Below are 252500 nucleotides of genomic sequence, written 5' to 3'. Positions count from 1 at the left end.
ATACACACACACATATATTGTTTGCATATATTTCTCCTTAGGTTGTCAGTTCCTTGATGGCAGAGACTGCCTTTTGTCTCTTTTTGTATCTCCAGCATTTAGCCCAATAGATAAGTGCTTAATAAATATTTGTCCATTGATTTATGTTTTCCTGTATTGATGATATTCTTGTAAATTGTCTATGTTCTTAGGCATACATTATATGAAAGGTTGAGTAATGATGATGTTTTGCCAAAAAAGGTGAGTAATAGTTGTCTTTTTAACTATAGGCAGTGCATTATAGTGAAAAGCCCAGCTTCTTTTAACTAGTGTACAACCCTATATGGAGTCTTGTAACTGAATGTGGGGGTTGAAAAATTGATTTATTTTCAGTTCTTCCTCCATAATATGAGAAGATAAACTATATCAAAGCTTCTTAAACTATGAATCCCTTTATGGGATTGTATAATTGAGTATAGGGTAGGGGAGTTGTGAAATTATGACTTATTTTCAGTAAATGTTTGATTTGCATACCTATTTTATATGTCTATATATCCAGGATCACAAAAAAATTTAGTGGTTAAAAAGGGTTACAAGTGGGAAAAGTTTAAGAAGCTCTGAACTATATAATATATAAGATGCCGACACTGAGGCCTTTTCCTGAAATAATCTGCCAAGCATTCGAACTCTACTCAGAGAGCACAACTCCTTTGGGTTGACCACGTTGTTTAAATGCCAAATGTCCACGTACCAAAAAGGCTATTTTATGGAGAACTCACACAGGGCAAGCGCTTACAGAATGGTCAAAAAAAGTGATACAAGAACACTCTCAAGGGCCCTCTTAAGAACTTGATAATTGGTTGTTTGATATGGGAGACACTGGCACAGGACTGCCCAGCATAGTGTGCTCCCTTCATAGAGGGTGCCATGTTCTATGAGCAAAGCAGAATTGAATTAGTCCAAAGGAAAAGCAAAATATACAAAATTAGAGAATCCGCCCCAAATGTTCATAGGCACTATTTGTGTCCGACCTGTGGCTCACACTGGTTTGATCAGCCACAGTCAGACTCACTAACTTGACTCTAACATAGTGATACATTTTTGGTCCTCTTCCAGAAGAAAGGGCAACAACACTTTGATTTTTAAAATCTATGATCCAGTGACCTTCTCTATTCTCTAAGGCAAGTGTCACTCCTCCTTGCATTGAAACATTTCAAACAGCCAAGCGTAGTTTAATTTAATTTAATTATTATTATTATTTTTTGAGACAAGTAATCCTGTGTAGACAATAGTCTGAGATGTTGCCAAAAATTATGATTTTTCCTGGTCACTTTCCTTGCAAAAGCCGGTTGGCTTCCATGAGGTGGGGAAGGAAAAGACAGGCAAACCGTTTATGGATAGGGATATAAACACATGAATGCCGTTATCCTTATTGCCTTGTTAGGTGAAAGGATAAGGACTTAGCAGGTGTTTTTTTTTTTTTTTTTTTTTTTGCAGAGGGTCACTGGTCTACACATTTAATAATGAGCAGAACCAAAAGGTGGCAGCAGTACAACTAGTTTAGTTACATGTGGACCATAGACTTAGAAACCTAAGGTGTTTCTTATCTGATGGGAAATCAAACTTTCTATTTGCATACAATTTTCTTACTCATAAAAATACCGCCCAAGTTTTATCAATCATTATATATTTTAAAACGTAGTTATTTATAGTTATTATTTTCTCTGAGATAACAATTTATCTGTGGCTAAAAAGAGCTCTTGATAAGGACTTGGGGGGAAATAGTCCCTTAGTTTCACCATCTGTAAAATGGGGGATGTAACTAGATCAGGGATTCTTAATCTATTTTTAATTTTGCAGACCCCTTAAATAGTTTAGTACAGTGTATAAACCCCTCCCCTGCATCCTATTTTTAAATCTTTTTACTTATTTATTTAATTTTAATAGTTTTTTTATTTACAAGTTATATGCATGGGTAATTTTACAGCATTGACAATTGCCAAACCTTTTGTTCCAATTTTTCCCCTCCTTCCCCTCATCCCCTCCCCTAGATGGTAGGATGACCAATACATGTTAAATATATTAGAGTATAAATTAAATACAAAATAAGTATACATGTCCAAACCATTATTTTGCTGTACAAAAAGATTCAGACTCCTACTATTTTTCAATCTTTATAGGAAATTATGGTTTACAATTAAATGCTGGTAAAATAAAGACTTGATTTGCCCTCAACCCTCATAAAAGTCCATGGACCTAGGATGTTTATCCACAGACTACTTGGTAGTTTGTAGAGCCCTGGTTAAGAATCATCATATAGAGGGTCTCCAAGAGGTCCTTCTTTGCTTTAAAAACATTCCATAAACTTCTACTTTAAAGTCTAAACAATGAAAGAAATGAGATGAGGCAAAAGAAAAAAAGAAAAACGGTTTCTCCTCCCCCATCCGTATTTTCCAGCTGAAGAATCATGATATAGTGCATGGATAGAGCCAGGAAGATCTGGTTTCAAGTGTTTCCTCTAATAAATACTAAATGTATGATCTTGGGCCAATCATTTAACCCTAATGTCCTCAGCAGCTATTTAAAACTATGTATAAGTTACAAAGAAGGTACTGTTGTCTGTAGTGGATGAAGGAGTTTCCTCATGTGGGGCTTCCTTATACCAATGAAATCATGGTCTTTATCTCTATTTCAAAGTCTTAGATTAACTATTTACATGTGTCAAATTAAATTGGTAATACATCAACTCCCCATTTCATTTGGCCTAGATGGGTTATATTTACTTGTTGTCTTTGTCCTTCACTAACCTTCAGATTTTTCTTTGAGAACTCTCATTATTTCTCCAATGAAAAAAATCCATAGTGGGTTTGGGTCCTGGATGAATTATGTGAATTACATATTCATGTACTCCAGGACTTTTTTCTCAGCTTTCTCCAATAAATAATGAAGACTATAGCCCTTTCCAGTTCAGGGACATGAACAAATCATAGAATTGTTTTTTCAGGGAATACAAGTTAAAAGTTATGTTGTATTTCACACTCTGAATATGTTTCCCAAGCTGAGAGAGTAATTAGAATCAAAGAATGTTTGTGAATCTGGAATATAGAATTAGTTTTATGTGCAAAAAAGCAAAGAATGGAGGATGTGGGATGTAGGGTTGATTTGAGATCATTCTTGGAATAACGATTGGTGGACTCTTAAACATAGTCTAATTCCCATTTTTCCTTTTGAAAGATACTACTCCAGAGTCCGATTCTTTTTGTACAGCAAAATAACGGTTTAGTCATGTATACTTATTGTGTATCTAATTTATATTTTAGTATATTTAACATCTACTGGTCATCCTGCCATCTGGGAGAGGAAGTGGGGGAAAAGAGGTGAAAAATTGGAACAAGAGGTTTGGCAATTGTCAATGCTATAAAGTTATCCATATATATAACCTGTAAATAAAAGGCTATTAAATAAAGGGAAAAAAAAAGAATTTAAACATTTAACTACCAAAAAAAAAAAAGATACTACTCTTTCCTAAATTTTTAGCTTGTCAACTCTTTCCCCTTCCAACACCTACTGATAACTTTTCTCTCCCCTGTCATTTAGAAGACAATGATAAATAGCTTTACATTCATGAAAAAAAAAAAAGAGCTTTTTTCCAAGATTCAAACTGATGCTGATGAACAGAGATTTTCTAAACTCTCTGCATAACTTGTCCTGTTCTCATTATTCTTACCAAATTACATTAAACTTTTAATCATCCATGTTTATGGTAAGGATAGTGATTCAATAAATCAAGATGGCTGATAATTTCTAAATGCTATCTATCTGGACTGTGAGTATGACTTACTTGGTTTTGAGTATGGTTGTGTCTGGAATCTGAGTCTGTGTGGTTTAACATTTTGCTCAATGGCTTAGACAAAGGCATAGAGTCATGCTTATCAGATTTACAGATGACACAAAGGAGAGAAAGCTAATATGCTAGATGATAGAGTATCCACAAAGTCTTCAGCAGACTTGAACATTGGGCCATATTGAATAAGATAAAACTCAATAGGGATAAATGCAAAATCTTGCCTTTGGATTAAAAAATAATAACTTTACAAGTACATGATGGAGGAAGCGTGGTTAGAGTATAGTTTGCTTGAAAAAGATCTGACTAAATTCTGATAGACATGGCTCTTTTCAATAAAGAGATGATTTAGGCCAATTCCAACAGATTTGGGATGGAGAGAGTTTCCAATTCAGCACTTGTAGCTCCTCAGAAGAAATCTGGTGAAGCAAAAAGAATGTTGGGTTTTATTACAAGTTTTACTACTTATTATCTGTGTGATCTTAGGCAAAGTTCTATCTCTCTGGGGCTCAGATTCCTTATCTGTTAAAATGAGGGAGTGAGGAGACCCTGATGACCTCTAAGGTCCATTTCAGCCCTGAGTTTTATGTTTCCTAGCCCTTATTTGACTAATCATGCCCCAGTGTTTCCTTGCTTAATAGGTCTTATAGACACTTCCTTCTTACATAGTTATGAATTGATTTCCTGCTAAAAGACTCAATGTGGGAGCAGCTAAATGGCACAGTGGATAGAGTACCTACCCTGAACTCAGAAGGACCTGAGTTCAAATATGGATTCACATAGTTAACACTTATCAGCTGTATGACACTGGGCAAATCATTTAACCCCAATTGCCTTGCAAAACAAAAAGACCCGATGTGATTCAATTCATCAGTTTAGTGACAATGGCTTGGATTTAGTCTGCTCATTTTTTAAAAATCATATTTTCACCATGGTTTCCCTGTACTATTACCAACTGATTTCCAAATTATTATTTAGGCTTAGGATACTCATTATTAGTCCACTTTACCTGTCTTGGATCACTTAGAAATAGCTATAGTCTAATTCGAAGGCAAGACAGCTCGTTAGTACAATGCTGGACCTGGAGTCAGGAAGCCCCGAGTTCAAATCTTGCTTCAAGTGTTGACTGATAGATCCTGAGCAAGACACTTAAGCTCTCTGCCTTAATTTCCTCATCTACAAAATGAAAGTAATAATAGTCCTTAAATTTTACATTGTTGTGAGAATCAAATTAAATAATATCTTTAAAGTGTTTTGCAAACCTTAGAGAACTATATAAGTAATAGCTTTATTATGATTATTACCCCAGTGTTCAATGAAGGTAGTAGGGACAAAAGTCATTTAGTTGAGCCAAAATTGATGGAAGGATATGGCAATTTATTCATGTAAAGTCATAAAAATAAGTATGTACTCATAGAATACTACCTGGTCAGTTGAGGGAACCCCTAACTAGAATTCAGCATTAAGGTAATGCTGGCAAGGACTTGGTTTGGATTGTTGAGAATTGCTCTGGTTCATTCACATTCTACATTCTTTCCTGTTCTTCATAGATAGTTTTGATTCTGGACATTGATTCTCTCTTGCCTCCTTGGACCTTGGTTATTTTGGGTTTGATCCCATGTCCCACTGACCAACTTTGGCTTGTCTCTTTCTTCTTTCCTTCCCTTTCCTCCCTTTCCTTTCCTTTTCTTTTTCTCTCCCTCTCTTTCCTTTCCTCCCTCCTTCCTTCTCTTTTTTCTTCCTTCCCTCTTTTTTCCTCTTCTGCTCTTTTTTTCCTCCTTCCCTCTTTTTTTTTTCCTCCTTCCCTCTTCCTTTCCTCCATTCCTCTCCTTAAATATATGATGATGCTGCTGGACCCTATCTATGAGTGAACTTTCTTGAAGATTTCTGCCCATAGTCTTGAACTCACTAATGCTAGATTCTGTCCATCAGTGACAATGGTCAGACTGGACAAGCTGTGACAAACATGACCTTGTATGAACTTGAATCATTCATTCCTGTTATCCCTTATGGAAACTATAAACAGATTGGAGGATAAATCAAAGAACACCCTATTTCACACATCAGGGAGTAAAACTTTTAAAATTCATTATCCTGAGAGGTGATGCCATCTATGAATTTAAATAGCTTCAAGATGGTTTTAGATAAAGTTTACAGTTGAGAGAGCCAAAAGAGGATGCTAATGCAAGATGAGGGCTTGGCAATATATCCCTTCCCTATCAAAACCATACACAGAGGAAAACTACCATACTCTCCTGCAAATCATCTTTTTGTACTCTTGCCAGAGACCCTGGAGTCAGAGAATTTGGTAGACTCACAATAATCATCCCTACAATGAGAAAAATCACCTCAGACCACATGGACTATGGAAAAAGAAGAACCAACACTTTTAATTTGGGAGGGATAGTATAACCACATCTATAATCTATGGCTTTAGCCAAATGTCAGAGATTCTATTTTCAAACTTTTTATTGATTACAATTGTTAAAGAGACATTTGAAAATGTAATGTTTTCCTAAATCAGCTGTCCTTTGAATGGTGGTGCTTTGAAATACTTTACTTTTTGATAAAGTGTTAACATTGAACACCTGCAATTAAGCCTGATCCAGTTATTGTAACAATTTTGAGGCAATTATTATCTGATGTAACTCTTGGCTCCACAATGTGGCATTCAGAATATTAATCTCGCACTACAGTTGGCTTTGATAATGCAATGAAACATTTAGATGTTCATCAAATCCGGTTAGAGTCATCATTTCCAATTTTTCTTTCTGATGAAACTCCCACACAATGGAGAAAATGATCCAAAGAAAAATTATATTTTCATTTGTGTCTCTGAATTATGTGTTTCTGAAGCAGTTGGTAAAATGGACTGGGGCCCATATTTATCTGGGCTCACATATATGTTTAACATGTGTAGCAACTCTGGCAGGTTTGGCCCAACAGAACTCACAGCATAGCTTCCATGGACATACTACTATGTTTTACATTTTTAATTTACACAGGAAATCTTCTTTTTCCTAAGGTAAACTCTGAATTAAAAATCCTTGTGGAGGAGGTATGGTGATGAGTGATTCATTTCAGGAGATCCACCTCAACTCAGTATCTGGGGAATCAAGATATAAGTTCTAGTCACTGCTGTCACTAGCTATGTGGCTTTGGGAAGGTGACTTCTTTTACTGTCAGAAAAGAAGAGTGAAATTTGGTGTAGATGAGCTTGGAAAAGTCCGTTTTAGTCTTAACAGATTACGAATTTCCCTTAAAATGTATCATATATCTATGATAGGGATGGATGTGAGTGGAGTGACAACTGATTAGTATTGGTGTTTGCTTGGACTGGCACCAGAGGTAGTGAAAAGAGCAGGACCTGGAGTCAGGAGACTCAAAATCCCATTTCTGACACATTTAAATTATCTCATCTCATCCAGCAAGACACAAACTCTTAGAAACCTCTACTTGACTCGCCTCTAAAATGAGACTAATAATATCTTTAGTACTTATCTTACCTATGAAGAAAATACTTTAGTATTTTAAGTAGAGAAATTTAAGTGATTTCCTTTATTTCGTTGTTGAGTCACTTTCAGTTCAGTCCAACTCTTCATTTTGGGATTTTCTTGGCAGAGATGCTGGACTGGTTTGCATTTCCTTCTCCATCTCAGTTTGCAGATCAGGAAACTGAGGCAAACAGGGCTAAGGGCATCCATCCCTATCATAGCTATGTGATACATTCAAGGAAAATTCATAATCTGTTAAGACTAAAACAGACTTTTCCAAGCTTATCTACTCCAAAGGAAGATGAGTCTTCCTGAGGGCTCTATCCATCGCACCATATGTATGTACAACCTCAGCCACATTGTCTCTCTCTGCCCACCAAACAATCTTTCTCTCATCAGTTAGATAACACTTAAGATAACTCCTTCATGAAATCTTTTTGGGTTAATTTGGGAAATACCTGATGGTTTCCCTATACTTCAACCAAATAAAGCATATGGACTCCCAGTGCTGCTCACCCTCTCTGCACCCCAAATTCCTGTGCATCCTGTCTCATAAAGCTGATAATGTACTCACTCTTGTCCTAACACAGGAATCAAAGGAGTTCTTTACCATTTCTGGGGGAATAATAGAATCACAGATTCTTGGCATTGGAAAGAGCCACAGTGGATTGTTGTCTGATCCAATTAGTATATGAATAAGGATTCCAAGTACAACCCTCATCTAGTCTGTTGCCTGGAAGCTTCCCACCTCTGGGAGGCAGCCCATTCTACTTTTGATTAGGTCCAAATCACAGGATGTTTTTCCTTAGATCAAGCCTAAATCTGCTTCTCCTCATCCTCTACCAATTGCTCCTAAACTATGATAGGGATGTCTTTTTTTCTGTCTTTTTTTTTTCTTTCTAATTCTGCTTTCTGAAATTGCACCTTCAAGATTCCAGCGAACAGAAAAATGTACAAATATAATATGAAAATAGATTCCAAACTTTGAAGTCACAGAAATTATTTAAGAAATTTATAGACCTTTAATATTAAGAATAAAGGCAATTATGTATTTAAAAATATATATTTTATGTATATAAATTATATATAAAAATTCAATTAAGGAAAGAATGGGGAGGAAAGATTATTCTCTAAATATTAAGTCCCAGCAAGCACCATGGTGAGTGAAATACAGAGTTTCTCTCTGGAGAAGTTTCTTTAGGGGGAGTTTCCTTTTATGGTTGCTGCTCTCTTTTTTCTTGCTTTTCTTTATTCAGCTCACCCTGGTTACTGTGAACAGCTATATAATGCTAGTAATCTGGTACTAACTAACAAATTCTCATTGCTTGAGAATTCTTCCCATGTATAGATAACCTTATCTCTTCAAATTGCCTCTGTTTAGGCAGACAGATTTCACAGTTTTTTATCTTTTCCTCAGTGTCTTGTATTTAGTCAGTATTTCATAAATATTCATTGATTGAATCAAACTCTTCCTTGTTTTAGTTTATCACATGGTAGACAAGGGGCTCCAAGAGGTTAAGCTAAAACATAAAGGATTCAAACACATTCCTAAGAGAAGCTACAGTAAGAGGAAGAGCTAAGTTAGAATGGGACAACTTCCTCAGAAGGTGGGCAAAGTAACTGCATTCAGGTTATTGTTCTTCTGATCCTTGTTCAACAATCAAGACAGATTCTTTCCATTTCCTTTAGGAAACACTTTCATTTTCCCCCGAATCCCACTTGATTTGTAAGAAAGTTCATATTTCATAATGGAGTCTGGTATCACGATTATCACCAAAAGATTGCAGGCCATATCCAGGAATGGGTATCCTTGAATTCATGTGAAAGTAAGGATGCAGTTCACATTTTGAAAATTCCATCATTTGAATTGATACATGAAGATCTGGAACTTGATTCTTGGAGGAGAATTGTGAGAATAGTTGTATGGAATAAGCATGTACTAATTGTGGGTGCCAGAAATGGCTATGAACCTATAAAAAAGAAAGCATGTGTCTGGGGAGAAGCAGGGGAAGTATTCCAATGGGGCTGTGTCCTCAAATTCCTCAGGGACACTGGTGTCCCATCTGAGACTGTTCCTCCCCTATGAACATGTTAGTCATTTTGATGAAGTATGGGAATGGGGGGAGATCCCCTCTCCTCAGAGATGCAGGTCCAATGCAAAAGAATTCACAAATCCGAAAATCTGTATGGCAAAAGGGAATTTTATTGTTTACTAAGAACAAAGCTCTCTTAGTGGGCAAAACTCCTCATTAGGAATTTGGTAAAGGTGGATTAACAGACTCCTGGTTATATGGGTAAATGTTGGCCTGGGGCTGGGAGCTGTCTCAGCTAATCAATAGAGAACCATCAGGCAGAGTTTTCCAATTGAAGAAAATCACTTAACTGGGAGTTTGAAGGCCTTTCCCCAGAGTCTGGGAACTCCCTGAAGGGGATCTGGGTCACCTCCAAAAGATCTCAGTTTCATGGAGGCTGATTTGACCAAGATCTCCAATGGAATGAAATTACTTAACTTGGAAAGGGCTTGTCTGGGAAAAGGATGCTTTTCCCAGGGTCTGAGAGCCTTCCCAAAGGGGACACAGTTTACACCTGCCTCCCTCCGCAATGGTTACATCATTTTCCCCAAAAAGATCTCAGTTTACACCAATTTCATTGTCAAATGAATTTTCTGAAGCTTGAGAAAGGTTGGATTTTAAAAAACTCCCAAATTATAGCCAAGCTTGAGAATGGTAACGGGATAAAGAACATGAGAATAGCTTGGATACAAGTTATTCCATATGGAGTTTGGTATCACGATTATCACCAAAGGATTGCAGGCCATATCCAGGAATGGGTATCCTTGAATTCATGTGAAAGTAAGGATGCAGGATGAGTTGAATTGGCTCTTGGAATGCTCCTTCCCTTATCTTCTTGTGATAAAGAAAAGAAGTAGGGACAAGCCTTTTCATTTCAAAGGTTTCCACTTCATTAATGCTCTTTGAATAATACCGTATTATCAGAAGCTGCAGGACTTGGGAAAATGACCAGAAGGGTGAAGAAAAATTGATTCTCTTCCTCACTAGGCAGGCCAAGAAATTAAATTGGCACCATCTGCTCCCTTGGAATAAGCTATTTTTTCTCCCTTTACTCTCCTGGTTGCAAACTCACAGTTTAGCTCTCGTAGCTTACTTAGTGTTATAAAGTTTTAATTTTAAAAAAACATTAAATAAGGACTCAGGTGGTTTGGGGCATTAAGTTGCTGTCTATTGCTAGTTATAATAAAATATAATGATAAATACTTGATAAAAGTATTCAAATATTTGAAAAGCTCACACTGAAGAGATATTAAATTTATTCCATTTGGATCCTGAACCACACAAATAGGAGACATGGATAGAAGTTGCAGAGAGCCTGAGTTTACCCCTTTGGAGGTTCTCTTCTTCTTGATAGAGATCAGTATCTGGCACCTGCATCAGGAACAGGGAGGAACTGACCAAAGAAATAGAAACAGAGAGAAGAGAGCTCTTTAGTCATTTTCAGATCTTTGAGCTGCTGAATCTCTTTGGACTTCAGATACTTCTGGCTTTGAGAGAAGATGGAAGGTGTCAACTCCACTTCAGGATGCTGAAGGAAAAGACTCTGGGCAGAAGCCAGTTTGAGAGTAGCTGGCTGTCTCTATCATGTTCCTATTCCCAGTTTGCTACACTAGAGACTGAAGTCTCCTTGGGTGAGATTTAGGATTCTCTCATGGTTGAGCTGAGTTACTTCACTCCCAATGGGCAAACTCCTTTACTCTGCATTTTCTGATGTGCATTATGTGAATTCTGTTTTGCTGTTGAGCTCAATGAATGGGTTTTCTTGACTGTTACATGTATTTATTGTATTTGGTGGGAAAGGGATCAAGCCTTAGATATAAATCTTAGGGTCTTGCTTCCCCCACTAATAAAATAAGGACGAGCTCGAATATGAAAAATCATATTTTATGATAAATAATATTTAAGGGAGTCAGTAAACATAATTCTAGCCTGATATCCCCACTCTCAGAGGAGAGCAGAGGGGCAAAGTTTGCCCCCAACTTCCTGCTTTTCCTCCTGGCAGGAATTAAAGTCTTTCTTGGAGAAGAGGCTAGAGATATGTATTTTGCCTCTCTTCAAGTCATTCAACACAACACCCATGCTATATGAGCGTGATAATAAAAACTCAAAAAAGCAGTCTAGAACAAGAATGAACAGCCTACTAAATAAATTCTAGAGTCCCTCCAAGGTCTGGGATTCATTTATTTCCTGTTATTAATTCAGACTTTTCTAATAGTTGGGTTTTGTGATAATTTTGGTATGGTTTTTAGTTTGTCTTTCCTCTATTGGTGAAAGATAGAATCACTAAGTAAATAATATAAGTAAGGCTGAGAAGGCATGTTTAAGTTTCTGAATCAGCTTCAAACACAGCAGAATTACTCATGAAAGCAAATGTGGGATATATATTAATTCAATTTAATACAGATTTAATAATTTAAAATTTGTCATACACTCATTAAAGCAAGGCTTATAGTAAGAACTCTTAACTTTTTTATGGCACAGACCATTTTGAGTCTAAGGAAAACTCTGTACCCATTCTCAGAATAAAGTTTTTAAATGCATAAAATAAAAATATAAAATTCTAAGACATTATACAATCATATAAAATATATATTCCTATATATAATCATAAAAACATATACATCTACATACATCTATACATGCATATATGTTTATGATGTACACACAATTATATAATCATATATATTCATATGCATAATCACAAAACCTTTTATATATCTATTACATCTATGTGCATATATACACACAAATATTTATGTGTATGATGGATATCATACATACATATATAAGCCAATCGGACCGAACCAGGCCCTGACCTGTTGGTGACCAGAGCAGAACAAAGTAGGCTAAAGACAGGAGAGATAGGAATCAAACACAAGTTTTATTTCAAAATGAGGGAAATGGAGTAGAAGCAAGGTTCTGTGAGCCAGAGTCCCCGCCTTACTGGGAGGGACCCAATGCTTGGGGGACTTAAACTTAAGGAGTAAATGTGGATAATGCAGATTAAATAGAAAAATATGTGTTTTTTTGTTATGGTTTTTGTTGTTGTTGTTGTTTTTATTATTATTATTATTTTTAGCAAACTGGTCGTTAAAACATTTACCAGCACATCCCACTCTAGAGCCAGAACTTTCCAGGGCATCACAGGGTCCTTCTCTGCTACTCTGAATCACTGAGGTCTGACTATTCATGCTGAGGGAGTGGTATATGATGGAGAGGCTCAGAAGGTAGCAAGGTATTTGACTTCTAAAAGAACTTTGTCTGCTATTAATCACAGATCAAGATCTATTACCAACAACTGAATTCAGTGCATTTTAAATACCAGTTTTTATAAATAATTAGGCCTGCCAATTTTCCAACACCACTACTGATAGCCATGATAGCCATGATAACCATCTGTAGTTTTTTGCGGTCTTCCTAGATCAAACTATCCTATTTCCTTCCGTCTACAGCGTGAGCTTGAGACTGTTTGCTAGGTGATTTGGGGTGACAGGAATTTGACAAAGAGTAGGAATGATTATCGCTATTTTCTTTGTCACATTTCATACTCTTTGGATTTAATAATGATAATATCAGATAACTCTAAAGTACTTTTCTAAGATTAGTTTATTAATCTTCCCATCTTCCCAACACCCCTCAGAGCTTCACTTAATAGTATCATTATTTGTAGGGAAACAGCAATAGAGCATTTAAATGTTTTCCCCAGGCTCTCATGAAAGTCCATGAGGAAAATTCCCAGGAATTTATTTTAAGGAGGAAATTTCTCCTCCTTCTATGCACAGAAATCATAGGCAAATGATTTCTGATATAGTTATTGTTAATGCACCCTCCCCTCCCCACCCTATTTCCCTAACTGAAAAGGCAAAGTCATGTTGTAAAAGAAAACATTATTTTTTTTAAAAAACTTCAAGAATAATGAAGTAAAAAACTCACTATTCTTCAATTTGTATTCAGATACAATCAGTTCTTTCTCTAAATATGTATAGCATTCTTTCTATCTATCTATCTATCTATCCTAAGTCCTTCAGAGTAAACTTGGATCACTTTAGAAGAGCAAAATTATTCAGTTGATCATCTCACTACATTGCTATTACTTTGTACACAGTACATTTCACTTCACGTGAGCTTATGGAGGACTTTGCAGGTTTTTCTGAGAGCATCCTACTCATCATTTCCCATATAATTATTGTAATATATCATAATCACATGCCTCAATTTATTCAGCCACTCCCCAATTGATGGACATCCCCTCAATTTCCAAATCTTTGCCCTTAGAAAAGACCTGCTATAAATATTTTTTGTGCACATAGGTCCTTTTCCTTAAAAAAAAATCTCTTTTGGAATATATGCCTGGTAGTGGTATTGTTAGGTCAAAGGGTATGCCTCTAAATTGCTCTATAGAATGGCTGAATCAGTTCACAATTCCTCCAAAAATGTTTCATTTCCCCCATATTACTTTCATTTGTCATTTTCCCTCTTTAATTAACAAACCTAATAGGTATCAGGTATCTTAGAATAATTTAATTTGCATTTCTCCTAACAACAGTAAGTTGGAACATTTATATATGATCTTGCCATCATGCCCAAATGTTTCATTACTATGTTCTTGAATTCTGAAATGCTTTTTTTTTTTTTTGTGATAATCTGTTGTTGTTACACCTCTTTCTCTGATTTGCAACTTCAAAATATTCTTTAATGTAACTGTGATCCTCAGTTCCTCTACCCTAAGTTCTTTCCCAGGCCATCACCCTTGCATCTGCTATATTATCCTTTCCCTGCCATCTGCTGCCCTCACACCTACTCGTGTGAAACTGGAGAAAGTCATGAAAACTTGCTGACCATAATCTCAACTGGACCCTCATTGTGACAAGACAATCCTTTAAATCTCTCTAATTTATCAGCTAGGGTAGCTAGGTAACAGAGTGGAAAAAGCTCCAGGTCTGAAGTAAAGAAGACTCATCTTCCTTAGTTCAAATCCTGTCACTTACAAGCTGCGTAACCCTGGGCACATCACTTTACCCAGTTTGCCGCAGTTCCTCATCTATAAAATAAGCTAGAGAAGGAAATGGGAAACCATTCCAATATCTTTGTTAAGAAAAGTCCAAATGTGATCATGAAGAATTGGATGTAACTGAAACAATAATCCCATTGATCACACTGGATTTTCCAAAGTTTTTCATCCTTTCACAGATCACCAATAGCATTTCTTCCCTTTATCTTCTCAGTTGAGAATCTTGCTTTATTTATTTATTTTTAAATTGAGGTTATTTCTAGAAAACTACGTTTTACCTTTTCTTCATCTCACTTCTCTTCCTTTTGCTATTGCAATCTTAATGTCAAAATGTGGCCCTTCTTATTGCTGAGATAAACCCCTTTCTGTGCACAAGAAATCCCCATTCATCTTATTGTCTCCAGCCGAGTATCCCTGTTTATCATCTCTACTTTCTTTTTCTTTTTCTTTTTTAATTAAAGCTTTTTGATTCTCAAAACAATGCATGGATAAACTTTCAACACTAATCCTAGCAAAACCTTGTATTCCAATTTTTCCTCTCCTCCCTACCCCCTTCCCTATGAAGTGGGTTGTGGTCCCTTTAAGAAACTATTTCCTATTGATCTGTGATTCCTTTCAGATTCCCAGCCCCTTCTGGCTGAGGCATATCCTGCCTAGACAAATTGTCTTTCCAGGATGCCAGAGCGTTTGATCCAATTACAAATCCTGGTCAAAAAGCATCCCTTTGAATTCCAATAGGAGATCCGGATTTGTCCCAGCCCCTGTTCTGACTTGCTTGGGCTCTCCCAGCTCCCACTGGTTCTGATCAGTCCAGTTATCCCAGGCCCCACCAAGACACCCAATATAATAAGCTTCCATCAACTAAAGTCTTGGCAGATGGACCTTGGTAGCTACCTTTACTGCCAGGACCTTCTGTCCACTGAGAACTGCATTCTCAGTGCAAAACTCCATTTTCCATAGATCTGCCACTATAGAAGTCAGTCTCTTGAAAAACTGATTTCTATGACCAACAGGATGATTTCAGAAAGGCCTGGAGAGACTTACACGAACTGATGCTGAGTGAAATGAGCAGGACCAGGAGATCATTATATACTTCAACAACAATACTAGATGATGACCAGTTCTGATGGATCAGGCCATCCTCAGCAACGAGATCAACCAAATCATTTCTAATGGAGCAGTAATGAACTGAACCAGCTATACCCAGAAAAAGAACTCTGGGAGATGACTAAAAACCATTACATTGAATTCCCAATCCCTATATTTATGCACACCTGCATTTTTGATTTCCTTCACAAGCTAATTGTACAATATTTCAGAGTCTGATTCTTTTTGTACAGCAAAATAACGTTTTGGTCATGTATACTTATTGTGTATCTAATTTATATTTTAATATATTTAACATCTACTGGTCATCTTGCCATTTAGGGGAGGGGGTGGGGGGGTAAGAGGTGAAAAATTGGAACAAGAGGTTTGGCAATTGTTAATGCTGTAAAGTTACCCATGTATATATCCTGTAAATAAAAGGCTATTAAATTAAAAAAAAAAAACTGAAAAAAAAAAAAAAAAGAAAAACTGATTTCTATCTAACAATAAACTTTCATTTTGTAACTAATATTCGGGAATTCTTACACTCCTAAAACCTGCGGCCGATTTAATGGGGATTCTCACTAACTCTCTTATAGCCATTAATCTCTAGACTACCAGGAATCTAGACCACTCAAACAATATCACCTAGATGGCAAGTAATTCAGTATATATTAAACATGGTAAAAATATGTTAAATCCAATATATGCATACATATTAAACTGCACAAGAAAAATCAAATCAAAAAAGGAAAAATGAGAAAGAAAATAAAATGCAAACAACACAAAAAGAGTGAATCATGCACATCTAGTTACTTAAATTAGGTGAAGGAAACATTGCATGAGCCAATAAAGAAATTTTTTTAAATATACAGTAATGCATATAAAAATGGCTTATGAGAAATCTATTAATTATTTGTAGGCAAATGGACCCTTCACTAAAGCTCCTTCTGATTTCTGAACTCTAGACATTAAGGCATCAGAGCTCAAGCTCCAATAGGTTCTACCAAACTAGAAGGGTTATAAGTATGTTATATGTGTTATATGTGTCTTGTTTGAGGACTTATCAAGTTAAGGAAGGTTGATCCCAAGAGGATGACCCTTTGGACTACAGACCCTTGGGCTCACCAAAACAATTTGCCAAATCCTAGAGGGTTGCTGAAGAAAGTTCATACATGTACAAACCCCCAGGTCCTTGAAATATTTAAAAAATAATTGAAGTAAATAGACACTTAAAAAGAAATCTAGAAAAGAAGTTGTTGCCTTAAATAGCTAATTAAACTGTCTCATTTCCATTTGTTGACACAGTTCAATTGCTGAAGGAATCTTTTATTTTCTCTCCCCTATAATCAAGGTAACAGTAAATTCAGTTCAGTCTTTGAATTATCACAGAGTCTGAGGGGAGAATTTTGTAAAATATAAAGTGCTATTTAAATGAGTTACTTTAACCACAGTGAGTCTGAATGAAGACTATATGGGTACTATATTTTCTTATGTTGGTCGTGTCCCCTCTACTCATTTTTGGTTTTAGTAGCCCTTAACATATCAAAATGTTTTGGTAATATTATAATTAACATTTATGTAGTTTTTAAAGGTTTTCAAAAATGGTTTCCTTATAATTGCTTTCATTTGCCCTTTGTTTCTGAGGAAGACCAAAGACATCATGAATAAGTAATGTCTTAATTAGTGAGTGAATTGGATTTAAGATGGAGTTGCACAAATGATCAGCTCCACTCTCTTGTTCACAGTCCAGTGGCAAGACAAAAATCCGAATGACTGGTGACAGGCCAGGATGCTGTGGATGACCTCTCATCTTTGACGTCTTACCAAGTTCCATAGAGACTGTTTCAGCTGCCTTGATGGCCATTGGGACAAGTTGTTCTCATTGCCCATTCCTCGGGCAGAAGTCTTCATCAGCTTGCGCTAGGTATGCCACTAACACACCTATGGATTTAAAGTCTTTGTCTGTTGTGCCACAGTTCCCTTTTATTGTTCTGCCTCAGTTTCCCTAATTGTTCTGCCTCAGTTCCCCTGAATTGTTCTGCCTCAGTTCCTTGAATTCTGCCTCAATCCCCCTGGTTGCAACAAAATTATAAAATCCTAAATTTAATCCAGATCAGGAGAAAGAGCTTCTATCTTAGACATCATGACTCCAGACCTTCCTAATTTATCAGAATGTCCGATGCCTCCCCCCACCCTGTCAGATAGTCCTTTCCACTTTCAGTGCTTGAACTCTTCCCTGCCTTGGTCTACCCTGATAACTTAAGAGCTGTGTGTATATATATTTCATGGGAACCTCACATTCCCTGCTGGATGCTTTGAGATATTAGCCCTGGGGGCACAATCTCTCCTCAAATAAAATATTAAAAACTCTCTCTATCTTGTCTCAGTTTCCCCAGCATTACATATCTAGAACAAAGTCTGGAAAATCCACATACTATACCCCACAAATCAACCATTTCAATGTCGTTATCCTATAAATGATTTAAAATTTTCCTCATGATCTAGTCTTATTTTCCTTCTATTTGAATCATCTGCTCAATATATCCTCCTTACCTAGAAGGGGGAAATTTGATAAAACTCAAAATCCAAATGAGACATCTGGCACGAATCTAGAAGAAAACCAGATGAAAGGATATAGGTATGTAAACATAGTAAGGGAAGGTACAGGGAGAAAAGAAAAGGCACAGGAGACTATATAAGTAGGAGATTTAGAGGGAGGATGCCTTAGTTGGATTCCTGGCTCTGACATTCCCAAGCTACATGGGCAAGGGGCTTAATTTTCCCGTGGCCTCACTTTTCTGTAAAGTGAGAATAATAAAACATGCTACGGACCTCACCTTATCCTAAGGAGGCAGGTGGGTGAGCAGCCGTGATGTGGCTCCAAGAAGCTGTAGCAAGTACAGCAGTCCCCCCAAGGAAAGCTTCTCAGCAGGCAGCTAACCCGCAGGAGAGCCCGGGCTGGGAGGCAGCCTCGGTCTTAGCAGCTTTCATCTCCCAGAGGGTGGGATCTGGTGGCTGAGTTGGAGGAAGCTGGAGGACCTTCCACTGACTTGTCCCGGGATGTGGCTTCAGGCCTCGCTTGGTGAGTGGGACACGTGCAGTGGAGTCCCTCTCTGGGGAGGAGAGCACAGCAGTAGTTCGCAGCCATCAAGAACTGCTAATTGTGGAAAGAAGAACCCAAGCTTGAGCTTGAGATGAGAAATCACAGTAAGAAGAGCCTGAAGCTTGGGGCATTATCCCCCCCACCTCAGGACTACAACTTGTACTGTTTCTGAAAACAAAATGAAACAAAAAAATAAAAATGAGTAAGCAAAGAAGAAGGAACCCAATCATAGATACTATAGGGATAGAGAAGATATGGATTCATTTTTTTTTTTTTATTTAATAGCCTTTTATTTACAGGATATATACATGGGTAACTTTACAGCATTAACAATTGCCAAACCTCTTGTTCCAATTTTTCACCTCTTACCCCCCCACCCCCTCCCCTAGATGGCAGGATGACCAGTAGATGTTAAATATATTAAAATATAAATTAGATACACAATGGATTCATTTTTAAAGGAAAATAATGGTGCTTTAAAACAAACAAACCAAAAAAACTACTTTTCATGGAGAAACATTAAATGGATCCAAGCATGAAAAGAATTCTTGGAAGTACTTAAAAAGTACTTAAAAAAAAAATAAGAGAGGAGCAGCTAGGTGGTACAGTAGTTAGAGCACCAACCCTAAAGTCAGGAGGACTTGAGTTCAAATTTGACCTCAGATACTTAAGGCTTCTTGGCTCTGTGATCCTGGGCAAGTCACTTAACCCCAATTGCCTCAGCAGAAAGAAAGAAAGAAAGAAAAGAAAAGAAAAGAAAAGAAAAGAAAAGAAAAGAAAAGAAAAGAAAAGAAAAGAAAAGAAAAGAAAAGAAAAGAAAAGAAAAAAGAAAAGAAGGAAGGAAGGAAGGAAGAAATTACAATTAGGCAAAGGGACATTAATGGCATAATGGCATAATACACCAAGAAATCATTTAACAAAATAAAAAAAATGAAAAAAATAGAGAAAGTGAAACATCTCATCAGAAAAAAAAATAACTGGAGAACAGATTGAGGGAAATAATATAAGAATAGTCAGACTTCTTGAAAATTATGATTAAAAAAGAATTTAAAAAAGAATTAAAGATTAAATTAAAAGATTAAAAAAGAATCTCCATAAAAATTATTAAAAAAATTATCAAGGAAAATTTCCCTAAAGTTTAAAACAAAGTAGAAATAGAAAAACTAATCCACTAATTACTAACTGAAAAAGATCCCAGGAGGAAAACTTACAGTAAAGTTAAGGAGAACATTTTGGAAACAAGAAAAAAAAACCTAATTTAAATGAACTACAGTAAAGATTATACAAGATGTAGCAGCTACTACATTGCAGGACCTTGGAATGTTAATTGAAGTATATATAATTGAAGTCTTGGAAAACTACATTCTGTAGAGCAAAAGAGCTGGGGTTATGACCAAGGGTAACTTTTCCAGAAAAGTTAAGTATAATCCTGAATGAAAAAAAAGTTATTTAACAAACTCAAAGATTTTCAGATTTTTCAACATATAACATCCAGGAAAAATATAAGGTAAACATTAAAGACCAATTATAAGGGATTCAGTAAGATCAAATTATTTTAACAATACTCTTATGATTATCATTATTGTTTGGGTAATTTGAAAGGTATAGGCTGAATTGAGAATGATGGAGTAATTCTAAAAAAATCCAAAACTGTAAGGAGAGGGAAAAAAGTAATCATCTCATACAAATATAAAAAGAAAAAAATAACAGAAGAAGCTAGTAGGTGGGTAGTACTGGAATCTTATTCTAATCAGAAATGGGTTAAAGAGGGATTTCTTTTAATGTTACAGTCATTTTTCTTGATCCTTCTCAATATCACTATTCTTTCATTCCCCTCTTGGCTACTTTTTGTTTTTATTACTGAAAACTGAATTATTTCTTTTGTCCTCTCTAGCCAGAGCAGTTCAGATATCCTTCCCTTATCTCCCTGACCTAGAAGTGGAGGATTGGTAAAGGGAAGGGGGGAGAAAATAAGGCAATAGATTTCAGGCAGGTCCGGAGGTATAGCTCTTCTGCCGTGGGGGATGAATTTGTATTTTAAATGAAAGGTCCCAAAGAGTTAGATTACTATACTGAAGAAGGAGGGGAAAGGTGAATGAACCTATTGACCAGTGTTTAACGACTTTCTATTTCAATTTAAAATAAAGAGAGAGAAAAGCACTGGCACTAATGATGGGAAATGTTTCTTTCATTTCTAATCTCCTAGAAATTTGAAAGAAGTCTGGGGCTAAATTAGGAGAGGAATGTTTCTTCTTTCTATTCAGAAGCCTTTGCAATTAGACTAAGTTCTTATGAATTTAATTAAGGCTATGCCAGCAGTTTAAAGTAGTGACTCTTGAAAAGCCTTCCAAGGAATATTTTGTCTTTTAACCCATTCCTAAGAATGATTAGCATTCTATAATGAATGCAGCATAAACAATAAATGCACCAGCTTATTGTCTCTATTAATCCTAGAAGGGTTTATGGAAATCTCATTTGTCAATTCCCCTCTCCAAAAAGAGATAAGATGATGTTAACCAGATTTTCTTTCACCCTCAAAAAGATTGATGAGTATTAAGGTAGTCTCTCCTGAAGGCCCCCATAGGGGTAGAACACTGAATAGCAGGTTCACAATAGCCTCTGGTAAATAAAAGATGCCGGAGATTCCTTTATAACTAAGAGTAAGTGAAAGCAGAAAAGAGTTAAGTTCTGACATAAGGAACTTTTAAAAAATGGCAAAGGATTGGAAAGGCAAAGAGAAGCAGAGTGGGATTTTCATCTCTGTTGTTCTGGGTATGTGGAATTAACTGAGTCAAGACACTCTCATGGGAAAATAGCTTTAATTGTGACTTGAGACTTTAGAATAAAAAATAGAGCTAGCTAAAAGTTGTCCCTTCCTGTTTTCCCACCACTTCTTAACTAGCATTTAAGTACTTCTTTTAAAGGCGATGATGGTTTTGAATTATATCTGCTTTTATATATCAGTTCTCTTGGGAAACTTAAATTAAGAGTTTATTATTATTGATTTGTATTCTTTTGTTTCTGGGTTAGATTTCTCTGATTAGAATGTAAGCCTGGATTCCCCCCTCCCCCCAACAATGGGAGAAAAGGCCAGCCTGGGAAGAAAGGGGGAGAGGGGCTTTTGTGGTTAGGTTATTTAATCTGGTGTTTCCCAGTTTATGCTTTGCACTTCTTTGCTGACAAATGGATGGAAGATACCCTTTCTCACAAGGTTGTAATAACCCCCTTTTTGTTTTTTCTTACTCTGAGAGTCTCATTGTTTTTGTGGATGATAACTGTCCCACACATTGGGTAATTTAATCATTAATTTTTCTATAGCTAGAGGCTTAAGCAATTGTAACATAGGAAAGTTCAGAAGAAATGCAAAAAAATCACGCAGGGCTAACTATTAACAAAACCTTATTAATACTCACAAAGGAAGGAGACAAAAAGGAACAGTTTTCTGTGTGAGACTCCCATTACCATCAGGGGAGGAAAGCACATAGTGGGGTGGCTGCTAAATGTGGAATGTCAAGTCCTAAAATAAATCAAAGCCATGATGTGTGAGGAATAAAGCATCTTTAATTGAGATAATAAAGTAGGAAATCAGTCATCTTGGGAGATGTGCAGTGGATTTCCCAACCAAAAAGACCCATGAAAAAGTTCTTATAGTTTTAGGAGAATAGGGGGAGGCTATTGATGAGGTAGCAAAACCTTAGTGGTACTTGGTAATCCAGGCAAGGGAAACCATTTCATTCTGGATGTTTTACCCTTCATGTCATGAATCCATGAAAGCTGCAAGGTCAGTAGAAGTTGAAATCCAGCTTAAGCTGGGCTCCCCACAAGGCAGCCTCTTTGAGTTTGATTCAGCTCAACCTAAACAAAAGTAAATATCTTAAGTGTAATAATATATGGATATAACTGAAATTCTGACATTACAGGGATCATTTAAGGAAGCAGTTCATATTACATTTCTGTAATTGATGCAAAAGGAACTGTGTCCCCCTGATCTTTGCAGGGTATAGACCTGGGTTGGAGAAATCCTAAAACTCAACCCTTCCCAACCTTTGGGAACAGCTCCACCCTCATTCATAGGGGAAACTCCCATAATAATCTCCACCTACAATTCAATTGGAGATCTTGGCCTGGGGCATAATTACTACCCATTATTGATTAGTCCCTCAAATTCTTCTGGAGATTGTTCCCTACCCCCAGGCCATAGAAATCTAAATATAATCAAAGGCCATGTACCCAAACCTTTGCTAATTCCTATTTGGAATTAGCCCTCTGGGAAGTTGTTTCTCAATGTAATAAATCCATTTTTTTTTTTTTTGTCAAAAACCTCACCTGCAGATCAGGACTGCGAATTTTTTTTTCAAAAACCTGCAACACTGGCTTGGGGACCCCATTACTGTTAGGGTACCTCTCACCCCTAATTTCTCATACCTCAATATAATTACATTAACAATTTTCTGTCAGGAGACATGATACAATTTTCACACTCTTGTTAAAGTCCTAGAGTTCCTCAAGACTTAAATTTTTTTAGTTTTTAGACAAAAAACTAACTAACTCAATAGGAGAATACACAATCTTGCATAGGGGAAGGTAGTAGCAGTCAAGAGATAAATACTTCTTAATTGTTTAATAATATTGTCTAATAATTTTCTCAATTATCTAACAATGAAAGGCAGATACATAGGGAACTTAATTCTTATTTTATCACATTACCTTCTTGTTTCTGTGTACAACATTCTTTTGGTTCTGCTCACTTCACTTAGCATCTCCTCAGGCCTTTCTGAAATCATCCTGCTGGTCATTTCTTATAGAACAATAATATTCCATAACATTCATATACCATAAGAACTTAAGTGGGTGTGATGTGGGAAAGATTCCTTTCTTTGTGACTTCCAACCCCTCCTAGTTAATATAATTGCCTTTTAACTCACAAATCCTGGTCTCTTTGAATTCCAATAGAAGATCCGGACCTGTTCCAGCCCCAACTCGGGGCTACACCCAAAAGCCCCTCAAGCTAAATCTCCCATTATAAAAGGGACACGCTGGGACCCCCTCTTTGCAGAGATCCCAAACACGCCAGCCATGTGAGGACCTTCTGTCCACTGGACCCTCTGTCCAGTGCCCTCCTTATCTCTATCTTCACCTATCTCCTTACTTCCAAACTCAATAATAAACCTCTTTTATCAATCTAGCTCTCGGGCCAATAAATGCCTTTATTGGGGACTCGCGCTCTACTAAACCTCATTTACTGCTGTATCCTTGTGCTGAATCCAAATGGGGTTCAGGGGAGCTCCATTTGACTCCTTGTACCCCAAACCTGCCACTAGACCTCAACTAAACCCTAATTTCATCTAGGTACCCCAAATTGAGACCTCAACAGGTGTTTTAATGCCCTCTATCTCAGTTTGTTAGCCTTAGCTTATATATATTCCTTGAGAGTAGAGTTGTACCAAACAAACTGGTTTTCACTACTTCACAGTCACTAATTGGCTCCTTTTAAAAAGTTGTTCTGAGTTTCTGAGTCCTTTCCAGATTTATATACTTTCTCTCTTTCTATCTCTCTCTCTTTCTATGTATGTGTGTGTATGTTATTTTTTTTAATAATAGCTTTTTATTTTCAAAATACATGCAAAATAGTTTTTAATATTTACCTTTGTAAAACTGTGTTCCAATTTTTTCTCCCTCCCTCCCCACCTCCTCTCTCCCCTAGATAGCAAGTAATTCAATATAGTTAAACATTTGCAGTTCTTCTACACATATTTCTACATAAGAAAAATCAAATCAAAGGGGAAAAAATGAGAAAGAAAACAAAAAACAAGTAAGTAACAGAAAAAAAGGTGAAAATATTATGTTGTGATTCATGTTCAGTCCCCATAATGCTCTTTCTAGATACAGATGGCTCTCTCCATTACAAGTCTATTGGAAGTGGCTTGAATCACCCCTCATTTTTAAACTGGCTCTCAGAAACATTTTCCCAGCTGAGTTTTTTCAAAGCTATTGGCTTCTATTTCTTTTGTTCTCTCTCTTACCTCCCCCCCCAGGCAAAGCTGCAACTTAAATCAGATAAGGTTTTTATTGCCTTCTTCCTTTTCTCTAGCAGGGTTTTTTTGGGGAAAAATTTTGCTGCCAGAGTTTAAAAGGTAACCAAGCTTTTCTGTTCCTTTTACTTTCAAATTAGTGCAAACAAGTTACACTTAAGTCCAATAAGAAGTTAAAAACCACAAGCAATTTTTTTTAATGCTAAGCACCTTTGCAACTTTGAAATGACCAATTTCCAAATTTCTTAATCATTGTTCTTAAAATTTAACAGAGTTCTTTAAATCAACAAAACAGACAGACAAGTCACAAACACTGACCACACAAACACAACATTCAACACATAAAAGCTAGGGGCAAGCTCCTGGTACTCTCAGGAATGCTGTGAGGGGAGCTTTCAGGTGGATAATCTCTCCCTCTCAGAAATTCAAATGGAGCCTTTTAAATAGGCTTCCAAACTCCAGTTTGGTGCGTTCTCTGCCTTACAGAGAGTGCCCAGATGTAAAAAATTGTGAACCTAATTGTGTCCTAAAGCACCCAGAGTTGTGCCAGCCAGCACCTAGGACCAAATATGCTTAAAATAACAACCAGAACCAAATAGTGCTTTAAAAATACCCAGAACCAAATAGTGATTAAAAAAGCACCCAGATTTATTACCCAAAGACATATTCAGATCAGACACGTGTCTTAATAGACACTCAGAACAGATGGCACCACTCTGTGTCCAGCTGACCCCTCCTACTTAGCCCAAGCTGGAGATCCAGATTTCTATCCAACTCTATTGAGTTGGAGATCAGTCCAGGGACACTCATTCAATTCCAAGATTCTCTGTTCTGATTCCAGCTCAAACTGCTCCCAGTCCCCACCAAGAACTACCCATATAACAAGCTTCCTCCAGCCCAATCCCTTGCAAAGGGCCTAATCATGCCAGGGAACCTCTCTCTCCCCTTAGCATAGCTTTGACCCTTTGCCCGCTGAAAAGACATCCTCTTTCAGCATTACTCTCTCTTTATCTCTCTCACTCATTTCCCTAACAGGACCCTATCTACCTCTCTGTCAGGATTTCTCTGCTAGAAACCTTCTCTGCTAGATGTTTAATAATAAACTTCTTTTGCCAGTTTAACTTTTTGGGTTTGTAAATTCATTTACAAAGGACCTGCGCTGACCAGAAGGGGGTTCCCACAAGATGCTCCCTGTGCCGAACCTCACCACAGCTAGTACCTCCCAGATTATTTTTACGTTCATCAACATCTTATTTTTCTGGGGACCCAGCTATGCTAGCAATTAAACAGACAGGCAGGACTCAGATTAGAGAGACAGAAATTTACCCTGCAGGGATTTTAAAAAAACTCTTCAATGGCCAGCTGCAGATGTCCACAATGAGTCTTGCCCTGGCCAAAAATTATTATCTTTGTGGAGACTGGAACAAACCAGAGGGGCCAGTCTCCTCAAACAGAGAGCCCAGGCTCAGTCGCCCCAAGGTTCCAGGCCGAGATCTGTTGGTCTTTAATCTCTAATCCTGTTCTCATATCTCACAGGCCACCTCCAAAATGTAATGCTGGAGAAACTGAGGCAAGATAGAGGTTAGAAGTTTTTAATATTTTATTAGAGGGAGAGTTTGGACTGGGGGCAAAACAGGATCCACATTGACTCCAGCAGGCTGGATGGGACTCTTATCTCAAAGTACCCAGCCAGGATGGAGGGATTCCAGAGACTCTTATAGGGCTCCAGCGATCAGGGAAATAAAGGCAGAGAGGGGTAGAGCACTGGTGATTGGGAGTTCCAGGAAAGGACCATAAATTCAGTTCTGACAGGTTGGGGGGCAGGAAGAAGGATCATAAATTCTGATAAGTTGGGAGGAGGCTAGGAGCCACTAAGTCTGGTTCAGAGGGTCCCATTTAGGTAACTGAGATAAACCATCTGTAGTTTAAGACTCTTTGGAATGCTAGTGGTCAGGACTTCCAGCCCTAATTACCTTAGTCCTTCCTCAGCCAGGAAGGAGAGTTGCTATCAAGGAGACTGAGGCAGAACAATCCAGGGAAACTGAGGCAAAATAATTCAAGGAAACTGAGGCAGAACAATTCAGGGAAGCTGAGATATAACAATGTGTGGAATGGAGAGATGAAAAACTTACAGGAATATGTGAATTCTATTTCTTTATTTTCATTATTCCTGTGTTTCCCTATGACCTGCATAAGTACAATATGTGCAGGCCTATACTTACTTAATTCTTAGTTAGTTACAGGCATATTTACTTAACTTAAATTGGTGACATTTATCAGTTTCTGACATTTATTGATATCTAGTCTATTAGCTTGACCACTGTCGGCTTGATTATCAAAAGCCTGGAGGCCTAATCCAGAAACCTTCCATTCCAATCTCTCCAGATAGCAAAAACCAATTAGATGCCCCCTCCCTATGCTCTCTTATTTGTGACATCTGTAAAAGTGGGTATATTCACTGATTCTTTGGCCTTCCTGCTGTGAGCTCTTTCATTTTCCTTATCTCATAGCTGGATTGCCCACCTCTCAGGAGATGCTATAATAAACAATCCTTTTGCTTTCTACTTTGAGTGATCTCTGAGTAGTCATTTTGAGTAGGGGTCTTCCTGGTCCCACCCAACAAATTCTACCTCTAAGCCATAAAATGAGCATATCAATGATAGGAATGGGATAAATTTATCTCCTTGCTTCTGTTTCTTTGCCAAATTCTCTTGGAATTTAGACCACCTCAAATGACATTGTAATTACAATAAACTTTGCCCTTTGACTTGGAAGTGGGTTCAAGCTTGCAATTTTTTTTGAGACATCTTGGACCTAGTCTCTGACCCCAAAAGGTTGGGGTCCCTTCCCAACCTCAATAGGAAAATGTCTTGCTTTGGTACCTATCATCTTATTATCTTGGGATAACTGACTTTTTTCTGACATGCAGCCTTGAAATTCTGAAGATGAACTTGTTTTAGATATTATCATCTGTCCCATGGAAGTCTTTTGGCTACAGAAACTGGATAGACGCTGCTGTATTCAGATTTGGAGCCATTCTTTCCCCTAGACTTAAAATTTTCTCTACTTCACACTGAAAAAACCCTGGAGTAGCCTTTCAGGAAAAGCAGTCTTTATATGGTATGACCATTGACAATATACATTTTTACAAATAAAGTGGATTTTTTTTTTGGAAACTTGCTGAGAGAGGAACTTATCTTTTGTGTAGGGAAAGAGGTTTTTCAAGCCAAGAAGAAAGTTACTTGAAAACCCACTCTTTTCCCATTTACTTTTTGTCCATTCAGTTATTTCAGAGAAGCTGCAGATAAGGAAAGGGAGAAAATATGGCTAGAGTGTGGATTGTTTTTTGTCATTGACGAGGAATGTTCCTGCTGAATAACTACTGTCAAATTATGCAGTCAAAACATCCCTTGATTCTTTAAAAGCTTTTGATATAGAAGGGTCTCTGTGCTCCAGCAGATTCAATCAGATGCTTGATCTCAAAGTTCAAGCTGTCACAGGACAGCATATTATCTATGGACTTAAAGTGCATACTGCTTGGGGAAATATGAAATTTGTTGACATGTTATCCCAGCAGTTGTCCTAAGCAGTGCATTTTTACTTCCTCATTAAGAGGATGACCTTCTTTTGGGGGTACTGATAGTTTTTAGCTCAGGCACTTTTTACTGTGCTGGTCAGCCAGAGTCAGAGAGCTCATATGACATGAATGTCTCAATCTGCAGGAAACATTTGCCTTTTCTTGTTAGTCAGGTCCAATTTATCCTGTCAAAATCTTGTTTGTATTTTGTCTTTCCCATTAGACTGTGAACTCATTGGGAGTGAAAACTATTTTTTGTTTGTTTGTTTTTTAACTTTTCTGTATATCTCCAGAGGTTAGCAAAGTGTCTGGGACAAAGCAGGTAATTAACAAATAAGTACAGACAGAACAAGAACCAACCAACCAAAAAAATAAATAGCATTTTGTCTCCTCTTGGATCCTTTGTCTTATCAGTCCTGCCTGATGAATCCCAGCCTTGGATTAGCTGCAGGATTGTGCTTGTGCCATTTTGTACAACTCAAGAGAGCTGATTGTTAAAATTTTAATGTGAGCATTTATACCTTTGAAATCAGCAAATACTATAAATTGCTTTATTGTTTTGTTGATTGTATAGAATTAAGAATGTGATAGAAAAAAATGTGAAGCTTAAACTTAAAAGTATATCCTGCTTTTTCAGAGAGATTCTTGTTAAACATTTACCAGTATGTCCTGCTTAGCATTAAGATTTGCTTTCTCTCCTGCTAGTTAGTATGTTGTTGAACACAAGTAGATTTACACAACCATGCTGACTGGGTTCACTACAAATTTATATAATTTAATCACAGTTACTTTCTTGCTGCTGTATGGTGATGCTCATTTTTTTTGGCTTAAATCTCCATCAAACTCTTTAACGGGGCTGTTCCAAATTGTTTTTTCCCCTCCTCAAACTTTCTCACTAGCCCCTACCCCTTTGTCTCAGCACAGGACAACAATGTTCTGTTTTGTTGAGAAAACTTAGGCCATTTGCTGTGAGCTCCCTCTTCCCTTCTTTTCTCTGCTCCATTTTGAAAAAGTGGCTCTTCTTTCCAAAGCCAACTTTTCTGCCTCTTCCTTTGATCCCATCTCATTTCTGCTGCTGCTGATCTCTTTATTTCTTACCTTATTTTCCTGGATCTCCTCTATTTTTCAAAAGATCTTTACTTAACCTTGTACCCCTTACCCTATTAAACTATAGTTCTCTTTCCTTTCGCAGACAAACTCCTATGAAGAAACCAAACTTCTGCTTTCATATCCTTGTCCCCTATGACTTCTCATTTACTTGTAATCTGGTTATGTAATCTAGACCATTATTCTATGGAAACTGCTTTTCCCAAGGTTACCAACGATCTCTTAAATGCTGCTAGTTCTTTTCTCAGTCCTCAGTCTATTTGACCTCTTGGCAGTTTTTGACTCCCTGACCATCCCCTTCTCCTTGATCCTTTCTCTTTACATGGCTTCTGTGACAATACTCTCTTTTGTCTGGCTTCCTATGTGGCTGGTTGCTTCTTCTATCTCTGATGGGTTCTTATCTATCTCCTTCTTAGGTGGAGATGTCCCCCCTGAAGAAACTTTGTTTGTTTTTCTTTCTTTCCACTTTTGTGTGTGTGTGTGTGTGTGTGTGTGTGTGTGTGTGTGTGGTTGAGAGGTGATTTCTTTCTACTGTAATGTTCTCTTTTGGATTTTCTTGGGGTCTCTGGAGCAGCCTTCGTTTCAGTTCAGTAATCACCACAAGTGTCACCACATGTTAAAGTCTAAATCCTTTATTATCCCTTTCAAAGTCTTGTCTCCTTTCCTGGGCTCGGTTAGCTTTTTTATAGTCTAGATCCTTTATTATCTCCTTCCTGGGGCTGGGCAGCTTTCTGGAGAGCCTTTCAGTCTGGCCTTGGTCTTAGTGGGGGAAGTGCAGGAGGCTAGGCCAGCCACCAGGAAGATGGAAGATAGAATTGAATTTCTCCCTTTGGTTCTGAGAGCTTAAGCTCCTGCTGTCGGTCCTTTGTCTTCTCTCCTTTGCCAGCCTCTGGAATGAATCCTGGTTGAGGCTCCCAGCTTATATGCTCTACACTGAGTATAAACCAATCATTATATCACTAGGAAACCATTATTTGTTGTAGGATTAAATAAATGTTAAACTAGATTTAACCATTGACTCCTCAATTCCACTTAGTACCTTGTTTCAAGTTCTGGCCCATAACATTCTACTCCCATGGGAAATTTGTTATAATTATAGTTTCATGTTATTACTTCCCTGATGAACATTTTAATATGTCCAAAAGGAAACTCATATTGTTCCCTAAAAGCACCCCTCAACCAAACCCCTCTATTTTTATTCAGGTTGCTGTAATTCCCCACATTTTTAACCTTGAAGACATCTTTAACTTTTCCCTCTGTCTCATTTTCAACATTTAACCAAGTTCTGAGTCTCTCACCACAACATTTTCCACATCTGTTCCTTTTCCTATACTTTAACAACCATTTTCATAGTTCAGGTGTTCATTGCTTCTCACTTGGATGATTATGGTAGTCTGATAATTGGTCTCCCAGCTTACGGTATTCCTCTCTATTCATACAGATGCAAAATTAATATTCATAATACTCAGGTCTGACTATGATACTTCCCTAATTAAAATTTTTCAGTGGATCCCTATTGCCCTAAAGATGGAATGCAATTTTCTCAGACTGGTATTTATACTCTACTATGATATGGCTTTTCAAATTGATTTCAGATTGCTCTCTTTCATAGATTTTGTATTTCAGTCAATCTGACTAGTCATTTGTCAACCTTGACATTCCATCTCCTGCCTTTATACTTTTGCATGAACATCCCCCTTTTCTCCCTATTCCTAGAATTCACTTTGTTCTCATCTCAGAATCCTTCGCTTTTTTCAAAAGCCAGTTAAGGTGTTACCCCCTACAGATTCAAATCAACAAATTCAAAAACATTTATGAAGCACTTCATATGTGATAGGCTCAGTGCTATGCAATGGAGATACAAAAAAATCAAAAGAAACAACTCCTGCCTTCAAGGAGCTTATAGTCTAATGGAGGAAGACAACAAACAAAAGGATGGAGATGATTCCAAAGGGTACCTTGAGTCCAAATTCTGCCCTGTGTGAAGGAAAGTTTTGGTAGAGCTCAGTATTCCACTGTGAAGCCCTTAGATCAGAGGGGAGAAGATGCTGAGATGAGAAGGTGTGAATTATCCAAGGCAGAATCAGCCCAGGTGATGAGATCTGAAAAGTCCAGCTTTTCCTGGGAGGGGCATCTTGTTCTGTGGAGCTGAAACCTGGCAGAGCTGCAGATGGGAAATTGAAGGAACAAGTTGTTAGGGCTTCTATTCTCCTCAAAGTACCACAATTTACTCACATCTTTATATATTGCACATTCTCATTAGAATCATAAATTCTTTGGAGGCAGGGACTGTTTCCTTTTGATTTTTGTGTCCTTGGTAGCCAGAACAGTGTCTTGAACATGGTAAATACTCAATAAGTACTTGTTGAATTGAATTAGATTTATTGAAAGTCTATTATATGAGAAGAATAAAAGGGAGATGGATTTCTCTAAATAAATGGGAAGTCTTCCCTTGTGGTAAGTATAATCTCTCCTGCTTTCGTTTAATTTAAGCTCCTTTCTTGTTAAATCCTCCATATAACAAGGAGAACAATTGCTGAGCATCTTCTTTATTAAAAACTCCTACACGTTTGCAGACAGGAATTGAGCTATCACCTAGCTTTTTTCTTTCCAAGATCACACAGTCCTAACTCCTTTTTTGCTTGGTGGGGACACGAGAGGATCCTTGGGAATGAGAAATCATAAATACAGAATGTGTCTTACTTCTGGAGATTTAGGTGGCTTCTGGGGGACCAAGGATCAGTACTTAATGTCATCCTTGCTGTTTTCCTCCTAAATTGAAGGCTTTTTCTTTTGCAAACGCACTTCCCCCCCCCCCCCAACTATTAAATTAACAATTGAGCATTATTAGGGATTTGTAGGAAACTGAGCTGCAAAGATAGTGGGGAGAGGAGCAGGATTTTTGTAACATACAGGCTGTGTTCCAAATATTAAAAAAAAAACATCCTTGTATGTTTTATGTTATGCTGAATCCTTGTCATTACTATTTCTGTAATTATAACTCCAAACATCCCCTTTCCTGTTGGGATTGCAAGCTGGTTTATTGGAGAGAGCTGAAGCAGAGATTTCTCTTTAGCATACAGCTCGTCCTTATTTAATCAAAGATACCACTTATTGAGCAAACTGGGCCCTGGCCCCTTCTGCTGACATTACTGCAAACATCTGGTGGTTAGGCAGGGTTTGGGCTAAATTCACTGATAGTTTATGTACCATTTGGATAAAATGTCATTTCCTTCTGGAACTGCTAAGTTTCCTCCCTCCTTCCCCTTCTTTTTTGGCTCTTCTTTTGAAACATTTGAGCACTATGAAGCCTGAAATTGGCTATTAATAAATAGCTAGAAGTGTGAATGCTCACAGCCATGGATGAGGAGATGAAAAGGGAATGGAAATATCTGTGGATCTATTGTTTTATAGGGGAATGGAGATTTTTCTCTGGGATTTCATTACCATAATACATTCAATGAGGAAACTCTTTCTACTAAGGAATATTGACATTTTTCATCAGAGTTGCCTGAGAACAGTGAGAGGTCAGGGCTAGTTATGCATCAGAGGGAAGATTTGAACCCATATTTTCTTTATGGCAAATTGAGTTTTCTTTCCATTGTACTGTTTATATTACAAGGCAATATTGTCAATAAAAAAATGCATTGAATTTCTCAAATGAAATGTGGTATTTATTTGTTTCTCTATCTCTAATAATATTGTCTTCCAGTATTTCCTTATTCCTAGATGACCCCATGTTCTTGGAGGTTTTCTTAGAGGAACGTGAGTTCTGTTGATTTTCACTGGAAATCCTTGAGAAACTCCTGGACCCCTACCCTATTCTGACTGCAATTTCTAAACATCCTCAACCCCACAAAGTACTCTCTTGGGAATCTCTGTTGTGATCAGCAGTTTCTACTTACCCTCCAGAATTATCTGAGTGCAATGATCAGATACAGATCATGATGACTGGAAATGGCCCTGAATCCAGTGGAAGACCTTTGCCTTTTTAATCTAAGGTCTTTCCCAGGTCTCAGTTTGACTGACGCACTGCCCATTCAAGTAGTAAGGGTAGGTAAGAAATGAGGCCAAGAATGGTCTTTTTTTACCTAGTCAAAAAAACAAAAAACAGTCTAGGAAGGGCAGATCTTTGGGGTTTCTGATAGAAACAAAAACAACTGCTTTTTTTCTCACTCACAGCATAAGAACTGGGGGCTAGGTTGTAAAGGGCTTTAAAAACTAAATGTAGCTAAAAAGTAAAATTTATATTTGGTCCTAGAGGTAACAGGGATCATTAGAAATTTACTGATGTAAAATTACCCATGCATATAACTTGTAAATAAAAAGCTATTAAAAATTAAAAAAAAAACAAGAAATTTACTGATGAGGGGAGTAACAGTATATTTGTGCTAAGTAAAATCATTTTGGTGACTGTGCCGAAGATAGCTTGGAGGTTGAAAAGGCCAATTAATAGTCTAGATGAGAGGCCATGAGGGTTTGACCTCAGGTGGTAGTGATATGAATAGTGAGAAAAGGACAGATGTAAGAAATCCTGCAGAGGTAGAAACAGCAAGATGTGACAAATAATTAGATATGTAGGGTGAGGGAAAATGAGTAGTTGAGAATATCACCAAGTTTATAAACCAGAGAAACTGGAAGAATGGTGGAGAGAGTAACCTGTCTGTGCTGATGAAATCATAAATCTTTGGAAATATTGAAGCATAAATATAGAAGAATTCTTTAATATCCATTCATTATACTATGGATTTAGGCTTCCCACAGGTCACTTCCCCTAATCATAATTCCCTTTAGTCCTAAAGCTGTTTAGCTACTGACTTGAAGCTTCAGTTATGTCCCTCAATGACATCCACAGTGTGAGAGAGAACACAATATTTCTTTTCTTCTTTAGCAAACATGTCAATTAACATATCTTGGAAAACGGGAACCCTGAGAGGTTCAGCTTGGCTACTTTTCAGCAACTCATTGAAAAGTTTTTCATCTGGAAATTTCCCAGAACAATATCTCCTTGGCAAAGACATTGTGAAAATACTGTCACAATACTTGGAAGAGAAATAAATTTGAACTTAACTGGAATTGCTGCACTAATGGCTTTTTCAAAAAGACTGAACCTTGATGAATATTTATTTATTTAGTGCTTGAGAGTTGCAGTCATCTAGTTTTTTCTTAATGCTTAGTTCAGGCACCTGTAAAGCATGAATAAATAATATAGGCACATACTGGGTATAAAATGAGACACTTTCTAAAACATATAATTCCTTCTTTTCTCAGCCTCACAATTGCTTTTTTCTTTAGCCAACAATTCAGGAAGGAATTTATATACAGAAAATAAGAGAATTATAGTATTTGATGATTTCTGGTTTTTCAGCATTTATGACATTCTGAATAATAATCACCCAGTTTTCACAAACAGTTTCCAAAACCTTTGCTCCCCTTGCCTATAAAATATGATTTCTGTGAAATCAAATACACTGAAGGGAAGACTTGAGAAACTGGGAGGGACTGGACTGCTCTTCAGATTAGCTTAATAAGATGCACCTCAAATGCCTAGCACATGGAAAATCTTAATAAATTCTTGTGAGTTATTTAACACCCTTTGATTTGATTCCATCTGATGAATTGGATTAGGGTGTGGATTCAAAAGTGAAAGAAAACATTGCTCAAAGATTTCAAGATCTTTTTTTTAAATAATATTTTATTTTTCTAAATACATGCAAAGATAGTTTTCAATACTTACCTTTGCAAAATTTTTTGTTTCAAATTTTTCTCCCTCCTCCCCCCCTCTCGCTTAGATAGCAACCAATCCAATATAGGTTAAACAAGTGCAATTCTTCTAAATATTTACATATTCATCATGCTAAGAGCTTGAAATCTAATGGAAATGTGATAATGGTGATAGAAAAACACTCAGATGATTATAATGTAATGTGTAAAGGCAGGGAAAAGATCAAACAGTGCCAGGAGAGATTTGGAGGGAAAAAATCACCTGTAAGTGGGATGTACAGTAGAACATTTCATAGAATTAGTGGCATCAGATCCTGGGCTTGAAGAAAAGACTTCAACAAAAAGGGATGTTACAGAAGATCATTCAAAACATTGAAGATGCATTTCACAAAGATACAAAAGAAGAGAGTAAGAGATGACTGAGAAAAAGCTAATAATGTGGTTGATTGAAGCGAGGAGACAGGAGGCTTAGCAGCAGAAAGTTCTTTCTCTTCAGTGTTGCTAAGTTGAGACTTATCAAAGTTTCAGAGCATTTTGAATGGCCTAGGTCCTTGCTTCTAGAAACATGAGAAGAATTAGAAAAAATTAAACTGGTCATAATCCAACTAGAAAATGATGGACTTGGAAACTTCCTTCTGAGTGATTTTAGTCTTTATAAATGGCTCGATAAGCCCCTGAATAATAATAATAAAATAATAATTTTGTATGCTTTCTGGGTATGTCTGTGAGCCAGACTGGTAAAAGAGCTAAAAATATCATGATTACTCCCCAGGCATGTTGACTCAGAGCAAATGCATATCCCTCTGTACAGTTTTCCTCCTTAAAAAATTCATAGCTAGTTGCCAAGTAACATATGTGAAGGAAAGTAGTGTGAAATAAACCTGTAAATATAGGTTAAATAGAGTGAGACTGTTGAGGACTTTACCAGAATAGAGAGTTTGTATTTTATTCAATAAGCAATGTGGAGTCCATTGAAGGTTTTGAGAAAGTCAGTGACAGCTTATAGACAGATTGGTACATGAGTAATATTACTGTGGAAACTTTGGGAAGGATGGATTAGTGTAATGCCAGAGAAACTGAGGCAGGAGAGAGATTAGAGAGTTTTCAATAGTTTATTAATTGGAGAGTATAATTGACTGGACAGGACTCTCATCTCAAATTATCCAGTCAGATAAAGATATACTGGGGCCAAGGAATCCATGTTGGTCCCAGGGCTGGGGAGACTGTCATCTCAAAGAATACAGCAATCAATAGGAGCTGCCCAATTCCTTAAATACCCCCTCTAGAAACAAAGAACCAAGAAGGCAGGAAGACTTCTGTCAAGATGGGGAGAGACCATAAATCCTAAAAGCCCAGAGACAGGCTATCTGAATACCCAGAGATAAAGATGTCAGTGAGGTATCTTGGAATATTTTAGAGGGATATTGTAAATTCTTGAGGACAGGGAAGGGTCAGGCAGTCTGTTCTTCTTGTTTATCTTGCTAGCAGTTTATAACCTTAGAGTAAACGGTTCCCAATCTTAATGGACCAGAGTGGGTTTTTACGACTAAGGGGATTGACAGAACAGTTAAGGAAACTGAGACAAAGGAAGCTAGTTCAGGGAAACCAAGTCAGAACAGTTAAAGAGAACTATGGCATAACAAGAGAAGAGAATTTGGAATCAGGAAAACCATTTTAGAAGCCATTCTCATATAGTCCAGGTCACAGGATTATAGGATCTGAACTAAGATGAGGGAAGCATTGAGATCAGAGATTTTGGAAATATCCCAAACTTTGCTCAACCCTCTGCATTGTTGCTGTTGCATTATTGATCACTCCTGTTCTCATTTCACTTCCAAACCCAACAATATTGTTGTCTCCTCCCTCCTCCATCCTTGATTATGTCATCTCCTTGTTATTCCTAATTTGCTAAGCCTAAACCTAAGGAATTATTTCATCTTCTCCTTTGGATCTGTGTAGACTCATCCCAATACTCTTGATGTGTTTGGCCCTGATCAATACACACACAATTTGTCTTGTGGAACAGTGGTAACAGTCATGGTTTGGGTGTCAATAAAACTTGATTAGTTTTTTCCAGAAAAAAAACTTTCTGGAAAAGCTCAGAATCAGAGGAAGTCAGTGTCAAAGCAGGGTCAAAATCAGGAATTCCCAGTGAGGTCTTAGAGGAGGAGTCCACTGGGAGGTAAAACCCATGTTTCAGGGGCAAGTGGTAGAGAAGTTGTACTGTGTGATATAGTGAGCAGAATGCTGCCTTTGGAAACAGAGGAGCTAAATGCAATCCTGACTCTGTTATTTGACACTTTTGTGACTTTGGGCACAAATTCTGCAAAACGGAGAAGCTTGAATTTTGTGGTTCAGTCACTTTCAAATGTGTCCGGTTCTTTGTGACCCTATTTTGAGGTTTTCTTGGCAAAGACACTGGGATGGTTCACCATTCCTTTCTCCAGCTCATTTTGTTAATGAAGAACCTGAGGTAGACGGGATTAAATCATTTGTCCAGAGTCCCACAGCTAGGAAGCATCTGAGGTCAGATTTGAATTTAGGAAGATGAGGGAGTCGTCCCTTCTCCAGGCTCAGCACATTGAGCACTATGGCGCCACCTAGAGGCGCTAGAAATCTGAAGTAGATGGCTTTTAAAATCCCTTTTAGCTCCAAGTCTTTAATCCAATACTAGACAAACACAGGGGCTGTGACACAGCCAGGGGTCGGCAGGCCCGATGGAGTTCTGAGTCCTGTGGAGGTTCTTTGGCCTCCAGGCCTCTCTCCCACCTCTCCCGACATTCCTCTGTCTCGGCCTGTGCGTGCAACCTTCAATAATCTTCATGCAATCTGTTGGCAGTTGTGGTGAGGGAGGTAGCATAAAGTATTTGATAATTGTCTATTATCGACTGTAGCTAAAAGAAATTATCTCAGGAGATTGTTTTGTGGAGAACTCACACAGAGTAAGCTCTCACAAAGTGGTCGGGAAAGCCATACAAGGACACTCTCTAAGTCTCTCTTAGCAGCTGGGTCGTGCAGTGGGTGCAAGTCACTTAATCCCAATTGCCTCAGCAAAAAAAAAAAAAGAACTTTAGAATTGCTCGTATGACATGGGAGACACTGGCACAGGACCACTCAGAATGGTGTGCCCTTCTCAGAGAAGGTGCCGCATTCTATGAGCAAAGAAGAATTCAATTAGCCCAGAAGAAATGCGAGATGTTCAAAGTTAGGGAATCCACCCCAAATGTTCACAGGCACTATTTGTGTCCGATTTGTGGCAGAACATTCTGAGCTGATACTGGTCTGATCAGCCACAGTTGGACACACTATAATGCAATTCTAACATGGTAATGTCATTTTAGTCCTCTTCCAGAACAAAGGACATCATCTACTTAATCTGATGTTATTCTGACTTTCCTTGATAATACAGAAGAAAGAAACCCATTTCCATCATTACAAAGACTGTATCCAGTGTTCCTGGAAGGTTTTGTTTGTATTTAGTTCAGTACTGTGTGAGGTGCAACAGAAGACTTAAAAGAAATTATAAGACCTGATCCCCATCTTCCATTACAGTCTTGTTGGGGGAAGCAAGACTTAGAGTAATGACAGATAAGCATTTGAAGGACGATGTAAGTCAGTAGAAGACTCGGTCTTCTAGGACAGGATTTCTTGAACTTTTTTCACTCAAGGCCTGGAGAGACTTACATGAACTGATGCTGAGTGAAATAAGCAGGACCAGGAGATCATTATATACTTCAATAACAATACTATATGGTGATCAGTTCTGATGGACATGGCCATCCTCAGCAATGAGATGAACCAATCAGTTCCAATGGAGCAGTAATGAACTGAACCAGCTACACCCAGGGAAAGAACTCTGGGAAATGAGTGTGAACCACTACATAGAATTCCCAATCCCTCTATTTTTGTCCGCCTGCATTTTTGATTTTCTTCACAGGCTAATGGTACACTTTTTCAAAGTCCAATTCTTTTTGAACAGCAAAATAACTGTTTGGACATGTATACTAATATTGTATTTAATTTATACTTTAACATATTTAACATATATTGGTCAACCTGCCATCTGGGGGAGGAGGTGTAGGGAAGGAGGGGAAAAATTGGAACAAAAGGTTTGGCAGTTGTCATTGCTATAAAACTACCCATGCATTACCCATGCATATATCTTGTAAATAAAAAGCTATAATTATTAAAAAAAAACTTTTTTCACTCTTGACCCCTTTTCACCCAAGAAATTTTTATGTATGTACCTTGGGAACAAAGTTACACACATGAGTATAAAAATCTAACATGTGCTGATAACATATCAATATTTCATGATCCCCACATTTAGTTAAAAGATTCTATATGGAATTGTGATGCAGAGTTTAAGAAGTTGGACTCTAAGAGAAAGTTGGACTTGAGGTGGGCTAAGAATTACTTGTAGGATCTCAATAAGTCAGGAGTATGTAGTAGTAGTAGTAGTAGGAAGAGGAGGAAGAAAAGGAGGAGGAGGAAGAGGAAGAGGAGGAGAAAAGGAGGAGGAGGAGAAAGAGGAGTGGTACATGGAGAAAAGAAGAGACTCAATAGAATTATAAGCTCACATTAGTCCATCAACTAGCATTTATTAAGTGCCTACTATGTACCAGGCACTGTGGTAAACATTGAGGATCCATCCCTATTCTAAAGGAGTTCACAGTCTAATGATCTTAGATGTTACTCAATCGAAGTCCTTCTCTTTATATGTGAGGAAACATGTAAGACTAGAGAGGTCAAATGGCTTGCAAAAAAAATCATAAAAATGAAAAGTAGAAGAATTAGGGTTCAATCTCAGTCCTGTGATTCTAAGTTAACTATTTTTTGCAATGTGTCATTGAAGAATAGCATGGCTATAGGTTAAGTTAATTTACTATATCCAGGGAACAATGAAAAAAAAAACCTTAACCTAGATGGAGTAGAAAATTTATATAAAGGTAAAGAGGGAAATGTTTGGTTACTCAGATAAGGAATGATTGTGGAGAGCCTTGAATGATTTGATAAAGAATTTGGACTTTATTCTGCAGACAAGCAGGAGCTCTTCACTTTTTTGTATGTCATGGAGCCCATTGTGAGATTGGTGAAGCCTATGGATACCTTTTTAGAATGATGTTTGTTGGTTACATTCATACTTAAAGGAAATGCTCGATTTCAGTTAGAGGTTACTGAAAATAAAGATATCATCATTTTCTCTATTCAAGTTCAAGGACCCCCTGATACAAATCCCTTGGAACTTTTCTCCAGGTCCTGGAAAGTCCTGAACAATTTTTTTCCACTGAACATTTTTGAGCAGATTGAACTTAAGAACTAAAAAGTTTCATCTGGTAGCACATAGAGAATGATTTGGTGGGAAGTGAAACTAAACAGAAAGGGACTATTTCAGAGGCCATTTAAGTAAGATTGATGAGAGAGATGAGGATATTTGCAGTGGAGATGGAAAGTGAGGAATAGTGTGAGGTACACCTTTAAAATATTTTATTGATTTTTTTTTTGTCTTTTACATCATTGTCACATGATAACCCTCCATACTATTCATAATACACCTGTCTTGTGATAGAGGAAAACAGTTAACTGACACAGACTACATCTAAAAGCATATGCAACAATCTATACCTTTATTCCATTACCTTTGTAACAAAAGGAAAAAGAAGTGTTTCAGCAGTATCTCCCAGGAATCAAGATTAGACATTGTAATTATCTGAATTCTGTTATCAGTTCATGCAGTTGTGAAACACATTTTGAAAGAAGAATCTGACAGGACTCAAAGTGTGATGAAACAGAATACACTTATCTGCATGTAGTTCTAAGCAGGGCATTGTGTAATTATAATGATGTACCCTTTTCCTTAGAGGCACTTTAAATTAGACAAAACTCCCCTCTGAGTTTGTTAGCGCTTCCCTTTCCCTCAAGGTAAGCTTCCGTTGGTAAGCTTACATTCTGAGGAGCTATTTCTGAAAAAGGACACCTGTTGCTACTGGAGGCAGGCAGGGGACTTCCTCTCACAGCCAGGAGAATGATTTCTGGCTAATCTCACTGTTCCTACTGTAGCTTTTGTGAAGGATGGGGCTCCAGCAACAAGTTTTTACATTTCCTTTTTGCCACTGAAATATTTCTGAATGGTCTTCTCTAAACACACCTGAATCATGATATCACAGTGACTGTCCAAAGGGATCAAAGAAGTGAGATAGTCAGAGGTTGGGTAGCAAAGCTGGGAAAGTGTGTGTGTGTGTGTGTGTGTGTGTGTGTGTGTGTGTGTATGTATGTGTGTGTGGGGGTGATGACCTAGGAAAAAACCCAACAGAATCTTCACTTTGGAGTCTGATGGACACAATGCATCAGACCAGAATAAAGAGGAAGAGGGAAATGTGCTAGTTTTCAGAAGTTGACTGGCTATTCTGAAGAAACTATTACATAGAAAGGAGTGAGTCATGTTTTCCTTTCATTGTCAATGAACCATGAAGAGCCCCTTTCTTGCTGCAAATTTCTGTGAGGGTTTCAGTTCTTGAAAGCTGCCGCATACATGGGTCATAATTGATGTGTAACTCTCAGATATTAATAAAATACACAGGTTGGAGAGGGGAGAACCTGTGGTCTTTGACCTCATTTGCCCAATTGGGGATTGGGGACCAGAGCTTGGACCCTTCTGGAACTTTTCTGATTCAATCCTATGAATCATGAAAAAATAAGCATTTTCCTTATCTCAAATATTTTTCCTTTCTTATATTTTCCCTAAAGACATAGGTTTTGGAAATCATGCCAAAATCTATATCTGTAGTTATGAAATCACTCCAAATCAGGGGATTTTAGAAACAAGTCTTAGCCAGCACCTGTAATATTTCCTCCTCCCTCTTTTCCACAATGGTTTTTAAGGCCATAAATTCAGGTGGCCTGAGTCAATGGTGTCTTTGATCTTAGAAACAGGAAAGTCATCAAGACTGAAAGGAAGTCACAGCAGTTCAGAGTTGGAAGGGACATTAAAAGTTTAATTCTGTAACCTGGTCAAGAATTCTCTCTACATAGGGATCTTCAAAATTATCCAATCTGCAAGAAAAATCCTCATTGAGGCAGGGCTCTGAGTCAATGGCACTTTATTAAAGTCCATGGTCTACTCTCCTGAAGTATCCTTCAGATGTTTCTCATAAATCTGAAACGTTCACTTTATAGTGGTTTATAATAGTGCTAGGCAATACAGGTGGAGCAGACCAAAAATGCAAAATCTAATTGGTGGGTAGACCTTGCCTTTGCTCCTCCAGGAGGAGCTACACAAAATATAGAATCCTGTTGGTTGACAAATGGGATAGTGAGCAGACCTACCTTGACTTTTGAGGAGGTCCTACAAAGCTGAGGATCATGTTTATGAGGTTAGACTGATGAGGGGAGGTCAAAATATCTCCATGGGGCAATGGTTAGTAGAAGGGCAGGCTATAGTCTGGCAACAAGATCACTCATTGGCTGTGTGTCATCTTCCCATATTGGGCACTAGAAGGATGATAAGGGATGGAGGGGCGAAAGAAACAACCAGGGGCTTTTCCATGTAATTGAGTTACCCCTGTCATGCTGGGTTTGGTAACCATAAAAAGGAATTTGTAACAGCTTAGTTAACAATCTAGTTAACAAGCTTCAGTTCACAGGCCTATTATCAGAATTTATAATCACTAACCCTATGTAATCATATCAAACTGGTTAATACTGATTGGAATAAAATAAAGATCTGGATTCAATTAATCATTTTTTACACTGGTAATCATCTCGATTCTATTAAAAAAAAACACACAAACTCTGAGCACTAGAAAATTGCACATAAACCACTAGATTCACTGCTGGATAGCTCTAGGTTTGGGAAAGTACTTCCTCATATGAAGCCAAAATTAGCCTCTCTGTAACTTCTATCTATAGCTTCTAGTTCTAGCCTCAGGAAACACATGGAGCAAATTTCCTTTTTTTTTTCCCCCCTTCTGGGACAAACCTTTAGAAACTTGATGAGATTGATCAGGTCTTCCTTCCCACTCCAACTCCATCCTCAGTTCTATCTATCTTTCTTATATTTTCCAGACTTCTCACAACTGTGACTGTCTTCCTTTGACTTGCTGCTATTTATCAATGTTTTTCAAAGTATGACATCCAGCACTGAATACTACCACCACTTGTGATTAGATTATATGAAGTGGAGTAGCACAAGGGAGGAGATATATTTGGATAAGGGACCCTTCTTGGTACCTCCTTTCATCCCAGGCTGCAGTGGCTGTCAATTTTGCCTATAATTAAGGCTAATCTACCATCCTCATTCAAGAGGAATGACTTAGGCTTGAAAAGAAAAGCACAGAAATTCTTTCTCTTTTCATTCCTATCTTTTCCTTCCTCCTATTTATTTATTCTCAGTGAAATTTATAAACATCTCCCTGTGGCATTATTTCTTTCATGAATTCAGCTTGTAATGTGGTTTCCATGGTGTCCTAATCAAAACTAGAAAAAACATGATAGGAAGGGATTGACAAGGGAAGAGAGGTAAGTTAGGGAGGGAGAAGGTTTTTTCTTACCCAGAAAATTAATTCTTTGGTGTCTCAGATACATGTGAACTTTATGGCTTTTTAAAAAATGCATTTTAAAATGTATGGAATTGCCTGCAAGTTTTATATACTGCTTAGCAATATTCTAATAGAACTTCGCAAATATGCCAATATAATGTATGTTCTTCCTTCCCCTGATCACCATCAGTGAGAAGTTCTCAAGATCAGAAAACTTCCAAAGAGGAGTCAGTATGACTGAATATAAGATGGGACCCCAAGTTAGAAAATTCTAAGCGTTCAGAGCTGAAGGGGTCCCTGAAATTATCAAGTCTGATCTTTTCGTTTCACAGAGGAGGAAATTATGTACCCAAAAGAAGTGATTCCTTAAGATCTTATAGCTCATTAGTAGCAGAGAGCCAAGATCATTGCCCAAAGCTTAAATGTTCTTTCAACTACACAACCAACTCTCAGCATTTCAAGAGGTCCAGAGACCTGATTTTGAGAGGTATTTTCCCCACTGAAGCAGTGATAGTCACTCTCTGCCTTAGAAAGTAACTTTGATGAGTTTCTGTAAATAAAAATTTCACCATCTGATGGCCAACCTTTTGGTTGACAAATCTCTTGAAACTTTAAGCTGATTCTTTAACAGCTATACTTGAAGGTTTTTCTGTTGTGTAGGATTTCCTAGCACTTATGCTATTTTGACCTAGCTCCCAAGAGCGCAGGCTTATCTCCACTCCATTGATGAAAGAACAGAAGAGTACTTTAATGAAGGCAGCCACCAGTGTCATTTCTCATTTTTCCTCAGCATGGTCCCTTTGTCCCACTCAATCTAATTTGTTCCTCTTCTCTTAGTGACATCCTCAAGATTTCACACATATCAGTCTGCATGTGGATGACCCTTCCCACTCACTCCTCCTGCTTGTTAATCATTGCATAGCTCGTCATTTATTATTCTTGTTGGTTGCCCTTCATTCTTGAAGAGCACCATGACATCAGGAAGGACAACATTGATTCTAAGTACTATTTTCACCTCATCTTTTTTAGAAAGCTTTCCCTGAGTTTCATCACCCCATTCTAATAACTTTTATTTTTTATCTCTTTTGTAGTAGCACACTTTGCTTGTGTTATATAGCTTAAATTCGATAACCAGGATCTCCAGCGAGTGAGTCATTGTTGTCCCGATCCTGTCACTTAATTCTAACAAATTCTGTTCAACACGAGGACACCTTGGGGCCTGTAATTTTTGCTTTTTCTTTTTCTAGAAAACATTGTGATTGGTCCAGATTTTCAAAATTGGTCCAGATTTAATGAGCTGTTATTAATATTTTACAAGTTTAAATAATTAATTTTGTGTGTGTGTGGTGTATGCTTGGACAGATTTTTTCCCCCCCACCCTTGGGGGCAAAGGCTCTTTTCTGTGTCATTCTTGAGGTCAGGCAAACACAAGGGGAGAAAGATTATCACTCAATTTTCCTGTCTTGAGTGTTTAGGGGAGCTGCATATTTTGATTAGCACAAATATTTCTGGTTTGTTTTCTTCAAACTGCTGAAGGATTTTTCTCTCTCTCCCTTCCTCTCTGTCTGTCTCTCTATTTCTCTGTCTGTCTTTCTTTCTCTTTCCCGCCCCTTCAATTAATCCATCACATTCAGCTAGAATAATCTTCCTTATGCACAGGACAGAGGCTGAAATCCAGACAGTCAAGAGTGATTGTGCCTATTTGCACATCATTGAATACTGGGATTTCTGTCCTTCTTGATTTTTGGATGCTATCACACAGAACCCAGCTGTTTTCTATTTGGGAACTGCCAGGTAGTGGCCAGGAACTGTCTGTGACTAAAGTTCATTGAAGTAAGTCAAATATGGTTAAACCACTCATGCTGGGCTTAAGTGTGCTCACCATGCCGAGTGTGAGAAATTCTATACAAGTTCTTTTTGTTCAGGTTCAGATCTTGTCGTTCAAGGATTGTGCATTTTAGCTTGCCCTTTAGATCTTTGTAGTACTCCATTGCTAACCAACCTTTCTGTCCGCTATCGTATTTTCTGCTTCAGGTCCCTGCTTGCTTTCTATTTTTTTATTCATACTCTGGAAACAATTTTATGGGTTTTCTCTCTCTCTAGCAAAAATGGATTTACCATTCCTCCAAGCTAAATTTTGCTTTGTTTTAGCTGCTTTCACATTCCACTGGAAGGGAAACATGGACACTGATAAATAAATATAAAGCAACTTGGAGTGAGTAAATATTAATAACTGAGGGGATATTTCCTGTAGGGAATAGCACTTCAGAAGGACTGAGCCTTGAGGGGACTTGCTTTTATAATAGCATTATTATCTGTGCCCTCCTTTCTTTTTACTATCACAACCCTCATTATCTACTGCTTGGACACATAGGTGATCCTCCTCCTCCTCCTCCTGATCCTCTCCCTTCCTCCCTCTCCCCTTTCCTTCTCTCTCTCTCCCTCTCCTCCCTCCTTCCTTCCTTCCATCCCTTCTTCTCTCTCTGTCTTTGTCTCTCCCCCTCTCCTTTTTCCTCTTTCTCTCCCTCCCTTCCTCTCTGTCTGTCTCTCTATTTCTCTGTCTGTCTTTCTTTCTCTTTCCCACCTCTTCAATTAATCCATCACATTCAGCTAGAATAATCTTCCTTATGCACAGACCTGGCCTTTTCACTCTTCTTTTTGGGTCCCTTTAATGATTTCCTCCTGCCCACTGATAAAAGTTCCAACTCTTGTTTTTTTATTCAAGGCTTCCATAATCTGGCATTACCCCAGCTTTAACAGTTTTAGCTTATACTACTTATTTCTATGTACTTTATGGATCTTTTTCTGTATTTTGCAATCTCCAGGCCTTTGTGCATGCCTTTTCTTATATCCATGGTTTCCTTTTTTCCATTGATTTCTTACCTATCTTTTAAATCTCAATTTAAATGTTAATTATTCCCTGATTCTTAAAGCCTTTCCTGAAACTTATTGTTGATAATGCTGTTCTACTTGGGACTTCACGTGATGCTTTGTTTGGAATCTTTTTCACTTATTATGTAAAAATGCACATTATAATTTTTTATTTCTTATTACCCTAAGGACTAAGCTTATATCTATCCACACTGCCTCCTTCCCTAGTCCAATATTCTGCATGTCATAGGTTCTTAATAAATGTTTGCTAGTGAATTAATAAATTAAAAAATGCATTTATGGTAATGAAAATAGCCCAGATCTATTTTCATTACTGTAGATGCATTTTTTTTAATTCATTAATTCAGTCTATGGGTCTGGGGTCTGATTATAACTTTTCCACAAATTTGTTAGGTGTTATTAGGGTAAATAGGTTCCTCTCACTGGGATTCAATTCCTCCACCTATAACTAAATGATTTTTAATTTTTTCCAGTTCTAGAATTCTATGATTTATGATCTTTTGTCATTAAGGGTAACCAATTCAATTGAATAACTGGATTTGGGATGGATAATCACTTGTTACAGATGTTGTAGGATTAGAAAATCTTTATTCAATGGGAGGCTAGACTGGGAGATACATGAAACTCTTTCTGATTTTGAGATTTTGTGATGCTATGACTCATTGTTTCCTAAGTATCAGTAAGTGTCCAGCTTTCAGCAGAATGATCTGGAGACACAAGAATAGAATATAGCTTCTGGCCTTAAGAAGCTCACAGTCCTTTGTAACAAAGAAAACTCATATATGTAGCAAACAATAAAACTAAGTGATTTAATTACTTTATATGCCCAAGTAATCTGTAGAGAATTAAGAGTGGTCAAAGTGAGCACATAAGTGAGCACAAAATCTGACCACCTTTTGTAGGGCCCCTAGCTAAGAAGAGTTTTTATATTTTTAAATACAATAAAAGTATTTAAAATTAAAGCCATTTTTGGTTCTTTGGCTGTACAGAAAGAGGTGATAGACTGCATTTAGTGGTTGGTACATAGTTTGCAGACTCAATGACTACAAGTATACTTAGAAAAAAGAGATTCCTGTGAGACAGAAGGGAGGTAGGATAAAGTACAGAGCTTTGAAGGATGAGTAAAGTGGAACAGGTGGCGAAGGGATGGGAAAGCTATTCCATATTTAATAAAAAGTAATCCAAGGCCATTGAGATTGCAAAGAATATGACAATTCACTCTCTTAATGAGAGAGTTTAGCAGAAGGGATGTGTTGGGGTCCCCAGCTAGTGCAGACCTGCTGGCACTCCCTGGTGTCTGAGGACTTACCCAATTATCATTGCCTCTATGACCTTCGGAGATGGATGTCTCTGTCTCCAGTTCTGACAGAGCAGTTCTGACACCTTTTATGCAGTTAAGGAAGCTTTATTGCTTGGTTACATCAACTTGTCTCTCCTTCTGCTTTCTCTCTCTCCTGCCCTTTGCATCCCTGCTCCCCTACTTCTTATACCCCTCTTATCTCCCCTGCCAATGTGCCCCAACAACAAGTATGTGTTTGGCTTGTGTATCCAGGAGCCCAACTTCTGAGACAGTGGGGGTGATCTCGATTTGGTGCATGCTTGATGCCTGTCCTGGTATGTCTACAGGGTGTGTCCCGGACCTTTAGCCAGTGAGGCAGAACTCACACCGAAGCCTCAACATCCATTCCCGAGAGTGAGCTGATTGAGATCCAACCAGCCAGAGACCACAAGGGTCAAGTTTACACAAGACTTGTCTTTGCACAGACTTGTTGCCTATGCAAATGGGGCATTGTGTGCAAGGTACATGGTGAAGGGTCTCAAGATTAATGCAGACTCTTGTTATTCTGTTCCCTAGCATTCTTGTTGCTAGGTTCCCTAGCATCTCCCCCTTTTTGTTTTCTATGAAGGGGGTGCCACTCGGCTACCAGTCCTGCAAGGGATTGTCGTATTAGAGAGAAAGCATAGGAAAATACAAGGTAAAAACAACAGCAACACAATAAAAAAAGCAATTAACAATAAAATATGAGACAACCATGAGGGTATTGATATTGTATGTTGATATATCCAATCAATAAGATCATGAGAAGCATCATTAGGAAGGCTAAAATTTTTTGCTAATACATTAATGTCAGCAACAAGCTTTGCCAATTCTTGGATTTGATTAGACACATTGGCTGCTAACAGAGCGCCTCTAAGGTAGTCTCTAACTTGTTCCCAAGTATAATTCAGTGAGGTGGCATTCCATTGCAAAGGAGTCACGCAAACAGGTTGATAGTCAAAATGACATGGAAGAGCTTGTAACATGCTCTGCAATACCAACTCATCTCCTAACCACTCCACAGCTACCTCTAGAGGGCTTCTATTTCAGCTTGTAATGCCTCATCTACACTTTACTGTTTTTGCCATGACACAGCTTCAATTATCATAAATGTTTGTAATTCAGAGGCCAAATAACCTATTTAGTTTTGTAACTGTGTGATTTGGAATTCTAAAAAGGCTTCAATAGCCAAGTTAATAACTTCAAAAACAAATCCCACCCAATCTCTCCTATGTCTCTTTAGTGCCTGTCGGACCTGCCACCACCTGTCCGAAGGGTACTGAGCCCATGGCAGAGCAGACTTCACTGGAATCAGTGAATAAGTAGGTTGTTTCATCAACATCAAATAAAAATAACTATTGGCTCCTCCATTAAATTCTTTGGTGATTGTACAATTCTCTACCCTAAATTCATATCTGTCCCCTGTCCGCATGATGTTAACTAAATTACACATCAAGAACAAGTACCTAGAGGGAGCTCTAATTGGTCCTGAAAAATAATGAAAGATAGTACAATTTGATCCCCTCCCCATAGTAGAGTTAAGCCCATTCCCAAACACAGCATTATAAGTATCAAATGTATAATCAACACAATCAGGATCCATCTGTTTCCCATCCCCACCCTCTACACACAAACAAGTTTCAATATGTACCACCGTGGGCAGTCCCAGCCCAATTTTCCATAGATGTGTGTGGGAAATCCCATATGTTTCTGCGATGGGTGCAGGGGCTGGGGCTTGTACCAAAAAGATGTGGTGGGGGGCTACCCCATCCCAGAATGTCAAGGCTGTATCTAAAGGGTAGCGAGTATGGTTCAAGCTCATAGGAATACCGGTGGAGCAGGATATAAATGGCACTTACACATCAGGGACACCTTTGGCACATGAGGGTAATAGGGGTGTACAGTTAAAGAACTTATGTGTTTGGTTATTATACTAGACAAACAAATGTGCATCATGCGGTATGGCATGGACAGATATGTTAAAGTCAGTAGGGTGTCTGCCAAGTGTCTGTGCAAGATGAAAACCTGATGTGACATTGTGAGGATGGAGGGGAACACAGCCTGGGGTATTTACACCATGTCCTATCACTAAGCAAATGGGGGGGAGTAACTTATAAATGTGGCCTTCTCCAAAGGGATTGGTGACATATCACCCTCCCTTGGGCTGCTCGTTTTATCCCCAATTAATTTGGATGTGTTACCCAATACCAGAAAGTTTGGCATTTGCTTGCCCCATCCAACCACATGCAATAAAGGAGGGTCAGGTAAAAACCCCAAGTCCAATGTCCCTGAATGTCCCAGTTCCTTTTCTCTCTTAATGTCAATGTAGACTAATCACGTGTCGTGTTGCGCTGCACAATTGTTAGCAGGACAGTTGGGAGAGTGAGGAGAGCAAGTCCATGACACAGCAATTTCAGTCTTTTCTTGCACTCTCTCTTTTCTGTTGACTGGCGGGTCCTGGTCCTCCTTTTGCCCTTTTTCTTGTTCTGAAGGTCCCAGGAGTCACAAGGAGCGGGTGGGCACCCACTGTCCGGCTTCACTGGGACCTGGAATGATACAAGCATACCCTGTCCCCTATCTGTGCACCATCCCCCGCCCCTTCCATGACCGTTTGATGTGTCTTTCCACATCACTCACCTTGTGACGGAGCCATCCTGGTATGGGGAGAAACCTGTGAATCCTTGACCTGTGGCATAGCAAAAAAGTGTGAAGCTGGTGTAAGATAGCTGAAAATTGAAGAAAATTAAGTGTGTAGAGAGCAGCGTCCAATTGGGACTGAGTTAAGTGTCCCGTCCCTCTACTTCTGCCTCCCTGTTTTTGCTTTTGCACAACGGTCTTCAGTGTGCGGTTAGCATGCTCAACCACTGCCTGGCCTGTGGGGTTATAAGGAAGGCCTGTGAGGCGGCGAATGTCAAATTCCTGTAAAAAGAGAGCAAAGACTTTGGAGGAATCTGCCAGGCCATGGTCAGTTTTAAGGCAGGATGGAGGGCCTGCAAGAGAGAAACAGTGATACAGATGTAGGATGGCCTGCCTGTCACCTTGCTTGGTTGAATAGTTGCCCACAAGAACCAGGAAAATGTATCTATATAATGTGAATAAGCTGCTTGCCCCAATGGGGAATGTCCATCTGCCAGAGGGCATTAGGATGGTCTCCACAGGGATTCTGTGGAGGGGGAACTAAAGGAGGGAGACGGGAGGGAGCACATATAAAACACTGGCAAATTAATGTGGCTAGCTCCTCTCTGCTAAGACCATACAGTATTCACAGAGATCTAGCAGATAAGTGATACTTCTCATGAGCAGCCTGAGCTGAAGAAGCAGGAGAAATTTTTTCTACTGATGAAGAATATGGCAGAGCGTCCGCTGCTTGGTTGCCTGAAAAAATGGGACCAAGGCCATCAGTATGAGATTGAATGTGCATGATAAACACAGGAGAGGTTTGGGCGAGGAGTGTTGATTGAGCTGTTTGAAGCAAGAAAGATATATTAGTATTTCTGTCTTCAATGAAGGCAGAAGGCAAACGAAGAAGGGCCTTTACAACATAGGCACTGTCAGAAACGTTACATGCCTGAGGGAAGAATTCTAAAAGTTTAATTATAGCAAACAGTTCCTTCTATTGAGTAGATTCATAGGGGATGTGGAGAACCCATTGTTGATTGGGATTAGGGCATACTATGACAGCTTTCCCTGATTTGGTGGCATCAGTGAACACTGTTGGGCCCACGACTGGTTCTGTAGATATTATCTTAGGGGGGACTATTATCATAGGGGGCTGGTCATCTGATACAGACTATCACAAGTAGGTTTAAAGCTTATAGTGGACACTGTGGAGGCCCATAACAAATTGTCCTGAGCAATAGCTAAAATGTGTTGTTCTGATATGGGAAAAAGCACAATTAGCTAAATCCCATTAAGCCATAGTGTCCTTTGTATGCAGGACCAAAGAAATTCAGCCAGCAAGTCTGTCCAAGATACTATGACCTTCGTGGCTCTTTGAGGGTACAACCACCCGATAGGTACAACCTTTGAGGGTACAACCATCCTCTCCTTGATGGAGCATGGCTTACATGGGGGCATCTTTTTGAATGTTTAACTCAATTGGAAGGGTGGGGTCTATCTATACATGTGAACCGTTTAGACCATAATTGTTGAATGGAGTGAAAACTGTCCCTAGCTGCTGGAGTCCACTGACAGGGGGACAATAGTGAAGAATCACCAGGTAAAATGTCATATAAGGGCTTCATTAGTGAAGGTGGAATGGGAACTACTGACCTCATCCATTGTATCAACCCAATCACCTTTTGAAAATCGTTCAGGGTCTTCACTTTGATCATATCCAATTGGGGAGGATGTAGAGAAACATACACTCTGTCCACCACATAACCCAGGTAAGAAAAAGGGAGTTGAGTTTGAGTTCTATCAGAAGCAGGGTATAAACCGTTAAGCTGCAGTGCAGTGAGGATTGCTTGGTGCATATATTGTAATTGAGTTTCATCACTACATGCCAACAATAAATCATCCATGTAATGGACAATCAAAGCATTGGGAAATTCCTGCCTAACCAGTTGTATTACCCTGCTCACATATCATTGACACAAAGTTGGACTGTTTTGCATGCCTTGTAGCAGTACTTTCCAATGAAACCACAAAGAAGGTGCATTACAATTAAGGGCAGGTATAGTAAAGGCAAATTTTTCATAATCATTGGGGTGCAATGGAATGGAATAGAAACAATCTTTTATATTTAACACAACTATATACATATTCTTTGGAATCATGGCAGGAGAAGAGAGCCCCGATTACAAAGCCCCCAATGGCTCCATAATAGCATTAACTACTTTTAAATCAATCAGCATCCTAAATTTATCAGATTTCTTTTTGATTACAAAAACAGAACTATTATATGGACTAAATGTTTCCTCTAGGTGTCCATGATGTAATTGTTGCACAAGGTCATGCAAAGCCTGTAACTTTTCTCTATTCATGGGTCACTGCTCTGTCCAGACAGGCTCTGTGGTTTTCCATTTCAAAGCTGGTAGTTGAATTCTACAAGCAGTGGCCCCTACCCATTTGGGTTCAATGTGACCAAAGAAAGCTTTCAATATATCTCTCCTCCACAATGAATTTCTTAGTCCATGGATAATAAGGAGTTAGAATGTCCCTTGTTTTCCATCTGCGTTCCATGTAAGTGGAACAGCAGCCTGCCATGCAATCTGGGGGCCTCCAACACTTGTCACTATGATGCCAAAATTCATTTCTACTTTATCTCCGGCCAAGGGAGAATGGGCATGGAGATTAGTCACCAAAATCTGTCCTCCAGGTTGAGTTAGTACTATAGTATGTACAATACCCGGGGCACAGGTAGAGTGTCTCAGTATTAGACAAGGAGTAGGGATGGGATGGACATCCACAGGGACAGTACTCCAGGGATCGATATACAAGCCTGCCTTGGTCATTACCAAAAATTCACCTGGTTGCGGGCTTGTTGGTATTGTTCTTCAAAGGTGGTTCTGGAGGAGGGCTCGGGATTTGTCTGGCTTCCCACTGCCTGTACAGGATAGATACTCCAGGTTGGGGCCCACGAGGGGCCCCCCAGCCTGTTTCCCGACAGTGTATGGGCTTTTACATGACATTGCTTGCCAAAATGCCCATGTTTCCCACAATGGAAACATGTCTTAGCTCCTTTGGGGCAATTTTTCTGAAAATGTCCCTGTTGTTTACAAATAAAGCACCAGCCTGCAGGAGACACCTTTAGTCCGGCCATCCCTTTCACTATGCCCTCCCCTATAGCAGCAGATAAAGCCTCATTATTGGTTGCCATCCCTGACACAATGGCTGGCCAATGCCTTCCTTTCATTTTTGTTATAGTCTACGGAGAGACAGGCATTAAGCAGGTCCTCTAAGGAGCCTCAGGAGGAAGGGAGGCAGAGGCAGCTCGGCAATCCTTATTCATCCTCTCCTGTATTAATCTCAGGAGCAATAGGTGTGTACTGGGATGGGTGCCCAATATTTTATCACACACACTTTTAACTCGAGCTACAAAGTCAGGGAGGCTCTCATTTGGCTTTTGTTTAAGCCTGCTTAATTTTGGGTAAACAGACCTGGGAGGTTCTAAAGCCTTCCAAGCTTTAATAGCGCAAGTTGCTGTGACCACAAAAACATTCATCTCTGGTTGTAGCTGCATTTCTGTAGTGCCATGCTCCTCCCACCCCAAGAAAGCCTTTTTTGCTGTATTAGGATCCTGCTGAGGATGTTCCTACAGCCAATTTCCTACCTCTTTAGCCCACAAGGCTTCCCAGATCACCCGCTGGCTAGGGGTCAGACAAGCATCTGCCACAGCTTTCCAGTCATTGGGAATAAAAGCCATTGCCCTTGTTACTTGATCCAACAGCTGAATGACATAAGGAGAATTGGGGCCATATGCAATAACACATGCCTGTTTTACTTCTTTCAGGAGCTTTAAAGGGACTGGGTTGTATTTCCTTTGTCCTGAGACGGGATCAGTCCCAATTGGATCACATCGGACACCCCATTCTGATGCTGCCTCAGTATCCTCTTGCAACACAGAAGCCTGTATGGCATGTTGTAATGGAGAGAGTACTGGTGGGGGTGGAGTTATTTCCTTTTCACCCTGCAGACGGACAGGGGGAATTATTGTACTCATTGAAAGTGTGCAGTCTGGGGGGAATTTTAACTTGCTGTAAGAGGGCTGCAACAAGATTTTCAAGCCCGTCTATCCGATCTGTCCCTCCTGCTCCCTTATACTTGGGCTCTCTAGTTTCTGTTGAAATCTTTGGAGCGCTGGGAGTGGGATGCTCTCACACCTTGGCAAGGAAGGATACAATTGTGCTGGCGGGGGAGGAAAAGGTGGAAGTGGAGGTAAGGTTTCTAACTCTGGCCTGCCACAGCTTTTTCTTCCCCACACAGGGATCCCCCAGTCTGGCATTGTGCACTCAGCGTGAGGGGACAGCGGGTGGGTTCTTTAAGAGCTGCTCTGACTATCCCCAAGAGCATAAAACCTGTGTCTTCTAAGACACCAGGAGTTGTGTCCATCTGGTACCCTATGGTGTCAATTTTGTCAGGGTCAAGTCCCGTGTTCTCCAACCACGGGGACACTGTCAGGAGGGTTTTTACAAACTTTCTGCATTGTTTAAGATGTACTATGATGTGTTTCTGTTTAGCCAACTTATATACCTGTTTACTGTACACATCAACGTTTGAGGGTGTCACTAAAGGGAAACTGAAATCAGATCCCATCCTGGAGGCTTATAGCACGTCCCCGGCCTCAACTGCCCCACTAATCTTAGGCTAAGCGGCTGCTCTGTCTCTCGGTGCCCAAAACCTGGATTCCCCTAACTCCTGTCAGTCCCTGTTCAGACGTCAGTTGTTGGGGTCCCCAGTCAGTGCAGACCTGCTGGCACCTCCTGGTGTCTGAGCTCTTACCCAGTTATTGATGCCTCTATGACCTTCGGAGATGGACGTCTCCGTCTCTGGTTCTGACAGAGCAGTCTGACACCCTTTATGCAGTTAAAGAAGCTTTCTTGCTTGGTTACATCATCTTGTCTCTCTTCCTGCTTCCTCCCTCTCCCTCTGCTGCCCTGTTCTTATACCCCTCTCATCTCCCCTGCCAACGTGCCCCAACAACATGTATGTGTTTGGCTTGTGCATCCAGGAGCCCAACTCCTGAGACAGTGGGGACGATCTCAATCTGGTGTGTGCTCAACGCCTGTCCTGGCATGTCTGCAGGGTGTGCCCTGGACCTTTAGCCAGTGAGGCAGAACTCACACCGGAAGCCTCAACATCCATTCCCGAGAGTGAGCTGACTGAGATCCAACCAGCCAGAGACCACAAGGTCAAGTTTGCACAAGACTTGTCTTTGCACAGACTTGTTGCCTATGCAAATGGGGCCTTGTGTACAAGGTTCACGATGAAGGGTCTCAAGATTAATGCAGACTCTTGCTATTTTGTTCCCTAGCATCTTGTTGCTAGATACTCTAGCAGGGATGAGCTCCTTCTCCCATATTAAATTAAAGTTTTTCCTTATTTAGCCCAAAGAAAGTAGGGAAAGCCTCTGAGAGACTCTCCTTTTTAGGTACAGACATGATAACCTTGAGTCCTTCTTTACGCCTGCTCAAAAGCTGGTGTTCTAAAAGCTTGGCGTCCCAGCTCTTTTCCTGGCAACAATCTCATTAAAGCCACAGGAAACAGCTTTTTGCATTCTGCATGTTCACAGATTTGATGAATGCTTTCAAAAGTGTTAGGGAGAATGATGAAATGAAGCTTCCAAGGTTTGTGAAGTAGAAGCCCATGTTCAGAAATACCGGATGATGGGAGCAGGGGAGGGGGTTATGGAGAGGGGAGAGACATCAGGACTAGGGCTAGTGTGTGCTGTGAAGGTAAGGGTGGGCACACTCCCGGGATTGGCCAGGTCATGGCCAGACTGTTTTCTGAGGAGTTTAATTAATTCACCAGGTTTGTGGATCATGCATTATCTTTGCTTTTCCTTCTTCTTCAGTACTCATAGGCAGTCCATTATCACATCTTATCAATTCTGTCTCAAAAGTATCCCTTCTCCTATTCCTCTACTCAAAATCTTTCGATGGTTCCCTATTGCCTTTCTAGCTTCAAGTTTCCCAAATTTCAGCTTTGTTTGGCTGGGATTCAAAGTCTTCCAAACTCTGATATATTTTATCTTTTTGTCCTTACTTTTTGATTTGTATTTGGTTGTACCTCTTTGGGTAAATTGTTGCTCCTAAGACCCAAATTAAAACCTTTGTGGGCCATGGGTAGAATATTGGACTAGATGTTATTCCAACAAATTGTACTGATTGACATCCTTCTTATGCATCCTATCTTTTTTAAAGGGATTTTTCTCACCTGGGAATTCCATATGCTGGTGAAATTTCAGGTCTAACCTTCATCTCTTTTTAAAACCTAATTGAAATGCTTCTAGGAATCCCTGCTTGATACTTTCAGCCAGCAATTGCCTCCTTGCCTTCAGAATTCACATAATTCATGGTATATGAATGTTATGGAATATTATTGTTCTGTAAGAAATGACCAGCAGGATGAATATAGAGAGGCTTGGAGAGACTTACATGAACTGATGCTGAATGAAATGAGCAGAGCCAGGAGATCATTATATACTTCAACAACGATACTGTATGAGGATGTATTCTGATGGACTTGGCCCTTTTCAACAATGAGAGGATCCAAATCAGTTCCAAGTGATAAGTAATGAACAGAACCAGCTATGCCCAGAGAAAGAACTCTGGGAGATGAGTGTGGACCACAACATAGCATTTACACTCCTTCTGTTATTGTCCACTTGCATTTTTGTTTTCTTCTTCAGGTTATTTTTACCTTCTTTCTAAATCCGATTTTTCTTGTGCAGCAAGATAATTGTATAAATATGTATACATATATTGTACTTAACATATACTTTAATATATTTTAATGTATGGGACTACCTGCCATCTAGAGGAGGGAGTGGGGGGAAGGAGGGGAAAAGTTGAAACAGAAGTTTTTGCAAAGGTCAATGTTGAAAAATTACCCATGCATATGTTTTATAAATAAAAAGGTATAATTAAAAAAAAAAAAGAATTCACATAATTATTACCTTGTACTTCTCTCCCCTCCCCCCCAATGCAATTGGAGTTAAGTGACTTGCCCAGGATCACACAGACAAGAAGTATTAAGTGTCTGAGGCCAGATTGAGTCCTCCTGACTTCAGGACTGCCTCTATCCACTGTGCCACCTAGCTGCCTCTCCTGTATTTATTTAATATAAATATCATCTTATTTTGCATTGCTATTATTGTCTAGAACCTCCCTTCCCCTAGCCTACTTCCCCTTGAATTGTTAAGTTTCATGAGAATAGTTATCAGTCACCAATAGGGACCATTAATTTAAACTTAACATCTTTGTCATCTTTAGGCACAAAATTCTGTCCACTCTGCTGAGTAAATGTTTGTTTTTGAATTTTGAATTTGAATCTAGAACTCAGTAGTTAATAGTTTCTTCCCAGGCAGTCACAGTCATAGATTTCAGTAAATCCCAGACTTTAGTATCTACATTTTAGTCAGACTGCAACCTTCCACCTTTTAAAAAAATGCTCTACTTACAAAAAAACCAAAAAACTCCAAACACATTATTTATTTATTTAAAACATTTATTTAAAAATGTTGATTTCTGAATTCTCTCCTTTCCTCCATTCATTGTGGTATCAGTTATATATGGAAAAACACCCAAAACTTATTTCCATATTAGCCATGTTATAAAAAAGAAGCAAGAAAAATACAGAAATTGAAAAAAAAACTTTAACCTGCACTTAGACTGTACCAGTTATTTTTCTGGAAATGGATAACATTTTCCATCATAAGTTCTTCAAAATTGCCTTGGATCCTTGTATTGATCAGAATAATTAAGTCATTCACAATTTTTCGTCATTACAATATTGCTCTTTTCCTGCTTCTAGTCACTTTACTTTGCATGAGTTCATTTAAGACTTCCCAAGCTTTTTCTGAAACCATTCTGCTTATCATTTCTTTTGGCACAATAGTATTCCATCACAATTACATACTACAACTTGTTCAGCCATTTCCTAATTAATTTCAATTCAGTTTCTAATTTTTTTTTGCTACCACAAAAGAGCTCCTATAAATGTTTGTACATATAAGTTTTTTCCCTTTTTCTTTGATCTTTTTAGAAGACAGACCTAGTAGTGATATTGCTAGGTTAAAGGATAGATAGTTTTATAGCCTTTTGAGCATAGTTCCAAGTTACTCTCCAGAACATGTGGATCAATTCATAATTTTACCAACAACACATTATTCTCCTAACTAACTCTTCTAAATTCTCTCCAACATTTGTCATTTTCCTTTTCTGTTATATTAGCCAATTTGATAGTTATAGCTTAGAGTTGTTTTAATTTGCATTTCTTTAATCAGTAATGATTTAGAACATTTTCCCTTCATGTGTATAGATAACTTTGATTTCTTTATGAAAAACTGTCCATATCCTTGGATTATTTATCAATTGGAGGACACAAATTTGACTCAGTTCTTTATATATTTGAGAAATGAGACCTTTATCAGAGAAGCTTGCTATTAATTTTTTTCCAGTTACTTGCTTTCTTCTAATCTTGACTATATTGGTTTTGTTTGTGCAATCTCTTTTTAATTTAATGTAATCAGAATAATACTACATTTTGTGGTTCTCTATGTCTTGTTTGGTCACAAATACTTCTTTTATCCATAGATCTGATAGTGTTATGCCACAGTTCTCAGTTTCCATAATTATCGAGACCAAGTCCTGACTCAGTTTCCCTGCTTCTCAGTCCTGCAAAACCTCCCCTCCCTTTTAATCAGAATATTTGATAAGGATAAAAGATCTTATATTTTAGAATATCAGAATGCCTCTCCCCATCCCAAGCTATTAGAACGTCAGATACTGTCTTATCAAGAAAAATACTTTCCCCAGGTCCGGGGTGCCTCCCCCTATTATGTCATCCCCCTCTCTGGAGGCTCACCCCACCCTGTCAGAGTCCCATTCCCAATCTCAGCACCCAGACTTTGCCCCCGCCTCGGTCTACCCTGAGTCTGAGCCACGTGTATATATGTCATTAAGAACTCTCATCGTGGGCTGGATTCTTGGAGACTCATTCAGCCCAGGGACCAAACCATGGATCCATTTGATCCCAATATAGCTCTCCCATTTAACAAATTATTAAATACTCTCAAATCTCTATCTTGCTCAGTTTTTCTGGCATTACAACAGGTAAAATTTTGCTTATAATATTATTTTTTATGTGAATACAATATACCCATGTTCTATATATAGTTTTGGTCTTACCTGTTTTCCCAGAAGTTTTTGTCAAAGAGTGAGTTTTTGTATCTAAAGCTTGGACCTTCCAGTTTATCAAACACTAGATTACTACAGTCATTTACTACTGTGTATTGTATACCTAATCACTTCCACTGATCTATATCATTCATGTTCTACTTAGTAGAGACATTTTCATTCAGGGCTGATCTCAAAAAAAAAAAATCTGTATTTTAGAAGGAATTGTGAGATGAAAATAGTTTATGGGGTTTCATTTTGTAGCAGAGAAAGCACTGGGCTTCCTTAAGTCCCCAGAACTCATAACTGTTGCGAGGATGATAGGGTATAGCTTCTAGGGAAAACAGCAGTAAGGAGGTGGCCCCCACCCCCACCTTAGAGGGCTTCTCTTCTAATAATCTGTCAATGATTCTAAAATTTTCTGGCTTTAGAATCAGTGATCCCGAGGTCTCCCCCGCCCGCCACCTTAGAGTTCAATTGTTTTGTCAATCTGTCCATCAATGATTGTAAAAGTCTTCTGGCCTAGGAATATAATAATATTTCTTCCCTAAGACCCTCTGACCTTAGAATGCTATTGCTGTAGTAATCTGTCAATGGTTCTGTAGTCTTCTGGCAAACATTGCTGATTGTCAGATACATAATCTGCTGGTCAGTGATAACCAAATTCCTGAGACCACTCCCCAGTTCTACCTCTAGGCCATAAAATTAGTGTATCAGTGATACGAAGAACTGGATAAATGTGTCTCCTTCTGGTTCTTAATCCTTTTGGAACTTAACCTGCTTCAATGGGCATTACAGCTACAATAAACTGCCCCTAGACTTGGATCAAGTCTGCAAATTCTTTTTGAGACACCTTGTGACACTGGTCTATAACCCCCGACCTTTTGGAGTCCCTACCCAAGCTAAACAATGAGAAGCTCACCTTCAAGACTGTGCTCAATGACATGTTTTTCTTCCTCTTCAACAAAGGATATGATTTCTGAGTCTTTGCTGTTCTGATGCAGACAGCTCCAACTCCTGATAGAGGGGCTCTGATGGGGACAGGGTTTCCCAAGAATCTGAACTTATGGGTTCTTAAAATATGTTTGTAAGGAGAATTATTTTTTCACACTTAAGAGATGTAAGGGAGCCCAAAGACTTCTTCCTTCATTTTCCAGATGAAAGATCTGAGGGGTTGTGACCTGCCAGAGATCACTTAGATTATAGCAGTGTAAAGAACAGATTAAAATTGGTTTTCTGATTCTAAACCCAGCTTTCTTTTTTCCATGCTGATTTTATTCTCATTTCCCATTTTCTTTCTCCCTCCCTTTCTCCTTCTCTCCCTCCCTTTTTCTTTTCCTCCCTCCCCTCCCTTTTGTAATGCCGAAGAAATTGAGCAAGACAGAGATTAGAGACCAATTCAATAATTTATTAAATGGAGAGAAATACAGGGACCAATGGATCCATGTTGATCCCAGAGCTAGCCGAGACTATCATCTCAAAGAGTCTAGCCCCAGTATCGGGGCAGCAAGCTTTTTATGGAATAACAAGAACAAGAATACTGATATTTTAATGACATTTGAAATGGATAAACCTTTATCTTGTCAAACATTAAGGAATGTCTATAAAACTTTTATCTCACACATTAAGAGGGGACGGTTATAACCTAAGGCAGAATAACGAAATATGACATTTGGAGGAACTGGGTCACCCAATTAAAAGGGAACTTTAGCATAACACTTTCCTCTCTATCTCCCTCTCCTTTTCTTCCTTCCCTCCCTCCCTTCCTTCCTTCCTTCCTTCCTTCCTTCCTTCCTTCCTTCCTTTCCTTCCTTCCTCCCTCCCTCTCTTCTTTCCTCCCTCCCTTCCTTCCTTCCTCCCTCCCTTCCTCTCTTCCTTCCTCCCTCCCTCCTTCCTTCCCTTCCTCTCTTCCTTCCTCTCTTCCTTCCTCCCTCCCTTCCTCCTTCCCTTACTCTCTTCCTTCCTCCCTTCCTCCCTTCTTCCCTTCCTTCCCTTCTTTCCTTCCTTCCTCCCTCCCTTCCTTCCTTCTTTCCTTTCTTCCTTCCTTCGTTGTAGTAAGGGTCATTGTCCCCCTACCCATACCCCTTCCATTAATCAATCAGAGACTTACCTTGGGAGAGGCAAAAATGAATTTATTGTTTTCTCATGTGAAAGGACACACCCAGTGTTGACTAAAACAGCATCAGCCAGGGAGTCCGGGGAAGAGATGGCAATTCTCAGCAAGTTTGTCTAGAGCCAAAAGTGGAGTCCCTAACTACCCTCTGGCTCATCGGAGCTTACCTGGGTCCTTTCCCCAGCAACAAAACATGGAGAAATAGGAAGGGGACTTGGAATCCTGCCCTTCCCCCATCCTGAGTCACAAGGGGAGATGTGGTAAAAGACCGTGAATGCACTGAGGGGGCTCCAACACTTCAAAGTTGGGGGCAAAACCCAAAAGGTTCCTTTTAAATTTCAGGCCACCCTCTGCCCCTCCCCCCATCACAAAACCCAGTCCCTGCCCTTAAGGAGCTTGTATTCTTACATTTTTGGGGGAGAGATAATCTCCATTCTGACCACTTACTAATGTCCCTGTGAGTTTCAACCCTCCAATTCAAGTCTCAATTTTCTAATTTAGTCTTCACAATTGTGGAAACCGAACAAATGTTCATCCATTTCTCACACTTCTTTTTCTCCTTTTTCCCTCCCCTCCTCTCTCCCCCTTTTCCTTCCTTTTCCCCTCCCTCCATTAATTTCTTTCCCCTTCTCTCCCTCCCTTCCTCCCTCCTTTACTCCTTTCTCTTCTTCCTTCCTTTCTTTTTTTGAAATTTTATTATCTTTTGTTGCTGTCACTTTTATTTCTAAATGTATTCTTCTTTATTCTGATACCTAGGAAACCAATCATTGAAAAAAAATTAAAAAAGAAAGAAGAAAAAAAGTGCTTCAGCAAAAATAGCCAACACATCAACTGACTGATCATATATTTGACATTTCTTACCACACTTGCAAAAAGAAGAGAGGCACTTACACTCCTCCCCCACCAACCTTTTCTTTTGTAGAAAACTTTTCTGATTTCTAGTAGAGCGACTCTGGGTTTAAAAAAGAAGAAAAGTTATTTCTTTATTTCCTGTGTGCAGCCCACAATTAAATGGGAATGGGCAAGGAGAAAGCTTCTTTGTTGTTACTTCTCAGAAGATGCTAGTTTGATTTGTCCATCTCTGCTCCTCTTGAAAAGCTTTTCAAGATGATCCTGCAAGGTATATTGTCAGGGAGACAGTTTATTATATCAAAACAAAAGACATTCCTTCATTCAGAAGAGAAAGTGTTTAACAGCACAATGGACCCAGTACAAAAAGAAATTACCTCCTGCTCACAATTCATTCTTGCCAGTCTCTGTATAGAAAAAATGCCTTAATGAGAGAATACAGAATGCAAAGACCAAGCTTCCTTTCCACTACAACAACAACAAAATGATAATGTGATTTTTAGTGCCTTGAGATCCCAGCAATTCCTTGAAGGGATCAGTCTGAGGGTTTGGGACACTTCCAGATCATATATTGGAAAGGGCTTTAGACTTGTATTCTAGTCCTGATTCTGCTACCAATGAGCTACATGAACATGGACAAACCCACTTCCCTTTTTATTTCTGTTTCCTTACCTGAAATATAAGGGGATTGCACTAAAAGATTTCTAAAGTCCATTCGTTTTATCATTCAAAGAGTTTGTTTCTCAGGGATGCCTTTTAGGAAGATAGATTTAGAACTAGTCTAAGCCCCCTCATTTTGCTGAGGAAGATGAGAGGTTATCTGCACTGGGGGGACATAAATAGTAGGTAGAAAAGGCAGTATTTGAGCCAGAATCTTCTGACTCCACATTTAGCACTTTTTCTCCCGACTTCTCCTCTGGTTTAATGTTCACTTCTTTAGGCTTGCCCAATGAGCTCCTGCGTGATTTGAACCTTCTTTTGAAAAGTTATCATATTTTTAGCCTCTGTTTATTGCTTTTCCTTTTCAGCCAATCTCTCCTTAATCTCTGGACACTATTGCTTATGTTTTTTCTGAAATGCTGGCATAGTTATCCAGATTGACTCTGTACCCTTGAGGAGCTGGCAGAAGTGTAGAGAAGGAACTTTGGTAGTGATTTGCTTTCTCTCTCCTTCTCTCCCTTCCCCGCCTTGTCTCTGAAATGGAAAACATTTTATTTGTAATCTTTTACATTTTTATTAAAATTACTCATAATACAAATATGGCAAATACTGGACAATGGGAATGATAGAGTTTTCATTCATTTCAATCAGAAATCATTGGAGAAACCAGGCAGAGAGACTCTGGATCCTTGTAGTTAGTGGGAAACATAAGAGGGATGAAATCTTGGGAAGGTACTTTGGACACATTGAACCCCAGTGATAGTTTTAGAGCAAAAATAATATATATTTTCATCATTTGTCATATTTCTTTCTTTGGAGCTAAAGAAATTGGTATTTTAAGAGAAAAATTGTTGTTTGTTGCCTACCTGCAGGAGGGATTTGATGGAATAGGAAGGGAGTTTTTTATTTTTTGCAGCTCTGTTTCCATTGCCTTAAATTTATTACTGTGGTGGGGTTTGCCCTCTTTTGGGGTCATGTATTCAGAGTTTGTAGAAAGAAAAGGAAGAGGAAAAATGCTGCTATGTCTCTACCAAACACTGAATTTCTTATTTTATGAATAACCCTTATACCAGGTACAATGATTGAGTTTCTGTTTCTGTTTCTGAACTATAAAGTATATAAAGAATATTTTAAAGGACCCTTACTCTGCTCTGGAATAATTGTACTCAGTTCTGATGGACTTCGGTGGAGCAAAACAAAGAGATCTCATCAGCTTCATACTGTTGATTAAAAATGACTGTAACTGCTATTCCTCCGGAATATGATAAAATAAATTTGCAAGATTATGGCAATGACTCAAACAAGCAATAATCCTTTGGATTTTTCAAGGACAACATACTCAGTGGAGGGTTCTGGCCTGACCAGAATTGGGAGATTCTATGAGTAACTTCCACACATATCAAAGCGCTTAGGCTATGGGAAAGCTCATCATGAAAAGAACATTTTTTAAAATTACTTTTTTCATCAACATTTGTCTGATATGAGCCATACAACAAACCAAAAGTTAATCAGGCAACTGAACAGCTTATCTTCACTACTTGGATGAATTCCCTTAGTTTCCTGCTTTTCTTCTAATTTTGGTTATGTTGCTTTTCTTTGTGCAAACCCTTTTTAATTTAATGTAATCAAAAATAATCAGTGCTACAATCTATGGTTCTCTAACTCTTATTTGGTCATAAATTCTTCCCTTATCTGTAGACTTGACAGGAAAAATTTTCCATGTTTCCCTAATTTGCTTATAATATCATACCATATACATGGGTAAACCATATATTTTGACTTTATCTTGATATACAGTTTGAAATGTTGGTGTATACTTAGTTTCTTTCAAACTGTTTTCCAGTTCTCCTAGCAGTTTTTGTCCAATAATAAGTACAGGTTAAAACTCCTCCATGCCTTCTCGTCCTCTATGATTCTTATCCGTGGCATTTCATAAGTCCTCCTTGGAGGATCCAACCAACATGCCGGTTCTCTGAGTGGAGGGAGTTAAGCATTTGTGAGGTACTAGAAATACATGAATCCTTCCTTATCATTAATGTTCCCTTCCTCTGCCTCTTGGATTCACCAACTTCCTACAAGACCCAAGGGCCAGAGTGCTCCCTTTTGTAGGAGGTCTTCCTTGGAGAACCTTTCTCTCCCCCCCCTTACTAGCTGTGAATGCCTTCTGTCAGGATCCCTATACCAAGATCCAGATTCTTCTTTTAATTCTCTCTTTTTACTATTAGGAGATTTCCTGTTTTCCAGAGCCAAGGCCCTGAAAGCAAGCTGTGCCTTGAGTTTGACATAACAGTAACCCTTTGAATTTGATGTAATAGGACTTTGTGTCCCCCTGATCTTTGTGGAAGGTGGGCCACCTGTCCGAGAGAAATCCCTAAAAATAATCCCCACATGAATCTCAACCCATCCCCACCCTCCTACCTGGTACCCATGGGACACTCCCACCTCCAATTGATCTGGGAATCACTTTGGTCTGGGAAACAATCACCACCCTTATTGATTTGGAAATTAGCCCTAAATCACAGAAGGCTAAATAAAAAACAAGACTCTGTGCCCCAAACTTCTCTATCTTCCTAATCAGGAAGTGGCCCACTGAGAGAAGTAGTTTCTCAGTGAAATAAACCCATTTTTGCCCAAAACCTTGCTTGCAGATTGGGTCTGTGAATTCTTTTGCAAAAGCTGCGACACTGGCCTGGGGACCCTCATCACTGTTAAGAGTATACAAATTCATCCTCTGGATGCAGCTAAATCGTAGAAGTGGTTCACACCCTGAGCTCAGACAAGCACCTGAAGGAGCCTCTAAAGTGGAGGCCCTGGCACTTGTGTCCAATGTCCCTTTTCCAGTGGAATAGAGAAAGCTTTTGCTTATTTCTATTCTTATCTCTATTTTTAATTTTGTTTTCATTGTACTTCATTTCCTAGCATCAACCGTGATTGTCTTAATTCCTGAGAGGCCTCTGGTATTTTATTTTTCTAAGTTAGCAGGGGTTGCCTAACCTCTGTGACTCTTTGGTTATTTGTTTTCAGAGTTGACACTTCCCATCCAGGTTACCTTATGTTTGCCTTGTATATGTCATATATGTACAGAGGATCTTCCCTGCTGGATTGTAAGCTCCTTGAAGGCGAGGACTTTCTCTTTGGTCAAGACAAGAAGCATTCGTTGATCACTTATTATGTGCCAGCCGGTGCTCTGGGAATGCAAACATAAGCAAAGAGAAAGACAGTTTACTTTGTAATATGTCTAAGACATTTACATTCTAACAGGGAAGAACAGCACATAAGAAAGAACTAAAAGGCAGGCAAGGTGGGGAGTGGGTACCTTTGCAAGGGTAGGGTGGTGAGAGTAATGAGAGAAGGAGGCTGCAGGGACAGAGGAAGAAGGCAGCCAAAGCATGGTGGCAAATCTAGAGGGAAGTCCCTTTCATTGGGCCCTCCCTCAGAATGAAGGTTCTGTAAGAGAACCAAAAGAGAGCAGCGGGCTCAAAGAGCTTATCACTGTGTCTGGCATATTAATAAATGCTCATTACTCATGTGTCAGTCCTTCTGGAAGAGGGAATCCCTTCTTAACACTGAAGGCTTTGATTAATTTTTAAGGAACATGGAAATCACAGACTATTAGCTAGAACTACCTTAGGGACATCTAGTACAACTTCACTTTACAAATGAAGAAACAGAGCAATGGCAGGAAGTGACCTGTTCAAGTAGACCCAACTATGTAATGCCGGAGAAACTGAGGCAAGATAGAGATGAGAGTTTTTAATATTTAATTTGGGTTTCTGAGAGGGAGAGATTTTCTGAGGGGCAGATCAGAGTCCATTTGTCCCCCCCCCCCCCAGGGCTGAATTGGACTTTCGTCTCAAAGAATTCAGCATCACATGTGAGATTCCAATGATTTTTATATGGCTCCAGAGATCAGGGGAGACAAGGCAAGAGGTGGAGTCCGAATACTGGTGAGCACAGGAATTTCCAGGAAGAGACCATCAATTCGGTTCTGACAGGGTGGGGGTAGGATCATAAATTCTGATAAATTGGAAGTGAGGGGGGTAGTTAACTAGAGACAGAAAGTCTGGAACAAGAGATATGTAAGCGATCTCTAAGTAACTTATCTGTATATGGAATGCTAATGGTCAGGGCTCCCAGCCCTAATAATCTCAGTCCTAATGGTCAGGAAGGGGGTCTGTGACAGAACAATTCAAGGAACTGAGGCAGAACAATTAGGGAAACTGAGGCAGGACCATTCAGGGAAACTGAGGCAGAACAATAAAAGGAAGCTGTGGCACAACTACTTAGGGAAAGGATTAGAATTTGAACTCAAGTCCTCTGGTTCCAAATCCATTTTTCTTTCTACTGTGTTATATGTTTCCTCATTTGACTGAAATCTTATCATCCAAAATCCCACAATTAAAGCCCATTCATTGTCCAAGGCCCAGGGCTAAAAGTCATGGAATTTTCAAGTCAAAATAAACCTCATTAGTCTCTCATTAATGGTCAGATTTAGAGACAAATCTTGATGTTTAGGACAGAATTCATGATGAGATGCTTTTATACTCAAACTGTTTTATGCTCATTAATTTATCAATCCACACAGAAAAGCCTTTGCACATTAGCTCAATTATCAACATGATGTCCAGGAAGTCTCAGACAGATGCCTGACACTGATGAGATGCTTTACTGACATGTTCCTTTGGAGGAAAGAAGTTTTCATTCCCCAAGCAGGTATGCCAGAGTCTCTCAGTTGTGCAAAAAGCTATTTCTCACAATAACTTTTATGATTTCCACAGCAAACAGAGCTTACCTCTTCCTGGGAGGATTGCTTTGGATTTTTACTTTTTGCTTAAATATACACAGGCACACAAAAGCACAGACACAAATACCACTCAGAGCTAGTATCACAATGGAATTTGAATCTAGCTCTTCCTGAGTCCAAGTCATGCCATCAAACCGCCTCAGCAAGTGGTTAATGTCAGCTTTGAGGGAAATGCTAGCTTTAAACCCCACTTCTGACACTAACTTTGTGACCATGGGCAAATTATTTAACCTGTCTGAATTTCCAGTAATTCTCTATGACTTATCTACTAAGGGTTGCAATGTAATTCTAATGAAGGGACTTCTTATAATAAAGAAATATTCCTTTGGGCATGGGAAGTAAGTCTAAGACTCAAAGTCTTGTGTGTGAAAAGAAAGCATTTTTTAAAATTTGAAAATCAAATACTTGCTCATGTAAGTTTTAGTTATGAAGCACACACATATAATTATGATGGAATACTATTATTCTATAAGAAATGATGAGTAGGTTGCTCTCAGAAAAACCTGCAAAGTTCTCCATGAGCTCATGCAAAGTGAAATAGCAATAGCAACATTGTGGGATGATCAACTGTGAATGACTTAGCAACACAAAGATCTAAGACTACTCTGAAGGACATATGATGAAAAGAAAAAATGCTACCCATATCCTGAGAATGAACTGATTGTCTGAATACAAATTGAAGCATGCTTCTTTTTTTTTTTTAATTTATTTTTTTGAGGGATTTTTTTGGGGGGAATCTATGTTTTCTTTTGCAATATGACTTTTATAGAAATGTTTTGACCAACTTCACATGTGCCTTCCAATGGGGGTGGGGGAGGTTTGGGAAGGGAGGAAGGGAGAGAATCTGGAATTCAAAATTTTAAAAACAAATTTAAAAATTGTTTTACGTGAAGAAACAACCAGCAGGATGAATACAGAGAGGATTGGCAAGACTTACGTGAACTGATGCTGAGTGAAATGAGCAGAACCAGGAGATCATTATATACTTCAACAACAATATTGTATGAGAACGTATTCTGATGGAAGTGGATTTCTTCAACAAAGAGAAGATCTAACTTAGTTTCAATTGATCAAGGATGGACAGAAGCAGCTATACTCAAAGAAAGAACACTAGGAAATGAATGTAAACTGCTTGCATTTTTGTTCTTCTTCCCGGGTTATTTATATCTTCTAAATCCAATTCTCCCTGAGCAACAAGAAAACTGTTTGGTTCTGCACACATATATTGTATCCAAGATCTACTGTAACCTCTTTAACATGTATAGGACTGCTTGCCATCTGGGGGAGAGGGAGAGGGAGGGAGGGGAAAAATTGGAACAGAAGTGAGTGCAAGGGATAATGTTGTAAAAAATTACCCTGGCATGGGTTCTGTCAATAAAAAGTTATTTAAAAAAAATTGTTTTACATGTAACTGGGAAAAACAAAAAATTCAAAAGAATAAAAAAATAAATAACATCTCATTTAAGAAACTAGAAGTTAACATTCATATAATGCTTACTATATATCAAGCACTATGATAAATGCTTTACTATTATTTCATTTAACCATCATAACCTCCTCTGAGATAGGTGCAACTCTATTTCCATTTTATAGATGATGAAATTGAGGCATACAGAGATCATGTAACTTGCTTAAGGACACATGGCTAATAAGTGTCTGAAGCTTTATTTGAACTAGTATCTTCTTGAATTCAGGTCCAGTATTCTATTTACTTTTCTAGTTGTCTATTTAAGTCTTACCACAAGGTTAGGTACAATAGTATACGAATTATGATTACCATTTTACACATTTAACTTGGAGCTTAAATCATTTTTATAAAACTCTTCTTACTAATAGAGAAAATTATTCAATGTTCTATGTCTACTTGAGAAACAGTTATAGAGAGCTGAGGGAAGGAAAAGCTGTTTTTTTTGGCTTCTAATTTTGAGGGAGGCCACATATATTCCCAGGCTCTCCTTCATGGAGCCAACTGTAAGTCCTTTGAAAGACCAAAGCAAGACTAAATCATTTGGAGGACTTTAGGGGACATGGCAAGGCCTGTTCCACAGCAAGTGATCCATGTCAGAGCTTCCTCAGATTATTTACTGAAGATAAGAAGGTCTGGAATCTACCTTTTCTAGTAAGAAAGAGGGTCCTTTAAAGGAAAGAAAAAACAGAATGATAACTGATAGAAAAAGGAAATGTTACAGCCTTGGTTATACTTACTGTGGTTTTCTGGCATTTGTGTAATGTATAACAGAGAAAACCTGCTTATGTGGGATATAAAAAGGAAGCTGTAAGAAATAAAGTCAGGGGTGTAGTTGGCAGAACACAGTATTTTCACCTTGTTGTTGTTGTTGTTTGCTTACTTGTTTTTTATTGTCATTTCCCCCCCTTTGATCTGATTTTTCTTGTGTAGCATGATAAATGTGGAAATACGTTTACAAGAATTGCTTATTTAACCTATATTGGATTATTTGTTGTCTAGGGGAAGAGAGAGGGAGGAGGGAGGGAAAAATGTGGAACACAAAACTTTGCAAGGGTAAGTGTTATCTTTGTATGTATTTTGAATAATAAAAACTTATTAAAAAAAAAAAGAAATAAAGTCAGCTCTATACTGTAAGCTTGAACTCGCCGGGCCCTGCTTGTTTTCTCACTACTTTGTCCTGTCCTTTGTACCATCTACTGGCAATTCTTGAAGGGGAGCAAACTCTGGGAAGAAACTGACATTCAGAGGAGTATATATATTGATAATGTCCCTGTTTCTAACTCATTGTGATGTAATAGGACTCTGTCCCCCTGATCTTTGTGGAGGGTGGGCCACAAGGCCTGGGGAAATTCCTAAAAATTATCCCATTATTGATCTGGAAATTAGTCCCTCAATTCATCTGGAGATTGCTCCCTAGCCCCAAGGCTAAATAAAATAAAAAATCTGTACCCCAGTATTTGCTATCTTCCTAATCAGGAAGCAGCCCACTGAGAGAGTTTCTCAGTGAGAAGAAGCCCATTTTGCCAAACCTTACTTGCAGACTGAGACTGCGAATTCTTTCGCAAAACCTGTGACACTGGCTTGGAAACCCCCCTCCTTGTTAGAGTATCCTCACCCCTAAACAACTTCATTAGAGTCTTTGGGGAATTTCTTCTTGGGTTAAATTAAGAATCCTTTCTCTTGGTTTTGACAAGATGTTTCACTTCAGTGTATTGTCTAGTATATTCTCATTTGTATAAATTCTTTGATGTTTGTTTTCTTCTTAGATAAATGAGTGTCAACCTCAGAGTTCTATGAGAGACAAACAAAATTAGGTTGAATACATGTTTTTATTTCTCTTAACTGGGCAGGCAAGATACAGACTTGCAGTTAGAACTGAATTTAGGGTAGAGTTAGGCATCAGGGGTTATAAAGACAAAAATTGTAAGTCTGGTGGTGGTGGTGGGGAGGCCATGACGTCATGGCCTGATCAGACTGGGCTCTTGGTCCCCGGGGGCTAGGTTGTTTCTCAGAAATAGCCTTATGGCTTAATCAGTGTCAGCCATTGGCCTGGACTATTTTTAGAGATTATAAAATACTCTCTAGGTACAGTGAAGTAAGTCAGAATGGAAGGTCCCCTGGGACTTCTTAGCTCTTTAGGGAGTCAACATGGGCCAGTCTGAAGAGGTTTTGTGGATGGTGGTGAAGAGGCCACAGCCTGGGTTCAATTCCTGGTCAGGGAACCAAATAAAGAGGTTCAGGGTTCCTGGAGGTCAGGGAGTTAAATGAAGAGGTTTGGGGTTGTGTCCCCAAATGATGAGGTTCAGGGTTCAGGGTTGGTACAGGGGTCCTTTGTAAAGGAATTTATGAATCTGAAAAGCTAGACTGGTAAAAGAAGTTTATTATTGGCATTGGGAAGTCAGCCTTTGCTATGCATGAATACAAAGGCTGAATTCCTTGGTGACAAGGTCTGACAGAGAAGTAAAGTTTCTAGCAGAGAAATCCTGACAGAGAGGTATAAAGTCTTGTTAGGGAAATAGGTGAGAAAGAGATAAAGATGGGGTAATGCTGAAAAAGAATTCATTCCAGTGGGCAGAGGGCTGCTACTATGCCAAGGGGAGAGAGAGGTTCCTTGGCATGGCATATTAGGTCCTCTGCTAGGATTGAGCCCCAAATTGGCTCTTTTTATAATTGAAGCTTTGGCTAGAAGCTTGGGGGCAGCTCTTGGTGGGGGCTGGGAGCAGTTTGAGCTGGAATCAGAATAGAAAATCTTGGAATTGAATGAGTATCTCTGGGTTAATTTCCAATTCAATGGGGTTGGAATCTCCAGCTCTGGCTAAAAAGTTGTGGTACTCAACTAGCCCTACCTAGATAACAGAATGAAACTACTTTATCTTGATTCCCTGAGGTGGGTCTCTCAGGGGAGAGCTTCTCTGAGGGAGTTTTCCAAACTTTCCCTCCAAAGTCTGAGAGAGAGAGAGAGAGAGAGAGAGAGAGAGAGAGAAAGAGAGAGAGAGAGTTTCAGGGTTCCCCTTGTCACTGGCACAGCAAACACAATTCCAGGTTCTACAAGAGAACCCTGTGAAGGCTCTCTGCTATGTTAAACTTAGGGGTTACTTATTTTGCCTTCTGTTTGGGGATTCTGACTCCCAGGTCTCTCTGGCCTCCTCTGGATAATAAGGGAGCTCAAGCAAATCAAGATAATTAATAAAGTCATTAACCATTCCATTTTCACATGAGTTTGCATATTATTTAATATGTGTGATTGTCTTTGTGTAACTAGTATTTGGTAAAAAAAAGGAATCAAATTTTTAGATAGAGTTCAGGGGGCTCTTTTCCCTTTAAGGCAGAGTGACCAAGGAAAGAGGCCAGAACCTAAAATTTATTTCCTTTGTGTTTCAAGCTCAAACAAATCAATCTGGTTAATAAAGTCATTAACCATCCCATTTTCACATGAGTTTGCATTTTATTTAATAACTGTGACTGTCTTTGTGTAACTGGTATTTGGTAGGAAAGGAATCAAATTTTTAGTGATAGCTCAGGGTGCTCCTTGTCCATTAAGGCATAGTAACCAAGAAAAAAAGCTGAAACCTAAAATTTATTTCCTATGTGTTAGCAATATTTAGAGAAGTAGCTCAATATAATTCTAGTCTAGTATCCTTTATCTGAAGGGAGCAGAGTGGATTAATCTCATGACCCTAAATCTGTTCTCCTTCTGGCAGGAACTAAAGCTCTCTTAAAAAAGGGTGGATGAGATTCCATAGATATTTATTCCTGCCTTTTTTTGTGCTACATTTAGAAGTTCCATCTTGGTATATACACATAAACTACCTTAGACAATATATACAGCGCATATATTCTGAAACTGACATCCAGAGAGGGCAAGTGATTTGCACAAGATTTTGCAAATAGGAGGTGAAACTTTAGCTGAAATTCTCTAATGACAAATCCAATCCTCCCATGACACTGTTGAATTATGCTGAGGTTTTCTGGTTTTTCAAGCTTGGGTTTCAAGTTGTTATTATAAAAGTCTAGGCTGCCAGTTCTCAGCTGGGGTCTCATTTGCAGCAAATGTCAAATTAAAAAAAAATTCTTGATAGAGAAACCCTCCCTCTAGAAAATCAGGCACTATTTGTTGAGAAGGATGCTTGGAGAACAAGAATATACTTGTCCTTTTTCTCTTCCTTGAAAGGGAATTTACTTTCATCTGGCTCACTTAAGGATTAATCAGCACTTAGTGGTTCCCACTCCCACCCCTCACCATTACACTCCAAACTCAGGAGTATAATTTGCAGTTTTTTTGTTTTTTTTTTTCAAGTAAGTCTGTCTCCTCTGAAAGGGAGCAGCTAGGTAATCCAATGGTTAGAGGGCTGGACCTTGAGACAGACTCATTTTCCTGACTTCAAATCTGGCCTCAGTCACCTGGTAGCTGTGTGATTCTTGGTAAGTCACATAGCCCTGTTTCCAGTTTCTCATCTTTGATTTTTGTTCATTCTTTGTTCTAGAAGAGGACCAATGACCTCATCAGGGAAATATCTTCACTCTTGAATGAATTGGCTAAATGAGGCAGAACAGCAAAGTCTCAGTTCAGGCAGTACAGCTCTAACTCACTTTCTCTTCCAGAGTCATCAAAGCAAGACAAAAGTCAAGACAATTGGAGATGGCTTTTCTAAGTTCTTTCCCAAGTCTCAGTTTGCTTACAGCAATGCCTGTTTAATGACTAAGGGACAGATAAAAATTGAGACAAAAGTTGGCCAAATTTGCCTTCATAGAAATATCAATCTGGAAGAGGAAAGAATAGCAATTGTTATTTACACTCATTCTAAGCCATAAACAATGAGTGGAAGATTGGGCTAGGGGGTTGTTATTGGCCATTCAATGAAAACCACAATGATTTGGATCTAAAAGCTAGTTGTTTAGCTCCGTTTGAAACATGATGAACTTTTTATTTTTACTTTTTTCCTAGGAGACATATTTTTATTTTTCAGTTTATTTTGAATACATATTGTTTTATGAATTATGTTGGTTAAGAAAAATCAGAGCAAATGGGAAAAACCATGAGAGAGATAAATAAAAAAACAGAAAAAAGAAGTGAACATAGCATGTGTTGATTTACATTCAATTTCCTTCTTTTTCTGGATGCAGATGGCATTTTCTGTACAAAGTCGATTAGGATTCCTTTGGATCACTGAACCGCTGAGAAGAACCAAGCCTTTCATAGTTGGTCATCGCACATTTTTGCTGTTATTGTGTACAATGTTTTCCTGGTTCTACTTTTTTCACTTAGAATTCCTTCCAGGTCTTTTTATAATCGGTTTACTCATCATTTTTTATAGAATAATAATATTCCATTATCCTCATGTACCACAATTTGTTCAGCCATTCTCCAATTGAAGGGCATTCACTCCTTTTCCAATTTTTTGCTACTACAAGAAGAGCTGCTACAAATATATTTGCACATGTGGGTTTTTTTCTCTACTTTAAAAAGTAGATTTCCTTGGGATGCAGACTCAGTAATGGCTCTGCTGGGTCAAAGGCTATGCAGTTTTATAGCCCTTTGGGCATAGTTCCAGATTGCTCTCCAGAATGGTTGAATCATTCCAGAGCTCCAGCAACAATTCATTAGTGTCCCAGTTTTCCCACATCCCCTCCAACATTTATCATTATCTTTTCCTGCCATTTTAGTCAATCTGAGAGGTGTAGAGTAGTACCTCAAAGTTGTTTTAATTTGCATTTCTCTAATCAATAATGATTTAAAGCATTTTAAAATATAACTATAAATGGCTTTAATTTCATTATCTGAAAATTGTCTGTTCATATCTTTTGACCATTTATCAATTGGGGAATAACACAGTTCTTTATATATTTTAGAAATGAGACCTTTATCAGAAATATTGGCAGTAAAGATTTTTCCCCAGCTTTGTACTTCTCTTTTAATCTTGTTTCTGTCAGTTTTATTTGCGCAAAACCTTTTTATTTTAATGTAATCAAAGTTATCTATTTTGCCTTTCATAATGTTCTCTAGTTCTTTGGTCAGAAATCCTTCCCTACTCTAAAGATCTGGTAAATTATCCCTTGTTCCCCTAATTTGTTTATAGTATTATCCTGTATGCCTAAGTTGTGTATCCATTTTGACCTTATTTTGCTATGGGGTGTGAGATGTAGGTCTATGCCGAATTTCTCACATATTATTTTTCAGTTTTTCCAGCAATTTTTGTCAAATTGTGAATTCTTATTCCAGAAGGTGGAGTTTGGGGGTTTATCAAATACTAGATTGCTATAGATCTTGTTTGTTTTGTTGTGTGTATCTAATCTAGTCCACTGACTCACCACTCTTATTTCTTAACCAGTACCAAATGGTTTTGATACTGCTGCTTTATAATATAGATTTAGGTTTGGTTACTGCTAAGCCACCATCCTTTGTATTTTTTTTCATTAATTTCCTTGATATTTTTATTCTTCCAGATAAATTTTGTTATTATTATTTTTTTTCAGTTCTGTAAAAATAATGTTTTGGAAGTTTGATTGGCATGGTACTGAAAAAGTAGACAACTATGGGCAGAATTGTCATTTTTATTATATTCACTTCGCCTAGCCATGAACAATTTATATTTTTCCAATTGTTTAGATTGATTTTATTTGTGTGAGAAGTAGTTTGTAATTGTGTTCATATAGTTCTTGGGTTTGTCTTGGCAGGTAGACCTCCAAGTATTTTATTTTGTCTACAGTAATTTTAATGGAATTTCTCTTTCTATCTCTTGCTATCAGGCTATGGCAATAATATATCAAAATGCTAATGATTTGTGTGGGTTTATTTTCTATCCTGCAACTTTGTTAAAGTTGTAAATTGTTTCCAGTAGGTTTTTGGATAATTTTCTAGCATTCTCCATGTATATCATTTTCAAAGAGTGATAGTTTTATTTCCTCATTGCCTATTCTAATTCCTTTAATTTCTTTTTCTTTTTTTATTGCTAAAGTCAACATTTCTAGTACAATGTTGAATAATAGTGGCATGTAATTTTCTTTCTCTGTTTTGTTCCTTCCTGATTTAGATATCACTGCCATATTTGTGTCATAGAAAGAATTTGGTAGTACTCTTTCTTTATCTATTTTTCCAAATTATTTGCATAATATTGGAATTAATTGTTCTTTAAATGTTTGGTAGAATTCACTTGTGAATTCATCTGGCACTGAAGATTTTTTTTAGGTAGTTCATTGATGACTTGTTCAATTTCTTTTTCTAAAATGGGACTATTTAAATATTTTATTTCCTTTTCTATTAACTTGGACAGTTTATATTTTTGTAAATATTCATCCATTTTGGTTAGATTATCAGACTTGCTGCTATAGAGTTGGGCAAAATATCTCCTAATTATTTTTTAAATTTCTTTGTCACTGGTGGAGTTTCCCCCTTTCATTTTTGATGATGGTGATTTGGTTTTTTCCTTTCCTTTTTCTGATTAAATTAATCCAAAATTTATCTATTTTGTTAGTTTTTTCATAAAACCAACTCTTACTTTTGTTTATTAGTTCAACCGTTTTCTTTGTTTCTATTTTATTAATCTCTCCTTTGAGTTTCAAAATGTCTAATTTGGTATTTAATTGGCAGTTTTTAATTTGTTCTTTTTTTAACTTTTTAAATTGCATGCCTAATTCATTGATCTCCTCTTTCTCTATTTTATTTATATAGCTAGTTAGAGATATAAAATTTCCCCTAAGAATTGCTTTGGCTGAATCCCATAGGTTTTGGTATGTTGTCTCATTATTGTCATTTTCTTGGTTGACACTATGGATTGTTTCAGTGATTTGTTGTTTGACTCACTCATTTTTTCAGGAATAGATTATTTAATTTAATTATTTTGTGGCTCATTTTCTTTCCTTTTGCTATTTCTTCTTTTTTACTTTTAAGGTGGAGCTCTGGCCCTGGGGTGAGGGGGCACTGTCCCAAGCTTCCTGGGCAGCCTTGGCTTTGAGCACCCTTGTACTTCAGGAGGAGCTTTGGCTGCTCCGTTCAGAAAAAAATCTGGGTTCCCAGAGTTTTCCTCTGAGTCGGGACTGGAAGCTGCCCCCCTGCTGTGCTCCTCTGAGCCAGGACTGAGGGTCCTAGCTGCTGATTTGCTGTGATTAAGGCCTGGCTTTCCCAGAGTCTGTCTGACCTACCTGAGCATCCCTTCACCCCAGTGAGACGGACCTTTGTTGAAGTTTTTTCCATCTATCTTGAGGTGGAGAGGGGTTTCATTCCATCAGAGTCTGTTTGGAGGTTTGGTTTCCTGTATTTTTTTTGAGGGAAACTGAGAGAGCTTGAGCAGCTTCCTGACTTTACTCTGCCATCTTGGCTCTATCCCCAAAACTCAGGAGATCCCCAATGAACTTTTAAAAAGCCTCCTACCCCTCCCCCCTCTCCCCTTCCCCTTTTCTCCCTCCTCCTCCCCCTCTCTCTCCCTCTCTCCCTCTCCCTCTCTCTCCTCTCCCCTTCCCTTTCCCTCTCCCTCTCCCTCCTTTCTTTTCTCTCTCTCCCTCCCTTTTTCCTCCTTCTCTCTCTTCCTCCTTCCTTTTATCTCCCCCCCCCCCTCTCCCTAGAGTACTATATTTCTAGAAATAATAAATGAAAACTGCACAGGACAAAAGTAAATTGTCCCAGCTTAAAAAAAAATAAAAATTAACTAAAAAAGAAAATAACAAACCACCAGTATTTTTTTTTTTTTTACCAAGAAAGCCCAAAATGGGATCAAGAAGAATTGGATGTGACTGAAACAACTATGAGGACTGGATGAGGGTTTAGTTTCCACAGTTACAAAACTTAAATTAGAAAATTTCAGAGAAATCAAACTGAAACTAAAGGTTACAAAATTCATAGAGGGAAGTTATAAATTGGAATAAGAAATACACTATGAGATGTAATCAGGGGTGAGGACTCATACTCACGTGATGGCATTAGACTCTCCTGATAGACTGTCATCTCTGTGAGAACCCAGTCAATGGGGAACCCGGGGAGAAACTTTTGGGTGGGGCAAAGGGTATAAAAAGGCATGTCTTATTCTAGCTTAGACACCTGCTCTTGCAAGAATGTAAAATAAAGTCCTTTCCTGCCTTCATCTTACACAACTGAACAATGCCTGAAATACTGTGAAAAGTCATAGGATTGTAGATTTAGAGCTGAAGGAAACCTGAGAAGTTATTTAATCCAACCCCCTGCTTTTATAGGTGAGGAAGACGCAACCCAGAGAAATTAAAGGACTTGTCCAAAGTATCAGAGGTAATAAAGAGCAAAGCTTAAATTTGAACCCAGGTCTTCTGACTCCAGATTTGGGTCTCTTTCTTCTGCAGCATGCTCTGAAGTTCTGCTTTCCCTCTTTATAGTTTCACTTGTAGAAATCTTAGTGCCTCTAACATTGTGCAGCAGCAATGAAGCCAAAATTTTCACCATTTCCCAACAATTCCAGGAACCAGAAATATTAATCCTTATGTAACTTGTCCCTATCCTTCTTTCTTTCCCAACTCTAAATTTCTGTCAAGTCCTGAAATAAATCAAAATTATAAGTGGAGTTTTAGGCTTTACAATAACAGGGTTATAAACCCTTATAGCTCCACTTATATAGTGATTCATGACATAGAATAACCATGATAAAGACATCACGGCTAACCAAGGTTTGCCTCTTATTACATGAAATAGCTCACAGACTTAACCAAATATGAGTTAATAAGGAAGAGTCATATTGATTAAGCAACTTGTTTTTTTGGGGAAATGACTTTTAAAGTCTTGATAAAGGGAGCTAGAGCAGGGTCCAGGGAGGAGTTTGGTTCCTAAAGATATGCTAATCAAGATAGTCTCAGAGATTGGAAACAGGATGGATGCATTAGCAATGGATTCTAGCTTCACATCATTTTATGCAAAAAAGACAATCTTGACCTGATTATCGTGGATAATACTAACAGAATTCCTGAGAATAAACTGGTTTAGAGTTTACATCATAATGACCTTAGAAATGTAGCCCTTAGTGATATGGTTTAAGCTCCAAGTTGTTTTAGGAAATGCTATATCTTTACCTTTATATTATTTTGTCCTACTTTATATTTTATGGTCAGAATGCTGGCTCTAAAAGAATACTGGTAGCTATTTTATCTTAGATTACATTTTAATAATCAACTATAATGAATAACAAAAGTAAAATGAAGATGCTTAATCCCTAACCTAATCCCTAACCCCAACTAACCTGTAAACTATAAAATTAGCATATCATACTTTAATATGTTTAACATGTGTGAGACTGTCTGCCATCTAGGGGAGAGGGTGGAGGGAAGGAGGGGAAAAGTTGGAACAGAAGTGTTTGCAAGGGTCAGTGTTGAAAAATTACCCATGCATATGTTCTGTCAATAAAAAGCTATAATCATTAAAAAAATTAGCATATCAGTGGCCTCCTGGCTAAGGAGTAACAACAGTGAAATGCTTAAACTAATCCCAATTTCTCTATAAAAATATCTGTCCCCCACTTTTTCTGCTCCCTCCCTTCTGGAATTTAGCCTGCTGTCATTTATAATTTATAAAAATAATATTTATAATTTTATACTAATAATTTTATGATAAATATATTTTGTAATAATAAAATCTTTGTCTCTTGATTTGGAGATGGTCTAAGCATCCAAATTCTTTTGTGACACCTCACAATACCAGTCCTGAGCCCCATTATTTTTTGGCTTCAACATTCCTGTACCCCAACTTACAGAAAAAATTCTTTCCTTTTAGAAGAAAAGGAAGGGAGGTAGTATGAGGTAGCAAGATTTGGTCATGAGATGCCAACTATCATTGGCAGTTTAAGCAAGAAAAACCACTTAATTCTGTCTTCCCCTTTATTGCCATGAATCCCAGGGGAATGTGGTAAAGACAGCAGAAACTACTTTGGAAGCTGCTGAGACTCAAGTTGGCTTTGTTTGTAAGGAAAGGTCCCAGGGCAGAAACTTAAAGGGTGGTGCAGTTCAACCTAATCAAGTAGTGGAAATGCAAGAATATTACTGGAATTCTGATGTTATTAAGATTATTAAGAAGGTAATATTACATTTGATCATTAATAAATTATTAATTTAATAAATTATTAATAAATGATTTTTCTGTCGCTTCATCTCTTTTTCTCCCATCCTCTCTCCCTATCCCCTCTCCCTCTCTCATGATTTTCTTCCTTTTTATCTGGTCAATCAGTAAACATTTATCAAGTGCCTATATATTCCAAGCATTGTACTGAATAATGGGGTTACATCGAAAGGCAGAAGGTAATTTGCTCTAAAAAAAAACCTCGCAGAATACAAACAAACTATTTACAGGATAAATTGGAAATGAATACCAGAGGGAAGGCACTAGTATTCCCTCATCCTCACTTGTCTCCTCCCCCATTTAGCTTCTTTCTCTACTACTTTCTTCCCTAGCTTCTTTCTTTCTGAAGGCTTGGCTGGTTTCTAGGAGATGAGGCTGAAACTGCCTTTTGCAGGAAGTCTGAGCACACACAGAGGGGGTGATTTAGGTGAGATGGCTCCTCTACAGAAAATACCAATTATGCTAAAGGCAAAATTAGCACCAGAGGGGATGATTAATTTGGCTTAAATTGCTTGTTCAATCATCCAAAATTTTCTTATTCAATCGTTCTCTTCTCTCAAAAATAAATTGTTCTCGCTTCTTCCCAGCCCTCCCAATTCCCAAACAAGAATATGTTGTTGTTGTGCCATTTCAGTTGGGTCTGACTCTTGGCAAAGATCCTGGAATGGTTTGCCATTTCTTCCTCCAGCTTATTTTACAGACGAGGAAACTGAGACAAACAGGATTAAGTGACTTGCTCAGGGTCATGCAAGTGTCTGAGACCAGATTTGAACTCAGGGTCTCCCCACTCCAGGGCTGGCATTTTATCCACTGTGCCACCTAGCTGTTCCTAAATAGGAATATACACTGACCGAAGTCATAGGCAAAAGCAACTCTGCTTCTAAAGTTTTATTTTTAATAAAAAGGAGAATAACTTAGGAAGAAGACGGCTCTGTGTTTTATGGAGTCAAAAATAATCAAGGCTCTGAAGGAGATAACCCCTCCATCAAATTTTAGAAAGTTTTTCTCTGGAAATGCTGGGAGCTGGGATAAAGGGAAGGTGAAATAAATGAGGGATTAGTGTGAGGGCAAGATGGAGGTAAACCTCAGACTTTCCTCCTGTCCATAAAACTTCTGGATGTTATCGGTCCTCTTTGAGAATGAAGAATGAACAACAACCACCACAAACTCAAGACAATATTTCTTTCTGTTTTCAGTCAGATGGGAAATTGGAATGGTAGATATTATGGGTCGATTTAGGGTGTTGTGAAGAACCTGGGGAGGCCAGGAAGTGATGTAGAGGGAAAAATCCCTTGAATTGGAGAGTGAGATGGAAAGTCATCACCTACTTCTCATTTGCTGGGCACCAGCCCTTTTGGAATAATGATCACTTCTATTTCTACAGAATTCCAGGGTTTGCAAAGTTTTTTCCACAACAGCTGGAGGTAGCTGTTGAAAAGATTTCCCATATTTTGCAGATAGAGTAAAATTGGAAACCAGGGAAGCTAAGTGATCTGCCCATGGTCACACAGCCGGGGAGTATTAAATCCAGACTCAAAACTACCTTCTTTCTATTGTGCTAAGCTGCTGCTTAAATGACAGTTAAAGTCCCCTCATTTTTTTTTATAGCCATTTATAGTTTACAAGTTATTGGTCCATAAATTATTGAGTTAGATCCTCCCAAAAGGACACTTAAGTCAGATTATGTTATATCATGCAATAGGCAAACTGAAGTTCAGATTGGCTAACTAGCTGGTATAGGATCACATAGTCGGATTAACTCACTCAAACCTCAGGTCTTTTTATGATTGAACTAAATGTGGAGAGTATCCAAGGAGGGAGAGAAGGGGAAAGAGGAGAAGGAAGGGGAGGGGAAGAGGGAGAAGGAAAGGCAGAGGGAGAGAGACAGAGAGAGAAAAACAGACACACAGAGAGAAACAGAGAAACAGAGAGAGAGAGAGAGAGGGGAGGAGGAAGAGGGGAGAGAAAAAGGGGAGGGGAAGAGGGAGAGGGAGAGACAGACAGAGAGACAGAGAGACAGAGGAGGTAGGACAGGGGGAAGGATGGGGAAGGGAAAGGGGAGCAGAGAGACATACACAGAGATACACATACACAGAGACACACAGACAGAGAAAGGAATCAAGAATAACACTTAGGTTATGAGCCTGGGTGACTGAGAGAATGGAGGTTCCCTCAATGGTAGAGAAATTAATAAGAGAGGACTTTTTTTGGGGGAAAGACAATGAGTTCAGTTTTGGACATATTGAATTTAAGATGCTTATGAGACATACAGTTTGAGATGTTCAACAGGCAGTAGGAGATGCAAAACTGAGGCTGTCAGAGAAGCCTGGTTAAATAGATTTGAGAATCATAAATATAGAGATTATAATTAAATCTATGGGAACTGATGAGATCACCAGCTGAGACAGTATAGAGGAAGAGAACAGTATTCAGGATAGAACTATGAAGTCAGGAAGGCTTTGAATAAGGGCTTGGCAATGGGGTGTATTTTTCTCATTCTATGAACATGTTAGGGTGTTAAATTCAGAGAAGCTTAGTCCCAAAGGGTATTTTTTAAAATTTTATTTTGGCTATAGGAACTAATAAAACTGTCTACTAAAGAGTAGAAGGATTATGATTTTCATTGCTGTCTTGGAGGTGTGCATTTTGTTAGAAACATAATTATACTTGTTATTTATATAGCATTTTGAAATCTATAAAATATTCTACATATGTTACTGCATTTGAACCATACACTAATCTATGAAGGTCAATATTATTGATGTTACTATTCCCATTTCTCAAATGAAGAATCTGAAGCTTGGAGAGGTTAAATAACATGGCAATGACCTCATGGCTAGCAATAGTCAGAGGGAGGATTTGAATCTAGATCTTGACCCCAAGTCCAACACTCTATACACCATGGTGGTTCTTTGAAATATTGAACTATTCAAAAGCCTTCCTCTTTTTCAGTAAGCTAGTGATATCCTACAGGTTGCCACAGTATCATAATTTTATTTCAGATCAAGTTTTTAGAGGTATCAATAACTAAAAGTGGTCAGCCATTCTCTTTGAGGAAATGTTTTCAACCCAGTGCTTGTGTGGCTTCTACTGTAATATGGTGGGAGAACAGATTATTACTTGGGCTGTCACCCTTCCATCAGAAACTGAGTTAAAAACAACACAGATGGCTTAGCTTTTTATTCATTTATTTTAATGTGCAATTCACTTATTTCCACCACAAGTACAACACGAACAGGTTGTTGGATTCACAGTCTGAGGAATTTCAAGCAGGAAGTGGCAATGACAGAGCTGGATTTTCCTTGTGAGCTGTTTCAGCCATTCTCACAAGAATCTAGTTACAGAAGACAGCTTTAAGAAATGTAGGGGAGCTGCTTTCTACAGAGTTACAACATACACCACTGGACACCTTGGATGAGGAGCTAAGCAAGGAAGACACAAAAGTTTCACAAAAGGAGGCTGAAGGCATGCTTTATATACTCGGATTTGTGTTTTTGATCAAAAAGAGAACAAGCTATCGTAACACTGATGGACAACAACTGGGCTATATTTGAAATATCACCCCAGTGACACAGACACATTAGCTCTATTTTTTGCAAGATACATAATGGGATGAAATTCAAGCCTAAGTACTTTTCATTTGACTTTTTGGCCGTTGTCTCTTTAATTATCCCTTTTCCTTCTCCAACTTACAGTAATACCATATATTCATAGCATAATTTATACTTTTCAAAGCACTTTCCCACATTTTAATATTTCATCTTCATCTCCCTGCCTTGAGATAGGCAGAGAGGGTAGCATTTGCCCTCGTCTTTCACATGAGGAAACTGAGTTGTAGAGAAGTTCTGACTTGTCTGGCCATGCAACAAGCTAATGGCAGCAACAAGCTCATGGAATGAAAACATCCTTGCTGATGTTGGTTTATAAGCCCAGCACTAAGAGTGAAGGAAGATGTGTCTTGTTGGGGACTGGGCCCTGCTAATGCCAGTTGAAATCCTATTACGAGTAACTATAGATATGAATAGTATCAAGAGAACAACAGTTCCTGAATCTCCACCAGCCTGGAGGTGCCTTTGACTTTTAGTTGCTATAATTTTTCAAAGGAAAACATGTCCATGCAGAGTAGCTTCTCACTCTGGCTCTGCTGGAGGCTCCCCTGATACCCTCCTCAGACCCTTTCACGCAGGGCTCCTCAAACTTTTAAAATAGGGGGCCAGTTCACTGTCCCTCAGACTGTTGGAGGCTGGACTATAGTAAAAATAAAAACTTTGTTTTGTGGGCCTTTAAATAAAGAAACTTCATAGCCCTGGGTGAGGAGGATAACTGTCCTCAGCTGCCGCATCTGACCAGCAGGCCGTAGTTTGAGGACCCCTGTGGGCTTCTGACACTTAAGTGCAATGTCTCATGCATTACCTTTTCCTTTATAGCTAAGTGGGAGATAAGTCCTGTTGCGCAGTTGCAAAGGTTGATATAAGTGACCCCATTTCTTGGTTTTCTGGCAGAAATATAGTTCTCAGAGAAGAACTTTCCCATCACGTGGGAAAATCTGAGACCCTGCATTCAGATGAGTTTGAGTTGTTCTTACCAGCTCTGGTTTGGCAGGCAGAGACATAACAGATGCATTGACACTATTCAGTAGGCTGCTAGTATTACCTTCTGAAATTTCAAGTTTAAGACCTTGGAGAGGAGAGGAGACAGTTTGAGCTTCTGGTGGTTCCAGTCTGGAGACTTGTCCTTTCCTCCAGCAGTAGGTATGGAAACAGTGATCAGTCATACAATTAGCTGCAGCCTGAGGGTCTCTCATCTGACAATCTGCCTTTTTTTTGGCTTATATTGAAATAAAGGCCAGTTGATTATCAAAGTCATCCTATTTTGAGTCTGTTATAATGACATTTTATATATAGGGGAATTTTTGACTCATAGGAGTATGGGGCTAAGAGAAGGATTTTGAAAAGGAAAATTCCTCACCCTAATTTGGTCCTTTCCTATTAAGTCATTTGCCTCATTTATTTCAACTCTGTCTCTGTGCAAAGTTGCAGTCTTGGGATAAAGAGAAGCCTAATTTCTAACTCACATGAATTCTCCCCAATATCTAGGAATAAAGCCATCAGTCTTACTTTCCTTTTTCCTCCTCTTTACCAATCGAAGCAACACTGCTTTGAATAAATGTTCAATTAATAAACCTGTCAATCACAAACATTTATGAAGTGCCTTATAGGTAAGCATTTGGTTTTGGTTTTGAGGTAATAGACAGCAAAGAAGGTTATGGTTAGGTATTCAGCCTTCTCCCTTGGAACCTTGGTTTTCCTGTTATTAATGGCATCTCTTCTGAGAAATACAAAGCTGCTGACTAATGCTAAGTGATCTTGGAACCTCCTGTCTTTAGGTAACTTTTCTCTGCTTCTCTGTTCAGATACAGTGTATAAACAAATTCATGGAGCCTCTCATTCCTCTGGGGGGAAGATCTCCACTTAAGTGACACTAACCAGGAATAAATATTGAGGGAATAAGAAGAGGAGACTAGCCCTTCAGAAATTCTCAGGAGCCGAAAGGAATCAGAAGCATGTTACAAAGGAAGTATGGGGGTGGGAAGAGAAGAAAGGGGGAGTCAGTCACTTTAATAGTGTGAAGGTCAAAGTTGGGAGAGAAGACATGAAAGAAATCTCTTTTTTCTCCCTTCTCCCACCAAATTTTATGGTTCCATACTCAGTGGCTTCTTGCCTCCATACATTAACCTGGATGAGTGGAGAATGAAGTTAGAGTAGAAGAATATTCCTTAGGTGCCTGGGATGGTGGGGGAGAGAACATGATCTGATCTGGGTGTAGTAGAGATATAACTAGACTATTATTTTGGGGCATCTGGGTCTGATCTGGTTTTTACCAATTGATGGAGAGTAAAGGAGGCTGCTTCATGAAAGAGGAACAGAGTACTTTCTCAATCCTGAGGATAAAATTAAGATTTGTTTTTCTCTTAACAGAATCCAGTGAGGAAACTGTGCATTTGGTATGATACCTATATGCAGTAGGTACTCGATGATGATGATGATGATGATGATGATAATTTTTGGAGGCAATCAGGGTTGAGTGATTTGCCTGGGGTCACACAACTAATAAGCATCTGAGGCTGGATTTGAACTCAAGTCCTCCTAACTCCAGTTAGAGCTGATGCTCTATCCACCATACCACCTAGCTGCCCCCAATAATTATTTTTTTGAATGAAATGAAATTGAATGTAGGATCAGAATTGCTTTTAGCCCAGAAAGGAGAGGTTGAGTATCTTGGGAGTTCAGCCATTTCTTCTATCATTTCTTACTGGAGTACTTTTCAATTGGCCAAATTGTTTCTGATCCTGAGGGGAGAACTGGAGGCAGGTGATGAAGCTGGTTCTTTGCAAGAGCTTTATGTCAGTGATTCTCTCAGGAATCCCTTCTATCCACAGTAACTTAATTGAGTAGTTACAGATCTCATTCAGTGACTGTTTCCAGGCCCCACCTTTCATTCATTCTTTCTTTTATGCCTGAATTCTAAGCTTCCAGATAGAACTGAGGCTTATAGAACAATTACTTGTGCTGAACAGAGGCCACTTTTCTGTTTCGGTGAGCATCCTTTTTCTTATTGATTCCCTGAAACATGCTGTACTTATTAGCAAATGTCCAGCAGAGACGCATCTGTGAATGATCACCCAGATCTAGGAGCCTATTTATCTGTCCCCATCCTTGGCTCTAAATATCCATTAAGTAGGTAACAAAGAAACCCCCTTTTTACTGAATACTAATTTCTCCTCATTAAAGTTCTTGTTTGTTCCCTCTGGGAGAAATAATGACAGTCCTGGGCTTTCAACAGAAAGAGGAAGAAAAGGGGGTGGGGAGCAGTGGATACTTTTATGCTGAAAACAAATGAATTCTGTTTTGCAGGTTGTCTCTGTTTCAATTCTTAGAAATTAAAAGAAATAGTGGAACTCCTAGCTGACCCCAGGTCAGCAAAACCCCTCCCCATCCACCCCCCAACATCTAATGAATGGACACATACTGTTACAAGATGTGAAAGGCCAGTGTACGTCCGAATGACATCACTGTGCCAAATACCCCCCCCCCACATGCCCTTAGGCCTTGGGGGCAGCGGCCCCTTCCTCCACGACCCTGGAGCCAGCCCTCTGGAGCTCTAGTAGAGTGTTTCCCGGGTGACGTTGCTGGAAAAGGTGTGGTTGCTGGAGATGCTGTTGGATTTCCTGGAGAACCTCGGCCTTTTTTTCCTTCTTCTCCAGGGAGGGCAGAGGAAAGCCAAGGTGGAGATGAAGATCTGCCGGAAGTTGGCAGACACCAGGTTGTAGAGGATGGGGTTGATGGTGGAGCTGACATAGAAGAGGACGTTGGTGAGCATGTAGAAGTAGTGGTAGAAATCATAGAGGAACCTGGAAGGGAAAGGGAAAGGGAGGGAGAGAGAACATCCAGGTACATTAGAGGCCTTTGAAACACAAGCCAAAAAAAAAAAAAAAAAAAAAAAAAAAAAAAAAAAAAAGAAGAAGAAGAAGAAAAGACACAGCTTTTTAGGTCATAGAATTATGCAACCATTAAAATAATAAAATCTGATAATATCAACTGGAAGGGGTCTTAGAAGCCACAAAATTCAGCCCCCCTCCTAATGCCAGGGGCTCTTCTGCAGTCTTCCTAAGGATCATCTCAGCTCCACATTTTCAGTGAACTTACTACCTCACAAGGCAGATGTTGCTATAGCTCTAATTGGTGGAAAGTTAGTTCTTCCTTGAGCTGGGGCAAGTCCTTCCTTCCTGTGATACTTAGCCAGTGGCGTCATTTTTGTTCTCAACAAATTGGCTTAGGCAGTTAAGATTAAGTGACTTGCCCAGGGTCGCACACTTAGGAAGTATAAATCAGGTCCTCCTGACTTCAGGGCTGATGCTCCATCCACTGTGCCACCCAGCTGCCCCACCATTTTTGTTTTCTAGAGCAACATAGAAGAATTGGTTCTTATTTCGAATCATAAGGTATTAGATTTTGAGCTGAGAGATACCTTAGAAGACGCGTAGACCAGCTCTGTCCTTTTGCAGATTAGGAAACTGAGGCACAGATTTCCCTAGGGACACATAGCTCCCAAGTGTCTGAGATGAGTTTTTAGCCCAGCTCTTGCTGATTCCAAATCTATCACTCTTTCCACATGCTTCACCACCTCTCAAGTTTGGAACAGACCTTAAGATCTCAGTTTAGGAAGAGAGTTTAGCAACCATCTCGTCCACCTTCTCACCCTGTACAGGACTGCTGACAGGTCCCCTCTGGATGAGGTCCTTCCTTCTACTGGAGACAACACAGTCAGCTTTTAATAAGAAACATGTAAGCTTGCAGTACTTGCTAATGTGTAGAGGGCAGATCCCTGCTTTTATCTATCATGAATTATAATCAGCGTTTCATTCTATATATTTTTGACTATCTAAAGGTAGCCTCTCATAATTCTTTTCTAAGCTACTCAGTTCAGTTTCTGTATTTTTTAGATTTCACCTAAATTGTTGCAGGTTTTTGGGTGACTTCATGACTGGCTTGTTGTGGATAATCTTGGGGCTAAAACCATTACCACTCTCATATCTCACTTAAATCCCCCAAGGCTGTAGTTTAAGCAAAATTTCCTTTTCTAATTTTCCTGGGAAGGGCTTAATTTGCCAAGTAATAGCCCTTCAGAAGCTTGCTGACATCTCAATTGAGGAGAGCAATTCAGGCTTTGTGAAGAAGGACAGAGTGACCTGCTTACTGGTCAGTTGGGGGCAGGGGGAAAATTACATCTTTCTTGCCCACTTAGTTGGCTCTTCTCAAGGACCTGGGAATGATAATAGGGTTGAAAATGGGGAAGAATCGCTGTTTGTGAACTTTTTGTTCCAAGGAAAGGAAAAAAAAAAGGTGTTTGGCACTTGAATTTAACTGGCTTAGTTGAAGGCCACATTGTTTTTTCCTGAAATATTTCTCTGATTGGGGCTGATGACTACAGGGTGGTAGCATGGGGATTATAATTGCCCAATTTGCAAGAAAAACCACCGAGGCAGAGCTTTGAGCCAACAGCACTACATTAAAGTCCCTGACTCTAATAAATGAGTCTCAGATCTTCCTCACTATCTGGGATGCCCCCTTCTTTCAGGCCCTTATTTTTAGAAGTTTTCCTACCAGATTTGATATTTGAACACGTTAGAGGGGCTATACAAAATACAGAAATCACTATATTGGTTATTAGAACTTGCTTCATGGGCCAAAAATGATATATCAATTAGAAATGATGTGTCAGCAGGGGGTTGGTCTTAGTTGGGCAAACCATGATGCATCTCCACTGACTATGAGAGAATGGTCTGGAGGTACAAAAATAAGTTGGGGGACTTTCCATGTAATTGAATCAACTCTTCCATGCTGGATTTGGTCACCATAACAAGGAAAAACAAAGGTGGAGTGTCTCTATTTAGCTTCTTTTGATTAAGTAAATAAACTTACAATCTGTAGTTCATAGCTCTGGGACTTAATATACAGAATCTATATTCACTACCCCTATGGAATCATATCAAACTGATTAATACTGATTGGAATAGAGGAATAGAAATTAATCACTCCTCATGTGGGACAGGGACCAATGATGGCAAGCAGGAGGGACAAGTTTAAGTTCTTGAGATGAGAGTGATGAAATTATAAGAGTTTTTTCTTTACTGTTTCTCCCCCAATCCACCACCATCTCTTACTTCTTTTTGGTCCTTCCTGGTCCCTTGTCTTCCTGTTTCCCCACCCCAATTCAACAGGAAAATAGATCTGGAAAGATATTAACACTCTAGAGCGAATTAGTTTAAATTATTACCCCCCCAAAGGTTACTTTAGAAAAATGGCCAAAAAGAATAGTCCAATATTATTCATAATATTTACATAGCATAAAATATTTCCTTATAGGTAATCTCTCCTTTTCATTTTTCTTGATCACAATATGCCTTATCTTACAATTATTAGTGTGCTTTTCTTTTCTACTTCTCATCAAATTATATGATCATTTAGGTCAGAGTCTGTGCCTCATCATAGAACAGGTCTTGATTATCTTGATCATAGATGGGGTCTGCATTTCATTTTCTTCATCCCCCACAGATTAGCATAAGGTCTTACGTGTAGTAGGTTCAATACATGTTGAAATTATCTTATTTAATCTTTACAACAAACCTTGTTATAGTCATAGATAATGTTTATTTCTACTCTGGACGGGGATACTCAATCTCGGAGAGGAGAGAGGACTTGCCTTAGAGCCTGTTATTATTGTTGGTCTTTTGTAAAGAGGACCAGTGACATTATGGGATGATATCTCTACTGGTTTATTAATTGGATGTCAATGAGGCAAAATTGTCAGCCCCATTCTCTCTTCCTGAGTCACTAAAGCCCAGTGTCAGGACAAAAGTCCTTGGAGGCACTTGAAGCGCCTAAGGGCTTTCATGGACTTCGGAGCAAATTGTTCTCAACTGCCCATTCCACCAAGAGAGGTGTTCATGTGCTTGAGGGAGACATGCCCCTAACTCACTCTTGGGTTTGAGGTTTGCTGTTATCCTCAACCTGGTTTGGCCCATCTGCTGAGACAGGTTTGCTGGGGTGTGACCACTGTGCATGCTACAGCTTTTTGGAGCCACAGGTAAAACTGAATGACCAGTTGGATGCAAAAAGGTGCGTGAGCATCCCTGACAAGGGCTCAGCAAGCCCTCCTACCAGATGTACTGGTCCTCCCTTAGCATGCCATGTACCCCAGTTATCCTTATACCAGTGAAATCTCAGGTGTGGGTCCCATCCTTGGAATGGATCATCCAGTGGTTAGAGATATTCAAGTGAAATCTGGTGATGATTAATTGGAAATACTGTTTATGTGATTCTTTCTTTTTTAGGTACAGGTTGGACAGGATGCCCTGTGGAGGCTTTTTCAATTCTGAAATGCGTGATATGTATCTTGTTCTTTTATTAAGTGGTGACTTCTTTGAGGGCAGGAAGAAATCTTATGTAAACTGTATCCTCTCTAAAGTCTAGCATGGCTCTACCAACAGTAGGTATTTAATAAATGCTTATTGTAGTGTACTATAATATCTAAAGATGTAGGAGGTTAAATACAAATGATTCCTGAGCTCCCTTCTAGCTCTAAAATCTTTATATGTTAGGGTTGGTAGAACAGCTAGGTGATGCAGTGGCTAGAGTGCCAGTCACAAGACCAATTTTTCTCAGTTCAAATCTGACCTCAGATATTTCTAAGCTGTGTGATCTTAGGCGAATTACTTGATTCTGCCTGCCTCATCTGTAAAATAAGGAGAAGGAAATGGGAAACGTTTCCAGTATCTTTGTCAAGAAAATCCCAAATGAGTCAATCGGACACAACTAAAAACAACCACAACATTATGCTAAGACTGGGAAAGACAAGCCACTACAGGTTGACAGAAAAATAGATACCTAAAATGATCCCCATTCTAACTTCATAAACTTTTTCCAGAGATTTATCTTTACTTTCAAGGATTTTGAATTTCCCCAGGTGCTAAGGAAACTTATGAGAGGAAATGTGTCACAGTGGAAAGGTGCTGGATGAGAATTCAGATGCTCTTGCTTCAAATTTTGTTTCTGGTACATGGCATCTTTGTGACCTGACATGATCTTTACCTTTGGGGTTTTATTTTCTTCCTCTGTAAAATGAGGGAGTTCAAACTCAATGGCCTTTTAGGTTCCTTTCAGTTTTAAGTCTATAATACTGTGACCTGATACAGGGATGGAGAAAAATACACTGAGGAGCCCTGGTTTCCTTTCTCAAAATTGGTGGGCATGGAGGGAAAATCCAACAAGGCTTAGCTTGTAGAAAACATGCATGGTGCTTTTTTTCCTATTGTGCAGAGCACAATTTGCACAGTGGACATATTACTGTAAAAGGTCTATACTTATCACACTTTTGTGAATGAAATCCTACCTGAATTAGTTTTGAAAAGCTTGCTTTTTTGATTGCAATGTCAGAGCTGGAGAATTGTAGTACAATATCCTCATTTCTCAGAGGAGGAAACTAGGCAAAGAGATGAAGAACTAATTTATCCAGTGCCATACAGAGCCAGGGTTAGAACTCTGGTCTCCTGGCTTGCACATTACCATGTTTTTTCCATTGGCAATAATGAAGAAGATGCTGCTGCTGATAATGTCAACAGAGCACTTAGCTTAGTGACTAGAACAGAATAGACTGAAAAAATCTTGTTGACTTGACTTCATTTTAAAGTTTACAAAACCTTTTGGTCACAACTCTTTGAGTAGTTAGTGTGTGCTTTATTATCGTGACTATTTTATAGATGAGGAAAATGTAGCTCAGAGAGATTAAGAGACATATATATTCAAATGGATAGTTGGAACTGAGATTCAAAGGCAGGTTTTTATACACCAAATCCATTTCTTTTTTCATTGTACCACAAAGTATCAGAGTCTAGAATAAAATTCAGGCTTCTGGAATCAAAGTCAGATATTCTTTTAAACACATTAAAGGAAGTCTAGGCTTTGTGATCCCGAGGCACAAGACTTGGTGGTGGGAGGGGTGAGAACGTGGAATGGTTGTTGTTCAGTCAGTTTTGTAACCCTATTATGGGTTTCTAGGCAAAGGTACTGGAAGAGTTTGCCATGTCTTTCTCCAGCTCATTTTACAATGAGGAAACTGAAACAAACAGGGTTAGATGACTTGTCCAGGATCATACGGCTGATAAGTGATTGAGATCAGATTTAAACATCAGGAAGATGACTCTTCCTAACTCTAGGCTTATAACTCTATCCACTGCCCTGAGAGGGTGGGGGCAGAAAGGAAGCGTCAAGTGAAGACTTTAACTTCACAACTTTTTCATCCACCTTTGGATGGAGCTGAATCATAGGGTCGCTTGTAGGCTTGATAGCATCTTTAAGGGCAGCAGAACCAATATCCCTGAATTAGGACTTTGGTTAGCACAGGGGCTTGGGTTTGATGTTATGGGGAATAATTTTCCCAGAAGACACTTAGTTTCTCAGATACACAGACACCGGCTTCTTTATAACATGGAGCAGATACTCACGGGGACCAGTGACTGGAGGGGATATAGCAGAACATCAAGCGGCGAACGTGGTAGGGCAGCCAGCAGACCACAAAGGCAATGACCACTGCGCCTGGAGTGGGAGAGAAACACCGCAGCGTTAGTGCCCTAGAATGGCATGTGGGTGGCCAGAGGGAGCTTGTAGACCACCTGGCTGAGCCTCTTAATTTTACAAATCAAGAAAATGAGGAAGAAAAAGAGAGGAAGGGACATGACCGAGACCACACTATTAGTAAATGCTTTTGTGTGCTTCTGCAAGCTAGGAGTTTGGTCCATTCCAACCAGCACTTAGATCAAACCTCAGTGTTAGTCACAGTACATGTGTGTGTGTGTATGTGTGTGTGTGTGTAACTTTAGCCACTTCCACTCAGTATAACACCTCTCTTGAGTGACTGCTTTATGAAGGATTCTGTGCTGGCACTGGGAAGGATGCAAGGCTGAAAAGGACAGATCACTGATAACAGTATGCTTGAAATCTAGTGGGCAGGCTTACTAATATATGTGTGCTAGAAATGATGAACAAGGCTGAAAAGGGACGAGTTTGGTATGAAAGGTTTGAACTCGGAGGGATGAGAAATCAGAGAACATGATTTTCATTCTCAGATCAATTTCAGGAATGAGTTTCTGAGGGTATTCCTGGTCCCCTGGCACCTCAATTATTTAAAGGAATGAAATTAATTTTGCAGTTTCATAAAGGGGAGGCGAGACTCCATATCTGTTTAGTTCTGAAATAATAAAGCCTTTGAGACCACGACAACTGAATGTTTCATGAGCCTGGCTCCTCATGAACCCATCTGCCCCTGAGAAGCCCAAAACTTCTCTTGCTTACAGAGGTATCCCAGTGGTAGCCGCTTCCAGGGAGTTTAAAGATCCATTCAATAGGGCAAATAACTTCTCAGACGTGGTAGGACAATTTCTTGGAGGCAACTCTCCCCTCCAAACAGCCTCTATTTTCCTGAGAGTTTTGGTCCTAGATCTGGGACCTAGATCATCCACACTGAGGGAAAAGGTCCTCTTCAACTCCAGACAGTTATGTCAAGTCATTCAGTCTGGCCTAACCCAGTGGGAGTGATAAGAACTCTGCACTGAAGACTTGGGGTCTCATTGATTTTCTGCTACTCATTAGTTCCATAACCTTGGGCACACTAGATTTCTCTTCTGCTGCCTCTATTTTCTCATTTATTATTGTTGTTCATCCTTTGTTTCTGAAGAGGACCAATGACACTATGGAGTGATGTGTTGGATTTAAGTGAGGCAGAATTGTATAAAACCATTAACTTCACTCTTTCTTCCTAAGTCATTGACAAAAGACAAGACTCCTGGTGATATCCCGGGTTGCATTGTATACCCTTGGCTCTGACCGAGCTCTAAGCACTTCACTTCACTTGTTTCCAGTGTCTTCATAGCCTTCAGAACAAATTGTTCACATCTGCCCGTTTGGCTGGGGGGAATCTTCCATGCTGGGGTAGACATCTCCCTTACTGTCACATGGGAAGACAGAGCTATTCAACTAGATAACTTTTCTATGGACTTTTCTAGATCTAAGATTCTGAGGAATCTCAAAAGAGTAGGTTTCCAGGGAGAATGATTCTCTCTGTTCTTTCCATATTACCCATAGATCTTGTGTTTCATGCTGTTAAGGCATGTCAAAAAGAGGGGGAAACCTCCAATCATTTCAAGGTTGTGAAATACAAATATTCCATGACTCTCTAGAACCTACCCAGAAATTAGGTCTTGGGTTTGTTTAGGAAAGTAGAAGGAATGCCCAGCATGGAGTGTAAAACTTGCTGGGCAACAGAAAAGCAAAAAAGTCACCAGTGCTACTTGGTCCAGGGTATTAAAGATAATTATGAGATGCAGGGGCATCTTTGGAAAGAATTAAGTCTCAAGCCTGAGTCTGAGAGCTGGCAAGAGAGGGAACAGCAGGGCGTGCTGACATTTAAAAAAAAATCAAGAATGCTGCTAAATGGACCTGAAGAAATTTCTTAGACATGAGGTGTTGGCAAATGTCATTCCCTCCTTGAAGGGCAGTCAGTGCTGCTCACTAAATGATTTGACCCAGGAAGGCACATTCAAATCATTTTGCACCTGTAAGTTGGCTAGTCTCTCTCTCTCTCTCTGTATGTGTGTGTGTGTGTAAAATGAATAAATAGACTAGAGATAATGACGGCCCCATCCAACTCTGACACTGTGGAGAGGTGAAGGGCCAGACATGACCTAGAAAACTATAATCTGGTGGGATAAGCACTGACTAGGAGTCCAGGAGAGTTCTAGATCTTTCTCTGCTCTCCCCTACCTGTTCAACCTTAGGGAAGCCATTTACCTTTTCTGAGGTGAAGAGGATCCTCTCTGATTCTCTGATGCTCCTTTATTCCACCAACTTTCTGAATCCCAGAATCTCAAAGTTGGAAGATGCTTCAAAATTCATCTAGCCCAACTTCTATTGGGATTTAGGGCCTCCTTTCCTTTTGTGAACTCATAAATCCTTTTGGGAGGGCTTGAGCAACATGAAAAAACCTATATATAGTGGAAACTCATGAGGAGGAAATCACGGGGCTGGAATGGATATCATTCTATGGTTCAATGCTTTTTTATTCTTGTGCTGCTTCTCTGCTTCAGTTCTTTTTATTTCTGAGCAATAATTTATTCCAGACTCACTGACTCTAAGAAGACCTCTCATTGTTCTTACCTCCCTGAAGCACAATGTTGTTTCTATAGTTGGGGATAGATAGTGGGGAGTCAGGCTGGAGCTCAAACCAGAGACAGGCAACTTGTATAGCATTTGGTTATACTGTCTTTGAGGTTGAGAAAATAAGATGCCAGCCTGAGAGGGAAAGGCCCTTTGGATCTGTTTTAATGGTATCACAGCTAGTTGATATATTAAGCAGAGAACTGAAGAGAGGACAGTTCAAGGAAATTTATATATGCACCTACATTGTGCAACATTACGTGAAAACATGTATGGATTTAACTAACACTCTTCATTTTACAAAAAATAATCTTTTCACACAAAAAAGGTTCAGTTGAATATTTCTTTAAATAGCAAAACTCCTGTCATCCATTTAAAATTGGCATCAATTTACACACCACTTTTAAAAAAGAACTTATCTATAATGTTTTGTTATAATGTATAACTTATCTATAATGTGGTTCCAAGACCACAGACTCTCAGTGATGGAAACTTGAAGGAATCTAAGAAATTCAATTTGTATCTCAAGGAACCTTCTAAATATGGTTATCTAGAATCTGACTGAGGTTGATGGTGATGGGAAATGCACTACTTCCAAAGAAATCCATTACTTTCTAAGAGAGATCAACTTTTGTAGAGTTTAATTTAACATTTTTTCATCATATGAAGGCTGTCTGCCTCTCTGCAACTTCCACCCATTGCTCCCATTTCTTTGTGCTCTGGCCCCAATGGAATGTCTTACTTCTCTTCCAAATTATAGCTCTTTGAGTATTTGTCTTCCTAAGTTTTCTCTTCTCTGAGTTAGATTTTCCATTTCCTTCGGTTGTTCATTGTATGGAATGATCTCTATTCTTTTCTCTACTTTTTTATTTCAGTTATCTAACTCTTTTATTTTTCTTCTGAGGCAATTGGGGTTAAGTGACTTGCCCAGGGTCACATAGCTAGGAAGTGTTAAGTGTCTGAGACCAGATTTGAACTCAGGTCCTCCTGACTTCAGGGTTGGTGCTCTATCCACTGTGCCCAGTTATCTAACTCTTCAAAATACTTGTTTCTCCTAAGTTTTTTCCCCCTCCAGGTCAAATATCCCCCCTCCTTCAGCTATTCCTTATATGACATCTTCTTTTTCCTTCTAATTGTTTCTCTGGATTCACTTTCCTCATTTATAAAACAAGGAAATTAGAATTGATTATCTCTAAATTTCCTTTCAACTAAAATCTATATTCTTGGTAATCCCCCTTGGGATGTGATCCAGATGGTCAATAACTTCATTAAAATGTGGTACCCAGAAATGAACACAATATTCCAAATGTACTCTGACTGTGGCAAGAAAGATGGGGGCTATCCATTCCCTCATTTTGAGAACCATAACTCTCTATATTTGTCCTAAGATTATGTAAGATTTTTTGACTGCCATGTCACTGTTGTTCTGTCCATGTTTTCCACAGGAACTGTCCAGCCATGTCTTCTCCATCTTGAACTTGTTCAATTGATTGGAGAAGAACTTTATATTTACCCCTACTCAATTTCATTTCCATTCGATTCAGGCCAATGCTGTAGCCTGTCAAAGTCTCTTGGGATCCTTACCGTATAGCTCAGATTGTTAGCTAGTTCTTCGAGCTTTGTGTCATCTCTTTATAGACCTCATATGTGAGGGAGATTCTAATTTGCTCTTGCTTGAAACTAGTGTCAGTTAGACTCTCAAGGTGGCCCAGAAATTTGCACTATCACTCATCTCCAGCCTGATTACTTTCTTTGACAGGTATATCCTCCTTCCATCCCTTCACCAGCTTCACATAACATATTTAGATAGATCCTGTAGTTTCAGCCAAAAGCTGTCAGCTCTTTTAGGAAATGGAAATGAATAATATCCTACTGAACTGACTACGCTAAGTGGTTAAGGAAAAGAGAGTCAGGGAGAAATCTTTCCCATGGAAGAGCACCCGCTTCAGCTCTGAAGTCCATTGTGTGCCAGTCCTGACCAATGAGTGACTTATGATTGATTAGCTAGAGAAAAAATCCCTTAAACTTCTGATTTCTTTAACCTATTTAATGCCAATTTTTCTTAATTATATAATGCTATGCAGGTGAATTCTATCTGTAAAGATTTGAGGTCTGAATGGGCTACCCAGTTGGGCAACAGTGGATGTGGATGTAGACTAGGGGAAACAAATGGAATTTAGAGTTTCTGTCTGAGCTTTCATAGAATCCCAGAGTGAAAAGGGACTTTAGACTATTCCTGAACAGGAATCCATGTAGAGGATTCCTGAATCATAGTATCCACATCTGAATTGGGAGGGATACAATGACCAATTTTGATCACAGAAGATAACTGATCACCTACAGAATTTTAGATTTAGAAGGAAACTTAGTGACCATTTAGTTCAACTTATACTTCAAAAAAGAGTTTCTACTACACACCCCTGAGTACTGATCATTCAGTTTTTGTATCAAGACCTCCAATGAGTCAGTACCCATTACATCCTGAGGAAGACCCAGTCCATTTATGGATAGTTTATATTGTCTGGAAAGTTTTTTCCCACCACTAACCCTCAGTTTTCCTCTTTGCAACTCTCATCCTTTGCTCCTACTTCTGTCCACAGAGGACAAACATCACAAATCAGTCCACCTTCTCTGAAGTGATCCTTCTAGTACTTGAAGGCAGCTATCGTGTTTTCCTTGAACCTTTCCTTCTTCAGGTAAAATATCCCCGGTTCCTTAACCAATCCTCTTCATAGGACATGAACTCAAGACCTATCACCATAGTAATTACTATTATTTGGACAATCTCTAGATGGTCAATGTTTTCCCTGAACTATGGCACCCAGGTTTTAGCACAATACTCCCTATGTGGTAAACCAGACCGGGGTGCAGCCCAGACCATCTTTTCTTTATTCCTGGACACTTTGCCTTTCTTCATGAATTTTGAGATTATACTAACTTTCTTTGACTGCCACATAACACTGATGACTCATATTCCTATTGAGCTTACAGTCTACATAAACCTCTTGATCTTTTTCAAATTGCTGACTATGCCTTCCATGTCTTATACTTGTGAAAAGTACAAGTTATATTTTGAGCCTGAGTATGATACTGAATATTTATCTTTATTGAATTTCACTGCATTAGATTTAGCTCAATGCTCAAATCTGTCATTTATTTTTGGTTCCTCAATTTGCCATCCAGGGTCAATTCTGCTACTAACTAGTGATGTGATCTGGTGTTAGCCCTCTCAGGTTTGTGTTATTTGCATTTGGTAAGCATGACATCTGTGCCTTGATCCAAGTCACTGGCAAAAAATGTAAAACATCACAGAGTGGAGAAGAAATCTGTGAGTCACTCTTTTGAAGACTTTCTACCACAGTGACATTGAATTATTAACAATTACTCTCTGATTCTGGACATTCAACCAGTTCTTCTTCTAATTTTCATTGCTTTCTCTATCACATATATCCATCTCTTCTACAAGAAGAATGTGGATTCTCTATCAAATACCATGATAAGAATCTAAGCAAATTATATCTATAACATTACCCTGATCTGCCAGTTTAGAAATCCTGTCAAAAAATGAAGCAAGTTTTAGTCTGGCAAGACCTATTCTTTACAAAATCATGCTGGCCCTTTGTAATTGGCACTTACTTTTCTAGAAGTCCATCAGTCACCTATTTAATATTGCTTTTTAGATTTTTATCAAGAATTAAAGTCAAGATCACTTAGTTCATGAACACTTATTAATCTTACTATAGATGAGGACTTTCTTAAGCTTAGGTTACAATAGAAGAAAAAAATCTTGTCTCTGCCTTTCAGAAAGCTTATTTTTTTAATAGGAGAAAACATAAAAAAGGAAGCTGAAAATCAGGGAGAAGGGGAAGGTACCCAAATGGGGACATAGGAGGAGAAAGAAATCTGGAGAGGAAGAGACCAGAGAAAAAGGAAGATATGAACATAGCTCATGGGCCCTTCCTTTAAAAAGCTAGTTTAAGAGGAATTGACTGATCAGAAGATCTTCTCCATATACAGGGGTAGAAGGGTCTTCCCAGGATGAGAAGACTACTGGAACATGGTGGTAAAGCCTATAGTTGGTAAACTATTTTCTTCTCTTTTAGAAAAATCAGTATAACATTTGCCATTCTCTAGTATTTCAGAACCTCCATTACTTTCAGCTATCATATCTACTAATTTTTTCAGTATCCAAGGATGTAGTTATTTTGAGTCAGATGAACTGAATTCATTAAGGTGAGCTAAGTGTTCTTTTCGAATTACCTTACTTTTCTTGGATATCCACTTCATTAGTCCTTTTTTGTTCTGTTCTTTACAATGCAAAGATCCTTCTCTTTGTCAGCGAAAACAGAAGTAAATAAGAATTCAGCTGCTTTGCTCTCTCTGTAGCCAGTTATCATCATCTAAGCAGCAGTCTTGATCTTTCTTTGACCATCCTCTTTTCCAATATATAAAGAAACCATTTTTTTGGTTAAGCCTTTAACCTGAACTTTAGCACTGCTAGCATTATTTTCATATGGCCATGCTATGTTCTTGTATTCATTTTTGTATGCATCTTTTAAAAATCTAAGTTGGTTGGTGAGCTCCCTGTGCATTCATACTGGTCTCTTCAGTTGCCTTCTACTTTTCTTTTCTCTGTGCTTAAAATCTCTTCTGCTTATCAACCTAAGATAGCTTGGGAATAGTATTGCAAAGGGTTAGATTTTTATCTTTAGTGGGAGTCACTATTCCTCCATCCCTTTATTTTATACTGAAGGGAGAGGTTTGAGATCTCACTCAATATATGTGCTTTCTTTAAACATAGAAGGTTAGTGCCTACTAATTTTCTTCATATAAAAGTAGAATAAATAATAGAAATGAGAGAACAAGGGGAAGTAATGAAAGAGCAAGGGAAAGGTTTTACTTTGTTGGATATATCAGCAGCCAATGCCAGGACTATTTATAGCAAGGACTTGACTTTTTGCTTTAGATTTCTTCCTCTTGTGAGAGGGAGGAGAACAAAAACTTGGAGAAATTACTCAGTGAATGGGAGTTCCTTCCTGAAGAAGAGGAAAAATGAATTGCCAATGGGTGCAGTATGAATGCTTTACTTCCCTGTCTCCAACCACAGTGTGCACCAGTGTAACAAAAACTTCACCGTGGAAGAAATTGCATGAACAGAGTCTTCTTAGTCTTACAGAAAAGGAAAGTTGAGAAGCAGCTCTGGCCCATGTGATCCCAAAATGGAAGATGAATTTCATCTTGAATTCCAAACACTTTTATTCCATCTTCTACCTATATAAAACTTACACATCATTCCCAGAAATCCTTGCTCCAAAATATCTCTTAACTGGTGGACAGGTGAGATAACATTTACTTAAACACCCATCATCTCCATAGCAACACCAGCCTTATAGAAGGAAAACTCTTTATCAACCTTGAAATAGTATATAAGTGAGCAGTTATCACAGTGATAAAGTATCAGTGAGGTACAGTGTTTAGATGGCAAGCCTTGGAATCAGGAAGATTTGTTTCAAGTGCCATCTCTATATATTAGTATATGCTCTAGAGACAGTGAGTTACTTAACTTTTCAGTATTCTGGATATTTCTTTAAGGCTATAATTCCCAATTAAACTGTTAATATGCATCACTGAGAGGGATTTTCTACACTAGGAGTACCTCATTATGGTTATAGTGACAAAAACTTCATATACAACAAGAGGCAGTTAGGTGGCTCCTCTGATAGAATGATAAACCCGGAGGAGGGAAAGCCCGAGCTCAAATCTAGCCTTAGTTGCATGATCCTGTACTAGTCACTTAATCTCTGAATGCTTGAGTTACTGAAGCTGTAAAGGGAGGATAATAACAGGTCAAGATTGTAAGATTCCGAGGTGGAATTTAAACTCCAGTCTTTTGGATCCAAATTCAGTACATTTTCCAGGTTTCCATGCTGCCTCCTAGCCAAAGAGCTGTCCAACAATGTCAGTGAAATGCTTCAGAATATATGATTATTATTAGAGGTTTTTGCACAAAAACTAAATGGCCATTTTTTTAATGGATGCCATAGAGTTGGGATTTTTGTACATGTATAGATTATACTAGGTCTCTCCCAAATCTATTTTTATCAAAACCATTACAATATGAACTCAGATTTCTATAGCACTATAAAGTTTACAAAGTATTTTTCTCATCTCAGGAAGTAGGTAATAAAAATACTATTATAAAACCCACTGTATGTTTGGGAAATAGCCTGATTCTAGATATTCTGACCTTTAAGTCCAGTTCTGTCTTTATCCCCAACCATCTCATATAATCCTCACAACAACTCATAAGGTAGACAGGACAAGTTATTATAAGATATTGTAAATGCTTTATATATTTATATTATTAGCAGTGCTTTACAGATGAACAAATTAAGGCTTCCCCCCCCAGGGCCATTGGGGTTAATAGACTTGCCCAAGGTCACACAGCTAGGAAGTATCAAGTGGCCAATTCCACTTAATTTTAGTGAGGTTAGATTTGAACTCAGGTCCTCCTGACTTTAGGGTTGGTGCTCTATCCATTGCACCACCTAGCTGCTCCAGCAAATTAAGACTTAAAAGAAGTCAACCCAAATCACCTCATTTTACTCTTCAAACTAGATTGGGTACCAGAACCAGAATCATCTAACTCCTAATTTTCTATACTTTGCCTTATAATATGATGTTTCAAAAACTGCTTCTGGCTGGGATCAGCATTTCTTGTGGACATAGACCAAGAGGCACTGAACCACTCTATGGCTAGTCAAAATTAGATACAAGGACCCAGGAGAAATTCTGGCATCCTGTCCTGCTGGTCACTGTGTTCCAAATGAGTCTGGCTAGGTTCACTGGGATGTTGACGGGGATGGTAAGTCAGGATTCTAAGCATGGTGACTATTGTATGACACTGGCCTTTGGGGAAATGGGAAATTTGATGTTATTTGCCAATTTAATAAATACAGGCTCTAATCTACTGTAATTTCCCAAGAATAGTTAATCTTTCTCTAGCAGAATACAGCACATAGAATTGGTCATACATTGATGAATTTCTTCTGGGCTTCAGAAGTAAAATTTTAACTAATTCCTTCTCTGAGAAGTGGCATGATATACTGCAAATACATTTTCTGGCCCTTGTAGTTATGAGAGGCTCAGTTTGAACCCTGGCTAATTAATTAATTAAGATTGTGACGATGGGTAAATCACAAAGTTGATCAGAGCTTCAGTGTCCTCAACTAGTCAGGGCAATTGTATAAAAGGGGATATGGTCTTTTTGGGAACTACATCCTCCAAAACTTGCACAGAACCCAGCAGTTGATGTTTCCCCATGTATAAATTTCAATTAGATGGGATTGTCTGCAATATACTTGGTAAGAGGCTGACTATGGACTTTTGTGAGAGATATAAGAGGTGGGAAGGTTTAATCTGTCTCTGTCTCTGTCCCTCTCTCTCTGTCTGTCCCTCTCTGTCTCTCTCTTTTTTTCTTCCCACACCTCCTCTATTCCTCCCAATCCTTTTTCTTTGTCTGTCTCTCTCTCTCTGTCTGGTCTTTCTCTGTATCTGTCTCTGTATCTCTCTGTCTGTCTCTTTGTGTCTCTGTCTCTTCCTCTCTCTGTGTCTCTTCCCTTTTCTCCTCCCACTCTTCCTCTCTCTCCTCCATCCTTTTTCTCTGTCTCTGTCTGTCTGTCTCTGTCTCTCTGACTTTCTCTGTAATTGTCTGCCTGGTGAAACTGGATCATAAATGACTTGTAACTCCTCCTGTGAATGACACACCCACTGTTTCTCACTCCATCAGGCAGATTTAGAACAGCAGCTGCTCAGCTCTCTCTGGATGAATTCCACTGATGACTTTTTTTATGTTTAAAATCTATCTTGATGACCCACAGGGTGGAAATGGTTTTCTGTAGATGCCAGAGCTACCTGGGGTATGTGGTAATGTTTTCCATGACTGCACACAGAGGGTGCAGCACAACTCTGTAAACCCAAGCAGTTTCCCATGAGAGGATGGGGACAGGAATCGATTTCTTGACTGGGGATGAGTTAGCAGTGGTGGTTGAGTGGTTTGGATTGCAGCGGAGGGAGGAAAATGAGAAAAGGATATAGTTATATCTGTGGAGAGATTAAAGAGAGTGTAGAAATCTGAATCATCAAGGGAGTGCCACCTGAAAAAATTCCTAGGCTTATTTATCAGCCTCAAAGAGCCCAAGGAAGGATTTGGCTAATCTGATCAATCTCCACTAATATACTAATGAGAAAGGATTCTGGAGACCATGACTCAACCTTTGTTGTCTGAACCATTACTGACCACTGTGGTGGGAATTTTAAACAAAATAGGGGAACACAGGATTCTACTGGGGAAAGTGGAGATGAGGGTGGGATAGTTTAGACCAGATGATTTCCTGATTTCCTATCACAATATGCACGGTGGTCTACTATATTGTGTACTTTCTGTTGTATGGAAGCAATGACTGCAGCCAGACTGCAGGGAAGAACCATGGGACAGCAGGAGAGATAAAGGCTCTACAGGGAAATTAGAAACACCTGAATGATCTTATATTAACTATTTTAGAAGCTGCTCAGGCTTACAATTACCACTTTGGAGTAAATATTTTGTTTCTCCAGATGTGTACAACATCCCTGGGGAAATCTACTGGGCAATGACTTCTATGTGTTTCCTCTGTTCCTTGGACTTGGTGGGGCCAAATTATTCTAAACAGTAAAGAGCTGAAGCTTTTTCTCTTGAGGTATGATCATTTTCCCTCTTTCTTGACTGAGAGGGAATCTCTCCTATTTTGAGATCAACAACAGGTATGAATGAAGTCACAAAAGTGAATGGACTATAAATGGATCATGAAAATCAGTAGGGCAGAAGGTGGTTTTGGTTTGGGATTCAAAAAGACATTCTCATCATATAGCCAGTCTAAGTTTGAGCATACATTATGTTTAGATTTGTCTGGGCCCCAACTTCAGAAACTTGGTCAAAACCTGAAAATGTTCCATTTTGAGGAAAATAAGGACTCCCACAATACAGATGATCCATTAGGGCTAGGTCATTTAACTTATAGGGAACCCTTTATAGGTTCTCCTGATGGTACCAAGAAGACAGATTAGATTTGTTCTACTTGGCCCCAGAGAACAGAACTTAATACCAGTGAATGAATGTAAGAGAGAGACACATTTCTGCTTAAAATAAAGAAAATTTCTAACTATGAGAGCTGTCCAATAGTGAGTAAAGAAATGAATTTAAAAAATCTATTAACTACCTATTATGTGTTAGATATTCTGGATACAAATACAAAAATGAGAGTCCCTGGTCTCAAGGTACTTTCTAAAGAAGGGAGATAGCACATAATGGAATGGTGGGAAGGAAGGAGTTCAGGTCAAGGAGATATGGTCTAAAAAGTCACAAGAATTATGAATGGAGCCAGAAGTGACGATTATTATATCCTTTCTAGAAGCAATGGTAGTATTTGAGTTGCTTACTTTTTCCAGAGCAAATTGATAAAGAGTTTGGAGAGGTGGCTACATCCACAGTGATAGAACAAATTGGAACTTGGAATATATAGTGGGATGAATAGGAAGTAGGGCAAAGACTGGAATTAGGTGGTTTTGCACTCACTAATCAGTATGATCAGTTTTAGGGCAAGAATTTAAAGCAGAAGGTTGCTGCAGTAATAGTGAGTTCTCTGTGTATTAACTGAGAGCTTTCAAGAAGAAACTGGATATGGAAGATGGGTTTATGTTTTATAAAGGGATGGACTAAAGATCTTTGAGGTCTCTTCCCCTCTGTGATTCAATTATTACAAACAGTGGTTACAAGGATTTCTTTTTTTTTTAATTTTAATTTTTAGCTTATTTATTTATTTATAAAGCTTTTTATTTTCAGAATATATGCACAGATAATTTGGCAACATTGACACAAGTACTTCTTTCTGAATGGTGCCATGTCTATAAAAGTATCTTCCTTTCTCACCAAAGAATGATCCAAGATTACAACTCCAACTCCCTGAGAGGGTCTGTTTTCAGACAATGGAGACGCTTTTAATTAGGCTATTTGAGTAGATTTTCTTCCTCTAAATGTCTGTTGCATTAATGGGATCGCTTTTAGTCTCCTGAATGCACTTAAAAAGACATGGAAACCTGTTTAAGACCAGATGCACTGATGGGCTTTTCTCCAGTAGTTGGGAGAGAAGAAAATGAAGCTGAAACTGTCAGAAAAATGACAGGGAACAGAGGCCCATGGGAGCAAAGAATGAACCTGTTCTGTGTATTTTGGAGCAATTTCTGTTCATTACTTGCGTGTGATTAGTTTCTGGGCAAGTGACCAACAGGGAAATAAATGGATCTAATTCAAATGTTGAACATACTGGCAGGGACAGGAGAAGCACAAAAGCATAGGCTGAGCCCCAACAACAGAGCATTCTCCAAGCTAGGTGGGAGCCAGGCAGGGACTGGGTATGAAGAAGGCCTGGCTCAAAGGGGCCGCAGTGACTGAGTACAATGGACAGTTGATGATGCCCATTGATTCTGATAAAAGGAAAATGCAGTTGTCTTGTATTCCTGCATTCCTCTACAGGGAGAAAAGTGATCTGGAGCCTTCAGAATACGGACAGGTTGTACTGTCTGAGCGCTTGTTTAGGGATTTGTGGAATGAATCCCATTCAGTATGGACTATGGAGTGGGACTAGCAGTCATTCAGGTGAGTTTGTTATAACCTTCTGTCCTACCTGACCTTTGGCAAGTAGAGCCATTCAATGCACATGTTGGTGGGCAGACTTCCCTCCCTTCTTGCTTGAGGCTTTTTTGGGGGAAGTTTTTAGTAATTAGGCAACAAACTATAACTCAGCTGGCCTAAAGATCTATGCATCAATTATTTCAAAACCCAATCTAATGGGACATTTGTTAAGTACATATATTTCCTGCCCTCATGGACCTTACTTTTTTTTTTTTTTTGAGGGTGTGGAATAAAACATGTATACAATTAAGTAAATATAAGATAATTTAAAGAGGGAGAAAGAACACTTGTAATTGGCTATGAAAGATCAGGAAAATTTTGTGAGGAAGGTGATACCTGGGTTAAGCTTTAAAAGAAACTAGTGATTCTTAGAAGTAGGGGCAGGAGAATCCTCAAACATTTAACAATGGACTGAAAAAATAAATGTACTGACAGCATACTTTAAAGTTTAATCTATATTACTAACATTTTTTCCTCCATTACTTCTTGAAGTTTGGACAATCAATGAAATCCTGATTGTAGTTTTTTCCAGTTTCTGAGATATATATATATATATATATATATATATATATATATTCACACCTGAATAATTAAATCTGAGCTTCTTAGGGCTGGTTCTAGCATACTGCTAGGTGAATGCGTTATTGAATTGGGAAACAGCCTATGTATTCACATGACATTATTGCCAAAGAACCCATGGTAATGACAATGGAGACCAGATTCCTAAATACTGTTTTCCAAATTGTGTTGAGTGTCTAAAGCTGGGCTCTAGAAGGAGTCTCCTCATTGGTCCCAAAGCAGAGGAACTTTAGTGATTGCTGGTTGGATGTACTTACCTTATGAAACATGGTTGGTCAAGGACTAGAATAACATGGAATGAAGGTAGCAATATGTCTACTTCCATTGACAGAGACAAGTTGTAGAATGTTGAGTCTAGGGGAGAGTCAGTAGTACAATTTGACTCCAGTATAGAATGAACATTGGAAAGTTGTATGAAATGCATTTGAAAAGGTAGATTGGAACTCAAATTTTATCCTAGAGTCAATTGTAACCACTGTAGATTTTCTAGAAGACTTGATTTATCTTAAGAAGTTAATTTTAGTAGTTGTCTGGTAAACACATTGGGAAGGGGAGAGATCAGAAGCAGGGAGATCAATTTGGAGGCTACCCCCATAATGCAGGAGTGAAGTGATAAAAGCTTGTGGCCGTGACAGGAAGGAAAAGTAGAAAAGAGAGATGCTGAGGAAGCTGATTCAGTGAACCAACTGTCTGACTATAGAGGGTGAGGAGGAGGGAAGAATAAAGAGAGATTCTGAGATTGTCAATCTGGATCATTGGGAAAATGGTGATGGCTTCAAGAGAAATAAGTAAGTTTGGAAGAAGGCTAGGTTTAGAGGGTAAGATGAGTTCAGTAATGAACGTGTTGAGTTTAAGGTATTTCTAGGATATGTTATGGGCAATTAGCAATGTGGGAATGGAATACAAGAGATAGATTAGGAATACATACATACGTAAAGTCTTAGTGTAGCTTTAAACTTTAGTAAGCTTAAAATGCATACTTTGTATATGTTTCTATTTATTCACTCTATATTTATGCTATTTGACCAAATTTGAAAGAAGAGACTCTACTAAGACTTTGGGGGCATAATCCATATGTATATAAATGTGCATTATGTATGTATATAGGTCTATATGCTTCTCATTTCAAGTTTGATCATACAGCATAAATACATGTTTATATGTAGATATTCACATGTCTACGTACAAAAATGTATATGCACAGATATCTACTGGAGAGAAATGTAGTTTTTTTTTTTTTTTTTAACATAGAGATGATAGTCAAATTCCTGGTGGAAATAATGAAACCATCAAGAGAGAAAGTGTAGAGAAAGAAGCAGAAACAGGTAGATTCTGGAGGAACCCCTATCATTGGGAGATGAGAGATGGATGTTGATCAAGCTAAGGAGACTGAGGAATGGTTAGACATGAAGGAGGAAAATCAGGAAAGAGAGTGATGTAATAAAATTCAAGGAAGAAAAGAAGATCCAGGAGGAATAGATAAAAATTCCAGAAGTCACAGAGAAATTAAATAAGATAAGGTTTCAGAAAAGACTATTGGGCCAGGAATTAAGAGATAGCTAGTAAATCTTGGACAGAGCAACTTCAGACACATGGAAGAGTTTTTGATTTGATCACATTGGATATTCTTTCCACTAGTGCAAATTATAACCTTTTCTTGAATTATTAGATGGACTTTGGTCCAAACAATTTATCTTCATTTGTCAAATGATCTGGAGAAGGAAATGGTAAACTACTGCAGCATCTTTACCAAGAAAACCCCAAATCAGATCATGAAAAATCAGACATGAATGAAAATGATTGAACAACAAAAACAACAGTGGGAGACCCATGAGAAAGAGCAAAACTTCTTTACACAACAGGCTATTATGGCCTACTAGTGAGGAACCCTATAGAGAGAGTAAAGCTTCTTACATTTTGGTCTTTTACAACCTCTTAGAGAGGAACCATTTAGACAGAGCAAAGCTACTCTTTACACAACAAGATATTAATAGAATCAGACTTAAAGCTATTCCTGCTCAGTAGGATGTGACAGAGGGTTCTCTATTGATTTAGGCTTCAGGTTTGGGTCCATATCAAGATGAGTTATCGGAGCTGAAGGAAGACACCCATTTTAAACAAGATAGTTTGTCATGAATTTGCTTGGTAAATTTATCCAAGTGAGTTTAATATAATTGGAGAGTTGTAGTCAGAGCTTTTAAAAAAATGTTTAAACAAATTCCAATTCAAAGTTCAATTGAGTGACAAGAAAATAGTTTAGAAACTTTGGCTTGATATAGATTCAACCATTTGGGAAAGAGAAAGAAAAAGTTGTACCTTAATCAAAAAATGAAAAAGTAGTTTGAGCTGTTACTGTTGAAGGGGAATAGGAACTAACTAGTAGATTGTTGCTTGAAGATTAACTAGTGAATTTATCCTAGCAGGATCCTATTTATGCTTATGTTGTAAAGTACACATACATATGCATATACACATTTAGTGCATATATAAGCATAATGCATATATACTTATAATATATAGACATATAGACATGCATATAAATATATAATATATAACACATAAATAATGTCCACACACATGATTGCATATATTTTTGTGGAAATTCAAAATATTACCATTTTATTACTTACATAAATAATTCTAATGAAGTCAGAAGAATTTGATTCAAACAATGATTATATTGTTGTTTTTTTAAAGGGTGAAGGGATCTCACAATCTAACCCAGGCTGGAAGTGCTGGTGCTACACACCAGCCCCATCCACTAATTGACAGAGCTGCTTTGACTCACTTTCACATGGCTTGGGCTAGTTTGCCCCTCCTGGTGGCCCCCTCTTCCCAAGGACTCATCTTATTGGTACCCAGCAGTGGATTGGTTTAGCCCCTGCAGCTCAGAGCTCCCGAGCTCAGGAATCCCACCAGCCTTAACTTCCTCAGAAACTGAGATTACAGGCTGCCATCACGCCAGGCTAAGTGATGACAGTTGGCAACACTTTCACACTTCAAAGTCTGTGATTTCCTCTGTATCCAGCCTGTTGCACTGTGCTAGGCTAGTCCTCAGATGGCAGATGCAAGACAGAGCTAAGGCTGTATACAAAGCCTTTCCTCCTTAAATAAGGTCCGGGAGCTTGTGTTTGTTTGTGGCTGGCCATATTCATGCAGTGACAATGGGGGACTAGTGGGAGCAGAAGTGACAACTGAAGAGTAAAAAGAACCTAAATTAAAATGTATGAATTATCCTTTTCTCTGCTCCTGTTTGGCATCTGGAAGTGCTCACCTAGAAATCTAAAAGTCCAAATTTATCCATCAGTTGTCTAATTGTCACCATGCATTTCCTCGCTAGTGAGAACAGTGACTTTGGGGTTGCAGGAGGTGCAGGGAGAAAAACACCTTCCCTTAGGACCTCATGCTTCTTGTTTTATCAGGGACCTCCCACGGTACCTGATCTTGGTTGTCAAGGAGACAGATAGGTGGAGGGGATGATAGACAGACGGGGACTTTCTTGTTTCTATTCACTTGGAAATCCATCTGCAATAGTTTGTTGGGAAGACTGGTGCCTGTGGGGGAACAGACAGATTTTCCCCCAGGCTGTGTTATGGAGAACACTTCCATGGTAGAAGGAAGGACAAGTGGATCCTGACCAAGGGGCAAGAGCTATAAATAACACTGGAATGACTGACATTGCCATTTTCTTTGCCATTACTTTTTTTTTTATTTAATTTTTTTTCAGCTAATAGAAATTTTTTTCTCCCCCTTATTTCCTTCTATTGGGAAAAAAAAGGAAAAACAAAATCCTCATGAAAAATATGCATAGAAAACAAAGAAAATTCCCAAACTGTCCATTTCAGAAATATTTCTGTACCTTTTCTTTTCTGATATTTATTTTTTTCAGGACTCAATCCTATCCTCCACCTACCTTCACTTCCAGGGCTATGAAATTAAAACCAGTCACTCAGGGTTGTGGATATATCAGTATGTGCTGAATAGAAAAGTTTTGTCTGACTGCTTTGGTTTTGTTCTACCTGCTACCATTCCCATCTAAGCCACAAAGTGAAAGTATCATTTTCATTCATTCTACCGACAGCATGAGTTAAGACAAGACAAGCAATTTGCAGCTTCCTTAGAAAAGATTAGGCACTCTCTGGAGTTATAGACTTAATTTCTTTTTATTTTCCCTGTTTCCTTAGCTGAAAGCAAATTGTAATCACTGCTTCTTCTGTCTTTTCAGGACCAAATTTCGGATTCACTTATAATAAAATGGCAGAGCTAGGAAGAGATCCAAATTCTTGCCTAGCTTTCATTGACTTTTTTTTTTTTTTTTACTCCCAGAAAAGGTTGCTGCCACTAGTGAATTTTTGGAGGTCTTACCAATTTGTTTTCAATTTTGGGGTGCTTTTATAGAATAGGCCTAGTTAGGATCTGTATTCCAAAGATATCATAAAAGAGGGAAAAGGATTTCCTTGTACAAAAATGTTTGTGGCAGCCCTTTTTGTAGTGGCGAGAAACTAGAAACTCAGTGGATACCCATAAGTTGGGGAATGGCTAAATAAATTATGGTATATGAATGTAATGGAATATTACTGTTCTATAAGAAATACTAAGCAGGCTGATTTCAGAAAAGCCTGGAAAGACTTACATGAACTGATGCTGAGTGAAATGGGCAGAACCAAGAGAACATTGTGCACAGTGACAAGATTATGTGATAATGAACTGTGATGGACTTGGCTCTTTTCAACAGTGAGGTGATTCAAGACAATTCCAATAATCTCAGGGTGGAAAGAGCCACCTGCATCCAGAGAGAGAACTGTGGAGATTGAATGTGGATCAAAGCATAGTATTTTCACTTTTTTATTGTTCTTGTTTATTTGCTTGATTTTTTTCTTTCTTTACCCCCCTTTTTGATCTGATTTTTTCTTGCAAAGTATGTTGAATATGGAGATATGTTTAGAAGAATTGCACATGTTTAACCTATATTAGATTGCTTATTGTACAGGGGAAGGGGGAGGTGAAGTGGGGAGAGAGGGAGAAAAATTTGGAACACAAGATTATGCAAAGGTGAATGTTGAAAACTATTTTGTATGTATTTGGAAAAATAAATATTATTTTAAAAAGAATATGAAAACCCTCATACACACCCAAAAAAGAACTCTAACCTAGTTAGAGTTATCCAGAAATGGACAGAATATTGGAGGATTGATTCCAAAGAGAGACCAGAGGACCAGTTGTTAGGATTGTTGTAGAGGGGATTCCCACTTAAGTATTGATTGATCTAGAAATGGAGATTATCGCTGAGGTCCTTTAAACCTTCAATATTATATCTCTGGATGCCTCAGAATCTTTTCTTTGGCAAGTTCCAGGGTCTTATAAGGCCTTTCCTACTGGCTATTCTCCATGATTAGAAGGTAAGACCTCATAGAGCTTCTCTCTTCTTTCAGGATGGTGCCCAAATATTAATTTTCCTGCATAAAAGACTTTCCTGTTCTCCCCACCTCCAAACCCACCCAAACCACTCTGTACTTCACTAATTTGTGTGTATTTTTATGCTTTTTGGCCAACCTTGAAAAAAGAGAAACAATAGTAAGACATATCCCTTTCACAGTATTATCAATTTAGAAGTGAAAGGCATTTAGAAGTAATCCATCCTAACTCCCTAATTTTACAGATAAGGGAAATTGAGGATCACTAGAAAGGTTAAGGTTCACATCAGTGGTGAGCAGCAGAGCTGAGATTAGAACCCAAGTCCTCTGACACTAGATCTAGCAATCTTTCCATATTGATTATGATGCCTATCCTTCCTCTTTCCTTCCTCTTCACTCTAATTTTGGCAATCTTTATGGGCAAATATAGTGGTTCTGGGTCTGGAGTTGGAAAAACCTGAATTCAGATCCAACTTCAGACTCCAGCTTTGCGATTTGGGGCATGTTGTTTAACCTCTGTGTACCTTAGTTTCTTCAACTGTAAAATGGAGATGATAAAACATTGCCTCCTTTCCAGGGTTTTTGTGAAGATCAAATAAGATAATATTTATAAAGTGCTTTCCCCAGTGCCTCATATATAGTAAGCACTTAATAAATGCTTGTTTCTTCTTTCTTTTGCTCTCTCATTCCTTTGTTCTCTTCCTCCCTCCCTCTCTTCCTTGCTTCCTTTCTTCTTTTTCCCTTTTCCCTCTCCCTTTCTCTTTCCCCTCTCCCTTTCCCTTTTTCCCTCTCCCTTTCCCTTTTTCCTTCTCACTCTCCCTTTCCCTTTCCCTCTCTCCCTCTCCTTTCCCTTCCTCTCCTTTCCCCTTTCCTTCATCTCTCTCTCTCTCTCTCTCTCTCTCTCTCTCTCTCTCTCTCTCTCTCTCTCTCTCTCTCTCTCTCTCTCCATCTCTCCCTCACTCCCTTCCTTCCTGTTAAAAATTAATGTTAGCTATTATACTTTCCTTATCCCTTCCCTATAAATCTTCCCAAAGCTCCCAAGTCTCTTAAATACATTGCCTTCAGTGCTAAACCTCACTGATTAACCAGACACTCATTATCCAGTTCCAATCAGTGGGCTGAGAGAGAATTTTAGCAATAGAATTTACTTTTCTCCCATTCTGAAGAAACTGCAAGCATTCATCCCTGCCCTGCTGAAATGGATTGTTAAGTCTCTTTGGAGTCCTGGACCATTTAGCATAGGAAACAAAACCAATATTCTTGATTTTTTCCACAGGCTCCCTGGAGCTCAAGTCATTACTGAGTTCAGGTGAAGAGGCTTATCATCCAAAAGTGTCTACTGGAATGGATTGTAAGTATTGTGGCAGTGTGAAATTTCTCAGAAATTAGATATCCTGTCTAGACCAGAGATGCGAGACCTTTTGCCTGGCTCACTTTGATTTTTTTCTCTCTCCAAGAACCAGTCAGAAGATGAATGATTTCAACATCATTATCACTTGAGAGAACTATAGAAGAAAGCAATGTGGGCTAGTTTGGGGACTCGAATGTTGTTGATTTTTTGATGTCTCCCACATCTCTACACTTTTTATGTCATGGTAGGGAACCAATTTGTCCTCCTCCCAGCCTTTTCTTGGCTACCTTCAGATGTAGAGAAATGGACTGGGTGGTTGGGCAGGCTGGGGCACTGACCCTACAGGCAACTGCTTTTATTCTAAAATAATTTGGTTTAATCTTTAGCAGCCAGAAATCGGAGGTTGAAATGATTCATTATGATTAATTCTGTATAGAAGCTTAAGAAAGGATTACTAGTGGGGGGCTTTGGAGAATACCCTGATCTTCTCTGTTCTCTAGTTGAGTCCCAGTTGGTCTGTAGTGATTAATGTCAATGATGTCACTTATGAATTAGTTTAGGGGGAGATATCTTCATTTAAAACCAAGAAGGGAAGAAGTGAGTAACAATATCCATAAGCTATGATTTAGATGAAATGAAGGATTTAAAAAATGGAGCCCCAGAAATAGACAATAATTTTATTTAAGCAAAACTTTGAAACCATCTCAGCTCTGCTGAGGAATAACTCAATGACCAGTCATAGAATATAACTGCTCTGTTGAGAGCCCATGCACTATAGAAAGGCTTCTAAGATCTCCCTCTTTTCCTGCTATTAAAGATTTATTTCTTTTTCATCTTGAAAGTTTTTCATCTCCAAAAATTTTCAATCAGAAGGAAAGTACCCTCAAAGAGAAAGGTCATACTTGGACCTTTAACAGCCATTGTTGCATTAGCAGGAATTAGAACTTTAGGATCCTTTTCAAGAGGACAACTTAGATGGGATCTTTGTACTGACTTTTCCTTATGCTTTCAATTCTTCCTCCTTACCTCTGCTTCTTGGAATCTGCATTTTCCTTTGAAACTTAACTTGTGTCCCTTGCATAAAGCCTTTCTGACCACTCCCTTAGTTGCTAGTGCCCTTCCTTTTTCATACTATCTGGTATTCATTTTACATATATTCTGCATATTCCTATATGTATATGTATACACACACAAACATGTCTTACACACATATGCATTTTTGTGTTTTATTTTATTTTTGTCAACTCCTTTATTATGCTTCTTGAAGGTAGGGACTTTCCAATTTTTTTGTTTTTTATCTCCAGCACATAGTAGGTCCTTAAATAGTTTTTGAATGAGTGGGAGAAAGTTTTTAAGAAATAAGATATGAGATTTGGAGTAGGGATAAGGCTGAGACTTGGAGACCAACATAGGAAAAAAAAAAGGACCTGAAAGGGGTTGTAGGAATTATCTATCCATGGATAAAAAAAAAAGTCATAGCATACATGTTGGACTTGAACAGGCTATACATAGGTAACAAAGTAGAGAGGAAGGATTTTAATCTGGGTCATTTGACTAAGATCCAGCATGCTTTCCAATGTATCATTTTTTTTTTTTTTTGTGACTTTGGGTACTTTTTTGGTCTATAAAATGAAGGAGTTAAAATTTATCCTCTAAGGTCCCATAGAGCAGCTAGGTTATACCATAGTGCACAGAACACTGAACCTGGAATCAAGAAGACCTGAGTTTAAATATGGCCTCAGACTCCTGCTAGCTGTGTGCTCTTGGACAAGTCATAGTCTCAGTTTCCTTAACTGTAAAATTGGGATAATAATAACACCTACCATCCCCATGGCTGTTGTGAGGATTGAATGAAATCATAAATGTAACAAATTTAGCACAAATTTATTATTCACACAAAGTGTGAAAATATGTATAGAAGAATTGCACATGTTTAACATATATTAGATTACTTGTTGTCTAGGGCAAGGGGTAGCGGGAAGGAGAAAATTTGGGGAACACAAGATTTTGCAAGGATTAATGTTGAAGACTATCTTGGCTTATATTTTAAAAAGAAAAAGCTATTATTTAAAAAAAAAACAGAGTTTAGAATAGTGCCTGGTACATAGCAAGTGTTTAATACATGTTTATTTCTTTTCTCTTCCACTTCAAGATCTAAATCTAAATCCTATGATCTCCTGGCAAAGATGGAATTAGAACTCTGGACTCTGGATTCTTAAGGTGGTTGTACTTTCCATTGCCCTACACTACATTATCCCTTTTAGTTATTCACACAATATTTCTGACCTTGAATAAAGCTGAAAAGAGCATGACATAAGGAATTTATGTATAATATTATGTGAGACAGTTAGGTGGTGAGGTAGATAGAGTGCTAGACCTAAAATTAGGGAGATCTCAGTTTGTGCATCTGTAAAGTATAATAAAGGTATAATAATAGTATCTATCTTTATGAGTTGTTATAAGGATCAAATAAAATAATGCGTGTAAATCACTTTATAAATCTTAAAGCACCATATATGTTAATTTACATATATACATATATATGTATATGTGTATACACACATATACACATGCACACAGAGATATGTTTCTAGGGATTCACCCTTTAATTCTGGTTATAAATGACCTAATTATCTTTCCAGTCTTACTTCATCTTATTCTGCTCCACGTGATTTTGGTTCCAGTCAAAGCCCTTCTCCTGTTTTCTGTGTCTAAACATTCTCTCTACCCCTTCTGTGTCTTTTATGCAATGGAGCCTTCTCTTTTCGCTTCTGCCCTGTAGAATCCCCAGCTTTCTTCAAAGCACAGGTTAGGTACCCTTCTTAGAAAGCTTTTCTTAACCCTAACAGCTCTCTCTTCAGGTTATTTTTAGTGACTTGTATGCACTTTTAATTTACTGGTTTACATGTTTTATCTCCTCACTCCCTTTTCCCCCCATGTAAATTCCTTGAGAATAGGTTATTTTTCATTTTTGTATCCCCAGCATCTATCACAGCTCTTATTGGCAGGAGTTTAAACACTCTTGTTCAGTAGAACTAAGTTGACCACAAGAAATGAGCTGTCCTTTTTGGTAGGTTCTGAAAGCACATCTTCCCTAATAACACCTGGGTCCCTTTACCTCTCCTCAATACATACTTTTCTGCTTTCCCTGAGAATAGATGGATACTTACGCAAAACTCGAACTCCATGCTTTAGAGCTTGGACACGGCTGGGTTCTATGGACATACTGAGCATGGTCTGCTGCCCTCCAATCGTACAGACCTGGTTCTGCTGGGCTGCCTGGTGGAACATGATGGTAAGCTGGTCGGCAATGATGGTATTCAGCACTGAAATGACCACCATTGGGAAGAGGAAGGAGATGAATGCATTGACCTGTAGAAGCAAAAAAAAAAAAAAAAAAAAAAGTGGAATAACTGTACTTTATTTTATCCTCTTGTACAAAGCTCTCAGTACTTTATCTTATGACTATCCTGAAACTTCCTCAGTGATTTCCTTATCTTCAGCTTCTCTCCCCTCCAGTCTATCTTGCAGAGATTGTCAGGTTTGTTTGTTAGTTATTTTTGGAGGTGAACCTCCAAAATGAATCTAGGCTTTTTAAATCACCTATTTAAGAAACTTCTGGTATGGAAATTCTTCACTGATGGTGATCAGATCTTCAGTTCATTTGTAAACAATAATCATGGAGAGCTACTGGGAACATTGAAAAATTAAATAATTTTCCAGTGGTCACACAGCCACTGTGGTGGTTAGTGATCTAATATGGGGTTTCTTAACTGAAAACAGGGGTAACAAAATTATTTGTGATTTATTTATCACAAATGTTTATTATCAGCAAATGTTTGATTTGTATATTTATTTTATATTTGTATTTACATATTTATATAACTATTTTATGATTTATTATCAGTAAATGTTTGATTTGTATATCTATTTTATTTATTTTCTATTTATATTTATATATTAATATAGCTATTTTATATGATTTATTATCAGTAAATGTTTGATTTGTATACCTATTTTATTTATTTTCTATTTGTATTTATATTTATATATTCATATACCTATTTTATATGATTTATGATTACTAAATGTTTGTTATATATGTATTCCCGAGATCACACAAAAATTTCTTAGATGAAAAGGGGCCACGAATGGAAAAAGTTTAAGATCCCCTCACATAACTTATAAGTATTTATAATTAGAATTTGAACTCAGCTCTTCCCGACTGTCAATTCTCTGTTCCCCATGCTGCAGAGCCAGTTGCAAACCAGATGAATCATTCTCAAACAGATATTTCATTTCTGATGCTTATAACTTGTTTGATCTTGGTCAAGTTACTGAACTTTTGTAGTCTTCAATTTCCATATCTGCAAAATGAAGGATTTGAAATAGATGGCTTTTGAGGTCTCTTCTGGTTCTGTAATGATGATCCCATGAGTCTTCCTTATTGAAATATCTTTAATGAGTCTTCTCTGTCTGTAGATTAAGGTCTATATTCCTTAGCCTAGAAGTCAAATTCCTGCAAGCCTGGCCCCTTAATGCTTCAACTGTCAGTATTTCCCCTCTTCATCTCCCATGCTACAATATAAAGCCCATTCCAGCCATATTGGTCTTATTGTCCACTGAATGAACTAATGCATTTTATATAGTCTCAACTCCCACTTCTGTTCATGGCATTCTTTGCTGTCCTCCAATGTCTATAAAATTTATCTGCCTTTCAGAGTCCAGCTTATGGCCTCCTTCCTCTGTGGAGCTCTCTCTAATCATTGCATGCTATAGTACTCTTTCTTTTCCTCCCCTGATCTCTTGCAGTATACTTCAGTGTTTAATATGGCAATGTTACCATGGGATTGTTAATTCATTTTTCTCTAGTGTGTACATATTCTCTCAGCAATTCAATTCAGTTGTAAACTCTTACCCCTTCAGAGGCTTGCCTGGCCTGGGCATACAATGGGATTAAATAATTCATTGAAGGAAATAAAGAAAGAATAATATTCACAGATACTGCAAGAAGTATCATTAATAAAATTATTATTCTCTCCTCAACCTCCCACACAGCTGGCCCTCAATAAATATTAACATAATTTCCCACAGGCAGGTGGATAATGGCTTCAAGTGGCTTTATAACTGTTCTTTGATTTTTTTAAAAGATTTTTTTCTTCCTAAAATATTTTGACATTTTTTATTTCCAAGTACATATGGCTTGCAATCTCATGACAGGGGAAAAAAATAAGTTGCTAAATTTTTTTCTCTTCTGAATTGCTCTTAACATGTATTTTGAATTTCAGATCTAAATTCTTTTTGCTAAATTAGGAGAAGCTATCTGAAGTCGTGGTGTCTCTGAGTTGGGTTTTAGGTTTATAAATTCACTGTGAGAGCATTTGTATCTGTATAATTTTTCATGAATTTAAACTCAGACTAGTGCTTACATCTCTTTACTGTTGCCCTTGTCCCCACTTAGTAACATTGCATTAGATATGGAAGAAAACAATAGCTTCCCTTTTCTGGAACTGGTTTTCTTTGGACTCAGACTTCTAAAGTTTGTGTCTACAAGTATGAAGGACAAATGTGCAATTATTCAGATTCATCTCAATTTTTTCTAACTTACTGGCTCAGAGGCTCCAATGAGAGGGAACAAGACCTGTTACTGAGTTTGTCATTTTAATTATTTTGATGGACTGTAAGGTCAATATTACTTGACATTTTGGCATGAGAAGCACTTGCAAAATAGAATCAATATCTAAAAAGTTCTCAACATGCTAAAATGATGGTTTGAAACTAATAAGATGAAATTTAAAGAAGATAAATATTAAAACCTACACTTGGGTTCAAAATATCAACTCCCTGAGTGCAGGAGTGGAAAAAATGCTTAAACAGTGGTCTGTATAAAAAAAGATCTGAAGGTTTATTGCAATGAGTCAACAGTGCAACATGATGACAAAAATGATATAACTTTAATAAAAGCATTGTCTCAAGAGCCACACAATTATAGTTTTAGTATAGTAAAATCTGGTCAAATGACAGCTGCAGGGTTGTATCCAATTCTAGATGCCACATTTCAGGAAGGGCAATTACAAGCTAGAACATATGCAGAGGAAAGTGATCTAGATTTTGAGGACACATAAACCTTACCACATGTTTGAAGGACCTAGGAATATTTAGCCTGGAAAAAGCATTTTGTAAGCACTTACTAGGTACCAAACACTGGGTTTGGAGAAGACTTGAGTGAGAATATAGTATTTGCCTGTAAGTATTATTTGAAATGTTGGGCAGATAGTTAGTGCAGTGAATCAGAGGGTCAAACTTAGAGTCAGGAATACTTGAATTCAAATTCAGTCTCAGATACTTACTCATTGTGACTTTGGGCAATTAACTCCAATTGCCTCAGTTTCTGAGAATGAAATAGCAAACTACTTCAGTATCTTTGTCAAGAAAACCTCCAAAAGGGTCATGAACAATTGGACATGACCGAAATGAATGAACAACAATGTGAAATTGCCATATCAATGATGATAAAATATGGAAACGGTCAATGTTACAACATTGGTTGTGGGAAGAAAGGCACACTAACATGCTAATATTGTTGCTGGAACTGTGATTGATCCAACCATTCTGGAAAACAATTTGAAACTATATGAAACTCAGAAATTCTACTTCTCAATATATAACTCAAAAAGGTTAAAGACAGAAAGAAAACTCATATGAATCAAAATAGCCACAGCAACATTTATGTGGTAGTAAGGACTGGGATAGAAGGAATTCAGAGAAACATGGAAGATTTGTATAAATTGATATATAATGAAGTGATTAGAGTGAAGAAAAGAATAGGTGCAATGTTTATTGAAATGGAAATGAAAAGAATAAAGTAATGAAACTGAACACTATATAATTAGACTAATATTAGTCCTGGAGGAGAGATGAGGAAATGAAGAGGTAGAGAACTCTAATGGCAGAATGATGTGTATAAATCAGATACAAGCATTATTCCATTTCACTTGTATGTTATTTTCCCCCCGAGTGCTCTCCGGGCTCATGATACAGTGGGAGAGTAATTATAAGTATATGTATGTACATTATATTCAGAAATGACTGTGACATAAAAACAAAAGCTAACAATAAAACTTTAAAAATTCTATCATCCTAAAAACAAAAATATAAATAATGAATGCATGTGAAAAATAAAATAGTTTTTAACAAAGTCTCTAGTGTTTCCTACCAAATAATATATGCCTCAAAGAATAAACAACTCTCCATAGGAAAATACAATAAAAAGAATGTTGGATTTGGAGTTAGAAGATCTATGTTCAAACTTGGTTCTGCTACCTTTTTTGTGACCTTGGACATATCATTTTCCTTTTTTTTGACTTTTGGGGGGTCAACTAGGTAATACACTGAATACAGCACTGGGCCTGGAGTCAAGAAGACTCATCTTCCTGAATTAAAATCTGGCCTCAGACACTACTAACTGTGGGATCCTGGGCAAGTCAGTTAACCCTGTATCAAACAGGATAAAATGAATTGGAGAAGAAAATGACAAACTACTTTAGTATTTTTGTTAAGAAAACCCCAAATAGGAGTCATGAAGAGTAGGACATGACTAAAATGATTGAACAATAGCTTCTTCCTTTGCAAAATGTATGGAAGGTTTACACTTAATTTTGCTTTGCCATAGAGGGTAGAATTAGGAATCTTAGACATTGAAAAGACACAGCTTTTAGCTCAGTCTAGGGAAGAATTTCTAATGAGCTGTCAGGATTACTTGGAAAGTTTACTAATCTAGGAGATTTTCCAATTAAATTGAATGATTATTTATCAGGGATATTGTAGAGAGAACTCTGGCTCAGCAGAATTTGTATTAGATGATCTCTGAGGTCTACTCCAATGGTGCAATACTTCAATCTTAGGAAAAGATGAAATAGTTCAAGAAATACTGTTCTTAAGTGAATCTTTGCCTCTCATGTGCCTCTTCTATGGAATGCAAACTCCTTAAAGACAAGAATTATATCTTGTATAGCTTTATGTATGTATAAAATTCTGAAATGGTGGCTACTTATAGATGTTTTGAATGATTAACAAAGCTACAGGACCATTTCCTTAATCTGTATTGCAATAATTAGAAACTTGGATTCAATAGCTAGGTTTATTTTTTTAATTTAATATTCATTTTTTTCCTAAATTACACACCAAAAATAATTTTGAACATGGGTTTTAAAATTTTAAGTTCCAACTTGTTTTCCTTTTTCTCTCCTCTCTTCCCCCTTTCATTGAGAAAGCAAGCACTTTGATCTGGATTTTACATATACAGTCAGTCATGCAAAACATTTCTGGATTTGTCATGTTGTAAAAGAAAACACAGACCAAAAATAAAAATAAAGAAAGATAAATAAAAAGTATGCCTTGATCTACATTTAGTAGGTTTATTTTTAAATGACTAAAAATTACTTTCTAAGTAAGCCAATGGCACCAATTGACTGCAACTCTTTCAGAAAACACCCTCAGTTCACTTTAGAACTTTAGAACACTTTAGAAGTACCTATTTACATATATTCATGAAGCTTTTTCTGATTTTTTTCTCTTCTCTCTTCCTTATTTCTCCCTTGGATACAATGTTTTCATGTCTCATAATTTTGCTTATTTCTATTCTCAGGATCCTCTCAGTAATTCATTCATTAATTGATAAGTCATTCCAAATCCAAGAATTTGTTTGGGGCAACAACAACAATAACCAAACAAAAAACTCTATGGTCTAATATTTGAGTGCAACAAAACTCTGTTTCTTTACAAAGAGCACAATTCAGACTTCACTTCTTCACATGGACCTTCCTTGCAATTAGTCCAAAGTGGTTAGTTTTATCATTAGTATGTTTTCTATTCTCAGTGAAGGAACATATTTAGAAGGACACATTTTGATAAAGTAGGTTCCATCCCTAGGGTGACCTTAGATGCGTATGATTTATTTTCTTTCCCTTAACCATCCTTGCACTCACCAGGGTGATAAATTGTTGCTTTGGAGCTAAGAGACAATTGAGTAACGAACTGAGATCTCTGCAGTTCCTTACTTCCTTTACTATACACATACAACTCCTCCTAATCCCTCCTTCTTTCAGAGGGCTTTCTGAGATCTCTGAGACTGGGGTACCCAGGAGAAGGGATGGATGGACTGTGCAATGAATGTCTAGAATCAATTTTCCCTGGGGATCAAGGGCTAACATAATGGTTGATGGTGTCGGCAGCCCTGTGATACAAAATCAACTCTATGTGAGTCACCATAGCCAGAGTGTAATTTAAACAGAGATAATGTATCCAACACACATTTCAAATGTCAAAACATTTAAAATACCATTCCTTACCAGCTACCAAAGCAGCCGAAATTGCTGCCTCTGGAGACAAACAAAACAATTGAAGTCACCCAGGACTACAGTATTTTCATTTTTCTTTTCAAGTCTGTGTTGGGGGTAGAGCCTGAAGCCTGTGTTTGTAGGTATGGATGTTACTCTTGCAACTGAGGAGGAGTGACGGTGGTCTAAGCTGGGATTCCCCCACCAGAGGAGCAATCATCTTCTACCAAGTAGGAAGTCAAAATGAGCAGCTCAGGTTGGCTTGGCTTTAAACCTGAGCATCATAGAATTTAGAGGTAGGAGAGCCCCTAGAAATCATCTATTTTAAGTATTTCAGTTTTGCACAGGTGAAAACTGAGGTCACAAATTTTCTTTTACATGAATAATAAATGGTAGCTAAGTGGTGCAGTAGATAGAATGTTGGATCTGGAGACAAGAACTCATCTTCCTGAATTCAAATATTTATTCAGATATTTACTATGTCATCTTGGACAAGTAACTTAACCCTGTTAGGTTTCCTCATTTGTAAAATGAACTAGAGAAGGAGATGGCACACCACTCCAGTCTTTCTGCCAAGAAAACCCCAAAAGGGATCAGGGAGAGTTGGACACAACTGAAGACAACTAAATAACAATTAAAAGCCCTGGGTTGGAATTTGAATTCTTGACTCAGTCCAAGACTTTTTTCACTATATTGATGATACCTCAACCAGGATGATGCTTTAGGTGAGAAACATCCCTATTGCAATGAATAATTCTCTATAGTAATAAAACTCATGAAATCAAATATCTGTGCACAAATGTGCAAAGTTTAGGCAATTAGGAAGAATAGCAACGAAGAGTAGGGAAGTGTCTCTGGAGGCAACAAGAAGACTAACAATAATACTGGTTATAGGCCCCAAATGGTTGATTAGGTCACCAAACATTAGTGATTGGAAGAGCATGAGTAGTCCTAAGTCATGAAGATCTAGAATTAGGATGTTGATAGCACCATGGTGGGATTTTGTTCCTTATTTTAATTCTGCTTTCTATTAATTTAATTTAACTCTGCTTTTGATGAAATGATTAATTTACATTGTAGTACCACTATCTCTCCAGCCAAGGAATTATAGTTGAATGCCTACATAATGGGAAGAGCTCATTCATATTTTCTGATTTGAGGACTCCTGAGGACTGTGATTGTGTTTGAAAAAAAGGTAGCCCTTTCTTCCCTATCCTAAGGAATGAAAGTGAAAATCTCATGAGAAGTGAGGAGTAAACAGTGGGATTAAGAGAGGATGGAAATCCTTATCAGGGAGGAAATAAGAGAACAACCCCCTCCAAGAGCTGCTGCAATCACTACTGCCGAGGCTACTGTGGGCAACTGTGACTGTGCAAGCCTGCAAATAACAAGATAAAAAGAAAAAAAAATCATATAACCAAATGATTTAGGGCCACCTGGAGGCACAGAAGAATGGAGGAATGTGAAAACAATTGTAAAATTCCTATTTCCTTATCTCTCACCATACTCTGACTCTTATTCTGTGTCTATCCCATTCTTCATTTCTTTGAAAAAAAAAGTTCACTTTCTACATTTGACATGCATTTTCAAGACAAACTGTTTTCTTTTAGATGTAGTTCATTATCCCCATGTGTCCTTAGGTTAATTGTAGCTGAGAGATGTAACCACTGCTCAGGGGCACAGAAAGGAAGATGAGGATTCTTTTTCTAATTGCTAGAATTACCAACTGGGGGCTCAAAATGAACCAAAGAAATTTTATTGATACATATATTTTGCCTCCCTCAAACTAGGGGAAAGATTAAATGAAGCTAATTCTTTCTGTATTCCCCAGAACACAGAAAGGGCCAATAAGTTTGCTGGATTTTGGTGTGTAAAGTGTTACCTCAGGCATTTTTCTCTCCCCCTTTCCCATAGTTTCATTCTGGAACATGTTAAAAAAGCAAAATAAAACAAAACAGAATAGAGAAGCCAATCCCACAAAGAGAAGAGGATGAAGGCAATATCTCAAAAGGAAATTGAGGTCCTTTGAAAAATAGGAACAAAAATTAAACCATAATTTTGCATGCAGGATTCCCAAAAGTCTTAGAGCAGTTTTAAGCTTTTGATAACTTATATTAACATAAATTTGTCTATATGAGTATATGCATGTTGTACACATGTATATTGTACATGTATATTTGTATATTGTGTATATATGTGCACACATACAAATAAATGTGTATATAAACATTAAAAAAAGAAAAGAAAAATGGGAACAAAGGTTTGCTATCTTCTTGAGGGTGGCCAGCTACTCAAGAAGGAATAAATAATTTTTCTTTCTTTTAATTTTTTTTTCTCTTTTTAATAGTATTTCCCCCAATATATGTAAAGATTGTTTTCAACTTTAATTTTTGTAAGACTTTATGTTCCAAACTTTTTTCTCTCCCTCCCTTATCACCCTTCTCCCCAAGACAGTAAGCAATCTGATATAGGTCTTACTGATTTTTAAACATTTTTATTAATACAACATACTTTAAAGATTCACAGATTGAGATACCATACCTTATGGTTCAATTGTGGAAAAAACAAACAAACAATAAACCATAGTTCAGTTATAGTAGACTTAAAGCTCAAAGAGTATGCTGAGAGAAACATGATGCCCAAGCCCTGCCCCACTCCCAGTGTCAGTCTACATTAACTTGTGATACATGTCTGACTTAAGTATTGTAAAGAAATTTTTTTCACAATAATGTCCCAGAACCCCAAATATTAGTAATAAAAAATTACTTAAAAATTGATTTCCTCTTCCTGTTCAGAGGTTCTATAGCATATTCCTATAATAAGATTATTTAAATTTCTCTACCTATTTTCAACAAATGGTTTTCATTATGCTTTCTTCCTCTGATTTCTGGATTTTTTCACATAAATGTGTCTTTTTAATATGGAATTCTATTTTTTTGCTCATTTTTATTAAAGCTTTTTATTTTTCAAAACATATGCATAGATAATTCTTTGACATTAATCCTTGCAAAACCTTGTGTTCCAATTTCCTTCCTCTTACCCTACCTCCTTCCCTAGATGGCAAGTAATCCAATATATGTTAAACATGGTATAAATATATGTAAATCTAACATATGCATACATATTTATACAATTATCTTGCTGTACAAGAAAAATCAAATCAAACTGGGAAAAATGAGAAAGAAAACAAAATGCAAGCAAACAGCAACAGAGAGAGTGAGACTGCTATGTTGTGAACCACACTCAGTTCCCATAGTTCTCTCTCTGGATGAAGATGGCTCTTTTCATTACTGGCAGTTGGAACTGGTTTTAATCATCTCATTGTCGAAGAGAGCCACATCCATCAAAATTGATCATCCTATAATTTTGCCCTGTACAATGATCTCCTGTTTCTGCTCATTTCACTTAGCATCAGTTCATGTAAGTCTCTCCACGCCTCTCTGAAATCATCCTGTTGTTCATTTCTTATAGAACAATAGTATTCCATAACATTCATACAACATAACTTATTCATCCATTCTCCAACTGATGGGTATCCATTCAGTTTCCAGTTTCTTGCCATTACAAAAAGGGCTGCCACAAACATTTTTGTACATGTGGGTCCCTTTCCCTTCTTTAATATCTCTTTGGGATATAAGCCCAGTAGAAACACTGATGGATGAAGGGTATGCACAATTTGATAGCCCTTTGTGCATAGTTCCAAATTACACAATTTTATTTTACCTCCACCCTTTGTCTATCCTATTTCTTTTGAGTGAGCTTTACTCCTTCAGAGGTATATTTTTGTCATGGATTCCATCAACTAAATCTTGGTAGTAAAATTTACCTCTATAAACTTTTCTGTTCCAGGTGTACCCTGGTTCTAAATACGAAGTCAGGGTTTGGTGACATAGAACCAATTAGGCAATTAACAATAACAATAACAACAAATGAAGATGTTTATTAGATTAGAAAAAAGAGGAAGACCAAAGAAGGACTATTAGAATTGCTGCTTGAAGCAGCGTGGATAATAACGGACTACAGAGAGAATATAGAGCTGCTCATTCCTTGTTTTGTTCCTGTTTTCTCTACCAGGCACAATGCTCTGTAGACTAGAAAGGACACAACAAAATAGAAACAATAGTAAGAGGATGCCTTGATGTCCTGAATGAATTCAAGACTCCTGGTCCAGATGAATTCAATCCTTTTGTGCTGAAACTCCTTCCCCCCAACCCTGCCGAATATGATTGCTTAGCTACTGTCATTGCATTTAGAAAACTTGAAGAATGAGATATCATAAATGTCCCGATTCTCAAAGGAGATAGAGAATAAAATCTTTATATCATAGGCCATTGAGCTTGATTTTGATTCCTGGCAAAATTCTAGAACAGATTATGAAAGAGATAGTTAATGAGTATCTGGGGGCAGCTAGGTGGTGCAGTGGATAGAGTAGCAGCCCTGAAATCAGGAGGACCTGAGTTCAAATCTGACCTCAGACATTTAATACTTCCTAACTGTGTGACCCGGGACAAGTCACTTAAGCCCAATTGTCCTAGCCAAAAAAAAAAAAAAAAAAAAAGAATATCTGGAAAAGAAAGTGGTGATCACAGAGAGCCAGCACCATTTCTTCAAGAACAGATTAAGCTAAACTAAACTTATTTCCTTTTTCTGAAAGGTTATTATACTGATAGAATAGAAAAATCCTTTAGATACAGGTTTTTTGTGAGTAATAATTTTTTTAATTATAACTTTATTGACAGAACATATGCCTGGGTAATTTTTTACAGCATTATCCCTTGCACTCACTTCTGTTCCGACTTTTCCCTTTCCTCCCTCCACCGCTTCCCCTAGATGGCAAGCAGTCTTATACATGTTAAATATGTTATAGTATATCCTAGATACAATATATGTGTGCAGAACTGAAAGTTCTCTTGTTGTACAGGGAGAATTGGATTCAGAAGGTAAAAATAGCCTGGGAAGAAAAACAAAAGTGCAAACAGTTTACACTCATTTCCCATCCTTTAGATATAGTTAACTAGATTTACACAAAGTGTTTGATAAAATATCCCATAGCCTTCTTGTGGAAGTTATATAGAGATATGAACTAGATGACAATACAATCAGGTGGATTTGGAATAATTTGAAAAGCTGAACTAGAGGAGTGGTTGTTAATTTTTCAATATTGACTTCAAAGGAGTTTTTGGTGGAGTGCCTCAGGAATCTGTGCTTGGTCCTGTAAGGTTTAATATTTTTATTAATAACTTGGATAAAGTCAAAGATGGTATGCTTATACAATTTGAAGATGATGAAAAACTAGAAGGGTCTGCCAACACATTGAATAACAGAATAAAGATAAGCTTGCTGAAGCATTGGGCTGAATCTAATATGATGAAATTCAATATGATAAAATAAATTTTCACTCGTTTAAAATACCAATATCAGAAATTTAAGATAAGGGAGGAATTTGCCAGAAAAAGATCTGAGGTTTTAATGGACTGCAAATCTCAATATGAGTTAATGAAGTAATATGATTGCAAATGGAGAGGGGGAAGGGAGGGAGAAAAGGAAGAAGTGAGGAAGGAAGGGAGGAAGGAAGAGAAGGAGAAAGGAAGAAAAGAGGAAGAGAAGGGGAAAGAGAGAGACAGAGATGAAGAGACAGAGACAGAAACAAAGACAGAAACAGAGAGAGAGAGAGAGAGAGAGAGAGAGAAAGAGAGAGAGAGAGAGAGAGAGAGAGAGAGAGACAGACAGACAGACAGACCCTGTGCTCTCTCTACTGGGCCATCTAGTTGCCAAAAATAAAATAATTTGGGCAGAAACTTTCAAACCATGAGAGCTATCCAAAAGTGCAATGAGTTGCCTCAAGGGATACTGAGTTCTCTTCTGTTGGAGGTTGTTGTCAAAAGAGCTCCTTTCAAGAATAAGTTAGATTAGCTGATCTCTGAGTGAGTTCTTTTTCAACTCTAAATTTCTGTGGTTCTCTGAACAAACCTTTCTGAGTCTGACCATGCTACTTCCCAATTTCTGGTTGTTTTCTTTATTTTCTTTTTGGCACTCTTTGTTTCTCTGGGAAGAAAAACTTGTTCATAGAGGTCTTTTGTGGAGGTTTTACATATACTCAGTAATTACTGTAGCTGATTCACCACTGGGATCGCCTGATTACCTTAGAACTATAACTTCATATTTATTAGATCATTTTTTTTGTTGAGAGTGTCTCTTCCTTCCTTTCTCTTTTTGCATGACTAAATTGTTCCCCGGAGCTGTTTGTTCAGAATTTTGCCTTTCTCACTGGGAATGGGAGGACACTAAAGGAAAACTGTTGCTCACAGAATCAAAATCAGTTCAATGACTCAGTTGAATACAAACATTCAGGTCATAGGGAATGAGGAAAAGTAACTCTCAAAGTTAAAGGATGTGAAAGTTTGCTAGGCTCTTAGAGACTATAGCATCTATCCTCCGATTGAGGAAGCTGAGGCACAGATAGAGATAAATTGTCCAAAATCACATGGGATTGGAGCTGGGACTAAGACTCAGCTCTTGTGACTTTCAGTCCATGTTCTTCCACTATACATTACTGCCAATGTTGGGAGAGAGGGGAGACTAAGACAACATGATATGGGGACAATATATTTATCCTCAATTTCTTATGATGTCCTATCATAAGAAAAGATGCCTCCCAGAGAAATTTCAGGGAATTAGCCAAATTGTTGATTTGGAAGAATGAACAGAAAAATTCAATTCATGCACCCAAGTATGATGAATACAAAATATACATAAAGTGATTTCAAGAGGGAGAGAGGATCTTAATAATATTGGGGGATTGGGAAGAACCTATAGAAAGTCAGACCCATACTGAAACTTGAAGGAAATTAAGAATTCTAATTAGAGGTAAGGAAGGAGAACATTCTGGGCATGAGGAACTGCCAACACAAAGACAAGGAGATGGAAATGCCATGTATAGGAAACAGCAACTATAACAGACTTCCGTTAAAATGTCAATTCATTTTAAATAGAGAGTGTTTCATTTTTTGTATTGGTTCCTTAGTAAATACACAGTGCCTGGAACATAGTAGGCATTTAATACTTGCTGATTTATTGATTTTGCCTTAAAAGATTGGAAAAGGAAGGTACTAGAAGCAGGAAGACCATTGGAAAGGGAGGATACTAGAAACAGGGCGACCATTTAGAAGGCAATTAAAATAGTTGGAGGGAGAGGTGACAAGTGCTAATGTTGATGATACACAATAGTGAGCATTTATATAGCACCTTAAATTTGTAAAATACTTTGTGCATATTATTTCATTTTATCCTCATAATAACCCTGTGAGGTAGGTGACATTAGTCCAGAGGCACACAGAAAGTGTTAGAGGTAGATTTCACTGGGTTCTTTTCACTTCAAGTCTAGCATTCTCCCCACTGTGCTACCTAGTCTACAGATCATTTCATAGGGGATGGGGAGTGGTGTGAGGAAAAATAAAGAGTTAAGGAGGTATAATGAGGTTGCAAACCTGGGTGACTGTAAGGGTAATAAAATCAGATGATCCCAGTGGTGAATCAGCTATAGTAATTACTCATATGTAAAACCTCCACAGAAGACCTCTATAAAGGAGTATTTCTTCCCAGAGAAATAAAGTGTGCTAAAAAGAAAAAGAAAACGACCAGAGATTGGGAAGTAGCATGGTCAGACTCAGAAAGGTTTGTTCAGAGAACCACAAACATTTAGAGTTGAAAAGGAACTCAGAGGTCAGCTAATCTAACCCATTCTTGAAAGGAGCTCTTATGACAACAACGTCTTCTGTAAGGATGATGGGATGCTTAGGGGAAGGGAGGCTTTATTCAGAATGACAATACTTATTTTAAGCATGTTCAGTAGATGACTGTAGGAGATACAAATGGGACTGTCTACCTGGCACTTGAGAGTTTTGGTGAGCAGGAGAACTAAATATTGGCATAGAGAAGATAATTGACTCCATAAAGCTAATGTGAGATTGTAGAGAGAGGACAGAGAAACTGTGGAGAGAAAATAGGATAGGGGACAGAGTCTTGAGAGACATCCAAAGGATATGAGGAGGGTGACTATTCAACAAGGGATACTGAAGCAAGAAGGAAGAGAACCAATGTGGTAGAAGCCCAGGGAGGAGTTGACAATATAAAAAATGCAGAGAAGTCAAGTAGGATGATGGCAGAGAAAAGGACATTGGGTTTAGCAGTTATGAGATTTATTTCTCGAGTAAGAGCAGTTTTAATCTAGTGGTGGGAATGGAAATCTGTTTTTAAAGAATGGAGAACAGAGTGGAAATTGAGGAAATGACAGATACCAGTGGAGACAACCACAGTTAGCAGGTTGGCTGTGAATGAGAGGAGAGAAAAGGCAGGTCAAAGATTTTCAAAGACGAGGGAGATCTGTGTTTGGGGGTGATAGGGAAGAAGCCAGTTCAAAGCCATTAAGACACAAAATCCTGGAGTGGGGGCAGGAGGTTGGTCGGCAGAATGTCTGAGCCATTCTGGACAGATGGTCGCCTGTCCAGAAGGGTATCTGTGCATACTCTGTCTTTGATTTGTCTTTGCCATGGAAACGTACCCATGACCATCCTATAATAACCGGAAAGACTTTGAAAACAAGATTATATAATATGACCAGTTTCCTTATATCTTAAAAATTATATTCTGGTGATGCTTACTGTTCTGAAATGGCAAACCACTAGTGTTTCTGGTCCCTTTATCAGTCCTCTCATTTTAAGGGGGGCTCTTTGTATAACTCAGCAGTCAAAATTTTTAGGCTTTTCTTACCTGTAAGGTCAGTGAAATTGCCAATACTTCCTTTCTGCCTTTCTCTTGTAAGATATTCCATACTACCAAAGTTTCCTGCCTTCTGGGGGACCTTCTATCTCCCTGTGTTGCCAATACACTATGATCTAATTGGGCAATCAGTCAGCTGACACTGGCAAGAGCCACAGAATGATTGCATTGCCTATTCCAAGCAAACTGTTTTTTTTCGCTTCAAGTAGTCCCAGCTCCTTTGTCTTTTATACTTGCTGGGACAAAAAATTCCACTTTTATCAACCTGCAGAACATTCAGAATTTTAGAGACTGGACACGTGGCAGCAGATTTTAACCATTTATGTTTACCTTCCAACCTTCCTTGTTTGCAATTCAAAAAGAATCTGAATTTCTGGGCAGAAAGAAGCTGTGTTTGGGAACAGCAAATCCTCAGAAAATGATTCAATGAAATGGTTTGGCTTCTAGCAATAAGGAAGCAGATTTCATTAGGATGCAAGTAGTTGGAAACAGTTTTTTTTTTTTACTAACTGTGGAATAATTTGGAGAGAGAGGGAGGGAAGAGAGAAGGGGGAGAGAGAGAGAGAGAGACAGAGACAGACAGAGAGAAATAGAGAGATAGTGATAGAGACAGAGATAGAGACAGAGACAGAGAGAGACAGAGAGACAGGGACAGACAAACAGATGGAGAGACAGAGACACACTAAGAAAGAGACAGCAATAGGGACAGAGAGACAGAGACAAGGATTCTCTAGGTTCTCAGTGAGGTTCAGTTCTATTTTTATGAGGTCTGTTTCTGATGGTGGGAATAGTAAATCTGGCAGGCAGGATATGATGCAATGGAAAAAGAATTGCAGTTGGAGTCAGGAACCCCTGCCTGTAGCCCTGGCTCCTCTCTCTCCTACTGTGTAGTTGATGACCTTCCAGAAGTAATCTCATTTCACTGGACTTCATCTTCTTTATTGTTAAAAGCAGTTAATCACATTTGAGAGGCAACAAGGTACAATGGATGCAAAGCTCATCTTGGATTCAGTTCTATCTATGACATGTTTGCATGACCCTGACCAAGTCATTTAAAAAAGCTAATTAAGGAGCAGAGCTAACCCGGTACAACTTGTATCAGAGCTAGTGTGTGAGGGTTCAGTCATTTCTGCCATTACTGATACTGTACATGGATGAGTATGTATCATGTGGAAATGATTGGTTTGAAAAAATATATATCTGATAAGAGAAATGCTTTGAGCTTCAGCCTTCCTGGACTGTTTTATTTATTTATTGGTGGGGAGGAAGTAGAGGTGGAGAAATAGGAAAATGGATCTATGATTTCCTTGGCATAGGGAGATAATGTTGAGGACCTTTCTTTAGAGTCTGGAGCTGAAGTGTCTTATACTTATATAAGGCTCATGGGCAAATTCTGAGTTTGGTCTGAACTAGATTAAAATATAATTGGGAAATATTTAATAAAATAAATAAAAATACAATAAAACATAGATAAGATTACATTTACAATTAATTTAAAATGCAGCCCCACAGGGATCCTTATGTATGGATTAGTGACTCTTACAGCAGTAGTGTTAAACTCAAATAAAAAGAAATGTCACCAGTAAGTACCTTAGGATCTCTGTGGGCTATGTATTGACTTATTTTTACAATGTAATTTATCTATGTTTTATGGTATTTTTATTAAACATTTCCCATTTATATTTTGATTTGATTCAGGCTTACTTGGGATAATTGTAGGCCCTATGGGTTTGTGATCACTGGTCTAGGGAGCTGCCATTGCAATGACAAATTAGATGTCAACTGTAGTATTTCACAATCAGTACATGTCAGAGATTGTACTTGAATTCATGTCTTTCTTACTCCTAACCTCCTCCATCAACATCTGCTATCCCTGTCCCTAGACTACTGTGACCTCTTTAAATTAACATCTCTCTTTCACCATTGTTTTGACTAAGTTGATTTGCCTACTGTGAGGAACACTGGGGTGAGGATACTTGAGTTCTAGTTCCAACTTGACCACTACCAGTGCTTGCCATATTACCATGACAGAAAGCTTAGTACCATGGAAAGGGCATGAAGGAGAAAACAGGAGAGCCGAATCCCAGCTTCACCACTAACTTAATGTGTGACTGAGCAAGACTAAGTCCCTCAGTCTGTGCTTCTGTTTCCTCCACCATAAGCTAAAGGGACTGGAGTAGATGATCTCTGTGGAAGTATACTGGTTCTTGATTTATCTAGGAGGAAAAAAACCTCCCAAATTCCTCAGGTTGACATTTAAATCTTTCTAAAACTTATTTCTTTCACCTAGAATTTGTATATTTCTACTTGTTGTAGGACTCATTTTTTATAATGGAAAGAACAATAGCCTTAGAGTCCAGAAGACTTAATAACAAAACCTGCCTCTGTGTCTTACTATATAATATATAGCTATATATAATATATAGTTATATAGTTCTGGACAAACCACTTAAGTCTTTTAAAGCTTAATTTCCTATCTGTAAAATGGGGATAATATTTATGCTACCTACCTCAAAGAATTTTTGAAAAGCTCAAATGAGATAATGTATTTCACAAACTTGAGAGTCTATGTAAATGTCAGCTATAGATCTGGGAAAATGCTTCTGAAGCCGCATCTCAGATTCTTAAATTAACAGCACCAATGGAGATCATCTATCCTTATCTCTCATTTATTGATAAGGAAGACAAGACCCAGAGATAAGCAGTAGTTTGCCCAAGATCACACAGCTAATTAGTGGTTGAGCTGGGACTATCAGAAAAGCTAATGTTGAGGAATCTACTGTTAATAAATAGGACTGATCTGACAGGGTCAAATGCCATGGCATCTAGGAGGAGGTAATAGGGAGGTTTCAAAGATAGAAAAAGGGGTGGCTCAGTGGGCAGAATGCTGGAGCAGTCTCTCTTTGGAGCCTGCCTTTGAATCCATTCCCCTTGTTCCAAAAGTAATCAGCCAACTGAACCAAGAAGCATTTGGGGTTCTTGGCCAGCAATAGGATACTGAATAACCTTGTGAAATGGCGAGTTTTAGACAGACCTCAGATAACTCCACTTCTACATGATGAGTTAAATTTCATATATACTTGCCAGTAATGGCACAGCAAATTGAACTCTGATAGAAGCTATGCCCACTTAGGCCTGCCCCTTAACTAGTTTTTTGATTTTGGCAAATTGAATAATTAAGATTATTGAGAAGATCTTTATTTCTAGCTACAATTTGCCTCCCTATAACTATTTTGCTTGTAGTTTTCCCCACTGGGGACAAATTGAATAATTTTGCTGTCTTTTCTTTATGAAAACCTCTTAGATATTTGAAAATGAATGGGATAAATGAAGATTTCTCAGCAGACTCTAGACCTAAGTTTCAGGAGGCCATGTAGCCATTATGAAACAGGATTTGTACTACCACGTCAGCACTGTTCATGACAAATAAGGAGACATTGTTGTACATTGGTCAACAGTCTCTTTCGTGTTCCTGAGGTATTTGATCCAGCTAATGAATTTCAAAGTCAACAAGATGGGGGGGGGAATGCACTTTTTTGGTTACATAGCCCAGTCTCTGCTTCTTTTTGTGCTCCCACACTCTACTAGACTGCCTAGTGAAGGGGATGACCCCCTTCTTACAAGAATCAAATAAAGGCTTTCTGTTTGTACCTGGAGATGTCTCCAAGCAGTTGATTTGGATTAAGGGAGGGGCTTATTGCTCTATCCCACACAGTTCCGGGGGCTTGTCCAGGATCCCATGACTTCCCAGAGAGAAGTTCTGATATGGGGATAGGGCTAGTTGAGAGTTCTCTCTAACGATCCTTGGGTCAGACTTTTGGCTTTCCTCTCTGTGAAGTAATAGCCTGAGGCAGAGGAACTTGATAAAAACAGAAAGCAAAAATAAAGTTTCTTGGCAGTTGATTGCATAACTGGAATGAAGGATTAAAGCATGAAGGAAAAGATAAAAAGAAAATGATAAAATATTGCTGTTTTGTGTGCGGGATCAAAACATTGAAGGAGGAACGATTTGGTCAAAATATGGGTCTTCTGAAGATTGGGCATGTCAGAAGCTAAACTTGTATAGGAATGGAAAAGATCCTTCAAATCCAGAGGAAGTCATTTATGCAAGTTTCTGGTTACTGGAGGTTCATCTTTTTCTTTCAGAAATAAAGAAAAATGGGAAGGGAAAGACAGAGCAGAAACTGGTCCTACCACATCCTTGGAAGGATTTGTTTCCTTCTCTTCCTCCCCATAGACATATGGGGAGGGAAGTAAAGCAACATAAAAAGGATTTAGTAAACTCCCCAATTCCAGACCCACCTGTACCTGAGGTCCATATGTATCCACTGAGGATTTGCCCAGGGAGGATTAGGATTTGTTAATACACCTTACTGAAGTGAGGAATTTTAAGAAAGAAATGAAGTCACTCATGGAAGACCTGATGAGCCTATCAGAATAGCTAAGACCAATTTCTGGGCTCCAATTTATACACCTGGATCAAGTTAATGTCTATATTAATACTATTCTCTCTGGAAAAGAGAGCTCTAGTAAGGAGGGCTGCAATGGTCACATGGGAGAGGAGACATCTTCTTGCAACTAGGGTAATACCAGCTGACCAAAAGTATCCCAATCAGGAACTCCATGGGATTGTTATAAAGAAATCCACTGGGGTCACATATAAGACCTAAGGGATTTAATAATCACAGATCAAAAATGCAGTGCTCAAATCACAGAATCTGAAGAAGGCATTTGATATAATGCTAAAGAAAGAGGAATCCCCCTTTGAGTTTTTAGACTGAAAGAAAGTATAAGAAAGTGTTCAGGTTTAGATCCCTCTGACCTGGGTAATGAGTCTATGTTGAGGGTACATTTTATAACAAATGCATGCCAGACATAAGTAAGAAGTTGCAAAAGATAGATAGATGGAATCATAAACTATTAGGAACCCTATTGGAGGAAGCACTAAAACATATGTGAGAAGGGATGATGAGAAACAGAAACAAAAATCCAGGATGTTAATGCACAGGGTCAGAGAAATTAATTAATCTCTGGGAGGACAGCAAAGAATTAAACATCAGCAGAACAAAAAGGACCTCCTCCAAAGGGAGACACCCAGCACCAACTCAGTGGACAGAATCAGAACAGTTTAGCTTAAAATGAAGAAGGAAATAAATGGAAGCCCTTAACCTGTTGGAGGTGTGGAAAGGAAGGATGCTTGCTTAGAGACTGTTTTCAATGGGAGCATGAACAGAAGGTGTACTCCCTAATGGAACTTGAAGATTAGAGGTTTCAGGGGCTTATGGAGCCCCTTGATAAATGCAGGGGTGGGGCCCATGGACAATGAGTTAGAATTCCTGACAGACACGGGAGCAAGCTGCTCACCAGTCACATATCTATCCCAAGGAGAGGGGTTATCCTCAGAAAAAATTAATTATATCTGAAGTAAAAGGGGAGAACTTCTCAGTTACTCTCATAAACTCACAGAAATAAACTATCAGGATACCCAAGTATTAGGGTTATTATTTCTTGTTACAAAGCAGGAATTAATCTATTGGGAAGAGATCAGATAATCAAATTGTCTATTAATTTAATACTTAAGGGACCTCTGTTAATCCCCACCTGAGTGAACTTGATGAAAAAGACAGAAGAGAGCCAATTTGATCCTAAAATCTGGGCCAGCTTTTCCAAACCTGGAAAATTGGGACATTGGCCCTATCAGAATTAGGCTGAAGGACCCAAAGTCTACAATCCAGATAAAACAATATTCCATCTCCCTTCAAGGTAGAAAGGGATTAAAGCCAGTAATAGAAAGACTCCTTATGACAGGATTGCGAGAATCCTGAATCTCTCCAATCAATATTTTGATACTTAGTATAAGAAAGAAAAATGGGAAATATAGGATGGTACAAGATTTGAGGGAAATCAACACAATAGTGTTGCTCTCTCATCCAGTAGTGCCGGATCCTTAGACTATTTTGGGGAGGATCCCAGAGAATAGCACTTGGTTCCATGTAACAGTTCTGAATACCTTCTGGAGCTGGTCATTTGACCCAGACAGTAGGGATATATTTGCCTTTGACTGGGAGGACCCGGACACTGGAAGAAAATAGCAATATAGGTGGTATGTCTTATCACAGGGGTACACAGAGTTCCCTAATTTGTTTGGGTAAATCTTGAAAAGATTATTGGAGGACTTTGACCCCAACCCAGGGATCTTTAATATGTAGATGACTTATTGGTAACTGGGAAGAAAAGGGAGGCAGTCAGGTGGGCCACTATTAGGATGCTCAACTTTCTGGGATCACGGGGACTGAGGGCATCTAAAGAAAAGTTACAATTTGTGGAAAGAGAAGTAAAGTACCTGAGTTTCCTTATAAGTGAAGGGAAAAAGAGATTGGACCTTCTCGAATGGAAGAGATAATGCAAACACCTTGACCCAGGACTAAGAGGAAACTAAGGAAATTCCTGGGTCTAAGAGGATACTGTAGAAATTGGATTGATTCATACACCACCCTAACCAAACCCCTTTATAGATACCTGCTTGAGGAAAAACCAGGTCAAGTACAATGGGATCCTGAGAGTGAATATCATTTTAAACAACTGAAGGAAAGCTAGCACTACCTTTCCTGGAGAAACCTTTTCACTTGTTTGGGAACATAGGTAAAGGGGTAAGGTTGGGAGTCTTGATACAAATAAGAAAAGGGCAGAGATGTCCAGTAGCCTTTTTGTCACAAATGTTAGCTCCTGTGGCCAGAGGATGGCCCATCTTTCAAGTCTTAGCAGATATGGCCCTGCTGGTGGAGGAAAGAAGGAAAGTCCCCTTTGGAGGGAGTCTAATCATCAGTGTTGTACATTAAGTAAGGGCAATCAAAAAGCAGGCTGATGGTTGACTGACTCCAGAATTTTAAAATATGAAACTGTATTACTGGAAAAAAGATGATTTGGTATTAACCCAGGACATAATCATAACCCAGCCAGTTTCCTAACTGCTCACCCTGGGGACTCATCAGAGTCACAGCAGTATGGCCTGGAACTGATAGACTATCAGACCAAAGTAAGGGAAGGCTTGCAAGAATCCCTGATCCCCAGTGGAGTTAATTGGTTTATAGATGGTTCCTCAAGGGTGGTAAATGGAAAAAGGCTGACTGGATATGTCATTATAGATGGGGAAAAGAACTCTCCCGTTCAGTCGGGGAACTTAGCAAAAGCCTGGTTTGCTCAAACTTGTGACCTATATGCCCTGAATCAGGCTCTAAAGCTATTAAGTGGAAAGAATGGAAACATATATACTGACTCCAAATATGCTTGGGGAGTAGTACCTGTTTTTGGGAAAATGTGGGAAGGGGAAAAGACTTTTGGCCCTCTGAATAATGGACCAGCTACATGGACACAAAATCAATTGTATTTACTGATATATTGTTTCAGTTTCTGAAAAAGATGTGGTTCTTCTTCTGACCATAGCCTCCTCAGATGTAGTCACTGGGGTTCTTATTTTCTCTTTTTCCTAGTGGAGGATGCTTAATTTGGCCTTATTGGCCCATCAGTGTCAGCAAACCAAGGTGTGAACCAGAAGACACTAGGAGTTACCTCCTGTCTGCTCCTGATGACCAGGGGGAGGGATTGGCACAAATCACCCTGCTACAAAAACTCTGATTTAAAAAAAGGAGCCTCGATCGAATTAGGGAATAAAATGAGGATTAGTCAGAAGTTTCCCATTCTTATTCTCCTCCATTTGAGCAATCCAGTGGAGGCCCCAGGCAGATGATTTGAGTTTTTCACAACTATAGATGGATGAATGATCTCCACTCTAAAAGTGTATCACCCAGAAATAGAAACACAGAGAGTTATTTGGGAGAAAATTGAACGTTTTCAGCAGCAGCAATGCTATAGGGTGGTTATTACCCAATATGAATATAGAAGAAGGTATTTCTGATTGATTTTTTACTAATGTCCTTCTTAAAAATGCATGACTGAAATTTGCCATTGTATTAAGCTCAGATGGAGATGTGTGGATTGCTTACAACACTTTCAAATATCTGCAGGCCAAAAAAAATCATTGAAGTTTTAAAATCAGCAAGGCATCTGCTTAGCAGCAATAAACCAGGATTAATATAATATTTCTCCAGGCAACAAAGAATTGGGAGTGTGAATTTGACATTTTGATCTTGTTTCCTTAGCTCTTGGCTAGTGCACCTGTTTGACAGTGGTGTAGTTAATAAACTTTCCATTTCTATAGTATTTTCAATTTTAAAAAAGCATTTTCTCATCTATTATCCTGTTTGTCTTCATAGTCAGATGTCCTGACTTTGCTACTTATTAGCCATATAATGGTGGATATGTCATGTTAACCTCCTTGAGTTTCATTCTTCCCTTGTACAAAATGAAAATAATCAAATTGGAGCTATTTCCCTGTCAGAGATGCTGCTAGAAAAGTGCTTTGTAAACTAAAATGCTAGAGAAATGTAATGAATAATAATGTTATTATTATTGTTTCTAGGAAATTGTTTCTTGATTTGTACATTTCTTAGTTTGTTAGCATTTCTACTTCTCAGCTTCATTTCTTGCACCTTCCTCCACCTCCATCCTTTCCCATTCTAGTTTCCTTTATGGCTCCATTTCACCTTCTACTTCTTACAAATTATCTTATTGATCTCCCCAAACCAAAATGACCTGGTGTTGATTTTGTGTGAGCAATTGTGTGGTACAGTGGAAAGAGCTTGCAGTCAGAAATACTTCGGTTTGAGTCTCACCTTTGACATTTACTGGCTTTGTAATCTTGGACCAAATATCTCATTTTCTCAGTGCTTTACTGACTCTTTTATAGGTTACAAAGAAGGTGACCCAGCAATTTCCTGATCTGAGAATTTCCTTATAGTGATGAAATCAGAGGTCCTGAACCTATGTCTAATTCTTATTTTGAATATATCATAGATTTACTTAACTGTGAACGTGCTCTATTTTCCCAGGAGAATATAGCTTCTTGAGTAAGGTAAAACTCTGCTTTTGTCTTTGTGATTTCTGCACTGATTACATTTTTAAGCACATAGTAAGTACAGTTATCCCTTCCACATCACCAGATTTAGAGACACTGTGCTCCCACAATCTGGAAAATCTGTGTAAATTTTGTACATCTAAGAGATATAAAACTGGCATGGCATTATGAAGAGCAGTATTTGGTGGACCTAGTTTGCCCTATGCAATGAGTGTCATGATTTTGGTGAGATTAAGATGAGCTGGAGCTGATATATAAAGTAACCCTTCAGATACTACATTTTTCATTGTTTCTTTCCCTTTGTGATTAAAAGAAAACCATTATCACTGAGGGGTGGAATTTATAGTGTATAGTTTATAAAGGAAGGGAATAATTGGCTCTCTGCTTACCAGGACAACAGTAACCACAATAAACAGCAGGGATCTGGGAGGTCACTGGGTCTTATCTCTGTTTTGTAATTGAGAAAACTGAGGCCCAAAGAGGCTAAATAAGGAAACTGAGACACAGGAAGTTTAAATAATTTGCTGAAGGTCACATAGCTAAGTAAATTAACAAAATAGCTTTGAATCCAGATATTCTATCTCCAAAGCCAGTTTTCTTTCTGTTGTACTATAGTATTTCTCAAAAGTCCTTTCTATCTTGAGATTTTATGATTCTGTGATATATTCACACATATATTCTGTGATATGCCATCAACTGATAGGATCATCAAAGAAAGTTCTTTTTTTTTTTTAAATCACTATCAAGAAAACTTAAAATTCAATTTTATTGAATTTGACATTTTTAAAGTACTGACTGTGCAAAATACATTCCTAGGCTTTGGTAAGCTACAATGCTGAAACGAAAATATTAGAGCTTGAAAGAATAAACTTTATTAAGACTTCATTTTGAAGCCGAATACATAAAAATTCTGGATTTCTGAAGTAACATGAATGATACCTAAGAGGATACATGAGTTCATCCAGTTAATGTTCATATTTCTTATATTTCAGAACCAGCATTTAGAAAGGAGTGACGTCTTTCTAGTATTCATTGAAAAAAAATGGCTCTTTTCTGCAGGTTTAGAATGCCTGATTACATGAGACTGCCATTTCTGGGAGAAAAGAGATAGAGAAGACATGTGACACTGGTTCTACATTTGAAATAACTACTTTCCTCTTCTTGGTATTGGTATAATAATTTGACATTTGTCTGTTTCCTGTCCTGTGATTTCTTACTATTCAATTGTATAGGATTAGGTTAGTAGTTAACAGTTATTCAGGTCTCCAATTACTCTCTTTTTTCCCAATTTCTGATCCCTGTCCCTTGAAAAAGTTGGTTAGCAGACTGCTCCCTCAGACATCTGGCTTGATTTTCCATCTCAGCATAATGATGGCTCAGTCTCAGCCCTGGAAGAATTGGATTATGATAGTCCTGGATCTGTATGTGGCTCTCCTCCAGGAGACTTGTCACTAACTTCAGCAGGATACAACTATGATCTGTAAGCTGTGTTCCCTAGAGACTAGGAAGGACAGCAAATTGCCTTTTGTTGAATATGGCCTTGATACCTCATGTACTACATATTTTTTTCCCTCCAAATTGGACAGTCTTCAAAATAAGCCCTTTTCAGCTGGGCTTAACTTTGACTTTCATAAAAAAATATTCTATGATACACTCAGATCAACTTCCCGAATTAATCTTATTTATAAAGAAGAATGAGAAGCAGCCATGATGTAGTGGATAGCAAACTAGTTTGAGGCCGTGAAGACTTGAATTCAAGTCTTGCCTATAATTACCTATTGGCCACATGACTGAGCAAATCACTTAACTTCTTGTGTTCTAGGTAATTCTTTGCTAGTAAAAGTTGCAGAGAAGTTGTTGTTCTGCTTTAGTAGAGAGAGATTCCTTACTTGGGAGTTCCCTGTTCCTATGACATACTAGTTCCAGTTCTTAACCCTGTTAGGAAGAATTCTGGTCTGGTTATCAGGAGAGATGTGGCAAATTTACCTGTGTGCATTTGGGAAAATCACTTCCCTTTTTTTCCAGTCTTATTTTCATCATTTGTAAAAGGAGGGAATAGTATAATATGATCTTTCAGACTCCTTCAAATTATCATGTTCTAAGAGTTTAAAAACCAAAGAACTACAAAATTTCAGAATTAGAAAGTTTCAGAGATAGTCTAGTCTAACACATACCTGATAAAGAATCCCTTTAATTACATTTCTTGGAAGCTTTCATCTATTCTGTCTTTGACCATCTCTAGTGAGGGGGATGATAAGATTTCCTGAAGCAGCTGCTATTAATTGTGGATAGCTCTCAAGTTAGGAAGCTTTTCTTCACAATTTATTCTCTATATGCAATTGAAATGTGATTCTTTATCATTTCTGCTCTATTCTGGTGGAGAATTCAAATTGGAGAGCTGGGACCAACTGCATGTTTTGGAAGGAGATTACTAGAAGTTTTTAGATGAGGATGAAAGCCTTGAAAATATGTGGTGGCCAGAAAATGTTGGGAGTCAAGGATGAATAAACATATGGTCATATTGCTTAGATTTGAGGTCAACTTTTCTGGTATCAACTTAAGATTATTTCTGTAATTATTTCTATTTTTTGAAGGTCAGAGTTGGAGGTTTTGTCATCCATTTTTCTTCTTTCCTCTCATCTTAAGATTTACCGTCAGAGACCTTTTTAATATTTCCTCTATTCAAATTTACAATGTATCTTTCATATGTGTCATTCTAATTTATCTTTCTTTTCCTCTATTTCTTCTTTTGTGCCCTAACTTCTTAATAGCTTTGACCTCAGAATTTGTTTCCCACTTATTTTTGCTTCTTGAAATAAAATAAATCATCTGTGTCCAGTTTTAACTGCCAAATTTTCTTGTCACTACTTCCTTCTTTTAGCTGAAGGCTTTGTTCCACATTAATCTGTTAAAATTGGAGAAGGAATTGGCAAACTACTCCAGGATCTCTGCCAAGAAAACCCCAAATGGGGACAAGAAGGGTCGGGCCTGACTGAAAAATGGCTGAACAACAATCTGTTTAAATGTACTCCATCACCCCCCCACCCCAAAAGTTCTTAGTCATTCACACTTGAGTGTGAATGATCAATTTGGTTGTAGAACTACCCAGTAGAAACTGGAGTTCTATAGGGAAAGAAGATGAGGGTCCTGAAAGTTTGAGAGGAAGTGTGTGTGGGAAGAAGCCTTACTAATGAAGGAAAGTGGTGGAGATCAGGACAAAAGATAAATATCACTAATTTACATTAATTCATAGTTTGGCCAAGAGGCCATTGGTAGTACCATCCTAAATCCCACTTATTTTCAGAGAGAATCACAGAATTACAGAATTTGAGAGCTAGAATGGACCTCAGAGGTTTTCTAGTCAAACTATGCCTGAAAGAAATCCCCACTATAACAAACTAGACAAGTGTGCTTGGAAACCCACAAAGAGGAAATATCTATCACCTCCTAAGGCAGCCCATTCCTCTGGACAGTATAATTATTTGGAAGGTTTTTATGACATCAAGACTAAATTTTCCTCCTTTAACCCATCTACTTTTCCTAATTCTAGCCTATGGAGCTAAACATAATTATTCTGTGCAAGGATCTGAGGATACAAGGTAAACAAAATCATCCCTAGATTAAGGAATTTAGCATCTAATGAGGGGTATAAATATGTACAGCTAAGTACAACATAAGAGAGGGAACAATGGAAACCAGGGCAAAGGAGAGATCAGACGAAGTGTTCTAGGAATATCTGAAGCTGAAATGAGCATTAGTAGCTGGGGGAACAGTGAAATCTCCAGAGGGGAGGTGGTCCCTGAACTAAGTGTGGAAAGGAGGAAATCTGAAAGAGCTAAGAAGCATATATTAAAAGTCAGAGTCCAAACTCTTCATTTTTCAGATGAGGAAACTAAGTGCCAGAGAGTTTTAGAAAATTTTCCTCGAGTTCATCCAGGTAGTAAGTATCAGAGTCAGGATCTGAATATTGTTTCTCGGACTCCCAGTCCCTAGCTCTTCCTTCATCCTCACAATCAGAACAGCTTGTTTAAATACAAAGAGAAAAGTAAGGTCACAGCAAGTCTGGAAACAATTATTTCATTTGATTCCAACATAGTAAATGGAGAAGAATAATGTGATTGGACTTAAATTTTAGAGGTCCTTCAATGTCTAGCTAAAGAGTTTAGATTTTACTTAAGAGCCAATAAGAAGCTATTGAAAGTTTTTTTTTAAATTAACTAAGGGATAAGGAAGACCATGTAGGCAGATCTAATAATAGTGTATGACACTAATGATAGATATGTGAACTGATGCAAAATATGGAGAAGTCAAATGAATGGGACTTGGCAAGAACTGATTAGATGTAAAGGGTAAGGAAAGGAGAAAAGTCAAATAGTCTTGAGATTCTGTACCTGGGTGACTGGGAGGATGGTGATACTCTTTTCAGAAATATGGAGGAAAAACATATTCATTTATTCTTTTTTCAATAATATTTTATTTTTCCAAATACATGTAAAATAATTTTCAATATTCATTTTTATAAGACTTTGTGTTTCAAAATTTTCTCCCTTTGTCTCTTACCTCCCCCTTTCCAAGACAGCAAGCAATATGATATAGGTTAAATATGTGCAATTCTTTTAAATATATTTCTATACTTGTCATATGCAAGAAAAATCAGACCAAAAGGGAAAAAAGCATGAGAAAGGAAAAGAAAACAAACAAATAAAAAGGTGAAAATGCTATGCTTTGATATATATTCAGTCTCCATAGCATTCTGGATGTGAATAGCATGTTCGACTCCAAGTCTATTGGAATTGCAAAGGCATATTTAGAAGGGTGGGGAAGATGATGAGCTTGGGTTTGAGTGTTGAGTTCAAGATGGCTGTGGGAAATCCAGGTAAAGATGTCTAGTAGACATTTGGCAAAGAGGGTGGAATTCAAAGGCTGTGTGTGTATGTATATATATATATATATATATATATATATATATATATATATATATATATATGAGTTTTTTGCATAGAGATAATTAGATCTATGGGAGTTGATGAAATCACCAAAAGAAGTGTATAGGGAGACAAGAGGGCTTAAAACAGAGCCTTGCCAGGCATATTAGGGATACATCCATAGCTAGGGCAAAGGAAATAGATAATATCCATCAAAAAAGATTGAGAAGGAGCAGTCAAATAGGCATGAGGAAATTCAGGAGAGAGCAGTACCTTATAAACCAAGGGAGAAGAAAATATCCTGAAGGAAGGGTATAGTTAATAGTGTTCAAAACTGGTACGAGGTTAAGGAGGGTGAAGATAGGGAAAAGGACATTGGATTTATCAGTTGAGATATCTGTTTTAGTTAAGTGGTTGTGCAGAAGGCCAGATTATAAGGGGCCAAATGTATATAGATTCCAAGAATATGGAATCAATGAATATAATGGTCTTCTTCTAGCAATTTAACAGTAATAAGGAAGGAAAAATAAAGGAAAATAGCTCATAATATGATAGCTTGAAGGAATGGCAGGATCAAGATTTAGAATGTTTGTATCTATAACCATGTGAAAAAAATGCTTCAATCACTACTGGAGAAATGCAAAATTAAAACAATTCTGGGATTCCTTCCCATACTCATCAGAATATTGAAGATAGCACTTTGAAAAAAAAGAAAAATAATAGAGATGCTGTGAGAAAACACCAACAGTGTAATACACTATTGGTGGACTTGTGAGTAAGTATGATCATTCTGGAGAGCAATTTGGAATTATACACAAAAAAGTTACTAAAGACTGAGTGCCCTTTAATCCAGATATACCACTTCTAGGCCTCTGTACTCAAAAGAAATAAAAAGAGGAAATGTTTCTCTAGGCAAAAAGCAAACAAAATATAACAGCTCTTTTTTGTAGAGGCAAAAATAAGAAATAAAAGGATATCCAATAGTTGATGAATGACTAGATAAATTGTGGTATATGAATGTGATAGAGCACCATTGTATTGTAAGAAATGATGAACTACACAGAAAAACTTACATGAACTGCAAAATAAAGTAAGCTAATCTAGAATAACTTCTATTATACCATAGATATTATAAAAATGAATAATTTTGAGAACTTTTTAGAATTAGAATTTAGAATTTTAGAATTGATGAAGAATGACCAGAACCAGGAGAATGATACAATGACACTAATATTGTAAAGACAAATAATTTTTTAAAGTTATTACAACTGTGTTCAATACAATGGCCATTCAGGATTTCAAAAGACTGATGATAAAATTTATTATCCATTAGAGAGAGAGACAGATTTAGTCTATAGAATTATATATATGTAGATATGTATATTTATTTTTATACATACATATCTATATACATATTTACATATATACATCTATTTGTATATATAAATACTATACATATTCATGTATATGAATATAGCCAATAAATTAGTTTTGCTTGACAATCCATATTTGTTTTAATAAATTCGTTTTTCCTCCCTTTTAAAAAATGTGATGAGAAATGATAGGGAGACAAAAATTTTTTTTATTATTTTTTAATAGATAGTTGGAGGCGTAATATCAATGTGAAATGTTGCATGTATTTTCAAATAAGGTCACTGTATTATTAGTTTTACTTTACTGTTTTACCTTGTTATTGTCTTTTTTATGAAGTGGAAATAACCTGCAAATGTTTGTACTGTAAAAACAAAATATATAAATAATACTGAAAGTGACAAAAAAAGAAGTGAGGAAGGAGCCAATAGAATGAGAGAATAAAAACTGGAAGTGAGGGCATTTCTCAATAGAGTGAGGTCCTAGAGGAAGAGCCAAAATGTGAACCAAGGGCCTCTACTTTGAAATTCAATTTATTTCCATGTTGGAACAATATTGTAGAAGGCCTCATATAATGATAATTTTATTAGTATTAATAATGTATAATAATAACATTTTCTTAGTACTTTGAGATTTTCTAAGTACTTTAATTTAATCTCTCTTGATCCTCACAGCTAATGTGTATGTCTGTATGTGTGTTCAGTAGTGAGATCTTAATGATGAGGAAGTCATGACCCCTGGAGCAGCTCAAATTTTCTCTGGATTGCTCTGACAATTAGGAATTTTTTTCCCTTTTCTAGTCCCCTCATTTTACAAATGAAAAAACTGCGACCCAGAAGATTTGAGTGATATGTCCAAAGTAACACAGCTAGAAAGTAGGAGAATTAAAATTCCAACTTGGGTTTTCTGGTCCTGCACCCTATGTTCTTTCCACCCAGTCACATCACACTGTCTCTTCCTATTCTAAGAGTTTATATTTTATTCAGTAGGCCATAAGGAACCACTGAAAGTTTTAGAATAGAGCAATGATATAAATGAACCAAAAAGGACTTAGTAGAGCATGTCTATTTTGTGTATCCAATGAGAATTCTAGAAAATAAAAAAAAAGAAAAGCTCTTTATTCTGCTTTAGGAAATCATAAGGACCTTAAGAATCATTCACACAAAGAATCTTAAAATTATAAGGAATCCCAGAAATCATCTCATCCAATTCATATCTAAGCAAGAGTATCTTCAACCAACACCTCTGTTATCAACTAGGCTTTACTTGCTTACCTCTAGCTATGGGGAATCTACTACTATCTGAGGCAGTTCATATTTTGGTACAGTGCTAATTATTAGGAAGTGTTTTTTCCTTCACATACTCATTTTGCAAACCGAAGTCTAGAGAAATTGCTTACTTAAGGTCACACAAGTAATAAATAGTAAGGCTTGATCTTCCAACTTCGGATGCAATGACTTTCCCCCTATCTCAGGAGACCATTTCCTGAGAAAAAACAGTGATCTCAGTAGCATGGATGTCAGTAGTCAGTGGAGAAGCTGTTCAACCTCTCAGTTTGAAGCACTCAGCACTGATGCAATTAGGACCTGACCCAGAAAAGGAGACAACCTGATTTGTGGAAACTTTCTCAGTTTTTTCCTAGAAAAAAAAAAAAAAAACAAAACTACCTGATTGGAGACAGCAGGCACATTCCCTGAAAATGCAAGGAAAATCTAGCATATGAGCCAGATAACCCTGCATCATCATTTGAGAGTGAAGTTCCCCTCTGAGTCAATCAGCCCCCTCCCAGAGCTGGAATCGTTCAGCATACAAAAGTGGTGAGTAATGGCATTCAGACATTTCCAGCTCCTGAAGTTTCAGAACTGGACAGCTCTTCTCTATTAGAACTTGCCTTTTATCAGGGTGGGAAAGGGATCAGGATAAAACCATATATGGAGTAATAGCCAAGAGAACAAGTCTGGAGGGTTTTTAATATATCACTTTAAATGGTCAGCAGTGGTCTAAGTCTTGTTTCTCCAAATAAGTTGGAAGCTCTTTGAGGGCAGGGAGGTTCCTTTGCCGCCCCTAGGTTTCAGCACAAGGTTGGGCACTAGAATTGCTCAGCAAGTTTTTACAAAGCAATTCAACCTAGGGCATTCTTTCTCCCGTTCCCTGTTTATGCCTAAGGCCATACCCAATGCTTGGGATGTACTCTCCCATTATCTCCTCCTTTTAGAACCCCTAATTTCCTTTAAAGCTCAGCTCATTTGCCAGTTTCTACATGAAGCCTTTCCCGATCCCACTAGTTCTTAGAATTCCCCTTTCATAATTATTTTGCATTTTGAAGCTGTATTTTCCATATACTTACACACAACCATGTCATCTTCCCTCAGTGAATTGTGTAGCTCCATGAAGGCAGGGACTGTTTCATCTTTGTCTTTATATCACTAGGATCTAGTATAGTGTTTGCTGTATGGCAAATACTTAATAAGTGATTGTTGGTTGAATTTAATTCAACTAATATATATTAAGTCTCTACTGTTTCCATTGCCCTGTTTTAGGCCCTAAGAGAGATAGGGGCTTAGATATGACACTGTCCCAATTCTCATGGAGATTAAGAAGAGGAAAATACATAATCACAGATAACTATATTTTCTTCAATGTTTCAAAGATCTATAGTTTCATTGGTGGGACTATTTCTTCCAAAATATATGTGATCCTTCCATAATTTAGTAGGTAATATTTAAATTAAGTGTTTTTAGCCAAAACTTCATCATCCTGCTGAACCCAGGCCAATCTGATAATTAATATTAAGTTGTTAAACTTAGATTGTTCCTTCAACAGTAGACATATAGTCCATGGGTTTATGCCTGAAGCCTTATCAATTTGCTAGACCATGCTAGAGCTTGTGTCATGCTGGTTAAACCTTTGAGAACTCTGTGTCACTTCCCTTACACAATGAGGCTTTCAAGTAAGACTTAGTAGAGAACAGATCCCTGCATATTCACATTGCTAATGACCTTTTTCTCTTTGATTTTTCTTTCTAGATTTCCATGACACTGCTCTCCTGTTTGTCCTCCTACCTAACTAGTTCTCTTTTGCTGGATCTTTATCCACATCACACCCATATCCCTCATGGCTATATCCTCAGCCCTTTTTTCTTCCTCCTCTAAATTATGTCATTTGATGATCTCATCAACTACCATAGATTCAACCAATATCTCTATGCAGATATTTATCAGATCTATTTTTCCAATCCTATGCTCTCTTCTAAACTCCAAACTCAAATGTTCAATTGCTATTAGACATCTCACACTGGATGTCTTCTAGATCTCTTAAAGTCAGTCTGTCCAAAGTTGAATTCATCTCTTTCTCTCCAAAACTGCTCCTCTTGCTAATATCTCTACTGCTGAAGAAAGTAGTTCATCTTTTGACATTTTCTCTGACTATTCTCCATGACCAGAATGATCTCCTTCCTCTTCTTCATCTATCAGCTTCTCTGGATTCCTTTAAGACACAACGAAATCCCATCTTTTCCTAACTCCTTTTAATTCTGGTACTTTTCCTCTCAGTGATTTTCTATTCTGAACATAATTCATTTGAACATATTTGTTTGTTGTCTCCACCATTAAATTGTGGGTTGCTTGAAAGCAAGCACTGTATTTTAACTCTTTTGGGATGAGTATTTTTATCATTTAGCAGTGTCTTGTTGGAATCTTTACAAAGTGTTAAGCCATTGGAGTTGATTTGATCTTAGAAAGAGATATTTTGGGCCAGAACTCGAAACAAGGTACTAAGTGGAACTAATAGAAACAATGCTTGTGTTCACACCTTTAGATAGCTCATAAGTATTTAAGTACTCAATGGAGTTCACATGTTTGGGAGAATTCAGAGTTTAGAAAGAAACACCGAATTCACACCTTCCTTAGGGCCAGAGAGCACTCTGGGAGATAACCCAGAATCTCTCTCCCTCCAGAAGGCAGAGTTAACCTTTGGGAGATCACATATATAGAGGGAGCTCTTGGAGCTTGGAGACATACTTGAGTTAGTTACATGAGAGAGGTTTCTTGAGGGAGTTTTTTTTTTGGGAGCTCTAGAGAGTTTTACTTGGAGTAGGGGAGAGAGCTCTTGGAACCCACAAGCCCTATCTTCGAGGCAAGAGTTTCATTGCATCTTCCAACTTGGTGCTGGCTGGAGGCTGAAGAAAGCAGAGGCAGAAGCCAAGGACAAAGCTGCAAGATTTCTTGGAGCCAGGCAGAGAGATAGGCCTCTGAGCTTACCGGGCTATATTGAGGGACTCAATAAAAGTTCAGATCTTTTATCAGCTGGTTGCGATTTTGGAGTAATTATTTATTTCAACTGAAACTAAGGCTGCCTCCAGAAAACCCCCACAGTGTCTGGCACATTAATAAATCTTTATTGACTGACTGCTTGATTGATTATCATTCAGAGTAGTCCCTCTCAGTCTCTCAGCTTCATAACTAGTGTCCTCCATTCCTCACTTTTTTTTTACCCCTCAATCAATAAACAAATCCTGCCATTTCTCATATACATTTTCCTCCCTTCTCTCCTCCAATATTGCTGCTATGCTGGTGCAAGACCTTATCTCCTCAAGCTATCCAACAGATCTTTGTATAGTTCTGACATATCACGCTCTCCTCCATTTGGTAAACTATAGTGATTCATCATTACTCCAGGATGAAATATCATCCTCTGTGGTTCTGGAAGTCCTCTTTAACCTGGCTCTATCCTTACATGTGATCCTTGTCCTCTAACACCACATACACTGTAATACAGTGGGTTCTTGCTGTTCCTCACACAAGACTTCCTTTTCCCAACTCTGATCATATTACTGACTGTCTCCCATGCTTGGAATACACTTCTTTCTCATCTCTGCTGCCTAGTTTTTTTCAGTTTCTTCAAGTCTCAACTAAAGTCCCACTTCTACTTAATCTTTTCCTCTGAGATTATTTCCAAATTAGCCTATGTATATCGTATACATTGTCTTTTACATGTTATCTATTCTCCTATTAGGTTGGGAGGTCCTTGAGAACATAGATTCATTTTTGTTTTTAAAAAAATATCCTCTGTGCTTAACACAGAGCCTGGGACATAGTAGATCCTTAATAAATGAGGATTATTTATAGATGATAACATTAGAGAATGCAAAAACAAAGTACGTTATGAAATCTGTTAGAGAAAGGTCAATAATGACTGGAAAAATTAAGTAAAGTTTCATGAAAAAAATAGTATTTGATCAGTTGGATTCATGATGAGTTGGATAAGGCAGTATGGTATCTTAGAACAAATCATCTTAGGGGACTTGGTTTTGAATCCTACCTCTGCCATATACTTCATCTGTGATCTCAGGGAGAGTTCCTTAGCTTTCCTGTACTTCAGTATCCTCATTTACAAAATGAGGCAATTTTCCTTGACTTAAGGAAAAAACCTTCCAAATAAGTAAAGGTGGCCAAACGTGGAATGGACCACTTAAGAAGATGGTGAGTTCTTCCATTGGAGGTCCTCAAACAAAGGCTGATGACCATTTCTTGGGTATGTTATTAGGATTCTTTCAGCTATGAGTTGGAATAGAGAGCTGTTGAGATACCTTCCAACTCCAAAATTGTATGATCTGAGTTCTTTCTGGGGTCTCATTTTCATTATTTTAAGCTACATGGGTTAAATTAGATCCTTTTTGGGTTTCCTTTCAATTTTAACTTTCTACAATTTTACAAAATCATTCCAGACAATAAGCATATGCACAATGTAAAAGATTGTCTCCAAAGAATATTTAATTATTTCCTTTGGTTAAATGACTTATCTTTGTAGTAAAAAACTTCTTCCTTAAAGCTAAGCTAAATCCTTTGGGATGTTTTAAACTGGTACCCCCTTGGGTCTGTCCAGGACAAGGATACTTTATCACCCTATTGAGTAACTCAATTCTCCTGTAGTAATTTAACACCCTTTTTGCTAGAGGAAGGTCTGTGTCTACCAGGCTCTGTCAGTCAGATTGCTCACTAATGACTTGTTGTTGAGCTCCCACAATCCCTAAATGGAGTAGAATCAGTTCTGATAGATCAGGAAATCCACAGAGGAAACTTCAGAAGAATGATACTCAGTCCTTCTACCCAACAAATGCTTAGGCACGGGCAATTTACTGAAATCTTGGGAGAGGGATGGAAAATGCAATGTGCCAATTTACCATTAAGCCATTTTCAGCAAAACAGAGTGGTGACTGAGAATTACTAATGGCATTGAACTTCTAACACAATGTAATGAAATCTGTCACTCACTATCTCCCGCATCTCTTCCATCTGATTATAGCCATTAGTTTTTTTTTAAATGACAGGTATTTGAATCTGGGCATCATTTTATAAACTCCTGTGGTGAATTCAGCCTTATTACTTGTCCCTGTAAATGCATTATGAACACATCAAAATTAACTCTCCTTGCCTGGACTTTATAATGAGCTGCCTGTCGGTTTTTAAAGTGAATGGGGATCTTCAGCACAATGATATCTCCTCTGGTTTATTTTCTCTGGGATTCTTTCTACTGTTGGCATTAACCTGGACTGGATCTACATGCAGAATTGTTTTAAGTGTCATTCCGACCCAATACTTTTGGCCAAGCTGACAACTTGTGATCTTATCTGCATAGTGGGAGGATGATGACAGCCATTGTTACTAGGACTCTATTGATCCTGAACTAATTTTGCTTTTATCCTTGAAAACTTCCTGGGGCTTGTTTTTCTTATCTACAAAAATAAGAAATATCATCTTTAAAGCCTCTGAGAACCCTTGCAATTCTAGGTTCAGAATCCTAGGATATAATATCTGAAGACTATCTGAGGTAAGGTTATGGCAATAGTATAAAAGGTATTATAAATTTAGGATGTTTAATGTCCATAAGATAGTGGATTGAGAAGTTGTATCTCAACCTAAGGCTAACCTAAGGCAACACAAAATGCATAAAAGGCAAAAAATCATAAAAATCACCAGAGGGGAGAAAATGCTTCTTCCTAAAGGTGTTGTCTATTGTTATCATACCTGCTACTCCTAGTTGTAACTAGGACCCTTGTGACACTTGTATCTGTTTCATTTCCTTCAAATTTCTTCTTAGCAGTGGTCCTGAGCCTGACATTATTTTATCTCTTCTTCCCAATCACTTGATGATAGGAAGAGAATTGACTTTGCCCAGCTCATCTAATCTGAATAAGAGAATGTGGGCATCTGTAAATGGCAGGAAGGGTTCCTACAATAGAACCTGTTACGTCTACTTACTTTAAAATAAAAGAAGGTGCAGTAAAAAGACTAAGAGAAGAATAGGACGTATGTCTGGTTGCATACAAATTAGTTATTTCTCTCTTGGAATTTCCTCTTGTAGTGATTCAGCATGGGACTTAATCCCACATTCTCAATTCCCAGGGACCCTTAGAAGGCTTTGTAGCACTGTGGAGGTATCAAACAGTGTAAAGTATAGTTGGTACAACTCTCTGGGATGGAAAGAAAGGGGTTGCTAACAAGAAGGTTGAAAGGTATAAACCTTTCCTCTAGCTGTGCCCCCCTTCAGGTCATCTGGCAGTGAAACCAATAAAGATGAAAAAGAGGCACACCTAAATTTAGGACAGCTTATTATTGCCTTTTCCTCACCTGGGTTTTTTACTATAAGAAAAATAAGCTCAGTGTTGCGAAGAAACAACATTTGAAAATTATCTAAATAAACATACTAGTACTTCCTCTCAGGTGTTAAACCATCTTTTATATGTATGTATACATATATATTTAAATAGACTTTTTGGCTGGTATTTGCAGTTTGAGATTCATAAGTATCCTTAATGATGGGTTGGTCATTCATTTAACAAATACTGAGCAAAGTAGCAGGTAGAAGTAAAACTGAGGAATTAGAAGGGAGAGGAAACAAGCAATACACACAAATATAATAATAAAGACCAGGAGTAGAATTTAATAGGTTAAAAAAGCAGGAATAATTATTGTAATTCTAGACAAAGTTAAAGCTCAAATAGATTTAATCAAAAGTGAAAAATAGAGAAACTACACTATATGTCAGCCGTATTAATCAATACCATTTTAGACTATTGGAAATAACTAGACAGTATAAGGATGGAACACTGCTGTGATGCAGGAAATGAGTTAGTAGATTTAGAAAAATATGCAAAGACTTGAATTTATGAAGGAAGATGTTTTCTATCTTCAGAGAAACAGAGGATAAACAAGCATATGAATATATATGTATACATATATATGATTATCGATAACTATGTATATGTATGTATGTGTGGGTATATATATGTATATATCTTTATCTGTGAATATGTATATCTGTGTGTATGTATGTATGTACAAATATATTTTCACTTAATTATAGTCTTCTTATGGGAGAAGGAAAAGGTGGGGAGAAGAACAAAGTAAAAAGTGCATGGAAAACCTACAAGGAAGCACAGAAAAGATGAACAGCTTTGAACATAATGTGTAGTATTTATTATATAGGCATTCTTGAAATGGAAATTTGTTGCTTTATATTTTGAATTCTTTCTTATATTCTGCTGTGCACATAACAAATTTTTTCTGTTTTCTGTTTGTTTTAAATTAATTAATTAATTTTAAGAAGGAAAGAAAAACAATTGATAGGAACACTTGCTTTTTTTTTTTTTCACATACAGACAACATTTCTCATCTCCTAAACCTGTGTTCACTGTTCTCCATGACTGCAATGCTCTCCTCCTCACCTCTGCCCTATAGGATTCCTAGCTTCTTTAAAGATTAAGCTCAACTCTTATTATAGGAAATCTTTCTTAGTACGCCCAACTGCTAGTGCCTTCTCCTAGGAGGTTATCTTCCTTCTATCCTGTATGTATCTTACATGTAACCTTCCCCATTCTAATTTAAGTTTTTTGAAGCAGGGTTTTTTTTTTATCTCTAGTTCTCAGCACAATATGTGGAATATACTAATTATTTAATAAATGCTTGTTAATTATAGAAGGGATTTTTGCTTAAGAAGTGATTGAACTGTATAACCTCTGAGTTTCCTTCCAGTACTGAGGGTTCTCTCTCTGTGTAATTCTGAGTTCAAATATTTCATTATATATCCATCTCACCACTCTAATGCCTCTAGAAGGACCCATCTCACTATGATTTCAAAGATAGAATGTTTCTCTTAGTTGGTCCCAATTTAAGTACTGTGTGACTCTGGGAAAGTCACTTAATTCCAGTTGCTTTGCAAAAAAAATGATTACACTTAATGGTACTAGTAGTAATGTTCCTTACCACTCCTCCAAATTTATTTTATTTGAAGAAACAGAATAAGCAAAAAGAAAAACAGAAAAAACAATACAAAACAAAGGAGAAAATTATTATGTTCCCAGAAGAATATGGAGGATTCAAAATATATAACAACGAATATCAATTTAAGAAAGTATATATATTAGTAGAAGAAATTATATTCATAAGAATCCATCTTTTCTTTACTTCTTTGTAAATTTCTGCTGTGCACATTATTTAATTTATTCTCCCCTCCTCTTCATTATCCCACCACTGTTAAGCAGGCTATAGTTAAGAAAGGATATATTTATATATACATATGTAGATATATACATACACATACATATATACACATATACACACATATATATTCGTTTCATCCCCCACCACTCCCAAGCAAGCTACAGTTAAGAAAAGATATATTTGTGTATAGATATATACATACATGCATACATAGACACACACACATGCCCTACACACACATTTCCTTTCCTTGCTGTCTCATTCATTAAATTCTGCTCCATAACTTGGCTTTCTATTACTAAACTTCCTCCCACCAGGGATCCCTCCTTTGTCTTCTTCCATCATCCTTTGTTTCCTCATCCATCTATCCCTCTCCTTTATTTCTTCATAGATTTTGGAGGGTGATACCCTTCATGGTATATATGTAGTGTTGTCTATTGAATACATTTGTGATGTGAGTAGGTTTCCAAAAAGAAAACCCCCCTCTAAACTCTCCCTTCTAATGCCTCTGTATCTATTCTTCCTCTGCACCTCATTTGTATAACATGAATACTATTTTTATCTTTACCCTGCCAATCTTTCTTTTGAGCCTACCCTATTATTGATATAAACCTTAAATATAAGCATTTCCCATGGGGGAAAAACATAAACAATTTGCCCATATTTAAACAGTTTGTCCATATTGAGTTCCTTAAAATTGCTCTTTGATATTGACTTATATGTTAAATGTTCTGTTAAGTTTGGGTTTAGTTGATAGAAAGTCTTGAAAATCTACAAGTTCATTGAATGTCCATTTTTTCTCATTGAAAATTATAAATAATTTTACTGGATATGATATTTTTGATTGCAACCCTACTCCTTTTGCTCATCTGTAGATATGATTCCAAGACCTGTGGTCTTTTTTGGTAGCTGCTGATAAGTCTTGTACAATTCTAATTGTAGCTCCAGTGTATTTGAATTTTTTTTCTTGTTAATTGAAAAATTCTCTCTTTGATTTGGAGGTTTCAGAATTTGGTCATAATATTCCTATGTATTTTCCACAAAGGATCTCTTTGAAGTGATGATTGGTGGATTTTTTCTATTTCTCTTCCCCTCATATTCTATCACTCCAGGACAATTTTCTAAGATTATTTCCTGCATGATCGTATCAGAGTTCTGTTTCTGGTCACAACTTTCTGGCAGTCCAATTGATGAGGTTCTAGTGGCAGTCAGAGAGTTGTGAGAATCCCCTTTTGGTCAGTGCAGATTCTTTGTGAAAGAATTCATGAACCTGAAGAGTTTTAAAGAGCAGAAATGAAAGTTTATTGTTAGATGAGAAGTTAGCTTTGCTAAGAGACTGACTTCATAGTGACAAAGTCCTATTAGGGAAATGGAGGCTGGCACTGAGAAGACAATGTTTTCTCAGCTGGCAGGGTCCTGACAGGCAGCTATACCAAGGGACAAGGCATAGTCCTGCTTTGGATATTCTACAAAGAAGTGGGTTTTGAATTGCCCTTCAACAGGGAATCTTGAGGCTTTGGTTTCAGGTTAAAAAGAAAGCCAAAGTCCCCAGGCCTAGATCTCTAATTGAATGGGAAATCACTTTTGAAGGCTTCTGGAATTTGGAATTTCCTGAAAAGGATATCAATGGGGTGATTTGTCTTAGAAAAGGCCAGCCAGGAGGATATGTTCTCTCTCATAGACTCTCTGGAGTCTGTGGAAATATGCTTCCCAGGAGGGCCTGAGACTCGAATCTCCCTTCTTTACAGATCAAAGGGTACACAATTTTAGAGTGTTAATTTTACAGATTAAAGGGAATACAATTTCACACCTGTCACAATTAGAAAAATTTTTATATTTTCTCTCCTTGATCTGTTCTCCAGATCTGATGTTTTCTTATGAGTTGTTTCACATTCTCTTTTATTTTTCATTTTTTAGAATCTGTTTTGTTATTTCTTGGTTTCTCGTAGCTTTGCTGGCTTCCCCTTGCCCAATTCTAAATTTCAAAGAGTTATTTTCATCTTTGAGAGTCTGTACCTCTTTTTCTAATTGCTTAACTTTTCCCATAATCTTCTTGTTTTTCTTGGATGGTTTTAATTTTTTTTTTCATTTTTCTTCAATGTCTCTCATTTGATTTTTGAATTCTTTTTTGAGTCCTTTTGTAAATTCTCTCTGGGCAGGGAACCATTTCACAGAACTCTTTGGATTAGAAAGCTTTTTTTTTTTTTTTTTTTTTAAACTAAAGTATCCTCCTCTGAAGATGAATCTCGGTCTTCACTATTCCCATAATATGTTTCAATGGTGGGGTTCTTTTTTGTTTGCCAGTTCATTTTTTAAAAATAAGAGGCATTAGTATAAGTGTCTCAATCATGGAATAGGGGGGATGGTGCCTCAAGCTTCCCTTCAGCTCTCCACTCTGACCAGGATCTCAAACCAAGAGCTCCACCCTCCTGCAGTTGCCCACAGTCAGCAGTGCCCCTTCCCCACTGCTTCTGCATTCACCAGGTGCTGGTTCCTTATTCACCAGGGCTGCATCTCAATAGAACGGCTGGGCCTGGCATTCCCAATTGGCCGAAGTTCACTCTGTCTTCCTGGACCAAGCCCTACTCCACAAACAGTCCTGGAGGTTTGAATGTGTCTGTGATTCTCACTGAGGGTACAGCCACAACCAGCTAGCCCCGAGGGGTCTCCAGTTGATGTTTCAAAGGAGCTAGCCCAAAGGTGCATTTTAGACAGATTAATCATGGCCCTGTCTTTCTTTAGATCTTCTCAAATTGTATCAGGAGGACGCCTGTTCTACCCCAAGTCTTCTTGATTTTTCACCAGTCTATGTTCGCCTGAGGCATAAATTTGTTCTATTTGTGGACAAAATCAGAAAAAATTGAAATTTACCAACCTACTCCACCATCTTCCCAGAATCCTCCCTCCTAATAGTAATATTTCAACCAGCAATAGAGCTCATTCTGGGCTAGCTTATTGTAGTAATGATATGAAAAACACCAGCCAAACTCTTACATAATCCAATAATCTGAGAATTAAGCTGGTAGGCAGAAGTTAGCATCTGACTCATCTGGCATTAGAAATTAGTTTGTTTTTTTGCACCTACCAACATCTCCAGCCTTATATTGTGGACTTGAGCAGGCTGCAGCATGTTGCAAACAAAGAACAATTCAGGAAAAGTGGCATAATGTAGGTCCCCCAAAAATGCAGAATGAAATAAGAAATGACTGGAAGGAAATTGATTAGGAATGGTTGGAAGCTGGTCAAATGGTGATAGGGAAGGGTGAACAATGGACAACATATGTGCTCCATTGTTATCTTTTCGTCACTCTTTCAAGTGAGTTTGAGGAGGGCTTCCAGCATGTTGGGTGAATCCTCAGTGGCAAACTTAGAGGAACACAATGGACAAAATGTTAACAAAGGTGGCAAGAATAGATGAGTTCTTATCTGTATTGCTAGAGAGATTTCATACCAATGAATTAATTTGCATGAAATCTATATTTCAAGTACATTATCTAGAACTCTTATTTATCAATAACACATCCTGCTTTATATACTTATATACTTAAACAATAAATACTTGAATAAGCATATATTAAGTGCCTACTATTTATTAGGCACTGTGCTAGACACTAGAGATACAAAGGAGAAAATGAAACTATCCCTGCCTCAAGAAGTTTATATTATTTTTGGGGAAAGGAATGTACATACTTATTTGGCAGCTTGGTGCCATTATATTCCCACTTTGGAGGTTAAATTGTATACGTTAAACCATTAGGAAACAATTTGAGACAGTATTTCATAAAGATCCAAACTGTTCACAATCCAAAGGCCAAAAATAGGTGAGATGAAGAGAAAATGTAGTAGGCAAGAGCATGGTTAGAAAATGACTGTTTTTGGAACAGTTATTTTCAACCATCACAAGTACTTCCTTCAGTGCAATCAATCAAAGCATTTTATGCTGTTGCTGTGATTCTATTGCTAAGATTGTCAAAAATAGTGTTTTAATCTACATTTTCAAAGTAGAGACCTTACTAGAGCCAAAAAAAATTAGAGAGCTATTTCAGCTCAATAACTTTTCTTTGAATGCTTCATTAACGCACAGCTCTCTCTCAAGTCACTAAGGTCCCAGAGTCTCACTAGGGCAAGGATTCTTAACTTGGGGGTTGATAGACATCTCAAGGGTTCATGAATGGATTTCAGGGGATTCATGAATTTGGATGGGAAAATATTTTTATTTTTACCAATTCTGAATTTTCTTTGATATCCAATGTATTTCATTTTATGCATTACAAAACGTTATTCTGAGTCCATAATTTTCATCAGATTACCAAAGGATTTATGATACAATAAAAGAATAAAAGCCCCTGAACAAGGATGGCACAGATTAAAGTAATGCCCTAGTTCTCCTAGGAATCTAGTTGCCATGGAAGGCCATGGCTTCCTTCTATAGAATGAATGTGGTTCATTTCACAGTCTTCCTGAAGTGGGACCAGATTAAAGACAAAATTGCCCATCATTCAGAATGCCCAGGAAGTGGTCCTCATAACCAGCATCCTTGATTGAGTTCACATGGTTATAGAAAAAAATGAAAAGTTCATGACTACAAGTTATTTAAATATAATGTGACTTTTAAATTTCAACAGCAATATTACAATCTTGGGAATCAGGGAAAATTAAGCATACACCAAGTAATGGATATTTCTTGCTGCATTGACTGAATTTCATGCTCTCCAGAAACAACTTTCCATTTATTAAATGTTCAGTACTGTTCCCCCATCATAATTATTGGTGATTGAGTTTCTATTGATGAATAAAATGTACAGATTAAGGCTATAATTACCAATCTCTAAAATTTACTCTTAGGAATATAGAGAATGGCTTAAATTTGAATCCAAGTCAATTTGGAATTCAGTCTGTGACACTTATAGGGAAAACGAATTTTGAATCAGAAGGTGGGAAAGCATAGTAAGGATTTTGTATTAACTCCCCACTGGTCCTCTATTCAGGAAATCAATGGAGCTTACCAAGCCAGTTTCCTTTCCTTGGAAATAGGCACAGAATTTTCTCTATTTTCCCCTTACAAGGTGGGTTAATTAGCAGATATTGTAAAGCACTTAGAACTTCAGGGATCCAAGGTAATTTATAAACTTTAAGTATTATTATTATCATTATTGATTGTAATAGTATTCCTGCATGTGTTGAGGCTTTGTCTATAGTTATATTGACCAGACAAGAGAAATGCTTCTTTATGGAACATATGCTCTCTTTATAGCTGAGTGTCTAGTTTGGCTACTACCTTTCTCTAAGTAATTCTTCTACTCTTTCTCTAATAATATGGTTGTCACAAAAACATAATTGGTTCATTTGTTAGTTTTGTAGGTTTTTGTACTCTTAATGTTAGGGATTTTTTTGGTTGCAAAAAAAGCTGCCAAATCACTTACCTGAAACTGCCCTTTGAAGAAAGCAAATTCACTCTCTCTCTCCCTCCTCTCTCCTTCTCTCCCCCCCACCTTTGTCTCTCTATTTCTGTCTCTCTATTTTTTCCTTTCTCTCTCTTCCTCCCTCCCTCCCTCCTCTCTCCTTTCCCCCTCTCTTTGTCTCTCTCTGTTTCTGTCTCTCTCTCTTTCTTTGTCTCTGTTTCTGTCTGTCCGTTTCTCTCTCGTTCTCTCTTTCATTTTCTCTCCCCTTTTTCCTCTTTCTCTCTCTTCCTCCCTCCCTCCTCTCTCCCCTCCCCCTCTCTTTATCTCTCTCTCTCTCTCTCTCTCTCTCTCTCTGTCTCTCTCTGTCTCTGTCTTTCTCTGTCTCTGTCTCTCTCTCTCTCTCATACACTTTATCCATGGCATCAAGACATCTTCTAGTTTCAATGCAATTATGGAAATTTGCATAAATCAGAATGAAATTGGTTTCTTGTCTAAAACATAACTCGAGGTACTGAAGCTTGAAGAATTGTTGACCTCAGGCTGAATGTACCATTCTGGCAACTTGCATACTGCTCCCAGGGAGAATTTAGTTGTCCACTGTCATTTAGCATAGGAAGTCAGTAGATCCTCACCTCCCTTCCTTTTGGGAACATTACAGCAATAATAATTCCAAGAAATGCAGACAGTTAGCTGTCAGTAGGCAGAAAGCAATGAACAGGCCCCCTGCCCAGTTTGAGGGAGATGCCTTAAAATCCAGTATCCCTGCTACAGAGCTCTCTCAATGGTCAGTGTCAGCACTTTCACATGGCAGTGTCCCTGTGTTCTGGTTCTGTCACTTAATAACCTTGGGGACAGGTGACAAATCTTTGATGTTAAGTTTCCACAAAACTGAGATTTCATGAGTCTAGCTGTGATTCTTTTCTACAGAAAGCCTCAGATACTAGCCGTCTCCTTGTCTGTCTCAGCCTCTGGTTTGGAGACGTGAAGCCTTAACCTATCTCTTGACTACCCTTCTGTCAGTCCTCAGCCTTTCTAGTGGACTGTGGAACTCCTCAGAGGCAGAGATTTTTTCCTGGGAAGCAGTTGTCAGTGAAGAGTTAGCCGTTTGAGCATGTATATGGTGGAACATAAAATATTTATAGATTGCTTTAAAAATTTACAAAGTGTTTTCATTCCTGCAAGTCCTCACCGTGGCATTTTAGGCCTTCCAAAATCTGACTCCAACCCATATTTCTAACCTTATTTCAAATTAACCTCTTCAGATGTGTCTCTCTAAACTTCTATGCCATTCCCTCTGGGCTTTGCACAAGCCATCCCCATCTCCATGCCTGAAATGCTTCAATTCCCCTTCTAAGAAAAAGCTCAGTTAAGCTGCCACATCCTCCAAGAAGCCTTTACTGATCTACTCCAGTGTTTACTCCTCTCTCCCTCTTCACATTCACTTGAATTCACTTCTTATGTTCAAGGGGAAGGGCTGCTTCTTTTTGTATCCCAGATGCCTTAGGGTGGTTCCTTGCCAATAGTCTGTGGAGTTTTACTAAAGGAAGTAACTAGTGTAATGATTGGGATTCATGTACATTTTATAGATGACCATACTGAGACTCAGACAGCGAGTATCTGAGGCTTGAATGTGGGTCTTTCTAACTGCAACTTGGGGGTTCTTTCTGCTCCTCCATGCTGCTGACTTGGATATTCCTCTTGAGATATTACTTTATGAAACTTGGTCAATCACTTCATCCTGTTAACATTTTTTGCCCCTCAATTCTGTTATTCACAGAATTTAATTATGTTATTAGCATGTCTGACAAGTATTTCTATCTTTGCTTCAAATCACTCATAGTAGTGAAAAGAACTCTGGCTTTGGAGTCAGAGAACTTGGATTTAAATCCCACCTTTGCCACTTATTAGCTGCTTTTCATTAACTTGGTTTTGTCACTTCCCTACTTTAGGCCTCAGTTTCCCCATGCTCAAAATAAGGGTGCTGGGCAAGATAAGCCCTAAGATTTCCATGATCTCACACAAATGTAGCCTGAATCTGGCTATTCAGTAGGAGGCAGAGGAAGGTCCAAATATGTGTGGCCAGGATGTGTGCCAAAGGACATGCATGGAGTCAGTTTTAGAAGCTTCAGCACAGTGAATCTACAAAGTCAAATTTGGAAAAAGCTCCTGCAAAATCTGCCTGGCAACATGAAAGACCCCAAGAGATGTAAGATCAACTTTGAAACCCTCCTGGCTATTTCCTTCCAGAAGGCAGGGTTGCTGGAGGTCTAATTAATAAATTTCTTTATGATTTTGTAGCCTGAATAAAATATGGGATTCTCTCAACTGGGATAAGCTGTTTACAGTAGCTCTAAGCCCAAGGGAAACACAGAAGTCTCCATGCAGAAATGTTCACTTAGCCCCAACAGGTAAGAATATTGTCTATGTATTTCAGTTAATTACTTCACAAGGGAATGCACAGCCATTTCATTTTTTAAAAATTAAAATTAATTTTGATCATGCTAACCTTATGTGGTTTGAAGGACAAGGGTGCAAAGTATCTATAATCCTGGGAATTTTCAAATAGAAAATGTTAATTTTCCTCTGTTGTGACTGATAATCAAGATTAATTTTCTCTGACATATCTTCTCCTGAAAACACTTCATATACACTGTTAATGACGTTTAAATTACTTGGAATCTGCAAATCCAATGTAGTCATGAATATTCATGAACTTGATTTTTAAAAATAGTTGTATGTTTCCATATGAATACACACACATGATTTATTTACTTATGGCCATGTGAGATCTTTGTGTATCCAATTCTGACCACTGATCATTTCCTCCTACTGGATACAGCTAGGTCCTGATTAGTGTGAACAACCAGTCTCATGAAATGATTGCATTATGCAAATCCACACTGAATATTGGCAACCAACGATCAGATTTTACATAATTAACTATAAATTGTGTGAATATGAACACATGTAATGTACTTTCTTCTTCCTTGACTTTAGCTGTACCACATTTTTTTGGTCTTGTTTTTGCTCCTTTAACCACTCCCTTACTGTTTCTTTTGGTAGTTTACCTCCTCTCCTTAACCCTGTTCTTTTTATGATGCCTTATTTCTGTGGGCAGTTTCATTCACTCAATCCCCCAACTTTAGCCACTGCTTCTGTTTAAATGACTCAAATTTGTTTCCAGCCCTGACCTTTCTTCTGAGCTTCACACTACATCTCCACCTAGATGTCTTCCCCTCAAATTCAGCACATCTAAAACTGATTACATTATCCTTTTCTTCTGAAATGCTCCATCTCTCTTCACTATTTCTGTTTGTGATACTGTCATTCATTCATTCCTTCACCCAATCTTTTAATGCTCTCTTTAATGCTTTCCTTCTCCTTCACTTTGCTATCCAGTATCAGATACCAAGTCTCTTTATTCCACATAGGCAATGTCTCTCCTATCTAATGCCTGCTATCTTGGAGTAGAGTCAGGCTTTTGCTATCTCCTCTAGGTTTCTACTATAGCTAGATCACATAAGTGTGAATAATGACTCCCATGAAGTGATTGAATGTATTGGATTCACGTTTAAAAAAAATTATGATTATGTAAAACACGGTAATTGGTTCCAGCTTAATGGAACTATACACCGAGAATTCAAATAATGTGACCACTTTGAGAATCATCATTTGCACTAATTAGGATCTGGCTGTATGACATTAGCTGTATGACATTAGTAATGAGACTTTCTACCTCCACTTTCTTTCCCTTTTGTGTTATTGTACTTTAGAGGTCTATTGTCAAACCTATATTTGTATTTATAGATCTTATAATTTCACTCCTCTACTCAACCTCTTTAGAAGGCTCTCTATTAACTATGCTGTAAAATACAACTTCCTTTGCCTGGAACTCAAGGCCCTTTTCAGTTCATCCAACCTTTTAACTTTAATCTCATGTCTCTCTCCTTTACAAATTCTATGCTCCATCCAAACTGATATGTTCTCTAACTCTCCTTATTCTCATCTTTTTGGCACTCTACCTGCCTTAATGAGTAGTGACCTTTTCTGTCACTTTATTCACACTGTTCTCTCTTTCCACCTTTGCTTAATGAATTCTGATCATTATTCAAAGATCAATTCAAAAGCCACCTATGAATACTTCCCAAAGCTGCTTTGTTAGTAATAACTCTCCCCTTGGAACTAATTTTGTTTTGTACTTCTTTAAGATATTTATGTAATATTGTGGATTTGAGCTATCTATCTGTGTTGCCCCTCTACTAGAAAGTATACTATATATGGGCAAGGACCAAATTTTATCCAAATATTTCTTCTATTCTTCTATTCCTCTTTCTTTCTTCCTTTTTCTTTTTCTTTTCTTCTTTTCTTCCTTCCTTCCCCCCTCTCTCTTCTTGGTTAAGTGAATTGCCCAAGACTGTACAGCTAATAAGTATCTGAGAATGGATTTGAACTGGTCTGTCTACTGTGCCGTATAGCTAGCTAAGTGACCCTCCTTTCAAACTGATTAGACAATCCTGCCATGTTTCTAGCCTCAGCTGTGTCCATAGTAGTGCCCATGACTGAGGCTGCCCAGGCAGACAGGGAAAATAACCAAGGCCGTATGCTTGCTATATTCTCTTCCATCCACACTAAACCAAAAAAAAAAATATTGGGTGGGGAGGCTTAAAGGAACAGTGAACAATATTGCTAATTTGACTTTCTCAGTAGCCACATGGGGTCCTTCCCTAAAATGGGAGTCACAACATACCAAAAATATTCCTACATAATATTTACAAGCAGATGCCCGAGGCTATAGTTTTCTACTTGGGAGAAATTGCTAAGTCAGTTGGAGATTCTGCAGCTCTAAGCTGTCTCAGGCAGTTAAATGAGGTAGAATAGAAAATTTGCCTGCAAATTAAAAGACCCAACTGTTTTTCAGTCTTCACCAATGGGGTCCATTTATACATTGCGTCTCATTGCATCATAATCTTCCATGTGGTTTCCATTTTTCTTCCCAAGGATGCCAGAGCCATGAAGAGGAACCAAGTTTTCTAAAAAAAGGATGGGTCCACTTAAACTCAAATAAATGGGATAAGATTTGAGGATGTTAGAGAAGACATAAGAAAGAATTTCCTGATGAAATTGTCAATTCCTGAAGCCAGTAACCAAAAGAATAGAAAAAAATGCAAAATTTTCTTGTCCCTATAGTGGAGAGTTTGCTAGATGCTGTATTTAGATTTCAAATCTTGCCTTAGATTCTTCTCATTTAACTTTTCTAAGTCTCATTTTCTTTATTTGCAAAATGGGAGTGATAATATCATCTACCTAATGGAGTTTCTATGAGGATCAAATGATATAACAAATAAAATGCTTTGAAAATCTTAAAGCACTAATTATTATTTTCAATAATAGAAATTATGTTTATTGATTGAATGGCTTGGTAATAGTCTTGGTAATAGGTATTTAACAACTCATTCACTTATCCAATAACTATTTATCGAATACCTAATAAGTACATAGGACAGTTAGGTGGTACAGTCGGTAGAGTTCTGGGTCTAGAATCAGGAAGACTCATCTTCACAAAGTTCAAATCTGGTCTCACACACTTACTGGTTGTGTGACCCTGGACAAATCACTTAATCCTATTTATCTCAGTTCCTCATCTGTAAAATGAACTGAAGAAAGAAATGTCAAATCATTCCAGTATTTGCCAAGAAAACTCCAAATGGGGTGACAAAGAGTCAGCCATGAATCAGAAATGACCACTAACAGTAAATATATGCATAATGTAGAGGAAAATATACTGAATTTGAGAGCAGACCCTTCTTGCTTATGATTTATCACTTTGGATCAGTCACTTAACATCTCTGGACCTCAGTTTTCTCAAAGCAAAATGACAAATTTGGCTTAGATGACCTTTAGGGTTCCTTTCGATTATAAATATCTTACCTATTTGGTACACAAGTGATAATACCACCTAGTCCTTACAGTTAAGATGTTTAAATTGTTGGGGAGATAGGATGTTGACTCATATTATTAGACTTTGAGGGCCCATGGAAATGACACACATACAAAATCAAACAATAACGTAAGAATTAAATTTCTTGACAACTTTTGGAGATCTTTCATGTTAGCAGTGTAATATCTATACAAGATATTATTACTTACACAGACCTTAGTGATGAACTTTTGAAATAACTTTTGGCTTCTTTCATCAGGAATAGATGGAAGATGAAAAAACAAAACAAAACAAATAATCCCTGAAACCATGTTGGAGTTATTGTTTATTACAAGAGATTGACTTGTCTGCTAAAATGCTTGCCAAGTCCACTCTCTCCTGTAGTTCTCAGGCAGCTGTCACATCCTCTTCTAGTATTAAACAAGTTATGCTGCCCTACAGAGGCAAATTCCATCTCTTCTTCCTTCCCCATATTAATTCAATGACCATATTCCAGATGATTCATTTGTAGAAATGGGCTTATCTGCAAAGAGAAACATTTACTTGAAGTGGCCCAATAGGTCCTCCCTAAATTTGGCGACACACTTGAGTCTCCTCCAAACTTCAGGATTTGTTGTTTCTGAGCAGCTTTAACAAAGCCCTTCCCAGGTGGCCATAGATCTTGTGTTTCTCTGACAATTAGTCAAGTTCTTAAGGTCAGAATGGCTCACAAACCATGGTAATGTTTTTGGTACTAATCACAGGGGTAGATAATACCCCATCTGTCTGGCCAATATGTCTCTTTGGAGGTGCACTGCTGTTCCATGAGCTCTTTGAGAGTTGATTAGTGCTTACATTTATCTTGGCTGATATTGTGACAAGAGCACTGGACTTGGCATTGTGAGACATCTACATTCAAAATTTCCCTCAGCTATTGATTAGCAGTGTGACAACTAAGATGCAAATTCCTTCAGCATCAATTCCCTTATTTGTAAATTAGGGGTAATGTTTGTAGTGCCTACCTGATATGACATTGTGAATATAAAATGAGATGAGGTATGTAAAGTGCTTTGAAAACCAAAAAGTAGTATTCACCCAGCTATTGTCACTGTGGTACTTTCTGCAAACAGTCTGAATTCCTGAAGGGATGATACTAACTTGGCAAGGCAGGGTGTCTCAATGACTGGCCAAAGGAGTAAAGACCATAGACCTATAAAATTTCAGATTTGAAAAAGCCCTTAGAAAGAATCTAATGCAACAATTCATTTTACATCTGTATAAACTGAGGCAGTTTTCTTGAGAACTTTGACAGAATCCCAGTACAATGCTTATCTTCTGATTCCCAGGATCTTTCCATAATATTCAATTGTCATAAGGTGGTATAACCTTCTCAAGCCTACTTAGATTAGTCCCTGAAAGACTAAGCCAAAAGGCAGAGGATAAGAGTGACAGAAACAATTGTTGTGATATCTGCCCCCCCTGCCACCAAAATTTTTTTTTAAGATTTTTTTTAATCTTCTGCGTTTCTGTGAGAATGCCCTTCTCCCCCTTTGACCTTCACCATCAATCATTTCTAGAGGATGTGGCAGAGAGAAATATTGTAGCTCATTCTGGGGGTTCAATTGACCAGGCTGCCTAACTGATGCACACTACTCTTGCATGAGCTAGATGCTTCAGTTTTATCCAATACATTACAACTTAAGTATGGAAGCTATCAAATATTCATTGCCATGAATAATTCAAAAGGAATGTTGCTTCAGCATAATGGATTTTATTCAACACACCAACTTGTATTTTTTTAAAATATGAATAAATTTGTAGCTCCTATGTAATGTTTGTGAGGGACAAATACCAACAGTTTCTATGTGTGGCTCAAAAATCAATCTGTACCTTGAGTTGCTTCATCAGAAAATTGAGTACATGGAAGGCCTGTTTTGGCTCTTTCATCCATGAAATTTAATTAATGGAAGTAACAAATTAAGTAAAGGCCCAGGATAGATCTCCCTCTGTCAAAAATCTTGTCCTAGTCCTTATGTACATAAGATTATCTTGGATCTTTGATGGATTTGTGATCTCATTCATGTGGTGGTACAGCTGGAAACCCATTCATAGTATTCATTTTCACCTATAGTGCTGTGTCCTCCAATACATCCATCACAAGGAGTTCACTCAACAAGCTGCAGAATTTAGTCTGATTTCCTTAATATTAAATCTATACTAATTAATTATAAGTAAGCATAAATGTATACTATTTAATTATTTCTACTCCTTTCTATTGTTTTATGATCCATTTCCCCCCTGTGCATACATTTTATCTTTACACGACATTCTTTACACTGTCCCACACAATTTCTTACTTGTAGTATGTTATACTCCATTATATATTATTTTGTTGCTCTAAGTTTAATTCTATGGAGAATGAAGTATTCCTGTCATGATTCACTGTCATACATATTAGAAGAATATTGGTATCAAAAACCATCAACTTTCATTTTATACAGAAAATTGGGATTAAGAGAACCATGCAACTTTTCAAAGGCAATCTAGCTTTTGAGAAGAGATTATTTCCTCCTTCTGTTCAACTTTGTGCCTAGTTCATTGTTTGTACAAAGTGTCTGTGCAATGCATTAATATTTAAAGGTACATGTATTAATAGATAAGCTCTATTGATTGCCCATTCATCTGCATATCATAAACTGGACAATAGATATTATTCATTTATTTAGTTTTTTTCCTATGTGGTTAGTTATGATGAACTATCAGGATTGCATGATGATAAATTTAAAGCTGGTAAGTACTTTAGATATTCTAGTCTAAACCTTTAATTTTAAATATGAGGAAATAGAGGACAAGTGAAATTAAATAATTTGCCTCAGACCATGCAAGCAGTAAGTACATAAAGAATTCTAACACAATTCTTTTCACTTTAAATCCATTACTTTCTCCATAATACTATACTTCCAAATGAAAAGAAAAAAAACTTTATGAAGTTTAAATCAGTATACAAATACAAACATTCATCATTATTATTCCTATTATTATTATTATTATTCTTTTTCAGGGGAATAGCCTTGTCCATACAGACTAATATCCAGTGATTTTGTATATAGGAGAACATAGCTTCTGACAATTAAGAATCAGACAAGCTTTAGACTCTTTAGACCAAGCAAGCTTTGTCTCAGAAATAAATCAACTGGGGCTAAAAGGACTCAAGACAAGATAGCTTTCCTAAGAGGAGGCATTGGTGCTGACCAGGGTGCTGATATCTCTCTCTCTCTCTCTCTCTCTCTCTCTCTCTCTCTCTCTCTCTCTCCTTCTCTCCCTCCCTCTCTCCTTCCCTCCTTCCCTCTCTATTTCCTTCCCTTCCCCCTCTCTTCCCCTCCCTCCCTGTCTCCCTCTGTCTCTGTCTCCGTATCTCTTTTGTTTGTTTCCAACATTTTATTATATATGATGGTTTCTTATCATGACTATTGATGAGTGATCACCATCACCATGTTGATAACTTGAGTTCAAGTCTGCCCTTTGTTTTGAGCTTACCCTATTCACATTATAGTTCTCAGTCCTTCATCTGATGATTTATTTTTATTATTAACCCAAATTATTATCAAATAGTCATACCTGAGTTGACAGGATTCTTCCAGGGACCATAAGCTTATTTTTTTTTTCTTTTTTGTATATGTTTTATTATGCTTTCTTGGCAATAAATTTTTTTTTTATTTAATAGCCTTTTATTTACAGGATATATGTATGGGTAACTTTACAGCATTAACAATTGCCAAACCTCTTGTTCCAATTTTTCACCTCTTACCCCCCCACTCCCTCCCCTAGATGGCAGGATGACCAGTAGATGTTAAATATATTAAAATATAAATTAGATACACAATAAGTATATATGACCAAAACGTTATTTTGCTGTACAAAAAGAATCAGACTCTGAAATATTGTACAATTAGCTTGTGAAGGAAATCAAAAATGCAGGTGGGCATAAATATAGGGATTGGGAATTCAATGTAATGGTTTTTAGTCATCTCCCAGAGTTCTTTTTCTGGGCATAGCTGGTTCAGTTCATTACTGCTCCATTGGAAATGATTTGGTTGATCTCGTTGCTGAGGATGGGGACCAGAAGCTTATAGATCTTGCAACTATATTTTTACCCAAGTCTTGTCAGTGACTGAACCCTGCCTACACAATGCCCAACCAATTATCTTGCCACCACACAGAGCAGAAGGACCTCTTAGTAACATTGTTTTATCTATATCATATTATGCCAAGGCTTTGGTTTATTTGCAGTAGTCTAAAGAGACAATCTCAAAAGAATTTCAAAGAATTGCCAGATTAGACTGGACTAGATAAAAACAAGTTATATTAAATTAGAATAGGATGAAAAGAATGGAGTAAACAACTCAATCACCTTACTCATAGACCTTTGGAAATAATATATAAATCAAGTGTTTTTGCAAATACCTTACACATCAAAACTAAAGTGCAAATTGATTTTCTAATGAAAATGTTCTTTGTTTCTACTTCAATTGATGATTTTTTTCTTAGTCTCCCTTTTCTATTTTTCAAGAACAACTATTTTCTCTGCTTTCCAGATTTAGATATAAATTTAAAGATTTTAATTTCAATTATGAGTTTAATCCTCAAACTGTATTCTATGGTCATGTTACTAACTCTGTACTGCTATTTTATAATACAGTATTGTGAGTAAAATTTCCTAGCCTTTGACCCATTGCAATGTTAACCATAACCACCTTGAATTTATTTCCATATTCATATTTTCCATCATGCTTTTTATATTCATACATGCATACTTTGTCTTAATCTCTGTCTCTCTCTCACATATACATGCATACATACTTTTATATGACATTTGATTAATGCTGATTGGAGACAAAGTTTCTCTTGATCAAACAGTGAAATGCAGGATAAAGCTAATGATACCATCTATATAGTCTATAAATACACATGTGAAGCCCCAGATTAAAAGCTAAATAATAAATATCAATATTAATTCACTAAGAGTTTCAGCTATTGTTAACAATTGATCAATTTTCTAAGGAATAACTGTTTTATGCCTTCTATTTTATCCCCAGGGAACCTGTTTATGGTCATGAAATGGGATATGGTGAACTTATTTCTGGAAAATAAGTGGAGATAATTGCCTGATATCTATGAAGAACCAAACAGTGAGAGATTCTCCATAACCTATAGCACATGATGAGAAGAGGATATTGAAGCAACCTTAAGAAGATGAAGCAATTAGTATTTTTATGTAACCTCTACATCCTTCACTTTTCTCCATTCAATTAATAAAAATAACTATACTTTCCCCTTTTATACCCATATTTTGCTCTCTCAATGTTCTCTTTTGTCAAGATGTCTGATTTCATTAGCATAGAGAATTCCTTGGTGAAGAAACTTCATCTGTTAATGAAGATGGGTATCTGTTTTGTAACTTAAAGGGTCAAAGAGTTGTCTGGCATACTGAGAGGTTATGTGACCTTCCTAGGATCATAATCACTTTGCTTCTGTTCCACTCCAAGCTTCCCAAAAGAGAAGATACCCTTAGCAATAATTGTAGAAATCCCAGCATTTGTAAACTCTCCCCACCAATTCCAATACATTGAACTGAATTCCCTAGAATAAAACAATGGAATAAAAAATTCAGGTGGAAGTGTTACTTAATTTTTGAAGAGTTAAAAACATGATAAAATGCTACCTTCTTCATTCTGTCTTCTCTGGGTCTCTCCCCATGTCCTTTGATTCTGAGGGAGAGTCATGGAAATCGAAAGAAAGTTATTTTCCATGTGGACAGTTATGAGTCCCTAAATTTCTAGGGTGGAAATAGGATGAGAAAAAAGATTTGAACAGTGACAACTTTTCTCCTTCCCCTGGTTTACAGTAGTCTGCCTTTGATGTCATTGATTTTACTTCTAGCTTCATGTCAGTTGTGAGTTCTTATCATAGTGGGAGAGATACTGACTACACAGAATAACACATATGATATAATGGGAAAGTTTTGGATTTGAATTCAAGATACTTCAGTTTGAGTTTCCCATATTTCACATGACACACATTATTAAGTCCTGGAAAAGTTACAGTCTCTCTGAGCTTCAAGTCTTTGTTCATAAAATACTTGTCCTATCTACCTGTTGTTAGGAAGATCATTTATAAGCCTTAAACATATGCATATATCTATGTGAGCACATATACATGTATCTATGGGTGGGTACAAGCTTAGACAATTAGCAGCCCCACTTAAGGGAAATAAGATGTGTCTAGATGAGCTTACTCTCCCCCTCCCTCCAATCAAAAACTATAGATTAAGAGCAAATGTCTTTGAAAGCCATTGTATAAACCAGAGTGATGCTGCATATGAAATATGTTCATATTATCTGAGGATATTAGGTTTTACCTCATGGATGATTTATAAAAGATCAAGCCAATTTTGGAATCAAGACATTCAAGTATCTGGTGAAGAGGAGAAACAGATATCCTTGAGAAGGAATTATTGTATGCACAGGATGTAGCTTTTCTTCAGCCTATTTCTCCTCTAGTGACCTTGACCAAAAGACAATCTAGTTAATTTTGGAGGATTTGGATTTTTCACTGGGGTCCAGGAATGGCCTCATATAGCTGGCAGCGGGGATTGCCCTGGGGATCATGATAGACTGGGTGCAGAGTTATGGCTCTACAAAAAGCCTATAAGGAGAAAAAAATCTAAACTATACCTAAGTGGAGATCTCAAACACTCAAGCAAAAGGATTCCTAAGAGTTGTGAGCTATCTCTTTTTTTATTTAAAAAAATTTATTAAATCTTTTTTTATTTACAAAACATATGCATGGATAATTTTTCAACACTGACCCTCACAAAACTTTTTGTTCCAAGATTCCCCTAGATTCACCCAGGTAGTCTGGGCATTTTTAAAAGAATAATTTGGATCCTCAATTTCTGTGAACTATCTCTTTGTACTTTCCCTAGACTCTTTGTGTGTATACACACACACACACACACACACACACGCACACACACATATATGTCAGACTTTTGGCAGGGGATGGGATTTTGTACCACTTGTTCTTACTATGCCACCTTAATAAGTTCTTCTTTCTAAAAATGAATCAGGTCTAGATTACTAATATTATTGATAGTACGGGTGAAAGCACAGTAGTAGAGGTTCATGAGCTTATCATTAGAAAGATACACTCAACTTTTTAGGGCTTATTCTAGACTTTAGAGGAACAAGTAATCATTAGAGTTCTGGGATCCCCTAAGGTTATGCTAGAACCCTGAGGAGATGCCATTAATGAACAATAAACATTTATTAAGTGCTTCCTATGTGCCAGTCACTGTTAAGGAGATACAAATACAAAAAAGAGAGGTCCCCACTCTCAAGTAATTTACAATCTAATTGGGGAAGACAAAGTACAAAAGGAAGGTGAAAATTCATAGTGGGGACAGGAGGAGGTACAGAATAGAAAATCAGTCAGAAAAATCCTAAAGCAGTGCAGCCAGGAGAGAAATGAAAAGAAATGAGGGTGTAGCAGTGACATCCTGCCAATATAAGTGGAGGCTGGGAAAGAAAGTTCATAATTTGTAGATGCTATATACATGTACATAAACAGACATATATGTATGAAATGAGCTGCACACACATATGGCTATGGAAAAAAAACCTATGGTTTCACTGGCACAGAGAACTCCCCAAGTGAGGAAAACTTTTGCTACCAAGATAGGTCAGTTCCTAATAATAATGATAGCATCTTTTATTTATATGTTATCTACTATATGCTAAACACTGTGTTAAGTGCCTTTTAAATATGATCTAATCTTATCCTCACATCAATCTAGGGACATAGATGCTATTGAGCTCCTGTTATACATATGAAGAAATTGAGTCTGAGTAGATAGGGAGATAAGTGATTTGTCTAGGATCATACAGCTAGTAAATGTCAGAAGTTGGATTTGAAGTGAAGTCTTCCTCACTTCAGGACCATCAGTCTCCAGTGTGCTGTTTTATTGTTTAGTCATTCAATCATGTCCATGGACCATCACAAGCTAAACCCTTCTATTCTCCAGTTTCTCCCAAAGACTGGGACATTTTCATTGCTTTCCTGACACATCTATCTCATCCACATATCTATCCATCTCATCCATTGTCATCCCTTTTTTCTTTTATCTTTAATCTTTTCCAACATCAGAATACTTTCCAATGAACTTTTTCTCATTTTGTGGCTAAAGGATTTAGGCATCAGCTTCAGTATTTTACCTTCAATTTCTTCTTTTTACTGATTTGACCTCTTTAGTATCCAAGAGACTCTCAAAAGTCTTCTCTAGAACAACTCAAAAGCATTGATTCCTCTGTACTCAGCTTTTCTTATAGCCTAACTCTCACAACCATACTTTGCTACTTAAAAACTTATAGTTTTGACTTGCTGATTGTCAGCAAAGTGATGTTCCCATTTTCTATAATACTGTCCAAATTTACCATTTCCTTCTACAGAATAAACGTCTTTTAGTTTCATGGCTATAATCATTGTCCAGAGTGCACTTTCGTTCAAGAATATAATATCTGATAACATTTTGATTTTTTCTTTCTCTATTTGCCAAGAAGTAATGACAAGTTTTATACATTTATACTTTCCTCTTTTACCCTTATCAAGAGGCTTCTTAATTGTTCACTTTCTGCCATCAGAATGGTTCTATCTGCATATCTGAGAATATCAATATTTTTCTTGGCAATCTTATTTCTGGCTTTTGATTTATCCAGTCTGGCATTTCACATGACATATTCTGCATACAAATTAAATAAGTAAGATGACAATATACAGTCTTGCCATACTCCTTTTCCATTCTAAAATCAATCAATTGTTCTATATTTAGTTCTAACTGTTGCTTCTTGACTCATACCATTTTCTTAGGGGACAAGATAATTTGGTGTCCCATCTTATTGACTACTTGCCACATTTTGTTGTATTTCATCCATCCTATCAAAAGATTTCATGGAGTCATTGAAGCAGAAATGGGGTGATTTCACCCCAAACTCTCTTGCTTTCTCCATAATCCAGAGAATATTGTTAATTTGTTGTCCATCTAGTTCCTCTGTTTCTTGGTTCATTACTGGTGAAGTTCAACTTTCAGAATCTTAAGCATAACCTTGCTGGTATGTGAAATGATTGCAGTTGTTTAGTAATTTGAACATTTTTCAGCATTGCCTTTCTTTAGAACTGGGACAGAAATTATTTCTTTTCATTCCTATGGCCACTGACAAATTTCCAAATTTCTTGGCATGTCAAGTATAGCACTTCAACAACATCATCTTTTAGGATTTTAAATAGTTCAGTTGAAATTCTATCATCTTACCTTACCTTATTGTTAGCAATGCTTGCTAAGATCCACTTGATTTCATTCTTCAGGATATCTGTCTCTAGATCAGAAATCACACCATTGTGGTTAATGTAAAGATTTTTCATGTATAGTTCTTTCATATGTTCTTGTCACTTCTTAATTTCTTCTGCTTCTGTTAAGTTGGCCTTTTATCATACTCATTTTTGCATGAAAAGTTCCTTCAATACTTCTCATTTTCTCAAAAAGATTTCTTATCTTTCCTATTATATTGTTTGTGCTCTCTAGCTTCAGAAAAAAAGATATGCTTCCTTGTGGTGTAGTGGAAAGCATATTGGACTTGATGTTAGAAGGTTTAGGCTTGAATCTTCACCACATCTGAAAATTTGCTGAGTGACAACTGACAAGTCAGCTAACCTGTTGGTGTCTCAGTTTCCTTGTTGGTAAAATGGAGATGATATCTCCAATACCTGCCACACAAAGTTGTGAAATGCAAATGAGATTGCTCTAAATCTATATTTGCAAATGTGAAAATACTATGTAAATGTCAGTTACTTTCATGAAGAAGAAGCAGCAGAGAGCCAGAAGTCTCTTTTTTCTTCTTTTTTTGGATTTTTTAATGTCACTGCAAAGAGGTCACAGCCTGTCCTAAACCCAGAAACATTTATTATTTGTCTTTACTTTCTCCACTCATTGAGAGTTACTATTCATGAATTCAGGTATAAAATAAGCAATTGAGCACCTACTATGTGCCCCAAACTGTTTGTCTCTGTTCTTGGTCATGACAGTATTGTTTGCTGATAGGCTCATAATTGCCTCAGTCTTTTATATTTTGAGTGGAGAACCTCATTTAAATCATTAGGAAAAAAAGAAAGTTTCAGTTCATTTTACATGGGAGGTGATTTTTGAAATTAAAAAATATATATGCAAGCAGGATAACTGTGTTCAAAAGGTCATAGATTTGGTACTATCAAGGTGGTTAGTACCTTGGAGAGCATCCAGTCAACTCTCTTAAACAAACTGAAGTACTGAGGGATTATGTGACTTTCTTAATGTCAGTGGAGCATGGATATAAAATAGCCCTAGCCTTTCTGATCTCTCTCAATGTTGTTTCTTTAGCAGTGTGTATGAATTGTGCCTTTCCAGCCATCATTTATGTCCAAGTGTCCCTGATAATGTCACGTATTTGTGGCATTATAGATTTAAAACAGAAAGGGCATTGGATGTCTTTTAATCCACCTCCTTAATTTTACATGTGAGGAAATTAAGACACCAGCAGGTTAAATGAGTTGTCCTAGGTCATATAGGTGAAACAACTGTGTCTTCAATGTAAATTCTATGATAAATATGGAAATTTTGTATAGAAGAATTTCATGTTTGGCATATATTGGATTATTTGCTGTCTAGAGGAGGGGGAGGAGAATGAGAGGGAGGAAAATTTCAAATACAAGATTTCACAAGGGTGAATGCTGAAAACTATTTTTGCATGTATTTTCAAAAAAAAGCTATTATTAAAAATAAAATAAATACATTCTATAACTTAAAATTCAATGTTTTTATACTTCACCAAATTCTCTTCTATTAAATGTCTGAGAGTAGAGCCTGGGCACAGTCTGAGGTCAGGGAACTTTAAAGAACCAACTGGCCTGTATAAAAATTGAGTTTAGTATTGCTTCTCCTCTGAGAGACTAAACTTTAATCAGAGACTAAACTTGCCAATGGAAGATTATGAAATGGCCTCTGAAGTATTAAATGGATCTGTAGTTATTATACCAATGATAATAAGAAGAGCAATACATAAGATAGTAACAGAATTCATGGGAGTTACATGTCCATTAAGCAAGAAACACTGTTTAGAAGGAAGGTCATCTATTCCCCATAGGTAAATAAGCTCATTTTCAAAAGAGAATGTTTTTGTGCTCCCAACCCTCAAAGGGACCTAGATCTCTGGTTATGATCACATTATTTAGGTTATTATTATTATTAGTTTAATTATAATCCTTAAATTATCTCTTATTCTGCTTTGCATTCCTACTTAATTCAACTCTGTTTAAGAACTCATAACCAGTAGTCTCAAAGACAGCCAACAATTGCTCCTTGCTATTCCCCTCTGGTGGCATTTTGACCTGAATGATTGTCATCAAGCTGCGATTCATCACCTTTATGACATGAGAGCACTGCATTGAAAAACACAGCAGAGGACTTTACATCTACTTAAATGTACATGAGCACATTCCTCCTCTTTATGGACCACAGGACCACAAACTACAAAGCCCTCCAGAGAGAAATTGGAAGAAAGTCTTTGGATTGTCTTATACCCCAAATGAAATTAGATAATCAGAAGAAGTATGGTACAGTGAAAAAGAGCAATGGATTTGGATTCAGAAGACCCAGTTTCAGATTCTAATTCTGCCACTTACTGCCTATGTGACCTTGGACAAGTCAGAACTTCTCTTGGCCTATGTTAAATCTAGGGAATTTAATTAAATGACTCTTATACTCTCTTCTAGCTCTAAATCTATGATCCTATGATTTATTTTCAAACTTTCTGGAATCATGGCCAATTTCGCTGTTAAAAATTATTAATGGTGCTTTCAAAGAGCTTAGGTTCATGATGGTTATATCTATTGATTCTTACTATATAAGGAATTAAAACATCTTAACATCCTTATGAAAATAACTTGGAACTCATGAACTCCTTAAAAAGGTCTCAGGGGCTCCCTGGAATCCCCAGACTACATCTGATCAATAAGATATATAAGATATTTTCTATTCCTAAACCAACATATAAATATCAATTATCATCTACTTTTCCCCAGAGGGCACAAAAAGGAAAAGAAGAAATCTGTGTTCCTATTTCAGATCTGCCACTAATATATAATAGAGATTTGAGAAAAATAATTTTCTTTCATTTCCTCATTTTCAAAATGAGGAGCTTGTACTAAATGAACTCTAAGTATGGTCTAGTGGTTTCAGAATCTTTCTAATCTCTACTTCAGATAGCTTCTATTTTTTCAAATAGAACATTCTGTCAATACTGTTACCCCAAACACACAGACACACACACACAAACACACACAGACACACACACACACACACACACACATTTTTGATAATAAAAGGACTTCTGTGTTTTGGGCACTCAGTGAAGCCTGGGAGGATCATAAAACCTTGAAGGAACATGAATGATCATTTAAGTCAATGTTTTCGTTTTTTGAATTAAGAAATTGAGCACAAAGATTTACTTAGCTTTTCATTGTAGACCTTGTTTGGACTTTGCATATTGGTGTGTTAGTGTCATTCAATATATAGCAATCTAAATATAATTCACTATTTAATAAAGTCTGATTTGTTTTCTCCTGTTACTCATAAGATAGAATACTAATATGTATAACTCAAAGATAATGCATTGATGCAGTGCTTTAAGCTTTGTAAAAACACTTTACATTAATTATCTCATTTGATCCTTACAACAACTTTGTGAGATAAGTGCTATTATTATTCTCATTTTATAGATTAGGAAACTGGAGTGGCTCAGAGATTAAATCATTTGTCCAGGGCTTCAGAGAACATCTGAGACAGAATTCAAATTCAGGTCTTCCCCACTTCAAGTCCAGAACTCTACTTATCCATATAGACTCTAAGTCTATATAATTGGTTTTGCTGAAAAGGACCCAATTTAAGAAATAGACTCCTTCTTCCCTTCTATTTAATGAAAGTTACTCCAAGAAATGGTAAGAAGTTTCATTGGAAGGGGCTCAAATTAAGTCAAAAGACCCCTTTTTTTCTTTTTGTTTCTCTATGAATAAATTGAGTGCACAAATTCTAATATCATGGTAAATGACACCCAAATGTAAAGATTAAAAAAATCAAACCCTAACAGCCCCATTCTCTTCTCCAGAATCATCCTGAGTCCAGTGGCAAGATATAAATCAAAACAACTGGCAATGGCCCCCATAAATGGCAGATTAAGCAAAAAATTGTTATAATCCTCTCATATTCACCTCCAAATCACAAAATATCCTAAAACAAATCTTAGAAAAACAGAACCAGAAAAAAATGAGGTGAAATAATCTTAGACTTCAAAACTTGTAATATTGGCAAGAAAAGTCAGCCTTACTTAAGCAAAAGAGGAATATAGTCCCAAACAGGAAGTATTCCAGCAAGTCAGCAACAAACCCTGCCAAAGCAAAAGAAGTATGAGATACTGCCCCTTCCACCCCAGAAGCAGAGCTCAAATTTAAAAGAAACAGAAAAGACTAAAAAAAGAATCTAGCCATAGAAGGATATTATGGTGACAGAAAAGATCAAGACACAAACTAGGAAGGGAATCAACAATATCAAAATACTTATGGGCAAAACCCTAAAGAAAAATGGGAAGTTTAGAAAGAACTCAAGGTTCTCAAAAATGAACTTAAAAATAATATGTGAGGTAGAAGAAAAATTGGTTAAAGAAATGACAGTGAGGCAAAAGAATTATGAAAAAAAGAATCAACAGCTTGGAAAAAGAAAACAACTATTTAAAAAGTAGAGTTGCCAAATGGAAAGGGAGACACAAAAATCCACTGAGAAAAACCTCTTTAAAGAGTACAATTGGCTAAATGGAAAACAAAGCACAAAAGCTAAGTGAATAAAACAACTCCTTCAAAGTTAGAATTAGACAAGTGGGAGCTAATGATTCTATGAAAAATCAAGAATCAATCAAATAAATGGAAAAGAATGAAAAAATAGAAGAAAATATAAAATATCTCACTGGAAAAAAAACTGATTTGGAAATAGATCCAGGAGAGACAATGTCAGAACCATTGGACTACCTCAAAGTCATAATCAAAAGGAAGACCTGAACAGCATCTTTCAAGAAATTATGAAGAAAAATTGCCCTGATGTTCTGGAACCAGACAGCAAAATTGGCATTGAAATAATACATTGATCAATTCAGGAAAGCAATCCTAACATAAAAATTCCAAGGAACATTATAACAAAATTTCAAAACAATCAGGTCAAGGAACAAATACTGTGGGTAGTTAGAAATAAATAATTCAAATATTGGGAATCCACAATTAGAATTATAGGAGTTAGCAGCTTCAACATTAAAAGACTGGAGTTCCTGGAACATGTTATTTTGGAAGACAAAGGAGCTAGGACTATATTAAACATAATATGTCAAGGGAAAAATTTGTCCTTCAATGACAGAGAAGGATTTCAGTCTTTCAAAAGAAGACCAGAATTGAACTAGTATTTGATTTTCAAATTAAGACCAAAGAGAAGTCTAAAAAGGTTAAAAGAAAAAGAAAAGATAGCATAAAGGATTCAATGGAGCTGAACTGCTTACATCCTGACATGGGAAGATGATACTTGTAATTAAAAAAATTGTACCACTAATAGCAGAGCTAGAAGGAATATACATAGACAGAGGCTACAGGTATAAGGGAAATTTGAGGGAATGACATGAAAATTAATTAATGGATGAGAAAGAAAAATACACTAGGTGGAGAAGGAAGGGAGAGTTAGAATGGGATAAATTATTACACACGAAGATGCATGAAAAACCTATTACAATAGATGAAAAAATGAGAGGGTAGGCAATGGACATTGCTTGAACCTTACTCTCATGACTATTGACTCAAGGAGGGAATAATATATACAATCAATCAAATATAGAAATCTATCTTACCCAAAAGGAAAGCTGGAGGTTTATAAATAAAGGGGAGAAAGGGATGACAGAAGAGAGAGGCAGACAAGGAGAGGCAGTGACTGAAGCAAAACACTGTTGAGGAGGACAAGGGTGAAAGAATGGACAAATAGAAGAAGGGACGTACATATTAGTAACCATGACTGTGAATGTGAATGGGATGAATTCTCCTATAAAACCAAAGCATATAGCAGAGTGGTTCAAAATCCAGAATCCTACAATATGTTGTTTACAAGAAACATACTTGAAGAAGACACACACACACACACACACACACACACACAGTAAAAGTAAGAAGCTGAAGCAGGATCTGTTCTATTTTAGCTGAAGGAAAAAAAAGCACAGGAAGCAATTCTAATTTCAGACAAAGAAAAAGTTTAAAAAAAAAAACCTAATTAAAAGAGATAAGGAAGGAAACAACATCTTGCTGAAAGACACCATAGATAATGAAGTAATAGTGATACTAAACATATGCACAAAGTGATATAGCATCCAAATTCTTAAAAGAGAAGTTAAGTGAATTACAGGTTCATAACCAAACAAAATGTAGAAAGCATTACAAGATGCAAAGTAGATAATTTTGATCATATTAAATTAAAAAAAGTTTTGCTCCAATGAAACCAATGCAACCAAAATTAGAAGGAAAGCAGAATACTGAGAAATAATCTTTATAGTAAGTATTTCTGATAAAGATCTCATTTCTCAAATATATAAAAAACAATGTCAGATTTATAAGAATAGAAGCCATTTCCCAAATGATAAATGGTCAATGGATATCAACAGGCAGTCAGTCTTCAGATGAATAAATCAAAGTATCTATAGGCATAGAAAGAAATGCTCTAAGTTACTTTTGAATAGGAAAATGCAGATTAAAATAACTCAGGTACCATCTCATACCTATCAGATTAGCTAATATAAAAAAAAAGGAAAATGAGAAGTGTTGGAGAGGAGATGGAAATATTGGGACACTAGTATACACTGTTGGAGTTGTGAATTGATCTAAACATTCTGGTGAACAATTTGGAACTATACCCAAAGGGCAACTAAACTTTGTATATCCTTTGATCCAGCAATATTATTATCAATTTTGTGTCCCAAAGAGATTACATAAAGGAAAGAGGACCTAGACATGCAAAAACATTAGTAATAGCCCTTTTCATGGTTGCAAAATGCTAGAGAAGGTACTCCTCAATTGGGGAATGGGTGAACAAGCTGTAGTATATGAATGTAATGGGATACTATTGTGCAATAAGAAATGATAAGCAGACAGATTTCAGAAAAACCTGAAAAAACTTGTACAATCAGATGCAAAGTGAAATGAGCAGAATGAGGAAAACATTGTATACGGCATCAGCAACACTGGATGATGAATAGCTATAAATGATTCAATGCTCAGTAACACAATGATCCAAGACAAGTACAAAGAACTCATAAAGGAAAATGTTATCCCATATCCAAGTAAAGAACTAATGCACCTTGAATCCAGATTGAGACATACTTTTTTCACTTTATTCTTTTTTGTGCTTTTTTTCTTGATGTGTTTCTTCTTTCACAACTGTGACTACTGCAGAAATAAGTTTTACATGATAGAGCATATATAACCTATATCATATTGCCTACCATTTTAAGAAGAGGCCAGAGAAAAGAAGGAGAAACATTTAGAACTCAAAATCTTATGAAAGTGAATGCAGAAAAACTGTCTTGAAATGTGACTGGGGAAAATACTATATAAATTTTAAAAAAGAAAAGAAAATCAAACTCTGGACTTGAAAGACCATGTTTCTGTCCTTCCCAAGAGGCTTGTTTGATGCTACAAGACAGTTTCACCTTAAAAGATACTTGCCAGCAAATAAAATGGTGAATCATTCCTGAATTACTGAAATAAAAACAAACTAGGTTGGAATATATTAAGTTCTCTTTTTTCCTCTTTAGAGAATGAATAGGAAATAGAGAAAGCCACACAGGACAGTGGAAAGATGATTGGCTTTAGAATCAGAAGACAGATGTGAATTCTATCTCTTCTATTTACCTAGTGTATGATCATGGGCAAATCACTGTACAACTTTGGGATCTCCATTTACTAAACTGTAAAATGCGGGAAATAATGTTTGTGCACCCTACATAATTTAATCCTACCATTCCATCAGGTACATTTCTCCTTCCTTTTCAGCTAAACTTGAGAAATCCATTTACACAATATCTTGTTTGCTTCTATCATTTCTTATTCTATTTTCTCCGCAACCTGACTTCCAATCTTATCATTGAACTGTAACTGTTCTCTCCAAAGTTACCATGGTCTCTTAATTGATAAAGACCTTTTTTCAGTCTTCATCTTTCTTGACTTTTCTGCATCCTTTGAATCATAGTCTCTCCCAGATACTGTCTCCTCTCTAGGTTTTTGTGATATTGTTCTCTCTTGGTTCTGCTTTTACTTGCTGACTGCTCTTTCTCAGGCTTATTTGCTGGATTTTCATCCAGGTTATTCCCACTAACTGGATGATCCTGTAGGTTCTGTCTTAGCTTCTATTCTCTTTTCCCTCCATGCTATCTTGCTTAGAGCTCTTATTAGTTCCCATATATATTCACTATCATCTCAATGTAGTTGATTTCCTGAACTAAATAAATTTTCTCCTGTGGTCCATTTTCACATCTGTTTTTTGACTGTTTCCTCAACATCTCAATCTCAATTTATCTAGAACAGAATTTATTAACTTTCCTTGAAGCCCTTCCGCCTCTCTTCTATGGCAAAAATTGCCATCATCCTCCCAGTCATCCAGGCTCACCGCTTCTGTGTCATCCTCAATATTCTCTTACATTAATCTCACAGAACCAATTTGTTGCAATTCTTATCAGTTTATAACTGTACAATGCCATCTTCCTTCTACTCATAAAGCTGCACCTATTGCAGGCCCTTATCACTTCACACATGGTCTATTGCAAGAATCTTTTTGGTTTGCTTTACTACTTCAAGTCTCTTCCCACTTCCAACCCTGCCCTCTGATCAATAAGTGCTAGTGGCTCCCTGTCATCCCTGGGATCAAATTAAAAACGCTTTGTTTCATATGTAAAACCCTTTACAATCTGGCCTTTTCCTATTTTTTGGCCATCTTGTACTTTCTTCCCTTCCAAGTAATCTGCAATCCAGAGGCACTGGACTTTTTGGCATATGTGTGACATCCTATCTCCTGCCTTGATGCTTATTTTCTGGCTGTTCCCTCTACTTGAAATACTTCCTTTCCTCACCACTGTCTCTTGACTTCCTTCCAGAGCCTCTTTTTATGGAAGTTCTTTCTTAGTGCCCAGCTGTTAGTACTTTCTCTCTGAGATTACCTTCCAGACACTATTTGTGTAACCTGGAAAAGTCACTTAACCGTGTTTGCTTCAGTTTCCTCACCTGTAAAATGAGCTGGAGAAGGAAATGGCAAACTACTCTAGCATCTTTGCCAAGAAAACCCCAATGGGCTCATGAAGAATAAGCAAAACTCAAATGATTCAATCAAAAATAGGTTCATTTGTTTGCATCTTGTATCCTCTCCTCCATTAGAATATGGTCTCCTAGATGGCAGGTTTTCACCTTTTTTTTTGTAACCCCAGCTATTTGCACAGTGCTTAACCTGTAGTAAACATTCAGCAAAAATTGACCCACCTCAAAATGTTGTAAAGGGAGAGCTTCATTAATTGTAAGGACTACATCAATTTTTGGAGGGGCATGGATCTTTGGGTTCATGAGTGTAGAGAAGGGTGAGGTGAGGAAATCTCCTACTTTATCAATGAAGATTGACAATTGTTCTGCACCTTTTATGGTCATACAGAATTTCCTGAGTCACTGAAGTTAAATCACCTGTCCAGGGTCACACAACCAGTGCGTGTTAGAAGGATAGCTTGAACCTGGGTCTTCCTGAGTCCAAATCCAGTTCTCTAACCATTAACCCAGACTGCTTCTCCAAATCACTATTTAAAAAGAATTATTATTTTTATCAGTAATTGTTATTTCAAATAATAATTATTATTGGAAACAAACTCATCTTTGAGATGCTTCAAAAAGTGTGGTATTTTTAATTCATGTGAAGAACTCCTTGTGTTACTTTAGGTTGGTTCCCTGGAGTCGTGGTGCTTACTAACTCAGACATAATTTTCCTAGATTCATTAGGCTAATGAATATTCAGGAAAGGGATAGGGAGTGGATCAGGGATTTCATCAGTGTAGGGAGTTTTTATGGAGGAATACTCTCTCTCAAAACATGTTGGCACTTTCCCTGCAACTTATAATCTAGAAGTTAGCTTCTTAAACTATAGGTTGAGACTCCACATGTGGCCTCATAACTGAATGTGAGTGTTATAAAGTTATGATTTATTATCAGTAAATGTTTGATTTGTATATCTATTTTACATACTGATATACCCCAGGTCATGTAAAAATTTCTAGTGTGAAAGGGGTCTTGACTCTAGAAGCCGTTGGATAGCCGTTGTATAGTTGGACAACAGAGCACTTAGAAGTGACTCACCAGCATGTATTGGAGGCAGAATTTGACCCCAAAATCTCTTTAATAATCTCCTTCTTCCTTGCTTCCTGACCAAATACTTCCTATCCTTAAAAATCCATTTCAAATTCTCCCTCTTCTAGTCAAGTTTCCTCAATGGTTTTTTAAGTTTCTTGAGGTTAAGGATCTTTTCTTCTCTCTTCCTGAAATACAGGCAAACATCTGGACATGTGTTAGATATGAATAACTATTTATTGAGTTGAATGAAATATAGTTAATTCATTTAGCTTCTATTATGAGCTCCATGGGGTGGAAAATGGCAGTAATTTCATTCCAGATAACAAGCATTCACTTGAGTGCTTATGGGAGCCCAGTCCTGTGTGACAGTCTTAACTCACGACTCTTATGTCAGCTTGTATGAAATTGCAGGTGATTCTACCTGACAATGGACCCCTTGCACTAGCCCTAGACTCTCTATTGACAAACCATTATCTATCTCTGCTTTCAGAATTTGATTCCCCTAATCACCAAACTCATTTATTTTTTTTAAAGTATTGGCTCTGGACTTGAGACTGTTTTCCTATCAAGGCTACTCACACATTCTGAATGAGAATTATTCTCTAGCCAGAGCTGGATATGTGATGGTTATAATTTTCTCATTTAAATCCTGTCTGAGATACAGCTATGGCAGTATAGAGATTTCTTATTCCCTAGAGTAAGGGGGTGGTAAGTGCAAGGGCAGGGAGAAAGGACAAATGGTGGATATGAATTTCCCAGAATTTTTGCAGCTCCGGCTCTGTGATTCACTATGTACTGATAAAGCTAATCTCCTAGAAAGTCGCTCTTATCTTTAGTTCGACCTTTCAGAATAGCTAGAAGCTATAAGGTGCACATTCATAACCATAAACATTCCCTTGTAGAAATTAATTTCCAGTGACTTGCACAGTGGTATTCATGAAAATGAACTCACTCACCCAACACTAAGGGATTCTGGGTTGGTACTGAATGGAGGTTTTTTGCACTGAAAATTAATCAGAGCAGTTTTTATTGATTACTGGTGGCCTCTTGATATATGGAGGTTGTCCTTTAGGTAAGGTTGCTTGAAATGTATCATACGTGGGAGCAGAAAGTTGCAGCTCTGGGAAGGGACAACTGCTTCTTATTTGTTTTCTGGGATAGAATTGAGCTGCTCACTTCTTGCTGAACACTGAATGAATGATGTTTCCATCTGTTCCGAGCAAACTGAGCTAGAGCTGGAACTCTGCTGTCATCTGGGAAAGTTGGCTTTTATTGATAGACCCTGGAAAATTCTTGATCTTTGAATTTCCAGAAAATGACATGGAAAGGGAAATTAAAGAGTGTGCGATTCAAGAGAGCACAGAATTACTAATTTTTTTTTTTTTTTTTTTTAACTCTAACCTGACATTTGCATAGAAGTGGTACAATGGGTAGAGTATCAGACCTGGAGGCAGGAAGAGTCATTTTCCTGAGTTCAACTCTGGCCTCAGATATTAACTGTATGACCCTGAATAAACCAATTAACCTTGTTTACCTCAGTTTCCTCATCTGTAAATGAACTAGAACTGGAAATGACAACTCTTTGACAAAAACAAAACAAAACAAAACACCAAAAGGAGTCACAAAGAATTGAACACAACTGAAATGACTGAAGAAAAATATATAATTTATGTTGATTTTTTCCTTCATAACAGCCCTATCAGGTGGATAAAGTCTGAAACTGTAGTTCAACAGAACATTAAGGTTTCAGTGCAATAGCTAAGGTAAGAACAAAAGCCATCAACTCCTAATTGCTTCATCACTTTCCAGCACCAAGATAAATCTGCCAATCACAAAGAGAATCGGGTACCAAATGCTATTTGTTCTGAACTTTTAAGAAACAAGATTGTTTGTATGGATATTTTGGCTCTCATCAGAGTCCTTGAGGTTGTAAGACTCTGTCTGTCTTGTTTTACAGTACAAAGGGATCTTTGATCCTTCTCCTTGAGATGAACTTCTACAATGTTTTGATTTGTAACTTTGCCTGTAGATGTTAAACCAGAGCTATCCACTAAGACCATTCTTGAGCATACAAAAACCTTCAGGCTTTTTTTCTTACTCAGAGCCCCTGGCTTCCTGACTGTATGATACGAGTATATTTGGGATATCATTCACCTTGCAATTACACATATGGGGGTAGGGACTGGATTTATGATTTCATTGATGTAGGGATCATCTGGGTCATGAAGCTTTCTTTGTCTATTACAGATTGTCATCTTTTCTGCATCTTTTTGTGTTAAAAAGAGTGTCCTAGAGCATTGGTCCTCATTTAGTGATTCAAGAACTTCTTGATGGTCCCTGGTTTCATTCTTTAATTCTTTAATGATTCCTTAGCAATAAGGAATTGTAAAAAAAAATATGATAAGTAACAGATTAAATTGTTCAGTGAATTCATGATTTGTTATTGTTTTTGTTGAAAGGGGTTCAAGGAATATAAAAGAGTGGGAATCACTGGCATAGAGTCAGGGGAGAAATTGGAGTCTCATTCACAGTCATACAGTAAGTACATGCTAGAGTCATATCTTGAACCCAGGCATTTCCGACTTTGAGACTGCCTTTCTATTTACTATATCACCCTATATGAATTTCAATCATAATTCTTATTTTCCCACCCCAGAAACTTCAACTCTGTTCTTTGGAAGCCTATATCTTAAAGTGATCTTTTTGCCTTATCTTATCTAAATAGCCTCTAGTTACCTTTTAAATAATTATCCTTTCCCTACCACCCTTTAATTGTTTTTATAATGTTATTCCTAATCATTTAAATTCAGGGGTAGGGTCTTTTTATTCATCTTCATTGCCCAAGGGGTGGAATATGTCTGTTAAACGCCTTTTTTTTTTTTTTTTTTTTTCTCTTTTTTTTTCCTTCCTTTTTTTTTTTTTTTTTTTTTTTTTTTTTTTTTCTTTCCCTTTTTTTTTTTTTCTCTCTCTGTCTCTCTCTCTTTTTCTTTTTTTTTTTTTTTTCTTCTCTCCTTCTTCTCCCTCCCCTCTCTCCCTCCCACTCCTCTCTTTCCCCTCCCTCTCTTTTCCTTTTTTCCCTCCTTTGTCTCTGTCTTTCTGTCTTCCCTTTGTCCCTTCCAACTCTCCTTTTCTCTATTCCTCTTTCTTCCTCCCTCCCTCTCTCCATCCCTTCCCCCTGCCCTCCCTTCCTCTGTCTCTCCCTATATGTCTTTCTTCCTGTTTGTCTGTTTTCTCCCCCTCTCCTCCTCTCTCCCTATCTCTCTCCCTCCATGGCCAGTGTCTTCCCATCTTTGTCCTTATCTCTAATACCCATCTTTATGTCTTCCTCCACAAGTACATGCATATACATGCATTTGGGTATGTGCGCATGCAGGTTTGTATCGTTGCAAAGTGTCACAAACATTCTGTTCTAGGTCACTATTTCCATTTTACTCAGCTGAAACAAAAAAGAGGGAAGAGAGAAGGAGGAAGAGAAAAAGAGACGGAGAGAGAGAATGGGAAGGGAGGAAGGGAGAAAAGAAAGAAAAATGAGGGGGGGGGCGGGCAAAATGAGACAACGATAAAAAAAAAAGAAATGGCGCAAAGGTTTCAGAAATAAAAGCAGGATCCAAAGAGCGCGGGAAAACCCCCCGGGAAAAAAAAAGATGGAAATGCGCCAAAAAACCCGAAAATGAAAAAAAATTTCAAAATGGGAAAGGCATTGAAACAAAGGGAAAAAAGAGTAAAGGAAAGGGGAAATTTAAAAAAAGCGGAGAATGGGGAAAAAACAGGAAGGGAAAAAAGGGGGGGAAAAATGGGGGGGGTTTTGCCAGGTTGGCAGGGCAACAGAAAGGAGCTCAAAAAAACCCAAAAGAAAATTAGGCGACCTGGGTTTCCTAGTTCAAGTTGAATTACTAATTCACTTTGAGTGGGTCATCCCTCTCTACCAGAAGCCTCTCCAGGTCTCAGTTTCTTTATATGAATAATAAATCAATCAACAAGCATTTATTAAATACTTATTGAGGATATAAATACAAAAAATAAAACACTTGCTACTCAAAAGGTGCTGACATTGTAATGTCATAGACAAGCACAAATCTAAAAATAAGCAGCATAAATGTAAGGTTAATAAACATAAATTTATACAGGTAGGAAGGGAAAGCTCAAATGATTGTAGAAATTAGGAAAGGTCTTATTTGAAGATGGTGTTTGAGTTGCATCATAAAGGGAGTGAGGGACTCTGTGAGGGAGAGGAAAGGAAGGGACACATTCCAGCCATGGCGGGTCTTGGCTGGGTAGGGTGGTCAAAGCAAAGGCTTTGAGACCAGAGACAGATGATCTCTGGGGACTCTTCAAATTGTAATGTTCAAGAGACAGTCTGAACTCCCTAGAGTTTATGGATATTTAAGAATCCCCTTTGTATTTATTGTATGATATGTCAAATTTTTCTTTTTCTAAAATAATAGCTTTTTATTTTCAAGATACATGCAAAGATAGACTCAACATCCACCCTTGCAAAACCTTGTGTTCTAAATTTTTCTGCCTTCCTTCCCCTCATCCTTCTCTAGACAGAAAATAATTCAATATATGTTAAACACATGCAGTTCTTCTATACATATTTCCATGTTTATCATGCTGCACAATAAAAATAAGATCAAAAAGGGAAACATGAGAAAGAAAAAAAGCAAGCAAACAATAGCAAAAAGAGTGAGAATGCTATGTTCTGATCCATATTCAGTCCCCACAGTCCTCTTTCTGGATACAGAAGGCTCTCTCCATCACAAGTCTATTGAAATTGGCCTGAATCACCTCATTGTTGAAAAGAACCATGCCCATGAGAATTGAACATTGTATAATCTTGTCATTGCCCTGTACAATATTCTCATGATTTTATTCACTTAATTTAGCATCAGTTCCTATAAGTCTCCCCAGACCTCTCTGAAATCATCCTGCTGGTCATTTCTTTCTTTCTTTTTTTTTTTTTAAATATATTAAAATATAAATTAGATACACAATAAGTATACATGACCAAACTGTTATTTTGCTGTACAAAAAGAATCGGACTCTGAAATATTGTACAATTAGCCTGTGAAGGAAATAAAAAATGCAGGCGGGCATAAATATAGGGATTGGAATTCAATGTAATGGTTTTTAGTCATCACCCAGAGTTCTTTCTCTGGGTGTAGCTGATTTAGTTCATTACTGCTCCATTGGAAATGATTTGGTTGATCTCATTGCTGAGGATGGCCAGGTCCATCAGAACTGGTCATCATATAGTATTGTTGTTGAAGTACATAATGATCTCCTGGTCCTGCTCATTTCACTCAGCATCAGTTCGTGTAAGTCTCTCCAGGCCTTTCTGAAATCATCCTGTTGGTCATTTCTTACAGAACAATAATATTCCATAATATTCATATACTACAATTTATTCAGCCATTCTCCAACTGATGGGCATCCACTCAGTTTCCAGTTTCTGGCCACTACAAAGAGGGTTGCCACAAACATTCGTGCACACAGGTCCCTTTCCCTTCTTTAAGATTTCTTTGGGATATAGGCCCAGTAGTAACACTGCTGGGTCAAAGGGAATGCACAGTTTGATAACTTTTTGAGCATGGTTCCAAATTGCTCTCCAGGATGGTTGGATCCATTCACAATTCCACCAACAATGTATTAGTATTTCAGTTTTCCCACATCCCTTCCAGCATCCATCATTATCTTTTTCTGATATCTTAGCCAATCTGAGAGGTGTAGAGTAGTACCTCAGAGTTGTCTTAATTTGCATTTTTATAATCAGTAGTGATATAGAGCACGTTTTTTCAAAGCATATTCAGATGCGTTATCTCCTTTGATTCTCACAACTTGTTCCTTGTAAGTACAGGTCCTTGTCATTTGAAATCTGGACTATTGCAACAACAGCTTGCTCATTGGTCTCTGTACCAAGTCTCTCCACACTCCAGTCTCTCCTCCATTTAGCTTTGTTCAAACTGATCTTAAAACACAGATCTGACTATGGCATATCCCACCCTCATTCAATAAATTCCTGTGACTTCCTGTTACATCTGTGATTGAATATAAAATCTATTGACATTCAATGCTCTTCATAACCTGCTCCTCCCAACCTTTCAAGGATTCTTGTACCTGTATCTCCTCCATCCGAGCCCTCATAAATTAATGACACTGACCCTGTTGTTATTCCTCTCATAAGACACTCCATCTCCTGAGTCTCAACACTGATTATCCCCCACACCTGAAATTCTTTGTTTCCTGACTTCTCTGGCTTCCTTAAAGTCTCGGATATTATCCCATATTAAATAAGAAAATCTTTCCTGTTGCCCCTCAAAGCTAGTGCCTTGCCTCTGTTGATTATCTTCAATTTATCTTCTTTGTGTATGTATGTTTATGCATATATCCATATATATTTATATATAAAATACAAATGTATATATTTGTTTTTATATGCAGTAGACTAAGGATAGTATTAATGATTGATTAAAGATGGGATGGATGGAGAATAGAAAATAGTTCTTCTGATAATAAATCCCATGATTTTTCTCTCTTAATAAATTCAGGTTCAGTACACACAATATCCATCTCATGTTTTATTCTTGCCTAGCTCTGGCAGTGACCACTACTCCTGTGTGGTATGAATGAAAAGAAGTATCTGGCTAGTGTTTATTTCTAATAGATGTGGAAATTTAGATGACAGACACAGATAACTCCATAAGTTCCTAAAAATTGCTAAGTTTCCCTCTCTCCCTTGAGCTAAGTCTGAGTCGTCATATCATTCCCTTATTAGCTTTGGAATTTTAATCATGATATTATTGCTGTGACCTCCGCTGACAATTTCTAGATAATTAACAGAGGAGTTTACCACATCTCTGTTTTATCTCTTTTGAATTTTTAAAAGGCCAAGGAAGAATTACATAAAAGTCTAGAAGCAGATCTTAGGAGGAACACTTGGATACAGTGTACAGATGTTCACAGCATCTCCATGTGGCTCAGTTTCCTCTTTCAAGGTCTTGAAAGGGACAGTGAATGTGGATAAACTTGTGGAAAGGTGTTCCCAAGTCAGATTTGCTGATGTAATTTCTTTCCTAATTGGATGCTTCCCACTGGGGCTAAGGTGAAAGTCGATGCCTGATTTTTTATTTTTTAAAGAAGATGCATGGAAAAAGTTTTCAGATTGAAGATGGAAGATTTTCTTCCTTTAGTTCTAATACCGTTGTTCTATTCTGTGGACTACTTCCTCCAGCTTTCTGAAAATGCCCAGAAGGCAGCTGGTTCTATAATTGGATTATGTCCCCAACTCCCTTCCAACCTGCCTGATCTTTTCACTATTCCCCTAGATATACCATATATTCCCATCTCTAGTTAAGATCTCTCATTCTGACAAAGTCATGCTCAGTTAAAGTGGCAAAATCTGGGAAAGTTGTAAAGGGATTCAACTCGTAATGATCTTGCAAGAAAGTCAATAATCACATAACAAGAACTTAGTACGTACCAGACACTGTGCAAAGTGCTAGGGATAACAAAAACGGCAAACAGCCAATTCCTATCTCCAAAAGTTCCCTCCACTCTAGTGGAGGAGATAAGCATGAGAACAATGAGGTACAAACACGATTTAGACGAGTAGATGGAAAGTCATCTCAGCAGGGAAGCCACTAGCAACGGGATGAAACTAGGAAAGATTTTTTAAAGAAGGAAGGCTTTGATTTAAGTCTTTAAGGAAGACAAGAAAACTATGGAAGGCTTAGGCAGGGAGGGAGAACATTTCAGGAATGAAGAGCAGATAGTGAAAAGACATTAGAAATTCAGAGCATGTGTGAGCAAATAAGCCAAAATGGCTTCATCATAGACTATATGATGGGTAGTTAAGTGTAAAATAACTACACAGTTGGAAGAGACCAAATGTTTGAGCGTTCTCAGTACCCAAATTCTTTGTTTGAGATACCCAAGGCTTTGTATTGTTTTATAATATACTCTGGTACACAGATGTTCTCTAGGGATATACATTTAATACAAGGGAATAGAGAGACATGGGGGAGAAGGAGGAATCAGAAAAATCTTGGTCCCATCTGCACTGCTTTACCTGGAGGAAATCTCACCTGATTAATCCTTCTTTTCTTGCAAGATAAATAACTCTGTACCAGCAGTATAGCGGGTCATTCTTACAAATACTTGCAAAGTATTTCTCCTCTTTTATTTGCTGTTGATGGTGAGCAGCAATATGGAGGAAGGGCAGTGCCCTCCACAGAAATATTGGCAATAGTTGCTGTATTCCTTTCATCATCACTCAACTGTCCTGGTGTGTGTGTGTGTGTGTGTGTGTGTGTGTGTGTGTGTTTGTGTGTGTGTGTATGTATGTGGCTGTTACTGTAGCATCCCTTTGAATATTTGCTGAGGCTCTTTTCCAAAAGAATATGTTATTTCCTTTCTTCCCATCCTCTTTGCCAATTATCCCAGGGGGTAGATTGATTTATGAGCTTGGAGCCTGGAGGTTCAGATAACCTCTTTTTTGGACTAAGCTGAGATGTAAGTTAGAACAGCTTCCCCTTAGCCTTAGGCTCCCTCCATCCAAGCAGACTCAATGATATTCTCCCCCTCCACCCTACAGAAGGGAAGTTCCCAGGTCTGAGAAGCCCAGTAACTGAGGAGGACCTTGTCCCCAGGGTCCATGCCTGAGTTTCTTGTTAGTCTACTTATGGAGAGTTAACTTAAATTGCAGAATATGCCTTATAGCATCCTGGCTTGCAACACTGGTTCTGCTATATATGACTTTGTGCAAAACAGTTGACATTTCTGGACTTAAATTTACTCATCTACAAAATAAGGGGGTTAGTTAAGATGACCTCTTGAAGGTTCATTTTAGCTCAAAATCTATGAAGAAATGCTATGGACATTTGTTAAGATCTACTTTATTCCTGGCACTATACTAAGCACTTTACAACATATCTCTTTTGATGCTCACCACCCTGGGAGATAAGTGCTATTATTATCTCCATTTTACAATTGAGGAAACTGAGGCAGATATAAGTTTAAGTGACTTGCATAGGGTCACACAGCTAGTAAGTATCTGAGGCCAGATTTTTGCTCTCATCTTCTTAACTCCTGGCTCAATGCTCTGTGCATCTAGCTATCTCTGATGATCATTACCCTTCAGACCTAGGGCAAAATTGTCCTCCAGAAAGCCTTCCCAGACTAGTCTCTACCATGCTGTCCCAATACACTATTCGTATTGTTCATTATTTACATAATGATTTATGGCTTAAAAACACATTACTTATAGTCACATATTGTATTATGTGATTTATTTGCTCCCCATTTCTTTAGCATTTGACTTATTACCCTAACTATAAACTTGATACTCAACTAATGGTAAGAACCATGTTCCAAACCACATTTATATTCTCTGTACAGACTTGAACATAATGCTTTATACAGAGCTTTATACATGGTGAATGCATGTGGAATGAAATTTTAAAGAGAAGGAACGAATTAATGAGAAGCATTTATTAAGCACTTATTATGTGCCAAGTTCCATGCTAAGACCTGAGTAAACAGAGAAAAAATATAATCCCTTCTCTCAAGGGACTCATTCTAATTGGGAGAGACAACATGTAAGAGAAAGTTCAGCTGCAGGGAAGAGAACAGGGTCCAAAAGTCCTAAGGATGTAGAAGGGGAGTGGATCGCAAGACCCAGGGGATCTTTAGGTTATATCAATAGGTGAGATAGTTCCAGCTTTCTGTGAGATAAAGGGGCAGGGTGCATGTTAATGCCTGGAGGTCCTTAGGAAACAATATTAGGGAAGGTGGCAAGACTCAGTGGCCATTTGTCTCATCAGACTATGTTAGTATCTCATTCAAGTTACCTGAGCAGTCCCACAGGCCAGATGGGTCCTGAGAAGGCAATCAGGAGAAAGCCAGGGTGCAGGGCATTGCCAGTGGGTCTCTCCACTGCCAGGCCCTCCTGGAAAGGGCAGAAATCCTCTCCCCACTGGTCTTCCCAGATGGGAATTGGCTTGGTCTCTTCTCTTGCATCATCTCTCCTTTGCCCCCAACTTCTCTGACCACTGAGTTTTAGATTTTATGTACATGGGCAGGAGCCTGGATAAATCCTTCCTTTGTGAGAAGTAGTGTGAAGAACCCTGGAGTCAGGAAGTCTAAGTTTGAATCTTGGCTTTGCCTCTATTTACCATCTACTTGACCTTGGGCAAGTGACCTCTCTGGATCTGGATTTCCTCCATTGTAAAGTGAAAGCGTTGAATTAGATGATCTGGATTCGAGGCAATATGATCTCTAATAGCTGTGGAAGGGGAGGAGAATGATGAATTGCTGATGAATTCAAACATGAATTTTGACCCTGAATAGCTGTGAGCCTATAGGGAAGTCACCTAATTTCCCTAATTTTCAACTTTTGCATCTACAAAATAGAGATAATGACATCTCAAGTACTGGCTTTCCTGGATTACTATGAGATAGCCCATATAAATGCTTTGCAAATTTTCAAGAATTAGGTATTTAGTTGTTGTTACCTGGTGAGGGCATCTCCTCTTATTGACTGAGAGCAATAAATTGACTTTGGTAAAAGGACTATTGTTTCTGCCAATCTAAATGAAAGCATGAACAATTTGAGGTAAAATGAAATGGGTCTGACAGTTATAAGGGGCTTGTAACTCTTAAAAGCTCCATGGTGATGTGCAATATCTTTCATGGTTTAAAAGCTCCCCATTGACTTGTTTTGATTAAAGCCAAGGGGCAAGCATGTAACTTCATACTCCATCGTTTTTTAAGGAACCAACAAGAGGAGAAAGCAAGATAAAATAGCAGGGAGCTGTACCCAGAAGAGGCAAGAGCACCAACGCCAGCCTTGGGATGGGGATCCTGAGCTTGTAACCTCTGGAGCTGACTGGAACTTGAAAGGTCCTTAGGATACGGATAGGAAAACTGAGCTCAAGGAGCATTTAGTCCCATATTCCCTACTTACATCTCCAAATGGACTTCTCTTTCTATCATTCAATGATGCTGCTTGATTTTCTACTATCTTACACTGTCTTTATGTATCTTTATGTGGCTCTACCATGGAGAAGGTGCTTTATACTCTCTGGTTCTTAGCATCTCAATCTATAAAATGAGAGGCCTGGGCCAGATGTAAAGAACTAAAGTTCCTTATAGCTTTAAATCTATGAACCAAATGCGACTTATTGCTATTTCCAGAGGGAAGGGACATTCCCATTGTAGCCCTAAATAGTGCCTAGTACAGGGTTTTCTAAACATTAATGTTCCTACTTAATTGTTTCATTTTTGGTCTTTTGAAATTCCCAATCCTTTAAATGACTGTCCTTCCAAATACACCCACTGGGTATTTTCAAAACTTGAGAGTCCAAATAGGGAGAGACTTATTTTTGGCTCTCTATACCCATATCTAGTATAGTTAATATAAATTTCATTAGAAGGGTATTTTTTCATAATTGTTGGGTTTGGCCCACTCATTAAATTCTAGCTTTTATTTCTTTTTTTTCTTCTTATTTTGGTTTGTTTTAATTTAGGTAGCTGGTCATTTTGGAAAAAGAGATGGAGGGAGTTATGGGAAAATGGCAAGGGGAAGGGGAGAGATTTAATTTTTAGTTTTTTTCACCTTGAACAAGTTCTCAGAATGGAGCAAATCTAAACAATGTAGGCCAAATAGAGAAGAATTGAGAAAGGGAAGAGGAGAAGGTTTGAGAAGAGGAAAAAAATTGAAAAATAAATAACAAGAGGGAAACTGAGAAACTTGAAAAGCAGCTTGAGAGATGGAGGGAAGGGACTTAGAAATGTGCTCTCCTCTGGCAAAGAGAGAACTATTCCTCTTCTGTTCTCTGATCTTATAAGCTGAGGTCAAAAGGTTTCTGGGCACTTGATGCAGTTTTTGCAAAACAAAGAAATTCAGTATATTAATTCAGGAGATTTAAAAATGTGAATGTTTTCCCCCTTCTTAGTTTTTTTCTAGAGGCTCACAGGGTGCCTGTAGGCTGAGCCCCAACTCTGACAACAGTGCAGGTATTTTTAATACCTTAGTCTCTCTTTTTTTTTAAACAAGCTGTCAGGAAAAATTAATTGCATAAAGTTTAAATCAGTGTTAACTATTTCCTAGTATCCTGCAATACATGGTGGCATCTGATCTTTGGTATATACCAGTAATAGGCAATTGTGGGAGTTTCATTCAGTAGTCTGCCTTTGGTGATCAGTTTTTCTTTAGCTTCTCCTCTCTCATTTAAAAAAAAAAAACACGTTCACTATGCAGTTTACTTTTGTTTAAGAGATTGATTTCTTTAGAGGTTTGGAGAATGGGAGGAAGAGGGCAGTAGTTGTTGAAGGTGGGATGTCGGGGACAGAGCACTACAAGTGCAGGAGGAAGATTTGGGTTCCAATTCTCACTTTTATTTACAAGTTGTATAAATTTAGGCAAATAAGTTGACCTATCTAAGGCTCAGTTACCTCATCTATAAAATGAAGGAAATGGACTAGATGCTGTCTAAAGTCTCTTTCAGTTCTAATTTTCTCTGAGTCTAGGTGATTTTCTGGCCTTGGACCTGCTTATTCTTACAAGATGCTCTCAATCAGATACCAATCCAATCCATACTAGATGAACTCTTCCCTGGATTCAAGAGAATCCAGGGAAAGAGAAAGTCAGGGTTTTCATTATTTCACCCATTTATCTCCTCCAGCCACTTTCTCCTGGACTGAGGTTTCACATGGATTTAGACATCCCATGAAAAATTCTGTGTTTTGACTAACTCTTCTTTCAGAGATAATACCCAAGAGGAATTAAGCCCATTAAGCGTGGCATTTCCTGGGACCAATTAGCATCCTCTTCTCCCTTATTATTTTCCAGTCTGGCACTCTGCTCATATTTCTCCCCATTCTTCCTTCTCTTTCCATCTCTTGATCTGAGTTAGATAGGAATAAAGAGAGGCACAAAAACTGGGTCTGGGACTTCATTCATATGGGAAATTCCAGGATGAAGAAACTCCATTTGCCCATGAACGCTGGCACTTTCTTTGTAATTGAGTTTTTGAGTAGAGTTTCCTAGAGCACTTACAATTAAAATGTCTTGTCCAGGATCATAACTTCATCTGCAAATTGTAATCATTTTCTTCATCTTCATCATCATCATCACCATCATCATCATCATCATCATCAACAACAACACAACAACAACACTATCCTTGCCTCTGGAAAAGAAAGTGTGAGTTTTCCCTTTGTCTCACCCATCAGCTCTTCTTCCCAGACAAAATCCTCTTTTCCTGACTATTACTCCCTTAGATGGATTATTTCCCCTGATGGAATGTGATTTTCTAAGGGACAGGGACTGTTAGGCTTTTGTATTTGTATCTTAGTACTTAGCACAATGCTTGGTACATAGTAAACCCTTAATAAATGCTTTCATTCATTTTTTTTCATTCTTTCTTCTGCTTTATCTTCATTTTCCAGTCACTATTTCTTCTTTGGGGCAAATGGCTAAATCAGCTATATATATATATATATATATATATATATATATATATATATTCAAGTCTCTTAAGTAGATCGCCTATCTTTAATCATTTTATTCTTTGACCACACCAAGTACTCAATGGGCTCATGTGCCATAGTCAATAAAACTTCACAAACATTTGTGAAGCATTTGTATTTAAGGTACAAGAAAAATTAAAAATATACAGTATTTTTGAAAGATATGATACATACCCCTGAGCTCTTTAACCCCACCATACAAAATAATAATTTAATGTTTTCTTGATAAGTCAGGGTCGTTGTTATGAACATTCATTATTGTCCTAAGCTATGTAATACAGTGATATCTTCAGAAAGTGCATAGAACTATTATGCTTTTTATAGGGTTTTTTGTCTGATTTTTATAGCTAGTCTGCATCCTCCCTCTCTATTAGGCAACATTCTTATATGCTGTCCACATGCAAAAACAAAAGAAGAAAGGCAAAAGGCTTTATAATTTTAGGGTTAACTCAAAGGAAGAAATCTCATAGTTACCACTTAGAGATGTCATAGCAACTAGCAGTCCCTCCCACAATCTGCCTTCACTTGTCCCATTAATACAGAATTCTAGGCTAGAAGAACTGTTCCCTGTGCCAGGGTGATGATTCCAATATTCTTATGGAAGAAAAAACCCAGAGCCTATAATTGTTTAAACCCTCAGGGGGAATTCATCTATAGGAAAAGTTTAGGTAGGGTCCTGGAAGATGGATTTGGTGCAGGTGCAATCCCTTTTCCTTGGTCCCCTGTTAATAAATACTGAGATCCAGACAGCCTATTTCCTATTGTTCACATCCTGTTAGGCATTAAGCCTAAAGCACATGAAATCTGACATGAATTCATAATATTTTTGGATGAACACCAGTACATCTTGAATAGCTGATGCAATGGCCAAAATTGAAACGACCCAGACACACATGTGCTCATGTTTTAACTCTATGGTACTTGGGACTTGCTGGTTTTCCTTCCCTTTCTTCCCTCCCTCCCTCTCTTTCTTCCCCCCTTTCCTCTCTCCTTCCCTCTCTCTCTCCCTCCCTCCATCCTTCCCTTCCTCCCTTTTTTCCTTCCTCCCTCCCTTCTTCCCTCTCTTCTTTCCTTCCTTCCTTCCTTCCTTCCTTCCTTCCTTCCTTCCTTCCTTCCTTCCTTCCTTCCTTCCTTCCTTCCTTCCTTCCTTCTTTCCTTCCTTTAAAACTCAGGCAAATTTAAAGAAGAACAATTTTTGAGTTACCAGTGCACAAAATGGGGAGCTCCTTTAGCTTCTCAGCAATCTGTTACCTTTAAAAAAAGTCAAAGGAAAGTTTGTTGAATTTTACAAATCAACTCCCATTTGAGTAGAAAATGAAATGTTTTGGCTCCAAATACTTTCTCATATGTCTCAGGGTTAGAATTTTTTCCTACCACCCATACGTCCTAATTGTCCCACTTACATCAGGACTTCAAGGATCTGTGATTTCACTGGTGTGGGCTCTCCCTTTCCCAATATGGATACCAATACTTCCATACCATGAATTTCTTTGTGCATTGATCTAGCATCCAAATTCATCACTCTGAGCCTCTCTGAACTTCAATTATTCCTCAGACGATATGCACACAGTCTCTTTCTAAGCCTTTCTAACTTGGTAAGACCTGGCAGTGCTAGCATTTTGGCCCCGGGTCAAAATCATGCTGTGATGATGCACCAAAGAGGCAGTAAGTGGAGACTCACTCTTAGTACTTTAACATTAAAGCATTCTTCCACCGATAAATGATCAAAACCCACGAACAGGCAATTTTCAGATAAAGAAATCAAAGCTATCTATAGTCATATAAAAATGTTGTAAATCATTACTGATGAGAAAAATGTAAATTAAAACAACTCTGGGGTACTATCACATACCTATCAGATTGGCTAATATGATAAAAAAGGAAAATGTTTGATACTGGAGAAGATGTGGGAAAATCAGGACACTAAAGAACAATTGGTGGAGTTATTAACTGATAACTCCAGTTATCTGGAGAGCAATCTGGATCTGTTCTCAAAGGGCTATAAAATTGAACATACCCTTTAATTCAGCTAATACCACTTTTAGGACTTTATTCCAAAGAGATAAAAAGAGGGAAAGTACATATATGTACAAAAATATTTATAGTAGCTTTTTTATGATGGCAAAGAATTGGAAACTGAAGACATACAATTCAATTGGGGAATGGCTAAGTTGTGGTAAATGATTGCAATGGAATGCTATTGTGCTTTTAAAAAATGATGAGAAATATGCTTTCAGAAAACCTATAAAGACTTAACACAAACTGATGAAAAATGAAGTGAGTAGAACCAGAAGATCATTGTCCACAGTAATAACAAAATTGTATGATCATCAACTGTGAATGAGTTAGTGATTCTCAGCAGTATAATGATTTAAGGGCAATTTCAAGGGACTTCTTTTTATTAATTTTTTTATTATAGTTTTTTATTTACAAAACATATGCATGAGTAATTTTTCAACATTGACCCTTGCAAAACTTTCTGTTCCAAATTTTTCCCTCCTTTCCCCCACCTCCTCCCCTAGATGGCAGGTAGTCCAATACATGTTAAATATGTTAAAATATATGTTGAATCCAATATACATATACATATTTATACAGTTATCTTGCTGCACAAGAAAAATTGGATCTAGGAAAAAAAACCTGAGAAGGATAACAAAATGCAAGAAACATCAATAAAAAGAGTGAGAATGTTATGTTGTGTTCCACATTCAGTTCCCATGGTTCTCTCTCTTGGTATAGATGGCTCTCTTTATCACTGAACAATTGGAAATGGTTTGAATTATTTCAGTGTTGAAGAGAGCCATGTTCATCAGAACTGATCATCATATAGTCTTGTTGTTGCCGTGTATAATGATCTCCTGGTTCTGCTCATTTCACTCAGCATCAGTTCATGTAGGTCTCTCTGGGCCTCTCTGAAATCATCCTGCTGTTCATTTCTTACAGAACAATAATATTCCATAATATTCATCTATCATAACTTATTCAGCCATTCTCCAACTGATGGGCATCCCCTCAGTTTCCAGTTTCTAGCCAAAGGGCTGCCACAAACAGTTTTTGCACAAGTGGATCAAGGGACTTCTGATGAAAATGTTACAAACCTCCAGAGAAATAACTGTTGGAAGTCTCAGTGTAAATAAAAACGTACTTAAAAAAAACCCTTTATTTTTCTCTTTTTGGGGGAGTGTCCTATGTTTTCTTTCACAACATGACTAATATGGCAATATCTTTTGCATGAATAAGGATGTGTACCTATCTCAAATTGCTTGATTTCTCAATGATGGGAGGGAGAAGGAAAGAGAACATTTGGAACTCAAATTTAAAAAAGAACATTAAAAACTGTTTTTACATGTAACTGGAAAAAATAAAATAAAACATTTAACTATCCTAATGCATCTTAAGAATCTTGAATTGTAACTACAATTATTAGCCAGGCTTTGCTACAGATTTTGAAAGCAATCATCCTGACTATGACTGTTCGTCATGAAGAAATTATGCTCTGATCACTCTACAAGCCTTCATTTTCCAGGAGCCTATTTTACTGATCTTGGGTTTAACACTCAAATGAATTTGTATAATTCAAGATAAATTCTTTTCCTTTTCTTAAACAAAACTCACAACCACCTGTAAACTGAGGAGATTTGATTAGATGGTGTCAAAGGTCCTTCTTAGCTCCGGCATTTTGTGATTTTGGAATCCTGTTGATTTTCATTTTAAGACAAAGACACAAGTAAGGCTCTTTGTTACAGTTTAAATCTGTCATTATTGAATCCTACAATAAAATCCTAGAATAGAAAAACATAAATAGATTCTAGAATCAGATCATGGAAACCTTTTGCTAAGGTCCCCTAAGCACTGATACTGACAGGTCCTAGGGAAGAAGTCCTGTCAAAGTTGTAGTTATTACTGACCTCGTAACATGAATCATCACCATTGATTCTCTTTACTGTTCTCTGGGCCCATGACTTTGAACAGACCTGAACTAAAGCCTGGCACAAAATGCATCCCCAGGAAACACACAGAGAATAGGAGGAATATACTCATAAGCATCCAGGGATAGAGAGTCAGGATTACCTGAACCATGAAGCTGCATTGATCCACTGTGATGAAGTCCTAACATCTTCCTCCCTTAAAACTATAAAGTTTTGTTTTAATAGCAGGAATGAAAAAGTATGTAGTAAGTGATTACTATGTGCCAAGAGATATAAATGGGAATGAAAGAAAATCCTTGCTCTCAAAAAATTCACATTCTAATAGAGAGACAGCTATATAGTAGAAGTTCTTAACCTGGGGTCTGTGGGTCTCACCAAAGTGGTCAATATATAGATTTCAGGGGGTCTCTTACTAACTTGAATTTTTTTGATAACTGTTTTTCAATATAATTGATTTCTTTTATAATGTTATGTGTTTTGTTTTCTGCATTTAAAAACATAACTTTGCAAAAGGATCCAGAGACTTCACCAGATGATGTCAAGGGATGCCTAATTAAAAAAAAAAGCTTAAACATCTCTGACATGCAGGAAGATGAGTCACAATGCAGATGGAAAAGCCCAGCTGTCGTTAGGGTACAGCAACAAAATGGATGGCAATATATTTCCTTTTGTGCAATTTCTATTGATAAAAATTGTATCTGTTGCTAATATTGAACCACTTGACAGTGCCAAGGATTCTGGCCTAGATAAATTTCTTTCCTGGGCCTTTGGTAGCCATGACAGCTGAGGGGATAGGGGATGCAGCACCTGCAAAAGCAGTAGTTAGAAAAGCTTTCTCCTGGGATTCTTCTCGGTTTGATAACTTGAAATAGGGACGATGGTCTGGGAAGGGTGCTTCCTATTCTCGGAGTCTTTGTGTGGAGGAACCTGGGCTGCCTCCACTGGAGGTGGAGATGAAGGGAATTGTGGTAGTGTCTTGATCCTTATGGAACATGGAGATGTCATAAGGCCTCCTGGTTGTTCCATAAATAAGACGCTTCAGCTCTTGGTTCTGGGCATTTTCTCTGGCTGTTGCCCATGGCTGGAACATTCTCTCTTTTCTTTTTGGATGATTGAGTTCCTCCTTTAAGTCCAACTAAAATGTCACATTTACAGGAAGTCTTCCCCAACTCCTCTTAATTCCAATGTTTTACCTCTGCTAATTATTCCCTGTTTATACCCTATATAGCTTGCTTGGTATGCTTTATTTACATGTTGTCTCCATCATTAGATTGAAAGCTCCTTGAGGACAAGGACTAATTTTTTTTTTGCTTCTTGTTGTGTCCCAAGTACTTATTTCAGTGTCAGACACACAGTAAGTGCTTAATAAATATTTATTGATTGATCTTAAACACTAATTGTGAAAGACTTGTTTCTCCTTGCTTTGTTGTGATACATTATATGAAAAATAAAAATTAGAGTTTGATGGTTAATACCTTCATCTGCCTTCCTTCCTGCACCTCAATTTTCCTGTTTGCTATATTGCTATAATAACATCTAAAATAGAACCCTCAAATCATATATTTAGGCATCTTGTTTCATTCCCCTGCTTTCAATGGTAAATGCCAAAACCATCTGACACAAACGATGCCCTTGAAGATCCCCAAGAACAGACTCCAAATGTTCATTTCATTGTGATGTTTGGGATGCTAAAATGTTGCATCACACCTTAGTGACATACTGAAATCCACTATCTATAGCAAATCAATCCATCAGTTGTCATGAACAGTGCTTCACTCATCGTGAAGGCTTGATAAAAGTTGTTGATTGATTGATTTGTGTGTAAGAGACCTATACAGTAGCATAAAAAATTCAGGGACCAACTTTTCCATCAAGTAGCTAGTCAGTTTTTAGCTTCCATGACAGAATCTGTCCTGTCAGGTTTCACCTTATCTGAAATAATGAATCTTTTCTCCTCTGTCACCTTGGATACTTAGTCATCATAAAAGCAAATCCATTAAAAATAGACCAGGTAGTACACTGACTACATAAAACCCTACTCCACTCATATGATCATTTCCATTAGCATACATGAGTAAATAACTTGGAAGGCTATGTAATAATAACAACCCTTATGTTCTTTATATTCTCTGCAAAGGACTTCCCCATCCACTAATGTACTTCTTTTTTAGACATTATTGGTTAGGAATAGATTCATGCAACTGCTTTTCAGTTCCCTTCTTCAAGTCTCTCAGGAAACCCAAAGAGAAATCAGTCAACATACATACCATTAGAGGAAGGACTAGGATGGGAATGAAGGCATCTGGGCCCTGAGAGGGACCTCGGAAGTCAAACAATCCAACCCATACCTGACTAAGAATTCCTTCTACAACATCACAAATAAGTAGTCATACACTACTATTCTCTTTTTAGATAGTAATAAGTGTTAACAACTTTTCTCTTAAGTTGAGTTAAAATTCTCCTTTTTGCAATTTCTACCTATTCCTCTACTGGGGTGAGGAGACAATGTGTAGCATGGGAAACATCTAGAGACAGTTAAGAGCCATTAATGACATTAAATTAAAGAAATTCAGAAAAAAAGAAAGAGGCAAAACTTTCTTATTCTTTGAATTTTTGTCCTGGGTCACTCAACTCAAATCAGTAGAGTTCAAGGAGGGTAAACCATTCAGTATCAGTGTTAACAGCAGAACTGAGAACAGAACCCAAATCTAATTGTTCATATGTTGCTTTGTATTTTCTCTCTAGTTTCCTTACAGGAATATTTTCTTATTCCAAATTGTGAGTTTGCTGATAGCAGGCACTTTTCTTTTGTAATCCCCAAACCTGATGCTAAAATACGACAGTGGGGGCATAGTACATGTTCAATAAATGCTTGCTTGACAAGTGAATGAATGAATGACTGAATGAATGGGTCATTTAAGGTAGGTTGTAATAGAAAAGGAAGCATGGGTTGCAAATACTACAAGCCAGCAGCATTGAAAATGATGTATGGCATGATTATTGAAAACTAGAACTAACCAATTTTCCTCTCTTCCTATGGAAACAGATCTTAGCTGTCTTCGGTCCATACTTAATCATGTCAGACCTTCATGACCTGCTCACTAGTGAGCTCACAGTTTTATTGATTCTGCTTATTGATTCTGAGCAAGTGAAATAGTGGCCATGGATTCCTTCCAGGTTGTTTGGAATCAAGGTGTCTGCCACATGCTGCTCTAGGCAAATTTGCCCCAGGTTTGTCAGAAGGTGTCAAGTTTGGCTTCATAGTTGTTGCCACTTATTCTATAATGAAATCACTATAACTCACACACGAGCTGGGTGGACTTATTTGAAGTAAATTAATGATGGAAAAAAGGGTATCTGAAAAAAATCAATCCTGTTGGTTTGATTGTGGGTAGGTAACTTAACCTACCAAGTACCACATAAAATAAATATTCTTTGTTTAGTGTTGTGGAGCTCTGTGTATTATGCTTAGTTGTACGTAGGGCTTTTTAAATGTTGAATGAGTGAATGAAAGAAATTGTTTTGAGTACATTAGCAACTGCTGTTACAAACTCCCAAAGTGCTAATTACAAATGGTGATTACGATAATAAGTCTGATGGGATCTCTTTTTTTGGCAGCCCTTTGCTATCTAGTTGAATTATCATATATACCTGTAAATAATTGAGCTGCAATTCATTTTTAAAAATTATATATTATATATATATATTCTCTAATTCAGACTTGATTTGTTTTCAATTAACTCTTTTACCTCCAATCAACTTTCAACTGTCTACTAAGCCCTACACTATTGTAGGTTGAATTGGAAGTTAGCACTCCTTGACTCCTCATAAATTTCTGTCCTTCCCTCTCCTTCTCCATAATTTGATGGACACTTAGGAAAAAACAAATCATTTCAATGTTTTCTGAGCAAGACATAACAAAGGAAGTAAATGTACTACAATATCAAACACAATAACTACCAAATAACAAATGATGGATTTCAAAACTGAATGGAAGTTTTTTTATTGTTTGACCCTTTGAATGACTAGTATCATTGCCCACTTTCCTTTAGCATAAATAATTTTAAGGAAAAGTTCATTTATTCATATACTCTCTTGTGTTTTTAATAGGAATGGGTGTTAAATTTTATCAAATGTTTTTTCTGTATCTATTGAGATAATCAGGTTTTTGTCAGTTTGGTATAGTCCTTTGTTGATTGATATAGTCAATTGTCCTAATAGTTTTCCTAATATTGAACCAGCTCTGCATTCATGGTATAAATCCTATCTGGTCATGGTTTATTTTCCTGGGATGACTTTCTGTAATCTCTTTAGCATGAATAATTGAAGTGTGATTGTGTTGGTTTTTTCTCTATACATATTTGTTTTTTTTTAGGAAGGTCTAATTGTTGCCGAATTGTTTCAATTATGTCTCTTTATGATCCCATTTGGGTTTTTCTTGAAAAAATTACTGGAGTGGTTCGCCATTTCCTTCAGTTTATTTTACAGAGGAGGAAACTGAGGCAAGCCGAGTTAAGTGGCTGCTCAGGATCACAGAAGTGTCTGAGCCTGGATTTGAACACAGGTCTTCTTGACTCCAGGCTGGGTGGTCTATTCTCTGAGTCACCAAGCTGCCCACACTCAGGGGTTCTGTTTGCTAAAAATATGTGTTTCTTCATTTAGGATGTGATTGTTAAAGGCTAGAATGGGAATTCATTTTTACAGCTCATTTCTGGAAAGTTCAGGGCTTAGGCATGGGGAAGAGATGCTATTTTAACTCTGAGTGCTTTGCTATAGTTACATCTGCATATTTTGCAGTTCCCAGCAACATACTCATGAATAGCATTCCATACGTACTATATTAGAGATGTTGATTCAGTTAGACCATCTTGAGAGCCTGCATGGTACAGTGGATCAAGAACTAGCCTGGAAGCAAGAAAGATACAGATTCAGGCTTTTCCTGTAAAACATTTGGATGTGCAATCCTGGACAAGTCACTTAACTTCTCAGCTCTCCAGGAAACTTTCTAAGATGAGAAGTTTCTGGCCTACTTTGACAGAGGAAGTTTCTGTACTTGAGAGTTCCCTAAAGTAAAGAAGGAGACTGTGCTAAGTGCTTACAAATGTTCTCTCACTTGAACCTTATGACTACACTGAGGGTTAGTTACTATTGTCCTAATTTCACAGTTGAGGAAACTGAGGTAAATAGAAATTATGTGACCTGCTTAAGGTCATAAAACTAGTAAGTATCTGAGATTAGATCTGAACTCAGATTTTCCTGATTCTAGGTCTAGTATGCTATCTACTACATCACCTACCCATAAAACCACAAGCTTCATTTGTATCCTAGAATCGTTTGATCAGGAAACAATCTATAAAAACATTCTACAAAAAGGAGACATTGAAAGTAGAGTAATTACTTTTTAATGTACATGCAGGCATGTGCATCTCCTTAGAATCAGCCTCAGAATTTTAGGGTTGAAAGGGAACAGAGAAATCCTGTACTTTTTGGGGGAGGGGTGGCAATTGGGATTAAGTGATTTGACAGCTAGTGTCAAGTGTCTGAGGTTGAATCTGAACTCAGGTCCTCCTGACTTCAGGGCCAGAGCTCTATCCGTGGCAACCCTACCAGAATGTGGAATCTGGATGGGACACTAGTGATCATTTAGTCCAACGCTTTAAATTATAGAAGATAAACCTAAAACACCCCCCCCCATTGGCTAATTGATTTGATGATGGCCTAAAAGTGGCGGCAGAAGCCCCAGAATTTGGGTTCCCAAATTCAGGGCCAGAGCTCTTTCCTTTCTCCCCACTGATACCATACTACTGGTTTAATGTGGTCTAGTTGGTGCACATCCCACAGATAATTCCCAGGTACACAACTTTCTTGTTTGGACCCATGCACCTTTGGTCACTGCAATTTCCCTCTGGTTCAGTTCTAATAGGAATTCTCTGCCCACAAGAGGAAACCTGTCCATGCTGGGTCTGCTTTTCCCTTCTTTCCATGCTCAGGGACTAATGAGCTCCGAGGCTTCCAGATTCTCCTTAGTGTAGTTCTGAGAACTGGCAGTTTTCGCCTGGACTACCAAAGGGGAGGAACTGAAGGCTTTAATCCATGGCTTGCTCCAAAGGTCAATAAATGTATTGTGTCTCATCTGCCCAAACCAAGGATTAGGCTCAGATAATCCAAAAAATACATTTCAGCCCACAGCTTCAAGCTTTTCCCCTCTCAGTCATTAGAGATGTGGCCAGGGAGATTTTGATCTTTGCCTCCCAATCTTGGCTAACTTTCCATCTGGGAGACTAGGAACACATTGGTTCCAAAGTTGGGAGGAAAAACCAGAAAGAAAGAATCATAAGTAATTAGATCTAGAAGGGACCTGAGAAACTAATTAATTCACTTCCCCTCACCTATACAAACCCACTCCCACAGATTATGAAGATATAGAATCATAGAGATTAAGAAATTTGTCCAAAACCATGGTTAATATGACATGGTTTTAGGACTAAGAGAATTCTGAGTTCTAAGTCAATATGTAAAAAAAACAAACTGGATTTTCCAACTCTGAGTGATTGAGAACTGTTGTTTCTCTCTCTCTCTCACACACACACACACACACACACACACACACACACACACCACACATCTAAATCTTCCTCTAAATCATCCCTTTGAACCCAGATCCAATTTCCTATTGGAGCTCAGAATCAGAAGAGATAATATTAATTAAGCAGTTTATGGTAATGTAGTATTTTCATTATATAAAATGTTTGCATAATTATCTTGTATTTATGACAAACTCATGAAATAGGCATTACAAATAGTATGATTTTCATTTTACAGATGAGAAAACTGAAATTGGGGAGGTTAAGAAATTTGGCCACACAGCTAGTAATGGCATCCCTCAAGTCTTATAACTTTATATCTAATAATCTTTCCACTCAGTAGACTATACTGCCTCATGATGAGTTAGAATTGCAGCAAAAAGGAATTAAGTTTGATGTGGAGAGGGAAAGGTTTAGGTGAGGTTTTCAGATAGAGTGGAGAGTTGAGTCCTTAATTTTTTAGAATCAAACATCAACTCCTTTGCCATTTAAAGCTCATCACCTGACTCCTTCCTATCTTTCTAGTTATCTTTCCTCTCCATGCATTTTATGGTTTAGTTACACTGACCTATGGCTGTTTTTCACACACAATAATTCATCTGTCACCTCCATGTCTTTGCACTGGCTAGTCTCCATATCTGGGGTCCCACCCCTCCCCATCTCAGTATCTTAAAATTTCTGACTTGTATGTATGTAAACTGCCCCCCCACACACACACACACTGTGTGCAAATATGATATATGGAAGTATAATATGTAAATGGATATATTCTATGTTATATTGTATGTATGTGTGTATGTATACACATATATATATTTCTTATCTATGCACATCTTGTATTCTCCCAGTAGAGTATAAGCTCTTTGAAGGAAATCACTCTTTCCCTTTCTGTCTGTACCCAGCATAGAGTCATGTGCATGGAAGATAGTTAATGTCTAAATTAACTTTAATTAGTATGGATAGCTCAGAAGAAGTCGTGGCCAGTAACAAAGTGATAGACAAAATGATAGAGAGTTTTGACAATGCTCTTAGACAATGACTTTAAACCTTTGTTAAAGTGGCTATAGGAACTGAGTTATTTTTCAGTGTATATTATTGTGAAATTATAGATTAAAAACTAAAAGGACACAAGATACTATCTAGTTTGTTTTTCTCATTTTACATATGAGGAATATGGAAGTTAAATGACTTACTTGTGGTCACAAGGTATGGTCAGAGGTCAGATTTAAAAACCAGATCCTCTAACACCAGAGCCAGAGAACACATATTCTCCCTCTCTCTCTCTCCCTCTCCCTGTTCCTGTCCCTGTCCCCCTCCCTCTCTCTGTTCCTTCTGTCTGTCTCTGTCTCTGTCTCTCTCTGTCTCTATCTCCTTCCTATGTCTTACTTCTCTAGCCCTTCCTTCCTCCTTCCTTCCCACTCTTCCCTCTTCTCTCCCTTTCTTTCTTCTCTTTTGTTTTCTGTCTTTCCTCCTTCTCTCTCTCCCTCTTTACCTCTCCTCCTCTTTCTCTCCCTCTCTTCCTCCCTCCTTCCTTCCTTCCTTCCCTCCTTCCTTCCTTCCTCCCTCCCTCCTTTCCTTCCTTCCTTCCTTCCTTCCTTCTTTCTTTCTTTCTTTTCTCTCTCCCTTTCTTCCTTCTCTTTTGTTTGTTCCTCTTTCCTCCTTCTCCCTTTTCCCTTTCCTCCCTCTCTTCCTTCTTTTTTTCTCATGTTGTTTTTTTCCTTTGGGCCCTTCAGTTTTCAGGTCATAAATTTTAGGGTCTTAGACGCTTGTAATAAAAGACCTAGAAGGCATTTGCTAGTTGCATTATCAAATAAGCTCCCCTCTTCATCTATTTGGTCTGTTTGTCATTCCCTCTCCCCAAGGTCACATAGTCCATTAAATATACATCTATATTAAGCAATGATTATCCAAGTTGCCCAATGATTTTTATCACAAAATCACCTCATTTCTAAACATGACTTTCCTTTGAAAGGACCGTGACTGAGTCTCATAAACTTACTGCGAGGTTTGTGCTCCTGCCAGACAGTGTTTTGGAGAAAACAACCTTTTCAGATCAGTGCTTTCTTGCATTTCCAAATGTGGCAGTTTCAAAAGGGAGCACATGTGGCAAGGACTTTCAGTAACTCCTTGGCAAAGAGGTAGCTCAGTTTAAATATATTTTGAAGATTTCCCTGGACTGTGAAAATGCCTGAAATATTTATTGAGTAGAAAGTAAAAACCCACATGTAAGAAATTCATCTTGTCAGTCAGCCAATCAATACACAAGCATTTAGGAAGCACTTACTATATACCAGGCGATATTCTGCAAGCACATAAATACAAGTAGGAATATAGTCCCTGACCTCAAGAAGCTTACATTCTATAAGGGGGAGGGAACAACACATAAAAGAAAAGTGAAATGAGAGGGGAAGGTAGAAAAAGTCCATTTGCAGTCTGGGAAGGGGGCCATCCAAGCAGAAGAGGCTACAGTGATAGAGGGTACTTATTTTCAAATGCACGCAGTGGCTTGAAAGAATGGCCAAGCAGAGGTCTTTGGAAGACCCTAATTAAATGAATAATAATAGTTGACATTTATGTAGAACTTCAAAGTTAAGATACTACATCTCACTTTATCCTTGCAACAACTTTATGGGGCGGGGTTAGATTCTATGCATATGTGTGTAAATGTATGTGTGTGTATATATATATATATTTATATTTATATATTTCATTTTATAGACCTCACAGAAGTTAAGTGACTGGCTTAGGAACACACAATAATGAATTAACTAGTATCAGTCTTGGAAGTGTTAGAGTTGATGAGATTACAGCCCAGATCTCCTCTGAAGCCACATCCACCATGTTCATTATACCAGGCTGACTCCTGGTAAGAGTCAATTGTTGGTAGCAAATATGTGCTGCTAAAGTTCTTTGAAGTGTACTTGAAGGCATTTCCCCCCCAGAGTCAATAAGTATTGATATATTTAATTAATACTTGTTATTATGTTACACTTTAACCACATATGAAAAAAGTGAGATAAACACTTGACCACTAATACATTAAGTTTTTCTTGGAAAAACAATCAATCAACAGCATTTATTAAATTCTAGGCACTATGGATACAAAGATAAAGATGAGGTTCTGTACTCAAGAAACTTATTTCCTGAGTACTAGCAGTGATAGGGCAATGGGGTTCAGGGGTAATGGATGTATATCATTTTGGACCATATAACTTTAGGGTCAAAATTCTGAAGGCAAGGGCAGAGTTGTTTCTGGGGGAGCGATGTGTTCTTTATAAAGAGTGAAGGATAGAATGACTGGAGATTTCAATAAGGATACAGAAAAAGTTTAAGTGGATTGAAACATAGAGGGCTATGAAAGTTATGGTCACACAGAAAATTTTTAGAGTTATTGATTATGCAGGTGCAATAATTGTAGGTGGACAACTATATTAACATCATTGAGGTGGACAGGGAGTGTGTGAAATTTCTTTCTCTTTTCTTTTTCTTTTTTTGCTGAGGTAACTGGGATTAAATGACTTGCCCAGGGTCACACAGCTAGGAAATGTGTCTGAGATCATATTTGAACTCAGGTCCTTCTGATTTCAGTACTGGTGCTTTATCCACTGCACCACCCAGCTGCCCCTTGTGTGAAATTTCTTGAGCAAAGTGTAAGATTGACTTGGGAAATAATTAACAGGAACTGGAATAGGTGCTGTCTTTGGATGATATGAAACTCCATGGAGAGGTTGCTGAGTGAATGGGCAATTTCAGAGGGGAATAAAAAGCAATCCTGTTTTCCCCCCTCTTTTAGTGTGTATATATGTGGAGGAGGGTTAAAGGAGGAGATGAGAAAAAGAACATGTGGTACTTAAGAGGAGTGCTAGGGATGTAGTGTCTTTTGAGGTAGAGCCACAAGGTATAAAATATGAAGAATGTTCCCCCCTACCAGATTTGCCTGAAACTTTACTATTATGGGAAACTTTCAGTATACAAATGCTTTTCACTAATGCAGGTCAGTAGTTTCTTTGAAACTTCCAGAGCTTCAATATAGCACTAAGAAATGACTTGCAGATGTTCACATAGCTAATATATATTAGAGGAACAATGTGAAACTCAATCTTGATTCCCCGGATGATTCTTTATATAATGCCATTCTGCTGCTTAAGATTAATATTAAAAAAAATTAGAGAGGGCAATATAAAGTGGTTTGTTTGACTTCCTAGATAATATTGATCACATTCTAACTGGTACCATAATTATTTGTATATATGCTCTATTCTCTTCCCCAACTTCCATCAGATTAGAAGAACTTCAAAGCAGATACTGACACTTTTCATTCTTTTCATCCCAAACTAAGGCACAGTGTGTGGTACACAGTAGAAGTTTAAATAAATGATTGTTGAATTGTAATTGCTAAATTGTGATGCAGCAATTCTGAGAAAGCAGAGACTGATGTAAGTTGAAGAGATCTGGGATGTTTCTTAGAAGAGGTGAAAATTGAGCTGGGTTTTGAATGGTGAATAAAACATTATTCCCCTGTATATTCTTTTTTAAACTACTAATTCACTTAGCATCAGACCTTACATATAGTATATCTTCAAGTCTTCATTGAATGAATGAATTGATTAACCAACAACCCACAGGTGAAAGTTCCACTTAAAGCTAGTGTGGTCTGAAGTAATCTGAAGTTGTTGTTTTGAATTGAATTTTGCTCTATTTCAGAAAGGATTTTTCCTCTAAGTTGAAGGCAAGGGTTTGAAATATTTCTAAAGGAAATCGACTGCTTGTCTCACTAATGGGCCCTGCTAGGCTCTTTTCTGAACAAAACCTAGGACTGACTCTGGGAATAGCTTATAGAAAAAGCAAAACTATACCCAGTGGAATAAGGACGTTAATTTCCTGCTCTCCCTCATATTGTTGGGCTTTGGTTTTCTGGGAACTGTCCAGGAATAGGACTCTTTTTTTTTTTTTTTAATAGAATAGGATAATCATGCCCTAATTTATGAAGCAGATGACTCAAAGTGAGGCACACCTATAAACAGAAAAGTGGGTTCAAGGGATGAAGAGGGGAAATGCAAAAAGGATTGTGTTTAACTGTGGCTTCAAAATGTACTGCCTCTAAAATTTCTACTTTAAAGGCGGAATTTGCATTTAAATAATAGCTCTCCACAGACATCTAGGTCCCTGCAAGCACTCATAAATTGGTGAAAAGATCCCTTGTTACTGCAGAGAAAAAGCATCCCCGGTCCCAGCGGCGAAATGCCAGCTGTAGGCAACTGGGAAGCCAGAACCCGGAGTAACCTCCCATCAGAAATCCCCTGACCCACAACACCTCTTACTTTACTCCCATTTCGGAAAGGTTGCAGGGGAGGAAGGTATGAACTTCAGACTCCCTGCTCCCACAGTGGTTTAGGGAATCCGAGAGGAAAGGAGTGAGGGGAAACAGCAGCTCTGCTATTTGTATTGCTCTTGTACATATCCTTTCATTCCCCTGGGCCTCAATTTTCCTATCTGCCAAATGAAAGGACTGGGTTCGGTGATATCTAAGTTTTCTCCTAGTTTGAAATCCTTTGATAATAAGTACTCACTTCACTCTAAGGAGGCAGAGACTCAGAAGTTATGGAAAGCCGAGATGGGGGGGAATTACAGTGAGAGGAACCAGAGGAAATCTATTAATGGCTGACCCCTTCCCAGTCTGTAGCTTTGACTGAGATAGAAGAGGTCACCTCTTTTTACCTCCTTTAACCATCACCACAGAGCTCTACCATTTTTAGTGTTTTCCTATCCAGAAAACTTTGTGAAAAGTTTAGATAGACTTGGAAAGGATATTAGAAATTCCTTCTTTAATAGCCTCATTTTATAGAGATGGAAACTGAGGTCCTAGGAGACAACTTGACTGGCTAAGAGTTTACATAGTTTGTTAAACAGAACTGGGGCTTGAACTCAGTTCTTCTGCCTCCCCTTTCAGGGGCTTTTCCCATTTTAGTAAAATACAGCAACTCCCTTTACCACTCTAGTCGCTTAATTAGAGTGGGTAGAAGGAACCTATTCATACTCTCCCCTTTCTTTCCCTCCCCTCCCCTTCCTGAGTTTTCCTTTTGAAATCTATAGAAGACAAGTTACCTCCCCTGAAAAAAGAACAGACAAGCCAGTTTCCCTTTGGCAATAGGGAAAGCTCGAGGTTTTGCCTTTTTTTTTTTCCAGGAAGATGAGGTTGGTGGAGATCATATATGTGAAGTTAGGGAATATGGACTGTTTTAGCTAAACTTTCTATTTACTTCACCTTCATAAAATAAGACATTTATTGAATGAATGAATGAATGAATGAAAAGATGGATGTCCCTGGATGATATGATGAGGCTGAGAAGTAGGATGGAACTTCGAGATGAGATGATGGAGCAGGAAAGCTCCCGTTCCCATCCCGGATAAACGGGAACCGGGAAGGCTCTCACCTGAATGACGATCTTGACGGTGGAAGTATCCACAATCGTAGTACAGATGAGGCCGTTGGGGTCCTCATTCTGCTTGGCGTTCAGCTGGCCCATGGTGAAGAGCATGGGGATGGCGAGAAGGAAGGAGAGAAGCCAGATGCAGCTGATGAACTTCTTGGTTCGGCTCCGGGACATGATGCTCTTGGCCTTGAACGGGTGGCAGATGGCCATATAGCGCTCCAAGCTCAGGCTGGCGATGTTGAGAGCCGTGGCGTAAGTGCAAGCATCCCGAAGGAAGTAGTACCCCCGGCACACGGCGTCGCCAAAGGCCCAAGGATAGTGGACCCAGATGAAGTTGTAGAGTTCGATGGGCATGGACAGCAGAAGAATCAGGAGGTCGGAGAGGGCCAGGCTAGCCAGGTGGTAGTGGACCGTGCTCTGCAGGTTCTGCAGCGATTTCTTGCGCACCAGAGTGAAGGCGGTCACCGAGTTCCCCACCGTGCCCACCACGAAGAGCGTCAGGTAAACAGCAGTGACCAACACCTTGGAGTAGATGTCGGTGTTCACGTCCAGATCGGTGTCCGGGGTGAGCAGCCGCTCTGACGAGTTGGCGGTACTGTTGCCGTAGCCCGGGGCCATGAGAGCCGGGTCTCCCACTCCACTCTCTGACCGCTCTAAACTGAAAGGACTCGATTCCGCCCGGCTGGGAGGCGCGGCTGCCGTGCTGTTGAGGCGCATCTTGGCCGGCGGGGCTGAGGGAGAGGAGGCTTAGGAGACGGCAGCGGAGAGCGCAGCCTGCCCTGCGGCTCTGTCACTTTGTATTTTCCCTACCCTCAGGACCACCTCCCTGTCCCCCTGCAAAAGCTTTCCCTGTCAGGGGCTGGGGTAGCCGAGAGCTTCCAAGAGCGGGCGGTGGACAACTCGAGCTAGGGAGCCCGGAGATTCTGTCCTCCTTCAGTATTTCCAGTAGAATGGTCCTGCCAAAACCCCAGTGTCTTGTCCGCTGTGAGGCGAGCTTGGATGTTGGGCTGGCGTTCCTACTCCCGGGCTATGGGTCCTGGGCTGTGCCAGAGCTAGCGGTCTTCCTCCAGCCCTCAGGCTTCCCCAAGCGGCTCGGAGCCGGCTCCAGAGCGCCTCTGACAGCTGGAGAAGCTCGCAGAGAAACCCAGCCGGCGCGCGCACTTACGTATCCACACACATCCACACACACACACACTCCCACCTCCTTCTGCGCACACACGGCGAGAAAGAGAGACAGAGTCAGACAAACACACTGAGATTGAGAGAGACAAAGACGGACACACAGAAACAGAGACTGAGAAAAGAGAGGCAGAAACAGTGAGACAGAGAGAGACACACAAAAACAAAGAGACAGAGACACAGAGAGACAAAGAAAGAGACAGAGAAAAAAGAGAGACAAAGGACAGAGACAGGAAGAGAGGAGAGAAAGAAGAGAGAAGGGAGAGAGAAGAGAGACACAGAGACAGTCAGAGACACACAGAAAGCTCCCCTCCTCCCCTCCTTCCCCCTCCTTTTCCTCCTTCCTTCTCCCCCTCCACCCCCTCCAATCATTACTGCTTCTCAGCGCCAGTTTGGTTTGGGAGTGCACAGCCACCAGGCCTGCTGTACTGTAGTGGAAAAGGGGAATTAGCTTTGTCTTTTACTATCCAGTGCTTCCACCAAAGTGGTATCCAACTTGTGTCCTTCTCTGGGTGAACCTGAATCCTCTGCATCCTAGCAGGCTTTGAGGAGGAATCATGGAGCTGGCTTCCTCTCCTCTGGCTATACTCTCCAAATTCTCACCTGGAACTGGGAACACCTGGGAAATGGGGGGGGTAAAGGCTTTCAAAGAGAGGTGATGGACCCTGAAACAGGAATGAGGGTGCCCCTCTCTATCACTCCGGGAGGAGGGGGTGTGCATCTAGGAATGGCTCCAGAGATGACCTTTCCCCAGCTCGGTGTACTGGAAAGAACTAGAGTGAAGGACTCTGAGTCTCATGCACTAAGGCCATCTGAGCCTGTTTTTTTCTCACTTGTCATAGGAGAGAATAATAGTTTTTGTGTATTGATTAACTCAATAGATTTTTCATGTCATAATTTAGACAATGTATATATATTCTTCATTTTGTTTTCCCTGTGTAGATTAATCAATTGACATTTCTTTTTAAAGAACTATTATGTGCCAGACATGTGTTAGCCATCTGGATACAAATATCATGAATGAAACAATCCCTACTTATAAGATTCTAATGGGAAAACAGCAAGAACACAATTCAATACAGTATAAATAAAAAAAGAATAAATACAAGATAAAACTAAGTTATTAAGAAGGAAGGCCATTGCAATAGAAGGAATTAGAAAAAGCTTTCTGTAGAAGGTTGTGCTTGATAAGTGTCTTGAAGAAAAAAAGGTGAAATTTGAAAGAAGGAAGACCGTTCTAGATAGGGGAAACAGTCGGTACAAAAGATACTGAAATAGGAAATAGATGCTGTAGAGCAACAGAAAGGACATATTGGCTCCATAACAGAGCCATAACAGGGGGAATTAAATATAATGAAATTGGAAAAATAGGTTAGAGCTAGATTGTAAAGAAATTGAAAAACTTAATAGACGAATTCATATTTTATCCTAGAGGCAATAGGAAACCATTGGAATTTATTGATCTTGGGAGTGACATGGTTAGATTTGTGCTTAAGGAAAATTGTTTTGAAGGCTTTCTTGGAAGATACATTGGAATAGGAAGAGAATTAAGTCAGATGAATTAGGAGAGTGTTTCTGTTAAATTTTTATTTATTTTATTTTTAATTTCTGGAATGAAGTAAATTTCCATAGCATAGTTTAATGAAAAAGACAATTTTAATGGAACTGCAATTCTATTATGTACAATTTGCTATTCCTTTTGAATATATAATGAAGTTATCATGTAATTTTTTCTTCTTTCCCCTACCCATCAGATTACTATCATTAGACACAAATTGTGTGTGTGTGTGTGTGTGTGTGTGTGTATGAAGTCATTCTATAGACACTTCTAATTATTACTTCTTTCTCTAAATGTGGACAGTGTCTTCTTTTACAGGTCCTTTGTAGTTAATTGGAGTTAAAATATCAGAATGACCTAGCTGCCAAGATTTCTTCTTAAAACAATACTGTTACTGTACACTATTCTCTTGGTTCTGCTTATTTTGCTCTTCATTATTTCATGCAAATATTTCCATGTTTTTCTAAGGTGATTGAGCTCATCATTTATTAATAGCAAAGTAATACCCCATCACAATCATGTACTACAAATTGTTCAGCCATTCACAATTTCTAGTTCTTTGTCATCATAAAGAGAGCTGCTATAAATATTTTAGTATATATATATATATATATGTGTTCTTTTCCTTTTCCACTAATCATCTTGGGAAATATGCTGGTATTTATGTGGATTTACTTTATATTCTGCTACTTTGCTAAGAATATTGTTTCAACTAACTTTTTGGTTGAGTCTAGGATTTTTCCAAACATATCATCATATTAAAGAGAAAAATATTGCAATATTGTGGGTGAGAAATGATCTATTTTTGGAACTAAGTCCCAAGGGCTATCAAACTGTGCATACCCTTTGATTCAGCAGTGTCTCTATTGAGTCTGTATCTCAGAGACATAAAAAAGGGAAAAGAACCCATATGTGCAAAAATGTTTATAGCAGTCCTTTTTGTAGTGGCAATTTGTAGTGGCAACTTGAAATTGAGTAGATGCCCATCAATTGGAGAGTGGTTGAATAAGTTATGGTATATGAATATTATGGAATATTATTGTTCTATAAGAAATGATCAGGAGGATGATTTCACCAAGACCTAGAGAGACATGAATTGATTCTGAGTGAAATGAGTAGAATCAAGGGAACATTGTACACAGCAACAAGATTATGTGATGATTAACTCTGATGGACATGATTCTTTTCAGCAATGAGGTGATTCAGGCCAATTGGAATGAACTTGTGATGGAAAAAAACATTGGCATCTAGGGGGAGATCTGGGGACTGAATATGGATCACAACATAGTATTTTCACTTTTTTTCTTTCTCATTTTTTACCTTTTTGATCTGATTTTTCTTATTTAGCATGATGAGTGTAGAAATATGTATAGAACTGTACATGTTTAACATATACTGAACTGCTTGCTGTCTAGGGGAGGGGGTTGGGGAGAAAGGAAAGAAAGGAGGAAGGAAAATATGAAACATGGATTCAAGGGTGAATGTTGAGGACTATCTTTGTATATGTTTTGAAAACAAGAGGCTATTATTTAAAAAAGAAATGATGTTCTAAAATTAATGGATCACTGAATGTAGAGGAATTGGATTTGAGAAATGTTGGAAGAGAAATGACTGAATTTAGCAACTGATGAGATGTGTAGAGAATAATGAAGAGTCAAAGATGAACTTGACTGAAGGTTATGACTTGAGAGACTAGAAGACTGGTAATGTTTTCAACAGGAAAAGAAAGCTTGGAAGAAGGGTGAGTGGGGTGAAAGAATAATAAGTTCTGTTTTGGAGCTTGAACTTGTTTGAGATGTCCACAGTCAGTTGCTAATGTGGAACTGAAATACAAAGGAGAGACTGGTGCCGGAAATATATGGTATCTCAGATGTATTAGTACAGTTTTAAGCTTTAATAGCTTAATGTGTTTTAAGTAACTAATAATTTTAAACTTCTCTAAGACTTTTGAGACACTATATAGTTATGGAAGTTATTGGCATAAAAAATAACAATTAAATGTACTGAAGGTGAGGAGTTCATGAAGAAAAAGAGCATTTAGCGAGAAGACAGGAGGGTTCAGGACAGACAGAATCTTCAGGACAGAAAGTCTGTGAGGTAGATGATGAAACAAAAAAGGAGTCCAAGAAGTAGTAAGGAAAAGATCTAGGAAAGTGGTTCATGAGAAGAGAGGGATGAACAGTATCAAATATAGCAGAAAGGTTAAGTTGAATGAGGATTGAGAAGAGATGATCATATTGGAAATTTTGGTAACTTTGGAAAGAGCGATGAGTTTGGATGAGAAAAAAGGAGAGATATAAACAATAATTTAAGGGGTTAGTAGAATCTAATGAACATTTTATATGAAGGAGAAAGATTCGTATATAGTTGAAAGTAGTAGAGAAGTAATTAGTTGATAGGGAAAGATCAAAGATTAGAGAAAAAGAGATGACTGGGGCAATCTATTAGAGAAGATAGATGAAGGGATCAAGGGAGCATGATATATATGTATACACACATACACATAAAACTTAACTTTAGCAAGAAGGAGGAGAAGTGGAAGTGGAAGAAAGGAGCAAAGAGTGAGAAATGTCAAGAGGTGTGAGAAATGTCAAGGGGTTTTAAGAAAAAAGGGAAGAAGAAGGAACTTCCGTTTTTATTAGTGAGAAAGAGATATAGAAGGTTTGAAAAAAGAATATTTTTTTGAAATAGCTTCTGAGAGGAGTGAGAGAAGGAATGAATTAGAAATGAATAAAAGGGTTGTCTTTGTATAGTGAAGGCCTAGTTGTAGATGGATAACATGAATTTATATGTCAGCGCAGCTGTGGCAAGTCAAGTCAATAAGCATTTATTAAGTGTTTTTACTATGTGCCAGGCACTGTGCACTCTTGTCATATCCTTCACTTATATTCAGCAGCAGTGAATAGGAGCTAGAGGAGATGAATAATGGGAATCAACTGAAGTGATAGGAGAAGGAGGCAAGGGATTTGAAAATTGACAACAGTAGGAAATTGAATTGATTAACTGTAGGATTGACATTGAGAAAGGAAAAAAGTAAAATAAGAACAAGGATAATGTCTTAAGAGATAGAGAAATTGAAGTTCATTATTAATATGGTGAAGAAGTTGACAATATGTAAGTCATAAAATAGATTGAATGATAAGAGATTGTGGTCAGATAAAGAAATACCAAAATTTTTGATTTAGGAAATGTATAATTAATGATTAATGTTCTTGGTGAGACCTAGGTGTGGCTAAGATGGAACAAAGGAATGGGTAATGGGGCTTATGAAAATTGAAGAATTGGGAGATTAGGAATTTTGAGGGAGCATCAACATGGACACTGAAGTCTCTTGTAAAAGGGTAGGAGTTGGGGAGGAGAAGAAGCAAATGAGCCAGGTATTATATTCACTGAGAAAGGAGGGAGAATGACTTAGGGGTCAATGGATTGCAAATGCCAGGATATAAATGAGGTAGCAAATTTCAATATAATGCATTTCAAAGGAGGAAAGATTGTTCATATTTCCCTCTTGAAACTCTCCTTCTTCCCTCTTATCTTCTTTATTACTGTAGAAAGTAACAGAGTCTTCCAATTATATTTGCAATTTAGGAAGTCATCCTGATCTACTCGCTGTCTCTTCCCTCCCACATCCAATCTGTTGTCAAGGTCTGTTGATTTTGCCTCTGCAATATCTCTTGTATATGCATCCTTTTTTACTCTGACACTGACACCAGTCTGGTGCAAGTCCTCCTCACCTCATACCTGGATTATTGCAATAGTCTGTTGTTGAGACTACTTACCTTAGTTGCCTCCCTGCTCTAATCCATTCTCCATTCAGCTACCAAAATGACTTTCCTGAAGCTCAGATCCACTCATGTCATTTCCCTACTCAATTAACTTCAGTGGTTCCCTATTGTTAAAAGCTCTTTCATATCTCTTTTATGTCAGATAATATACTCAATTCTATTTCTTCCTTTTCCCTTCTCACAGATCATCCCTCTTTATTACCCCTTTTTACTTTTTTTAGATAACCATCCCATCATATTCAATTTACACCTATTCTCTGTGTCTATGTGTATTCCTGACTCACTTAATAATGAAAAAGTTTTTAGGATCTACAAGCATTATTTTTCCTTGTAGCAATATAAATGTTTTAAATTTACTCAATCCCTTATGGCTTCTCTTTCCTGTTTCTCTTTTTATTCATCTCTTGACAACTCTGGGCTTTTCATCAGGATTACTTGAAAGTTCTCTTTTTATTTAATGTCCATTTTCTCCCTGAAAGATTATGCTCAGTTTTTCTGGGAGCGTGAATTTTGGTTGTAATCTTAGCTCTTTTGCATTTTTAATTCTTTAATGTAGAAGCAGTGTTATCCTGACTGTAGCTCCATGACATTAAAAAGTAATTTGGCTATTTACAGTATTTTCTCCTTGACCTGAAAGTTCTGGAATTTGGCTATAATATTCCTAGGAGTTTTCATTCTGGGATTTCTTTCAAGATGTGATCAGTGGATTCTTTCGATTTCTATTTTACTCTCTGGTTCTAGAATAGCAGGGCAATTGACAATTTCTTGAAAGATATTTTCCAGGTTCTTTTTTTGGATCATGGCTTTCAGGCAGTCTGATAATTCTTTTTTTTTATTATTATAGCTTTTTATTTACATGATATATGCATAGGTAATTTTTCAGCATTGACGGTTGCAAATCCTTTTGTTCCAACTTTTCCCCTCCTTCCCCCCACCCCTTTCCCCACATGGCAGATTGACCAATACACGTTAAATATGCTAAGGTATAAGTTAAATACAATATATATACATGTCCAAACAATTATTTTGCTGTACAAAAAGAATTGGACTCTGAAATAGTGTACAATTAGCCTGTGAAGGAAATCAAAAATGTAGGCGGACAAAAATAGAGGGATTGGGAATTCTATGTAGTGGTTCATAGTCATCTCCCAGAGTTCTTTCCTTGGGTGTAGCTGGTTCAGTTCATTACTGCTCTATTGGAACTGATTTGGTTCACCTCATTGCTGAGGATGGCCAGATCCATCAGAATTAATCATCATATAGTGTGGTTGTTGAAGTATATAATGATCTCCTGGTCCTGCTCATTTCACTCAGCATCAGTTCATGTAAGTCTCTCCAGGCCTTTCTGAAATCATCCTGCTGGTCATTTCTTACAGAACAATAATATTCCATAATATTCATATACCACAATTTTTTCAGCCATTCTCCAATTGATGGGCATCTATTCAGTTTCCAGTTTCTGGCCACTACAAAGGGGGCTGCTATAAATATTCTTGCACATACACGTCCCTTTTCCTTCTTTAAGATCTCTTTGGGATATAAGCCCAGTAGTAATACTGCTGGATCAAAGGGTATGCACAGTTTGATGGCTTTTTGAGCATAGTTCCAAATTGCTCTCCAGAATGGCTGGATGTATTCACAATTCCACCAACAATGTATCAGTGTCCCTGTTTTCCCACATCCCCTCCAGCATTCCGCATTATCTTTTCCAGTCATTCTAGCCAGTCTGACAGGTGTGTAGTGGTATCTCAGACTTGTCTTAATTTGCATTTCTCTGATTAATAATCAGTCCAATAATTCTTAAACTATATTTTCTGGATCTATTTTCCAAGTCAGTTGTTTTTTCCAATGAGATATTTCACATTCTTTTTTCCCCCCACTCTTTTGATTTTGTTTTATTATTTCTTGGTGGAAGATTTCACTGGCAAATTCTAATTTTTAAGAAATTATTTTCTTCAGTGAGCTTTTGTACCTCATCTTCCATGTGGTCAATTCTGTCTTTTAAGGTAGTCCTTTCTTCAATTAATTTTTCTACCTCTTTTTCTATTAGGCCAATTTTACTGTTTAGGAGTTTTTTTTAAATGAATTTTTGCATATTTTTTCTGTTTGGCCAATTCTGATTTTCAAGGCCTTCTCTTCATTGGATTTTGTGCTTCTTTTACCATTTGGCTAATTGTTTTTAAAGGTATTATTTTCTTCAGTAATTTTTTGTTCCTTCTTTACCAAGCTGTTAACTCTTTATCCCCCTCCTCATGATTTTCTTGCGTCACTCATTTCTCTTTCCAATTTTTCCTCTATCTCTTACTTGACTTTTAAAATTCTTTTTTTCAGGCTCTTCCGTGGCCTGACTTTACATTTTTTCCTTGATGCTTTGGATGTAAAATCAGACCATGGGACTGTGACCAGAGTCTCATTTCTCTTGCAGCCACAAACTCTGGTATGCCAGTGCTCCTCTTGTCCATGAACTAAGACTCAGGACATGACTCGCATCCAATTTTTGCAATAGAATCCTAATTCTTATGTCAGCAAAGAAAATACAGTCTTCTTCTGACTAGTTTCCTGAATCCATTAATATCTTTGGGCTGAGAGATGTGGAATAGTCACTGATTCAGTAACCTCCAAGGGATGCTTGGAGTTTGCTGGAGTGCTGCCTATGTTGGACTGTGTTTCACCCTCACCGCAGTGCAACAGACCTTTTCTGCTGATTTTCTAAGCTGTCCTGGGTTAGAAAATTGTTTCACCTAGTCCTTTTGTGGATTCTGCTGCTCCAGAATTTTTTTAGGCGTTATTTAAAGGTATTTGGAGGGGTTTTGGAGAGAGCTCAGTTACATCCTTGCCTTTTTTCTGCCATTTAAATGCAAGTCAGCATTTGAACCTAAGCTTCCCTGGCTTCAAGGTTAGTAAACTCTGCACTGCCCCACTTACAAAATGCCAGAGTTTCATACCGTGATGTAGTCAGCACTCTGTAGTCTATAGATATTTATAGGAGCATCTTTCCTTCAATAGCAAACTTGGCACTTGGAGTTTGCACAAGATTGCCACCCCAAAGGTGGTGAGTACTTTTGGGAAGCCTCTGCCTTTCTATTTGATGCTTTACTGGATACAGAGATAATCACTGACCAACCATGGCTGTGATTAGAAATTTGTCATCAAAACTTTCCTGCATAATCTTAGTAGAAAAGCAAGAGATATTTCGGTACATTGTGCATTTCTGGCTCCAATATGGGAAATGATTTTCCCAGAATTCATGAGAACCCAGGGTGGGTTCCATCTTAGCCATCACTTGTGGTATGGGATCTCCTATTCTCTCAGGGTAGTTTTATATATCCATGCCATGAAGTTTGAAACTAGAAGAAACTGTGTCTTCTAGAAAAACATCCATCAGTGTAATTGGAGCATCAGAAATAATCTAAAGAACTTGAGAATCTGAGAAGAATCTGGAACTGTTCTTCTCTAATCTTCTTAAAACTAAGCAGTCACTGTGCTGAAATAGGAGTGTGTGTGTGTGTGTGTGTGTGTGTGTGTGTAACTTAAAGCTCCCCACGTGTACTTTTTAGAACCTTTTGGTTTAAATGGGATAATTTTGCAGCCCATTACAGTGGAAATTTCATTTGTTTTCTATAGAAAATTCCCTGAGTACATATTTCTCTTTACTGAGCAGTATATATAAGGCATGTGCTCTTTTTTTTCCCAGTTAGCTCTAATTCTACGAGGCTGGTTTTAAGTTCATTAACTCAACATGTTATCTTGGATTCTGGCTCCAGAGAAAGCAGTTTTAGGCATATCTATCACTATAGTCCAAAGAACCAGAACTTCAGTGTCACTGGAAAGCTTTATTGTGTATTCAGTCAATTATTTTCAGTAATTGGTGAATGTCTTTAGAAGATCAAGAGACAAGTCAAATTGTCAATATCAATTGATCCAATTGCTACAATATTTATAAATCATTTAGAACAGAACCTTGAACTGGGCACTTGGAGGATGCTTGTGGAGAAGGGGCGGACACCGAATAATGGTTGACATCTCCTGCTTCTATGGGGCTTATAATCCAATTTTGGAGGGAATACTGCTATATAGGAAAAACAAAGAACTCTTTCAGAAGGTAACTGGCAAAATCCTCAAGCTCTTAATGTTTGTGCTGAGTATAAACTCTGATGGAGTTGGAAGGGTTTAAAGTTTGGATTATATCTATCATCAAAATCTAATTAGGGAGGGAGAAGCTCATTGACTGAGGACTAGAACAACTGCTGAAGATAGTCTTTCTACTAAGATACAAAAAGATCACCAGGTTCTTAAACTTTTTCACTTGCAATCCCTTTCCTCCTAAGAAATTTTTACTTGATCCTGGCTATATAGGTATATAAAGTAGGCATGCAAATCAAACATTTATTTGTAATAAATCATAATTTTTGACTCCCACATTAAGTTGCAAGATCCCATATGGCATCTCATTCTGCAGTTTAAGAAACTGTGAGCTAGACAAGTGGAGGGAATCGACTAATAATAGATCTCTGATTACTGATGGATAATAATGTTAATAATAATTAATATAATGATAATAACAATGGCAACAACAATAAAGTACAAATTCAGAATAGAGTGTATAAGTAGTAAGGAATATTTGGCATAGATGAACTGATTGTTCAGTTAGTATTTACTAAATGTTTACTTATTGTCTAGCACTGAAAATCAGACAAAGAGAAATTCAAATAAAGAAGAAGATTTGGTAGAATCAGATGGGAAATGTTTGTTTTGTTTTTCTTGAAAGGTATCTTGCTGTATATATCTGCCATACAATTGTAGTGGAAACCAGAATACTTTTGTTATTACTATCAGTGATTAAAATGAAATCATTTAAAGAAAGATGATAAAGAAATTTAGACTGCATTGGCTGAGGATTCAGAAATTCAATTAAATAAATACTTAGTAAGTACTTTTTTTTTTTAGTAAGTAACCTTTCTGTGTAATGCAATGGAGATGAAAACCTTTTCAGAACATTCCCTTTCTCAACATCCATTGTTCTAAAATTTATCAGCAAACTAATGCTCTAACTTAGTTTTGCTTTACTTATTTGTTTATTATTCTCATTATTTGTAGCTTATTTGTTTAACTAGGTTTGATTCTGGTTTGGATATTTTCTAGTTTCTTGATCACAAACATTTGACTTAATCTTTTAGAGCCTCAGTTTCCTCATCTGTAAAACAAGAATGATCATGGTCTCTTTCATGTAGTAAGATTGAATGAAATCATGAAGATAAAGTGCCTTGCAAATTTTTAAATCTTTTATAAGATGTCCCCAAAATCTTATACTTGAAGTTACTAAAATTTTTGAGATACCTTGTATCTTTTACCTTATACTTTTTATTTTATTTTATTTACATCTTTTATTTTTATATTGCCTAAATTTTCCCCATATTCTTCCCCATTCCCTCTCCAGGAAACCATCCTTTATAATGAAGAATTTAAAAAAAGAAAAAGAGGGAGAGGAAGAGAAAAAAAATAACAGAAACAATCAATATCTCAAAAAAAAACCCTCCATATGCAATCTTCTCCACCTATGCACCCCTCATCTCTGCCAAGGAGTCAAGGAGGGGAAATATCTCTTCATATATCCATTGGGATCAAGCTTATTCTCTATTATTTTGCATTCTTCTTCTTTTTTATTTTTTTAAAGACTCCCTAACTTATCCACTTTGAAAATGCAGGAACTAACTACTAATCACACTATTGTTGGCATGAGAGCTTTGACCTGAAGATAAGCTCAAAAAATCTATCAACTTTAGTTTCCCTGGTAGCGAGGATTATAACCGTGTACCACTATGCTAGTTCAATATTAATTTTTAATTCTTTTTGTAGTTGTTCTTTACATTTACATTTTAATAGTAATTTTATATATAGCTTTACTGGATTTTTATATTATTTTGAATTTTTTAATATAGTCATATTTGTTATTTTTCACAGCATGACAATATTCTGTTATATTTATGGACAACAAATTATATAATAAATCTCAATCAATAGGCACTTGATTCTAGTTTTTAATACAAAAAGTTTTGTTGAAAATATTCTGGCATATATGAAGCTTTTCTTTTTGTCACTGACCTCGTTGGAACATAGTAGTAAAATCTCTGGGTCAAAATGTGTGATATGATAGCCACTTTCTTTGCAAAATTCCAAACTGCTTTCCAGAATATTGAATTGATTCAGGCTCCACCAATAGGGAATTAGTATGCCTATCTTTCCAAAATCCCTCCAACATAAACTATATTCTTTTTTTTTAAAAAAAGTGCTCATTTACTACTATTATTTTTATGATAATAATTACTACTACATTATGAAGAATGCTTGTTGTCCAGACTACCATATTCAATTTGATAGACAGCCAGTAGACTTATACACTAGAATAAATATCTAGGACAGAAATTGCAATGGATGATAAGCAGGAGGTGAGCATTCTGGATTGTCTTTGGGAAATTGCAAAGTTCTTTTTGTGATCCCAAACTCCTTTCTAAACAGAGAGCCATCTTTTTACACAAATATTCTGTGGGTCTATGACTACGAGTCACAGAATGATAGTTTCAGAACTGAAAATAAATATCACCATGAGAGTAATGAAGAGGAGTATGGCAGATGTGATGATCAAGCTGAAACTATATTATAACTAAGAAGAAATGGAGTAAATGATGTCATTAATTAAATTATGGATTTAAAAAAGAGAGGATATTCATATAGTAACCCTCCCTCTTCTCCCTGTCCCCCTCCCAGCCCAAGGCAAATTTATGGAAAGACATGGACAAGAATCACATTAGTTGGTAAGGAATGGATGGGTCATAATCTGCATTCTCAGAGAGCATACCCACCTCATTGAAATTATGGATCCATTTTAGTGTTTGAGGATAATAGTGTTGATGATGCAATTAGAGTTTCTTCAGAGGCAACATGGCGTACATAGTGGATAGGAGGGGATGCTTTTGGAGTCCTGAAGACTTAAAGTCCTGCCTCTGACATCTCCTATCCATGTGACTTTGGGCATGTCACTAACATCCCTCAACCACCACTCTAGGACTTTAAGCTATAAAAAGAGATGCTGTTCTGTAACAGTAAAGGAAATCTTCATATAGAGAATTCTTCAAATATATGAAATTAAAGGTCTGGTGAAAAATAGAAATTTTTACCATGTAAATTTTTTTTAAAACAACTCTCAAATAAGCAAATAGCTTTAGAAAGAAACACAAGCCCCTTTGATCACCTAAACATATTCAGAACTCATTTCTATAATGCCACAAAAGTCTTTGTTAAAGGAAGTTATATAAAGAAATCATTCTATCTATATTGAAAGTGTCAATATGGGCATAACATACTAATTTGTTGATATTTGATGGGCACTCCAGGCAAAATACCTAGTAAATATTTGAGCAGTTAATTATTTGAATTGTCTGCCTGTCCTGGCTGGTAAATTCTTCTCTCTATTGGGGAGTTCTGGCCTCTGGCTGAGGAGAGCAGGGATTGATTGCTTCCATTTACCTGTTCAGTCAGAGTACTACTTTGTCAGAGGGAAACTGTATTGGACAGAAGAAAAATCAGAAACAAAATGCAGTCACTAAATATCCTGAATGCCTGAATATCTTCCTGAAGCCTCTGGCTGTTTGTTTTTCAAATACCTGACCTTTCCACTAAGCTGGATTTCTTTTCAAACATTCTTTTTCTTTTCTTTCTTTTCTTTTCTTTCTTTTTTTTTTTTTTTTTGAGAGGGTGGCCAGTCTTGGAGCTTAAAAAGTCATAAAACCAAAAGGCAACTTAAGACAAATATTATGTTGGAGCATTTGCTTAAATTCACTTTGGAAAATGTCACTAGGAAGATGTTGAGCCAGAACTTCCTGAGGCTTCCCTGGTGACCCAATCCTATGGGGGGGGGGGGGCTTGTGTGTGAATCTTCATATTGATCTTCCAGGCTGCAACAAGGAGGGGAGGAAAGCATGAGGGAGCAGAAGTATTTGTCTTCTTGCTGTTTGACCATCCCTTTTCTATTATTTCCCCGGGCAGGTCCCTCTTAAGAAATCTAAAACCTGTAAATAAAGTTGGTACTGGGAAACAGCCCCAGAGAGAACTGTGTCTATATCACATTTGATTAAAGTGCTGGCTAATAAGCCGTAAACACACTTGGCACTTGTCTGACTCATTCACTATTGGATGCCTGACAATTTTACAGCCTGGAAAAAAATACAGTGGGCTCTGGAGGCAGGAGTGAGTCTTTTGCCAATGAGCTACCCTGAACCCACTGGGGAGACTATGGAACTGCTTTCTCTGACCTGCTGATCCTGTGTTCTTGTGTGAGATTCCTGCTGTGAGTGTGAAGGATGGAGAAAGAAATGCTATGTTAATAGAAGAGTTTGTTTTTCTTTTGGGTACTAGACAGGACATCACTGTAGGAGATGGAAGAGCCAAATTTGGGTCCAGGTTCTTCTGCTTATGCATCGTACGGCTCTTGGCAAGTTATTGTTGGGGATCGTCAGCATTCTCTTCCATAAAAACAGGGATACAATTCCTCTCTTGGTTAATTTATGGGGCTGCACTCTATCCACTGTGTCACCTAGCTGCCTCCAAACTTGGTCATACTCTGTACAAAATAGTAGACCACTTCAGAACCCAGAAGATAGGGTGTTGAGCCAGCAAAGAACAATTCCATTCGACTTCCTGAAAGAGAAATTGCTTGGAGGAGTCTACGAGTTTCTTTTCCTATCCCTACCTCTTGACCTTGTGAACATTGGAGAATTCAGACTTTTTATCAACATTTAAGAGCAACCCTGAGAATGTACTAATCTGGCGAATGGGTTTACATCAGGAGGTGAGAATAAACTCAGCACACTGAAGAAAGACAGCTTCAGTATATTTTAAGGAAACCCAGTCAAAAGTTACACCATTACTAAGGGGAATATCTAGATACCTTTAGCAAAGGCATTTAAAGAAATCATATGCTCTAATCTTGAGTCCACTTTCCTCTGGATTGTGTCTATACTTATAGGACAGTGTTGGACTTTTGGGGGATGTTTTGTGCAAAGTATTCTTACTCCACTATCTTGATAAATGACCCTTTCTAAAAGCTACTTAAGTTTGTGAGTCAAAGTTAAGTTTGTCATTGTGAGTAATGGAAAGTCAAAACATCTGAATTTGAATCCCAACTCTATCACTTACTAGTTGTTTGGGCTGTTAATCTCTTCACATTTCAGTTTTCTCAGTTGAAAAACTGAGTTGAAAAACTCAGTTTAAAAAATGAAGACTTTTTCCATGAACTTAAAAAAATATTCTGATAACTTTATTTTAATGTAATTGGTTTCTTTTATAATCCTATACTCTTAAAAACATTATTCTGAGAGTGAACCCAGGGGCTCAGCATTACACACAAAAGAGTTGAGAACCTCTGCATTAAATCACTTTTAAGATCATTTTAGGGTCTAAATTTATGATCTTGGGACTTAAGAATATAGTTCAGTAAGTACATTTCATTCCTACCCTACTAGAGTCCTCTTTAGCTTCCTTAATAAATTTTCATACAAGGAAAATATGGCTCAATTTAAGGTCACTTATTCAGGCTGTAGGCCTGATCTTCAAAGGTCTAGGTCAAAAGTAACATCAGTCTACAAAATGAAGAATTCTCTAGGAAATCAAAATGAGGGTTACTTTTTCAGATGACTCCCATTCACCTTTGCCCAGTTCCTTTCTAGGAATGCCTTTAGTATAATCAAGAGTCAGCTTTAACTCCCATTTAGTTGGAACTCTGCAATTGAGTAGAGACCACTAATAAATAGGCAAGAGAGGAATGTTATAAGTTTATTTAAAGACCCTATGGATTCAGAGTAATATGCATACTTATTAAAATATACTATTTATTAAAGTTCAGCTGTACATTTTTCCCATCCACACCATGGAAACTGCAAATCTCCTAGAACCCTAGAGCATTTCAATGGCATTTTAAAAATAGAAAACATAAATAAACATGTAAAATCCCAGAGTTACAAACCTACAATGCTGTTTGTCTGAGAAAAGTGTATGGTTGATTTCACCTCCCTAGTCACCGGCAGTCAACTGTAGCTATTGTAAAGTCTAAGGATGTAGAACTACATCTGTCATTTAGCTCATGTGTCATATCTAACCATCTTTTAAAGCTCAACTCAATGATACTTCCTCAGTAAAACCTTCCCTGTTCTCTTCCATTATTTATGAAGGGCTGTTATACCAAACCCCAACCTCACATAGCAATTTGCTTGTATTTCCCTTATGCACTTTTCATGAAAGGAGAAACAGGTCGTTGAAGTAGAAATGATAGGAATCTTGATGTTGGGAACAAGGGACAGTTACCATTCCTCCCTAGAATTTGTGATAGAGAAGGAAAGAAAAAGCCAGGTACACTCTGTCATATGCCCTGAAGGTTTAGAGAAAGGATTTCAAAAGTATTTTTAAAAGGATAGGTAGAATTTGTTGATTAAATATTCTATAAGGAAAACCAACACAAATGACACGGGAAGCTTTTAGAGATGAAATTGTGAATCAATAAATAACAATTATTAAGTATATACTATGTACCTGGCACTATTTTAGATAAAATAGGGATAAAAAGATAAAAATGAAATGCTCTCACCCTCAAAAAGCTTATGTTTTGAGGACATGAAGATGATACTTACCAGATATGATAGAGAAGAAATTTTATTTTTCTGTGTTCACCTCCAACTAAAAGTCTGTGACAGGATTATTAATTTAGAGGCGAAAGAAACATTAGAAGTTATCTAATTGGGGTGACTATGTGGTGCAGTGGATAAAGCACCAGCCCTGAAGTCAGAAGGACCTGAGTTCAAATCTGACCTCAGACTCTGAACGTTTTCTAGCTGTGTGACCCTGGGCAAGTCACTTAACCCCAATTGCCTCAGGAAAAAAAAGAAAAGTTATCTAATTTAACTCTTTCATTTTATAGATTAAAAACTGAGGATCAGAGATATCGTGTAACAGTCTATTGTCAATTAGTTGGTAAGTAGCTAGGATTCCATTCCAGGAATTTTAACTTCAAATTCAATATCTTTTCATTATTCATTCTGTTCCCTATCTACTAGATCAGATACCCATCTACTAGATCAGGAATTCTTAACATTGAGTCTGTGAGCTTGTTTTAAAAAAAAAATCTTAATGATTATATTTCATTAGAATTGGTTTCCTTTATAATCTTCTTAAAATGTCATCCCAAGATGTAGTTCATATACCTTGCCAGGTTGCCAAGGGGATTCACAAACATCAATAGACTGCCAAAGAAGTCCATCAAAATGACCAGATTGCCAAAGGTATCCAGGACACGAAAAATATTATAAATCCCTAAATTAGACTGAAAGCCCCATGAGGTCAGAGATTACATCATATCTAAACTTTGTATCTCTCAGCTTTTAAGCACTGTTCCCTCATAGTTGATGTTTAATAGATATTTGAATTCTCTACTCAAGATAGATAGGACTCTAGGGGAAATAACCACCCAAAGGAAATAAGGCTGGAGAACAACCATTAGCTATCTTAATCCAACTAGTCCATTCTCCGCCATCCCTCTAGAAGCCCTTGGAGCCTGTGGTGATTTTTATGAAGCTCCTGCAGCTTGGATTTAAAATACGCTGATGTTAGATCAACAGGAGTTTGAAGAGATAGGACAGGATATGATTAATTAGAAACAGAGTTAAAAGACTTCCAGCCAAGGTATCTCTGCTGGTACTTTGTGGGTTTTTTTTTTGCTTTTCCTTCTTTTTCCTTCTGTCTCCTGCCCATTCAGTGTTTCATTTGGAGCTTCCTCTTGTCATCATATAGCACCCCTTAGTGGGCTCTGTGACAAAGTGCACTGACCCACTGGCCATGCGACTTTTCAGTTTTTGTCTTATTTTGTTCCTAACTCCAAGTCCTTCAACAGAGCTACTAAAACATGGCTTTCTTTGCCTTGAATTATTGGATACTCCATTCTTCACTGGAGCTGTTAACATGGAAGCTAGATGCCTACAAATTGGAAATATTCCTATTCAGGTGTGAGGTTGGACTAGGTAGGAAACAGAAAATACCCCAATTTGGCTGAAACAAATACTGTTATAAAGGAAATAATGTGCAATAAACCTGGAAAGGTAGCTTAGAATTCAAACTGTGAAGCGGTTTAAAAGTTAAGCTGAGGAGTTTGTACTTTATCTTATAGGCAACAAGGAGCTATTGAAGCTTCTTGCTTTATAAAAAAAAGATTCTTTTACTGTTGTGTTGTGATTGATTGGAGAAGAGGGACGGACTGGAATCCAGGATGTAATTAGGAGGCTAATAGTCCCAGGGGTCTGGGTGAGGGTTGAGAAGGGTTTGAACTTGAGTGGTGGTGATGTGAGTGCAAATTAAAGGGAAGAATATGAAAGATGAGAATGCACCTTTGCAATGAATAACTTTATTTGAATGATGAAGTTGAAATCCATATTTTAAGGGGCTGAACAGAGGGGAAGAAGAAAAGGCATCCCACCAAATAAGTGAGAGTAATAACATATTTGTGGAAGGAATTTGTTAGAAAGCTGGCTGTGCAACAGAGGAAGATAGCTCCCCATTTAAGCCAATTCATCTTTCTAAGGGAGGACTAGTTCTACAGTGTGTTGTTCAGGGCCTAAAATGGCAAATGTGTAAGGTTTGGTTCATTTCCTTCTCTGTGCACCAGTCTTTCCCTTCCACCATTATAGTTGTCCACAAGCTAGAATGAGGTCAGACATACAGTGATGGTCCATTTAGTCCGTAGAATATATCATGCTTCTAGCCAGGACAGAATATGGACAAGGATTGGAGTCTTTCACAAGGAAGAGTGCCCCATATGTACAAAGAACAGAGATACTTGAAGGAGCCCTAATGGATTCAAAGAACTAAGACATTCATTTGCTGCCCTGACCTAGAACAGCAGACATGTACCTGAGTAGCTTCTTTCAACGTATTTGAAGTTTATGCAGCTACTCTCAGTGCCAACAGGATACCCCCTTCTGCTCTGCTTTGGAATCAGGGATGGGGCTTCTCTCTGATTTCCAAAGACCTGAGGAGAACCATGTTTGCCAGAGTTATGAGCACTGATAGTCCTTTTCCTTTGTCTGTTATCTTTCCAGATCTATAGCCTTTTCTCATGCTTGCAAGGCTAGTCAGGCACTCTCAACAATACCAGTACTTTGTCTAACCTCCTGGTTATGGCTCCAAAATTCCATTCTAGATCTGAGATTTCATTTTACAGGATAATAGGATTTAACTTAGCTAGGCCCAGAGAGACCAACTAGACCAATTGCTTGTTTTTACATGTGAATAAATGGAAATCTAAAGATGTAAAGTGACTTGCTTAATATCATACAGATAGTATTGAGCAGAACCAGAATTTGAACTCATATTCTTTGATTCTAATGCTAGTACTTTCTTCATTCTTAATTTATCTGTTTCTTTATTTTCTCTTTATTATCTCTTTTTCCCCTTTCAAACTCCGACACAGGTGATTCCAATAATGCTATGTGCTCAGAGCTCAAGGATCTTAAGGGATGGCCTAATTTGTTCCTGCTGTAGTCCTGGGGTATCAGAACAACACAAAGAGCATTCTTTCTGGGCCTAAAGTCACATAGTTAGCAAGTCAAGCCAACTAAGGGTTCTTTAAATTTATTGTACCCTCTGACTATTTATTGACCAGCTTCTTTTGTCCAAAAAAAGGAACATTAACATAATCAGAATATTTTTGTTGTGTACCTACTATGTGCTTGGTTCTATACTTGGCTACACTATGGAGGACAATAAAAGTTGTGCAGATTTGATCCCTGCTCTCAAGGAGCTCTCAGGCTAGCTGGGAGACCAAAAAATCACAGAGATACAGGCAACACTCAGAAAACAATACAAGACTGTAATTACATGGGCTAAAACTACGGTAGAGTCTCCAAGTACTGCGAGATTCCTGATCTGGGAAAGAGTGGGCTAGACAGAAAGGGTTAATGAGGGGGATGCATTACAAGTGAGAGGTGCATTTCAGAATGATCCTTGTATGTGGGGGATTGAGGGGAAAATTCTGAAGGGGCCTGGTTTGGAGAGAACGCAAAGATAAGGCAGAAGACAAAGGAAACTCTGACCTTTGCTGGCCATATGAAATTGAATAAGTGCCTTTCCTGGTTTAAAAATCCCATTTCAGAGTCTTTTTATGTTAATCTGAGCTAGTCACTTAACCTCTCTAGGCCTCAGTTTGTTTATCTGCACAATGAGGAGGTTTGACTCAATGAACTCTAAGGTCTCTTCTGGTTCTAAATCTATGAATTTATGATCTTTTTCTGAGTCTGGTTTCCTCTATAAAATGAGGGGATTGGACTCAATGACCTTTAAATCCTACGATGAAAGAAAGCTCCACATTTGGCCATTGTGTGCTGTACAATGTGTAGGCGAAGATGATGGGGGTGAGAATAAGAGAAAAAAGCACAAAAGTGTATCTCACTGGTCAATGGCCCAGCCATTCTTACTGTCCTGGAGTCGAGAGCCCCATCCTCATCCCCAAGGAACTGTGTGGTCTCTGTTGTGTTGCAAACAACAATTCCGTGTAAATGGGATTAAAAAAATAGCCCAGGAACTGAAAGCAGCAAATCAGGTTCTGCTCCATCCATTCTCATCTGTTTTTGGAGAGCTTAATAATGTTTATTCTGGTACAAACGATTACACAACCACCTCTTGGAGATGAGACAATTGGGTGGTGGAGAAGGGAAGGCCGTACTGACATCCAAGAGCAAAATGTACACTCCTTAACCCAAGCACCAGCTTAGCCTTTGCCCTCAATCTGCCGTGCTCTTCATGGCACCTCCAGACACCCTCAAAAGAGACATGGCCAGAAATGCTCTATCACATATGCTTAGGAACAAGATACTGAGCACATCCACCCCATCCTCGTCAGCTTCTGTGGGGCTGCTCTCCTAGGGGAGAAACAGTTAAGTGACAGGTCAGAGAGAGCAAATCTGGAACCCAAGTGTTCTCACTCCGCATTCTGTCTTCTGCTACTTTTTGGTAAGTAGGACTTTTTACCCCTCCTGACAGAAATAATGTATGGACACAATTCCAATTGCAATTAGGATTCCCATTTTCCTTTTCTGAAATCTGGGAGTAAGTAGAGCCTGTAGTCACAAATTCCTTTCCAAACTCATGGAAAATTGCAGTTAGAATTCCCATTTCCCTTCTCTGGAATCTAAGTGTAAGTAGAGCTTGTAGTCACAAGTTCCTTTCCAAACTCATGGAAAATGACTCAGAAGGTAGGAAGGGACTTCACTGGAGTGAGACTGAGACATTGTAGAACTGGAGCACAGTGGGGAACAAATGGAGAAAAGGAAATGATGCATTGTCAATTTAATTTTCAAGATTAGCAGTTGAAAGGGGACAGGGAGAAGTGGATAAATATAGTTGGAGGATTGGGGTACTCCCTTCCCCTTTCTCTGCCAGTCACAAATTGGGAAGAAAGAGGTACTGTCAGGACAAGGGACCAGGGGTTTGGAAGAGACTTTGCCTGTACTGATAGAGCAGTGTTCTTTAGTTATTAGTTCTCAACTCAAACCTGCCCAGAACCAGAAATAGAATGGGAACTGAAAAAAGAGAAGAAAAGTAAAGAGCATGGGGTAATAGATGGAATCCTAAAATGACTGGGCTGGAAGAGACTAAGATTATCTAGTCCAAACCCTTCCATTTATAGAGGGAGAAAAATGAGACCCCATAGGGGGAAAATGCATTTATTCTGCAATGAATTAGCAGCAGAATTGAGACTAGACCTCAGAGTTTCAGTCCAGCATCCCCTATTCTACAGCATACAATCATTTCTCTCTTCTCTCCCCATTCGGAGTGTCAGGGAATGGGAAGAAGCAAATGCTTCCAAGTTCTATGGAGTGAAGAAAAAGGCCCTGGAACGTGCAGAGACATAAAAATGCTAGGGATTGTGCTTTCCAAAAGTTGGCAGGGGCACCAAGACCATTCAAAATGGTTTGTACCTGTAATAACTGGCATGTTATGTGCCTCCTCTCCCAGATCTTGGTCCAAGCCCCCAGTGTTTCTGGGCCCAGAACCTTCTCTAAAGTCAACTGGAAAAGTAAATTTTGTTTTGTTTTGTTTTTCTAGTGTCTTTTTAAGGAAAAATACTTCAGGGCCAAAGAAATTAGAATTAAGTTTTCATGTAGAAGGTCAGGTCCTTGTCCTCTAATTAACTTAGAAATGGAAGCATAGCCCTGATTGGCTGGAGGACTCAGATTCATTAGAAAACGAACCCAGACTCTTTTAGCTCCTCCAGATTATTCCTCCGAGAGCCTGATTAGATAAAAGAGATCTTCAAAGATGCTGAATAACCTGGAGGTCCTGCCCTCCTACAATAGGCTTCAAGCCCAGCTAGTTGAGATATTGAGTGGCCAGCAGAATTCTCCTGAATCCTAACTGTCCAGGCCCTAACCCTCCTACCCTGATTGTCCACGAACATATCCTCATCTAGGAGATAACCCTTATGTCCAGGAAGGATGGAAGAAGGTAATGTTGTAGGCCCTCGACTAAGAGCAGAAAAGTCTCTTCTTGTTGATGAAGGGATGGCAATTCCTTTTGTGGCTCTGCTCATTCTGGATGTAGATGACACATTCATGTCATGGGGTGATAGGGCATCTTCCAGAGCTGAGGATGCTGTCTGCAGTAGTTGGGTATCACCATCCCATAGACTTGGACCCAGTCACGAGCTCCATGACAGTTATTCTGATGAACCAGCCTGTTCTCAGCCAAGATGGAGATTTCTCCCCATCCTTGCCCCTCTCACCCTGGAAGAAGTCATCAAACAGATGCATGGAGGTGGCCATGTTGGGGAAAGCAAGATTCAGGCACTGGATGACATGTAGTAGCTCCCATTGAGTTTTTGCTTTTTCTGGCAGGTCTCCAGAAGATGAACAGACTGGTGTCTTAACTTAATCTGCTGGGGCCACCATAGAACATGGTACACACTGGAGTGAGCCACAAGTCAAAATATGATCTTGCTGCCCATAATCTGTGGTGGGTACATATAGTACACTCCTTCACTCAATCTCTGGTCCTTAGAAGGTGGTTTGAGCTGCTGCTGATCACTCACACAATGGTGACAGTGGAAGTTCAGTGTCTTATCGCCAAGGCTAGGACATAGCTGTCTCTCCCCACTCCTTCAGTTGTAGCCAGTGGAGTACCTTGAAGAGAACTCTAGGAGAAGACGTTATTGACATTGTTGGAGCTGGGTGATAAGCACAAACAGGGCTCCTAAAACCACTGATCTTTGGCCTTTATTTTTATTTATCTTCCTTCTAGCAATCTTGGAGTAGGAGTGGCCTTCTGATCACCTGGGAGAAGGGGTAAAGGCTCACACAGTCTCAGGGAGAGTCCAAATCCAGTCCTGCCACATGGCACTGCAGCTGGCTCCCAAGAGCCTCCATAGCACTGAAGCCCTCCTGGTCCGGGCCCCGATACCTACTCTTACCGTTTTTGACCCAAGTGCTTGCATTTTTTTTAGCTTGGAAGTTATTGCCCTTCTGGCTCCCAAGTGTAACCTGTCCCGGATGGCTGGCTTTTCCAAACTTTGACAGGCAGAAGAACGTTCTTCCCAGCTGAATTTGAATTAGGTTGCAGAAAGTGGTTGGAGGAATATTAAAAAGAAGCCCTAATTTATACAAATTTCAAAGACAATTAAAATTATTGAATGAAAGAATGAGCCCAACCAGATATTTTTACCATTGTTCATTTCATATGTTGAAGGAATCATCTGCAATTTTTTGAAAGAATCCAATATTATGAGGGCAGAAGGGATTTTAGAAGTCATCAAGTCCAACCTAATCTGACTACACATACCCTTTTCAACATTCCTGACAAGCGATAAATTGAGTTTTTGCTTGAAGACCTTGACCTAGGGAAAATTTCTCACTTCCTAGACAATCTACTCCACTTTGGGGTGAGCTAATTATTAGAAAGTCTTCCTCACCACAAGCCTAAATTATTCCTTTAGCAACTTCATTCTCCTGTTTCTAATTCTGCCCTATCTGGGGCCAAATAGGATAAATCTATTCTCTCTTCCAGGTGATAGTTCTTCAAACACTTGAAGGAAACTGGCTTGTCTCCTCTGTCTTCTCTTTGCTAAGCTAAATACTACATTTCCTTCAACTTCATGAAGGATTTCTTATGGCACAATTTCAAGACACTTCATTCAATTAAATTCATGGTTTATGGAGTTTCTGTGTACTCTGCGTTGTGCTGAGCCAGGAGCCTTAAGGCTAGATGAGTGCTTCAGATCAGTCAGATCTGAAAATATTACCTCCCTGAAATGACTGTGAATACCATTAGGAAGAAAGGATTTAATTCGTCAAGATTTTGAGAGTCTATATGTCTGCTACATAACTGAAGTCCATCCATATCCCATGCTCTTCACCAATGGGTAGCTGAGTGAGTATTGTGTATGTAGTTTGGGACCTAATTCAAGGAAAATTTGCAAAGGTAAAGCTGGATGATGACCTCTTTCATACAAACTCGTATTTATTGTAGTTTGTGCCATTCAATTTGTTATTTAGTTATATTCAGTTTTTTACTATTAGCTAATTGGTAGTCTTTTTTTTCCTATAATATGACATAGTGGGCAAAAAAAAAATCAGCCTCAGAGGCAAGAAAACCTAAGTTCAAATCCTTTCTTTGAGACATATTTCTCTACAGTCTTCTGTACAACTCTGAACCTTTCAGCGCTTTAGGCATCTCTTTAAGACTCTAAGTTGTAGGTAGGTAAGTAGAACTCAGTTAAATTTTAATTGTTAGCATTAGACCTTAAAAATGAATAACTGCAAATCAGAGCTTGATCTATTCTTTTGTTGATTGTCAGACTTAAGGAAGTGATGGAGAAAATGTTAATAATACAAATTAAACTTAATGCATTTTTTTTTTTTGCTAGAGAGCCAGTTGCTGAATATTTGCCAGCATATACATCAGGGAAACTTAATGCATTTATTTTGCTAGAGAGCTAGTTGCTGAATATTGGCCAGCATATAAACATCAGAGAAGCTGTTGACCTGCATTGATAAAATGAGTTTCCTAACTTAGAAATTCCCTATACCAATGAAATCATAGGTCCAGTCCCACCTCTTTTTTCCAGGTGAACTGTGAGATCTCTTAGGGGAGAAATATCCTCTTTTGTTCTTACAATACTAATAGCACAAGACTAGGAATCCAGTAGATGCTCAGTAACTTTATATAGGTATTATGTATATGTACAAACATGTATATATATTTATATATGTATATATAATTTATGTCTACATATGCATAAGTGTATATTTCCCTTCTACAATATTAGAAAAGGTCTGTGAGTTCATCAGTGTGGACTTATTTTCTCAACTGATAAAGATTATATTCCCTACAGTCAGAGATCTTATGAGTTGGTATAGTCAAAAAAAAAATTTCAGCCTCTAGTAGCCAATCTTCCTCTGATAAGCCCTTTATGATAGAACTACAGGGCTCATACAACTGAATGTAAGGGTAATGAAATTATTATTTATTATTGGTAAATTATCAGACTTATTTTATAAACCTATATATCCAGGGTCATGTAAAAATTAGTCAGATGAAAGGGGTCATGAGTAGGAAAAGTTTAAGAAGCCCTGCTATAAACAATCCAAATTCAGCAGAACTTACCAAAGTTTGGACAGTACTGGAATAGTTTTTGAGAATCCATAATTATCTCTTTTTCAAATCTGATTTTAGTGCAGCTCAAATGGGATTGGGGCAGTTAGATGGAATAGTGATAGAGTGTCAGGCCTGGAATCAAGAAGACAGACTCATCTTCCCGAGTTTAAATCTGACCTCAGAGACTTACTAGCTGTGAGACCCTAGGTGAGTCTCTTAACCCTCTTTGCCTCAGTTTCCTTATTTGTAAAATGAGTTGGAGAAAGAAATAGCAAACCACTCCAGCATCTATGCCAAAAAACCCCTACATGTTTCACAGAGTCAGATGTGACTGAAAAACAATTTATGATAACAAATGTAAATATCAAGACTCTCTCTTTATATATAATATATATATATATATACATATATATATTATCCATTATAACCACATAAAAGAACAGTGTTGTAAAATTTACTTGAAAAAAGTTTCTTGGAACCACATTCAGAATAGATTTTTTTAAAGGCTCATAGATGTAAAGGTCAAAGGAATGTTAGAGACTATTGATTTTGATTTAATAAATGAAGAAACTGAGTCACAGAGAGTGACTTAGCCATACACATACTCCTTGTAAGTGTCTAGTAGTAAGATCTGAACCCAGATCTTTATGACTCTGAGTTCCGTGTTTCATCCAACACACCATGATAGCTCTCAATCTAAGTAACTGTTCCCATGGGCATTTGCGTGAGTGTGTGTATAAAATGGTAGCAATAGAAGTGGAAAGCTAGAAAAATAAAGCAGGAGAGGATGTCTTAGCTCATTGTTTAATTCTGGAGGCCAGCACAAAACAATTCAGAAGCTGGATATATGATTATTATGATGCCTTTACGCATCAGTTGTCAGAGTGTCCAAGGAGAGAAATTGGACAGGTATAAAAATGAGATTAGGATGGAGGTTCTATCTGAGTGAGCTTTGGTAGTCTGGGGCTATTTAAAGTACCAGGGAAGAAAAACAATGTAAAGAATGAAGGGATCTTTTTCACAATGAGGAATTTAAATGCAGAGGAGGCAGCAGAGCCAAGCATTTCACATGAAAAATTATTCAGCTGACTCCTCATGTGGGTGAAAGAAAGTGGATGAAGCTAGGGAACAATGATGCAAGATGAGAAGAAGGTTGTTGATGAAATAATACAGATCTCTATCCAAGAGTGACACTAGTCAGTGACATTTCTAATTCCTTGCCAAATGTTGTGTTGAAACATTCTTTATGACTTTTCATCTATCAGATTCACTCTATTAAGCCTCTCAAGGATACCTTTGGGATGGGAGAAATGAAGAGTAGGTCAAGGAGGTCCATTCCACTTCCTATTTTCTCTATTGGAATAAGTTTTGAATGGGAGAGAGCATGAATAGTTGAAAAAAAATTGCATTTGAAGTTTGAGGGAATGGGTTCAATTCCTAACTCTTCTGCCTGAGAGACATTGGATAAGTTGCTTACACTATCTGGGACTCCCTTTCTTATATATAAAATGATATTTTGGCTAGGTGATTTCCTTTTGTTAAATTATTAAATTTATGATTAAATCTCCACCAAAATGCAGCTTCTTGCTCCTAATTAAACCAATTTTATAGAGAGTTCAGTTGGAGACGTTTAAAAACGTTTCCAGTGACAGGTTGAATAGAAACATTTGTATGGTGTTTAAGAATATTTGGAGCAAGAGAGGCTTTGGGGATAACATTCAGGAAAGCCAAACAAGAGTGAAATCAGTTTGACAAGATTCTGACCTCAGCCAAAATACGTGCAAGGAAAGAAAATGGGATGTGTTGGGAAGATTAATTGCTTCCCTGTGATATTAATTTCCAGCATGTGTCCAACTGTTGCTTAGTTTCTTCCCCTGAGAAGGGCTAACAGCATACATTTCAGTCTGATTTAAATAAATATGATTGTTCAACTTTCAGTCTGATTGTTAAGCTTCTTTCTGAAGTAGTGTATATCTGTGTTTCTAGATTAGACATTTTGAAGCTGTGGCCTCTTCCTCCCTTCATCCCCATCCTCCAGTTAATTTGGAATGGAGGGATATTTGCTAATTACTAGGGCCCAGAGGAAAGACACTTTCTTTTTTGCAATTTGCTCTTGGGTAAAAGACAAAACACACAAACAGCTCATCTAACTCAGAAGTACAAATAATTCCATCTGTTCAATTTACAAAGAAAAAGTTGGATCCTGTCTGTTCACAACCCAGGAAACAGTTTATTCCTTCATAAATTTCCCCCTTTACTAAAACTCTTTAATATCCTGGTACCTCTTCTGGCTAGGAGGTAGCTATGGATTAAATAACAAAAAAAACATTTTTATAATGTTTTAAGAATTGCAAATCACTTTAAAATATTATTTCATTTGATCCTCATAACAGCCCTGGGCAGTTGATGCTATTATTATCTCCTCTTTATTTTGGAGGAAAAGAAAATAATGCCAGTGAAATACAATGTCTGATAGGCCTAATGTATTGGAAACAAGACAAGTATGGGACAACTTGTACACAGATAGATAAATTCTATCTATCCAACTATCTATCCATCCATCAATTTATCCTGTCTTTCTATCCCTATCAACCATCTTTCCATACATTAATCTATCTTTATCTTTTTCTCTTTATCCTCTATTACTGATGACTTCTTCCTCTCTTCCTTTCTTCCCTCTCTCCCTATCATCTCTCTATCAATCTATTAATAAAAGAGTAAAAGGAGATGTTTTCTCCTATTTCTTTTTTTGGGGGTCAAGCATGTTCATTGTAATTTGGTAAATTTATTTTAATTGTTTCCTGGTGGCAGTTTTCTTACACTCCATTACTGTAGTCACAATTTCTTTTGTTCAGTAAGTCTTTCCATCCTTCTCTGTCATCATCATATTTACCGATCATTTCTTATAGTACACTGATATTCCATTATATTCATGTGTCACAATTGATTTAGCTTTTCTCCTATTTTTCTCCTATAACTTAAAAATTTTTTATTGATTTTTTTTTGCTCTTATGTTGTCAAAATTTTCCTCTGTGCTTCTCTTCTCCTCCTCCTTCTTCTTCCTAGAAAAACATCCCATATAACAAGTAATTTTTTTTAAAAAGAAAAAGAGTAGAAAAAACAATCAGAAAACTGATCAGTATATGGAAAAAGAAATCTAAAACATATGCAGATTCTTACTCATAGACTTCTCACTTCTGCAAAATAATGGGAGAGTATGTACTTCCATGAGACCTTATGAAAGTTCTTACCCCACTTTACCTCATGCACCCCAAGTTATTTTCTTGAAGTCCTATTTAATTTCACTAAGCTTAGATTAACAAGTAGTCCTTTGCTTTGATGCTAGAGGCACCTGGGGAGAAGGAAAAGGGTGACATTAGGTCTTTGTAATATCATTTTTGCCTGTGCTCTCGTGACTTTTATTTTTTCCTTTGGCCAGACAGAAGAATGAAATTTAAGTTGTCTGCTATTCCTCAAGCTTCCTCTAGAGGTCCAAAGACCTATCTTGGTAAAATTCTATATCTGAACTAAAAAAAGAAATATTTTCATTGTCTTAAATAAAATTATCTCTCAGGTCCAGTTAGCAAATATAACCCACAGAAAGTCAAATCTTCCCTTCTATAAGTGGCTTGACTCTCTCTTTTGGAAATAAGATACTTCAAAATGGCAGATCACCGAATCTCTTTGAATTAATATTGTTGTTCAATCATTCTGTTGTGTTTAGAGCCCATCAACTATAGCAGTCCACTTTTTAATGAATTTTTGCAGGTTCCAAAAACAAAAATAAACTTCATTCATTCACCTAGCAGTTGAAATAGCCTATTCAATCTCTTTCCTTTACATCTGAAGTAAGCAGTAAAAGACATAGTCTGTTCCATGAACTGCTTTCAGAGCCTGAGAGTAATGGATTCTTAATCAAACTATTTGATCATATGCCACATCATCTCATATCTGACGCAATATCTCTGTTCAACCTGGAGCTTAAGACTGAGAAGAGAAGAAAAGGAGAAGATCAGAGTGCAATAGGGTATTGTGCTCTGCTTCCATTTATGTGGTGTGAGTGAAGAGGAGCGCCATCACAATAGCAGAGAATCCATGGGATCAGCAGTGCACCATAGGGAAACAAATGCTAGGCTTAGATTCAGAAAGAACTGAATTCAAATCTAGAATCAGACCAGTCATAATGATATGACCTTGGGACAATCATTTAACTCTGTTTGCCTCAGTTTCCTCATCTGCAAAGTCAACTAAAGTAGGAAGTGACAAACCACTCCAGTATCTTTGACCCGAAACAAAGAAGCAGACACGACTGAAAAGCAGCTGAACAAAAAATCATGGTATGAGAAATTTAGAATTGAAAGGGACCCTGGAAATCTTCTAGCCTTCTCTCATTTTAGAAATGAAGGAACTAAGGCCTAGGTAATAAATAGCAAAACAGAAGTAGTGTGTTCCGACTCCAGATTTTGTGGATTTTTTCCCCTGTCACATCAAGATTTGAAATCACACACACACACACACACACACACACACACTATACTCTATCTCTTTCTGTCTCTCATAACATATACCTCTCTCCCCCAAATAAATCAAAAAGTATGAGCCTCTTTTGTATATGTAGCCTTGGGCAAGGTGCTGAGGATGAAGAAAAGATCCCTTGTGTTTGGAGACATCAAAGTCATCTGCACAAATCATGTGCTTCCCAAAAACTTTACCTCAGAGACTAAAAAACAGTATATTGTCAAATGTCATACAAATAATCAATCAAACTAGCAAATAAAGATTGGAGCACCTACTATGTGTAAAATCTGTTAGTTTGTGGAGAGGGAACATTCACACTCACCGAGAATCATGGGTTGACTAGGAAGAAGACTAGAATAGTTATTGATCATCAAAACCACATCACTAGGCTGGAGTGAAGGCCCAGTGCATGTGACCTTGGCTGCTCAGACCCTTAGGAGCTCAGCAGGCTCTGCCATAGATGGCAGCACAAATAGCATCTGCCAACATTTGGAGGGAGATGTGGCAAACTTTGCGTGTCTCCTGTTTCTTTTGAGCTATTACAATTCTGCCTTGCTCACAGATTAGTCTGTGAGTCCGTGAGGGCCTTCTCTGAGGCAGGTACGTCCTACGGGGTGCTACTGTGCCAGCGTCTCCCATGTTCTTCAGAGAGATCTTTGAGAGGGTCCCTGGATCCCTGCTGATCTCCGTGTGACCGCTTGTCTTGTGGAAATTCTCTGTAAAATAGTCTTGCAGGCAAACATACTTTGGGCATTTTAAAAACATGGCAAATCAGTTTCCTGGAGGGACCCTGGTATAGCGTCCAAGGTTCCATGAGGTCAACACAATGGCCTGGTAGGCCTTCAGTTTGATGGCAGTCTAGGAAAAAACCTTCCTTCAGAGCCTCCTAAACACTGGCAGTGCATTCATGCATCAATCTCGTTACTTTTGTGCATAGCCCTGGAAAGTACATTGGCAAAGTAAGTCAACTTATCCAAGCACCCAAATTCTCCCCCCCACTGGCACTCTCCAAAATCCTCCCCCAGACAATTTAAGCTAATCTCTCAAAGCCTGTGCTAGAGCAGCAGAACCCACAAAAGGACAAGGGGAAGTGGTTTCCTTGGCCAAGAAAATGTAGAAAGTTGGCAGGAAAGGCCTATTACTGCAGGGTGATAGTGAAGCCCAGGTTATGCCCCAGCAATCTCGGAGCAGGCCCCGGGATGCCTGAATCAGCAGCAGCAACGGCAGGGCCACTTTCAGAATTCTCAGCCCACAGATGGTAATGGGGTCAAACAGGCGATCAGAAGGAGATTGGCTGGCACTGAGCGATTGCCTGTCCTCAGATCTGGGTCGCAGTCCCAAGGCAAGAAGGAGCAGAGCTTGTGGCTGAAGGGCAGAGAGAATGTTGGTCACCGTTCCAGGGTGGAAAAGAGTGTTTGTAGATAAACACAACAGCAGAGTAGTGAGCACATCTCTCCTGAGATCACACCATCTGGGAAGGACTGTGTCCTGTTCTGAGAGGCCACATCCTGACAAACCATGTTGGCAGACAGGCTAAACCATGTGGAGGGGGTCTGATGGGCACCTGGTACCTCAGAGTTGCTTTAATTTGCATTTCTCTAATCAATAGTGATTTAGAACTTTTTTTTTTTCCATTTCTTCTCCTGTTCAATTTTGGACCCATTTTGAGTGTCTACCCAAGAGTTATATTCTGATAGGTGTATTCTACAGATCATCTACCTAATTACATGTCATCATCTTCATCTTCTAATGTTTTTCCTGTATGGATGGCTATGCCCCTTTTGAGTTGTTATTAATTTTGTCTAAGGAAGCTCTGCAATGTTTCATGGCTTGTTGCAACCAGCACAATGTTTTCTAACTGTAAATAGGCAGGGCCATTTAGGAACACCTATATGAAATCCCTTTTCAACTTGGATTCTGCATCAGGGCTTTTCCATGAAAATAGTGAGCATCAACTTCCTATTTTAAGCTTCGTTTGGTATAAATAATTAGAGAAATGTTGAAGAAGGTTACATCTTCCAAAGAGTAATACACACATATACATACACACAAATATAATATATAGCATAATATATGTATGTATATATGTATAGACATGTGTATATGTATGCTTATATATTTATATATATTACATCTCCCTTTATCCATAAAATCCTATTATCTACTTAATTTCTAGAAACTTTGTGAATCATAATCATCTCAAAACCATATATAAGTCCACTGATGTGTTTAGCTCATTAGCCAGATTATATACTTTTTTTAAACAACAAAAATAACTTAATGAAATAGCAATGTAAATAAAGTAAAACATAATTATTACTTCAAATTGAACTCTTCTATTAACTCACCTCAACTGTAATCTAACTTATGGTGAGGAATCCATTGTGGCTCTTAGAAAGCTTATTATTTTGCTCTAAATAAGCAAACATCACTAGAGCTTTACTTCCTTAAACTAGAAGTGAAGAAACAGTTTTAACTTCCCTCTCTGTTCTAAAAACAGAGTATTGATTATCCTGATTAGTGAAGTTTGAACTATCTGGAGACATTTGTTCTGTTCAGCAATACATCACACCTGGTCTCTCTACCCTATTACAACCTGACTTCCCCACATAGCATATTGACATATGAATCCTCCAAGTTGTAGGAGACTTTGAGGCAGCATTTTGCTTTTCTGAGCCAAATGCTTTTTCCCAAACCATTCATACCACTTTTCCTGTGTAATTCATCATTTGTAATGGTTCCCAATGTATTCACACTCACCATACACTCTCCACTGCTTTTTGGATGATCCTCAAATTCAAATTTTCAGCAACTTTCAGTTTCTTCCATAACTTTCAGTCACATAGCACCACTAGAAGACCCATAGTGCCAAAAATGGATCTTGCTTCAGGGAGAAGCTTAGAATCATTAAAAGAACTGGGAGCTTTCCAAATGTATCTAGCATAGTCCTATTCTTCTGTTTAGTGCTGAATCCAAATCTAGCTCATTATACATTTGCAGTTCAACTATATGTCCCAATGACCAAGCTTTGGGAGTTGGACAATCAACAATATGTATTCTGGATATTAAATATTCTTCATGCAATTAGTTTTCATGTGTCTTCAATGATTTTTTAAATTAATTATGGCTCTCACT

The 252500-nt window shown here is 37.8% G+C and overlaps 1 protein-coding gene and 2 long non-coding RNA genes across 3 annotated transcripts in view; 1 reads left to right on the top strand and 2 right to left on the bottom strand.

Moving 5' to 3' along the window:
• Positions 1–83749: 83749 nt before the first annotated feature.
• On the bottom strand, positions 83750–219925 carry NTSR1 (neurotensin receptor 1). Its single transcript, XM_003757621.3, has 4 exons — positions 218643–219925; positions 117592–117793; positions 93642–93732; positions 83750–87989 (listed from the first exon to the last, which is right to left on the bottom strand). The coding sequence occupies exons 1-4, from the start codon at positions 219357–219359 to the stop codon at positions 87740–87742; spliced, it is 1260 nt and encodes a 419-aa protein (XP_003757669.1). The 5' UTR covers positions 219360–219925; the 3' UTR covers positions 83750–87739.
• LOC116421526 lies at positions 106241–117661 on the top strand. Its single transcript, XR_004231914.1, has 4 exons — positions 106241–107041; positions 114347–114421; positions 116574–116641; positions 117580–117661. It is a non-coding gene; the product is annotated as an uncharacterized LOC116421526 (long non-coding RNA).
• A 27899-nt stretch (positions 219926–247824) lies between the features above and the next one.
• The window catches only part of LOC116421114, a 12417-nt gene continuing 7741 nt past the window's right edge, over positions 247825–252500 (bottom strand). Inside the window, exon 3 of the long non-coding RNA XR_004231430.1 lies at positions 247825–247909. This is a non-coding gene — a long non-coding RNA (uncharacterized LOC116421114). The remainder of the gene's footprint in view (positions 247910–252500) is intronic.

This window comes from Sarcophilus harrisii, chromosome 2 (assembly GCF_902635505.1).
Source record: "Sarcophilus harrisii chromosome 2, mSarHar1.11, whole genome shotgun sequence".
NCBI lineage: Eukaryota > Metazoa > Chordata > Mammalia > Dasyuromorphia > Dasyuridae > Sarcophilus > Sarcophilus harrisii.
This window is presented reverse-complemented; position numbering and strand designations above follow the sequence as displayed.

Coding starts and splice junctions, on each gene's coding strand:
- NTSR1 (XM_003757621.3), bottom strand. CDS start 219,359: ATGCGCCTCAACAGCACGGCAGCCGCGCCTCCCAGCCGGGCGGAATCG. Junction 117,794..218,642: donor CCGTCAAGATCGTCATTCAG/GTGAGAGCCTTC, acceptor TTGCTTCTACAG/GTCAATGCATTCATCTCCTT. Junction 87,990..93,641: donor CCCTCCAGTCACTGGTCCCC/GTGAGTATCTGC, acceptor TTTCCCTTCCAG/GTTCCTCTATGATTTCTACC.